Source organism: Hesperophylax consimilis, chromosome 12 (assembly GCF_061612785.1).
Source record: "Hesperophylax consimilis isolate HC1 chromosome 12, BYU_Hcon_1.0, whole genome shotgun sequence".
Classification (NCBI taxonomy): domain Eukaryota; kingdom Metazoa; phylum Arthropoda; class Insecta; order Trichoptera; family Limnephilidae; genus Hesperophylax; species Hesperophylax consimilis.
In genome coordinates, this window is record NC_142847.1 from 36,322,293 (window position 1) to 36,610,650 (window position 288,358).

General features: G+C 37.5%; 12 protein-coding genes across 16 annotated transcripts; 6 read left to right on the top strand and 6 right to left on the bottom strand.

Annotated features, from left to right (window-relative positions):
• Positions 1–4,772: 4,772 nt before the first annotated feature.
• On the bottom strand, positions 4,773–7,195 carry nbs (nibrin). Its single transcript, XM_089637890.1, has one exon. The coding sequence runs from the start codon at positions 7,014–7,016 to the stop codon at positions 4,842–4,844; it is 2,175 nt and encodes a 724-aa protein (XP_089494016.1). The 5' UTR covers positions 7,017–7,195; the 3' UTR covers positions 4,773–4,841.
• A 2,143-nt stretch (positions 7,196–9,338) lies between these two features.
• On the top strand, positions 9,339–38,262 carry peng (Pumilio and CPL domain-containing protein penguin). The gene is made up of 9 exons (XM_089638402.1): positions 9,339–10,025; positions 11,263–11,419; positions 17,296–17,550; positions 18,696–18,823; positions 20,259–20,424; positions 21,306–21,482; positions 22,162–22,393; positions 37,273–37,490; positions 38,032–38,262. The coding sequence occupies exons 1-9, from the start codon at positions 9,544–9,546 to the stop codon at positions 38,203–38,205; spliced, it is 1,989 nt and encodes a 662-aa protein (XP_089494528.1). The 5' UTR covers positions 9,339–9,543; the 3' UTR covers positions 38,206–38,262.
• Positions 38,263–38,310: 48 nt separating this feature from the next.
• Positions 38,311–63,187, bottom strand: LOC149419569 (thymidylate kinase). 2 transcript variants are annotated; one of them, XM_089637892.1, is made up of 7 exons: positions 63,039–63,187; positions 59,792–59,897; positions 59,607–59,707; positions 57,752–57,899; positions 42,419–42,536; positions 41,514–41,600; positions 38,311–39,773 (listed from the first exon to the last, which is right to left on the bottom strand). In XM_089637892.1, the coding sequence occupies exons 2-7, from the start codon at positions 59,880–59,882 to the stop codon at positions 39,680–39,682; spliced, it is 639 nt and encodes a 212-aa protein (XP_089494018.1). In that variant the 5' UTR covers positions 59,883–59,897; positions 63,039–63,187; the 3' UTR covers positions 38,311–39,679. The 2 variants fall into 2 exon arrangements, with proteins under 2 accessions (XP_089494018.1, XP_089494017.1); XM_089637891.1 differs by having other exon boundaries at positions 59,792–59,904.
• Positions 63,188–63,589: 402 nt separating this feature from the next.
• Drep4 (DNA fragmentation factor-related protein 4) lies at positions 63,590–72,923 on the top strand. Its single transcript, XM_089638403.1, has 4 exons — positions 63,590–63,764; positions 63,908–64,043; positions 67,630–67,818; positions 68,451–72,923. The coding sequence occupies exons 1-4, from the start codon at positions 63,657–63,659 to the stop codon at positions 69,083–69,085; spliced, it is 1,068 nt and encodes a 355-aa protein (XP_089494529.1). The 5' UTR covers positions 63,590–63,656; the 3' UTR covers positions 69,086–72,923.
• A 1,425-nt stretch (positions 72,924–74,348) lies between these two features.
• LOC149419571 (ribosome biogenesis regulatory protein homolog) lies at positions 74,349–80,375 on the bottom strand. Its single transcript, XM_089637893.1, has 5 exons — positions 80,124–80,375; positions 79,668–79,940; positions 76,945–77,164; positions 74,899–75,158; positions 74,349–74,558 (listed from the first exon to the last, which is right to left on the bottom strand). Exons 1-5 carry the CDS (start codon positions 80,270–80,272, stop codon positions 74,399–74,401), a joined length of 1,062 nt encoding a protein of 353 aa, XP_089494019.1. The 5' UTR covers positions 80,273–80,375; the 3' UTR covers positions 74,349–74,398.
• Positions 80,376–80,968: 593 nt separating this feature from the next.
• On the top strand, positions 80,969–109,856 carry Trm1 (tRNA methyltransferase 1). The gene is made up of 7 exons (XM_089637606.1): positions 80,969–81,642; positions 101,695–102,072; positions 102,811–102,979; positions 104,383–104,603; positions 104,818–104,955; positions 106,833–107,000; positions 109,697–109,856. The coding sequence occupies exons 1-7, from the start codon at positions 81,209–81,211 to the stop codon at positions 109,854–109,856; spliced, it is 1,668 nt and encodes a 555-aa protein (XP_089493732.1). The 5' UTR covers positions 80,969–81,208.
• A 3,878-nt stretch (positions 109,857–113,734) lies between these two features.
• LOC149419573 (protein CFAP276) lies at positions 113,735–114,497 on the top strand. Its single transcript, XM_089637894.1, has 3 exons — positions 113,735–113,919; positions 114,076–114,244; positions 114,338–114,497. Exons 1-3 carry the CDS (start codon positions 113,735–113,737, stop codon positions 114,476–114,478), a joined length of 495 nt encoding a protein of 164 aa, XP_089494020.1. The 3' UTR covers positions 114,479–114,497.
• A 2,292-nt stretch (positions 114,498–116,789) lies between these two features.
• Positions 116,790–118,841, top strand: SC35 (SR family splicing factor SC35). Of its 2 annotated transcripts, XR_016302884.1 has the most exons (5): positions 116,790–117,102; positions 117,215–117,364; positions 117,695–117,853; positions 117,944–118,029; positions 118,454–118,841. XR_016302884.1 is itself a non-coding variant. In XM_089637896.1 (4 exons), the coding sequence occupies exons 1-4, from the start codon at positions 116,921–116,923 to the stop codon at positions 117,972–117,974; spliced, it is 522 nt and encodes a 173-aa protein (XP_089494022.1). In that variant the 5' UTR covers positions 116,790–116,920; the 3' UTR covers positions 117,975–118,841. The 2 variants fall into 2 exon arrangements, 1 of the variants encoding a protein (XP_089494022.1); XM_089637896.1 differs by having other exon boundaries at positions 117,944–118,841.
• Positions 118,842–118,905: 64 nt separating this feature from the next.
• Positions 118,906–120,512, bottom strand: LOC149419575 (centrosomal protein 20). The gene is made up of 3 exons (XM_089637607.1): positions 120,377–120,512; positions 120,074–120,289; positions 118,906–119,048 (listed from the first exon to the last, which is right to left on the bottom strand). The coding sequence occupies exons 1-3, from the start codon at positions 120,402–120,404 to the stop codon at positions 118,909–118,911; spliced, it is 384 nt and encodes a 127-aa protein (XP_089493733.1). The 5' UTR covers positions 120,405–120,512; the 3' UTR covers positions 118,906–118,908.
• A 206-nt stretch (positions 120,513–120,718) lies between these two features.
• On the top strand, positions 120,719–122,547 carry U3-55K (U3 small nuclear riboprotein factor 55K). The gene has a single exon (XM_089637897.1). It carries the CDS (start codon positions 120,824–120,826, stop codon positions 122,222–122,224), a length of 1,401 nt encoding a protein of 466 aa, XP_089494023.1. The 5' UTR covers positions 120,719–120,823; the 3' UTR covers positions 122,225–122,547.
• Positions 122,548–134,747: 12,200 nt separating this feature from the next.
• Positions 134,748–166,844, bottom strand: stc (nuclear transcription factor, X-box binding stc). Its single transcript, XM_089638404.1, has 13 exons — positions 166,713–166,844; positions 156,955–158,822; positions 156,699–156,866; positions 155,798–156,181; positions 154,324–154,528; positions 153,168–153,289; positions 152,182–152,309; positions 151,146–151,299; positions 142,652–142,854; positions 141,011–141,132; positions 140,228–140,609; positions 139,088–139,315; positions 134,748–138,287 (listed from the first exon to the last, which is right to left on the bottom strand). The coding sequence occupies exons 2-13, from the start codon at positions 158,639–158,641 to the stop codon at positions 138,057–138,059; spliced, it is 4,014 nt and encodes a 1,337-aa protein (XP_089494530.1). The 5' UTR covers positions 158,642–158,822; positions 166,713–166,844; the 3' UTR covers positions 134,748–138,056.
• A 39,138-nt stretch (positions 166,845–205,982) lies between these two features.
• On the bottom strand, positions 205,983–274,765 carry LOC149419578 (thrombospondin type-1 domain-containing protein 7A-like). 3 transcript variants are annotated; one of them, XM_089637900.1, is made up of 26 exons: positions 274,698–274,765; positions 273,699–273,855; positions 235,794–235,866; positions 227,880–228,066; positions 226,885–227,207; positions 225,697–225,848; positions 224,381–224,486; positions 223,382–223,584; positions 222,045–222,240; positions 221,243–221,361; positions 219,731–219,885; positions 218,790–218,899; positions 217,912–218,127; positions 216,548–216,713; positions 215,980–216,275; positions 215,721–215,865; positions 214,136–214,315; positions 213,742–213,886; positions 213,282–213,447; positions 212,928–213,016; positions 211,729–211,877; positions 211,115–211,241; positions 209,950–210,078; positions 208,819–208,961; positions 208,467–208,675; positions 205,983–207,911 (listed from the first exon to the last, which is right to left on the bottom strand). In XM_089637900.1, the coding sequence occupies exons 3-26, from the start codon at positions 235,864–235,866 to the stop codon at positions 207,781–207,783; spliced, it is 3,915 nt and encodes a 1,304-aa protein (XP_089494026.1). In that variant the 5' UTR covers positions 273,699–273,855; positions 274,698–274,765; the 3' UTR covers positions 205,983–207,780. The 3 variants fall into 3 exon arrangements, with proteins under 3 accessions (XP_089494026.1, XP_089494024.1, XP_089494025.1); XM_089637898.1 differs by having other exon boundaries at positions 205,983–207,914; XM_089637899.1 differs by having other exon boundaries at positions 205,983–207,914; positions 273,699–273,887; positions 274,659–274,738.
• Between the last annotated feature and the right edge of the window lie 13,593 nt (positions 274,766–288,358).

Below are 288,358 nucleotides of genomic sequence, written 5' to 3' on the forward strand. Positions count from 1 at the left end.
GTGCCCAAATTAGTGTGCAGTATTCTAAGTGGGGGCGGATATACGTGGTGTAAAGGGAATACATGGTTTTAATATTGCGAAAAGGTTTAGATATACGAATTATAAATCCCAACATTTTATTGGCTTTGTTGATTACTTCGTTAATGTGTTTGATAAAATTTAGTTTTACATCCAGTACTACCCCAAGGTCACGGATTGATTCTATTTCATTGATATGTGTATCATGAAAGTTATAATTAAAATAAATTTTATTTTTGTTGCGCGTAAAAGATAATTTGTTGCACTTAGAAATGTTTATGATTAATTTGTTTAATTTACAGTATGCAAAAAGACGATTTAGGTCTTCTTGAAGTTTTATGCAGTCATTGATAGATTTGATTACTAAGTATATTTTTTTGTCATCTGCATATGCAAGGTAGTTAGCATGTAAAAAACATTTATAAATATCAAATATATATACATTAAACAGTAATGGTCCCAGATGGGAACCCTGCGGTACGCCAGAGGGCACAATTAAGAAACTAGACTTAGTTCCCTCAACTGATACGCACTGTAGTCTTTTCTGCAGATATGAAGTTAGCCACCTAAGTAAGTCGCCATGGATTCCTAATTGGTGTAATTTTTTAATGAGGATAGAGTGGTTAACTTTATCGAAAGCTTTCGAGTAATCTGTGTAGATAACATCTACTTGGTGTCCATTATCCATATTGCTTGTTAAGTATTCAGTAAAGTTGACTAAGTTTGTTATTACTGACCTTTTTTGTAAAAAACCATGTTGTTGATTTTGTATGCTGCGGACAATAGTTATATAAATTTGATCGTACACAATACGCTCAAAGAGTTTACTAAATACTGTGAGTATTGAGATTGGGCGATAGTTTGCAATGTTACTTTTTGAACCAGTTTTATGGATGGGGATTATAATGGCTTCTTTGAATTTTGTAGGAAATATTCCTTTTTTTAAAGACATGTTAAATAAGTTAGTTAAAGGAAATGCAAGATTTTTGGCACATTTTGAGATAAAAAATGGCGAGATACCATCACTACCCGCACCCTTTGTAACATCCAATTCATTCAAGTATTTATTGACCAATGAGTTGCTTATTTGTACGTCCCCGATCGGGTTATCATTATTAACGCAGGTAGAATTATCTATATTACTGGGATCATCCGTGCCCTCATCGCTTACGTAAGTAGATTGGAAGTGTTTACAGAACAGTTGGCACACTTGATGAGAACCGGTGCCTGACTCGTCTTTTAGGTTCATGATTTGTGGTATGCCATTTGTCCTATTTTTGTTCTTAGCGTAGTTCCAGAGACTTTTATTGTTAGTTGGAATACTAGACTCAACTGAATTTATATATTGGGTGTAACAATGTTTCTGTAAGTGTTTTTGTTGTATTCGTTTGATAGAAAACTCTATGTAATCAACTGGATTATTATTTGATTTCCATTTTTTGTGTAGTCTTTGTTTCTCATTTATGATTTTGATTAGGGGAGGTGAGTACCAGTTGGGAAATTTTTTCTTTTTGATGAAACGTTTGGGGACAAACTGGTTAATGGTGTTATTTAAAATGGCATAAAAAGTATAAATTGCTTCGTCAACGTCAGCATTATCGTGAGTAAAAGACCAGTCTGTTTTAGACAGGTGTTGGTTTATTAAATCATAATCAGCTTTATCATACCGACAAATTTCTTTTGGTGGAGCATTGATAGTTGGAAGTGTGTCTAATTGTAGTATGATTTTGAGCGATGGATGGTGTAAATCCTCTTTGACAAGAGGGTTGTATGCTTGAGATACAAGGCATTCCTCATTACAGATAACTAAATCTAGTATACGTTTATTGGCATTTTTGATGGAATTGTATTGGTTCAGTTCAGAGTAATGGATTGTGTCAGTAAGTAAGGAAGTAATTGAATTTAAATTTTCAGGTGTTAAGTGTGAATTTTTATCTTGTGGTTTCCATGTTATGGTGGGCATATTAAAGTCTCCAATTACGAAAATAATATCATCTGGGTTTTGATCTTTGACGTTAGCAAGCAAACAAAGGAATGAACTGAGAGCATTTTCATATCCATGTCCCTGTGGTAAGTATAGACAAGAAACATGAATGGTACGTTTTGAAGTATAGTTAGACGGGGGAATAGTTACCCAAATGCATTCAGCATTACAGACCAAGTCTTCGCGAGGGTATGCGTTAAGATTGTTATGAGTTATGATCATGACTCCACCGCCTCGACGAGAATCTGATTGGGTATTAATGCTATTAATTGTAATGTTATTTGTCCTATCCCGTCTAAAAATACTGTAAAATTCAGTTGGTGCCAGTTCCGGATCTAAAATAGAATCAATAAGCCAAGACTCAGATATACCGAAAATGAAGCAATCGTCATTCAAAAGAATATTATTGTGAAAAATCTCAGTTTTAGTACGTAGTCCTCTACAGTTTTGGTATATAATATTTAACATTTTAATTTAGTTGAGTAATAGTTGGGTACAATTTGGTTATAATATATGAGTATAACTGAATAGTAGTGTATTATGAATGACATTGATATTAAATTGATAGAATAATGTACAAAAGTGAGCATCAAGTACAGAAGGAGGGGGGATAGCGAGATAAAGATGGGTAAGGAGAGTGTAGGAGTGTATCTTCTATATTGGGTAGTATATACATTCCTTATTGTAAATATACAAAAATTAATATTGAAAACAGAACAGACTATTTTAGCAAAATTTATAAGATAACTAGGTATAAACGAAATAGGAAATAAAAATAAGAATAAAAATAAAAATAAACATAAAAATAGAGATAAAAATAAAAATAAAAATAATAACATTATTCAATGGTAAGTTAAAATTAAAAGAAAAATGCAGATCGTGCGAATGATCTTAAAATATGGTTATAAATAGAGGAAATAATATGAACAGCTTGCTTATAGCTTGTAAGTATACGAATAAAATAAAGTAGAGACCGTATCGACGGTATCAGGATTATTGTTAGTAGGCATTCTTGAAATATAGGCAATGTCTATTAGTAGCATTATAGATAGATATGTACATGAAAGATATACAACGTTATAGTATTATTAACATGATATACAACGGTAAGTTAAAATTAAAAGAAAAATGCAGATCGTGTGAATGATCTTAAAATATGTTTATAAATACAGGAAATAATATGAACAGCTTGATTATAGCTTGTAAATATACGAATAAAATAAAGTAGAGACCGTATCAATAGTATCAGGATTATTGTTAGTAGGCATTCTTGAAATATAGACAATATCTATTAGTAGCATTGTAGATAGATATGTACATGAGAGATATACAATGTTATAGTATTATTAACATGATATACATGGAAAACATAAGATAAACATGAATAATAAACAGTAATAATAGTATCACTGCATTTTGAGCATAGGTACATGAGATATAGGTATACAATGAGATAAAGGCACACAATATCGTCGAAATTGTAAATAAAGGTCGTGAAGTACACACGCTGCCAGTAGCCTAATTGTAAGTAGGTATCAACAACTGTAAGATGCGCGGTATTGCGATAATTTGCCTGCACGAGTATTATAATACGGGCGTTTCTAAATGTGTATAATATTTTAGCAGGCTGAATTGAATAATAATAATTACTTAATTGTATGGCGAGCGGGTACTACATAGGTATTCATAAGATGTTTGTTATTATGGTTTGTGGGCAGATTAATAATAAAGTTATAATATGTAGGATAAGTTATAATGCGATAATGTAAGTTAAGTATATTATATATGTACCTACGTACTTGTTGATAATTCAAACTATTCACCATTCGAGCAAAATATGTTTTTAATAACGATGAAGCCTAACATTTTAGCAGCTTTATTTGTGATTTGATATATATGAAGGTTATATTGTAGTTTACTATCAAAGGTTATTCCAAGATCACCAATATCTGAGACTGTTGCAATGTTGTTGTTGTTTAAAGAATAATTAAATGATATTTTATTTCTCGAAAATACAATGGCATTTTGAAACATTTAGATATTGTTGGCAATGGACACAATCGTTTAGACTTTTTATTGGCTTGTATAGCGTAGTATCATCAGCAAATAATAATTCTATTTCAGAGTATTTTACAACATTGATCAAATCATTAATATATAAAATGAAAAACAATGGTCCGAGATTAGAACCCTGTTGGATCCCAGAGGAAATCTGATTCGAAGCCCTTTATCGCTACTGCCTGTGATCTGTTGAGTATATAAGATGTAACCCAACTAAATAAATTACCACGTATACCTAATGACCAAAGTTTTCTTAGTAATAATTTTTGGTTAATTTTATCAAATGCTTTGGCAAAGTCTGTATATTTCATATCTACTTGAGTGCGGTTGTCCATGTGATCGACGGTTAAAACATGAAACCCAAACTTCTGTAGGCCATTTGAGTCGTAGAGTTGCAAAACCCGCTCTGGTATTTTCGGAAATCTGGATTTTTTTAACAAAAAGCTTCGACTATAAAAAGAATATACCATTTATGCCAAAAATTAAATAATTATTCTATTGATATTTAACGAAAAATGTTAATATTGTATATATTTTTGTGAATGTATCAAAACCTGCAGAAATTTCCAAAGCGGGTTTTGCATCTCCAAGATATATCTTTAGAGAAAATAATTTATTTTACTGTCAAAAAATGTTATTTCATTAAGTACATCAGGGAAAATGCATGGAATAATTTGAAGACAAATAATGTTATATTTCACAATGTTTATTAGTTAATACATATTTATGATAATGTCAGATAAATTTTCTAGATATTTATGGTGGACATAAACCCAGATCACAGCCTCCTAGTTCTACCTTTACTGACAGCCTTCTGTCTGCCCAGAGACATGAAGGAAGCAAACTCCGCATTTCCATCTTCTTCATCCGAACTCACATTGGCAAAGTTGTCCATATTGACATTGTCAGTTCTAGCCTCATACGCGACCAACATGAAGGATGATATAACTCCTGTGTGCCCCTTGAGAGGCTTGACCTTTGAGAACTTCTTGAAGTTCTTCTTCAAATCCACTGATGAATCGGATACATCTCCGGAACCTATACCAGAAGAATTGACGACTTTCTTGATTATCAGATTATTATCAATTTCAACTATCGCTGGCTTTATATCTAACTCTTTTAACTTAAGAAGCATTTCATTTTCGGCCGACAGTCTGGAGCAATCTTCCTCTTCCTGTTTGATGGTGGAACTACTTCTTTCTGCCATGAACTGCTTCTTGGAAACCCACAGGCTGCTGGAAGGATCAAATATATTAACACTCACTGTAGAAAGTGGGCTAACTGAATGGCTTAGTTTGTTGCTGCTGCAATTCCCATCCACGTTATCGGCCCCATCAGCCTTTCGCTTGATACTTTTGCGAAGGTTTAAAGTTGTTTCTGTTTCAGCGCTAGTTTTTTGTAAAGTGGATGAGTGGAAACGTTTGGCACAGCCCTCGATGGTACCCTGACTCCCCACCGGGCCGGCGTCTTCTGATACAAAGTTGAACAAGTCTTCTTCTTTGCAAGGGCTCGGGGCACGTTTCCTTTTTGAACTCTGTATGGTTAATTGCAAAGTATTGAAAGTCTTGGATGTGCTGGGACGCACTTCTTCTTCAACAAACTGGAATAAGTTGTCCTGTTCTGGGGCTGTGAACTCCGTGCAAGACATGTCGTCTTCCTTGGTCTCGTTTCTGGTATTCTTCTTTTTGGAGAGTGGTTCTCCGAAGGCGGGAGATGTAGCCTTTACCTTTGTAGCCGATATCATTGTTGAGGAGCACACGGGTTCATCTTTGATGAAGCTGTTTTCAAAGAGTCCAGAACAATCCTTAGATGAAGAAGAACTCAGAGTAATGTTATGAGAGTTGCCGACTGCGCTGCGAAGAGTTTCCTGAACGACTCTGGAGCACGCGCTGGAGCTAGGGCTCTGGGAGTGGAGGATGTCCTCAGTCTCGGGGGCGAGGACTTGCACTCCACTGGAAGTACTGACACGGTCTTGTTTTTCAGTAATAACAGAAGCAAAACTAAAACGAGGGTTACAGTATTTTTCTATAGAGACATAAAGAATAGCCAAACCAATATCTGATTCAGGTACGACTCGGCACTTTTTAGAAGCCATGTATCTGACGATGTCATCGATCCGTGTCTGTGCCTCCTGGGAGTCTTGAGTCATGCGGGAGCTGCAGTACTGCACGACGATGGAGGCGGCTGCACACAACTGAGCGTTGGTCATCTTACAGTCGCGCAGGAAGCTAGCTTTCCCACCCGCTTCTTGGATTATACTGTTGTAGTTGTTCATCTGATGGCGCGAGAAAAAGATAAAGTTCTTTCCATGAAAGAGATTAGATCTCTCGGGTTCAAGGTGAAAGTTTGCTTGCTGACTCAAAACGGATTCCTTGATCTGGGGCAGAAAAGAATGCGGGTCGGGCATGGGCAGGTTCTCTGAGCGGCAACGGAGGCACTGTGTCCAGAAGGAGGGTGCCACAATGGGACGCAGGCAGACCAGGGCCGACACCACCTTTAGGGTGAGAGTGATGCAAGGCATGGTAAGATGGGTGCACTCTGGCTGCCAATCCTTGGACATGTTGACACCCAGATCATTTAGTTGGCCCTTAATACTACTGATAACATTCCCCTCCTTGAAAGCTGATAGGCAAGTTGTGTAGTTCAGCTTCTGCAAAGTCCATTCGCTTCCCAGCATACCGAATTTGACAACATCTTTGATATTTAATTGAACTTTTTTTGCAGGTTCGATTCGCTCCTGTTGTAAAATTCCTTCATTTATATATGTCCCATATGTAGACTTGTGATCTTCGATTAAAACTTTGTCAGGATTAACGTACAGAGTGGCGTGTTTCCTGCTGATAGACTTGTCAGCAGGAAAAACAATATCCCCAAAGTTCCGTCCAATTGTGCTATCAGTGTTGGATTTTAAATATAACACTTTATCACAATCTTTGCCTTTTAAAAGCCACATTCTGGCTCGAGATCAACAATTTACTGACAAAAGTTTAATGACCAATTGGTTTCACCCATTCGTGCAAATCAAAGCTATCGAAGAACACAAAACAAAAATAATGTTCAAATTAATGGTTGTGGTTTTAGCATGGTTTTAGTTTTAATCATGTTTTAGTACACTTTTGACTTTTGCTTGGTTTTACAGTACAGGGATAAAATATATACAAAGAAAATTATGGACTGGACAGAGACAACAGAAAGTCGTCAAACATCGTGACCATAAATAAACCTGAATAAACCATTCTATCGTGACGGATTATCTGTTACTATAATAATAATAACATGGCATTTACATAGCGTAGTTTAGTGTCATTTCACTTCAAGTGCGCTTAGCCATAATAAATTTAAAAACGGTAATTTAGTATAAGCGGTAATGTTCTTAAAATTATTCCTACAGTGTGCCTTACCCAATACAGATATAATATTATAACACTAAATATACTGTTTATACGAAGTGATGACAAAACTTAGAATAACAATAACAGCAGAACAGGAAGAAACAAGAATATTAAAACTAAAAACATAATGGAAAACAGGAGGCAGTTTGTGCTCAAAATTGAAAATCTTCTGAGCGAACCTCTTAAAAAGTACAAAGAGGCAATTTAAACCAAAAAATTACCGGAAATTTAAAATATGGCTTATTATAAAATATCGAAAAGAAGTTAAGATTTATTAAAACAATTTTGTTTTTATGGCTCGTTTAAATTCAGCCTAATTCTGGAGTAAGAGCTGAGGGAAGTCTATTCCAGATGAGCGGACCTGTTACACGAAGAAGAGCGATCATAGTATACGGCTCGATTTGACCGATTACTGACATCTAGATCTGCTGACCAGAGTAAGTTGTCTATTGCTTAAGTTTTGTCGGACGCAGCGGTCGGACACATAGTTCAACATAGTTCCGATATATAGGTTGGCGCCATTCCTTCCAATGCTTTGAAGGTCATTAAGCAGATTTTAGGGTAAATTATACGGAGTTTACATCTCCCGAAAATAATAACAACGTTTATTTTTCCCTATGTGAGACTGGTATCACACGATACCTCGCGCAGCAAATATTTCATTCTCTCTCCAGTGGTCTCAGACACCGGTTTAGCCCTAAATCCCCTCTAACGTACGCGATCTACTTTTTTGTTATTTGTTTTTGGGGTATTATGTCGTGTTGCGCTAACTCCTTCTTTAGGCTAAAGAAGGAGTTAGCGCAACACGGCATAATACCCCAAAAACAAATAACAAAAATACTTTTGGCCGTGAAAATCTTAAATCATAAGCGATCTACTTTTGTTCATAAAATTATTGTAAAGTGAGTTTGTTAAAATAAAACTAAATTTAAAATATTCGAATTCTGATTTTACACATCGAGAGTAACCACGTGACCTTGGGTTCTGCGGATTGGAGAACCACAGAATCATCCAGCCAACATTCCATTTAAATTGGCGATAATTCACAAACCTCCAAAAGATCTTAAACTTTATTATTTCAGGGCATCGAAGCCAGTGAAGGCGATCCCTTAAAAACGGGGTTATACGACAATATTTAGATTCACCAAAAATCATTCTTGTCGCAGCATTAAGTGCCATTGTAAAAAAAATTAGGTAGATGGGAATTTAAAAATTCACCCATACATTCAAAGAAAACGCTATTTGGATTTACGCCAAATAAAAAAAATGAACATATCTTAATGCAGTTAATAAATAAACTACTCCCATATAGTTTTAAGTACAAAATCAAATCAATTAATCGTTTAAAAGAAAGTCTCATGTACCGTGCCTAGATTCCTTAAAGCGTTAGAAACATTACGCTTTATTTGGGGGCAGCGTATACGTATTATGTTGGAGTGACACACTACGCCATAATCTTCCTCGGGAGAGGGGGTCAGGTCAATTGGGGAACTATCATTGCCGCGGAATATAATTTCTTTGTATGGGATCTGTCACTTTGACAGACGACATCCCGTAATTACGGCGCTCCGTAAATTGTTCTAACCCCCTCTCCTACTGCATAATTTTCAAAAATCGCATGGCTAGCAGATCACAGCGCATATCGTCGCAACGCCAACACAATAGAGCAATAAGGGGGTGACGTGATATTCCGCGGCAATGATAGTTAGTGTATCACCCCAAGATATAATACGTATATGCCGCACCCAAATTATACGTGCACAATATAGCGTAATCTGGCCCCTTTTCCCATAAATATACCACTCTTTTCCTATGTATGGCGATAATTTCTATTCAACCATTTTCCAAAGCTACTATTCTATGGACATCATCTGACCGATCTGACCGAGATCCGATATCTATGGACACCGCATCGCATTTGACAATTGACAAATAAAATAGGTTATGTTTTGTTCGAAGTTGAAAGCATGTTGAGTGGTGTCCGTCAGTCTACTTAATAAGTTGAATATAAATTGATTTTAATTTGAAAAAAGATTGTGTGGGGTTGACAGAATTCGCTTTTAGTAATAGAAACTCCAAGGAAGAAAAATGATTGGCTCTAAAAGGAAACACCTTGATACCGAAAGCGAAAAACCAGGCAAAATAAAGAAGCATGGAGGCGCAGAGAAAAGCGACGTTACTAAACCAAAATATTCGAAGACGGAAAAGAAACCCTTCGATAAATCCCCGAAGAAAGACAAAAAGCCCTTTGAAAAATTTGAAAAGAAAGACAAAAAACCCTTTGATAAATTAGCCAAAAAACCCTTCGATAAATTCAAGAAAAAATCAGCAGGCAAGGAAAATACCGGTGACAGACCTGGCAGCAAACCTAAGTTCATGACCAAGGGGATTCCGTACCCCAGCAAACAGGAGGAGGGTTCGGACGCACCTCCCAATTGGACGGAGTACAAGAAGAAGAAGAAGGAACTGAGGGAGACAAGGAGGGTTTCTAAAATTACGAAATCCAAAACAAAGCCTGAGGCTGTAGATGTCATCGCCAAAGCCAAAGTTCTCAGTGAAACATTGCGAAGGTAAACAGTTAATAATAACAGTTCCCGGGAAGCTAACATAGGCAACTATGCATAACCAAACTTTGAATTGATAAACTTGCCGAATTCCACTGCATGCAAAGGCTCTTTATAAAAACAACACTTGATTTCAACTTAAATATCTAATGGAGACAACTATTTAAGTTTGGGGTTTAAGAAAACATGCAAAAAATAGTTGGTTTAGGTTAATTTAATAATTTATGCATATTTAACAACTTTTAAACTTAACTTTGATTGAGAAAAAATGGAACTTTAATGCATCCTTTACCATCACCTACCACATAAATAATTATTTCTTGTAGCAAGTTGAAACCAAGTGCTATTTATTTATTTTTTGCACGCTTTGCGTGCAGCGGAATTCAGCAAGTTTATCTTTGAATTTATTATTTGTATCACACCTCTCATAATATATTAAGCACAGATTATGGAAATTTTCAATATAATTTCTACAAGAAACAATGATTTACGTCAGGATAGGTAAAAGGTGGATTATAATTATATTTTTATTTGAAGTTCAAAATAACATTTTAAAATGATCATTTAGCCGCCACTTTGAACCTTTTTTTTGTATGGAGTGACACTTTTGTTTTCAGTTTTGTTTTTTTGTAAATACGCATAAATTACTTAATTAACCTTAACTATTTTGTGCATTTAAATAGTTGTTTCTTGTAGTAATTGTTAAAACAAAGTGTAATTTCCATAATCTGTGCCTAAAAGTACGGCGGTTAGGGAAATAATTACCAAATTAGGGGATTTATAATTTGGGTGGTCTAACTTCACTTTATGACAAATACTTACAGCTTAGTTGTCTTCAAATTGTCAGCGCATATCAGCGTCAATCGTCTATCTGCGGGCACATTTGTAAACATTTATTACCAATATAGTCATGAGTTTGTAAAGATTTATTACCAATATAGTCATGAGTTTGTAAAGATTTATTCCCAATATAGTCATGAGTTTGTAAAGATTTATTACCAATATAGTCATGAGTTTGTAAAGATTTATTCCCAATATAGTCATGAGTTTGTAAAGATTTATTCCCAATATAGTCATGAGTTTGTAAAGAAGTATTACCAATATAGTCATGAGTTTGTAAAGATTTATTATTAATATAGTCATGAGTTTGGAAGAATGTAAATGGCTGAGTAATAGTTGAGGGCCGATGAGTGAGTTGATGAATAAGTTTAGGGAAGTGATATTTATGGATGTTTGGTTGCAGGAAGAAGGGCACCGTGGAGGAGCGTGCGGCACAGACGGAGGAGCTACACGGCCTGCTGCGGGTGAAGGGGCACTATAAGCAGCTGGCCTTGGCGCACGACACCACACGCATCATCCAGTGGCTGCTCAAGTTCGCCTCCCCTCACATCCGCATGGAGGTTACTCACATTGTCTTATTCTACTCTTTCATTCTGTTAACCAAATAAAATTCACATCCCATTCTTTAATATTGTCCACGTTCACCAATCTCAAAACACAGTAAAGAGATATCGAAATTTGAATGTTATTATGTTTTCAACTTAAACCTTTATGTACTTGAAGGTAAAAATCACTTATAACCCGAAGGAGGGGAGGGGGGATTACTAGGTTAGCAGTCAATCATTAGGTGATATAAAATGGTAAAAGAGTATTGAGCGTAAATCAAAGATGTATTATTGAACAAGAACAACAACAATCATAAACGTCAGACGACTATTTAAATGCTCCAACATTAATCTAATCAAAAGTGTAGTAAAAAGTTAAGTGGATCACTTCAGTTTATGAAATACAGTGTAGTTTTTCGCGCACTATCATCGCGTGATCTTAGATCCTGAACTGTAACACCCGAAAGTATCAAAATAGTGTTTTGAAATTAAAACAATAAACTTCCTACTAGATTGCACAGTTTAATCTCATTAAAAATTAAAATCATATAGACTGTATTTCGACAAGAAGCTATACAAAACAAAGAGAACAATAGTAAATAATTCACAGTTTTTCGGTGAAGATAAAAAGTGAAATAACAAAATAAAAAAGTGCTAAAAACGTTACAAGTGCAACAATAAATACATGTTTTTACCCAAGAGCATAAACAAGTACTAAATGAACTTTACACAAGTATAATTAAACGTATCCCACAACTCTCACCCAAGGCTCCATAGCTCAGTGGTCTAAAACGTCAGCACCGCGCTATTCTGTCGATCCAAGTTCAAGCCTCAGACCGGCGAACAAAAAAAAAAAAAAAATCTTTTTTTTAATACATATTAATAATAATAAATATTAATAAATAATACTCAACCCAGAATATAAAACTCTCACTTGGATTTTAAAAACAGCTTCACAATCAGCTACCATCACGGATTCAAACCAAAACACAACCTGTGTAACTGGTTTTGCCTGCCTATAGGCGCTAGAGAGTGTGCCAGTGTGTTTGCCTACCAACAGGCGCAACCCTCAAAATACATAACCGGTGTAATTGATTTTGCATGCCTTTAGGCGCTAGAGAGTGCCATTGTTTTTGCCCACCAACAGGAGCAATCCTAAAAAAAAAAAAGGACAATACAACATGTCTAAATCTCGCAGTAAATTCTCCAGCGCGAAGAAAAACCACATCTTCACCACAAACTAGCACTATGGACTCACCGTCGGCGACACATCAATCTATGATTAATATAGACAGTGAATCAATATTTGAATTCATCAATACGAAATTCGAGGAAATGAAGACAGTAATGCTCAATAAAATTGAAACAGAGCTGCAAGAAATAAAAAACTTCACGAACTTCATCAATGACAAATATGATGACATTTTACAAAAACTTCAACAAATCATGGACATTCCAAACACCGTCAACAAAATCAAGGAGGAACTAGCGGATAAAGAAATCAGATTATCTACGGTAGAAATCCACCTGGCGGATATAGAACAAGCAGCCCTGCTGAACTCCATAGAGATAAACGGCCTAAAATTACAGGACAACATATCCCCAGTCCACGCTGTTACACGGATCGCTGAACTCGCAGGCGTTACGATGTCCCCAGAGGATACATATAAAGTCACAACAAACAAAACAAATGATCAAACAAAAATAACAATTAATTTTAAGGATACCACAAAAGCACAAACCATGTTAGCATCCAAACACAGCGACCCGATAAAAAAATTCAACGGAGAAGGAGCCAAATATGTTTATCTTAATGCGGCATTAACCCAATATTACAAAAATCTGCACTGGAACACCAGAAAAAGAGCCCAAGAAAAAGACTACAAATATGTTTGGGTAAAATCAGGAAAAATTCTCGTCAGAAAATCCAAAGACTCAAAGGTTATGGAAATAAAACACCTAAACGATATATCTAATAAACTGACATAAACACGACTGTACATCTAACACAACCTCACATCACATACTTACACAAATACACACCAACATGGCAGATTACATTGAATATATAGATTCGGACAATCAACACTACTGTGAAAGTACAAATGATATTAACCTCTGGACCAAATTCACAAAAGAAAAACATAGAATCAATATATTACACCAAAACATTAGATCGATCAATAAAAATTTTGATGAATTTTTTATATACCTCCAACAGCTTGAAAATAATTTTGATGTCATTGTACTGACAGAATGCTGGTTGAATGACAACTACATACCAAAAACAATCAAAAACTATAATACACACCATACAAAAATACACAAAAACCAAAATGATGGTATAGTTATATACGTCAGTGATAAAAATAACACAACCATTCAAGAAATAAACATAATCGACTCCAACTGCATACAAATTACATATAGAAAAGAAACATGTATCCTAGCTATGTACAGATCTCCATCCAAAAACAACATCACAAATTTCTTAACTGATCTTAACAATACATTAAATGATCTCAACAAATACAAAAATATCATCATCATAGGAGATCTTAATATAAACATTCTACAAAACGGACACCCACAAAACATAGAATACCTAGCAATACTAGCACAACACGGACTGGAGCCAATAATAAAGGTCCCAACACGGGTCACACAAAACACTAAAAGCTGCATAGACCATATAATGATCAAGACAAAACTAAAAACCAAAACAGTAGTACTTGAAAGCACAATCACTGATCACTACATGAATATGATAGCAATAGACACCGAAAACACTACTTCGAAACAACATAAAATATTTACAAAAAAAATAATTGACTACTCAAACTTAAAAGAAAAACTCCAAAAAATAAACTGGAATACATTATACCAAATAGATAATGTCGAGAAAGCCTGGAATACATTTACAAATACGCTAACGCAAGAAATAAATAATTACACTACAATAAAACATATAAAACTTACACACAAAGCAAAAAAAATTAAACTATGGATAACACAAGGAATATTAAACTGTATTCGTAAACGAGACAAAATTCACAAACAAATTAAACAAACACCGTATGACATGGAACAACTTAATTACTATAAAAGATATAGAAACATATGCACGAAAATTATTAGAGTAGCAAAGGAGATGTACTACAAAGAAAAACTTAATAAAGCAAACAATTACCCAAAGGAAATATGGAAAATATTAAAGGAAGTCACATACACACAAAAATACAAACAAAAAAATACTATCGATCATCTAAATATTAACTCGAAAAAAATAGATGCCAAAACAAATATAGAAATGATGGCAAACCACGCAAATAACTTTTTTGCAACTATAGGGAAAGTTTTAGCGAATCGTAAAAAACACAGCACAAACACACTAACACAAACAAACAGATCAAACATCGATACCCAACCAACACAACACAGATTTATATTAAAAACAAGTTCGGAAATGGAAATTAACAAAATAATAAATACATTAAAAAACCAGATTGCTCCTGGATTAGATGAGATAACAACGGATTGCATTAAAATAATAAAAAATGAAATATTAAAACCTATAACACACCTAATCAACCTTAGCATAACACATGCCTGCTTTCCTAATACTCTTAAAAAAGGACTGGTAATCCCTATGTATAAATCCGGAGATAAAATGGAAATAACTAACTATAGACCAATTACTTTGTTAAACTCTCTATCAAAGATTTTCGAAAGACTATTAAAAAACCAAATAATAAAATACCTGGAAGAAAACAAATTAATCTCGGACAAACAATATGGATTTAGAGAAAAAAGTAGCACAAAAGAAGCTTTAGCAAGTACAATAGATTATATACATAGCAACTTAGATCAAGGGTTTAAATGCATAGCGATATATTTAGATTTGGCTAAAGCCTTTGATTCAATATGCCACAAAACACTTTTTAAAAAATTAGAAAATATGGGTATCAAAGACAAAGAACTACAACTATTAAAAAGCTACATGAGCGACAGAACACAACAAGTCAAAATTAATAACTATACTAGCAAACCACTGCCGATTACACACGGAGTTCCACAAGGAAGCATACTAGGGCCCGTTCTTTTCATAATTTACATAAATGAACTTTGCAGCATGGAAATAGATGGAGAAATAATTAGTTACGCAGACGACACAGTTTTATTATTTAAATCTAAGGATTGGAATAAGGTTTATAACATAGCGAATCTAGGAATCACGCAAGTGAAAAAATGGTTGGACTCAAATACACTCACACTAAACATATCGAAAACAAAATTCACAACGTACAGCATAACTAACACAGGACAGCCAAAAAACAATACAAACACGATAAAAATACACGAATGCATAAACACCAACATCTGCGATTGCCCCCCTCTAGAAAAAACAGAACAAATAAAGTATCTAGGAATCCTAATTGACCATAATCTTAGATGGACACATCACATCAAACAAATCACAAATAGACTCCTCAGAACAATACACATTTTCCTAAACATAAGAAACATATATAAAATAAAACAATTGAAAACAATATATTATGCACTATGCCAATCAATAATAGAATATGGAATAATTGCTTGGGGAGGAGCAACAAACGCAGCTATCGCTCAAATAGAAATCGCACAGAAAACGATATTAAAGGTTATACTCAAAAAACATAAACTAACCGACACAGACCAAATATTTAAAAGCTGTGACGTACTTGATATACGCCAATTATATGTTAAAACACTACTAAACTACATTTTCGACCAAAAAAACAAACCCCAACAAACACAAAATATCACTAATAGACCGGTCAGACAAGCGTACAAAGAAAACATAAAAACTCCGACGGTAAACACTACCTTTGGACAAAGACACCATAAATACCACGCTATTAAAGCATTCAACAGTCTTCCACTTGAAACAAAAATTGAGGAAAATAAAAATAAATTCAAACACAAAATAAAAAAAATGGATTAAAGAACAAAAAGACAATATTACCAAAATACTATAACATAAAAGAATAAAACATATACACGCAACACAAAAAAAAAATATAAAACACGCAACACGCACAAACACATATATCATTATAAATGCCGATTTACATTCTCTTTTGATATTTTTCTTTTAGTGTTATAATTATATTTTAATTTTTAATCTTTATTTTTTATTTTAAATTTATCTTTATTTTAATGTTGTTTTTCTTTTATTTTTTTTTTAAATGTATAAATTCTTAAATTATAAAATGGGGGCCTCAGCACGGGTAAACAACCCAGTGAGGCCAACATTACTAAATTGAAATATGAAATATTGTAGAAAAAATGTATCAACAATAAAAAAAAAAAAAAAAAATTGTAGCCTCTTCCAGTAAAATGCACTTTCCGTCCTTACGTCCGCACTCGCAACTTCTTGGCAGCAAGGATTTTGTTTTAGTAATGGGGATTGGGGGGGAAGGAGGGGAAGGAAAGGAAAGATCAATTTAATTGGAATTAGATGGATTTTATTTAAAATCTTAAGAAATAGTAATGGGTTTATTTTTGTTTTTAATTCAGATCGATTACTGAATAATTTTTTTAGTGAAAAACAAATTAGATACAGCACAAAATTCTCTCTCCGGTGCTAGAGGGTTAACATGTACAAAAATGTTAATATTTAAAATAGATACCACTCTTTTGCCACTAATCGCTCCTCAGTAGTTCTTTTACCACGGCTTCTGAGGGTCGACTTCTGTCAAACTCTGCTACTGCGTCATGTGAAATATCAGGCACATTGGCTTCTCGAGTTGGGTGAATTCGGTGCATTGTCGTGGCAATACGGCACATGTACAGCTTCTAGTTTATTGACCTCACATTAAAACAATCAATTGATGAATTTTTCCCAGGTGTCCAAGGAGCTGATGGAGCTGGTAGTGCCCATGATCCAGTCCAAGTACGCGCGCAACTGCGTGAAGCGCATCCTGAAGTACGGGTCGGGCGAGACTCGCGGCCAGGTGCTCACGGCACTGCACGGCCACGTTGTCAAGCTGTCCGCGCACGCACTGGCGGCACCCATCCTCGATTACGCCTTTAGCGAGATCGCCAACCGCAAGCAGAAGCTGCTCCTGCAGCAGGAGTTCTACGGAGACATCTACAGGACGGTATGTGAAGCTTATTGATTAATTTATTTGTCTTTAATGAGATATCTACAAGACATAGAGTAGAAACTAAAACATCAAACATTTTTGGGTACGACGATGCAATGATTCAATAGTGGAAAGATTAAAAAGGAAAAAGGATATTTGACATTGTATCAAGTTTTATTATGAGATAAACTGTATAAATCAAGTAGCAAGTATGTACAAAAAATAATAGATATAATATGTGTCACCCTTTTCATTAATATGTTACATTTTCCTTGAGCACAGATTCTCCTAGTGAGGTGTTCACAAAACACTATAATATTTAAATCATTTACAGTACACATCATTCTTACTTTAATATAACACTATACAAAATCTGTGTACATAATATATGCATAACAAAAGGTTTATATTATTATTACAATTGAAATTATTTAACTAAATAAACAAATGTGTGAACTTAAATTATTAAATATAGTTACTTAGCAGTTAGTGTCACTATTGATAGACTTGCCCTAACATGAAATCTGGGTTCCATGTGACCATATTTTTTGCACCAGGAGGGTTCGAGAACGTTTTCAATAAACTATGACATCAGTGGTACATTGACCACCGAAGAGCGCACATTGAAATAATCAGACCACGCGTAGCCAAGTTAAGCTCGCAAGGCAAAGGTTTGCAGCGCTGTGGGACTTTTCTGCGCAGGATCTGAATGTTCCTTAAACAAATCGCCTGGCATTGCGACACTAAAATTGAGTACGGTGGGTAAATTATAACGCATTTGTAAAAGTGTCTTAACTAAATAGTGTAACAAAATATAAAATTTTGGAAACCAGCTCGAACCTTTTTTTTCCGATTCGGGATATGTAGTCATGTTTTTCACGCAGCCAGCAATTTTCATGCCAATGTAAAATGTACTAATAGGATTAGTAATTTGTAAGCAGATTTTTATTTTCGAGGATTATAATAGACCAAATGGTGATATTACAGTGTGAGTTGCCTGTATACTGTCAGATTAAATTTATGGATAAATCATTCTTTGTGTTTCTCCTCCAATTAAATAGTTGAACAATGTATAACTATAGTTCAACATAGGATCTCAGTTATAGTGAAGTACAGGAAAATGGTTAGTAAAATGAACTTGCATAACTCGTGATTTGCAGAGTAAGGATGCAACGGTGAACAGCCTAGCAGACACCTTCAAGGCCAGCCCCGAGATGAAGGCGGCCATGCTGGGAGCCACTAAAGCCAACCTTGTCCGGGTCATCAACAAGAATGTGCACGACTGCGGGTAAATATATCCTCCCCATTTTATACCTCACTAGTCAGATTACCGCAATCATTTAACTGATTCCTTGAATTCAATATGTAAAAGTCACATATTTTAATGGCCAATTTTAACATCTTACAACTACGTGTTTGCAATTTAGAGTCAAAATGAGTTAATACTTATATTAAATGCAGAAATATTTATTCTATTTTCTGGTGAAATCCAATGTGTTTAATAACACTGCTATATAAACAAATTACAATCCAATTTTATTTTATCAGAAACATGGGCACAAAAAATAATCCAATAACCGCTTTAAGAGTATCCCTGGTCATATATGCCGGCACCCGATTGAGCGGATATGATAACAGCTCAACTGCATGTCTGCTCGGTTTTATAGTATTTTGAACATTAAAAGATGCTCCTATCATACTAAAATAAGTTTTATTAGCTTGACAAGAAAATATTATGTATCTATCTATTCCATATATGTACATAAAAAAGTAAATGTTCGTTTGTTCAAAACCTGAAATCTCTGAAATTTCTTCACCGATTGCTTTGAAAATTTGACACAACGTTGCATTCGAATACGTCTATGCTTTTATATACCTATATTATATAGATGTCACCTGTGACAGATAAAAATATGCAGTTTTGAAAAAAAAACAGCAGAATCTCTTGGACAAACATACTTTTTTTGTAAAAACATCACTGTTCTGTTGGATCTGTTGGACGTAAAAGCAACACGTGCTATAGTTTTTCTATATGTACAGATAGACTGAGCTACAGAAACGTGTTGGGGTACAGCTAGTATCTTAATGTTATTCTATTCAGTCGTTTCGTCACTTGCAAACGTATGTTTTTTATCTGTGAACAAGTGCGTCACCATTGTGGAAGCATCATTGGCCTTGCAACACAATTCTTATGTTTGTTTACCTCATTACTATATTTATTTTGAAGAACACTTAGCGCAATGAAAATATAAGAAAACCATAAAAATATGTTTGGATTTCTATATTTAGTATTTTTTTTTAATATGAAATGAGGGTGAAAAAATCAAATAATGTAAGTGGCTATTCTGGAGAAATTAATTATACAACATACATTAAAAAAATTGATAAAACACAAATTACAAAAACATAATTTTGCAAAACAACGGTGAGTAAAAACGAAATGTCATTTTAAAGCTGAGGGGGGTTTGTAATTGGCTTAGCTCAGCATCCCAGTAGTTAAGTTCTACCGCTGGATTTTACTTGGCAACATTTAAAATGGTTGAAACAAGAGGCGCCTTTTAAAATTTGAATGTGTAATGCTGCTGTTCGAATATTTGATTCTCTATATGTGTTTGACCACAACTTAGTTGTAAGCCAGCATTTTCTTCCACTTGATGGTGCATTGTGATAACCCACCAAGTTAGATGGAAGTTTTATTAATTATAATGGTTTGTCGTTTGCAGTTTGGTGCACGCCGTGTTGTTAGAGTTCCTGAAGGAGTGCTCCAGCGACGACCGTGCGGAGCTGATCTCCACCCTGAGTCCGCTCATCGCGCCACTCAGCAACTCCAAGCCTGGAGTCAAGGCCGCCGTCATGTGCGTCTGGCACGGCAGCAACAAGGACAAGAAGGTAGGCAATTCTCTTTTTAATTAACACATTATCAGACTTTGTTTCTACTCTTGTGGTACGAGAACACGATGGAAAGCAGGAAAACACTTAATTATAATACATCACATAAACAAAGGGTCTAATTTTCCTTCATGTTCATCTTAGGTCTGCATATACCCATGAGCTTCAGGATAAATGCACACATTCAGAAAAAGGGTCTCATTTCACTTTGTATTTAGGTACGTATATACATGAGAACTGCACTCAAAATACTAAAAATATCTCATGTTTAAAATAAAGATGCAAAGATAAAATAACAGTTACTAATGGACGCTACAGACCATTCAATTTGGTTGAACGGTTGGATCAATCTGGTTGAGTTAAATGTATGGAGATGCGTTCTAAGCGATAAGGTGGCATAGCTATCATGTTGAACGGTTGTACCGCCGGAGCATCCAACCACCCGACCGCCAACCATGTTTGTTCGTCTGTAGCGTGGTCAAGCGGTTGAATCAACTTTACCCATTCTCTTTAGGAAGAAGCCGTTGTGCGTAGTTGTTTCTGAGCACACATTTAACGAATAAAAATAAATAAAATGATAGAGACACCAGGAACAAAGCTCTTGTGATCCTTTTGGAACAGTTCAAATGTATTGAAAAGGATGCAACGAATGAAACATAAAAAGTAAAAAAAATATTCTTATAGGGATTTGGAACAGGACCTAAGCCTTCTACAGTTTTAAATAAAAGCCCATTGTTCCAAAATTCTGTATTCTGCTTCAAAATCTTGGTCCAATATGCAGACCATTCTTTGGAGCCAAGACAGATACGTACGTAATACTTATAGGGCTTCTTGCTACTATAAACATTCCAAATATAAAATGTGCTTAATTTTTGTTTCAGACCATCCTGAAGGTAGTGAAGGAGCATGTTGTGTCCCTGAGCAGCCATGAACACGGCCACCAGCTGATCTTGGCACTGCTGAGCTCCGTGGATGACACGGTGCTGGTGGGCAAGGCTCTGCTCACCACGCTGCTCAAGGAGGCTGCCACCATCGCCAAGGAGGAGTGGGGCAGGAAGGTAAGCCACTCAACAAACAGACATATATTATTCTAACAGTTCTGTGAACAGTAGACCTCCGCGTTCTAAAAAGCATGTTTCTAATTTTCCCTTCTCTGTTATCTCTAAATAGTATAAAATAAAGTCACTATCTGCTTCTGTCTGTTTGTGCGCTTAGTTCTTCTAAACTACGCAACGGATTTTGATAGGGTTTTCACTATCATTTAGAGAATTTCTTCCGGAAGGTTTTATATACAAACTTTATACATACATATTAGAGAAAAGTCAAGCAACGCCGGGTACACATCAGCTGGTATTTAATAAATCAAAACCAAGATTTCCACTGAAATCATAAGATTTGTAAGTAGATACTTAAATACCTACCCACTTAATTATAAACCGTTTTTTATTTCAATTAAGGAATTTTACCATTTGTCCAAAGAAAAACCACTGACATTCTTTTTTCTAAGACTTGCTTGAATAACAAAATTAATGCACCAGATTTTCGAATTTACAAACAAATTTGCAGACAGACTAAATGCAAAACAGTAGAGAAAAAACAGGACTTCGCTACGCTCAGTCAATTATCAATTCTCAAGGAACCGAAAACCAAAACTTCTAATGTGGGTTGCACTGTATCCTAGTACAATATTTGGCCAGTGCATGAAGAACTTACTTTAATATGTTGTTATGTTACCAGGTGCTCCTGTGGCTGGTGGCTCCCCTGGACCCGGCCTACTTCCACCCGCACCTGTGCTCATGGCTGACGGCGGGGGCAACTGCGGGTGGCAGCAAGAAGCCAGCGCCGCAGCGAGCTACGGAGCTGCTGGCCGCCTCGTTGCCTTCGCTCCTGGAGGCTCTCACGGCTGACCCCGCATTCTGGCTGAGCTCTGGCGCCCTGGGCCTGCTCACAGTGGCCATACTGAAGGCTGGTGAGTCTCACAACACATTCTATTCAATTACAGTAATGCCTCATGTATGGTTCCTACTCCACTCCAGTTTGCCTGCATAGTTGTCACACCCGTGCAGGTCGAAATAAGAATTTTAATTTTGTCCAGCCGCCTGCACAGGTTAAAGTAACTGCGCAGTTTCACCCATACGGTCAGGCTTACCTGTCCAGGCAACCTGTATAGGCAGACCTGACTAATTTAACTGAACATCTGGACCTGGCATAAGTCCATTGTAATTGATTTTGGTTGGAATGTTTCAAACTCAGTCACATTTGATTGTTGATCTAATTGAAGGGAGGTTGAAACATTCCAACTTTGAGAGAGCAGCCAAATACTAACTAACTAACTAACCATCACGCCGTTTCCCTGCAAGGGTAGGCAGAGAGGACGGACCGCCAAACAACTCGGTCTTGGCACACACTCCTTGCTTCATTCACATTCATACATCGTCTCATATATACTCTTCTATTATTCTGACTCTTGACATGGCCCGACTCGAGTATCTGATTCACTTGATCGTGCCATGTCTTCCTCGGGCGTCCCCGACTTCTGCTACCATTCACATTTGCATCATATATCCTCCTTACACTCCTATCTTCGCTCATTCGCTCTACATGCCCAAACCATCTAAGCGTCCCTTTCTTAATCTTAGGCTTCCTTCACACGGGACACTCTGTGTCCGGATTCTGTGTCCCAAGCCACCGTCTCGATATAGAAGTAGATGGGAGCGTTCAGACAGAATTCAGCGTGTGGTGGCGCTGAATTCTGTGTCCCGGCAGTGTCCCGTCGGTGTCCCGATTGGCGGTGGCTGGGACACTGTCTGATTCTCTCGGCCCCTCTCCTACATTCAGTTCTATGAGAGCATTCACACGGGACACAACTCTTCATTCGCTTCTCTGTTATATATTTATTTTGTTTTCATTTTATTTATTTTATTTCTACATTATGGCGAGTTTCGATATAGAAAAGTTCATTGAAATGGTTCGGGAAAGACCAGCGATCTGGGATAATAACTTAGCTGAATACAGCAATAAAATAGTTAAGCAAAAGTGCTGGCTGGAAGTTTTTGTTGAGATGGAAGAAGGTTTTGAGGAACTCCCACAAGACAAGAAAGTGGAAAAAAGTAAGTAATAATAATTGTACACTTTTTTGTTGATTTTTTATTTCAATATAAGTAAATAAACTTTAATAATAAAATGAAAATTACATCAGGAATATTATAAGTAAAGAAAGAAACATTTTTTAAAATTAATTATGTGCATAAATTAATTTACTACTTAGTGAAATTATGTGGGCTAAATAAATGCAACATTTTGAAGTTGTACCGTTAATACTATTAACTATCTTGATGCGCCAAAATGTGGCGTAATAAATGTAATTCTTAGCTTAATGCTCGCTACATGTGTTTGTATAATATGTGTAACATGTGCGAATAAAATAAGGAAACAACCAGAGCATGAGACATGATGAAAACTCTTATTAGTAAGATAAAGATTTATTCCTATAAACAAATAGATTAATAAATTAATAATCATGATTAAGATGGGTGAAGAATAATATTATATCTACAGGGTCGTGCCTTCCCTCGAAGAGACAAGGTCACGTAAATGAAGTTAATGTCACGTAATAATTATTTAAAAATGAAACTAAACTGAAAATATATTATGAGCGCCATCCTATTTTTTAGATAAACAGGAAAACTTGAAATAGCTAATTTAAGGATAAACCATGATTAAAGAATTAAACTACATTACGTAGGTTGAAGTAGATTCCTTGCGTGAGTACTCTGAGCCGGTTCCCCGAATCCATCTCGTAGTGTGTTGGTAATGTCGTCCTGCTGGCTGCCAGATTAAAACTCTATCTTCTTTCCTTGAAATGCGTTACGCCACCTCGCGTCCGCCGTCCAAGGTCACGTGGGAGCATGGTAGTGATGTTCGTTCGCTCGAGGAAGTCAGCAGTGGAATCGTCACTGCTACATTACCCCCTCACCAAAAGAAAATATTTCCTCCTGGAAATAATGAGGTCCACCTGGCACCTCCTGAAGAGAACCTTCTTGGCTAGTGAGACTTGCCCGTAGATAATCTTGCCGGAATCTCTCAGATCATGATTTCTTCATATAACTTAAAGACCCAAAGTGGCCCACTGAAGAGGTATATATAACAGATGCACCAGCTGCAGAAAATACTTCTGCCCATACAAGGCAACTATAAGTAGGTCGATATGAAAATGATGCTCCATGTAGTTGAAGAACTTCTTTGACAATATCCAAATGCATGAGAGAATCCTTCTGCCCATTCAAGGCAACTATAAATAGGTCGATATGAAATGATGCTCCATTTAGTTGAAGATAATCTGGTGATGATGACCAACAGCTTGAAGTGAAGTTCTCTACAGCTAAAACTTCCTACCTTTATGGTTTATCCACAAGAATGAACTACTCAATAAAACATTGCTAATTATGTTTATGAAAATATAAGCATTATTATAAAGAAGCAAATCAAAAGGTTACCTATGAATGAACCCTATAAAACATTTGACCTCAACAAATGTGAAATGCAACACGCAAATGAACTAAAGTTATAAAACATCAAAATTAATGTTAATATTCAAGTTGTATAAACCTACCAAAAGTTAAAATATGTTGACCCAAAATAGAAAATATGTTACAAAATCACGGAAAAAATTCTAAAATAGAAGGAAAAACCCAGGTACACTAAACCTTTTTTTTTTTTTATTTTTTTTTTTTTTTCCAAGTATGAATAATAAGACCAGAAAACCAAACCGAAATATTATATCAACTCCCGAGATTATTCACAAATATTAATCCAAAATTAAATTTTAATTAGAAATTTTTATCATATTCAATATTTAAAATATTCAAAATCAATTGAAAAACTGTCAATCATTAGACACAGAACATATAAAGTTTCAAGAAAATTGTAAATTCAATACCAAAGGTATATAATAAAATGATAAAATTCAAAAATAAAGAATGATATTCTTTCTGAAGGAAAAAAAAAAGTTATTATCATTATGATAAATTTATAAATTATTATCATTATCTTGTCAAGCAATTATCCTAAAATAGGAGAAGTGCTTAAGAAGGTGAACACGAAAAACATGAAACATAAACATTGCTCTGATAATATCCCGAATGAACGTATATGTTCAAGACATCATAATTGTTGTATATTAACATACCAAACGGTATATATTTCAAAACAGAAAAAAGTATCCCAAAAACTTTATATTTAAAAATAAAATTATCAGAACAAAAGACCCCACGATTGTTGAACTAGATATATCCCAACATATCCATATAAATCCTCGAATGAGAAGGAAAACCGGAAAAACCCAGAACTCATATAGTCCTGAAATAAATTTCCAGAATAACGTATGCGTTATATAAAATACCCAAAACGTCTTATTGCTGAATAAAACTACTGTTGAACAAATATCACTTGAACAACCAATCCATATAAAACCTCATAATGAGATGGAAAACCCGGAAAATTCCTGGACATAACGCTATATACTTCAAAATACATATCTTATTTGCGGAGGACAAGAGACCTACCCTCATCATAGGAAATACATCTACGCCAAGGGTTCCTCTCTCTTCCTGCGGATGAGAAAGACTAGGAAACTACCTACATCCTACATCTAATCTCCACGATCAATTCCAAAAGAATTGTGCTGCGAACTCAGAGGCCCTAGAACTAAAGCATGGAACGCGAAAACAATTAAACAACGTGCTCAGAGGATTAGAAAACTAACATGTCACGCGTTAATATCGTCCCGCTGCAAGACAAGAATAAAAATAGTGAAATAATTTCCACCAAAATTAAAGACGAGGCTTAAAGTTGAAATCCGAAAAATAAGCCGTGAATTACCCCATGGACAATTACAATAACGACAAGACAAAACAAGACAACACAAAACATCCATTCGAAGTTCATATTCGTGTTCATATATGAACATCGAATGTGTGCTCTTTTTAAAAAATATCGCATCCCTCTTAACCGGAAAAGACAAATGCTCTTCTTTTTAAGTTTACGAAAAAGAAAAGTAAACAATATGTAACCGTTCTAAAAATGAAAAAAAAACGAAGTATTAGATGTATATGAACATCGATGACAGCTTCTATTTGTTCAGAAACCGACCAAAAACATCAAAACAACTTATAGTTGTATAATTCTCCATGAAAACCAACATGAAACAGTTGAAAGTATACTTGCAACTAAGAGAAAGAAAATTTGTGTTCCCGTAAAATAGTATCCAACTTATGCCAACAACTAGGCAGTATCAAAGTTCCATAAAAATCCAACAATAAAAAGTTGATAAAAGTTTAATAATTGCAAACTAAAGTGCCGAAGAAAATTATTAAATAGTTAAATATGTTAATATGAACTTAACAGCATCCGAGATAAACCGTAGAATAAATTTGTATACCGAAAGATTGTGTATAAAACATTACAACGATGAGTAGGTAATATATCTTGTCGTAAGAAATATTATTTAAAAAAACTAAGCAAGGTGTGTCATCTATAATAAAATAAATGTTGAATCCCAATTATGTAATTCTAAATGACAGAGTGTATTAATACAAGCAAACACTAATTGATAAAGTAAATTATTATCCAAGGTACTCATAGACTCGAACCAACTATAAAACATGATAATGAAAGTAAAAAAGTATAAATCCCGACGTATATGTACTTGTATGTAATTATAATAATGTCATTAGCGAATGCACCGCGAACCGAGAACTGTGTATATAATAATAATAATAATTCAATGAACTGAATCCCAACGCATTATAAAATTTACCTAAATGCTCGTAGAATAACGAAACCAACTGTAATCCGATTTACAATAAAAATCCCATAATAAGGTATGTACAACCAAACGACTGCTGTGAAACGAAATAATACTTTAGTAAAGGTTTGTCTTCAAAATAATTAATATAAATTGAATTTATAATTTATGAAAAAAAAAATTAAATCATTGAGAATTCAACCACTCCTGTTGAAATTGGAACGAAGGAAGAAAGTTATAATAGATTTCTTATCTTAGCAAAAAAATAAAATTTGCTGCTCAAACAAAGTTCTGTATAACCTTTTAAAAAAAATCCCTAGAGTAGGTAAGTTATAACAAAGCCATGATGACCCACCAATTCAATTTAAATATGCAACATATAAACCAATCATTTCTTGTATGAATTTAATAACCCTTCACGGAAGCCATACTAACAGAAAATGATAAATACGCAAAGTAGTGTAGAAAATAAAATTCCTTCTCAATAACAGCCAAATAATAAACCCAATTAACGACATCTATATTTGCAACAAGATGAGTTAACAAAAGTTTTAATTTCTGAATAAAATAAATTACATTAGATTCGTATAGCCTTTAAATTCCCACAGTAATTAATAAGATAACCCCAAAGAAAGCGCTATAACATAGAAATATAACCCCAAAAGTTAACTTAAATCTCCAAAAGTTTTAGAAAAATAATCCTCTTCAAATCAGCACCCAAAAATCAAAGTACATTATGATAACTATTCATAATAAAATAATATGCCGTCTCAAATGCAATGCGCTTTTGTAAATGAAACGCTATCAGATTATTAAAGCAAATTAACATGAATTTAAAAATAAACTGTTTTACAATTTAACCCCTCGAGACTAACCAACATATGTAATATGTAAATTACAGGTAATAACAGCACCTATCACTCGTAACACACATTAGGATAAAGGTTTCCAAATAACCCATGATTTAACCCCTCAAAACTATTCCTAAAAATATTATGCCTGTGAAAGATTTAAGATTTTAGTAATTGTTAAAAATTTGAAATTAACGCAATTGCAATCAAAATACGTGAGCCATGGTAAATTGAAAGGAACCGACAATAATTCAAAACGTTTAACCTAGAGCAAGATGCCAATAAATTCCCATTAAATAATTCATCAATCCAAGTTATTGATAGATTCCAAAGAAATTAACACAAACTATATACAAAACTTCAGTAAAAGCAATCAACAACTCAACCGAAAACTATAAAATAAAGTATTTAATATGACCTCTTATCCATGATGATAATGATAAACTGGACCTTGATTATTCCCATTGAATACTTGACGTCTCATATCCAACGGCAATGTGAAGGAACCCAGCAACGCTGAAAAGCATGATTAGACGCATTTAAATAATAAAGCAAAATTAAGGTTTAACTTCGAAATGCATGAAAGGAAAAAACATTCCCAAATAAAATTATAAATAATTTACTTCCATGAAACAAAATGAGGATTATTCCAAAACCCGAAAGAAGGATTCCCAAGGAAAGAAGTAGAAAAAAAAAAAAATTTCCCATGTTTATTTTTTTTTTTTATTAAATATTTCAAATATATTCTGATAAGAATATTAAGCAAAGTTGTAAGAAGTCAATTTAAGTTTACAAAAGATGTCCGTAAGATATAATAAACTTGAGTGGTTTATGAAGTTAAAAGTCATTTAGAAAATATGAAATATAGTAATCTCGAAACGAAAAAAAATTACATAACGTTTTGTGACATTAATCGCAATAATGTGATAAAATACGAAATTACAGTCAGGTAGTAATTATTTTATATTATAAGCCGAAATAAAATTTAATTGTATATTGTAGCAATCGAAACACCGTTATAATATTATGTTAATCTTAAGTCGCAAAAATAGAATTTATTAAAATGAAGCAAATATTGCATAAAAAATTAATGAAACACCGAAACCTGAAATAAATTATGGTAAGAAGTTGACATATAAATCCATATTAATATGTTACGATGAATCAAGTTTTTTCTTTTTTTTTTAAGAAATTAAATTTCATTTCAAAAGTAAAATAAAATCAAAGCAGGTATTCAGTAAATTATTAGAAAGCATTGAAGAAATATGCTGCAATAAAATAAAATATTGAACGCGTGAAAGCAAAAATTTTTGACAATAATTAGAATTTACAGAATCATAACAGAAGGTATGAAATAATATTCCCAAAATCGTAGAAGTTACTGGTGTCGCATGACAAAATTTTATGAACTTGTAACAATTGTAACATGAAGGTAAAACAATAATAGTTTTAAAACAACATTTTGAAAAATTTGTTGCACAATAACCTCAATCATACTAAGAAAGCAAATACCATTTACATCCAATAATTAATTCAATCAAACTTAAAACCCGTGCTTAAATCTGTAATAAAATATTAGTGACATCGACCCCCCGTCTCTCAATATAAAAATGTTGAGTAGCATAACATTCAAAAGCAAATTTTATTCCCGAGATGATTGCAACAAAATTGAACCCCAAAATTAGAAAACAATCCCATTTCAAATTACCAAAATGATAATTACAATAAGAGAGAATAAATCAATGTGAAATCAACTTACAAAATCTCGTAGCAATGTATTGTTCCAACCGGCCGCAATTAGAGTGAAATAGGCAGTAGGTATATTGGATTCCTACGATGGCACATAATAATAATACTCCGCCGGCCGTAATTCATCCAATAAATTAAGACAACCGCTATAATGCATAAATAAAATTATATAAAAACAATTACGATAATGGCAGTGATATGATGACAATTGCTCCAAGTTATCTTTTGAATAAATATAAGTTGAAGGGATATGAATTTAAAATTCAAAGTAAGACAAGGGAACACAAATATTTCAAAATGAGCTAAATAAAGTAGGTATTTAGCCGAATGGTGACATATTATTTACTACAACACAAAATTTGAGCCTCAATCTGAAACAAGCAGGATTAGAGCGTAATAAACTGAATAACAAAGACATGCTTACCAACACAAAACGAAACGGACGGGACCAAAGCACCCACACAAGAATCTCAATGTAGCAATAAAAAAAAATTTATACCCAGAAAAATGTGACATAAATTAACTAAGTTTACTATAGGTTTACCACGTTGTAGCGCCAAAAATGTACCGTAATTACTATTGACTAACTTGATGCGCCAAAATGTGGCGTAATAAATGGAATTCTTAGCTTAATGCTCGCTTACATGTGTGTGTATAATGTTGTGTAACATGTGTGAATAAATTAAGGAAATAACCAGAGCATGAGACATAATGAAAACTCTTATTAGTAAAATAAAGATTTATTCCTATAAACAAATAGATTAATAAATTAATAATCATGATTAAGATGGGTGAAGAATAATATTATATCTACAGGGTCGTGCCTTCCCTCGAAGAGACAAGGTCACGTAAATGAAGTTAATGTCACGTAATAATTATTTAAAAATGAAACTAAACTGAAAATATATTATGAGCGCCATCCTATTTTTTAGATAAACAGGAAAACTTGAAATAGCTAATTTAAGGATAAACCATGATTAAAGAATTAAACTACATTACGTAGGTTGAAGTAGATTCCTTGCGTGAGTACTCTGGGCCGGTTCCCCGAATCCATCTCGTAGTGTGTTGGTAATGTCGTCCTGCTGGCTGCCAGATTAAAACTGCCTACCTTTATGGTTTATCCGCAAGAATGAACTACTCAATAAAACATTGCTAATTATGTTTATGAAAATATAAGCATTATTATAAAGAAGCAAATCAAAAGGTTACCTATGAATGAACCCTATAAAACATTTGACCTCAACAAATGTGAAATGCAAACACGCAAATGAACTAAAGTTATAAAACATCAAAATTAATGTTAATATTCAAGTTGTATAAACCTACCAAAAGTTAAAATATGTTGACCCAAAATAGAAAATATGTTACAAAATCACGGAAAAAATTCTAAAATAGAAGGAAAAACCCAGGTACACAAAACCTTTTTTTTTTTTGCAAAGTATGAATAATAAGACCAGAAAACCAAACCGAAATATTATATCAACTCCCGAGATTATTCACAAATATTAATCCAAAATTAAATTTTAATTAAAAATTTTTATCATACTCAAAATTTAAAATATTCAAAATCAATTGAAAAAACTGTCAATCATTAGACACAGAACATATAAAGTTTCAAGAAAATTGTAAATTCAATACCAAAGGTATATAATAAAATGATAAAATTCAAAAATAAAGAATGATTTTTGATTTCTGAAGGAAAAAAAAGTTATAATCATTATGATAAATTTATAAATTATTATCATTATCTTGTCAAGCAATTATCCTAAAATAGGAGAAGTGCTTGCTCAGTCGGTAGAGCATGAGACTCTTAATCTCAGGGTCGTGGGTTCGTGCCCCACGTTGGGCGCCAAAAATGTACCGTTAATACTATTAACTATCTTGATGCGCCAAAATGTGGCGTAATAAATGTAATTCTTAGCTTAATGCTCGCTACATGTGTTTGTATAATATGTGTAACATGTGCGAATAAAATAAGGAAACAACCAGAGCATGAGACATAATGAAAACTCTTATTAGTAAGATAAAGATTTATTCCTATAAACAAATAGATTCATAAATTAATAATCATGATTAAGATGGGTGAAGAATAATATTATATCTACAGGGTCGTGCCTTCCCTCGAAGAGACAAGGTCACGTAAACGAAGTTATTGTCACGTAATAATTATTTAAAAATGAAACTAAACTGAAAATATATTATGAGCGCCATCCTATTTTTTAGATAAACAGGAAAACTTGAAATAGCTAATTTAAGGATAAACCATGATTAAAGAATTAAACTACATTACGTAGGTTGAAGTAGATTCCTTGCGTGAGTACTCTGGGCCGGTTCCCCGAATCCATCTCGTAGTGTGTTGGTAATGTCGTCCTGCTGGCTGCCAGATTAAAACTCTATCTTCTTTCCTTGAAATGCGTTACGCCACCTCGCGTCCGCCGTCCAAGGTCACGTGGGAGCATGGTAGTGATGTTCGTTCGCTCGAGGAAGTCAGCAGTGGAATCGTCACTGCTACAAAGTAAATATATAAAAATACACAAAAATAGTCAAATTCTGTTGTTCTGCCATGGCGAACTCCCTTCACCAACAAAATAGTCAGCAAACGATTCTCTGATTTTCATTGGTTGCACCCGGCGGTTACCATTGTCGGGTTCATCTGGAATATCTAATAACCCTGGGCAGGTTAGGGTATCATCAAAGTTAAACCCATCTCTTGTTCTTATAAAATTGTGTAAAACAACGCATGCTTTAATTATATAATTAGCGAAATCTACTTCTACGTTTATCGGCCGGTGAAAAATGTGCCATTTATTGGAAAGTATTCCGAAGGCACATTCAATATGTCTTCGTGCTCTACTTAAACGGTAATTAAACACCCTTTTCTTCACACTTAGGCATTTTCCAGGATAAGGTCTCATAACATGTTTAGATAAACCAAATGCCTCATCTCCTACAAAAACAAATGGAATTTTTTCATTTTGATTACTTCCTATAGCTACTGATGCAGGAATATTCAATGTATTTGATTGTATTTCTCGCCAAAGATGGGATTCTTGAAATATACCTGAGTCCGAATCCTTTCCATACGATCCAATGTCGACATAAGTAAAAAGATAGTTGCTGTCACAAGCTGCGAGTAAAACAATTGAACAATATTTTTTATAATTATAATACAGAGACCCTGAATTAGCGGGTTTAATTATCCTAACGTGTTTACCATCTAGTGCTCCTATACAATTTGGATAGTTGGCATTTCGCTTGAACCCCTCTGCGATTTTCCTAAACTTTTCTTCAGTTGGTAAAGGAATCCATTCAGATCTTAAATTCCAGATCAGTAGACAAGTGTGGTGCACAATTTTGGAAATTGTTGATAAGCCAATTCTGTAGGTGTAGAACATGTCCGAAAAGTAACACCCGACAGCCAAATATCTGAAACAAAAGAATTGATTGCGTCAAAACGCAGTATTTTGTTTAAACTTTGTATAAACATGTCTTAATTATAATTGTAAACAAAATTCAATATTTTTTAGGTGCTGAAATACAAAGAAAGTGGAAGAGTCTGAGAAATAGTTATTCAAGGGAACTAGCAAAACAAAAACAAAGTAAGTCAGGTGATGCAGCATCGAGCCGAAAAACTTATGTATATTTCGATATTCTAAGCTTTTTAAAACCTGCCATTCAGAAAAGTAGTACTGAATCAAGTTTGGAACCAGTTGACGAAGGAACTGATGAGCAGTCGACACAATTTCTTCAGGACGACGCTGCAACTAATCCTCAGGCAGGGACGTCTACAGATAAGCCCGAAAGCTCTTCTGCAGGAAGTAAAAGTAGAAAAAGGAAACAAAATGTGGTTGAGAGCGGGGATCAATTAGCAGCTCTCAACAAAACTTTGAGGGAGTCAATGAATTTACGTTTGCGGAAAGACGAGGAAGATGATGATAAATTATTTTTGCTCTCACTTCATGCCCATTTGAAATCTGTTCCAGAACATAAAAAAATTTTTGCTAAGTCTGATCTCCTTCAAGTTTTGGCAAAATATAACGCACCTAGTCCCCCCCCTCCCTCCCACACAAACACATTTTCCATCTTTTCCTATGAATTCACCTCCAAATTTTCATTATCCTGCAAGAGTGCCTCATCAATCGCAAGTTGCGCCTTTTGGTTATTCTAATGAAACTGGAAATATGGTTCACTACTCACAGACTGGTGATAACAGATCTCTTCAGTCTACATGTACACCCTCACCAATGACTGCTGAGTCTGATGATTCTATAATTTCCCTACTTAATTAATGCACAGTTTTCAATACTTATGTATCTAGTATTCTATTTGTTTATTATTTTATAAAAATATAAGTTTTTAAATTAAACAAGTATTTGTTTTTTTACTTACCGAATAGTCACAGCTAGTCTCTCTTTTCCAGGGATACATTTTCTCATATTTGTATCTTGAAATGTCAGCGGAATCCTTAATTTCTCATACAGTTCAAAAAATGATGAAATTGACATTCGAAAGTAATTGAAAATTTTTTTTTCGTCTTCCAATAGATCATTAAAAACAGTATGAAAAATCCCTTTTCCCTGTCTGCTGGATATAATTGGATGTACCCATAATTTTCTTTTACGTTTTATTTTCTTTTTTTTTAAACAATTTGAAATTATACATACAAGTGCAACCATCTCCTCTGGCTCAAGCATGTTGACTGACGAGTGAAGAATACAGATAAAAAGGATGGTTTTGGATGACGTCAGAGCCACAGCGTGTCCCTGCAGTGTCCCGCGGATTTGGGTGCCCAGTGGCTCAAGATTCTGAGTCCGGACACAGAATCCGGACACAGAGTGTCCCGTGTGAAGGAAGCCTTACTCATTACGCTTACATCAGCCTTGCACTCTTTGCGGACCTCCACATTCCTCACACGATCAAACATGGTTTTACCACACATACGCCTCAGGGATCTCATTTCAACAGCATTCAATCTACTTTCATCCTTTCTTTGCCAGTTCCATGCCTCACTTCCATACATCAGGGTAGGTACCAGCACTCCGTTGTGGACTGCTAACTTCGCTTCTTTGGACAATTTTTTGTTAGCGCCTACGGCGTTTAGTCCTCCATTAACGGCATTACCTGCATTTACCCTTCTTTCAATATCTCTGTCAGCCTTCCCATCTCTCGTAAACATACTTCCTAAATACACAAACTCATCCACCTGCTCCAAGTATTCCCCATTCACAATTATATTGCACACTGTTTTCGTACTCTCTCTTTCAAACACCATTACTTTAGACTTACTTACATTCATCATTAACTCATTCTTCATGCATACTTCGTTCATCCTAGACACGAGAGACTGTAGATCATCTATACTATTAGCAATCAGCACCGCATCATCAGCATACAACAGGCAACATACTTTCAAATTATTCAAATTCGCGCCCAATCCCACCTCTTTCAATTCTTGCATACAATTATCCATGTATAGATTGAATAACCACGGTGACATTACGCAGCCTTGTTTAACACCTTTTGTGATATCAAACCACCCCGTAAAACCACCGTTTACCCTAACACATGCAACGCTTCCCTCATACAGAGACGCAATTGCCTGAGTCAGATTCGTATTCACTCCATACTTGGACAACACCTTCCATAGCTTTTTCCTGTCGACTCGGTCGTATGCTTTTTGTAAATCTACAAAGGCACAGAAAAGTTTCTGGTTTTTTGCCAGAAACTTGAGCAGTAAAAAAGTGAGCATACGCAATGAGAAGATCTGGTCCATGCACCCCCTTCCACTCATAAAAGCACCTTGCACATCCCATATTTTATCCTTTGTTTCCTTTCTTACTCTTTCAATCAAAATTCTACCATACAGCTTGCCAACTGAAGTAAGCAGGCTAATAGCCCTATGATTCCCACATTCCATACGTGACCCTTTACCTTTGTATAATGGCATGATCACAGCCCTTCTCCAATCTAAAGGCGTGTAACCTTCCTTTAAACATTGATTAAAAAGATTGCACAACCATGTGAGAATTACACGGCTACCTCCTTTAAAATATACAGCAGCAATATTGTCAAACCCAACAGCCTTACCATTCTTCATACATTTAATCGAGCTTTCTATCTCATCCATGCTAATTTCGGTAACATTCACTCCATCGTCATTCATATCTGATTCGCCGCTGGAATCACTGTCACTCACTTCGCTTTCGAAGATTTCCTCGAAATAATTCATCCATCTCTCTTTTATTTTTTCCTCATTCGTCAACATTTTTCCATCTTTTGATTTTATCACTTTCATGCTTCCGTTTTCTGGGCCACTCCGGGACCTTTTGACTTCTTTCCAAAATAACTTAATGTTTTCTTGGAAATGGTTTGTCATTTTCATTCCTTCTTCCTCTTCCAGGCGTTTCTTTCGTTCTTTCACTCCAACTCTTACTTTTTCTTACATTCCTTATATACTTCTTTCGCTCGATACTTCTCTTCGCTGGAAGCACTGCCAGCCGCAATCAGACACAACCATGCTTTCTTCTTCTCTGAGACCAGTGCTTTAATCTCATCATCCCACCATGCATCACCTTTCTTCCTACCTTGCGTACTTATTCCACAAACCTCCCTAGCAGATTCATAAAGACACACTTTTATGTGGTTCCATGTTTCGTCTATGCTTAGACCATCCATTTCCTTCGCATTCAATCTTATCTCTGCACAATTCACATACTTACTTCTCACATCATCGTTTTGCAGTTTTTCTATTTTGACTCTTGTCGGAGTTGGTACTAATTGGCCAAATACTCTATAATATTAATAATACGTCCAACTTCAGTAAATTAGGTAATTCATTGTTTTTAACACATAATGTTTAATTATTGAAGACAAAATTATCGATTTCAATTTAATTTATTAGATAATATTCTAACCCTTTAGTTTTGGACAAAGGCATTTTAATGAAGAAATTAAAATTACATCTATTGCTAATGTTTATATTTTTACCCTCTTACTAATGGGCGTGTTTTAGATTTTGTACACCTGAGAAACATTAATTTACCCTACATTAAGGGTTGGTTATCAGTTGTTAAAGGTTTGAAGCGCGTTTATTAGTAAGGCACAAATTCTTAATTTGTATTGTTTACCTTTCATTCAAAATAAGTATAATGCATTGGTCACCATAAAACGGGTAGTTGCCTAGTATGGCAATTCAATATATGAATGCCTTGTAAATGTCTATTAAAAAAACAAAATAAAAAAGACATATCTATGTGTAACGCAAACTTTGGGCCACGTTATATACATTTTTTTCCGCAATTTTGTTAAAACAACCCTTAAAAATAAGCCCATCAGAGCTATATACGTTTATCATGTTATCGTTTTAAATATACCTACATCGAATTTGGCTATTCGATATAAGTTATTCAAAAAAATAAATAAAAAACATGTTGTGTTGTTTAGCGAGCGGTGAGCAGCTGAAGTTGGCCCTGGAGAGTGTGGCGCGTCACGTGAGCCGCGCCGACTGGACACTGAGCGAGGAGGAGGGCAAGGAGGTGAAGGGAGTCGAGCACGCCGGCGTACACATGTGCCTCAAGAAGCTGGCGCAGCGGGACAAGCTGAACATAGGCAAGGAGCCCACCCTCGGCGAGGCCCTGTGCGCAAATCTCACACCAGAAGTGGTCAGTATTCTTTCTTTAAGTTGAAGTATTGTATTTACAGTGGAGTTCTCACAGATGACTTGTATGAGTGCTGTAAGACCCTGGACAGAAAAGTAATCCCATTACGGTTTGCAGCGCAGCTATTGTAAAAGTAAAGTCCTCTACAGTTTGTAGCGCTGCCATTGTAGAACTTTTATGCGCAGGGTCTTTTTGCATTTATGCCGAATCCTTATCCTCACCGACCCATGGGATGACGGGCTAAGAGTAACCACAATTCTGCACATGCCACGATTTGAACACAAAATCTCTAATTCATAGTCGATCTTAAAAAATCTCTAATTAGTAGAATCACAGAGGTTGTCAACTGTCTTTGTAAACTAAATAACTGTTTGTACCATACTGGGTCGGAATCGGTAAGCAATCCACATAAACCGAAGAACCTGCGCAGAAAATTCCCACAATGGCTGCGCTGCAAACCTTAGCGAATTTTACTTTTCTGCACAGTGTCTTTGGTTTATGTCTTTAATTTCTCTGTTTCTAATTATGTAATAACTTGTTACAGGTGGAGTCTTGGATAACAACAAATCGCGGTTGTTTCTTGCTACTAATAATATTTGAGAACAATTCCGAAGATGTGCAGAAATCCCTGAAGACCCTGCTCCTGCCCCAAGCCAAGCTGCTGAAGAAGCAGACCACAGCCGGAGCCAAGATATTACTCTCCAAGATAAAGGCGTGAACATAACCTCACAATATACTGAAACTGTTATTACAATCTATGTTATACAAATAAAACAAAAGGATTATTTAATAATAAATTTATTCTTTTATTTCATCTTAGGTAAATTTATCAGTTTGGCTGGAAATAGTGCCACGCGTATATCGGTCGATGCAGTAATAAGCAAGAGAATTAATGAAGAGCTGTAGTGCCACGCAATTTGTTACGCACTGCATACGAGGACCATCGGTCCAGCTCGTCAGTGCTACGTCGACCGACAGACTGACGGGTCGACCTAAAGTGTGTGGCACTTAATCATTTTTATGTCTTATCTATTATGTAGTATTATTTAAATTCAACTAATCTCATCATATTATGCATTAATATAAAAATAAAGTGTATTCGAGAAACGAGCTCAGAAATACTACATTTCTACAAACATTAAAAGTAAACGTGAATAATAAAATAAAAATAGGTAAATATTCTCTAACCCCAAATATTGCATCAGATCCATGTATATTCATTACTTCCTTCCACCTTGGCCCCTTTCTATACTAACACTTTAAATAATAAAACTAAAAACCCAGTTAATAATCACTACAATAAAACCTCGTTAATTCAAAATCCACGGGACGATTAATTAAATCGAAATTTTAAGAAGAAGAAAAAAGTTGCCAAAATCGAGTTCACAGCCGAGGAACTCGATTTTTCAACCCTTCAAATTTGGGGTAAATTCCTAAAAATTAAATCGAATTTTCAGACGATTACGCTTAGGCCGGCCCTTCAAAGTCGGATATGTATTTAAATAAATTCTAAAAAATACAACATTCCAGTGTAAATTGATTCAGATTTACAAAATAATATGAATTATAATGGCGCAACCATGTAACAAAACATTTTATGAAGTTTTACTGCCACGGCTGTCTGTCATATTCAATTTTACAAACTTATATGATCTATTTTCGCAAAATTCGAATTACACAAACAAATATTGATGTGCGGAGAAAAATAAATTATGAATTTCGATTAATTTTTTTTTTTTTTTCTTTGGCATTCACTATGTAACAATTTCTAGACATTTTTGTTTTTAATAAGTTTTATTATTCCCAATGTACATTTGTTACGTATAAATTTTAAAACTAAACTAGCTGTTTAGCTAACTAGCTGTTTTAAAATAGCTAGTTAATGACACGGACGTGTCGAAACCGGTCGCTAATTAATAAAATTTATACGTAACAAATGTACATTGGAATAATAAAACTCATTAAAAACAAAAATGTCGAATTAAAAAACCTATTTGTTTGAAAAAAAAATTTCTGGGGATTTTTATGGCAAAAATTAGCAAAAGCACTATTATGAAGGACATACATACGTATATCAAATTATTTTGAATTTTTGTTTTCAATACATACATAAAAATAATGGTGTTTAATTTTTCTAATACATAATTATTTAAGGCAGGCATTGTCCGTTGATGTGGAATTTTCCAGACAGCTCACTTCCAGAGGGGCAGGATGTCTGCAGATCTTTCTTTGTCGTGAATAAAAAGAGTTTTCTTCAATAGATGCAGGTGAAGATCTTCAATAGATCTGCAAAATTACAATATCCATTTACCGCGTTCATATTGCAGACATTATTTTGTTGACAACTGAAATCCAACCTAGTTCAAAAATTCCACCTAGTGCAATAATTCCTAATTTTATCAGAAACATATCTACAATGAAATCCCATCTAGTGCAATGATTAAAACAAATCTTTTCAAATTTGACAATTGGACGCTACCGGATCAAAAATTAGTTTCAATAGAATCTTAACCCTTTGGCCTCGCTGAGTGCCAATTTATCAGCACAATTACAGGCTTTCAAAATGTGTTAAAAAAATATAATATTGTAGCGGTAGGAACTGTCCGCTTACATAGCAAAACTTCTAGACACGCGTTGGCATCAAATTTCAGCCGCCACTCGTTGATTTCAAGTAGCCGAGCGTGGAATTCCAGAGAAGCCGGCAGTTGGTTTTCATGGCAGGTGGCGGAAGGACATCGGAGAGACGGGCTGTTTGAATGTCGGAGATTTAATATGCGCACGTGAGACAATTTTATTAATCCACATGAATTAGACACATAATCTTTTAGATATCACCATGATTATAAATTCGTTTAGATGAGTTCTCTAGACTGGCGCTCAGTGGTGATGTCTTATTTTAGCTTTATAGTTAATATAATCATACAAGTAAATGTCGTGGCCGAATTCAAATTACGTTGTGCTATCAAATAGCCAACCACCCCTGATAATTTAAATATAAGTATTGCTCTTGTATTCAAGTTTAATCTCAAATATACTCCATGTTGTTTTATCACAATTAATATTGCTGTATTCATTTCATTCCCTTTATTGCTGCAAGCTACGGTGGAGCAAATAACCGGTATACTGTAAGTTTTATTAATAGGTGGTAACCCACGTTACAATATAATTCAATTGGTAAACGAATGTGTATTTGAAAACCTTACTAATCTAGAAACCGACAAAGTAGTTCATGGAAAGATAATATATATGTATTGCTTATCCAGACAAAGAGGGTTGTTTATCTGTTGTATAAACCCGAAGCAATAATAATTTCTCGTCTAATATTTCCAAGGTATTTTAAGTGTTCTATATATTTCTTAATTTTTAAGACCTCATAAAAACAAATACCATTTTAGAAACTAGATAAAATTTTACATTTACATTATATTCATAATAGTAAATTGACCATTTTATGGACAAAAAGACGATTTATGACGACAAATAAATAGCGGTCACCATTGATATTGGCAGTAAAATAATCACAAATGCGCATACGCGGTATGATTGCTAGATGGCAAATGCAATGTTGCCGGATTTAAAAGAGTAAAGATTTTTTGTTATTAGTACTAACTCCAATCTAAGCTTTTACAGTCTTTATACACAATGTGTTCAACACAAAAACACCATTTAACAGTTGTGAAGTGATTTTTTATTAGTAAGGTTGTTAGACTGTTAAAAGCCTCACATCTGTTGGCATAAAGTTTTATCATGATCTAATTTTAATTCCCAACTATAAAAAAAATAAATGAATCCTCAAAAAGGGCAAAATAAAGTGGATGAAATGATTCTTGACTAATAATATTCGGATATTTCAAAAAATTAATGTTCAACTACTTATGTGTCGCACGTCTCGGGGAGTCGGGACAAAGCAAAATTGTGAAACAAAGAAAGTTAACCCTTTGTCATCGATTGTGTAAAATTAGTACCATTGTGTGGTGTTGGATATTAGTTCCTGGCCAAGTTGAAGAATTAAATAATTTAACCCACCTGTCTGCGTCAACTGTCTCCCATGTGCAATCTTGAAATTTTAGGAAACTAGACATCACCTTCTGTTGGAACTCCGAGACCTCGTATCTGAAAATTGACAACAATTCTTTTATCAGATGTCACAAAATAAACAGAATTTGGAAGTAATTTCTAAAGATGCCAGTTCACGTTGGATCAACGTATGAACGCTGTTGGCTGGTTGGCGCCAAGATCCTTTGATTAAACAACACATTGCCAATACGTTAGCCCAATGTGTACCGACAGCTTTACATTTAAGTTTCTTTATGTCATTTGATTATTTTTAAGCACCCTCGAGGTGTTTTAATAAAATATTGGCGCTATTAAAAAAGTAATAATAATAATAATAAATATTATTAAAAATAACAGTAAAATACATTATTTTTAATTATTGAAGACAATATTAGTGGTTTTTAAACGAAAATCTGAAACAGAAAAATCAGAAAAGGATACGGTCACATCTAGGACTCGAACCCAGGACCCTTGTCTTTCCGAAGGGTCCTGGGTTCGAGTCCTAGATGTGACCGTATCCTTTTCTGATTTTTCTGTTTCAGATTTTCGTTTAAAAACCACTAATATTGTCTTCAATAATTAAATATTACAATTTGAGGTTTTACTCAATAAAATTATTCCGAAAAATAAACATTATTTTTAATTGCAAAATATTAGTTCAGTAACTAAGTTGACGGGTTCCCATCCGGACGTCGTGGGATGAATTCATCCATCATTGCACAAGCAACATTTTCCGCTTAAAATGATGGTAGAAGGAGTTTTTCAAATACATATTGTCAGGTTATTCATAATCCAGGAATGTATACATAAATTTGTTAATAAGGGAGGTGGGTAGGATAGGAAAGAAGGGTTTAAGTGTTTTAGCAAATTCACACCTTTCTTCACCAAAACCCTTCCTTTTGGCTTGGGCCTCAGGGCTCAGGGTTAGCAGGAACACCTTGTCTGGCCTGGGGAGCCCCACATCGGGGGACTTGCACCACTCCACATCTAGACCTGGAATTAAACACAAATAATTTGATAACATTCACTAATCAATTACCAGATTGACATTGGGGGTTGAAAATTTCCGCTGTCTCTGAAAGTCATCAGGAACACAGAGATTTCTCAAAACCGCCGATGAATTATATATGCAACTGCCACATCACGTTAATCTCCACGAGACAGGTTCAATTTTGTAAATATCCCAAAGCTAAATTTAATATTAAAAATTAGATCAGAAATAATAGACACGATTCTACAAAATCAATCTATTGACAGTAATAAAATGCGATCAAAACTTCTAAAACCTAGCATAACACACTGCATAATTAGTCGCAAGGTAGTAATAATTTCACTGGACTACAGATGTAGCCAGCCGCATAATTAATGGATAACTCGTCAAAATGACAATTCAACACACCTTTAAAAAGTGATATAAAGTCATGAAAAGTGATGAAACAAAACATAGGTTTATAGGTTAGTTTTTTTAATCGCTTTTAATGACTTTATATCAATTTTTAAAGATGTGTTGACTTGCCACTGTGTTGAGTTATCATGGAACTGGTCCGATATGTTGCACTACGTATACTGATGAAGTGTTACGTTTAAAGAATATCTCTTTTTTAAAACTTAAAAAAAAGGAAAATTTAACAAAATACCTGTTTTAATTTTAGCATATTTTGTACGCATGCAATATAATCCGCCGCTTTCACTAATTGCACATTCACTAATTGAATTCAGAGGTGTGGAATCCATATAGGCACGCAGGTACTGTTCCGTTTTCACATGAAATAAAAATAATTTTTATTTCAGGATGTGGGGAGGTTAGTGCAATCCCACACGTCCCATATAAAAATATAAATAATATTAAAATTTACAAAATTATTGAAAGAAATTCTAATCTACAAAATATGCACAAAGTCGAATCGCAGCACCTCTACCGACCGCCCTACTTTAACGTGTCAAAAGCAGGAACTAAGTATGCAAAATGACGCACATGTCATATTCAAATTACATAATAAGTACATGTGTGCGTAATGCGCATTCAAAGGTACACTCATTTGCGTTAGTGTCGAAAAAGGTTGTGTCTTTCAGTACAAATCACAAATTTATCAATCAGTACCATCTGTTGATACCTCCATAAATTAGTGCAACTTAACGAAATAAAAATCGTATTATGTTGGTTTTCTTACGTGTAACTGGGCGGTTGAATAATATTAAAAAATATTTTTTTTTATAATAAGGAGAACAAATATATTTTTTAATTTTATTAAGTAGATTATATTTTTACCCTTGTAGTTTTGAACAAAGGTGTTTTAATGAAGAAATTAAAACATTAATTCAAAACTATGTCTATTCATAAAGTTTATATTTTTAGCCCTTACTAATGGGCTTGTTACAGATCTGTGCAGCTGAGAAACAAACATTAACATTTACTCATATTAATGGTTGTTTATCAGTTGGGTTTAAAAATCTTACATTATTCTGTTTACACTTTAAACAAAAGGCAGTTGCCTAGTATGATGAATCAATATATCATAACAATTTAGGAGCCACCTCTGGGCTGGAGCCCCATAATACTTGATAAACCTACATGATGGCGGTCCATCTGATTGACAATCTATTGTTAAGGGTTAAGGTGAAACGGAAGTGACAATTCTCATACAATCTGTTTGCATTCCCCTCTCCAAAACTACCCATATTATTTTATTTATTTTAGTACTAGAAAATAATACTAATACCTAATTCATTTTTATATCACTTATAATAATTAAGTAATTACATTAAGGGTAATCATAAATAGCGCTAAACATCACTTTGTATTTACCTAGTAAAAGGAATACCACAAATAATTTATCTAAAAATTCTATAGGGGTAGTTAGAAAAATGTCTTATGTTACCAGTGAATTAAATTTTTTTATCGTAAATTTTTTTATTCTATATGAAATACACATTGCAACTTTACGTAAAACTTCAAAAATGCCTTCGTTGGAAGGAAAATAGCTCCTATCAGAGAGATTTTTTTTTTTATCCATCGGTAATCTCAAAGTAAATATGATACAGGTCATTTTAAATAAATAAAAAATACTTTAACATATATGGATTTTTGTTGTGATTCAATTAAACTTCCCGAATATTTCAATTATTTTCCGTCATACAAAATCCTTTGGATGAAATCATTGTCCATGGCTTGAACGAACCCTGCCAATCTCGAGGTGAATTCGGAAGTGAGAGCACGTTTGTTTTGTTTATTCTCCAGTCCTCGGCCAACTTTCGAATTTCTAATAGGAATCCAGAGGAGATTGGTGCTATAGCCAAGGGGTAAGTGGAAATTAAATATTATTTATTATCTAATATATAATTTGAAACTTGTTTTACGGTCTCAATTTTTTTTTACCTTTTTCAGGTACCAATACGAAATGGGAAATAATAAAGGGGCTCGCGCATACAGCGCCTTAAGAAAGAGACCGCTCCACTGGAGGAAAAGAAGAATAAGGTTTGTCAAAATACATCATTCCGATGGACACGTTTTCTACAATTTTTTACCGATTTCCATCGAAGTCGGTACAACGGAGTCGGGTGGTGGCTTGAACTCGGATCTAATTTCAAAATGCATTATTTCGGCATCAATCATGAATTTCTCCAGTTCTCTACCGATTTAGTTCAAAATCGGGATTAGGGAGTTTGGATGTGCACTGAACTCGGATCTAATGTAAAAATGCATAATTTCAACATCCATCTTGGATTTCTTCAGTTCTCTACCGATTTAGTTCAAAATCGGGATTAGGGAGTTTGGATGTGCACTGAATTCGGATCTTATGTCATAACTTGAGCATTCAGCTTGAATTTCTTGAGTTTTCTGCCCATTTGGTGCAAAATCTGGATTACGGAGTTTGGAGATGGACTTATGCGAGACTAGTGTGAAGGTGCTTTCAACGATTCTAGCGATTCCTTTCAAACTGTCGCTAAGATTGAGAACAATGTCTATCACCATTGATAAATGCACTGAATTTCGTTGATGGCTAATTCCGGGTAGTGGTATTATAAATAAATTATTAAAAAAACAATAATTACCATTATACAAACGATACAATCAAATACATGAACCAGAAATCTTTTCAAGTCAAAACACCATTAGATAAACCAGTAAAAAACTGAGACGTCAAAAAACGTCCAGGGCGTAAAAGATGTGTCTGTATATCCATTATTTTGCTAATATGATTTTTATTCTGTCAAGTTGTATCCATTATTTAGTAAATAAATATAAATTTTATAAAGCACGTGTATTTTTAGTTTGTATTTTATCAAAATGCTGACTGATTTATCAAAACTGTGTCAATCATTCCCCTATCTACTCAAAAACGCAGGTGTTGGTCTTGAAAGCGCAGCTGTTCTGGCGGCCGACAAATTCGTTTACAAGTAGCAATAATACCTAACTGTACTGAAGTCGAGATTTGATACCGTCCCCTTAACAAAAGTGTTTTTTTCTCATCCCATTTATATAGGTGTTAGTGCAACTGCTAGCTGAAATACGCACCCTGCAATATGGGTAGGTACTGCTGGCTTATTGGAAGATTAGAATGAGACCTACTCGTCTGTGGGTGTGTGTGAGCGGTCCCGATATATTTTCGCACGCTTTCAGCACATTCATAAAGTATGTTAAAGTAGTGTATATGTTTGTAGTAAAAAGGTGAAAAGATTGGATGAAATGATTTGTGATTCTGATAAAATATTCATTTTGTTTTTTTATAAATGTTCAAATATTGTTTGGTGCAAGAAATATTATGTTATGTAAATGATTAATTATTATGAATACAATTCATAGATCGAGCTAGGTACCTACTCAGATCTGTTGCTTTGCATGTGCAGCCAGCGGTTCGAAGTGATTACAAGAAATGTATAATAATAATAATTTAGTACAGCCAGCAGCAGTAATATTTGCTAGGTAATATGACGGCCTCCATGGTCGAGGGGTAAGGCTCTCGACTAGCAAGCTGGAGGCCGCGGGTTCAAATCCTGGCGTGCGAAGGTAATTTTTATTTGATCAATTTGTGTTATTTAACAAATTACTCATTTAAAATAATATATAGTATATTTGTGGCACGTTCCAGAGTGGAAGATACTCTCAGTATCGCCCTGGTGTAAGGCCACCATTCAGAATTGAAACGTTGCTTGAAATGACTTTAGCCGCGTTTGGTGACCAGATCTGAACAGCCAGGAACTTCCTCTCCCCCATCTCCTCCCCCTCCCCACTACCTTCAGCCTCACTGGCATAGTCTCACGGGCTCCAGATGATTGGGAGCAGTTGGGACTCTTGTGCGGTATTCATTGGTAACTAACCGTCACCCAGTTTCCCGCAGGGGCAGGCAGAGAAGACAGATCACCACTTGACTCTGTTGTGGCTCATACATCTTGCTTTATTTGCATTCATACATTGTCTCAAGATAATATTATTAATTATTATTAGCAAACTCATGATAGGTACCTACAATATTTGTACTGGACGGGAGTCCGCACAAGACTATAGATTTGGGCGCCGGTTTTAAACCGTGCCTTCAACCGATGGGAATGCTCCTTTACGGCCAATGATGATGATAGTGGTACGAAATTATGTCAATTTGCCTCCCGCACCCGGTGCTTGGTGAATGTTGGGCACTGGGTGTGCTGTCGTCTCTGCTCGCTTCTGGCGTTGGCGGTTTTCCTAAGCAGGGCTGGTCGTGATGAGGTAACACCAGAAGGTTTGGAGCAGAAGAATAGGCGAGATGAGGCAGTTGGTGGGCAGGAGTCACTTGTTGATAATAAAACGCTTGTTTTGGTGGTAAAGTTGAACTGATCTAATATTTTTAAGTGTGCTGCTTATATTCTATAAGACTGACTCGCAGCCGACATTTGGCTGTCGACCGAAAAAGGGTGGGGATTCTATCCGCGCCACAAACGTGTACATAGGCCACCGTAAAATGTTGCATATTCATTTTGCCAGTGGTATAGCCGAAGGTAGACGCTTGAATTTGGGAGTTTGCAAAGATCAAGCTCGCCTGAATTACAATTACATAGTTTTATTACATAGCAGTTATAAAAATGTGTATCTTGACAACTAGATTTTTAGTTTGTCAAGATATGACAAAAAATAAGAAATGTTTGTAAAATAAAAGTGTAAAAATGATCATGAAGCGATCAAATTTGTAAAATGGTTAAGTTAGTATTTTTCGCAGGTCCCCCGTGACATAGCGCTCAGAAAGAGAAAAGATTCACTATGCTACGAGGTTCCTGGATTTTTGTAGAGGCAAAATAAGTAAAAATAATTGTACAAAAATGGTTACACAAATTCGTTAAAAAACGGCATTTTAAATATCTCCTCAGTGGTAGCACATCGCAAATAGTGTTTATTTAACTACCGCCGAGGAGATGTACAAGTAAAAAATAGGTATTTGTAACATTTAATAAATTGTTATTTGTTAGTAAATGTGTATATAGAAAAATCTGAACATCGTACCGCTCGGCCGGGGTACGTGCGCGATACGGTACCGATGCTTTTCGGAGTCAGAATTTTCAGGCCATTTCTGCCGAAACGGGATACAAAATGAGCAGTAGCGGGGAGTGAGGATTTTGCCAGTGGCGTGGAGTTGGCACATTTTATAAATGTAAACATATTTTGACAAAATGAAATAATGTGGCCAACAACGTCGGTTACAATATTATTTACTACGTATTGTGAGATGAGTAAACTGGATTGAGATATCATTTTTAGATCTAGCAATTATCACCGCTTCGTTGGTTTTATAAATGCACCAACTAGAAATAAACAAATAGATTTTAAATTTTGACTTACAAGCAAAAAACTGAGAAAGGGCATAGATTTTCATTTCATAAATAACGTTTCATAGATTCAATGTTTTTGTGTTTAATTCGTAGAATTCCATTTAATTTAATTAAAATCAAATTTAATGATGTTATAATTAAGTTCTGCAAGTATTTTTTGGTTTTTATTATTGTTACAGCTGTTTCGGCTTTCAAGGCCATTTTCAAACTGTGGTTATAACCACGTTTAGACGACTTATTTATATGATTCTATCTTACGACCTCCCAATTTAAAATGATTTATTACCGGTTAAACCGATTTACTGATAAAATAATTGCGACAATAGAGCATAATATTTTGAAGTCTGTTTTCCCCACATTAATGTTATCTTAATTGTTTAACAATGAAGTGGCTGATGTTAATTTATTTAAATGTGTTATATTGTTTAGGTTTTGTGAACATACTTAGAAGCAGGGAATAAATAATTTTCCTTACTTTATTAATTAATATAATATTATATATAAAAAAATTATATATAAAGATGCAAAAGTCGGTCATTTTGAATACATGTATGATAACAAAAGATTTTTTAAATATCTATGTTGAGGGATCAGTAGGATTTATAGGCCCTGTTAGAAGTTCTACCAAGCCGAACCCTCTGATATGAAAATATCTGGAGTCGGTGAATTATTTTCCCATTTGATCTCTGGTGAGTTGACGTGTTGTTCTTGTATTGTTTTGTATTTATTTTGCTTATATAATGCACTTACATAATGTTGATTGACTAGATAATCATTTGTGGAAAAGTGTGTGGAAGGGTTTAGTTTTTCCTATGGGGAAAATTTAACCCGGACAACAAAATCGGAAGCATAAAAAATTGTTATTGGTTCTTTTCTTGATTTATAATTGTTCAAGTAAATTTAATTTAATCATTTAATGTAAGGGTTTATGTTCTTTGTTGTCAAGCGGGACGTGATTTCTGTGAATTTTGAAAGAGTGCTTTTATTATTATAACATCTTATATGTTTTTGAATCTAGTTGATTTAGCCCTTCCCGTCTGTCCGATATAAGTAGAGTTGCAGTCGGTGTGGTCACATTTTAATTCATTTGCCATTATTATTAAGTTTAGGATTTCTACTTTTAGAGTTTTTAAGGTTTGTTCCTATGTTATTATTGGTTTTGAAAGCTATATTTACCGCATTTTTTAATTTCTTTTGCTATTTTTATGGATATTCGACCGATGAATTTGAGACATGCAAATTTTTCTAATTTTTTATTATTTACCGGATATATTAAATTATTTTTTTTTTTATATTTCTTGTTTTTTATAATTTTTTCAATGTTATTTATGTCATGGCCATTATTAACCGCGATGGTTTGTATCGTTGCCTTTCCTTTCTCATATGCTTTATTGTCCAAGGGAATGTTAATCAGTCTATGTACCATTGAATGGTAAGCTGATAATTAATGAGACCAAGGAAGGATGAGTTGAATTTGCATTTATTGTAGTGTCTGTAAAAGTTGGCTTTCTAAATATTTCAAAGGTATCTGATAATATTATTACTCCAGCGTCTGGACGGTGTAGGCCCTGTGATTGGTCAAATTCAAATTGTGTTTAAATAAGACTTTAAAGATTAAGACACCATTTCATACTGAAATAGAATCGCCACATGTAATACGATATTTCTTAAAAAATATCGTTTCTGCTTATACAATTTTTGGATAATATCGAAGAAAATATGTCTTAGAAAGTTCATAATCCATTGGATTAATTACATTACAGTGAAAATTATCCACAATTACGTGATTACGTTTGACGTTTGACGAAAAAAGCAAGCGTTAATTCAATATGGCCGATACCCGAATACGCATCGCGGCTAGGTGGCCGACAGAGCGCCCCTCTGGCGGTGAAGAAACGAATCAAATGACTGGCGCGTATATTTAAATATGCAAAATTACTTGAACATCAAGTGTTTAATAATAAGATTTCTTCTGGAAGTTTAGTTCTACTTTGCAATGGCATTTTTCATTATTATTTATAATTTTTTTTTGCTTATTAATTACATCTGATTTTATATTGACATGTTTTCTAATTTCTAAAATTTCTAAATTATTTATTTGCGATGCTTTAATCCTGAGTGAAGTATTTTAAGACCTGAATTTTTATCGAAAGTGTGATTCAAAAGATGATTTGCAAACTCATATTCACTATTTCCATTTAGAACCCTGAGATGTTTTTTAGTTCTGACTTCAAAGTTTCTATTGGTTCTACCTTTGTAAAATAAATTACAATCCAGCCCAATTGAGTTTATAAACTCCTGATTTTTTTGTTTGATTTTCGCAATCTATATTATTAAGAATATATTTATTCATTCTGTTATTAGTGTAAAACGCCGGTTGAATAGTACCAGGAATGTTTATATACATATATAATTTTAGAAGTGTCGTTATCCACAAACAGAATTCTACGCCATTGTTTATTTATATCTTAAGAACTAGGGTAAAAATACCGTTTGAAGATAATATGTTTAATTATTTTATTTAGTATTTCAACTATAAATTTATTAGAATAACCGTTATTAAATGTTATTTGTCTTATGAATATATTGTTTTATGGTTATATGCAAAAAAAAATTTCAGATCTTAAAATACTTCACACAGGATATAAAGCATCACAAATAAATAATTTCGAAATTTTAGAAATAAGAGAACATGTTTATAAAAGTAGATGTAATTAACAAGAATTTTTTTTTATAAACTCTCTTTTAAATATTTTCCCACTTAACTGGTCTTTCATATTGTAATTCCTAATTCTTATAAACCCAGCCTACTCTTACCCCTCCCCCCTCCTTCCACTTCTTTTTTCCAATTGTAATCTATATTTAATTTTTGACTTCGGTGTATACTTCGTTCATGAAACATGTATTGGTTGTATATAATAAAGTGAAGTTAAAAAAGTTATTTGTTTTTTAATAAAATAAAGTTTAATCGGATAACATTATTTTATCTATTTCCATTGTATATCAATGCATACGTACATAATAAAATGTAAACATTATATTTATTTATTAATTGGACAATTTGCATGGCGCCGCTTTTGTGAGATATCACCTCAGGGGCGCTATATTGTAATAATCTACCTTTATATATAGATTTTTACTCTCCTGATGAAGGTGTATATATAATCTAACTTTAAACTTTATTAGATACAGTAACAGTTTTAGGAAAAGAATTACCACCAGTTGGAGTAAAATTCACACCTTTTAATTAAACCGACTGCCAATCACATTGCACAATTACCCTCCTTTTATCCATAAACACGGGTACAATTAATCAATATGTAATAATGTATTATTTCAGTCAACTTTGTTGTAACTATCTTTAATTGTTGTGACAAACTATACGATATTGATTCAACTTATAGACATTGACGGTTGTAACACATATTTAAGCACTGCAAGTCTCCTATGAGCAAATTATATTAGGTACCATAACAGTTAATATCAGTTGTAGACATGTAGTCAATAATAGTGTTTCATTTGAAATAATCCATCACAAATACGTAAAATTTCATTTATTCAAACAACTGTCATTCTTATTATGCCTAAATTGAGCATGTAATTATTCATTAACTCCTTCCTGTTCCGTGTTTTAACAATATATACTCACCCTCTCTCTGTGAATGACCTAATATCTATCTATTAAATGTAACTGTTGTTAATATCACTTAAACTGGGCGCAGCCCAAGCAAGTGCCGCCCGCAGGGCCTAGCAGCAAAAACCCGCGGAGCGGGTTTTTAACTGCTAGTGTCTATTATTACTCTTTCCAATTGTCAGATCTAAAAAAATTATTTTACCTTTGATCTCATGTTCGACTGTGAAGCAGATTTTATTATTAACAGTGTTGGCCCAATTAATGCAGATACCTAACTGACAGTTGGTGCCTTTCCAACATATTAGGATATCATCTACATATCTGACATAGTATATGACGTATTTAGCTAAGGGAGACTTAAGAATTATATGATCCATAAATATCTCCGCTAGAAGCGGGCTTAAAGGTGATCCCACGGGAATGGTATTTTCTCATTAATGATACCTATTTTGAGCATCTTTACTGACTTCCCATGGGATCACCTTGACTATGGAAGGATGAGTTGAATTTGCATTTATTGTAGTGTCTGTAAAAGTTGGCTTTCTAAATATTTCAAAGGTATCTGATAATATTATTACTCCAGCGTCTGGACGGTGTAGGCCCTGTGATTGGTCAAATTCAAATTGTGTTTAAATAAGACTTTAAAGATTAAGACACCATTTCATACTGAAATAGAATCGCCACATGTAATACGATATTTCTTAAAAAATATCGTTTCTGCTTATACAATTTTTGGATAATATCGAAGAAAATATGTCTTAGAAAGTTCATAATCCATTGGATTAATTACATTACAGTGAAAATTATCCACAATTACGTGATTACGTTTGACGTTTGACGAAAAAAGCAAGCGTTAATTCAATATGGCCGATACCCGAATACGCATCGCGGCTAGGTGGCCGACAGAGCGCCCCTCTGGCGGTGAAGAAACGAATCAAATGACTGGCGCGTATATTTAAATATGCAAAATTACTTGAACATCAAGTGTTTAATAATAAGATTTCTTCTGGAAGTTTAGTTCTACTTTGCAATGGCATTTTTCATTATTATTTATAATTTTTTTTTGCTTATTAATTACATCTGATTTTATATTGACATGTTTTCTAATTTCTAAAATTTCTAAATTATTTATTTGCGATGCTTTAATCCTGAGTGAAGTATTTTAAGACCTGAATTTTTATCGAAAGTGTGATTCAAAAGATGATTTGCAAACTCATATTCACTATTTCCATTTAGAACCCTGAGATGTTTTTTAGTTCTGACTTCAAAGTTTCTATTGGTTCTACCTTTGTAAAATAAATTACAATCCAGCCCAATTGAGTTTATAAACTCCTGATTTTTTTGTTTGATTTTCGCAATCTATATTATTAAGAATATATTTATTCATTCTGTTATTAGTGTAAAACGCCGGTTGAATAGTACCAGGAATGTTTATATACATATATAATTTTAGAAGTGTCGTTATCCACAAACAGAATTCTACGCCATTGTTTATTTATATCTTAAGAACTAGGGTAAAAATACCGTTTGAAGATAATATGTTTAATTATTTTATTTAGTATTTCAACTATAAATTTATTAGAATAACCGTTATTAAATGTTATTTGTCTTATGAATATATTGTTTTATGGTTATATGCAAAAAAAAATTTCAGATCTTAAAATACTTCACACAGGATATAAAGCATCACAAATAAATAATTTCGAAATTTTAGAAATAAGAGAACATGTTTATAAAAGTAGATGTAATTAACAAGAATTTTTTTTTATAAACTCTCTTTTAAATATTTTCCCACTTAACTGGTCTTTCATATTGTAATTCCTAATTCTTATAAACCCAGCCTACTCTTACCCCTCCCCCCTCCTTCCACTTCTTTTTTCCAATTGTAATCTATATTTAATTTTTGACTTCGGTGTATACTTCGTTCATGAAACATGTATTGGTTGTATATAATAAAGTGAAGTTAAAAAAGTTATTTGTTTTTTAATAAAATAAAGTTTAATCGGATAACATTATTTTATCTATTTCCATTGTATATCAATGCATACGTACATAATAAAATGTAAACATTATATTTATTTATTAATTGGACAATTTGCATGGCGCCGCTTTTGTGAGATATCACCTCAGGGGCGCTATATTGTAATAATCTACCTTTATATATAGATTTTTACTCTCCTGATGAAGGTGTATATATAATCTAACTTTAAACTTTATTAGATACAGTAACAGTTTTAGGAAAAGAATTACCACCAGTTGGAGTAAAATTCACACCTTTTAATTAAACCGACTGCCAATCACATTGCACAATTACCCTCCTTTTATCCATAAACACGGGTACAATTAATCAATATGTAATAATGTATTATTTCAGTCAACTTTGTTGTAACTATCTTTAATTGTTGTGACAAACTATACGATATTGATTCAACTTATAGACATTGACGGTTGTAACACATATTTAAGCACTGCAAGTCTCCTATGAGCAAATTATATTAGGTACCATAACAGTTAATATCAGTTGTAGACATGTAGTCAATAATAGTGTTTCATTTGAAATAATCCATCACAAATACGTAAAATTTCATTTATTCAAACAACTGTCATTCTTATTATGCCTAAATTGAGCATGTAATTATTCATTAACTCCTTCCTGTTCCGTGTTTTAACAATATATACTCACCCTCTCTCTGTGAATGACCTAATATCTATCTATTAAATGTAACTGTTGTTAATATCACTTAAACTGGGCGCAGCCCAAGCAAGTGCCGCCCGCAGGGCCTAGCAGCAAAAACCCGCGGAGCGGGTTTTTAACTGCTAGTGTCTATTATTACTCTTTCCAATTGTCAGATCTAAAAAAATTATTTTACCTTTGATCTCATGTTCGACTGTGAAGCAGATTTTATTATTAACAGTGTTGGCCCAATTAATGCAGATACCTAACTGACAGTTGGTGCCTTTCCAACATATTAGGATATCATCTACATATCTGACATAGTATATGACGTATTTAGCTAAGGGAGACTTAAGAATTATATGATCCATAAATATCTCCGCTAGAAGCGGGCTTAAAGGTGATCCCACGGGAATGGTATTTTCTCATTAATGATACCTATTTTGAGCATCTTTACTGACTTCCCATGGGATCACCTTGACTAGGTGAATTGCCATCTCTAATGCACAGACGTGATGTGGGCATGCTGAGTCTTTTCTACAGGTATTTTAATGGAGCCTGCTCTAAGGAGCTAGCAGTATTGATCCCCGGTGCACGTGTGCGAAACTCGACGTACACGAGTGGAACAACGGTTCACAGTTGACGTTGGCTTCATGTGAACGGGCCGCTTCTTCAACTCGTTGTGCAATCCTACTTCATATAATCCGAGCCTCTTCAAGACCCACATTAAAATTTTTTTTTCTACAGCCCCTAACTTAACCCGCCTTACAATGCTGCCCAACCAGGTAGCGACATCGCTCCCCTGCCTTTACAGACAGAGGCGCTCTTGTTAGATGTCACATTAAAAAAATATATTGATATGAAAATAACATAGGATTATTACAGTAAGTAAGAACCTGTCAAATCTGTGATTTATCTTGTCTATTGTTTATGCTCTGGCAATAACAGGAAGTGACTAAAATCAAAGATGGCGTCACTTCCCGGCCGGACAGAGAGGAGTGAGAGCGTCCGGTCGGGGGTCAATTATTATTTCTGGAGGTCTGAGGATCTGATCGAAAGATATTTCATGGATTTGTGATTAATACCGAAATGTTCAGTTTGTGCTTCAAGTTTAGAAGTCTAATAATATTTCCCGCGAGTGGAATTCGCCCCGGGTGGCGTGGATAATGAAAACGTATTTCGCCATGTGCGGCCGTGGAAGTAATCAGAGTTTATCCAAGTTATCGGTGGTTATTTCTGCCGATAGACTGTTTTCGCCGTGAGCATTTTGATTCGGAGCATTTTTAAGTCCCACCTTGCCTCATGGAAGGGCAACTTACGGGTTATCCGTGGAACCTGCACATGGCTGGACCTCACTGGGCCGTTGGCCAGCCACATCCTGAAGCTGTCGTCTACTCCTCATCCTGGCTGGTACTCACTGGGCCGATACCAGTCACATTCTGAAGCTGTCATCTACTCCTCATCCTGGCTGGTACTCACTGGGCCGATACCAGTCACATCTGAAGCCGTCGTCCTCTAGCTACTTGGCTGATTCATCTAGTCCGCCATTCGCGGCACTCAGTGTTCGTTCCTCATAACTATATACGTTCATATTATTTTAGACAGGGTAGATAGATTCTACGTTCTGGTCGATGGGGGTAAGTTTTCACATTTTTGAATATCTCTGTGAAATTTATCAAAATATAACTTGTTACGGCCAGTCCAAAGTTTAACCAGAATACTTTAATTTTATAACCTTGCAACTTCCTTTCAAACATCATGTAGATGGGATATATTTTTCCCGCCCTGAATGGAGAATTATGCTCTACCGTCGGTTGGTCGGTTTGGCGAGTTCTTTTCCAGTTCAACCACTGGAAGGGACCGTTTGGGCTTTCTAAGACCAACAAAGTCAAACTTGGCCACCCACTTTTCAATCATCATAACAGTCAATAATGTACTTAAAAACCTATATTAACCCAGCCTATTAACACAACATTGGGCTAAGTAAGTAACATAACATTGTGGTAAATAACATAATCATAACAATATGTTTTGTAAATATCAATTAAATTCCATTCATTTTATATATATAAATAAAAATTTAAATGTTTGTTTGTTTAAAATCTTATATCTCCGAAAGTTCTGCACCGATTGCTTTAAAATATTGACACAACATTGCGTTTGAATATGCGTGTGTTTTTAAATAATTATATAGATTTTACCTGTGATAAAAACAAGCTTTTTTGAAAAACAACACTATCTGTTGGACGTAAAAGCAACACGCGTTATTGTTTCTCTATCTGCACAGACAGACTGAGCCTCAGCAACGCGTGGCGGGGTACAGCTAGTAAATAAATAAAAATATACCTATCCAGTAATTGGCTTGTAATGTGCATAAATTATTTGGATAATCGACGTAACTGGTGGTAAGTTCTTTTATAATTCAGGATGTAGATTTGTAGATTTGTAGATCTCTCCTTCCATTTGTCATCATAACCACTGGGAAGGGAAAGTTAGTAGTGGGATGATCATATAAGGAAGGAATGTAATGAATTGACTGGTCGGTGGCTGAGTTGGCATTGCGTCTGGTTCCTACCCAGGCGTCGTGAGTTCAAATCCTGACACAAGCAACATTTTCTGCTTACTGTGATGGTAGTAGGAGATTTTCAAATATTGTCAGTTTACTCATAACCCTGAAATGTTTGTCATTCTTTTTAAGAAAAAAAAAGACATTTTGAAGTTTTTAAATCAGATATATTGAGATACTGCTGAAAACCAGCTGCGTTCCAGGTCCGATGTCCATACAATGGACAGCTGAGCAGTGAGCTTTTTGTCAATGGTGTAGATTGCGAGATCCAAGTAATAATGGAACTATAAGGTTAACGAAAAGAATGGTAGGCAGCGAGAGAAATGTTTGCATTCAGTGGGTTTTAAGGGAACTTTCATTCGTTGCAGTGGTTTCAAAGGAACTGAGTGTACTAAGTCAAAGAAAAAGGAACGGGGGCTGGGAAAATTCTTACTGACCTTACGTAATTGTTAAGAACTGGTGTGAACAGGGTTTTTCATGTTAAAAACGCAAATATATCACTAGTATTATGGCAAAGTTATAGATATTAAGTATACCCTTGGCTGCAGAGAAGGCCACTCCAGAGTAGGCGTATCGGTCCATGACCAGCGTGGTGCCACGCTGCAGCTCCTGGCGTACGGCAGCTGACAGCTCCCAGCGGTTGGCCGAGAACAGTAGGTGGATCACCTCATCGGGCAGGTTCACCTGAATCCACAAACAAATGTACAAAATTAAATGTACGTTGATGCTGTAGGTTGCGTCACCGTAATTGGGGCAGAGAAAGGCGTTCTATTCTAGGGAGACTTCTAACTCAGTAGGAATCGCGCTGCCCCAACCAACATACAAAGTAATCGCAAGATTTCGGCACTTACAGGTTTGATTCTCTCGTCCAATGGGGCCCGCATCGGTACTTTCCAATATGTCGTAGTAGAATGCGTTTCACGGCCGTATCTCGTGTAGAGATGACATAAGTTGATGGAAGACTCATTTAAAACACTGATTACTATTTCATCACCGCACAAACGGCGGACATCACTCGCGATGATTACTATGTTTTACAACGGTTTTAATTTTGGTAAATATCTCTCTGATGTTGAGCAGATGGAGGTTGATCGCTTACTTATCAACGCTAGCTGCGATTGGTTACACCGTGTTTTGTGCCAATCAAATGCGGACACAAATGGTGTGTCCTAGCTCTACGGTTGGTCGGGCCGAATCAAGCTAATAATGTGATGCAGCCACAAAAATGACAAACATCGTAACGGAACAGGGACTATGGCATCCATAATTGTGGTATGCTGTGAGGCTGAGGGAGTGAGAAGAAGGTGGAAGGAGGAAGGTTTGGAAGTACTTTCTGGTTAGCAAACAAAGCTAAAGCCATGTCAAGCAACAATTCAAGATAACTTAATTTTATTTCACGCTCATTCCGAGAAATTTTATGGGGTGATACTCCTAAGTTTAGAGGGCCAACAAAATGACTACCTGATCATTAAGGAATTTTAACAAAATGACTACCTGATCATTAAGGAATTCCAACAAAATGACTACCTGATCATTAAGGAATTTCAACAAAATGACTACCTGATCATTAAGGAATTTCAACAAAATGACTACCTGATCATTAAGGAATTTCAACAAAATGACTACCTGATCATTAAGGAATTTCAACAAAATGACTACCTGATCATTAAGGAATTTCAACAAAATGACTACCTGATCATTAAGGAATTTCAACAAAATGACTACCTGATCATTAAGGAATTTCAACAAAATGACTACCTGATCATTAAGGAATTTCATTATTAGGAAAATTTGAGCTTACTTCGAGCATACGGACAAGCTTCATCGGGGCTATTATATTAAGGACGGGTTGTTTCACAGAATTTGAACAATTCATCAAATTTCAAGATGATTTTCAAGATCTGTGAAGGTTCTATTCAAGTACTGTTATTATATCATTATTGGCCGGTTGTTTAACAAAACTGAAATTATAACAGTACTTGAATAAAACCTTCACAGAACTTGAAAATCAATTATGACACAACCCGTCCTAACTAATTATAATTACATACAGACACTTATTATATACACAAGAAAATACAATGAGAGAAAGAGGCAAATGGAGAAGATGACATCTTATTGGTTACAGAAAGAGATACAAATAGAAAAGAGAGAGACAATATATTATAGGAGTGTGTTTTTTAATTTAATATATAATGCCACACCCCAAAGTATTTGCTTCCCTAGAAAAAAAAACTTCTATCGGTTTATCTCTTCAGAATTGGAAACTAATAATAATAATAAAAATGTTTATTTGTTGAATATTCCAAGAAACTCAAGTTAACGCCCTTGAGGTGATTTTTAACAAAAACGGCGCTATACAAATCATCCAAATATTATTATTTAACTTACCTTGGAAACTAGATACTGATGTATAATTTGTCCAATAATTGTACTTCTATCAGGAAAGTTCATATATTTGGCATCAATATTTAGCTTCTGAAGTGCAGATACTGAAAGAAAGAAGAGTGAAAACGTTAAACATAAAAAGAAAACAGGAAATCTGATGAATGGATGCAAACATTTGTATACATTACCTAATTTATTGCACTGGCTAGTTTTACCGGAACGGTCACATCCTTCAATCACTATCAGTGCTCCGCGTGACATCTTATTGGATCCCTTCATTCTACTTACTGCAAACTGCAAACTGCAATGAATATTGTTATATTATTAAAAAATAATTGTAATATTTTTACAATAGTAAATTTAGAATCACAAAATAGTATAAAAAAAGTCAATATATTTTTATACTTTTCTTACAATGAGAAATAGAAGGCAAAGTTATATTCAGAAAGACAACTTTACTCATTCGAAAAAATGTAATTTTTACACATATTTTACCATCTCTCCCGATGTAAATAGTTTAATAAACTGCTATTATCTGTAGCGTCGATTTGTTCACTTTTCGGAATAGCCCTATGGTCTTATAGAAATCGTTGTATCTTCATAGTTAGAAATAAGAACTAAACAGTGTTAGAAAGAAAAAAATATCAAAGTTTACATTCAAATATAGAAATTAACCACAGAATAACTAAAATGTACACTTTATGAAACCAAAGGTTCCAACCGCAATTCGAGAAATTAATTAATGAATTAATTTTACCTGTCACTTAAAACATATTTATAATATAGGTATATAAAACATATATAATATAGGTATATAAAACATATATAATATAGGTATATAAAACATATATAATATAGGTATATAAAACATATATAATATAGATATATAAAACATATTTATAATTTAGGTGTATAAAACATAAATAATATAGGTATATAAAACATATATAATATAGGTACATATATAAAACATATATAATATAGATATATAAAACATATTTATAATTTAGGTGTATAAAACATAAATAATATAGGTATATAAAACATATATAATATAGGTATATAAAACATATATAATATAGGTATATAAAACATATATAATATAGGTATATAAAACATATTTATAATTTAGGTGTATAAAACATATATAATATAGGTATATAAAACATATATAATATAGGTATATAAAACATATATAATATAGGTATATAAAACATATTTATAATTTAGGTGTATAAAACATATTTATAATTTAGGTGTATAAAACATAAATAATATAGGTATATAAAACATATATAATATAGGTATATAAAACATATATAATATAGATATATAAAACATATTTATAATTTAGGTGTATAAAACATAAATAATATAGGTATATAAAACATATATAATATAGGTATATAAAACATATATAATATAGGTATATAAAACATATATAATATAGGTATATAAAACATATTTATAATTTAGGTGTATAAAACATATATTATATAATATAGGTATATAAAACATATTTATAATTTAGGTGTATAAAACATATATAATATAGGTATATAAAACATATATAATATAGGTATATAAAACATATTTATAATTTAGGTGTATAAAACATATATAATATAGGTATATAAAACATATTTATAATTTAGGTGTATAAAACATATATAATATAGGTATATAAAAACACACGTGTATTCGAATGCAAAATTTTGTGTCAAAATTTCAAAGTAATCGGTGAAGAACTTTTCGAGATTTAAGATTTTTAACAAATGAACATTTGCATTTTTATTTATATAGATTTTTATATGAAACAATAAAAAAGTGAGGTGAAAGTAAATGTTTGTAATACATTAATTTCATAAAATATGTGTTTCTTTTTTTTCATTATCAGTATTATTTATTATTTTAGTTCAGCGTTTAGACGAAAAAAGGTAAGTTAGACGTTAAAACGTAAGGGTGGCCATTTTTAAAACTTTTTGGTTGATATCAAAATTTTAACACACTTCGGATGGGAAAGGTATTTCTACCCATTCGGTCGATTCTTGCTCAAGGACGAGAAGGGTATTTTTACCCTTTGCGCCGGCCTCATTTCAATGGCAGAAAAGACGGAATTATTCAATTTTTTTACATGAATATTATATAGTCTTTGTGAAGGTCCCAACTTATGTACATAATTATCGAATCGTAATGCAAGTCTTTTTTAAAATTTATTATCAAGCCTTCCGTTTACATCAGAATTTCAACAAAAGAATAATGAAATAATTCAATTCCTGGAATGAGGGTTTTTATGAGTGTGAAACCCAATTCGAATCTCTTTCTCCGTTCTGCCCCACTCAACTCCTATGAGAAAGCAAGCGAGAGATGTCGGGCGTATTTAAAGAAAGCAAGCGAGAGATGTCGGGCGTATTTAAAGAAAGCAAGCGAGAGATGTCGGGCGTATTTAAAGAAAGCAGGTGTGAGCAAATCTCGATAGGTGGACCGTAGTAAACATATTACAAGGTTATTTGAATTGCATTTCAAATAATCTTCGATTTTCATTTAGTACTTTTATAGCTTGGGTATGCTGAGTTAGTATGTAGAAATTTTTATTAAAATATTTTAATTATTTTTGTAGATACAGCGATTTAAAACAAATTCGCACGGAACCTTTATTTTCGCCCGGACTCAGCATAGCGCCAGCGCAAAAAAAAATACCCGGCCGAAATGTGATAATATTTAAATAATTTTATGTTTGGTAATTATTCGGGTACTTATTCTAATACATTTTTTAAAAATAAAACCATTTGATTTACCTTAACTACAATTAAAAGTTTTAATTTAAACATTTTAATTTTTAAATAGGTAAAATAAAAATTCGCTTTCATTTTCGAAAAAAAAAACATTTTCTTATGTTGTTATTGCTGATACCATATGAGTTACTAGAATGTTTACAATTTACGCTTTGGAAATTAGGTAGGTACTATTTAAGGCGAACTCGAAAAATAAAGGTATTTAGGCATGTTTTATAAATAAAGAAATACTTAAAAGTAGGCAGCGATAATTACCAAAAATTGTATTAAGCGTGGCCAGCGATCCAGAATAATTACCGTATGTTTATTTCTAATAATACAATCTGAAAGACAATTCTAAAAATACAATTTGATCATTTCCCCGACTTTATGACAGCATCTTTAAGAATATAACAGTCAATATGCCAGAGGCCTGAAGAGGTAAACCTTGTGTAATTTAAATAATTAGTGCATATTACAGTGCGGCGGTTAGTTAATTACTTACCATGTTTAAAAAAAATATATTCATAAAAATGGTACATAAATATAATCCGCCATAAGTAGTTTCCCCAGAATAATAATTTTAAGACATGTTCTGAAACCGCTCCCTCTCGATGAATGTTTATAACAAAACGGTGCCTTGACGAGTACTTATTCTTACCTTATTATTATTACAAATAAGTCCTCTCTTTTATTAAACACAGAGTTGTTTTACAGATCTCTCAGTTTAGTTACGATTTGACCAAAAGATAGACATTATATAGACATCCTGGCAAAAATGTTGCTCTGAGACGTTATTTTCCTTTGACAGCTGACGTTTATCTGTGGTGCATCTGCCGCCATAAACATAACCAGAGAAACTTACCGAGATCGTCACTGACGTGCACGTGCAGTGTGCAACCACAAAATACATTAAGAAAAAAATTGACCAATTTCAGCAGAGTGGTATATTTATGAATTTCAGTGTTTTCACACCATTAGAATAAACTAGAATATAAATAAACATATATTTTTTTAGATATTTTATCCTTGCAGTTTGTGAATATTAGAAACAAAAAACTAAGCTGTCAGGTCAGGTACTGGTCTAAAAGATTATTTTCAGTTTTTTTTACGTTTGAATTGACCATTGAAATGTCAAATGTCAAAATTGAGTGTTATATCGGTTATATCTATGGTAAAAGTGGTGAGATGTCAAGGCCAAGTTTACGTTTGTGCCGTTGTGCGCGTTTGACAGATACTGGTACATAGTAGTATATTCTGAATTAAAATCACACTAGAAATGGCTAAAAAAGGTCTTAAAGTTACAAACCTATGTAGAGACAAGAAAATTGGGGTGGCCGCTGAATCTCTGAATGAATTTCTTCAAAAATCATGCGATAAACTTATGGTATGTGCGTTTTTTTAAAGTCCATTTAGTTATTTAAATTCACCGTGTATATTTGGGATCTGGTTACCCGATATGACCTAATTTCATTTGATACATTGTTAATAACATGCCCTTGGACTTATTGAGAACTGGGTCATTTCCAGGTCAAGGATAAATGGCAGGCCTGCAAATGTCATGTGGCGGAAGACGGTACTCTGGTAGAAGACGATGATTACTTCAGAACCCTCCCCGCGCAGACCCTCCTGGTCGTCGTCCTACCAGAGGAAACCATGAAAACAGGTATTTCTGAAAAAAAAACTATCAAAATTATCTGAATCCTTGCCCTCTGATTGTACCAGGTATTTGTGATGTTTATTATAATAATTTCTTGTCGTTTTAACTATACGAAAATAAAATACTTTGTCACTATTTAATCAAATAGTGTAATAGTGTTAAATCAAATAGTGGTGTATTATAATGGTGCAAGGCGATGGGTCGAGAGAGTCCGGCTGGAGATGTTAAAGTGTCTCCCTTAACTGGCCTCTCCCGATCCGGCTTGTCAACCCGGGTCCCTCTGCAAATAGTGGTGTATTATAATGGTGCAAGGCGATGGGTCGAGAGAGTCCGGCTGGAGATGTTAAAGTGTCTCCCTTAACTGGCCTCTCCCGATCCGGCTTGTCAACCCGGGTCCCTCTGCAAATAGTGGTGTATTATAATGGTGCAAGGCGATGGGTCGAGAGAGTCCGGCTGGAGATGTTAAAGTGTCTCCCTTAACTGGCCTCTCCCGATCCGGCTTGTCAACCCGGGTCCCTCTGCAAATAGTGGTGTATTATAATGGTGCAAGGCGATGGGTCGAGAGAGTCCGGCTGGAGATGTTAAAGTGTCTCCCTTAACTGGCCTCTCCCGATCCGGCTTGTCAACCCGGGTCCCTCTGCAAATAGTGGTGTATTATAATGGTGCAAGGCGATGGGTCGAGAGAGTCCGGCTGGAGATGTTAAAGTGTCTCCCTTAACTGGCCTCTCCCGATCCGGCTTGTCAACCCGGGTCCCTCTGCAAATAGTGGTGTATTATAATGGTGCAAGGCGATGGGTCGAGAGAGTCCGGCTGGAGATGTTAAAGTGTCTCCCTTAACTGGCCTCTCCCGATCCGGCTTGTCAACCCGGGTCCCTCTGCAAATAGTGGTGTATTATAATGGTGCAAGGCGATGGGTCGAGAGAGTCCGGCTGGAGATGTTAAAGTGTCTCCCTTAACTGGCCTCTCCCGATCCGGCTTGTCAACCCGGGTCCCTCTGCAAATAGTGGTGTATTATAATGGTGCAAGGCGATGGGTCGAGAGAGTCCGGCTGGAGATGTTAAAGTGTCTCCCTTAACTGGCCTCTCCCGATCCGGCTTGTCTACCCGGGTCCCTCTGCAAATAGTGGTGTATTATAATGGTGCAAGGCGATGGGTCGAGAGAGTCCGGCTGGAGATGTTAAAGTGTCTCCCTTAACTGGCCTCTCCCGATCCGGCTTGTCAACCCGGGTCCCTCTGCAAATAGTGGTGTATTATAATGGTGCAAGGCGATGGGTCGAGAGAGTCCGGCTGGAGATGTTAAAGTGTCTCCCTTAACTGGCCTCTCCCGATCCGGCTTGTCAACCCGGGTCCCTCTGCAAATAGTGGTGTATTATAATGGTGCAAGGCGATGGGTCGAGAGAGTCCGGCTGGAGATGTTAAAGTGTCTCCCTTAACTGGCCTCTCCCGATCCGGCTTGTCTACCCGGGTCCCTCTGCAAATAGTGGTGTATTATAATGGTGCAAGGCGATGGGTCGAGAGAGTCCGGCTGGAGATGTTAAAGTGTCTCCCTTAACTGGCCTCTCCCGATCCGGCTTGTCAACCCGGGTCCCTCTGCAAATAGTGGTGTATTATAATGGTGCAAGGCGATGGGTCGAGAGAGTCCGGCTGGAGATGTTAAAGTGTCTCCCTTAACTGGCCTCTCCCGATCCGGCTTGTCAACCCGGGTCCCTCTGCAAATAGTGGTGTATTATAATGGTGCAAGGCGATGGGTCGAGAGAGTCCGGCTGGAGATGTTAAAGTGTCTCCCTTAACTGGCCTCTCCCGATCCGGCTTGTCAACCCGGGTCCCTCTGCAAATAGTGGTGTATTATAATGGTGCAAGGCGATGGGTCGAGAGAGTCCGGCTGGAGATGTTAAAGTGTCTCCCTTAACTGGCCTCTCCCGATCCGGCTTGTCAACCCGGGTCCCTCTGCAAATAGTGGTGTATTATAATGGTGCAAGGCGATGGGTCGAGAGAGTCCGGCTGGAGATGTTAAAGTGTCTCCCTTAACTGGCCTCTCCCGATCCGGCTTGTCAACCCGGGTCCCTCTGCAAATAGTGGTGTATTATAATGGTGCAAGGCGATGGGTCGAGAGAGTCCGGCTGGAGATGTTAAAGTGTCTCCCTTAACTGGCCTCTCCCGATCCGGCTTGTCAACCCGGGTCCCTCTGCAAATAGTGGTGTATTATAATGGTGCAAGGCGATGGGTCGAGAGAGTCCGGCTGGAGATGTTAAAGTGTCTCCCTTAACTGGCCTCTCCCGATCCGGCTTGTCAACCCGGGTCCCTCTGTAAATAGTGGTGTATTATAATGGTGCAAGGCGATGGGTCGAGAGAGTCCGGCTGGAGATGTTAAAGTGTCTCCCTTAACTGGCCTCTCCCGATCCGGCTTGTCAACCCGGGTCCCTCTGCAAATAGTGGTGTATTATAATGGTGCAAGGCGATGGGTCGAGAGAGTCCGGCTGGAGATGTTAAAGTGTCTCCCTTAACTGGCCTCTCCCGATCCGGCTTGTCAACCCGGGTCCCTCTGCAAATAGTGGTGTATTATAATGGTGCAAGGCGATGGGTCGAGAGAGTCCGGCTGGAGATGTTAAAGTGTCTCCCTTAACTGGCCTCTCCCGATCCGGCTTGTCAACCCGGGTCCCTCTGCAAATAGTGGTGTATTATAATGGTGCAAGGCGATGGGTCGAGAGAGTCCGGCTGGAGATGTTAAAGTGTCTCCCTTAACTGGCCTCTCCCGATCCGGCTTGTCAACCCGGGTCCCTCTGCAAATTATGATGGTATTCTTGATACCATAAAATCAATAATCAATCAATAAGAACAATCTGGATTTAGGAACAACAATTCATGCGAAACAGCATTAAATTTAGTAATTGATGATTAGAAGGAAGATATAGATAAAAACATGTGCATTGTTGCGGTGTTTTTAGATTTACAGAGAGCCTTTGAAACAATAGATAGAAAAAGAGTTATTAAAAAATTAAAGTAATACGGAATAAAAGGAAAGGAATTAAAATGATTTCAAAATTATTTAAGCAACAGACAACAAACAACTAAGATAAGTAAGAATATATCAAATCTAATTGAAAATACGCTGGGGATACCGCAAGGATCGGTAGTAGGCCCGATATTGTTTATACTCTACATAAATGATGGATTGAAAAAATGGATCTACATAAATGATGGAGCCCGTCCGGCTGGAGATGTTAAAGTGTCTCCTTCAACTGGCCTCCCGATCCGGTTTGTGGATCCGGGCCCCCATGCAGTCATCAAATGTAGCGAACCACTTGGGGTGATCTATGGCAGGGGTGTTGGTTATCCAATAAATGGAACCTGGGGCTGCGGTTACCATATCCGCCTCCCAAATTGTAGAAAATTGCAATATTCTGTCTGCCATATAAAATCATACACATAAATGAATTACACAATATAAAAGTGAATATAGGATTAGGGTTATGATGTTCTACAAATATAATTTTTTTTAAACACAGTTAGATTGTGGAATTTTCACTATTCATGATAAGGAAATTTTGTGATCTTATGTGACTTGCGAAAAATAAATATATGAATAATTTCAGATTTTGAGCATTTGTATGACATAATCCGATCCACCAAACACGAGTACTTAAAAGCTGGTCAATATGCCCAGGAGTTCTTCAGTCAGAATATCGCAGAGAAGTTAAAGAAGCTCCAGGAATACACGGATAGTGCTGATAAGGAAAAGATGAAGTCCAGTGACTGGAAGAGTGATCCACAATGGTTTGAAGGTTCGTGTCAACTCCTTTTTCGTGCAATATATTGATGGGCGGAGTACAAAAAGTAAAAGTACACTAAAATTCACTATAGAGATGGTTATCAGGCTATTAGTGTTGCGTCCCTAACCGCTTTACTGAATATTTCATTACCTCTATTTTTTACAGCCCATATTACATAATATATTATGTTGCTGATCATGGGAATGATTGATGATAATTATATCATTTAATATTGCACACTAAGACACAAGCGGAACACCCATTCACAGTTGATTTTGACTTCATGAGAAAGGGTCGTTTCTTCGACTCGCTTTTGTGTATGTGGAACAAGCTACCGGCATCTGTTTTTCCTCCTTCATATAATGTGGGCCTCTTCAAGACCCGCATTAATAAATCCCTTCCTACAGCCCCTACCTTAACCCATAGGACATAGTTCTCCTGTCTTTACTCTGTACAGACGACAGGGGCGCTTTTGTGAGGTTTCATATAAATAAAATGTAATTATAATGATGACATTGTTATAAATTGAATAATAAAATTATTGAATGCATAAAAGGTAAACTTAAAATCGAAATGGAATTCTACAAATTTAGCTTGATAACAATAAATTATTAGAATAATATCAGTGTGCTTTATTTTTTCAGGAATAGAAACCAATGATAAAAGCAAAGAGGTGGTAATGAGCAGGAAAGCCAAGGACAGAATGAAGGGATATTTCTACAAAGTGAAGCAACTATTGATCAACTCAGACCTATACACCTCGCAGAAAAGTAATGTCAAAACAGAAATAAATCTCTTCCTCAAAGCTTTACAAAATATGTTAGCTTCAAATGAATACAATGGAAGATATTTCGATCGAAGTTCAAAAGAAAGTGAAAGACTTTGCAACGAGGATGGACTGTTTGAATGTGGCGGGTTGTGGAACCGGGAGCAATGCAAGTATTCCGATTCACACTTCATCAATCCATATCGAAGTCGCGAAGAGCGGATCCTCTTCCAGACTTGGAACCTGGATCATAGAATAGAGCTGTCCCGCAGTATAGTCCCCAGCGTGCTGAGAGCCCTGGAGCTTGTGCACAAGGTTAAGGAGAAGTGCTACAGCTGCAGAAAGCAGGTGAACGTTGGTCACATATCTGCCATCTGGTACTACAAAGAACTCTTCACCACTGAAAACCTGAAACTGGTGCACATTGTCTGCCACGACAAGGCAAAGCATGACGCCACCTCCGACAGCTACATCGTGTGCGAACGCTGCTGGAATAACGAGGGATGCAAGTAAATTTAGAAATGTCTATATCATTGTCATTGTAATATCTTCGCTGGGTTGCTGAAACCGCCAATATTAAGTCATTTATTTTCCGTTGTTTGTATCAGGTGATACATAATACCACCTTAAACAGTTCAGCAACATTGTGTACATCTTTGAACACAAACTTGTAAAAAATTGAAATTTGTTGGACTGGGTGTATTTACTAATGTGAGGTTCGGTGAGCAGGCTTGCTATCTTGCTGCTCTGCGGCATTTAGAATCATCTCTAGTCCATGCAAATATTTTATTTAATGTTTTAAAATATGGACTGTGATAGAAGAGTTGCCGCCCTTGAAAACTAACTTGTCCAATATTTGGTTTGGAAGGCCAGTAAGTATGTGAAAAATATCTAACGTTAGGAAGAATGAGTTCTTAAGCAGAAGATGGAAAACTATCTAACGTTAGGAAGAATGAGTTCTTAAGCAGAAGATGGAAAACTATCTAACGTTAGGAAGAATGAGTTCTTAAGCAGAAGATGGAAAACTTTTAATATGTAATCTTTCCATTATCCTCGTCCTAATCAATGTTTAATTAAATATTTGTGCCAATTTACCTTCTCGTTTGATAAACTTAAATATACATAAGTGATAAAACACTGGAAATAAGACTCGATTTAGGATTCCATTAATGTTAAACTTTTGATTAATTCTCGTGAAATGTTGTTTTTACTAAATCTTTTTCTTTTTTTAGTGTTGTTAGACTGAGTAAACTACTTCTATTATTCCATTAGTTGTATGCATTGCATCTCAAAGTAACCAATTTTTATTCAAAATGTTACTTATTAAATTAGAATCTTAATGATTTTCTAAAGGTAGATACAGAATTGTGCAGTTAAATAACATAAATAGTAAATTAATGTATTTATTTAGTTTTATAAGTATTTAATATTTTTATTCACTTACCCACTGTTGCTTTTCATTCAATTAAACTGGTCATATATTTTCATGGATAAGTAACACACAGACACACACACACAGTACATCGAGGAGGTTAATATATTTAACCCCTTGCAGTACACACACCTTCGCAGGGTATATCGCATCTGCTCAATATTCTGAATTATGTACAAATGGCAGGTTTTCTGATTACCAGAATTCCTCCAGGTACATAGCCATTTTTTAAATGTTAACCGGAGTATATTTTTCGAATAACTTTAAGATAAATATTTTTATATTTCATGTTCATACGAATGTACAAATCAAACCAGAATACACTTGAGTACATTCATTCCCAATATCAGTTTCCGTCTGATCACATCCAAATATGTTTTCATAATCATCTATTTGACTTACTTTTATTACATTTTTATATAAATTTACAATAATTTTTAAGTGTTATGGGGCTGACAGATTACACTATACGCATCATGGCTTGGCCTATTTCAGCATATCACTTGCCATACAATCCCAATGGGAATGTATGGCGAGTGATAAAGTCACGAGAATATACCGCCCTTATGGCATGGTCTGTCACAGGCTTTATTCATTGTATAAAATCAAGCATTGTTTTCCAATTGTGCATATTATAAGTTCAGTGGCTTGCTTCTAAAATGACCAATGTCAGTTTTTCAATATACACATATATATTTTGCAATTTCACCTCAAAATTGGATTATTTTTCAAATTCTGAAAGAATCTTTTAATTTTGAGAAAGGATTTTTAGATTTTAAAACTATGTTAAACTAGAAAATCACTTTTCTTAAATTAAAACATGCTAAAGAGCAAAATCTTCATAGGCCTTTTAGATTTTTAAAAGTCTCATTGGCCCTTTTAGAAGCAAGCCACATAGATATTAATACATCATATTATATTTTTATATGTATTCATTTTGATGAAATGTACAAGTCTAATATTGAAGCTAACCTGTGCTATACAATATTTTGTATAATTATGGTTTTCGGCGCAAATCTTAAATCTAGTCAGAGAGAAGACGCTTGGTTGCAAACAATGTCAGCATCAGTTGATCTGCACTCAACACCCCTCAGAATGTTTGTTTTAGTAAGTCTAGTGGTGTGGGATCATCCTTTTTACAGCAGGAGGTCGAGCACAGACGATCGATAAAGCCCTATGTCAATACGATATTGACGAAATCTGTCATCTATGGTTAGATAACGATATTTACCAGCACTATCAGAATATGATTCTGACACTCGGTAGACAAAAGCCGATACTCTTAGCGCGCCTCCAAGGTATCAGATAATCTGTCAATATGCACAACTTTTTGGGTAATGTTGTTTGTTATGCAAAATAACTGGCTTATTAATGAATGGGGGTGAACTAACTTAGCTCTTAGAACTGAAATAAATTGTATGGACTTAATTAATTCAATACAATTAATACGCGATGAATTGATTCCATTCTAACTTCCAACTGTGCTAGGGAAATTGGTATAAAATCATCGGTAGTTACACCTATTTCACTGTGCTAGACCCACAGGAGTGTATAAACCAATAGAGGATTTAAATAAGTAGATTAATATTCTTACATCCTTACTAAAGAAAAACCACTCCACATTTGTTAAACGGTGTTTTTGTTACACATTGTATAAACACTGAATGTTTAGATTCATGTTCGTACTATTAAAAAATATCTTTAGTTGGGCTCAGAAGCAACTGGCAACATTGGATTTTCCGCAGATTGACATGTGAAATTTCCAGTCTTGAAAAAGTTAGGTTATTTCCTACACATTATTCTTTAATACTGTTGCTGCTGAATTTAATAATAATTTTATGAAAGTGATTGTTTTAATTATGTAAATGTTTTATGTGTGTGTAGGTAAATATAAATCATAGAAATCAATGTTTATATTGCGCTTACAATTAATTCAAAATCTCGTTTTTGTTGTTGTTATTCTCTGGGAATTATTATATATTTTTATTATATTAACGAGATTAAAAGTGGGTGACAGTTTTCTTCCAGATTTCCTAAATAAAAGGAATGTATTTTAAAAATTTCGCATTCTCTCAATTTTTCAACGTTTGGAGTAAAAAAATTTTTTTTCTTTCCACTTTTTTCATGTTTGAAATTAAAATATTCCAATTTATAAATAGGTATCAAAGTTTAATTTAAATACAAAAAAATAAATGATTATTTTATTTGGTTTCTAAAAATGGTATTTGTTTTTACGACATCTTCAAAAAGAAGAAATATATAGCACATTTAAAATACCTTTGAAATATTCCGAAATTCAATGAGAAATTTCAAGTTTATACAGCAGACAAACAAGCCCATTTGGCTGTGTAAACAATGTGTATATCTTTCCATGAAGTATTTTTTGTCAGTTTCTATATTAGTAATGTTTTCACATACACAGTTGTTTATCAATTGAATAAAATTTTCACCACAATTTTTAGTAAAACCTTTAGTGACTAGTACATAGTGTTAAACTGTATAGTTTCAAGTATACATTAGCAGATATGTATTACAATAGGTTTAAGAAAAGGTGCTTGAAACAAGAATGGAAGCTATCCGAACTGTGGACTATGTAATAATATGTCAATGTAATATGGGTAGTCAGAATAAAGTAGTAATGCCAAAGATTCATATGTAATGTACGTATTTATGTTTTGGTGAACTTTACAACATACGCCATGTTTATCTGTGAAAAGACTTGTAGGTTAATACAACTCTAGCTTAGTTATTTATTATTTAGAGTATAAATTAATGTAGACAAGTAGGACCCTTACTTCTACATAATAAGAGCAATATAAAAAAGGCCAATGTGTAATCTAGTTTTAAAATTTACCTTTTATGTATGTACTTACATTTATTATGTAGAAAATGCTTCTGTATTTATTGAGAATAAATCAATGTTTGACGCATAACATTATGCCTGTGTTTTTGTGCTCGGATGAACTGTATTTTTGTTTCCAATCTTAAAAGGCAAACCGTTTTGACAGAGAAAATAGTGTTTTTGAAGATTTCAATTTAGTTGCCATAATATTTCATAATTTATGTAGAAAGCACAAAAGTGACATTTTGTAAGGCATTGGCATCTCTTAAATGACATAAAAATTATATACGAATTTGCGAGATCAATATGAACAATTTTCAATAAACTATTTGTAGTAATTATGTGTCGTGGCTGACGAATTACTCAGATTAATTATTTGTGATAAATAAGACACGTTCTTACGTTTCACATTCTTTTATTCTATCAGGTGTATGATTTAAGGTTGTTGTTCCGAATCTGAGACAATGGACAACTTACCTACTATTTAGACTCCCATTCATCTGTCTCACTCTGGCACGCGGTCTCTTTCATATCACATCATATATATACAGACATCATATCATATCACTATTACTTTTATGAAGTTGCCCAACTTCGTTGTTTGAAAAAATGTCTTATTTTCTTTGTTTTTATTGATGGGCTGCAGTGTAGGGGTGACTTGATTGAACTTTCAAAATTATGTTAGGACATTATAGTTGCCTTGGTATTTAAGAAATCTTCACCAACACAAGTGAAAATCATCATGGGCACTTGTTATATCTGTCTTACTTTGCAGATTTAAGTGTTGGACACTCTTTGTTAAAAAGTAAAAGGTTCTATGTACTTATAATTGTGTTTATTTACATTACAAATAAGAGTCTGGATTTAGCTACACTGTTCATTACCCGAGGGTTGGTAATTCTCTCGTTCGAGAAGCTTGTTCCCTGTCACTATAACCTCACAAGCATCTGTTACACTCTAGCGACATCTGACAGACTCTGGAGTAAGCTTTATGACTAGCGCCATCTATCGCTTAAATACTCAACTTATTACCATACATCACAGCTCTAAAATGAATTTAACAAAACACCTTTTCATTCAATCCTATGAAACACTTCCTTCCAAATAAAGTAGTGGAAGCACGTAATAAACTTCCACAACATTTTGGCGATGCTACAAATATAAATCAATTGGATTCTTATTTGGAGAGAAGAAAGAATTAACTATGTATTCGAGCGCCAAAAGTACCCATTGGATTTGAAAACTTTTTATCCATTAAGCACCGGCATATTCATGTACCATAATCTGACATAAGTATATTTTGTCCTCGGCAAACTACAGAGATATTAGGAAGCGGGAGCTCAGCATTCCAAAGGTTAACTTATTTTTAAATTGAAATCAACTTATTACTGTTACAACCTATTGTGAAATTAGATACTAGTGCATCAGCAGAACACTGCCTGCTCATCAAATAATAATAATCCTTGAAATTATAAATAAATGAGGATAATAGAAAGAAAAGAGCAATATTGTACTTAAATATTTATTATAGCAACGACACCCCCAGTAATATTTATCTCCGTTTCCTTCCAACGTTCCTCTTGGTGGGATTCCTCTGTCCCTTGCCGGCCACCGGCTTGGCTCCGGCCTTCTTCACGAACGCTTTCTTCCCTCCTTTGCCCGGCTTCTTGCGCCCGGCCTTGGGCTTCTCATTCCGCTTCTCTTCAGATCTCCTGGGAATCAAAAAAGTTTTATTAGGTGAAAATATTTAACAAATACTAGGTCACCTGCTGCATTGAATCAATCGAATTGTTTACATTGAGAGGGGAAATCGTATTAGTGTATTTTTAGAAAATTAGAGATGTTAAGAAACATTAAATTATGCAATTTTTTCTGTCCAATATCAAACTGTCATATTCAAGAGTCAATCATAACCTCGCATATGAATCTACTATAATTTGTTCTAAAATCAGTGTTGCTACAGTAATTTTGTTCCAGTTTATTAAATTTCTACACTTTTTGGATGAAATGTACAATAATGTAAAATAAATTAGGATAACAAAATATACTAACTCTTGCTGTTCTTGCCTCAGCTGCTTGGAAACTGCCAGATCCATGTCGATGCGCGGCGTTTTTCTGGACAGGCCGTCAACCAGGTCGAGGTTGTTCTTGCGCTCTGTGTCCAGGTCGGGCGGCGCAGCCTTACGTTTGCGCTCGTTGCCGACCAGTTCCGCCACGCCGCGGCCTCGCGCGTCCTGCTCCTTGGGAAGACGCGGTTGGAACTTGCCCACCGACGCCGTGGCAGAGCGGGCGACGGTGACTGCTGTTGCCAACTGGAGAATATAAACACCGCCATTTTAATGCATATTCAAATAATATGTACAATTTCTCTCCATTTTAATTATTTCTTGAATCACTAAAAACATTTTACCACATTAACTGCCTAAACATAAGCTTCAAAAACATAGAATAAAGAAGATAGAAGCTTTAAATATCATCATGAATTTGAGATTATTTTAACTGATCGTTTTACTACAAGGTTAGTTTAAAACAAGTATTACATTTAGCCCTCCGTGGTAATATGGTTACATTTTGGCGTTCAGCATTCTATGAAATTCAAATGGGATGGAGATCTACGGTGTCTGGCAAGTGTAAGTGAGACAAAGTTGTGGGTTATTGGGCATTGGTTCATAAATTTAACCTAATTCCTATCTTTTTAGGGGGCAACGTTAGTTTTATAGCATTTATGGACTGCAAGCTTTTGGTAAACAATAGACTTACTAGATAGGATTACTTTCTCTAGCAAAAATCCATGCCCAAAAGAAAAAAGAACGAACCGTAATGTACAGGTACCCTCAACCATTTTACTGTGCTGTATTTAAAAAGATAAATACTACATAAGATTTCATACCATCAATTGCATATTTAACTTGTGTGCTGCCTCTCTGCAACATTACATACTTTAAATACACAACAAAAATAAGGTAAGACCAAAGGGTGATATGTACTACCAAAAATTAATATATTGTTAGGACAAGAATTTCATATCTTTCATAAGAAAGTGGCAGAACAGAATCGGAAAGCTTCCTGAATGAAATCCTTGTCTGACTGAAGAAAGATACACTCAGATGAATCGTTCCGGAAATCGGGGAAAAATAATGACCCATCATTCCGTCTTTATCCCTATGATAGATCCACCCTGACATTGAGACAACCCTGTTATTGAGAAGTGAAGGATATAATATAAGAAGAGGACTGGTCAGACAGTCTGCTGTTTCCAACATGACGTCTCCGGATTTTCCTACCAACACCGAGGCACCCAAATCCCTCAGCCATCAATAAATGGACAGATGTCCAAGAAATTGAATGGAGATGTCAAATAATAATAATTTTTGTTTTTACATTATTATCAGTTTTTTTATTTAAAAAAGAAAGACAAGCATTAGTAGTGTTACGAATAAGCTGTTGCTTGTGTTGTGGTGGATTTAGCCAGCCGAGGAATTGGGTGGGACCCAAATGCGATGTCAACTCAGCCACCGACAAAAGGGTGTTTTACTTCACATGTGCATATATATAATTCTTATTTGTATTATGTTACCCCATAATATGGGCATTTGCCTAGTTCGGGGTATTTTAATAAATACAATAAAGTTAAAACCGTATTTTGAACCATTTCAGCTGTTCACAACTAGATTAACTTCTCAAGCGCCAAAAGCAGCCATTGGATATGAAAATTTGTATCAGTTTAGTGCCAGTTAGGGTTCTGTTTGTGGGATTTTTACCCTCTGCACGCTCTTAGGGTTCTGTTTGTGGGATTTTTACCCTCTGCACGCTCTTAGGGTTCTGTTTGTGGGATTTTTACCCTCTGCACGCTCTTAGGGTTCTGTTTGTGGGATTTTTACCCTCTGCACGCTCTTAGGGTTCTGTTTGTGGGATTTTTACCCTCTGCACGCTCTATCAGTATTCAACAACGATCATTTAAATTTGAAAAATTCAAAATGGTGCAGATAATTGATTCGATGATCATTAAATGAGTGAGATGAAGTTTGAAAGACAATTATTCATCATCAAATATGGTTGACATTATTGGTTAACATAATAGCGTGAACTACCACTGACCTGGTTAGCCGTGGCCTTATCCGATGTGACAGGAAGGCCGATGCGGGGGATCTTGACCTTGGTGGCTCGGGCGATGTTCTTCAGCCGCTGAAGCTCGTTCTTGGCCACCTTCTCGCTCTTGACTTCCGCCTTTGCGGCAAACATGTCCTTCATGGGGTCAACATTCTGTGGGACCTCGATCAGCCAGTCCTTGTCCTTTTGGGCTGCCGCACGCTTATAACTGAACACACAACATATCATTGATTTATTTTCTTTTTTAAAGGCCAACAATCTCATTAAACATTACGAATAACCTGACTTTGTTTTAAAAATTCCTACCACCACCATTATAAGTGGAAAATATTGCTTATGCAATGATAGAGGTTTTAGCCAGCAGAAGAATTGAACCCACGACGCCTGGGTAGGAACCAGACGTCAATCCTGCTGACAAAAATAATACTCATTTGTTGAATAAAACTGTGGTAAATATACACAAAAAAGAGACACGCCTTATACACACTTAAAAAAAAAAAACATTTAATGGTAGTAAGATAATAATTTTAACAAGCTTCACTGTGCAATACGTAAAATTTAATTATTCAAATAAAATTTTAAAGCTGTTTGTTTCCCCAACACACTAAAATAAAAAAATAGTGACAAGTATTTCAGTTTCAATAGTCATATCATTAAAACTAAAATCGAATGTTCACTTGGCGGTCATTGTTTTTAATGTGAAAGTTTTAAGATTTTTTTTTCCCTTCTCTTATTTAAACCAAAATATGAGCCTAAAATAGGTTCTTAGTTTGGGTTTATCGAGTGGAGTGCCGATGGTGCTCCGGAGACCCGTTTTAGTACCACCCACGCTGGAATTTTTGCAATGCGATTTTAACCTACATGCTTTGAAAACTGTACAGGACAAAATCAGAATCGCTTGGGCTAATAACACTTTCGATTCTACTTTTTATTTCACTAATTTAGCCTCTGAATTCTGAATATTTAATGAATAAAAATATATTATACATTCACGTTATAATATATTCAATAATTTAAGAGGCATTTTATAAAAAATGTGTTTTGAATATCAAGGGGGTGACAGATTATGCTATACGCATCGACACGTTTTATATAACTCCATATCGCTCTCCATACATAGAGCTACAATTAGAGGCGCTATTGCGTATTAATATCTCGTTGAAACTTGTTCCACTATTAGGAAACAATAAGCAGTTTTAGTTAGAGTCTTGGGAGAGTTGGAGGTCAAAAAGCGGAACCAATTTTTTCATGTTCATCTAAATATAATACATCAATGTCTCCATACAATCCCATACAGACCTGTCACACCTGACAGATGATGTGTTTTAAGTGTGGGTGTGGCGACGACGATGCACCGTGATCTGCTAGCCAGGCTATATTTGAAAATTATACGAGCCACTATCCAGCCATAGAATGAGAGAGGGACAGATCAATTTACAAAGCCCCGTGATCACGCGGCTGTCATCTGTCAATGTGACAGATCCCATACAAAGAAATGATATTCCGCTGCAGTTCCCCAGTTAATCTGACCCCCTCTCCTAAGGAAGATTATAGCGCAGTGTGACGCCTAAACTTATAATACGTATAGGCCACGTCCAAATTATGCATATTGTGTAATGTGTCGTAGGCATCAATACTGACGATGATTTATAACTTCAACATGAACAGAATAGAACATGGGAGTAACTCACCTTTTCTAAATTATCCTTAAAATTTTTATAATTATATTTTTCGTAGTATATTCAACTTTTTCCGTAATTAAGATCTTTGTATTAGCTAGATTTAACACTGATATTATATTTCACCTGGAGTGTTTTTGTTGTTTGTAATTATTACATCCGTAAATTGCACACAAAGAATCTACTTTTTAGGGCATTTTTTTTAAAAATCAATATTGGTCAAAATACAAATTAGAAAGCGCAAAACACCACCACTAAGTACTAAATAAATTCAATTTGGTGCCATTAAAAGGGATGTCAACGTCAACATGCTACACTAGCGCCTGTAGCGGCCAGAGTTGTTGATATTGCCAATATTTTACTGGAGTTGGACGTATTATTAATATTATAAGGTATTTGTCAACATTAGTTAACGTAAAACTGCTTTGCAAAAATGGAAATATTAGAGTTTTTAAAGTAGTATAAAGGTCATTCTTTCTTTCAAAACACCTTTTGATTCATGTTTTTCGTGTAGGGTATGTATTCAGGTTTATGTAAAAATAATAAAACCGGTTTATACATTGGTACAAATACATTTTCGGACAGCTGCCTCCGAATGGGAGATTTTCTTATTTTTAGTTAAAGTTAGCTATTCTTGTGAAACGTGTTACGATATAAATAATTTAATAATCGAAAAAAAAAACAACTTAGTTTTTGGTCTGACTTTTGAGCAAAACTCGTCAACGTAATTTTATAGTGTGTGCTGACGATTTTCTGTTCCAGCTCTCCACAGGTTAGTTAAAAAATAATGAAAAAAGAGTATATATATATATATATATATTATGTCGAAACATGGTGGGAAGAAAAGACATTATTTTCCATTTACGGAAACACAAAAACTTACTGCTCATTATTATCTAACTGATACAGAGTGTTTTAAAATAAAATGTGCTATTTTCTGTACATTTACCTAAAACTGTTGCTGTGATGAAGCAAAACTACATTTCATTGATACTTTTGACAACAAACCAGAAAGGAGAAACAAATGCTTACCCATAAAGTGGAACCCATTTCTGTAAAGTTTCGTCCCATGTGGCTTTGTCCTTCTTGGTTTTGGAGATGCCCTTGTCCTTGGCAAACTGCTGCCACTTGGTCAGAGGGCGAGGCTTGGGTACCCTTTGCGAACGGGGCAGTATGAAGGTGGGCTCAGGCAGGGTCACCACAATGGTCTCATCCAACCGCTCAGTGGGCAGCTCCCATATTTTGTTAAATAATAATTGTGTGTTGTCTCGTGTTAAATTTAGAATATAATCATCTCGTTCATTTCTGTAGGAAAAGCAAAGTAGATTAGCAAACACATTGTTTTTATTAACATAACCTATAAATAATAATAATGCTGAAACAGTGACGGACACGAACACGATCTTCATTTAACACATACATTTGACGGTAGAATATCTGGTTTATTAAAATGCTAATCGTTATTATCAACTAAAACAGTGTACTCACTCTATTTTTTTTAAATCCAAATCGTTGGGATCTGTTGCAAGGAGGGTTCCTAAATCAAATTCGAGATTTAAATGCTTCTCGACGTTGATAGATTTGTATTTCTCCTGGCGCTGTAACTCTTTTTCTAATACACCGGCGACGATATCCATTTTTGCAAACTAAAATAACACGTATAACAATATACTTTTAAAACAACATAGCCATTCACCACGAGGTCTCAGAATTTAAGAAATGTCACTTTACTTGACAGTGTTTACATGTCAAAAAAGGGAGGGTTGCCAGAAACACGAAAAATTGGGAAAATATAAATACAAGTTCAGTAATTTTTCACTAGCTAGTTTTTACAATGGTAAGAAATTTCAGTTGCTGCTTAAGTTCGCTAAGAGAGCTATTTACTTTCATCGAGTTTCGCTCTGATAGGTACTCTGACAAGCTAAGCCAACAGATACCTTACAAAAAAATACTGATGGCATAAATTACTTGGTCCAAAGCACTTTTACACTCGTTTGCTATGTCCGTTATATTGATTTTTTTTTAATCAGTTGTATCACTCTCTGCTTATCTTAACGGGGTTTATAGAAGATAGCAACTTGACGAACGTAAACATATTTCTTAACGAGTAGTAACAACTAACAACAGAAATTTCGGGCCTATTAACTTAGGTATTGTTAAGTTACGGTACTTATTCCACGAGCTAATCGTGCCGGTAAAAACATCACTTAACAGCCCTATTTTGCCGACTTTATTTTTCTATGTATTCGCTTTTCTGACGTTGCTGGCTGTCAGAAAAACGTGCAATGAAAACTAAAACAAAATATCCTCACCGAATATAATGTATCGTTCTGCCGGGCAGAATAATTATTTTGATTAGAAACTATCCCAATTTTGTCTACAAATTTCCTGAAACAATTTAATGCTTATTTTACGCAGTCTGACCTCGTTAAAAGTGAATAACCTGTCTATTGCAAAAAGTCGCTCGAATAATGTAAATAACATTCATAGCTTTTTGAAACATAGTTGCCGTTATAGTTTGCCGATCGAATTCTAAGAGTAATATTTTTTGATAGATATTTCAGCAGTTAAGAATGAGTATAACAACAGATATGGAGACTGCCGATCTGCCGACAAATAAGACAATAAATGAAGGAAAGGCGAAAGTTCTTCTCACATCGGAGAACGTATTTTACAATCCTGTTCAGGAGTTTAACAGAGACCTCAGCATAGCCGTGCTTAGGACGTTCATAAAGGAGTATCAAAATATACCGCAGAAGCCCAAGAAGGCTAGTTGGAAAAAAGCTAATGGGGCAGAAGAGCCAGTTGTCGAGGAGGCGGCTGGAATATCCATCTTGGAAGCCTTATCCGCTACCGGACTGAGAAGTATTCGCTATGCCTTGGAAGTGCCGGGGTTGACGAGGATTGTGGCCAATGACATATCGGCTAAAGCTGTTGAGAGTATAAAAGCTAACATAGAATATAATGGCGTTGGACACATTGTGGAAACTAGCCACGAAGATGCAATGTAAGTGCTTGTTATTTGTTACAAATATGTATCCAGTATATACCTAACTACACATATTATGTAATTGGCTATTATGATTAATTTTCTCAATAATTTTGATTATTATTTTCTAAACACAAAGCAGTGAAATTTTATATTTGTAATAAGCATTTACTTTGTGGCTCATCATAATTTACAATAAAAGATATAAATTTGTTTTAGACCACTTTAATTTTATTTGCACTCTACCGGTTTCGGAAGCACCCTTCCTTCGTCAGGATAATATTAAAACTAACCTATGATACAAAATATTGACAGATTTTACACAAAAAAAAAATATATCAAATGAAAAATACACTTTGTGAAACACCACTTTTATTTTGAATTAATATTAACAGCCAACCAGGTTTCGCTTAGCTCAAGCTTCATCAGGGCTTATTATATCAACTAAAGTTATTTTCATACAGACACATATATATAGAATTTTTGTAGATTTCAATTGCCTCCATAATCAGGCGTGATCTATAATTTTTGGGTCTTCCCAGGACCTCAGGAGCAAATCCAAAGTAATGGCCGGTTTCAATTAAGTGTTCGGCGATTGCCGATTTATCAGGGTCGATGATTTGGACGATTTCCAAAAGGATAGCAGAACATTTTCGTGCTTGTAAACTTGGCCACGCCACAAGATGTCGCCACTTCCGTTGGCATTTCGCACTTGGACGGGCCCAGGCCACAAACAAATAAGCACAAACTCGACAACCAAATTTTACACATCTTCGGATCTACCGGATCTGCCCTGATGATGGACACTGCAACGCTGTCCGAAACGTCGGCTAAAGAAGGAGTTAGCGCAACACGGCATAACACCCCAAAAACAAACAACAAAAATGCTTTTGGCCGTGAGAATCTAAAAAATTACCAGTAAAAAATAAAATTAAAAACGTCATCCATCCAGAGATTTTATATTTAGTCCCATTCTAGATATATTTCCAGTAAACCGCTCTGTTATTGCCGGAATTCCCGCAATTACCCTTCCCCCTTTGTTAACCTCCCACTCAAACACCTAAATTATATTTTTTGTGTAAATATCTGTCAATATTTTGTATCATAGGTTAGTTTTAATACTCTCCTGACGAGAAGGAAGGGTGCTTCCGAAACCGGTAGAGTGCAATTAAAATTAAAGTGGTCTAAAACAAATTTATATCTTTTATTGTAAAGCAGTGAAATTTTATTGAATTCCACTGTGAAGCCATGTATGTATAAAGGCAAGGCCAAACCGCCGCGATCATTTTGCGTCCGCGATGGCGTGCACGGTGAGCGTCCTGTGTGCGTGCAGAACCGTTCACACCAAACTATTGATCAACTAGCGATCAGCTGGCGTCCGTGGCACTCGTACGTTCGTGTCGGTTGTGTGGTAGGTATAGCTCGGAGCGGGAACCATTTAAATAATCATAATCATGTTTGGAGACGAATCTGAAGAAGAATTATTACTTCTAGCGGCTATTGCAGATGATGAAGATAGTAGCTTATCTACCCTAATAACGAATATTTACGATTTACGGTTTATTTATTTATTAAGTTGGAGTTTATAATTCGGTAATCGAACCTTTGTATAGTGGCTATATATTGGATAAGTTGGCCGATTTTTTTAACCACTGCAAGTATTTTATTTTTATTTTAATAATATTCGTTATTAGGGTAGATAAGCTATTGGGAAGATGGTGAAAAAGCCCCTGAAAAGTGTAAATTTACTTAAAAGACGGTTTGGTAAGATAAATAATTTCGACGGGTTGGTAGGATAAAATGAAACCCATAATGCAATTTTGTTAGAATTTATGTATATTTGAATAAACTATTTTTTAATGAATTTTAATTACAAGAGTTTCTTTCGATTTCAATATTTTAAATATCAGATTAATGGGGACAAAATTCTTAAGAATGGTTTACACTAAAATAAAACAAATTAATCGAACACATATACATATAATAATTACAACTTCTTTTGTACAAAATATAAACATAGAACTGTGCTAAAAAATACACGCGTTCCGGTGCTGTGTAGTCAATACACATCTCAAAATAAGCGATTTAATATCGGAAAAATATGAATATTCATAGCTAATCGATTATGTTTATTATATTTTATATCAAAAGTGATAATAATTGTAATTTAATTGCTGAAAACATGAAAAAACCATCGGCAGATGCTAATTTCATTGATCATTCTCTCTGTATTTGTATCCGACATCATGAGAAATACCACAAACTCAGAGATAATTACGTTGCGTGCAGCGTGCAGATCCTGCAAGCAGCAACTGATCGCGGACGCGAGCGATCGCCGCGTCCAGACGCTGCACAGGACGCCGCGGCCAATCAGAGAACGCTTCGATGTGAACACGTTGCTACAAGTTCATACACAACATCTGATCGCCACCGTGCACGGGATCGCGGACGCGCTTTGATCGCGGCGGTTTGTTCGGGCCTTAAGTAACTACGGTTAGGTATTGAAGAATGTTTTGTTTTTCGATTTTCGCAAGCGATTTAAATAACCAAACCATACATCTATTGTTAAACATAAGCATTCGAGTGATTTGTTTTTGGGGTATTATGCCATGTTGCTCTATCTCCTTGTTTAGCCAGGCTAAAACAAATCACTAAAACACTTTTGGGGTATTATGCCGTGTTGCGCTATCTCCTTCTTTAGCCAGGCTAAAACAAATCACTAAAACACTTGTTTTTGGGGTATTATGCCGTGTTGCGCTATCTCCTTCTTTAGCCAGGCTAAAACAAATCACTAAAACACTTTTGGGGTATTATGCCGTGTTGCGCTATCTCCTTCTTTAGCCAGGCTAAAACAAATCACTAAAACACTTGTTTTTGGGGTATTATGCCGTGTTGCGCTATCTCCTTCTTTAGCCAGGCTAAAACAAATCACTAAAACACTTTTGGGGTATTATGCCGTGTTGCGCTATCTCCTTCTTTAGCCAGGCTAAAACAAATCACTAAAACACTTTTGGGGTATTATGCCGTGTTGCGCTATCTCCTTCTTTAGCCAGGCTAAAACAAATCACTAAAACACTTGTTTTTGGGGTATTATGCCGTGTTGCGCTATCTCCTTCTTTAGCCAGGCTAAAACAAATCACTAAAACACTTTTGGGGTATTATGCCGTGTTGCGCTATCTCCTTCTTTAGCCAGGCTAAAACAAATCACTAAAACACTTTTGGGGTATTATGCCGTGTTGCGCTATCTCCTTCTTTAGCCAGGCTAAAACAAATCACTAAAACACTTGTTTTTGGGGTATTATGCCGTGTTGCGCTATCTCCTTCTTTAGCCAGGCTAAAACAAATCACTAAAACACTTTTGGGGTATTATGCCGTGTTGCGCTATCTCCTTCTTTAGCCAGGCTAAAACAAATCACTAAAACACTTTTGGGGTATTATGCCGTGTTGCGCTATCTCCTTCTTTAGCCAGGCTAAAACAAATCACTAAAACACTTGTTTTTGGGGTATTATGCCGTGTTGCGCTATCTCCTTCTTTAGCCAGGCTAAAACAAATCACTAAAACACTTGTTTTTGGGGTATTATGCCGTGTTGCGCTATCTCCTTCTTTAGCCAGGCTAAAACAAATCACTAAAACACTTGTTTTTGGGGTATTATGCCGTGTTGCGCTATCTCCTTCTTTAGCCAGGCTAAAACAAATCACTAAAACACTTGTTTTTGGGGTATTATGCCGTGTTGCGCTATCTCCTTCTTTAGCCAGGCTAAAACAAATCACTAAAACACTTGTTTTTGGGGTATTATGCCGTGTTGCGCTATCTCCTTCTTTAGCCAGGCTAAAACAAATCACTAAAACACTTGTTTTTGGGGTATTATGCCGTGTTGCGCTATCTCCTTCTTTAGCCAGGCTAAAACAAATCACTAAAACACTTTTGGGGTATTATGCCGTGTTGCGCTATCTCCTTCTTTAGCCAGGCTAAAACAAATCACTAAAACACTTGTTTTTGGGGTATTATGCCGTGTTGCGCTATCTCCTTCTTTAGCCAGGCTAAAACAAATCACTAAAACACTTGTTTTTGGGGTATTATGCCGTGTTGCGCTATCTCCTTCTTTAGCCAGGCTAAAACAAATCACTAAAACACTTGTTTTTGGGGTATTATGCCGTGTTGCGCTATCTCCTTCTTTAGCCAGGCTAAAACAAATCACTAAAACACTTGTTTTTGGGGTATTATGCCGTGTTGCGCTATCTCCTTCTTTAGCCAGGCTAAAACAAATCACTAAAACACTTTTGGGGTATTATGCCGTGTTGCGCTATCTCCTTCTTTAGCCAGGCTAAAACAAATCACTAAAACACTTGTTTTTGGGGTATTATGCCGTGTTGCGCTATCTCCTTCTTTAGCCAGGCTAAAACAAATCACTAAAACACTTTTGGGGTATTATGCCGTGTTGCGCTATCTCCTTCTTTAGCCAGGCTAAAACAAATCACTAAAACACTTTTGGGGTATTATGCCGTGTTGCGCTATCTCCTTCTTTAGCCAGGCTAAAACAAATCACTAAAACACTTGTTTTTGGGGTATTATGCCGTGTTGCGCTATCTCCTTCTTTAGCCAGGCTAAAACAAATCACTAAAACACTTGTTTTTGGGGTATTATGCCGTGTTGCGCTATCTCCTTCTTTAGCCAGGCTAAAACAAATCACTAAAACACTTGTTTTTGGGGTATTATGCCGTGTTGCGCTATCTCCTTCTTTAGCCAGGCTAAAACAAATCACTAAAACACTTGTTTTTGGGGTATTATGCCGTGTTGCGCTATCTCCTTCTTTAGCCAGGCTAAAACAAATCACTAAAACACTTGTTTTTGGGGTATTATGCCGTGTTGCGCTATCTCCTTCTTTAGCCAGGCTAAAACAAATCACTAAAACACTTTTGGGGTATTATGCCGTGTTGCGCTATCTCCTTCTTTAGCCAGGCTAAAACAAATCACTAAAACACTTGTTTTTGGGGTATTATGCCGTGTTGCGCTATCTCCTTCTTTAGCCAGGCTAAAACAAATCACTAAAACACTTTTGGGGTATTATGCCGTGTTGCGCTATCTCCTTCTTTAGCCAGGCTAAAACAAATCACTAAAACACTTTTGGGGTATTATGCCGTGTTGCGCTATCTCCTTCTTTAGCCAGGCTAAAACAAATCACTAAAACACTTTTGGGGTATTATGCCGTGTTGCGCTATCTCCTTCTTTAGCCAGGCTAAAACAAATCACTAAAACACTTGTTTTTGGGGTATTATGCCGTGTTGCGCTATCTCCTTCTTTAGCCAGGCTAAAACAAATCACTAAAACACTTGTTTTTGGGGTATTATGCCGTGTTGCGCTATCTCCTTCTTTAGCCAGGCTAAAACAAATCACTAAAACACTTTTGGGGTATTATGCCGTGTTGCGCTATCTCCTTCTTTAGCCAGGCTAAAACAAATCACTAAAACACTTTTGGGGTATTATGCCGTGTTGCGCTATCTCCTTCTTTAGCCAGGCTAAAACAAATCACTAAAACACTTGTTTTTGGGGTATTATGCCGTGTTGCGCTATCTCCTTCTTTAGCCAGGCTAAAACAAATCACTAAAACACTTTTGGGGTATTATGCCGTGTTGCGCTATCTCCTTCTTTAGCCAGGCTAAAACAAATCACTAAAACACTTGTTTTTGGGGTATTATGCCGTGTTGCGCTATCTCCTTCTTTAGCCAGGCTAAAACAAATCACTAAAACACTTTTGGGGTATTATGCCGTGTTGCGCTATCTCCTTCTTTAGCCAGGCTAAAACAAATCACTAAAACACTTTTGGGGTATTATGCCGTGTTGCGCTATCTCCTTCTTTAGCCAGGCTAAAACAAATCACTAAAACACTTGTTTTTGGGGTATTATGCCGTGTTGCGCTATCTCCTTCTTTAGCCAGGCTAAAACAAATCACTAAAACACTTGTTTTTGGGGTATTATGCCGTGTTGCGCTATCTCCTTCTTTAGCCAGGCTAAAACAAATCACTAAAACACTTTTGGGGTATTATGCCGTGTTGCGCTATCTCCTTCTTTAGCCAGGCTAAAACAAATCACTAAAACACTTGTTTTTGGGGTATTATGCCGTGTTGCGCTATCTCCTTCTTTAGCCAGGCTAAAACAAATCACTAAAACACTTTTGGGGTATTATGCCGTGTTGCGCTATCTCCTTCTTTAGCCAGGCTAAAACAAATCACTAAAACACTTGTTTTTGGGGTATTATGCCGTGTTGCGCTATCTCCTTCTTTAGCCAGGCTAAAACAAATCACTAAAACACTTTTGGGGTATTATGCCGTGTTGCGCTATCTCCTTCTTTAGCCAGGCTAAAACAAATCACTAAAACACTTGTTTTTGGGGTATTATGCCGTGTTGCGCTATCTCCTTCTTTAGCCAGGCTAAAACAAATCACTAAAACACTTTTGGGGTATTATGCCGTGTTGCGCTATCTCCTTCTTTAGCCAGGCTAAAACAAATCACTAAAACACTTTTGGGGTATTATGCCGTGTTGCGCTATCTCCTTCTTTAGCCAGGCTAAAACAAATCACTAAAACACTTGTTTTTGGGGTATTATGCCGTGTTGCGCTATCTCCTTCTTTAGCCAGGCTAAAACAAATCACTAAAACACTTGTTTTTGGGGTATTATGCCGTGTTGCGCTATCTCCTTCTTTAGCCAGGCTAAAACAAATCACTAAAACACTTTTGGGGTATTATGCCGTGTTGCGCTATCTCCTTCTTTAGCCAGGCTAAAACAAATCACTAAAACACTTTTGGGGTATTATGCCGTGTTGCGCTATCTCCTTCTTTAGCCAGGCTAAAACAAATCACTAAAACACTTGTTTTTGGGGTATTATGCCGTGTTGCGCTATCTCCTTCTTTAGCCAGGCTAAAACAAATCACTAAAACACTTTTGGGGTATTATGCCGTGTTGCGCTATCTCCTTCTTTAGCCAGGCTAAAACAAATCACTAAAACACTTTTGGGGTATTATGCCGTGTTGCGCTATCTCCTTCTTTAGCCAGGCTAAAACAAATCACTAAAACACTTGTTTTTGGGGTATTATGCCGTGTTGCGCTATCTCCTTCTTTAGCCAGGCTAAAACAAATCACTAAAACACTTGTTTTTGGGGTATTATGCCGTGTTGCGCTATCTCCTTCTTTAGCCAGGCTAAAACAAATCACTAAAACACTTTTGGGGTATTATGCCGTGTTGCGCTATCTCCTTCTTTAGCCAGGCTAAAACAAATCACTAAAACACTTTTGGGGTATTATGCCGTGTTGCGCTATCTCCTTCTTTAGCCAGGCTAAAACAAATCACTAAAACACTTGTTTTTGGGGTATTATGCCGTGTTGCGCTATCTCCTTCTTTAGCCAGGCTAAAACAAATCACTAAAACACTTTTGGGGTATTATGCCGTGTTGCGCTATCTCCTTCTTTAGCCAGGCTAAAACAAATCACTAAAACACTTGTTTTTGGGGTATTATGCCGTGTTGCGCTATCTCCTTCTTTAGCCAGGCTAAAACAAATCACTAAAACACTTTTGGGGTATTATGCCGTGTTGCGCTATCTCCTTCTTTAGCCAGGCTAAAACAAATCACTAAAACACTTTTGGGGTATTATGCCGTGTTGCGCTATCTCCTTCTTTAGCCAGGCTAAAACAAATCACTAAAACACTTTTGGGGTATTATGCCGTGTTGCGCTATCTCCTTCTTTAGCCAGGCTAAAACAAATCACTAAAACACTTGTTTTTGGGGTATTATGCCGTGTTGCGCTATCTCCTTCTTTAGCCAGGCTAAAACAAATCACTAAAACACTTGTTTTTGGGGTATTATGCCGTGTTGCGCTATCTCCTTCTTTAGCCAGGCTAAAACAAATCACTAAAACACTTGTTTTTGGGGTATTATGCCGTGTTGCGCTATCTCCTTCTTTAGCCAGGCTAAAACAAATCACTAAAACACTTGTTTTTGGGGTATTATGCCGTGTTGCGCTATCTCCTTCTTTAGCCAGGCTAAAACAAATCACTAAAACACTTGTTTTTGGGGTATTATGCCGTGTTGCGCTATCTCCTTCTTTAGCCAGGCTAAAACAAATCACTAAAACACTTGTTTTTGGGGTATTATGCCGTGTTGCGCTATCTCCTTCTTTAGCCAGGCTAAAACAAATCACTAAAACACTTTTGGGGTATTATGCCGTGTTGCGCTATCTCCTTCTTTAGCCAGGCTAAAACAAATCACTAAAACACTTTTGGGGTATTATGCCGTGTTGCGCTATCTCCTTCTTTAGCCAGGCTAAAACAAATCACTAAAACACTTGTTTTTGGGGTATTATGCCGTGTTGCGCTATCTCCTTCTTTAGCCAGGCTAAAACAAATCACTAAAACACTTGTTTTTGGGGTATTATGCCGTGTTGCGCTATCTCCTTCTTTAGCCAGGCTAAAACAAATCACTAAAACACTTGTTTTTGGGGTATTATGCCGTGTTGCGCTATCTCCTTCTTTAGCCAGGCTAAAACAAATCACTAAAACACTTGTTTTTGGGGTATTATGCCGTGTTGCGCTATCTCCTTCTTTAGCCAGGCTAAAACAAATCACTAAAACACTTGTTTTTGGGGTATTATGCCGTGTTGCGCTATCTCCTTCTTTAGCCAGGCTAAAACAAATCACTAAAACACTTTTGGGGTATTATGCCGTGTTGCGCTATCTCCTTCTTTAGCCAGGCTAAAACAAATCACTAAAACACTTGTTTTTGGGGTATTATGCCGTGTTGCGCTATCTCCTTCTTTAGCCAGGCTAAAACAAATCACTAAAACACTTTTGGGGTATTATGCCGTGTTGCGCTATCTCCTTCTTTAGCCAGGCTAAAACAAATCACTAAAACACTTGTTTTTGGGGTATTATGCCGTGTTGCGCTATCTCCTTCTTTAGCCAGGCTAAAACAAATCACTAAAACACTTTTGGGGTATTATGCCGTGTTGCGCTATCTCCTTCTTTAGCCAGGCTAAAACAAATCACTAAAACACTTGTTTTTGGGGTATTATGCCGTGTTGCGCTATCTCCTTCTTTAGCCAGGCTAAAACAAATCACTAAAACACTTTTGGGGTATTATGCCGTGTTGCGCTATCTCCTTCTTTAGCCAGGCTAAAACAAATCACTAAAACACTTTTGGGGTATTATGCCGTGTTGCGCTATCTCCTTCTTTAGCCAGGCTAAAACAAATCACTAAAACACTTGTTTTTGGGGTATTATGCCGTGTTGCGCTATCTCCTTCTTTAGCCAGGCTAAAACAAATCACTAAAACACTTTTGGGGTATTATGCCGTGTTGCGCTATCTCCTTCTTTAGCCAGGCTAAAACAAATCACTAAAACACTTTTGGGGTATTATGCCGTGTTGCGCTATCTCCTTCTTTAGCCAGGCTAAAACAAATCACTAAAACACTTGTTTTTGGGGTATTATGCCGTGTTGCGCTATCTCCTTCTTTAGCCAGGCTAAAACAAATCACTAAAACACTTGTTTTTGGGGTATTATGCCGTGTTGCGCTATCTCCTTCTTTAGCCAGGCTAAAACAAATCACTAAAACACTTGTTTTTGGGGTATTATGCCGTGTTGCGCTATCTCCTTCTTTAGCCAGGCTAAAACAAATCACTAAAACACTTTTGGGGTATTATGCCGTGTTGCGCTATCTCCTTCTTTAGCCAGGCTAAAACAAATCACTAAAACACTTGTTTTTGGGGTATTATGCCGTGTTGCGCTATCTCCTTCTTTAGCCAGGCTAAAACAAATCACTAAAACACTTTTGGGGTATTATGCCGTGTTGCGCTATCTCCTTCTTTAGCCAGGCTAAAACAAATCACTAAAACACTTGTTTTTGGGGTATTATGCCGTGTTGCGCTATCTCCTTCTTTAGCCAGGCTAAAACAAATCACTAAAACACTTTTGGGGTATTATGCCGTGTTGCGCTATCTCCTTCTTTAGCCAGGCTAAAACAAATCACTAAAACACTTGTTTTTGGGGTATTATGCCGTGTTGCGCTATCTCCTTCTTTAGCCAGGCTAAAACAAATCACTAAAACACTTTTGGGGTATTATGCCGTGTTGCGCTATCTCCTTCTTTAGCCAGGCTAAAACAAATCACTAAAACACTTGTTTTTGGGGTATTATGCCGTGTTGCGCTATCTCCTTCTTTAGCCAGGCTAAAACAAATCACTAAAACACTTTTGGGGTATTATGCCGTGTTGCGCTATCTCCTTCTTTAGCCAGGCTAAAACAAATCACTAAAACACTTGTTTTTGGGGTATTATGCCGTGTTGCGCTATCTCCTTCTTTAGCCAGGCTAAAACAAATCACTAAAACACTTTTGGGGTATTATGCCGTGTTGCGCTATCTCCTTCTTTAGCCAGGCTAAAACAAATCACTAAAACACTTGTTTTTGGGGTATTATGCCGTGTTGCGCTATCTCCTTCTTTAGCCAGGCTAAAACAAATCACTAAAACACTTGTTTTTGGGGTATTATGCCGTGTTGCGCTATCTCCTTCTTTAGCCAGGCTAAAACAAATCACTAAAACACTTTTGGGGTATTATGCCGTGTTGCGCTATCTCCTTCTTTAGCCAGGCTAAAACAAATCACTAAAACACTTTTGGGGTATTATGCCGTGTTGCGCTATCTCCTTCTTTAGCCAGGCTAAAACAAATCACTAAAACACTTTTGGGGTATTATGCCGTGTTGCGCTATCTCCTTCTTTAGCCAGGCTAAAACAAATCACTAAAACACTTGTTTTTGGGGTATTATGCCGTGTTGCGCTATCTCCTTCTTTAGCCAGGCTAAAACAAATCACTAAAACACTTTTGGGGTATTATGCCGTGTTGCGCTATCTCCTTCTTTAGCCAGGCTAAAACAAATCACTAAAACACTTGTTTTTGGGGTATTATGCCGTGTTGCGCTATCTCCTTCTTTAGCCAGGCTAAAACAAATCACTAAAACACTTGTTTTTGGGGTATTATGCCGTGTTGCGCTATCTCCTTCTTTAGCCAGGCTAAAACAAATCACTAAAACACTTGTTTTTGGGGTATTATGCCGTGTTGCGCTATCTCCTTCTTTAGCCAGGCTAAAACAAATCACTAAAACACTTTTGGGGTATTATGCCGTGTTGCGCTATCTCCTTCTTTAGCCAGGCTAAAACAAATCACTAAAACACTTGTTTTTGGGGTATTATGCCGTGTTGCGCTATCTCCTTCTTTAGCCAGGCTAAAACAAATCACTAAAACACTTGTTTTTGGGGTATTATGCCGTGTTGCGCTATCTCCTTCTTTAGCCAGGCTAAAACAAATCACTAAAACACTTTTGGCTATAAACATCTCAAATCATACATAAGCATTCGAAACTAATTTTGTATTTTAATATATTATTTTTTCTTTTCGCTTATTCTTATAAGTACAAAATTATATATTTAACTAAAGTTTCTTGTTCTTAAAAAGATGTCGATGAGGTTCGCTATCCATCACATCGCCAACCCTTCGGTGGCGCAAAGAGGAGGACGGAACGTGATCAATGTCGAATTGGTACATGGAACATTAGAGGAGGAATGGAAAGAAAGATGAACGAACTATGTGATACAATGGTGAGCAAATGTTTGGACGTACTGTGTATAACAGAGAGTATGAAAAAGGGTAGCGGTACAATGCAGCATAATGATAGGCTCGTCATTTGGTCTGGAAGACCAGATACGGAGAGGGCGTGTCAGGGTGTTGCAGCACTACTGTCTCCCAGAATGATTGAATGTATGTTGCAGTATGAATGTGTAAGTCCGAGAATAATGTGGATCAGATTTAAAATCGGTTTGACAAGGGTGTTTCTTGTTATTTGCTACGCCCCTGTCAATTCTGAAAGCGATGAAGTGAAAGATGATTTTTGGACTGGTGTGAATGATGTAATGAGACTAAAAAATATGAACGAAAGGATTATAATGGCAGGCGATTTGAATGGGTGGGTGGGAATTAGACGTGACGGATTTGATTCGGTCTTAGGTATGTTTGGGGATAAAAGAACGAATGACAACGGGAACAGAATACTTGAAGTATGTTTAGTGTGGAACCTGTTTGTGTCGAATACTTTCTTCGATCATAAAGGTATCCACCAATATACGTGGGAAAGAGGAAATGAGAGGTCAATTATTGATTTTGTAGCAATTGACTCTAGGTTGAGAGCTGTTACCGAGGACACAAGAGTTTTCAGAGGGGCTGAGGTCGAAACTGACCACTTTCTTGTAGTGTCAAGAGTAAACCTCTTTCGCGGTTGGCGCTCTAAAGTGAAAACGCTACTAACTCCAACAAGAGTCAAAATAGAAAAACTACAAAATGATAATGTGAGAAGTAAGTATATGAATTGTGCAGAGATAAGATTGAATGCGAAGGAAATGGATGGTCTAAGCATAGACGAAACATGGAACCACATAAAAGTGTGTCTTTGTGAATCTGCTAGAGAGGTTTGTGGAATAAGTACGCAAGGTAGGAAGAAAGGTGATGCATGGTGGGATGATGAGATTAAAGCACTGGTCTCAGAGAAGAAGAAAGCATGGTTATGTCTGATTGCGGCTGGCAGTGCTTCCAGCGAAGAGAAGTATCGAGCGAAAGAAGTATATAAGGAATGTAAGAAAAAAGTAAGAGTTGGAGTGAAAGAACGAAAGAAACGCCTGGAAGAGGAAGAAGGAATGAAAATGAAAAACCATTTCCAAGAAAACATTAAGTTGTTTTGGAAAGAAGTCAAAAGGTCCCGGAGTGGCCCAGAAAACGGAAGCATGAAAGTGATAAAATCAAAAGATGGAAAAATGTTGACGAATGAGGAAAAAATAAAAGAGAGATGGATGAATTATTTCGAGGAAGTCTTCGAAAGCGAAGTGAGTGACAGTGATTCCAGCGGTGAATCAGATATGAATGACGATGGAGTGAATGTTACCGAAATTAGCATGGATGAGATAGAAAGTTCGATTAAATGTATGAAGAATGGTAAGGCTGTCGGGTTTGACAATATTGCTGCTGAATATTTTAAAGGAGGTAGCCGTATAATTCTCACATGGTTGTGCAATCTTTTTAACCAATGTTTAAAGGAAGGTTATACGCCTTTAGACTGGAGAAGGGCTGTGATAATGCCATTATACAAAGGTAAAGGGTCACGTATGGAATGTGGGAATCATAGGGCTATTAGCCTGCTAAGTTCAGTTGGCAAGCTGTATGGTAGAATTTTGATTGAAAGAGTAAGAAAGGAAACAAAAGATAAAATATGGGATGTGCAAGGTGCTTTTATGAGTGGAAGGGGGTGCATGGACCAGATCTTCTCATTGCGTATGCTCACTGAGAAGTTTCTGGCAAAAAACCAGAAACTTTTCTGTGCCTTTGTAGATCTACAAAAAGCATACGACCGAGTCGACAGGAAAAAGCTATGGAAGGTGTTGTCCAAGTATGGAGTGAATACATATCTGACTCAGGCAATCGCGTCTCTGTATGAGGGAAGCGTTGCATGTGTTAGGGTAAACGGTGGTTTTACGGGGTGGTTTGATATCACAAAAGGTGTTAAACAAGGCTGCGTAATGTCACCGTGGTTATTCAATCTATACATGGATAATTGTATGCAAGAATTGAAAGAGGTGGGATTGGGCGCGAATTTGAATAATTTGAAAGTATGTTGCCTGTTGTATGCTGATGATGCGGTGCTGATTGCTAATAGTATAGAAGATCTACAGTCTCTCGTGTCTAGGATGAACGAAGTATGCATGAAGAATGAGTTAATGATGAATGTAAGTAAGTCTAAAGTAATGGTGTTTGAAAGAGAGAGTACGAAAACAGTGTGCAATATAATTGTGAATGAGGAATACTTAGAGCAGGTGGATGAGTTTGTGTATTTAGGAAGTATGTTTACGAGAGATGGGAAGGCTGACAGAGATATTGAAAGAAGGGTAAATGCAGGTAATTCCGTTAATGGAGGACTGAACGCCGTTGGCGCTAACAAAAAACTGTCCAAAGAAGCGAAGTTAGCAGTCCACAACGGAGTGCTGGTACCTACCTTGATGTATGGAAGTGAGGCATGGAACTGGCAAAGAAAGGATGAAAGTAGATTGAACGCTGTTGAAATGAGATCCCTGAGGCGTATGTGTGGTAAAACCATGTTTGATCGTGTGAGGAATGTGGAGATCCGCAAAGAGTGCAAGGCTGATGTAAGCGTAATGAGTAAGATTAAGAAAGGGACGCTTAGATGGTTTGGGCATGTAGAGCGAATGAGCGAAGATAGGAGTGTAAGGAGGATATATGATGCAAATGCGAATGGTAGCAGAAGTCGGGGACGCCCGAGGAAGACATGGCACGATCAAGTGAATCAGATACTAGAGTCGGGCCATGTCAAGAGTCAGAATAATAGAAGAGTATGTATGAGACGATGTATGAATGTGAATGAGGCAAGAAGTGTGTGCCAAGACCGAGTTGTTTGGCGGTCCGTCCTCTCTGCCTACCCCTGCGGGGAAACGGCGTGATGGTTAGTTAGTTAGTTAGTTAAGCTTCTTAACAGGAATTCAATCTTAACACTTTTTTTATAAAATAATATATTTTCTATAATTAAACAATGTAATATGAAATTATAATATGAACTAAATTTGTCAATTTGACTGGCCTAAAACAGGATCCTTTCCTAGTTGGCTAGTTAAAGTTTCCGCATATGTTTTATTGTATAATTTTTTGTGAAATATTTACTTTTTCCGACTTTATGTCCAGGTTAAATCTTCCCCACAGGAAAAACTAAACCCTTCGACACACTTTTCAACAAATGATCATCTAGTCAATCCCCATTATGCAAGTGCATTATATAAGCATAATAAATACAAAATATTACAAGAACAACACGTCAACTAATCAGAGATCAAATGGGAAAATAATTCACCGACTCCAGATATTTTCATATCAGAGGGTTCGGCTCGGTAACTTCTAACTTCTAACTGGACCTATAAATCCAACTGATCCCTCAACATAGATATTTAAAAAAAATCTTTCGCAATCCTATGTGTATTTAAAATGACTGATTTTTGCATTTTTATATATAAATTCTTTGACATATCTAATACACCTAAATTTTGAATGAGAGAGCTAGGTAAAATGCCAGTAGTCGAAATAACAAATGGTAATATTTTTATAGTCTGAAAATGCCAAATTCTTTTAATCTCATTTCCTAAATCTGTGTATTTTCTTATGTTTTCAGAAACAGATTTTTGAATATTACAGGAATTTGGAATAGCGACATCAATAATATAAGTTATTTTTTTAATTTTGTCATGTAAAACTATATCGGGTCTATTATGACTAATCGCTCGGTCTGTTAGTATAGTTTTATCATAATATATTTTATAAAATTCGTTTTCTAAAAATGAATTTGGTTCGTATTCATAATATGGTACTATATTACGGCAGTCAATCAAGTTATGTTTAATTACCAAATTTTGGTGAATTATTTTTAAAACTTGATTGTGCCTAAATGTATACTCGGACGGTGCTAATATAGAACATCCCGATATAATATGTTCTATAGTTTCCGGAAAAGCCAAACATTTTCTACACAAATCATCAATTTGATTTGTATCTTTGATTATATGCTTTCTATAATTTTTAGTATTAATGACTCTTTCCTGAATGGCAAGCATAAATCCTTCTATTTCTGCGCTCAACTCTCCAATACTCAACCATTTGTTTGACGAAATTTTGTCAACATACGTTTGGTTGAGATAATTGAAGTGTTTTGCGTGTAAAATTTTATTTGACCAGGAATCTAATAATTCCTGGTTGGGATTAATAAAAATGTTGGCATTCTATTATTATTATTAGGTACACTAATTAGGTTTTTAAGCCTATCTTTATCTTTTCCATATTGGAGTTGTACATATTTATAATTTTTATTGCACTGCAAACAAACTGTGCTTCAGCAACACTCAACCAGTCATATTATGATAGCACAAATACAGGGGGAAAAGATACATGTGTGCAGACTTCCAAAGTATAATATATTTTCAATTTAAATATTAGTAATTTATGTATTGTAAACCTCAAAGTTACTTCAATTTAAATATTACCCATTAATATTTTCATACTGCCAATTACTAGGCTCGTTGTTTTATGTATATGGCCTGCCTCCGAGATCCGCTGATTTCACATAGACGGAACCCCCGGTAGGGGACTGGGGAAGTTACATGGAACGGTAGCTGAGATGTTTGCACATTTGGCGCGCCTCAAACAACGAACGATTCCGAAGTGGGACTGATAATTTATAATTATGCAGCTCTAGTGACAAAGATTTTTGTCATTTCGTGATGTACGCGGCAGTGCCTACGGAGTACGGATATTGTTTGGATTAATTTAGTATGGCGAATTTGCAGTTGACTAGTTCTGTTTTGTGTTTGCGTCTAGTAATTAACTTGATCATGTTTTCACATTATTATTGTTTGTTTAATGTTAGAGGCATATCTAATGTTGTCAACAGATGTCACTTTGATTTTACCATAGCACCCATTTTGTTGTATTTGTCAATTTAGTAGATTCCTGTTTTACTATGATAATTGGTGTTCTTTTGTTTTCTGTTAGCATTTTCCAATTTTCTCTCTTCAAACTCTGCAAGTGAGTGGTTTATTTATGCTCTGCAATAAACAGCTTGTGACTGAAGCGTCCTTGTGTTTTAATATTATAAAAGGAATTGGACTGGAAACTAAAAGGGATTGAGTGCAATATTTAAAATTATGGTAAATATTTACCTACGACTACCGTTTTTAAAACACGCATTTAAAAATAAACAATCATTTGATTCATCTTAGTGACAATAAACAACAACTTTTTGCATTTATGATTTTGAAAAATATTGATATTTAATATTATTTACGTAAATAATAATTTACGAGAAAATTTTCCGTACGACACACCATTTTGACACACCGAGTTCTCGCATACTTCGCGTTTGTTATTACGTATTGTAGGGCACTGCCAACATAACAATTAGTTTTTTATATCATGAAAAACATTTTTTTTAAATGATGTGTTAATTTATTTATACATAAAAAAATTTGGAAATAAAAAACCCGTTATTAATTAAAAATAACGTATTAAGGGAAGGTTTTTTGGTAAAGGTTACGAATTCCGCTTCACGGTAAATATGGAATGTTTACTTTGAATTAATACTTGAATTTAGTTTTATTATTAAATTATTACTAAAAGTTACTATAAATGTTGGGGAACCTTTAATAACTATAATATAGAGTTATATCCCAGTTTTAAAGTAGTTTGTGGGCTACGCTAGGTTTGTAAGTTTGTGATTTAATTCTAATACCTATTTTCCATGTTATTTTCTGTAACAAAAAATTGCCCCTTTAATAACGCCTGCTCGCGTCCCCTTTAGAGTTATATCCCAGTTTTCAAGTAGTTTGTGGGCTACGCTAGGTTTGTATAGACTGGTTTGTGATTTAATTCTACCTAATCCAACCTAACCTAACCTAACCTATCCTATAATAATCCAACCTAAACTATCCTATAATAACCGAACCTAACCTAACCTAATCTATCCTAATCTAACATATAATAATCCAACATAACCTAATCTAACCTGTAATCACCTATAATAACCCAACCTTACCTAAAATGAAAACGTTTTATTTAAAAAAAAATCGTAGTAAACCTTTAAATATTAAGAAACTAAATTCATCTGATGTTTGGTATCAAAGTTGATCGCCTAACAATTAACGGGTGCGTGTTTAGCGATCTCGAAAAATTGTCTATTATGCCGATTATGCCTTTCATGTTTCCTACACTGCCACTACACAAACAAACGCGAAGTATGCGAGAACTCGGTGTGTCAAAATGATGTCTCGTACGGAATATTTTCTCAAACGGTAGTCGTAGGTAAATAATTACCAAAATTATTTTTATAGTTTGACTTATTTAATAGTTTGCATTGTTTTTTTCTAGGTATAGTTGTTAATAGGTAGATGTATGTAGACACACATACATGATACTTGTCTGTACCTCCCACAAACCGCCACTCACTAGATTGATAACTTCGAGCTTTTGTAGGGAGAAATGTTGTCCACTATTAAACCGATGATCTCATTACAGTCCTATAGACAAGGTAGAGGAAACAATAAAAAAAGGTGCGGCCATATACAATATGATCTTCCCTAGGTGCCTACCTACGCCATTCATAAGCCTAAAATATTATTATAAAAATAAATATTAGAAATTTTCTCTCAAAACGACAAGGTTCCAACTCACAAAGTGCGCGGTCCTGCGAAAATGAGCTCTAAGTTATCTTTCCTTACAGCACATTTTCTCAGGACGGTGCTTTGTAAGTTGAAAATCTGTCGTCCCGTGGCCGTCGTAAAAATAGCTTAAAATTACTTGAAATTTGAATTGCTTTACTTTAAAAGGAAAAACATTTTCAAACAATGATTGTGCTTTTCTTCGACAGTATTGAATGTTAACATTTCTCTGTTTATCAGAAAAATGAAAAACTTAGTTACATGTTGTGAAGTATTTCTATTTAATTTCACTAAGATAACAAAAACAGGAAGCACAAATAAATTTATAGGCACAAAACTCATTTTAAATGTGTACCAAGACTGCGAATGAATCTTTTCTGTTTTAAATATTTATTTAAGTCGCTAATATCGTTTTCTATGATTAAATATGTCAATTTGAGGTTTTAATCATAAAGTTATTCCAAAATTAATATAAATACAGAATTTATGAGCACAAAACACATTTTAAATGTGTACTGAAACTATAAATATTCTGTGTAGAAGCATCGTTTTTTCTGTGTGGCGACTGAATTACTGCCGCTGGGTCCTACAGGAACACTGATGTCTGAAAAAACAATGATCTTAGTGGTCGAAGGAAAGGAAGAAAAGATCTGAATATTGGATGAACAAAATTTACAATATTATTCCTTATCAAGTAAAATAGAACAGATGTTTACCTTCGTAATCTTCCTTGATCCTTTTAGCAGAAGGAACCACACCGCTGAAACACGGGAAGATATTAAGCTCTGTAATAAACATATTTATTGGGTTAACCAAAGTTCGTGAACTAAACATAGCATATTATTCCTTTTCAAGTAACATATAACAGATTTATACCTCTGTAATTCTGCATGATCCGTCACAACGGGTCAGATATTGTCGTAAATCCTGATAACTACCAATGCCGGGAAGATTTAAAGTCGGCAGTGCGGAACTTCAAAATGATCCATTCGGCTTTTTGTTTCTGATGGAGAAATGGCAGTCACAAACAAACGCATATCTCGCTAATATAGGGTAAGATACGAATTCAATTCTGTCGATTCTCCAGGCCCATTCGCAGAACCTGCTCTCCTCGAAGCTTCCGTGTTTTGGGTATTTATGTCTGTCAGTATCTAACAGCCTTTTACACAACACAGCTTGATAATTTTATCTTGAGACATTTTCACACAACAACAATCTGAATTTGCAAACGTCACTTCAATGGCATCACATGGTTTCCGGGGAAAGTGGAGCGTAGCCTCTCTTTCTGTTACATGGCTCTTATGCTGGAGAGAGTGAGAGACCAAACCACGACGGCTTTTCATTGGTTAGGGTTGTGAAGATGTCATCAAAAAACCAAATAAGTATCAAAACCAGGAGTTATTCACCCTGCCGCCACTATATACAATAAGCTATATTAAACCACAACTATTATAAGTTATAAGCTGCGTAAAGTAATAAAACATTTAACCAAAATCTAAAAATACTTTTCATGCAGCTTTATAAAGCATCTTCTGAAACCACTGTTATCATTAATTTTTTTTTATATATCGCCGTGTTGCGCTTCCTCCTAGGAAAAGTATGTTTATTTGTATGGAAGTGATATTCCATGTTCTTAAAGAAAAATTTAGGTGAAACTGTTTTCATCATGCTTGTTGAAAAATTTTACATTTGTTTTACGAGGTTTACACAAAATTTCGGCAGCAATGTAGGTAGAATAAAGAATGGTAATTTATAATGACAATAATCCCGCAGGATGGTGATGTACCTGCACCGCCGGCCGTCCAAGCGCTACACCGCCGTGGACCTGGACCCCTACGGCTGCCCCTCCATTTTCCTAGATGCGGCGGTGCAGAGCTGCGCCGAGGGCGGCCTACTGCTGGTGACAGCCACAGACATGGCAGTGCTAGCGGGCAACTCACCCGAGACCTGCTATTCCAAGTACGGTGCTGTCAGCCTGCGCTGGAAGGCGTGCCACGAGCAGGGCCTGCGAATACTGCTGCAGTGCATGGAGGCGCATGCTAACCGCTACGGACGTTACATCGTGCCTCTGCTCAGCGTGTCGGCAGACTTCTATATCAGGGTGTTCGTTAGAATATTCACAAGCCCTGTCAAGTGCAAAGATACAACCAGGTACTACAAATAACATTATATATAATTAAATACATATATATTTCCACTTTGGAAATGTGACAAAAGAATTAATGGTCAATGTGAGTGTAAGGAAGACATGGCACACTCAAGTGAATCAAATGCTTGAGTCGGGTTACATCAATTTCAATGAAGCAAGGACTAAAGTGCCTAATCTCTTGAGTTAGAGTTGAAATAAATATTTGTGCAGCGACTTTGAGGTGATTTTTAAGATATTGAAGACCTCGGGGAGAAAACCTCAAATGTCATGGATTTTTTTCAGGGTCGTACCATGGTTCTACTTATGTTTTTTTTTAATATATTTTAAAAATAAAAAATCATAGATTCACCTTTTATGCACAGAATGTGTTTTGCAAACATTTTTGATTAATTATGTATAATTAAAAAGTCAAAGTGACATTTGCCAAAAATATTATTATTATTATGTTGCATTTCATTTTCCCTGCCGACCCCTACGGTGAAATGGGGGCAGTAATCTTGTTTTACGTGTAAGTTTGATATTGCTTTTTTTATAAATACAATAATTTTTTTCTCCTATCTACCGCCTACCACTTTGTCAGCTACTTAAATTGAATACAAAACATACAAAGCTGCATACAAAACTGCATACAAATATACAGATACGATAAAATTCAGAACAGGTTTCTTCAACACCTTTAACCACACAACGTTATCATCCTTCAATAGTATAAAATAAATGTCGTGTTTGTGGTTCCTTAGCAAGCTAGCCATGGTGTATCAGTGCGTGGGCTGCGAGACCTTCAGCCTGCAGCCGCTGGGGGCGCACAAGGCCTCGCCCAGCCCCAGCGATGCGGGGCGCCTGAAGGCCGTGCTGCCCCCGGCGCCTCCTGTATCCGCTAACTGCCAGCACTGTCAGCAGCGACACCATGTGAGACTGATACACATAACTATTAAATTATTAAATAGCAATGTTGAGATGCATTATTGTTCAATGGCCTCCGTGGTCGAAGGGTAGCTAGTAAGAGGGGACTAGCAAGCTGGAGGTCGTGGGTTCAAATCCCGGCGTACATAAGTAAATTTTATTTGATTAATTTGTATTACTTCACAATTACTCATTTAAAATAATATATAGTATACTAGTAGGCCCGGGCAGACGTCCTGCCACAGACCACCTTCTATGTAGACCGCATTTTATATAGACCTCATTTTAGGTAGACCGCCTTTTATCTGTTGTCAGATATTTTATGCATTTGACATATCAATACATGCGCAAGTCACACGTATCGTATGTATTGTTTTGACGCATCATTTGATATCGATCATTTCAGCAGATTGTGATTGTCGTTCAGTACGATAGAAAATAAGTAAAAATGGGACCGGTACCGTTCTATACTCTTGAAACTACCTTGGAGTACATGTCTATCACAGTGTGACAAAGATTGCCGTACGAATACGATCCATAGAAAACAGTTTAAATGTACATTTTTTATTCCTCTCATATTCATTCAACAGATAAAAATTAAATGTTCTAAATTAGGTAAATAAAGATTGATTCTTAAAAGACTTAATATTGTTGTTTTAAATTATATTAAAGAATTTTATTTAATGTAGTGTAATTTGGTGAACAATATTTTATGCCAATATCAATAGATAAAGTTTAAAAATTAAATACGACCCTTTGATTCTAAAAAAAAAAATTTAAATCGCATTCAAAAATATTGAAGGGGGGTGGTGTGGAGAAGTTAAAATATGTGGTTGTATGTATTTTTGGATGATATAGCTGAAAAAATATATAAAAATAACAACAGCGCCACCTATCGGGTTCAAAACCATAACCAACCATATACATTTAAAAATTTCATTAAAGTCGGTTGGGCCGTTTAGGAGATATGAATGATAGATTGTACGGACGCTGTGACACGTAATTTTTATGAATTAAGATTTGCAGCCCGTTCCAGATTTAGGATTTAAATAGTAATTAAAAACATCAAACAGCACCATTCCTCTTGTCATGCTATGCTGTGCTAAAACATCTGTTCTGCAGTTGAACTTGCCGATCTTGAACATATACAGGGTGTTAGGGGTCGTACCTAACTTACTATAAACCAGTGATTCTTGACATTATTTGGAGTAAACAATTTAAATTAAATTTTGGTCTACCGTAACATTTATGATACTGAATTTTTTTTTTTTTTTTTTTAAATAACAAAGAAAAATCTTTGTGTCAACATCACTGGAGACAAAATTTCATGACAAAATAGCATGATAACATGCTACTTATTATAACACATTTTTAATAACCAAATGTATTGAATAAGTAATATTCCCCAGATGGGTGGGCCGGTATGGACGGGCCCCCTGCACGAGCCTAACTTCATCGAGGACCTGCTGCAGCTGGTGCAGTCGGAGGCGTCCAACTTCAACACGGCCAAGAGAATCGAGGGCATCCTGAGCATGGCGCGGGAGGAGCTCAACGACGTACCCTTCTATTACTCAATGGATAAACTCTGCAGTGTGTTGCACGTTGAGTCCATGCCCATGCTTGTTATGAGGTAGCTACATCTTTATTTATTTTAATTTTATATAATAACATGTAAAAATTTAATATTTTTTCTTTTAGCTTGTTTCTAATCATTCTGTAAACAGTATTTTTATATTTATATGAGTAGCTACATTTGCAAAAAGATTTGTTATATTTTTTACTTGTTTATTATCTAGAAACGCTTTTACCTCCTAGAGTTGATTAAGATCATGTAACAATTTCAGGTCTGCTATCCTTAACGGCGGCTACAGGGTATCTTACTCACACGCCTGTAAGACCTCCATCAAGACAGATGCTCCCCCCACCTTCATTTGGGACATCATGCGCTGCTGGGAAAAAAGTCACCCTGTGAAGAAATCTAGGTAACTCACTAATACATATTATTAACTCTTGATGTATGAGCTCCTTACTTCATAAGTTTTTTTTTAAATTACATGTCGCCATATCAAATTTGAAAAACAACATTTGTTATTTCGGCTCTTTAACTAGAGCCAGTTTTTTATTCTAATTGAGGATATTCATGTGTTGTTAAGAGGATCCTTCTTATTATTAACATTGTGTGTTAGAAATTCATTTGTAAAGACCATTGAGAATTAATCATTAAGTAGAGTCTGTAACTTCTTTGCTGCCGTGTGCTGTCGTCGAATGATAGGTCATGTGTCCTGGTATAGTGTGATATTTTATTTGCGTTTCAACATAATTCCATATTTCTTTAACATTATTTTATCACTGATTCCAATAGAGCATGATACATATTTTACATGATTTATTGCATAATACAGTGCTAACAGAAGGTTTTGATTTTTGACAACAACAAAATGAATAACTAAAAACTTCAAAAATGAACATAATACATGGTACATATAATATTTTCCATTTAGATGAGCATACTATAAAAAAAGAGAAAAAAAAAAACAGTTTTAAAAATTCAGACGACATAACAATAATATAAATTAATAGAACAGGTTGGTAATACGTAATTTACAATAAGAATTAAATTTTTAAAAAATGTAATCGATCTCACGTGATACTCCTAAATAATAATATAATACTACATAAAAACATTGTTCAGGTATTTCTTACATAATTATAAACTTATGTTAAATATGTCGATATTTGAGGTAAATTTATTTCCAAGTGTACGAAGACGAGATATAGGTACGTGTGTGTGGTAGTTAGAACCGGAATTATAAATGAATATTTAATGTAATGTGTGTAAGTTAACCTTAAATATATATTTTTAAGATCCGTATTGTACTTAAGAATCAACACGACAGCATCTAGCATACATGAACACTGCCACGTGATGAGAATAAACATATGTCTTTACCTCAAATTTACCGACTTATATAAAAATTATTGTATAAATACGCCTTCCCCCACCCCTCCATAATTTGAAATGATGGCCTAGAAAACCCTTGAAGGGTGAAAACCAGAAACATTGAACTGTCAAACATTATTTATTTATTTATTAATTAATTAACGGACTTACGTACAATATATTACAATGCAACACGAAATTTGGGACAATGTACAATGCAAGAGTAAAGGATGGTATATAAAAGCAGACACAAACAGGTAAAACATAAGAAAATATAAATGAAATAGAAGTGTCAAGTCAAGTCAAGACCTTGCTAAAACTAAAGTGATACAAAATATCCTCAATTGCATAGTGAGCGACAAAAAACATTCTGACTTATACCAACAAAATTAAGGTCTTGAAGTTGACCATTCTACATATTCTGGACAATAAGTATAATTAGTCGAGTTTTGATTGAGGAAGAGCAGTTTTTTATGTCGAGTCTACGAGAAGGTATATTAAATGTGATGAGTTCTAGTAATGTAGGTTAGTCAATAAAATTGTTGATAATTTTAATGAAACAAATGAGATCAGATTTTTTCCGACGGTCTTCTAAAGGAGAAAGGTTTAGAATTTGTTTAATTTCATAATACGAGTAATTACCTCTTTCTAATCCTAGTCTCCTAGCAATCCCTTTTAGAAACCGATGTTGAACGGACTCAATATGACGAATATGGATAGCATAAAAAGGAAACCATATAACACAAGCATATTCAAGATGGGGGCGAACCAAGGAGCAGTAAAGAGTTCTAAGGGTTTTTATATTTTTGAAGTCAGAAGTGATAATGATAATTAATAATTATAAGTGATATGTCATAATTGTTCAATTTGCATAATTTAGAATGGTAAAATTTTAATCTGCGGGTTATCTGTCATCAGGTTAGAGGATAATCCGGCGGGCCGTCAGATCCTGGCCCAGGAGATGTCGAATGTGGTGGACCTGACGGAGAGGGTCGACGCCAACCCTGTCAGCCGGAGGGATGGCTGCCTGCGCTTCCAGTATAACCCCACACCCAACTGGGGCCCCGGCACCCGGGCCACGGCTAAGTAATCATCTTCATACTATCACCTTACCCCCTTCTTAAGTCGCACACGTGATCCTTCGGTGGCTATCCCCGTATGCGAATGGTGCATAAGTGATCAATTAAGTTTCATTGAAACACATACATTGGGTCAAAATGGAGAGATTGGAGATTGCGTTGAAAAGGCCGGCACTGTGAAGGTTAACCAGAAATATATTTTATTTATTTATACGATGATCCCCCCAGACCCAACTTGCTTCTAGGTGACAGGTATAATAAGCTGCTTATGGATATGATTTAAAAATATTTTATTGATTTATTTTTGGGGTATTATGCCGTGTTGCGCTACTTCCTTCTTCAGCCAACATTTCGGATAGCATTACAGTGTCCATCAAAAGGGCATATGTGTAGTCGGAGATTGTGGTGAAGTGTGTGCTTATGTAAGTAGATGTGATACCTTGTTGCCAACTCCAGTATTCTAAGATTTGGTATTACATTATAATTTAACATGGTTCTCTGCGTTTAGTTTTGGTGTAGCCATCAATTTTTTTTTTTTTTTTACTAATTTATATAGCGCTGTTTTTGTAAAAAGTCACCCCAAGGGCGCTCAATTATCGGATAACAAGAACTATTGAGCTTAGCCCCGTCGTCTTTATTAACATTAATGGGATTTTAATGAATTTCAATTGCCTTCTTAACACACTTTGATCGGGTTATTTTTTCGCCGGCTGACCGCTGAAAACGGGCGAAAATAAAGGTCCCGCGCGAATTTGTTTAATTTGTTTTAAATCGCTATATCTTCGAAAATAATGGAAACATTTCAATAAAATTTTCTACATACTAACTCAGCATACCCAAGCTATATAATTTGTAGCCGAAAACCAAGTATTATTTCTAATGCAACATAATAAATCGAAAAAAAAGTCATTGTTGAGTCATTAGTGTTCAATTTTTTAAGTATAAACTAGGTTTCAATTTTATAAAATTACAAATCATTATATTTTCACCAAGCCCATATTACATATTATAAAAACAAAAACAATTGCCACTTCTCTAGTATCGTCAGAGTAACACATCATTACCCATTGAAATACCACGTGTGCAATTGCCCCTCGCACGGTACAGCGGACCAAAACCATCGGAACGTGCTAATAATATTGGTTATTTTTTCAAATGAAATTTAAAATAATCACTTAGCGTAGAATGCTTCTCGTATTTCTCACATAATATTGTTTATTTTTTTCACCATACACTATTAGGTTTAAGTTTTTAATCACCTTTATGTAATCAGTTACAGTTTACGTCTAAAAATTGTTCATCTAATATTTCCTTGTTCTTCCTCCATATCACTTTCTTCAGAATCACTGAACTGTAATGGCATCACTGACATTCTTCTCCTACAAGGAATTTCTTCACTTCCACTAGATTCTTCTCTTTCACTATGGAATTCAGGCAAATAATTACTAGAACAGGCAGATAAATTATCTGCGACGATTTTGTTATCACTTTCGTAATTTTCAGAATCCATTTTGAAAGGTTTGAAAAAGCAAATGTAAATATTATCTCCTCGGAACACAACCGTAGGACAATTTGCTTTTTTAAAAACTGGCACGCACTTGTAAATATTTATTATGGTCCGCCTAACTGTGTTTGCCGATACCTGCTGTTTTTAAATGCTCTACACTCTCCTCTCGCTCGCACCTAGGAGTTGAGTGGGTGCGGAACAGAGATAGAAAGAATTGTTTCGGGTTTCATGGTCATAAAAACCCTGGTTCCAGGAATTGAATTATTAGAATAACAGAATATGTTATCTAAATTACTTATTTCGTTGATCTTCAAACGCAATACCTATCAAGTGTCAGGTGTTCAATAATATAGGCCATTTTAGTTGAAATATCGATGTACACAAAAGACTCCAAGATAAATACAAAAAAAAGACTTGCATTGCAATTTGATAATTATGTACATATAGTTGGGACCTTTATAAAGAGATTGGTATATAATGTTCATATAAAAACATCAGATAATTTCTTCTTTTCTGCCATTGAAATGAGGCAGGCGCAGAAGGTAGAACTACCCTTCCCGACGTTTAGCATCAATCGACCGAACGGGTAGAACTACTCTTCCCGATTAAAGTGTGTTAATTTGGCATGCCCTATGTGTTTTGAGTCTTCCAAGGACTACAGAAACAAATCCAAAGTAATGGCCAGTTTCAATTAAATGGTCGGCAATAAGGAACTGCGGTGAAAAATATTATGGCTAAAAAAAAAAAATTTTTCATATAGATCAACAAACTCTGAAACTGAATATACATAGATGTTTTATAATAGGTATATTATTTTTAAATAGAATTCATAAATCGTCATTTAGAAACTAATAAACCATAACGTCATAAACCCAACGTAGGTTTTTTGACATCACGGGTCACTTCCACAGATTTGATGCATTTTTTGGGAGCCCGAAAAATTAAAAATAATCTTAACAATAAAAAAATATACAGGTATTTAAGTCGAAAGGTAAAAGTAAGAACAAAAATGGACTGCAGTTTATAATTGCCGATTTGTCAGGTTTGCCGAGTTGCTCGAAAGTGTTCTGATATTCTTTTGGAGATCATCGTTCTGTCTGGCTTTATCAAATTTGTTATTTATTTTTAATTTCTATTACAGAATATCAACACTTCCTACATAACACATATTTACAATCTACTAATTTGTGTTTCAGAATTGGTGAAGAAAAGATATCCAAGAGCCGAGCGAATCAGAATAAATATAATAAGAAAAAAGAGCAAAAGCTCAAAAGAGACCGATCCCCCACTTCCCCCGAGGAAAGGAAACATATTAAAAGCAATCTGACTGAAGATACTGTACTTGTTCAAATATAATACATTTTTATAATTGTTATTCTGTGCTTTATTTACTTCGACATGGTTCATTTTCTGGGAACATTTTATAATATTATCTCGTAAGAAAATACTGCAAAGGATGTTACAAGTGTGAGGGGCCAGTCAACCTGCCTTTGGCACTACATTTTAGGTACTTACATATTGTTATTGAAAAACATGTGAATATCATTTAAATGTGGTCACGAGTCACAAGTGTGAGGAGCCAGTCAACCTGCCTTTGGCACTACATTTTAGATACCTACATATTGTTATTGAAAAACATAGTGAATGTCAATTAAATGTGGTCACGAGTCACAAGTGTGAGGAGCCAGTCAACCTGCCTTTGGCACTACATTTTAGGTACCTACATATTGTTATTGAAAAACGTAATGTATGTAATTTTGGAACATTGTGAAGAATCCAAGCACACAATTCCCGGGAAAACGGAAGATGAACAGAAAAAAGGTATGTGGTGTGGAATAAGACAAAATAATAACATAGTACTTTTTGGACTGGTGTATCTTTTTATAGCACACTGATAATTCACAGTATAATCCTGCTAAAATACCACCATTCAGAATGGAAATGGTACTTAAAATGGCGTCAGGTCTGTAGGTAGTTTCCCTCTTCTCACCTTCCATCCCCACCTCGCTCCCGTCTACCTCCTCACCCCCCTCCCTTCCCCTTACCATATTAGTCTTATTGACTTTGGATATCTATGACTGCTGTGTAGTGTTTACACTACCCCCCCCCCCCCTTTCTCTTATAAAATCATTCAATGAGAGATAAAAACAAATAATTTTATTATAGTCTAACATACTTGATTATAACATTTTGATAAATTAATTACTATAAAAACCAACTATTTACATCCGGGGTAATGTAAACTTGCATTTAACCCTAGAAGCCTAATCTATTTTATAGGTACATAAAGCCTTAACATACGCCGCAGAGGCGTACACATATAAATGACAGCCAGTAGGCCAAAATATACCTACTTGTGCCCTATTTTTCGATGGAAAGTTAAGGTTGGTATGTAAACTAATAATAAAACACAGTTTTATCAATGAAAACTACTATCACAGGTATTTATTACAACGAATCAAAACATTATGCTTATTTTCAAACAAAAAAAATCATCTTCTTAAAAATCAGCTTGAACATATGTTTTTTTTTAAATAATCATATATTTTTTTAAGATTAATTTCTTATTCTTAGGGCAAACATTAAAATTAATCATGCTTTTAATTCCCAGCTATAATTTTAGAGCAATCTACACAGACATCAACTTTGTGCTCAGAAAATACTGACTTTTTGCAATTACTACACACTAATTTCGACATTCTCTTTTTTTTAGCAGCAAAAAGCGCAGTATTTACGTATTTTGGGCTCTGGTTCTCTGCCTGAAGTTTATTACCTGAATCAGTAGGTTTTGCGAGAATTTGTCTTATATCTTTAAGTCTGAGCTTCAAGTCTGAATCCAAGGCTTGACCGAATCTGTTCTGAGTTGCTTAATGAATTCTCCTTTGTTTTGAGAGTTTATTTGATCACGTTGTGGCCATAAATTACAGCAGAATTGACAAAAGTCATGTTTAAGATGTCATAGAAAACAGGCATTGACCATCTTTTAGTTTTGCGGTTGCACGACATTTAGGCGCACATTTAATCAAATGAATCTACTCCTCCTTTTTTTTGGTTCTAGAAATGAATCATGTCTGGTTTGCCACTTGAATTATTAATTATTGCATTTTCATCACAACAAGATAAAAGGTTAACCATATTTGCAGGTTTTGACTTGTACGATAGAAGTGTCAGAGGGCCATCAAAAAAAACGTAGAACTGCCAACAGGTCGAGATCTCGAATTCTTCAATTGTTCGTGGATTTCCCGCCTATTTGATTGAAAAGTGCCCACTAGATTTAATTTTTAATTTGAGCTGGTCCTCGAGAGGTGAGGACTTTATTCATAGTTGAAGTTCTGTGAGATGATTGACCCTTATTAGTTGACCAAATATCCCGCGTCCATTCTTACCGCGAAGAGTATTTCCAGGAACACGATAAATTCGCCCTGAGTTGGCAGATTGCAAAGCATGAGCAGAATCAGATGCTAGGTCAGCTTCTGCAATTTTGAGTCGGCTTCTTCAGTGAAAATTAAGTGAAAGCCTCTTCAGTTACATAGTTATTCTCATCTTCGCTTTGAATGTCGTCCAGTGGCTGTCCTCGTCTTCAAAAGCTGATTCTCCCAGAGAAAGACTATCTTCTTGGTCTAAGATTTTCAAAATATCGATACTGTTTAATACATTAGACCATGACATGTTGGTATCTGAAACAATGCCAAAATAAACATAAAATTAACGAAAGTAAAAACACATAATCTTATTTAAAAGTTACATAAAGCCTAAACATACGTCTCGCAGGCGTACTATACCTCAAAAACTCAAATATGGCTGGACTTACCTTAGTGATACAGGTACCATCGGCGAGCTCCCGTCGGCCACTGGTGGCCACTGGGTTGGTTAAAGAGCACGAGGCGCTAACTTCAACCGTTAGAAAGGGAAATAGAAGTTAAGATTTTGTGTACGCCTCGCAGGCGTAGATAAGACTTCTAGGGTTAAAATTACAATTACTGAACTGAAAGTTTGCTTTCCTAGGGACGACCGCCATTAAAGACGTTTTGCAGTAATTTCTGTGCACATTGACATGTTGGTATTCCTGATATTTTGTGTTAAATGTAAAATAGGTTTTTAGGCAAGTTTTTGAATATTATTATTTTTTTTTTTTTAAACGCATGTTTTTATAGTAATTAAGTTGAATCAAAGTGTTAATTCAATAAAAAACTGTAAGGACGGGTTGTTTCGGAGAATTTGAACAATTCATCAAATTTCTACGTTCATTTTTGGGTTCTGTGAAAGTCTTATTCAAGTTCTGTTATTATATCATCATAGGCTAGTTGCTTGACAAAACTAAAATAAAAACAGAACTTGAAAAAATCTTTCGCAGAACTTGAAAATGAACGTTGAAATTTGATGAATTGTTCAAATTCTCCGAAACAATCCGTCCTAAGTATTTACCTAATCGGTGCACTTTTAATAGGCACAGATTATGGATATTAAACTTTGTTAAAACTCAATTACTACAAGAACCAACTTTTTACATCGGGAGAGATGGTAAAAAATGCATTCAAAATCTTAATTAAATCAAAGTTCAAAATTTCCCTTTAAAACGATCCCTTTGCCGCCATTTTGGATTTTTCAGTACGGAACGCTTGAGAAAGTTTCGTTTCAGTCAAAATACGCATAAATTACATAATTATTAAGCTAAGAACGCAATAACCTATTCGGTGCACGTAAATCGTTGCTTCTCGTAGCAATATGTGCAATATGTGCCTAAAAGTGCGGCGCATAAATATACCACTCTCGTGCGGCGGTTTGGTAAATAATTAGCTTTTACGCATTTTATGAAAATCTTTTTTTTTTTCTTATATGATGTACAATTTTATTAATACAACCCCTAACATTTTATTATTATTATAAAGCTGTGTTTAATCAGTTCTTAGCCATCGCAATCGACACAAACATAAATAATAACTCACGACACAAATCAATAGAATATATTTTTTAAATAATGTCATTATCGCGCTTTGCTTTCAAAATGTCACAAAATATTTTTTTTCTGTGGACAGTACAGTATGACGGGAAATTGAAAATTTTACGTAAAATCGTTCAAAATTAAATTAATTCTGATTAAATTGTGGCTGTTGCATTAGTAAGTAATTGCTAGACAACCGTGCTTTTGGTATGAAGTCAAAAGTTTGATCGATTTATTTATTATTCAAAGCTTTTTCGGCTAGTGTTATTTTCCGAAATTATATTTAGACAAAATGGTAACGAAGCAAGTTAGAAACCGGGGATTTCTTCCGTTCCTCGAAAACGAAGGAAAATTGTCTAGGCCTGTCCCCCAAGCTGCTCCTGATAAATATGTACCAGGTCTATCACCGCACCACCGTTTATATTCACACCATACATTAGCAAGCGCGAGAAAATTGACGTTTTACAAAATTCCAAGGTAAATACCATATTATATATTAGAATTATCTAAATAACAAGAAAAAGTTTGATAATCTTTCGGGATCGCTGGTAGAACAAGGTATTCGTCTCAAATATTAAACAAATATATTTAAAACATATATATTATGTACCTACTAACTTATTCTGGTTTTAGAGCTCCAAAAGACAGTTTAGATTTAATTTTGGCATCAGCGTATAATGAAACTAAGGAACTATTCGCTATCAAAGAAGACACATATTTGCAGTGGGAAACCAAAGGGGAAAAGACGTGGCGTCGTTTGAGAAACACATATGAAAAAGCTCCTCCCATAATTATTCCACTGGTTAGTTATGAGTTATTATAAACGTATTGCTTTTCAGAAGATTGTTTTTAAATTTATTATTATTCTAACCTAAATCATGTTGTTTTATTACAGGGCCATCCAATAATATTTGGAGGGGTGACAGAACGCAAATCTCCGCACCATATCAAGTTAATGAACTCCGGGATTCACTCTGCTAAAACCGCACCAGGATATTCAAGACAGCCCGCTGGAGGCACTGTATTTTATTATTGATTGCACCATATTATTTATAGCAGTGTTTGCAATAAAAAATTATTTCTTAGTTTGTGATTTGATGAATAAATAATTATTCTCGACAATTGAATAATTTACGGAACATTATTATAAAGAAAATGCTAGAAAAGTTACGTTTAACCAGAATGAATATACATTGATATAAGAAGTAAGTAAGAACGTCAGTAAATGTACAGCCGTACTTGCCGATAAAAATTAGTATCGGCGAGCACCCACTGTACTGTCTAATTTATTAACAAATTCCAACCTACCAAAAGATCTTTCTGACGATCTTACCGAATGTTTAACATACCTATTTGTCTTAACCAAAACTACTTTAAATTTAATGATGCTGTAGTCCAACAAAAATACGGGTTACCCGTGGGTCTTCCCACGAGTCCTCTATTTGCTGACATCTTCATGGATAACCTAGAAAATAATATTTTCCGTTCTAACTCACCTCTTTTAAATTATGTATTTATGTTGAAACGTTATTTTGATGATATTTTTTGCATATGGAAAGGTACAGAACGTCAACTTAATTCCTTCTTGTCCCTCGTTAATTCGTTCCTTAAAAATATTCAGTTCACAGTAGATATAGGTACTAATTGTAGTATAAATTTCCTAGACCTATCCCTTTCCATTATTAATAATAAATTCAATTTTAATAGTTATAAAAAACCTACCTTTACCGGTACAGTCAGGTACAGTTATTCATAGTACTTCAAACCATCCCATTTCCCATAAACATTCTGCCTTCCATTCTATGGTCCACAGACTTGTCACCATAAATCATGCTTTGCTTGTCACTATTCCGCTATCTAAAGTTAATTTTAATATTGAACTCTCTGTAATCAAATCTACCACCATAAATAACGGATATACCCATACCTTAATTGATAAAATCCTTAAAAAAACAACGACTCATATTTTCTAATAAATTCCTGTTCAATTATAATAGTATCCCCAACATCGCAGTAAATAAAAACCACGGTTGGTGTAGAATTTTATGCATAAATAATTTTTCATCTTCATGTGTTTTAAAATTTCCAACAGAAATTAACATAGGTTTGTCGGAATTTGCAACACATTTAATAGATAAAGATCATTCATTTAATAAGCCCAGGTATAGATGCATAAATATACCACTCTCTATAGATGCATTACATAGAAATGGGATAGGTCTACGCCTCAACAATTTAGAAGCACTTGAAATAAAAAATCCCTAAAAGTCAATAAAATCAATTTATTAAATAAACAATTACATTTATCAAACAGCCCCATTTTATATATATTTCACTTCCCTGCACCTATGTTTACCCCCTCTCTCCTACCCCCACCAATGTTGATGTTCTCTCTCTCTCTTCCAGCTGAACTATAAGTACCCATACACTTCTGTAATTAATTTAATATGTTTTTATTAACCCTGATGAAGGTTCGGGTTGAACTGAAACCGGTTGGTTATAAATATACACAGTAAAGTGGTATTCAAACAAAGTTATTTTATTTAAATTATTATATATATATTTTTAACTCTGATTTTTATGCAACAATGTACCACACAACCAAATTAGTAGGAGGTAAAGTGTATTTTAAGTTTATTCTTAAAAATTCATATATTTTTTTATTGTATTTCTTTAGGGGTTTCTTAAAACATTTGATGTCTGAGTGCGTGTAATGGCGTTGTGCTGTTGTTGTATTGAGTTTAGGGATTATTATTTTTTCCCATGGTTCTTGGTCTGGTGCTCAATGACTTATTATTAGTTTGTTTTTGTGGATTTAAAGAAATGCATTTCTTTGATAGATTCTATTTAATTTTAAAACATTAAATTCTTGAAATAATTAACGAGTCGGATAATCGGATAAGACGGTTTTATTGAAATTATTTTAATGAGTCTTTTTTGGACTATTTTGAGTGGGGCTAAGTTAGGTTTATATGCTCTTCCCCAGCCTATTATTCTGTATTGAAGAATTGATTGGGGTAGTACATAGTAAACCTTCTTTCTGTAGCGTTGGTTTTTGAAGAATATTTTTCAGTTTAAGGAAAATGTAGTACAGTTTACGTATTCTTTTGATAGTTTATCCAATGAGTTCTGTCCACATATTATCTTATGTTATATAAATTACTGTGGTCAATATTATATTTAATTTAAAAAAGCATATTCAAGAAATCATCTAAAAAAAAACTTACCCCGATTTATAAGTTCACGGTAGGAACTATATAGGGATATTTCGTTCGTAATGATGGCAGCCATTTTTAAATGTGCGTTCGGCGGACGGCAGTTGCCAACTTCGACCTTCGACACTTCCGTTTCCCATAAAAGCTCTTCTGCCGCGCGGGGTGTAGACATCGCACAGTGGAATATTGTGTTGCATTCGGTTTAGCATTTTAACGACCGGGCGGTTATTATTTATCCAAAAGTGTAGTTTTAACGACCCAAAATGAGCTACGGCCGACCTCCGCCCCGTATTGAGGGAATGGTCTCTCTTAAAGTTGACAATTTGACATACAGAACAACCCCGGAAGACCTACGCCGTGTTTTCGAAAGATGCGGCGAGGTAGGCGACATATACATTCCGAGAGACAGATTTTCAAGGGAGAGCCGTGGATTTGCATTCGTCAGGTTAGTACAAACACTTGTATTTACAGAGTATAATTTTCGCGGTTATAGTTATTTTCAATCCCGACGCCATTTTGGAATATTCAATTTCTTATATTATTTAATTTGTTGACAGATTTTACGATAAGCGCGATGCCGAGGACGCATTAGACGCCATGGACGGAAGACTTTTGGATGGAAGGGAACTTCGCGTGCAGATGGCTCGCTACGGTCGACCAAGCTCCCCCTACCGCGGTAGCAGACACGGGCGCTCCAGCCGGCGCCGGTAAGTTCTTCACTCAAAATTACCTTTCTGTATAGCACTATTCACTAAGATGTATTTTCAGTATTATAAGCGATTCCTGGATCAGCACTTCTGTAATATTCATGAGTATAGAATATCAGGAATTCTGCAAACTTTTCTTTATGAATATCTATATTAATTGTCTTTCGAAGGACCCGTTCTCGAGTAAAACCTTTCCATATCTACATATAATAACACACTGTGGTTAGGTAGTTTAGTAGCTCTGATAGATTAGTTACAACAAACATTGATTGATTTTAGTAAATAACATCTATCGTCTGAAGGTATAACAAATGAATATTGTATTTGCAGGTCTTCTCGCTCCCGCTCTCGCAAGCGCTCCCGGTCCCGCTCGGGATCTCGGCGTCGCCGCTCCTACTCGCGGTCCCGCTCCCGCTCCGACTCCAAGAGCAGCCGCGGGCGTTCCCGCACACGTTCCCCCAGCCACCGCGCCTCGCGCTCTCGCTCCAGGTGAGTGTCCACTGTGCAATGTCACTATATTGTCACTATAATGCCACCATGCGAACTGACAGTGCTAATGGCGTGTTCTTATGTTTGCAGGTCGGGAGGCCTGAAGGGGAACAACAACTGAGCCCGCCGAGAGGAGCGGGCAGGTGACATGGTGTGAAGGGTGTACTACCACCAAGGTACTGCCACATACAACACTATCCATGTCCCTCTCTAGTATCTAGCCTCTCCTGTCCCCCAAACCTCAGGGAACAGAAGAATAACATCATGTTCGTGTGTGACCAAGTTTTAACCCATGTTGCTTTCATCTGAATCTAATTAATGTCCTTATGTTTATTTAGAAATGGAAATAAGAATCAGACGCTCTGTTAATGTAATAAGTACGGACACAATACCTTGTTCACTGTAATAATTGTGCTGTTTATTTTAATATAAGATTTAACTCATGCGATATAATGTGGTATGGATCGGTGGATAGATTGATGATTGTTAGATTGTAAAGCCCCGAAACGAGGAGCTGACTACAGTATCGATTGATTGATTGTATTGCTGTATTATAATGTATAATGTGACTATTAACATGTGACTGTATTACTGTGCCAGGCCGAGTGCCGAGTGCTGTGCGAGTGTGGAGGTGCGTGGTGGATGTGCGGGCGGGCGGGGTGGCGAGGTGGCGAGGGCGGGTGAGCTGATAGCTGGGACTGTAGCTGAACTGTAGCCGGCAACTGTAGCTGAGATAGCAGACAGCCAGCCAGCCAGCTAGCCAGCTCAATAGTCGGTATCAAGTCCTTTTTATATTATATCAATATCTATATACGCATTGCTGCCCCCACAGCCTGCATCACCCAGCAAGGTATGTCATCACATGCAGATAGGGTGCGGACATACATTCCCGTTATTCCCACATGTCATACATCCCGCCTCCACCCACAGGTGAGTCATTCCCTTTCAGGTTCATGCGGAAATATACATTAAGTAGAAACAAACAACAGCCAGTCTTTCATTATTTTTATTCATATGTTCCCCACATGTTGTACAAGCTGGGTGCAAACATCTGGTCAGCTAGTGGGAGCTCTCTCCTTGTAGTCTGTGACCAAGTTGAACAGGAGCGGCAGGGCCTTGCTGCGCTCATCCTCCAGCACCCCCAGGAGACTGCCCAGTCGTGCTCGGCTCATCGCTCTCGGGGGCATTCCCGACTCTGTGGGAGACATTATTATACATTAGTAACAAACAAGATCTGCCCTCGTACAGGGGACCTACATACATTCTACAACAAACATCTGCTGTCACTTGACATTTTAATAAAATAAATAGAAAATACTGTGACTTCTTTTCATTTCACTCCAAATACACACCTAGTTCTGAAACTCCTCATATTGGTTGGTTGACTGGTAGTGAGTCACAATATGTGCTACAACAGTCAGCATTAGTTTGCTACAGTAAGCAAAATGTTCTTAATGCTTAACCACTCCGTGTAAATGCTAATAATTGAACTGCAAAAAAGAAATTGTGTTGCGGTTGAAAAATGTCATTTTAGTGTTGGCTCAATTTGATGCATCCATGAGACCATAAATGAGCTTGGTTCTGCCTTTGCAATAATTAACTTGTGCATTCTTTTCCCTGAGTATTGTTAAAAACTGAAGGTGACGAAATGGTTTTAAAAAAAAAGTATAAAAAAAAAATCCTCCATTCCAAAGACACAGATTAGGTTAAATTAAGGTATACAGTTCAGTATGAAATCAACATTGCCCGTGTACAGTAAGAATGTAATAACTGTTTTTGAATGGAAAATTCACTGTATTCCAGAAAAGATTGGTTTATGTTGCTACCCATTTCTTCAGGGACTACTGGGAAGTTGTTTCGAGGACTCTTACATAAATTTTAGAGAATATGAAAGAGTCGATGCCTGCTCGCTTACAGGGGTCAGTATGAAATCAACACGTCTGTGTATACAGCAAAGATGCGGGAAATAGGCAAAACCGCCCCTGCGGCACCACACTGACCTGTGTGTCAGTATGAAATCAACACGTCTGTGTATACAGCAAAGATGCGGGAAATAGGCAAAACCGCCCCTGCGGCACCACACTGACCTGTGTTCATGTGCCAAAAGAAATATATGGAACACTCTCGGTATCATACATTCTCGCTGCACCCATATGCTACACGAACAATTGCTGTACAAATTGTTTATTGATTGTGGATTAATTCCGACTGTGGTCTAACCTGATATGAAAACACTGTTGGAATAGGTGTAGGCCATCCATTCTAGGTATTCCCTGATAAGCTCGTTGAGGAACAGTATCTCCTGTGGCAGGCGGGGCTTCTCTGGTATTCCCTGGGCACCCTGCAGCCCTTCCCCTAGCAGTCCCATCACCCGCACGCGCATCTCTGCCTGCAACTTGTTAAGGAAGCCATCTCTACGAAGGGTTTCCTTCACTGCTACAAAGCAATAGGACAGAACCTTGTGTGAGGGTACAGGGATGACATTATTAATACTGTGGATGAAAAAGATATTCGGGTATTTACCATCACTGAGTTCGTTTTCTTTGGACATAATAATTGGTCTACTATTTTAAATGTAAAAACTATCCCTATCACCTTATGAATTTCAATTTACGATTAGAAATATCGATAATATCAACAGTTTTCATAATAAATTTTCATTTAAATTTGTTTGTTTTTTAGACAACTAAACGTTTCCATGGCGACCTGAATAATTTAAGGCTGATGAATGTATAAATATACTTAAAGTAGGTAGTATGTATTTTTTATTCGATTGTTATTATGTTCTGGCAATAATATTGACAACTGACATTCCATAGAATCTACTAAGCCGTAACCACAGATGTATTTTGACATTCACAAAAACGTGCCAAACTTCATAAGAATCGTGTTTGTGTGTTAACCTAAAAGTGTCAAAGATCTGTTGATTAAAATATTATATGATTAATTAGAAAGTATTTATGATTTAAAATGTCGTTCTTTCTAAAAGGGAAACCCAGAAAAGCTATCAAAAGAAAGTTTGATCCCAAATCAAAAAAGGGTGCAAAAAAACCATCGAGGCACAACGTCCCCGATGCAGACGAGGAGGACAACGAATCGATAGAAAGTGATTTAGAATTTCAGGATGTTCCGGATCGATCCGAATCAGAGGGAGAATATGAAACGGCGCAAGAGAAGAAGGTGAGACTCGCCAAGAAGTACCTAGAGGAGATTAAAAAGGAGGAACAGGAACGGAATGAAAATAAGGACTTGGATGATGCAGCCGTCCTAAGGCGCCTTAAGGATGACTACCTGGAGCAGCAGGGCAGACTACACAAGAATGTGGCGGCGCAGTGCGTACTGCCCGCGCCCGGGGAGGTGTCCACCCTGCGCTGCAAGGAAAACCGCCTGTCCATCACCTGCCTGTGTGTGTCTAGCGACGGTCGCTTCTTCTACTCCGGCAGCAAGTGCTCCGCCATAGTCAAATGGTCGCTGCCGGACAAGAAGAAGTTGAGGACTATTTGTTTTAAGAAAAATACTGATAAGGGAAAAAAAAAATTCCAGTGTCACAAATCGCCCGTGGCGGCCGTGGCAGTTTCCAGCGACGGCAAGTTCCTCGCATCATGCGAGGAGGCCAACGATATCCAGATATGGTCTGCAGAGACGTTGGAGCACATTCACACCTTCAAAGGGCACCGGGATCACGTGACGGATTTAGTTTTTCGCAAAGACTCTCACCAGTTGTTCTCCGCCAGTAAGGACCGCTCTGTAAAGGTTTGGTCTCTGGATGAGATGGCATACAGCGAGACCTTGTTTGGTCACCAGGCACCCATCACAGCTATAGATGCGTTGAGTCGAGAGCGCGCCGTGACCACTGGCGGCCGTGACTGTTCGTTGCGGGTCTGGAAGATAGCCGAGGAGTCGCAGCTCATCTTCAACGGGCACTCGGGCAGCATAGACGGAGTAAAGCTGATCAACGAGGAGAACTTTGTGTCTTGCGGAGATGACGGTTCGGTGTGCGTGTGGGGCAGCACCAAGAAGAAGGCGCTGTGCACGGCCAAGGTATCACACGGGCGCTGGGAGGCAGCAGGCGGGCAAGAGGGGGAGGGGGAGGTGCGCTGGGTCAGCAGTGTGGCGGCACTCCTCAACACGGATCTGGTGGCGTCGGGCTCTAGTGACGGCATGGTGCGGCTGTGGCGGCTGACGCCGGGCTGCCGCGCCATGGAGCAGGTGTTGGAGGTGCCGGTGCCGGGCTTTGTCAACAGTTTAGTGTTTTCTCCGGACGGCCGGACGCTGATCGCCGGAGTGGGGCAGGAACATCGCCTGGCTCGATGGTGGAAAATAGACAATGCCAAAAATGCCATTTATGTAATACCCATTCGGAAGTCATAACACTTTTATAAATCTGAAGATAATTTTAGTGTTCAATGTTTTTATTCATTGCATAATATATATTATTATATTGCTCTGAGCTATGTTTGTTTTCTTCTGCAACTTTTCAGCTACAACTATAATATCTACTCCAATAAACTCCCAAGCTGAATTGTATCTGTGTCCTCAAATGTAACTATGGTAATATATGGGATTCTTTACCTCCAATGAGAGAGGTGATCATGGTATGGCAGGGCAGCGGCTCCCAACTTTTTAAACCTGAGCACCAGGTAATTTTAATTTTGTTTTTATAAACTTTATAGCCCATTTTGGTTAAATTATAGCATTAAAACAGTATTTTATGCAGCTGTTATTCTGTCAAATAAATAAAATGTCAGGGTGCATATTTGGCAATCAACACAATTTTAAAGCTATGGCCTACGCAGGTTGCATAAGTTTCACTGCCAAGGCGCAAATTAGGCAAGCATATTAAGGTGTGTCAATTCGAACACGAATGATATCTCAAAAGTTGCATCTTGCATAGAAAATGCAAACTGCATTTTAATTTATTTAAAAAAAATGTTATTAACTCGCTAAAATGCCTTGTTTTTAAATTATGTTAGTTAATATGTTCTTCACAATAATTTTACTTTTTAACGTTTGATTACTATTTAAAACTGGGTATTGTTGTCAAAAATAAACAAATTAGTCAACAATAAATCTGAAATTAACAAAAAATAGGTAAAAATCCATAAAAACTTAAACCGTCACTATTCCCAGTTTGATTTAATTTCAACTTGTTGGCCTTGGATTGATACAGGGTGTCCAAAAAGGGTAGCGGGTATTTGATGGTTGGACAAAACAAAAAATATAAATATTAAAATTCATTGTATATTCTTTATTTATAGACACTGGATTTTATGTTGTCTAGATGCCGCCCTTCGCCTTGCTGGCACTCCTCATCTTGACAATCTCCTAATCTTGATTAGGAGATCAGTGTATCTCGGACATACTACGGCATTGTCTGCAATTACTAAAGACAGTGAAAATGCTGTATGTTCCCTTTTGGATGATGAAAATCATGAATTTGAGAAAATTGTTGCAGAGGGTTGTGGTGCAAACTGAAAAAAAAAATATTTCAAGAATGGAAAAGAGACTTGGAAGGACGCTGATGGCAGATGGCATGCGCAGCTATGGCTTATCTGCCAGCTGCACGCCAATGAACTACCATTGCGACATCTAGTGTCTTCTTTAGAAGGACCGACCAGCGGACCTGTAGCTTTCTAGGGACCAATTATTGAAAGAAACTTTAAAAATTGTTAGAATGTGGAAGTTATACGATTTGTTCTAATTCGATCATTCATTCCATAAAGTTTAAGCGGAATATAAAGCACAGATCAAGATTATTTATAGAATACATATATGTCTGGCTAAGTCGGTGTAAAAACTGCAGATTTGGAAAGCAGACAACCAGGGAAAATGTCTCACACCAGGCTAAAAACTGAAAACAGGATATTACGATTGTATGTTATAACAAAAACCCAACCAAAAATTTGCAGATATTGACCACCTTTATTATGTGATTATCCTATATACATGGTTTACCATACAGTGCAATAGTTATTGTGTAGATGGGGTCTGTGATCTCTGAAAAATGGTCAGCACTTCGAAATATCTTTCAGCAGAATTGAAAACCGTTGTCGACCTGACATAGAGAGTGAAACAGAGGAATGCGTATTTTGCACACCCAGAGAACATTATTCTGCCAATGCTAATCGATGAGAAAAAGGTATGAGGGAGCTAGGATGCAGAAGGATCAAAGGATCGGGTCCTTCAACTTTCAGGAAAGTTTATCAATTAATTTCAACTCAATAACTACATTGAATGAAATGTGTGCCAGTCAATTCACATCCTCCACTCTTGAGTAGCATAAAGACGAACGAATTGTTAAAATTATGTAATGAAGGAAATGTAAAATGGTTCTATTTACCTAAATTTCCTTGCCACACGTGAGATGTGCGTAGTTGACTACAGAGGCATCTTCCTCTGTAGCTGGCTAGAAAACAAATTTGCGCCAAGTTCCATCGTATAAATATAATGCCAAATTTGAATTCTATGCAAGATTTTATGTAATAATTGTCTTTATACTACATTAACTTTCAATTTCGTGCAACCATTATTTTTCATTTGTTGCATTTTATTCAAAAATGTTATTGTTTAATATGTATCATGATATTATCCAGAAAACTTGTTAGGCTAAGGACTCACGGAGCGATTTTTACCCGCGCCCGCTGCGGTGGCGGAATGGAGTTTTATTTTCAAAACTCACGAGACCGCTCTTTTTTGCGGTGACGCAGCCGCCGCGGTCGCGGTTATCGCCCGCAATCTTGGCAGTTGATTATCGCAAGACGGGCGGTTGCAAGACTTGAGTTCCACAACTCACCCGCCAACCGATCGCAGAGCGCGCGGGGGCAACCCGCCGCGGCCGCGGGACCGCGCCCGCGCCGCCGGTACAAGATGTCTGCGGGTGCAGCGGGCCCCGCAAACAATCGCACACGCCGCGGGCGTAAAACGCGTCGTGAAATGTGCTTTAATTTTTTACATAAATATCTGCATTCTACAGAGGCTGCGGGCCCGCAACCGCGGCGGGCGCGGGTAAAAATCGCTCCGTGAGTCCTTAGCCTTAGTGTTATTTTTCCCTTTTACATTTTTTAATAGATATTTTTTTTGTGTTCTTTGAACTGCAGTTATGGAAAACTAAGTTCGCTGCAAAATAAAAAGTATCAATTTTTAATTTTTTTTCTCAAATCATGAAAATTAATTTTTTTCAAAACTTCAAGCCGTTTTAATAGCGAGCTAATAATGTCCTCATGTCATGCTAGAACATCTGTTCTGCCGTGTGGTATCTTGAACAAGTTGTGGTGACGACTACAGCTAAAGTTTTCGGGCACTTATAATCAATAGCATTCCAAGAGGTATGGGCTAACAATAGAGTTAAAGCATAACTTACCTGAGGAATTTTTTCTGGATTTGTTTCAGCATATTTATATATATATATTTTTTTTTATAATGTATTACAAAAAACATGGTAAGTAACACATTATTCCCAATGAGTTGAGATAAAACTCATTACGGGAAGTACAGACACATAAAATACATTTTACAAGGATATTACACTTTAAAAAAAAATACAACATATTGAAAAGGAAAAGAAAAATAAATAAAAAAGGAAAAATACATTGTTAAGAATAGAGATTTTAGAAATACTGAGAGACATCTATACACATGAAACATAGTAAACCAACATATGAAAGCGAGCGAAAATTCACTGGTTTAAAAACATTTTCAGGAAATAATCTTTAAGCGTTTTAACTAATATTTTTTTGTTAGTTACTGATTGCTTTATTTCATTAGGTAATGCATTGTATTGTCTATATGCAATATATTGTAATGAGTTAATACCAAATTTTGTTGTGTGGGTAGACGATGCTAGGTGTATTAGATTTTGGGACCGTGTTTTGTGCTGGTGTATGTCTGAATTAAATGCTGGTTTGATGTTAGTGTGTGAGGATCTATGTATGATTTGTAATATTGTACAAGTGATATTGTATTTAGGTAGAACCGTAAAAGGAAGTATGTTTGTCTTTAAATATATATCTTTGATATGTATATCCCACGGTAGACGGTAGATATTCCTTATTGCTCGATTTTGAATCACTTGTATTTCTGATATTTGTTTTTTAGTAATAGTGCCCCAGATACTAACTAAATAACTCAGATGGGAGTGAATCATCGCATAGTATGTGGCCCTTAGTAGAGATGTAGAGAGAAGACCTTGGAGTCGGTACAGTACGCCGGTTATTGGGGATATTTTAGATTTCACATGCTCAAAATGGGAATTCCACGAAAGTTTAGAGTCTATTAATAGCCCTAAATATTTCGTGACTTCTATATTTTGGAGCTTCTCAGTTCCAAGTGTGATATTCATGGGCACATAATCCTTATTACCGAAAGTTAGGTAGTGCGTTTTTTTTATATTGAGGCTCAATTTATTAATACGCAGCCAATTAGCTAGAATTGAGACATCTACATTCATTTGAGACTCCAGGTCACTCAGGCTTGTACTGTGATAATAGATTACAGTGTCATCCGCATAAAGTTGGAGGTTTCCAGAGATACCACATTTAGTTATGTCATTGACATATAGCAAGAAAAGCAGAGGCCCAAGAATTGATCCCTGTGGCACTCCACATGTGATTTTACCTAAGCCACTCGAGACACCTTTGACTTCAACAAGACAAAATCTATCATCTAAGTAGCTTCGGAGGAGATTTAGGGGCTTCCTAACAATTCCCAAATATTCCAATTTCTTTAAGAGTATTTCATGATCGACCGTATCAAAGGCTTTTTTGAGATCTATAAATATGGCTGCCACATATTCACCCTGGTCTATATACTGTTGAAGGTTGGAGATAAAATCAAAGGCGGCACATTGAGTACTAGAATTTTTCCGAAAGCCATATTGTTGTGGTGTAAGGATATTATTCGCAGATATGTATTTTAGGAGTCTATCTTTGATTATGGTCTCAAATACTTTTGAAAAAACCGATAGAAGTGATATAGGACGGTAGTTAGAGATACATGTTTTACAGTCTCCTTTGTGTATAGGTATTATCTTCGCAAGCTTTAATTCATTTGGAAACTTTCCCGAGGACAGTGACCAATTAAAAAGTTCTGTAAGGTGACCCGCTAATTCTTCTTTACAAGTCTTAAGAACTGATGGTGTTACTCCATCGAGTCCCGGTGCTGCTTTCAGCTTAGTTTTAGAGATGATCCTCAGTACCTCATCTTTGTTTGTCCTAGCCATGTACAAGGATTGGCAAGCCTTCGGTTCCACAAATACGGTATTACAGTCATCCGGGAATGACGGAATGGTAGCTGCTAGCTTTTTTCCTATTGAGAGAAAAAACTCATTAAATGCGGATGCTATTTGGCTCGGATCCTTAATTACGCAGTCATTTACCACGAGGGATTCTATTTCGTTAGTTGGTTTATGTGTTCGGTTTGATAGAATAGAGTTTATGATTTTCCAGGTTTTAGTGGGGTTATTTTGGTTTTGTTGAAAGCTGTTCGCATAATATTTGTGTTTTAGATTTCGCCTATAATTAGTAATGGTATTTCTCAATCTCTTTTTAAGTGTTACAAGAGTAAGATTACCAGGGTCTTGTTTCCACTGCTTGTGAATCTGGTTTCGTTCTTTGATTAATGTATTTAATTTGGAATCAAACCACGGAGTATTCAGTTGTACCCGACTTCTTAATCCTGTTTTTGGTGTAGTTGTACCTGATTCTATTGCCTTTTTAATGTGATAATTGAAACTTTTAAAAGGGTCTTCTGAGTTGCTTAAGTTGATCGTGAAATTGTTATCAAGAAGATAGGATTTTACTGACATACTGTTGATGATAGGTCTCGTAATCCGGGATTTGGTTCTATTATTAAAACATTTTTTTAAGTTGTTCTTATAATCAACAATAAGTATATTATGGTCACTAAGTGGATCATCAATATTCGATATAGTAGTCTGAATGTTTTGCCTATTTGATAAGATGTGATCTATTAAGGTGCAGCTTGTATCAGTGACTCTCGTGGGAAATGTTTTGTTATGTATTGAAAAATTGTAAGATTGTAAGATGTTGCAAAAATTTAATGAAGAGTGTGTGGATATGGATATGTCAATGTTAAAGTCTCCGAATATTAATGTATCTTGTCTACTTTCGTTCAGTATTTTTTCTAGATGTATTAGAAAATCCTGCATATTTGTGTTGGGTTTTCGATAGATAGCATAGATGTTAACTGGTTTCCTATCACTGCTACTAAGCGTTATACCTAAAAAGGAATTTTCATTTGAGAAATTTTCAATAATTGCACACTTCATAGTATCAATCACATATATTGCTACGCCGCCTCCTCCTTCGTTGGGGCGAGAAGCAAAAACACTTTTGTAACCATTCAGGGAGTAAAACTTTTCCTCTCCAATCTTAAGCCACGTTTCCGTAATGACGAGCATGTGTACAATGTACCGCGAACTTCTTACTTTTTCTTCGATCTCATCAAACTTATTACGGATGCTTCTCGCGTTCATATACATTATTCGTAGACAGTTCGTCACGGGATTATAATTCTCGATGGTGAGGCACTTATGCTCATGTATGTTACACTCCATAATCTATAGTTGCAAGGTCGTTCTTGAGTGCAGCGATGTAGGCCGGGCAGTTGTCCCTATCTCCAGTTGAGTGATCAGCAGGCTTACCAAATCTGGTGCATGTCGCGCAAACTGGTTTGATGGTGGAATTTGGGCAGGACTCACCAGTATGATTCTGTTGAGCACAATGTCCACATGTGGGTTTGGTATCTCTGCAATACTTGTATGAGTGACCAATCATGTAGCATTTGGTGCAGACAGTAAGGCCAATAAAATCTCGGACGCGGCAAATAGTCCAGCTTATAAATACTTTCTCTTGCTCGACTAGAAATTTACGTACGGTAGCGGGTACTGCGTAGATACGGTGACAAGCGTTACCTGTGCGAGCACCAGCCAGGTGACTTAGTTTACAGCCTGCAATAGTTTCTTCAATGTCTTCAACGTTGGGAATACCAGTGAGAGCCATCCTTAAAAAATCTTCGTCGGTCAGGTCCCGGGGAACATTAAAGAATATCAGTCTCGGTAGACGCTTTGACGGTAGTCGGGCCTTCAGTTTGCTCGAGTTGTCGAAGCAAGGTGCATTTAATAGCTTTTGTTGTTCGCCCGTGGTTGCCGTATTGATCAGGATGCCTTTATTTCTTATTTTTTTTATTCCCGTGACCCGAACGCCTAGTTCAGATGGCCGAATTGTATCTTCAATCATTTTTTTCGTACCGTCACTGTCCTTTGTGGCGTCCGCATCCGTTGGAAAGATGCAAACGGCAGGTCTTGGTGGTCCGACGCGATGTCCTTGTTGAGTGATTGGTGGGGGTTGGTGAGCATCATATGGCTGTTTTCGGGCGATGTCAGCAAAAGAGAGGGTAGCCTCCGTTGCCACTGCCACTCTCCGCATTACAGGCCCGAGATCAGACTCTAATTGTATGATTTTTTGCTCAAGGTGCCTTTTTTCCCTCTTCTCGTGGCGTATTTTTATTTCTGCCATTCTAAGTTGTGCTGTAACTGTAGCTAAATCCGCACGCATCGTCTCTCGCTCCAACAACAGCTGAGATACGGATCTGAAAACTTCCGATACGTTTCTAGCGATCCTCAGCTGCTGGTCTTTTGAGACCTTAGATTGCTTCTCTGCTAACACAAGTTGAAGAGCTGTCAAATGTGCTTGGGTTTCATTGAGCACATCTACTCCTGAAGCGCAAGGATATTCCGCTTCGGTGACGTCCGAGCCTTTGGATGACGTAACCGAGCTGTTTTCATCCGCATCCTCAATCGTGACGCACTTTCCTCCTATATCCTCTGGACTAGGAGACATCATGGTGCTTATGTGTCGTTTTTTAGGACGATTCATTATTAAACACTACTTTATAAGGACACATAAAAAAAAAACAATGTTTGAAACAGAGTATTAGTTCTGTTCAGCTTTGCGCCTGAAAATTCGTAGGTGGGCAATCGGTCTAGCTCTATGTAAATCAAAACAAAAGTCGCCGTATCGAGTTTTTATATCACGATTTTTTTTATATTTACACTAATTGAGCACAAATAACTTTAAACAGTTTATCACTATGAATGTATCTACGAAATCCACTATCGGTTTTACCGAAAAGTTTCTGTTTTATTCACGAAATTATCGGATATGTTTTTTTGTAGGTTCTGGATAATTTTATTTAAAAGAAAAAATACACAAATGTATACTAAAAAGTATTTTGCGAGATAAGAGTAATCTCTTTCGACGCACAATTGTCACTTTAAAAGGATTTAATACAGAGAATTTAGATAGTTTCGATTGTAAACAAGGGGTATCACAAATTCACAACACAAACGCAACCAATAGGAGCCCTGAATGGTGAGCTCATAATTAAAGCGGCCAATCCGCGCACTTTATCCGTTGTACACAACACTTTGGTTTGGGATGCAGTGAATTTTATAGTTTATATTATTAAAAAAACAATGGTAAAATGTTAAAAAGTCACTGGAGAACACTACCACGTGTTAAACTTTCGTTGTTTTTAACGACGATTACGTTTTATCTTCCGTCGGATTTATTATAAAGTTGTTTACTATTATTAACGATAGCTTGACAGAGCACGACGCTTCGCTTCGTAGGTACGATTATTATTTAGTTTGGTGCGGAGTTCACACACCATTAGTATGTTTCTTATAACGTCATCTAACATGGCTACCATTGCATCTGGGTCATTAAACTGTTTACATGTTCCGATGATAAACTCCAGGAGTTTATAGCTTGCTGGAGTGAGCCGTAATATGTGGTACGAGAACGTCGGTTTGGGATCAAAGACGAAAGAGATCTATAACGCTATTGACTCTGCATAATGTTTACCCTTTAATGATGTACTCAAAAACTGTGGGCTTCTGGGATCAGGTAAAGGTCATTGTTACACATTTTTTAATATTCAATTCTAACTTTTTATCCGACCGTTCTGCTAAGGCATCAAGATCAGGTTGCATTTGTAAGCAGTCTTGGTAAGAGATTATTTCCATTAGAAGTTACATAATAAGTATAGCATCAGAGTTGTAAGTATTGTACGGGTGAGACACTCTTGTAAAGGCAGCGGTTCGTACCGCGACCAGAGACAGGAGACCGCGACCGGTACTTGTCATTTCTCTTTGTATGGGGGCCAGTTCGTGCGTGCGACCGAGACAGAGGCCGAGACAGAGACCGAAGACAGCAAGACGATCTCCGCCCCAGACCAGTAGTGTCTCGCGTAGCGCTTGAGAAGTACACGTGTTTGTTGTAAAAAATGACTGCTTTTTCTAACGAAGACTGTGAGAAGCTGATTGAACTGATCAGACAGCATCCTCTGATATACAATGCACAATTAGACTCCACTACAGAGTCTACAGAGACGAAAATTTAAAATATTATATTACAAGAAGGTACTTTATCGCTTATCTGAATTCTTGTCATAATCAGTTCCAATTTTGTAAACGATACTTAAATTCAAAATAAATCCGAGTTTCCAAGCGGTCTCGATCTCCGTTTTGTCTTTAATTCCATTATAAGTTTGAGGTCATATAATGCATATAGCACCAGAGTTGTGAGTATGTATTGTACAGAGAGTGAGATACTCTTGACTTACATTTTACCTCTTCAAGCTCTCATGCTTCTGGCAGATTTCTATCATGTATTAGTAGCTTGTAGTGGTATGTAGTTAGTTTGACACAAAATTATTTTGATTTAGCTTACTTCTTCAGCATTATGTGCTCCTCATATTTTGTACTATTTTACATGTACCTAGCGGAAGGTATCAACAAAATACTATTTTAAATTATGCTTTACCTCTTTGGATTAAAGGTAAAGAATTTTGAAAACAGTTTAATTTTTGCACCCCCAGCAGGACAGGCAGGACACAATGTCCTTCTGGTATATTTTGAACTAATTTACATCTATCAAGTTGAAGGCTCAATAAAGTCAAACAACATTATCTACAAAAAAAAAATACCAATAATTCAAAGGCTTAAAGTCAAACAATGTTATCTACAAAAATATATACCGATAATTAGTATCGGTGTGCTTTTTATAGATAACATTGTTTGACTTTAAGCCCTTACAGTGAAGGGTGTAATGTAACAGTAGTGTAACTTCAGCATTTTGCACTCTCGGTAAAAAAAAAATGCAATTGAAGACCCCAAGGCAAGAAGTTGTTAACTTACATTTTCGTAAAAAATGAGTTAGAATGCTCTCTAAACTAATTCGCATACGCTCTTTCCAATGAACACCATGCCAGAGCTTAAAAACGTCAAGAACATGCTTAAATCAATGTGATGAACATGTTAACTACGTGTTTCTGTGACATTAAGTTGATAAAATCAGGGCAAGAACTTGTTAACTACTAAGTTAGCAAGTTCTTGCCGTAATTCTGTAATTAACAACTTCTTCCCATCTATATTGGTTTAGATTTCTATGGTTAACATGTTATTCACTCACTTTAACGTTTACTTTGGTGGTTTTAAAAAGTTTTGCAGTGGGTGTTTTTTTATTTAAAAATCATCGAAAATGAGTTCCAGAGGTGAAAAAATGGTGAAGATGTGTCAAAAGATGATCAGGGAATCAGGTAAGCTGTATAAAACATTATTGTTCATCTTAATTTATCCTTAAAGTAGTTTTAAAATGGGTGAATCATTTTTGTTTTGGTGTTTTTCTGTCTAAAAGTCAACAATTTTTTTATTGTAATGCTTATTAATTTGTTTCAGGAAGTGTTCAAGAGTCCACTAATTTAGTACAACCTGAGAAGCATTTAGAAATACCCCAAAATAATGTAATTTTAATGGATGGTAAATGCAAAAAAAATGTTTTACTCTGTGACTCTGAATATTCTTTTATGTTTTCTTATGTTTTAAATTCCTTCATTAATGCTTTACAATATTTCGTTTCAGAAAGTGTTCAAGACTCTTTGACTGGTGTTGAGTTTGGGATATTATTAGGAATATCTCAATATGATGTCATGTTAATGGTAGGTAAACTTAAACATACTTTATTGTGACACTAAATTCTTTTGAACATTGAACTAAAAATGATTATTTTATTGTACTTTGTATTTTCAGAAGATAATCAGAGTAGTCTAGAGTATATCGCTACTACCACTGGTACAGGAGATATAATTTTGGAATACGTACAACAAGATGAGATACTCAATACTTTAAATCAAACTGGTGAGTTTGATTTAAAGTATTGAGTAAATTGTACCTCGCATCCGATTTGTCAATCCCAAAACTGTATGAGCTCTATAATATGTTTTGTGGAGAAAAAGAGTATGCCCCTCTTTCGTTGAATCGTTACACTAGAATCTTTACAGAAGATTTCAACTTGTCGTTTGGTGTGCCTAAGACAGACACTTGTGGGACTTGCGTTAGCAAAAAATCTGACCAAATTCATGTAAATATGTACAAAGCTGCATTTGAAATGCAAAAACATGATAAGAAAAAGGCATCTGAATGTGATGAAACTTGTTTCATCACATTTGATTTGGAAAAGACGCTACCTCTCCCAAAGATATCCACAAAGTGGCTTTCTATTTAAGAAAACTGTGGCTCTATAATTTGGGATTACATTGTGTGACAAAGGAGTTAAATAGGTCATATTTCCATGTTTGGAGTGAAAACGAAGGGGGCAGAGGGAGCGAGGAAATTGCCAGTTGTTTAATGGCCTTTGTCAACACCATGCAACTTCAGAGCAACAAGTCTCACCTTATTGCGAGGAGTGACTCTTGTGCCGGTCAAAATATAATTTATTATGTTTTGGAAATATTTAATTCTAGCAAAAAAATTCAAAATAATTGACCATAAATTTCCTGAGGTTGGTCACTCATATATGGACTCTGATAGAGATTTTGCATTGGTAGAAAAAAAATTAATAGATGCCAGTCCATTCAATCAGTGGACCAATATGTAAATTTAATGATGTCGGCTAACACAAAAAATATACCCATCGTGACAATGATGGCTGATAAGTTTGTTAATATTAAAGAATTAGGGCAGCAATTGAACTTTATACACAATACAAAAAACACTATCGGAAAAAAGGTTAACTTTCAAAAAGGAATTCGCTGGATAAGAGTGGAGGAATTCGGGATTTATAAATATCGCGAATCACTCTCCGAAGAAGAGCCTTGGAAAGAAGTGGATCTTAAAAAAAGGTGTGAAACATTATCTTCCCCGCCAATGCTGTCATCAAAAGTGAGAGATAACAAAGAAATCGATGCGGCCAAATGGAATGATATCCAAAAATTGTTACCATACCTGGATGAGGTTTTTCGTGGATTGATAGACTTAAGTCTCAAAAAAAAATTGACACATGCTCTGCTACCTTTTCTTTTCAATAATAATTATTATTTAGTTACTTTATATAAAAAAAATGTTTAATTTGTTTGATTAAATAAAACAACAAGAATTTAACATGTTCTTGCCTTTCAATTCTGTATCTTCCTCACCTATCCCTGAAGATGGCATGAACATGTTAACTACATTTTTTTGTAGAAAACATGTTTATTTTAACTTTTAGACTGCAAAACTACTTAATATTACTAGATGTAATGTAAATTTGGTTTGTTTACTACACCATGAAGGATCAGTACATTGTATATGACATTCAAATAAAAAATTATAAGGCAAAACGCAAAAGTCTAAATATCTCAGAATGCCTTCAATGTAAGTTAACAACTTCTTGCCTTGGGGTCTTCAATTGTCTTTCGCGTACCCCCTGTGTTACACTTCCCCAGGATAACTGAGATGGAGGAATGAAAAAAATCAATGTTTATGTGTTTATCAATTTAAAAAAAAACAAACACAGATGTACAGGAAAAATTGAGATTTATTCGACTACAGGTTCAAAGGTAAAAATGTATCCTATCATAAAACAATAATAATTAATAAATAATATATGACGCTGTGTTGCATATTTACCGATAGTTTTAATTAACATTGTTTGATAGAAGTTTAAACAATAATTAAGCTAAACATATTTTTGTGATGATAAAAAATGAGGTGAACTCAAAATAAGAAATCAATGAATGGAAGAGCAATGTTTGGGTTCGCAACGAGATTTTAAACTGAGTGATGAAATTAAAATAATCAGAAATGGTGATGATAAAACATGAGGTAGGAAGTGCATTCATGATGAATTAAAATAAATAAACTTGCCAGCTGTTTATTAAGTGATGTTTCAAAATGGCAATAACATAACGGGGGCTTAGGATCACAAGGGCCTAACTACAAAAACAAGTGTTTCGAGTTAAGGCGATGCACTACGTCGTGTAATATTTTAAATTGAGCCGCTATCAATAACAACCCTTACGTAGATGGCGATAAGGTTTATATTCCCGCTTAACACCATCCGCCTGTTTTGATTTATGCAAGAAAAAAACATGACCAAAAAGTGCCTATTATTTTATTTTGTGAATGTTAAGGCATAAATATTTTTTTTTTTCAATCATTTTATAAATAACTTTATTTGCCACATTATACAATAAAATTATAACCGAAGATGGGTTCGTAAGTAGGAGATTTTGAACTTTAAAGCAGTTTTCATAGGCCTTTACATTATTTTTTCTGGGCTTATAAAAAGACTTATCTAAAAAATACTCGATTATTTCAAAGGCCAAGATGTATTCTACTCGCAGTATTTAATTAAAGCATCTGAAACATTTCTAGGCGACCAAATTTTCAAACCAAAAACACATGATTTTGCATTACTACGTATGGCATCGCCTTAAGCTTGGTTTCGGTAATGCCATATGTAATCATATTTATTAGTGACACAAAGCTTTATCTCGTACATACAGGTGGGAATATGAGCATTCCAATCTTTATTTGCATTTATCTCAAAACTATGTTTCTGTAGATAGGCTCCTGTGATCCTAAACCCCGATAATATAATGTAAATAAGAAAAATATAATTTTTTAAACATATTTATGTAGTTATAGGCCATTGTTATATTTATTAAGCGAAGTATGTGATATTAAGTGAAGCGTAAAGGCTACTTCACACAGCACAACTTCAGCAAACACTAGTATTGTTGTATGCAGTGTATAATATGTATAAAAATAAAATGATTTAACAATTTTAGATAGGTACCTAAGAATGTAAACTAGAGGCCTGAGGATTACCCAGTGAGGCCTTCACCACCATAATAATATAATTATTGAGCTGTGAATTTAAAGCATTCTGGATTCATTAGATTGGCCTCCATTAGTAGTTAAACTGTCACAAGTATTGCAAAGCGCAAACAGCCCTGGGAGCCTACTCTGTTAACTAATCAGTAAGTTCGTAGTTTAACCTTTTCTTGCCGGTGCTGTCCACTGAGTAAACATCGTCTCTAATTAATAAAATATCTCTGTAAATGTACTAAACACAGGGTTCAAATTTGTTGATATTCCGCCGCAATACAAGTAACTACAACATATAAATATTTACCGAGTATATAGCACACCGTAAGGGAAGGGTTAATACGGGTTTGTGACGTGGCTAAACCGGCGGCAGGAAAGTTTCCAAAGATACAGTGTAGGCCCGTGATGGTCATTCTGTAACTTTCATGTCCTGGGCACGCTTTGTCTGATTTTTATACAGCAGCAAAGTGATGGATGGTACAAGTGGATTTAGCAAAAGCCCGTGGACTTGATAAGATGAAATGATAAATGTAAAACTATTCCAGTTTGGCCAAGAAAACTTGTGACATCCGATGACTTGATGAATTTGAGATAAAGGCAGTGTGTAAGCAGCCCTTTAAATTAATGTGTCCTTCCATTCCAATAGAAAATCTTCTTAGAATCACAAGGAGGACGTGTTTGTTAAGAGGATCGGAAACTATGCCAAATCTCAAAGTGAGTAACAGAGAATCTTACGAGTGCTACTTTCAAGGAAGTAAAATCACTTCTCTCAGAGATGTCATACAAATAACTGTGCCCCATTTTGATTTACCTAAACCCGTTCCCGTATGCAGGAGTATGTAGTTTCACCTGACAACTTCAATTAATCCAAATTAACATATTAACGATAATTTTTTAGTTTATAAACCCTTTAAATGTCCCAGGAGGGGTAGTCTGTATCTTTTGCATTAGCTAATGCGACATTAAATTAAATTAAATGAATCTATATACATATATATGAACTTCCGAGAGGTAAATATGTTACGTACATTACATGCAACCGATTTAACCTGTGTCAGAACGCAAAAGCTACAGCCTCCTCTCCCCGCAGATAATTTTCCCAAAACTGAAAATGGCAAAAACACCGATAATACTAGCAGTTCTCAGCAATAGATGATTATAATATAAGCCTTATATCTCTTTGATTGGATAATAATGGATCGACTCATAAATTGCTGGCAGTATCAGTCTTTCTATAATTTATGTAAAAATTGATATTAAAGAGAAGAGCGCTGCTCCCAAATTCTAAATATGTAAATTCAAATCCTCGTACGTATAATATTAAATAGGAAATGTGGCGGTTAGAACGAATCTGCCAAGGCTTGAACTACGGGACATATGTATTGCTAGAACTTTGTATTGTGTTGTGACAACTTTACATAATGATGACAAACATTCCGGAGCCAGCTAATATCGGGCTATGGTATCTCCAATTTGGGGAATGTTGTGATGATAAAGGAAAAGGGGAGAGGAAGGTTTGTAAGTACCCATTTCTGTTTGGAAAGCCATTTCAAGCAATGTTTCAATTATGACCGGGAGAGGTTTATTATACTTCGATTATTATATCTGCCAATGGGCAAGTGAAATTTTAAATTGCAAATATACTTATTTATAAATGCAGATTTAAATAAAGCGGTCATTGCGTGAGTCAGAAGCCTCGTTAATACACATGACAAATAATAAATTTATAAAATAAAGCGATCATCTTCCAAACCACCGAGGTTAGAATGTATTGTCGCAATGTAGCTTTACCCGCTGTCAAATATGGAGGTGCGTGTGTTTAGAACTGTGTTCCACCGTTCACCGGTAATAATATAGTCCTCGTTCTGTCAGTCACCAACCCACACACAAACACAAGTCTTGAGATATCATAATTGAATGTTAGAAATAAACTCAATATTATTTGTTATTTCAGTGTTTTTTGGGTACTGGTGAGGCCAGAATGGGGACGATATCTTTCTGGCATCTGGCTATCGAGGGCATAGAGAGGAGTTGCTAGTCTTCAGGCGGCAGGTCGAAGTAGTCGATGCGGGGGCGTGGTGGTGGCTCGGGGGGTGCCAAGGCTACGGGGGCTGCAGAGACAGAGGGGTTGGGGGGCGCGGGGCCCAGCGTGGCCCAGGCGGAGGAGCGCGGGGCGCTGGAGGGCAGCACCTGGGGGCCCGGCACCTTGCGCTGCCCCTTCTCACGGCGCAGAACCTCTAGCACGCTGAGCGCTGGCAGCCAAGACTGGAAACACAAATATCAATAATAGCAATACGAGTGCATTGCATGCACGAGTGTCCCACCTTGATGGGAAGAAGGCTCAGATACCTGGGAAGAGGCATCGCGGTGCAAGGAAACACAGCTGAATGCCCAATCACAAGGGACTAGGTTACTATCAGGAGAATAAGGTAAACATGGAAAATAACACAATGGGCCTTTACTCTGACAGTCTTACTTATAAAGATTCCCTAATACACCGCTGCAGCGTTGCTATAGCTGGCCAACGGTGAAGAGGGCCATATATTGCTTGGGTTAAAATCTTAATTCAATTTTTTAAACTGGCACCATTTTGTTCCAACCCTAAAAACATGATCATTTTCACATTTCGCGCTTTGTTGCTAAATTCACGTTTCTTCAAATGACATTTTCCCGGTCTGTTTTGAAGTGCTTCGAAATCAGGCCAATTCGATTATGTTCCGTTCAATATTCCGGTAAATCGATTTAAAATATTCCTCTGATAGTGCTGCAAATGGGTATTACTGCTTTTTTACATTATAATTGCACGACCGATCGATTTTGTCAAATCAATCAGATTGTTAACGAGTCTGCGAACACTGTCTTACTAGGATCGTAATACGTTCCTATCCCTGGGGGTCAGGCGGTTTAAAAATCGGTCTACTACTAAATCTGTTGTATTACAGCCGGTAAACGCATCTTATCCCCAGTATTATCTATTATGAGTAAGATAGTCAGTGCTTATGGGAGCTTTGCATTATTAATAATAAAGGATGCCCTAAAGAATTGCATGTATGTGTAATATTTACCTTGTCCTTGAAGGCTGTCGCCACGATATTGCGGTATGGCTCAGCATCATATGCCGCACTATCGCAGCCGAAGTGTGTGCAGAGCTCGTGAACGAACTGTCGTCGCTGGCGGCTCATGGGCGTGAAGGAGTGGGAGCGGGTGCGCTGCTTGGAGTCGCGCGACAGCGACACCAGCTGCGTCAGTTGGTCGTGCACGCGCTGCGCAAAGTTTTCTTCTCGCACAGCCATCTAAAAACACAAACATATAATATTGGGGGCCTGTACAATGTAAATCGTAGGTTACCCAGCCATTCACAACAGCCTTTCAACTATCTGCCGACATTGCTGCCGATTTTAAGATACTTTGGACACCTTGCTTGCCAAACTGAGATCTCCAACTTGGACAAACTCATAGTAACTGGCAGTGTTTGGCAGGAGAAGCAGAGAAAGGTCACCAATGCGCTGGAGTGACGTCGGTGTCCGTAACTCTTCACGCAGTGCAGAACCCTCAGGAGTGGAAGAACCTTGACAACCAGGGAAACTAAAGTAATAGTCAGGATCGTCAGCAATGAAGAAGAGACTTAAAGAAGAATAAAATTAAAATATTGCCACCAGAAAACATAGTTCTAGCTCCAAAACATGTATTTTCTGTTACATCGTTAGAAATTTATTCAGAGCTATCAACGACATGCCTACAGTCTGTTTAACAGGTTGTAACAAGAAATAATCCTAACGTCACTTATTAATATACATACATAACGATCACATTCAAGTATAAAACAAATATTTTATGATGCTTTTTGGATAAATTTCTCAAAAATTAGATTTGATGATGGCTGAATTAAATTTATTGTGTTACTCTGTAATATTTGTCTTAACTCTAACATTGACATTTTTTCGGATTCACTGCCCATACGTACAGACACACACACGCACACAAACACTCACACATACATTACACACGTCACACACACACCTATATACTACACACGTCACCTGGTAATTAAGGAATAAACATACCACTTAGCAGACATTACAAGGAAACATATCATAGGTACACAACATGAAGTATCTTATTCCTGTATATTGTTTCATCTCTGTAAATCATGTACTGTTTGTTTCTATAATATAAAATAAAATAATAATTAGATAGTGACCGACCTGCTTGAGCGTATCAGAGTATTTTGGCGCCAGCTTGGACGAGAGATCCGGGTTGCGGATCTGAAGGCCGATGGCAAGACGCCTATTGCGGTCCTCCACTTGGCACTCGAGGTCGCACTCGAGCGTGACGCTGGTATTGCCAGCGCCCAGTAACGCTGCCATGTCAACGGGCTCCCCCAATGGGCCGGGCAGAGCGGTGACGCGGCGCAGGATGGCGCGATGCTCGTGGCAGGGGCGTTGCAGTGAGCGACGGCCGCAGGGGCACGCAGCAGGCACCACGCAGCGGCAAGGCGAGGTAGAGGGGCAGGGGGCAGCATGGCCGCAGGGCGCAGCGCACGCGTGGCCGCAGCCCGGCCTCGGTGCAGAGCAGCGCTGGCTACAGCTGTAACCAACAAATACAGTATGGTTAATTAAATGTTTGGCTATGCATCTAAGAATCCTTCTGGATAGATGAATGGTTAGATCTCATTTCAGAAGACAAGTGGAAACTTGAGCGGCAAGCGGCTAACTTATACCTTTCCCCACAGCCTGGGTTTTCAGTCTAGTAAATTCTGGTTCTCCATCAATAGAATAATGTGCAACATGCTTCCACAGCAGTTGTGCCCATATGCTTTCGGCGATGTGTGAATACGGTGCGATAAAACATCTATATTATTTCTGGGTGCATTTCAATCAAATTTTCAAACCAAAAATGCAAGACTTTGCATTGCATCGACCTTAAGGTCAATGAGCCGAGAATAGCAATGGACAGAAGTTAGGTTAGGCTACGTAATGTGAACTTACACAGTAGGGCAAGGTCCTCGATGGCAGGTCTCCACGCACTTGTGCTTCCCGCACGACAGGTCCTTGCCGCAGGGCAGCCCGCATGAGAAGTCCTCCTGGTGGCACGGAATGGTTTTCCTCATCTAGGAAACAAATCATTATTTATGATTCTCACACATTAAAACAAATTGAACATAATATCCTATGTAAACAAATGATACTCACTCGAATTCCAAAAACAAATTTTAAAACCATACATCAACATTAATGTAACCCCCTCTCCAACAAAGATGTTTCAAACTTCACACAACTGCCAAACAACCATCTATATACACAGCAAAAGTTCCTAACGGCTGCTAAAACTCAAAAAAAGCCCACTAGTATGGGCCCTAAAATATTATAATGAAATAAATTTTACGTAACAGTTTTTATCACAGCCAATTTATGACGAGTTTTATAACAGTTTTTAGCCTAGCCCCACATTGGGCGCCAATTTACAAAGTATTTTATCATGCATAAAATCAAGACATTGGGTGCCAATTTATAACAAGTTTGTTAGTTATAATTAATTTAGATTGAGATTGGAACAAAGACTGTAGTAAGTAGGAAAGTAAGAAAATAATAATAAGCTATAAAGTTATTTTTAAAACAATACAACCACCCTCACGGGAAAGGCGATACTCTTCAATCTTACTAAAACGGTCGATACATCTCACTACCAGTATCAGGTCTTGAGTATACGACCGGCTCGTGTTCCAAGGCCATGCGTCTGCTTTTATGGGCCGCACGAGGTACATCATTCGGTAGGCAGATGATTTATGCGTTGCGTATCCAATGAGAGATCTACGATGACCTCTGTTCATAGACAGAGATGCAGTCTTAGGAGAGAGCGAGAAAGAATTTGATCTCGCGAGGTTTCGCCTCGTTGCAGATTACATGCATAAAATCAATGGATAATAATGTATACAGGGTGTATCAGCACGTACCCGACAAACTTTAACCAGCTATTCCTTAGCATATTTGGAGTAAAAAATCTTATGTGCACTTTGCTGTCCGGTAACGTTTTTTTTTTAATAAAAAATTTATTATTCATATTTTCACCACATGTCACCACTGTTTTATCCTTTGACAAAGTTTGAAAACCCATCTGGCAAATATTTTATTCGAATTCCGTTGAATAAGGCACGTGTGTACCTATATCGGCGCACGTTTACAGTCACAACGAAATAGCACGGCACCATTCGTCTCATTTTTAACTATTATTATTTAGTGTGTGCGAAAGAGCGAAGACGCTTTTTGACATACTTGCTTATAACAGCTGTTGAACACGAAACGCAATGCCAATGACAGTGATGTAGTGTGGAAATTTTAAATTTTTTTGTTTTCAATTGAAAACAAAAATGCTACCGGACAGCAAAGTGCCCGTAACATTTTTTACTCCAAATGTGCTAAGGAATAGCTGGTTAAAGTTTGTCGGGTTAGTGCCGATACACCCTGTATATATAGACAATATCAATACTCAACTCGACCGTTTACATTTAGTCTGTCAATTTTTTGTACTGTTCAAGATGGTGGCCATTTTAATGGTTCAGTAAAGATGTTTTTCAAACGTTAAATCGTATTGTTTGGACTTTCTTATTTGGTTGAACCTCACACTCCTACCTTGTGGCGGCCGTGGCAGTAGCGCTGGGTGAGCACGACACAGGGTGGGCAGGGGGAGGGCACGGGGTGGCAGGCGTGCAGCGCGTCGTGGCCACAGGCGCGCACCTCACGGCATGGCAGCGTGCACTCAGGGGCGCGCGTGCCGCACGGGACCGGGGGATAGTGGACAGCGGCACCACAGCGGCAGCGCATCTCTTCAAAACCTGCAAAACACAAAGAGCAATAGTGTAACGAGATGTCGAGTAGGATAGGGTGCTAATTTTATACAATCCTCATAATATGTATTCCGATGTAATCATAAAGATGCTTTTTCAAGTCTAACTATTTTTTGTTTATTCTTGGTTCTCCTCACTAGTGGGTCCTGTGCTGAGGCGGACTAAAGTTATTTAATTTCATTTAATTAGGTGTGTTTACGTCGTTTTTAGAGCTAGTTATTAGTTTTAAGTGCTACTTATTAGTTTTCAGTGCCACTTATTAGTAAGTGCTACTTATTAGTTTTTAATACTACTTATTAGTTTTTAGTGCTACTTATTAGTAAGTGCTATATATTAGTTTTTAATGCTACTTATTAGTTTTTAGTGCTACTTATTAGTAAGTGCTACTTATTAGTTTTCAGTGCTACTTATTAGTTTTTAGTGCTACTTATTAGTAAGTGCTACTTATTAGTTTTTAGTGCTAATTATTAGTTTTTAGTGCTACTTATTAGTTTTTAGTGCTACTTATTAGTAAGTGCTACTTATTAGTTTTCAGTGCTACTTATTAGTTTTTAGTGCTACTTATTAGTAAGTGCTACTTATTAGTTTTTAATGCTACTTATTAGTTTTTAGTGCTACTTATTAGTAAGTGCTACTTATTTATTTATTTTATTTATTTATTTATTTATATAATTTGTACATTTATTTATAACAATTACAGGTAATAAAGCCTAAGACGTTATAATTGTACCATTTATGCAGTGTATATGCAATGCCAAAAATCTCGCAAATGCGCTATAGGACACAAAAAATAAATCTAATTTCTTATCTACCGCATTCAAAAAGCACGTAGCTCTCCCCACAGGTGAGTTCATTAATAAATTAGTGCGGCTTGCTCTACTATATAGAAGATTGTGATGACGTCCTCGAGAGTGAGACTCTGGTACAAAAAAATTTAATTGGGCCAGAATCTCATTATTAGATAAGTGACCGTTTATTAGTTGGAAAAAATATTTAAGCAAAGCAATACCTCTACGTGTCTCTAGGGAGTGGTAATTGGTCATGCCTAATATATAAATCGATGGGTAAAGCCAAGGGTAACGTCCATAGAGCCGCGAGAATAAAAACCTTAAAAATTTTTTATGGACTCTTTCAATGCGTAAAGTGTATGTTAATTCATGTGGAGCCCAGATGATCGAGTTTGATTCAAGTACACTTAGGACTAGTGTGTTATATAATAACGTCAGTGTTTTTGTGTTACGAAACGGATATGAGTTTCTAATTACGAAGCCGAGAAGCCTGTATCCTCTGCTTATTAAATCATCGATGTGTTGGTGAAAGGTTAGTTTGCTGTCGTAAATAACTCCTAGATCTTTGATTTGATTTAGGTGTTGGAGAATAATTTCATTGATTGTATATTCAAATACATGCGGTTTCTTTGATCTTGTATACGAGACGATATTGCACTTGGGTGTACTGAAGTTCAAGCCATTTATTTTGGCCCAGTTTGAGACGCAGTCAATGTCACGTTGAAGGAGAATACAGTCAAGATGGTTTTTTATTGAACGATATAGTTTCAAGTCATCTGCAAATAGTAAATACAGCGAATGTGTGATGACTGAACCAATATCGTTGATAAAAATCAGAAACAGAAGTGGTCCAAGGATAGACCCCTGAGGAACTCCAGAAAAAACTGTGAATTCCAAAGAACTGGAACCCTTATAATAAACAAACTGTCTACGATTTCGAAAATATGAAGCAAAAAAACAGAGTAGTCTTTTGGAAAAACCAAATGAAGCTAGCTTATTTAGAAGAATGTCGATGTCAACCTTGTCGAATGCTTTTTCCAGGTCGAAATAAGCAACATCCACCTGTCCCCGATTGTCGAGAGTTTGTGATAAGAAATCTGAGATGCATAAGAGGTTTGATGTTACTGACATCTGGGGTCTAAAACCATATTGACGGTCATCAAGAATTGGATTAACGTGATTAAGTATATATTTATGTAGAATTTTCTCGAATATTTTCATGATGGAACATAGAACGGCAACTGGTCGATAATTCCGGATATCGCGTTTGTCTCCCTTTTTGTAGATAGGGGTTATTTTAGTTAATCTCCAGATGTCTGGGAGAATCCCGTTTTTTAGGCAAACATTGAAGAGATGACATAATGGTGGTATTAAAAGGTCGGAACAACCCTTTAGTATAAATGTTGGAATATTGTCGGGACCGATGGAGTGAGGTTTCTTTAAATTTGAGAGTGCCTCCTTAACATCTTTTTCTGAAATACTGACCAGGTCGAATGAGGGCCCAATCTGTACAGTGTGAAGGGTAGAGTCAATATTGAGAGTTGGTTGGACATTTTTGTAAACAGATGAAAAAAAGGTCGCAAAACTATTTGCGATTTTATCATCAGTAGTCAATTCCTCTCCGTCAAGAATCATAGACTTAAATGAGTTGTTGGATTTTTTTAGATCCTTAATGTACTTCCAAAACTGTTTGGGATCAATAGATAATTTTTCTTCCATTGAAGTTAAATGATTTTTAAAAGCTTCACTGATTTCATGTTTTACGATGGAGCGATAGGCTGAAAAACTAGCATAGTCCAAGTTGTGACGTGTTTTTTTCCATCGCTTATGAAAAATATGTTTAATTTTAATATTTGAAATAATACTATTGGTGTACCACTTAGGATATACTCTGTGTGCCGTAGTGCGAGGTGTGGAAATGGGTATACACTTGTCGAATATATTGTAAATTGAATTGTAAAAATTTGTACATAATGCATTTATATCTGTTGAACTTTGGCAGACCGGTTGCCATGAGCATTCAGAAAGCAATTCATATAATAAGTGGAAATTTCCTTTGCTGAATCTCCATGCGTTTATGGTTCTAGCTCCATGATAGGAGGGAACTTCTATTGGACTTGGGTTTAGACATGAATTTGCAACACCTGAGTGAGTCTCACTAATACTAATAGACAAAGCAGGGTGGTGCTTGTCCTCGTTTGTAATAGGGTCATGACATTTCTCAACACACTTTATAAGATCCTTGGCATTACATAAAACTATGTCCAGAGTGTTATTATAATCATTACATATCAAGTTATATTCTTGCAAACCGTAGAAACATTTAAAATAGTTAAACATGTTCACAATATTGGAGTTACAGGAAGGGAGGTTCAAATCACCTAATATTAAGATATTTTTGTCACTGAGAAGATTATAATTACTTTCTATTTTTTCGAACATGTTGTAGTATAACGAAGATGAAGAACGAGGTGGCACATATATCACACATACGAAAACAGTTGAAGATTTCAAGGATAGCTTCACCCACAGGGATTCAGTGTCGGGGAGGTCCATTGAAGAAATCCTCTCAGCATGGGTTACAGAATCAGCACGAACAGCCAGGACGACACCCCCCGCTCGTGTGAGGCGGTCACGACGAAAGACAACATAATTTTCTGGAAATAGCTCTGAATTATGCACACTTGGTTTCAGCCACGATTCAGTGATTGCTATTAAATCTAAGCTATCTCGAGCAAATAGGTTATTTTTAAATACTGCCAATTTCGTATTTAGCCCTCGAACGTTTTGATAATAGATAGAGAGGTTAGAATTACTTCTCACTCTTAGAGTGTTTCGTTTTATCATTGGTTGCAACGTTTCTCCGAAAAAACCACTCATTAAATGCAACATGATTTGGCCATATGTTCGGGTCCATATAAAATGAAAGCTTCGATTCCGGGACTCCAATCCGGAAAGAGGCGTAGTCAGCTTTGGCTGTCAATTTGACAACATCGTAAACAATTTCTTTGTTTATATTGAGAAGGAAATTTACCATATCCTCGACCGTAGTGTTGACATCGAATTGCCAGGCATGTATATATTTGCGCCTTTCAACGGCTATGAGGCCTTTATGCTCAGTCGCGGTACCATGAAGTACTGGTCGTCTTTTTTTCCTATGCGTGACTCGGCGCCAATTGGGGTTAGCCGAAGTGGAGGTATAGGCTTCTGTTTCCGATTTGTCTGCTGTATCGGTTTCTGCAGTCTTCGATGTTATAGAATCGGTAGGTTGGGCAACGGGAGTTGACATCTTCTTCGGTTTAGATGGGCCGGACATCGGAACCGATGGATCTGGAACAGATGATGCCATTGAAGCATATGTTATAGCAGGTTGAGGGTCTACTTCCGATTTGCCCTTTTTTGTAGCAGATCTCGTGGTAATCTTACGAGCGTTGGGGCAGCCGACTAAGGCAGCTTGGGTTGTGGCAGGCGGTGGGCTAGCCGCTCTGTTTGGCTGTATGTCGCTGGGTCCCGTTGAGAGCTGCGGGGCGGAGGGGGACGAGCGTAGTAAAGTTGTAACCGCTTGTGCGGCGGCGGCAGGCGCGGCGGGCAAGACGCGCGGGTCCGGGGGGATCGGACCTGCGGCGTTCGACGAAGAGACACTGCATGTACATGTACACATTTTAACGCTACCGACATACGTTGTCAGCAAATTTTTAAGGGAATTCTGTTCCCTTTCAAAAAACAACATTTTGTCACTCAAACTTTCAATCGTTTTCGTTAGAAGGTGAAGCCCAGTCAAAATTTCGTTACTGTCACCCATTTCGGTTAATTATCAAGCGCTGATAATAGGAAACAGAAACAAAATTTTAGCGCGACAAAAAAGACGTGCGTTCCGGGCGATATAGAATAATCGAGTTATTAGTTTTTAATGCTACTTATTAGTTTTTAGTGCTACTTATTAGTTTTCAGTGCTACTTATTAGTTTTAAGGCGTAATAAAACTCATATCTAAGCTATTTAGAATTTTTTAATTTTTTATTTAAAAATTTGTAAAGATAGATACTTTAAGGTCCTGCTAAGCCGAACTAAACTGCTTATGTTATAAACTGTGACTTCTCTCAAGACAGTATTTCCTAGTAATACATGCGCAGTAAATCACCCCTGTAATGCAATTAATAAAGTTGAATAAATAAAAATAAATGAAAATATACAGCTTGCCAACGGGTGCCTATTAATATCCATTCGAAAGATACCTATCAGCTAACACGTAAAATCGCTAGCTTGATTAAGCTTCTATTTAGTTCCAAAAGATGTTACTAGTGGTCATCCATTGGAATATTCTAGAGATATTTTTAGAACAAAAGTCGTTATTTAATTATTTTGCTATAACGTGTTTGAGTTCAACTTTCCGGTGAAATAAAAAAGGTCCTAGATCTTCATTTTACACAATATTAATTAAACTTATTTTGTATACTGGAAATATGGCTAAATAAACTAGGCCATTTTTCATTTCACCGGAAAGTTGAACTCAAACACGTTAAGGCAAAATAATTAAATAACGACTTTGTATCATTGAATCGCTGATAGCCCTGAATTGTTAATGCCAAGTTGCGATGCCTACTCAGTTATTCCAAGTACAATTAATTTTGTGTTTAACAATAAACTCATTACTGACTATTATCATAGACACCTCAAACTTCTTAATTGTTCTTTAATTTATTGCTATTATTATCCTGTTTACCACTGTATTGTAAAAGCCATTTGAATATACAGGGTGTCCGGGGGTAAAGTGCAGTAACTTCGTGGGGGGATTCTACATGATCGTAGGAGTAAAAAAGATAAATAACTTTTTCCGAAATTCCAATTTTTTCTTTTTCATACAAAAAGACATACCTGCTAAAAAGCCATAGTGTAGGTGCAAACTTACCCGATAAATTCGCAAGTGTGAACGTGGCAACGTTGCATATTGTGAGTGGCGCGTATCCATGGAAACCGATATTGTGAGTGGCGCGTATCCATGGAAACCGCATGTGAATTGTAAACAATAACAACACAGAGTTCGCCGTATGTTTTGATATTTTACCAAATTCAAAAAGAGAACTGCACTAAAATCACGTTACACTTTTTATTATAAAAAATATTAATAACTCATTGAACACTTAACTAATTTCATCGCTTTTTACTAATTTAAAATATTTTCAAAATGTCCACCTTCTGCTTGTAGGCAAGTATGTAAACGTACAGTAATATTATTTATAATTCGTACATTGTGGCGTATTTCATCTGCAGCTTCGTGAATACGTAACCGGAGATCTTCGACGTTATTTACTTCTTTGGCGTAAACTTTATCCTTCATCGCACCCCAAAAGAAAAAATCTAACGGTGTCAAGTCTGGAGAACGTGCCGGCCATGGCGAAGTACTCCCTCGTCCAATCCAACGATCTGGGAATTGTTCGTCTAGGTAGCGACGAACGGCAAGTCCGAAATGTGGTGGAGCTCCATCCTGTTGAAACCACATTTCACGTCTTCTATTTAAATCAACTTCTTCCAAAAGAACGGGAAGGTCATTCTTCAAGAAATCCAGGTAATTTATTGAATTAAGCCTAGGTGGCAACACATGCGGTCCTATAATTTGATTGTTAATAATTCCAGCCCAAACGTTAACGGAGAATTGAACTTGATGGTGCAACTGCCTTACGGAGCGCGGGTTTTCTTCCGCCCATTCATGCAAGTTATGCAGGTTTATCACACCAGTTCTGTTGAACTGGGCCTCGTCCGTCCAAAGGATGTTCCCAATGAAGTTCGGGTTATTAAGTTGCTTACGAAGTAGCCACTGACAATATGCAATCCTTGATACGGGGTCACGTTCCAGAAGGCCTTGCACGCACCGATAATGGAACGGGTGCATTCCGTACGTCTTGAAGAGATCCCAGATAGAACTCTTAGGAACACCAGTCATTGCGGAAATTCTACGAAGCGACAATGTAGGATCATTTACAATTGTAGCCATGATGAAGTCTTCGTCCGCTATTGGTAAATTAATAGCATTGTTGTTTCGGGGTCTTCGGCCAATTCCTTGTTCGCGAATAAGTGCATGCGTTTGAACAAAAACACGAGCGTTGGGCACATTACGATTCGGAAAACGACGTGCATATTCCCGGCGCGCCGCTTCGGAATTTCCACCATGTAGTCCATAAAAATAATGAATATCTGCCCGTTCTTCGTTGGTAAAGCGAGGCATTGTCAAAATAATTCAATATTAAAATTACGCACAAAAGAAACACATTTTTAACAGTTAGGTTACTCTTAAACTAAATAAAACTCGATGTTTAAGGAAAACACGCACCGAATAAAGATGTACTTTTTAGTAAGACTTAAACACTAGATAAAGACACTAAATTAACAAGTTTTTATTTAAATGAGACTTTTAACACTAGATAAATTAAATTTTCAAAGTTGTTTACTCCGCGCGTCAAATTATGTGAGACATTACATTCAAAGCACAGACGTTTGCTTACTGAATTACAATAGCGGGGGGTGCAGGAAGGGGCGCGGGATGTAGATTTGGCAACGACGAAAAAAATAATGCCATCTAGGCACGTCGGAGAAATTTTTCGTTATTAGCTTAAAAGTACATCTAAAAGTTGGAATTTCAGAAAAAGTTATTTATCTTTTTTACTCCTACGATCACGTAGAATCACCTCCCGAAGTTACTGCACTTTACCACCTGACACCCTGTATAAATAATAATTTTTAATCTGATGAAAATGATATGCCAATATGAAAAAACATTCAAAATTTGACATTATTGGTAAAAATGTATTGCAAAATTTTCTAAGCAAGAATAGTAATATGTTTAATGTTCTGATGTATGTTTTTTGTTTCAAATTCTATTCTGAACTGTCAAAACATGCACATAAATTTCAATTATTATTAAGTACAATTTTTGGCAAGTTCTGCAAAGAAGCGTACAAATTTCAAGCGTTTATGAATTTTTTTTTGTTATTTGTTTTTGGGGTGTTATGCCGTGTTGCGCTAACTCCTTCTTTAGCCAACGTTTCGGACAGCATTGCAGTGTCCATCATCAGGGCAGATGTGTTATTTGAGGTTGTGTTGAAATGTGAGCTTATATATGAGGATGTGATACCCCGTGTTGCCAGCTCTAACACTCTGAGCTAACATTAACGTATAATTTTTAAAGTGGTTTTCTTCGTTTAGCTCTGGTGTAGCCGTCAATTACCGGATACCAAGAACTATTGATCTTAGCTCCATCGTCTCTATTAATATTATTTAACCTCATAGCTGTTTGTTAAAATAAAATAATTAATTTCAAGAATTGCAGAGTATCTCAACAATCATCAATAGTTCCAGTGTTCTACTGCGCAACCAATATTGTTGGCAGCGGTGCTCCACATCCAAGCAGTGGCGCTTAAGGCACTTGTAGTGCTCACACGAGTGCTATTTATTTTATATTTAGCTTCTGCAACTTTGTATGGTTGGTTGTACTCACTTGTCCTCCAGCAGGGCTGGCAGTGCCCGCGGTGGCAGGTGTCCTCACAGCGGTGCAGGCCGCAGGACAGCGTGCGGGTGCACGGCAACGGGCAGCGGTGCTCCGCGTCCACGCAGCAGCGCTCCTGGCACTTGTGGCGCCCGCACGAGTGCTTCTGTTACACACAAACAAACAGACAAATGGATTAGAGCACATATAATGTTGAGAGAAGACACAACCGTTTTAGATCAGTAGAAAAGAACAACCGACATGTTGGTATACTTGTCAGCTGATCACAATTTGATAGAAAGCTGAAACGGAGCTAGAATCGGCATTTAACGAAACCTTTCAACTGTCAAAAAAAACAAAATGGCGTTGATCGGTAATTTGATGACATTATGGTATGGCACTATTAAATAACGCTTCCAACACCGTTGACATTTTTAACAGTAGCCTTAAAGAATTCAAGAGGCATAATGCCACACATTACCTATTATAACACAGATGTTATGTTTCCTTTTTAAAGAATGTGTCTAAAAATATGTATGTACTTTATGTTACATGTGTATTGTAAATGGGCACAAAGTCTGTAATTTCTGTGAAATTTTGTTAATTTCGTTTTTGAGTTTGGTTGCATCTTCTTTTTAAGGGCAAGTTTTAACTAATCGGTTGTTAGTTATTTTTAAAATATGTACTGTTTTCTCCAATGCTTACAGCAGATAAATCTGATTTGCTAACCTTACCTAACTTATGGGGAATTTATACTACCGATTTGTGCCTGTTGCTGCACGGCAAAGGCTAGTCTACTTTGGCGCTTGCGATTTCAGTCACTTGCGGACTGTTGAAATAATTATTAACATGGTCGATTTTTGGCATGCGGCCTTCAACTAATATAACATTTATTTAACTCTTATAGGTGGGCTTATTGCCAGCTGACAATTTCTTCTAACTAACCCAGGCTTTCATCACTGGGGCAAAGAGAGAATAATTCATCAAGGAAATAAATTGAGCATAAGTCCAGATTGTAGTAGCATAAGTTTGTGGTAGGGGGGCTCACCTTGGTACATTTCTTTCCGCAGCGCACAGTGTGACGCTCAGCATCCAGCACCACGCACGCCAGTTCCTGCACCTTACTGCCGCAGCGACAGCTCACCGGGGTCTTGCCGGGGCATGGGGGGCACTGGCCTGCATATTAAATAAGGGCATAATAAGCTAATCACCAAATGTACAGAGTAAAATGCACAAAATTGTGTAAAGAATTTATCTTTACTGCATTAAAGCAGCAAGTCGCTAGAATGTGAACATACTTGTGTTGTTAGGTTGTGTGTATTGGTGTATCTGTACAAACATTCAGCAACGATATTCTAGGGAAGTGTTACTGAGAAATAGCTATTGGTCTTTATTGAGCCTACCTGTTATTAGAGAAAAGGGGAAAACAGGTGTATGTGAATTTGTGCTTTAAAATTTTTGTAATATTTACATAATTATTTTTTTTTGGTTTGACCGAGATTGAGCCTTCCTACCCAGGAACTGGAGTCGACAAATCTACCAACGGAGCCAAATCCTGATTGGATAAGACCGACATTTACTGCTGTAATGTCATTGAATTTCAGAGAAATGCGTATATTTATGTCCGCTTGTCTGTGTATGATTGCCACCAAAAGTTGATAGAATGTAGCGTCATCGACAACGAGTCTAGCTGTCGAGTTTCAGCTCGATCGGATATCGGGAAGTGGGTTAATTTCCACTTTCAAGATTCAAGATTGAAATTCAAATAGATGTAAAAAGGAACTTTATTCAATTTGACTTGAATCTTATTTAAGTTTTTCAATTTTGAAACATGCAGTAAGCAAACAATGTTTCAGTGTTGGCATCAACACAATCACTGCAATGTCTACAGAAATAGCCTGTTGCTCTCATTTTGAAAAATAAGGTTTATTTCATATGCTCTCATAAAATTAATGTGGAATATTTACGTTGTGTGTGAAGCGGCATTACTACATTATAAATAAGAGCGTGATTGAGTGTAGAGTGGTGACGTACCATGGTGACAGGAGGACTGGCAGCAGTGAGGCTCCTCTGGGGGCCCACAGTTGAGCGGGTAGGAGCACAGCTGGTCACACACGGGCACGGGGTCCAGGCAGGAGGTACGCACTTGCTTCAGTCTGCAACCAATCACAGAGGGACAATTAGTTAGGTTAGGTTAGGGTACACCTGGGATAGCACAATACGCAACGTCTGTGGCAGAGTGGTAAGCTCCTTGGCTCCGGGCCTGGAGGTCGGGAGTCCAAGCCCCGGGTGAGCAAATCATATTTAATTTATACGGACAATTTTACATATAACAAAATACGAATCATTTCGGTTGTGTGTGCGTTAGTCCCGTTCAACAAACTCAAATTTGATTTGAATTTAATTGTCGTTTTCGAAATGGGAGCCGATGAGTGAAGAATTCAGACAAGCTACACTAGAACCAACTGGAACTGACTTTTTTTAAACATTAATTCCACACAGAAGACCCTGAGGAAAATATCTTTGGGGATGCAGTGTGGAGAGTCTTTTGAGGAGAGGAAGGAGCGAACATGGGTCTTAAAGAGACCTATGTTGTAGGAGGGAGGAAACACAGAGGCCGGCAAATCTAGTAACTAGTTCCCCGCTAGTTCCTCGAGCATCTTCCATTGTAATACCGTTAAAAGAAAGACAGCATTGACTTGTAAAGAATTCAAACTGTCTGGGCTAGTTATTTCTAAATTTGAAAAAGTTGTTTTTTTCGTTGTTGATTAAGTCTCACAGTATTCTACAAATCGGGATTACCATAGTCACACGGGTTCCAAGCAGTTGGGACATGTGCTCAATTAAAGAGAAAAATAGTAAACGAAAAGAAGCATTGCACGTCTTGCAAGTCTTTTTTTAATTTTATTTTTATAAATCGGAGACTGTTTACATATAGTTCCCGTGAGCACTTAGGCCATAGGCCCATTGTGCTATTTCCCATTTTACCTCATTCCTTTAACAGCAACCCAGTCCTATTAATAAAGTTCATCAGGGTTGTTATTGGATATGTGGCTATGTCTTCTGGTTCCACAATGTGTATTCCCAGGTCTCTGTTCCCAGGTTCCCTGAAGGCCCCAAAGGGGAAGAGAGCCTCATCTCTCCTCTCCACTCCTCCTTGGTTCCCGAAGCATCAAGTCATGGTACTCACAGGGTCTGGCTGCACGGACAGCGGGTGACGGCTTTGGGAGCGAGGGCACAGGGCTGGCAGGGTCCCGGGTGGCAGGGGTCGGAGCAGGTGTGGTTGCCGCAGTCCTTCTTGCGTCCGCACTCGGCCCCGCACGAGAACCCAAACACGCCCACTGTGGACGCGTCACAGTCCAGACTACGGGTGGTGGCCAGCGGGCAATAGCACGCTGCAATCAGATGTAACACATAATAAAAATAAAGATAAGCATTGAAGAAGGTTGTGTCCTTCCTCAGTTTCTAGGATGCCATTGACTGGCTTGGATTACCTGAGAATCCCACTTTGATTCCCTCCATATGACGAATTACTTCGGAGACATTGTGTTACAATGAATTGTGGAGAGAACTAACACTAACGCATATAATGTGGAATTCTGCCACTTTTATCCATCTCATACATTCATTGAAAATTATTAATATTATTTTTCAAATATTTCGGCTGCCATGTATTAGAGTGCTATGGTATTTATTTATTTATTAACTCAATTTTTCCAGGCTTGTACTTATGAATACAGTACATATTTAATATACATAACTAAACTACCCCAGCAACAATCTTTTGTAATTGCTAAGTGAAGAATTAAAGATGTCCACTGACTATGTATAATTATTTCTCTCCATAAGTATTCTGGGCAATGAGGAATAAATATGGATAGTTAGTCCCGATATTTCTGCACTGACATAAATCCCTACTTCTAGTATTACATACATAGTGGAATCCGAAAGCTTATCAATTCAATGTTAGCAATTCTGGACTATCAAATGCAACATTTAGAATTTTATGCAGAAATACTATTCAGTGAAAATCTTTCTGCCTGACAATTTAAGTGTATTAATTTCATTTAAAAGATTGTTGCAATTCAAAAAAATTGCTGGAATATCCATTTTAAAACATAGAAAACATAAGAATTTACTTTGCATTCATTAACCCTTAGAAGATATCTCAAAGTTAAATTTAATATTGAAAATTATACATGAAATAATAAAATTGACAGACATCTACAATATCAACATTTTACTTAGGAATTTTCATGGACAGTATTGAAATGCGTTCAAAACTTCTAAAACCTAGTTCTACACACTGCATATTGCAGTGCTCCTGAAGGAAGTCATAATTTCATTGAACTTCTATTGTAGTTGGATGGATCCTAAGGGTTAATAGCTTGTACATGAATATTTTAATGTGGGTTCTAGACAGGAGAGTTGTATTCAAATTGACTTCTAACAAAGGCAAAATTTATAACATTTATAAGTCCTTGTTAGAGATTTCCTTTATTTGGTTAACAAAAGAAAGATTTGATTGAAAAGTGACGCCTGAGTCTTTAATTTATGTTAATGTCCCAAAAGCATTGTTATCAGTGTTGCAATTAAAGATCACTGGATGTTTTATTTGTCTATTTTCATTACACCTAACGTTTATTACTAGTAATACTACTTACTCTGTTCCACCTTGAGAGGGCAGGGCTGGCACGCTTCCGCGTGGCACTTTTCTTTGCAGGTGTGCGCCCCGCAGGCCAGCGGCTTGCCACACTCGCCCCCGCACAGCAGGGGCGTCTTCAGGGAGCACTTGCGCAGTTGCGAAGTGGCACCGCACTCGCAGTGTTGGCGTGAGGTGGCGTCACACGTGGGGCAGGGGCCCGGGTGGCAGGGTAGCGTGCAGGCATGCGTGGCGCAGGCGCGGCGGCCCCCGCACGGCTCGCCGCAGCTGTGCGCAGCCGCACCGCGCACCCACTCTGGCTGGCGGCGCGCACCGCAGAAGCAGCGGTACTCTGACGGCACTCCGCGTTCTTTGTTCTGGCAGGCAGGACAGCGCCACTGCCCGTCTAACAAATACACAACAACATTAATCAATCGGAAGTGAATGGTACAAGAAGTCAGGGATGTCTGAGGAAGACACAGCACGACCAAGTGAATCAAATACTTGAGTCGGGTTATGTCAGGAGTATGAATAATATGTATATGATGTACGAGACGATGCATGAAACAAGGAGTGTGTGCCAAGACAGAGTTGTATGGCGGTCATTCCTCTCTGCCTACCCGTGTGAAAAACATCAGTTATTAATGTTATCAACTTTGTTCACTAGACCATTTTTGTTCATTACACTAAAGGTCAAAATATCAGAGGTACAAACTAAAGTAGATCACTAATTAATTTTGTATTCAGAGTCCTTGGGGTGATTTTTCACAAAACAGCAACAGCTAATTAAAAAATCATTAAGTTGACTCTTTAAGGTTTAGGTACCCAGGTATGATTTTCGAAGAAGAGCAAGAATTTGACTTCCTGGTTTGCGTATTGATTGACAAGTAATATTGAGAGAATAGAGGAGCTGCCAGACGTACCCACGATACTGGTGCTAGCCCACTTCTGCACGCACTTGAGGTGCAACACGTGGTAGCAGTTGCAGCACGCCCACACATAGTCAGCCTGGCGCACACGGTCGCAGCACACCAGGCACTCCAGTTCCCCGCGGTCCAGCTGTTCCGCCAGCCGCTCCCTCTGGCCCACTCCTGCAACAAACCAACCAACCCATTAACATCATACAAAGATACTTCTACCTCTGGTATCTTCAAATTAATGTTAAGAATGTGTACCAACCTTGAATTCCGTCCCTGGGTGTTATTTTTTTGTTATTGAATTCCTTGCCCTTGACTCTTCTATCTTCTCTCCTATCATTAACTCTCCTATCATCTCCGTATCTTCTTTCTCTATCGTCTCCTCTTCTGTCATCTACATATCTCCTTTCCTCCCCACTGGGCCAATTCTCTTCACCCCTGGGGTTTTCTCTACCTCTCCTTCTGCCATCTTCCATTCTCCTGTTCTCTCCACCTCTTCTGTCATCTCCCCATTTCCTATCATCCCAACTCTCTTCTGTTCTATTATCTCTAACTCCCCTCCTGTCTTCTGGCTTCTTGGTGTCGCCACCTTTCCTATTATTTCCATTTCTGATATCTTCTCCTCCGGCCTTATTATCTCCCCGTCTCGTATCGTCAACGGCTCTATTATCCCCCCGTCTCGTGTCATCAGCGGCCCTATTATCTCCCCGTCTTGTGTCATCAACGGCCCTATTATCTCCCCGTCTTGTGTCGTCAACGGCCCTATTATCTCCCCGTCTCGTGTCATCAACAGCCCTATTATCTCCCCGTCTCGTGTCATCAACGGCCCTATTATCTCCCCGTCTAGTGTCGTTGACAGCCCTATTATCAGCTCTTCTATTGTCTCCGCCTCTCCTTCCTTTGTTTTCTTGAGCACCTCTCTTGTTCTCGCCGCCCCTTCTATTGTCATGCTGCCCCCTGTCATCTTGCTGTCCTCTGTCTCCTCGCCCATTCCTCCCATCTTCTGCTACAACTTGGTTGCTTCTGCCGAAACTCTCGTTAACATTGAATGACATTTTAGATTTACTTTTATCAGTCTCAGAAGTTGTATTATTAACATTATTGCGATTATCAGCTTGGTTAAATCTGCCTTTCTCATTGACATTAGAATTTCTGTTAGTGTTGTCTCTTCTTTGCCTGGGGCCTTGCATGGTGGGGGGAGCCCTGGAGGAGCCCCCTTCCTGGTTGGGCGGCCTGCTGCTGTTGTACACAGTGAAGGAAGTCTGCTCTGCACTGGCAGTAGATTCTGTCTCCCATGGTTCCTCCTCAGCCCTGCTTCTCCAGTTGGTGCTGGTGATAGCTTCATTGGGAGTGTTTTTGGATTTCCACTTCTGGGAGCCTCCAGGTCTGGCTTGGCTCCTATTGGTGTCGGGAGCGGGGATAGAATGGGCGGGAATGGGTGCGGGCGTCTCCCCCCTTGATGGCTCCTGACCGGGGGTTGCCCGGGCACTCTGAGGGATAAACTCCTCAGCTGTAGCCACTAACTTTGAGTGTGAAGCCACCTCCTCCCTCCCACCAGTGTTATTATAACAGCCAGATTCCTCTTGCTGAAGGGGTTTCTTTTTATCATTTCTTCTATTTTGTTTGGGAAAGTGATTTGAGGAAGAATTATTACTAGTATTTTCTTTATCGTAATTATTACTAGAGCTAGGGTATTCAGTCTGAGAATTATTGGCGATATAACCCCCTGGAGGGTAGGAGGGTCCTGGGCCGGACACGAAGGGGGCGGGCTGGAATGGGGCCCCCATGGCCGGCGGAGGATAGGCCGGGTAGTTGGCTGGCATCTGCTGGAACTGGTGCAGGAAGTCATTGAATCCCACGTACTGGCCGGAGGATGATCCCGGTGGATAGCGCTGGTCCTCGCTGTGCCAGCCCTCAGTGTAGTAGCCATTATTGTTCCAGTTAGCCATTGTAAAGGAGTACAATGAAATATATATCTAAGATTAGTGCGGAGATCGCAAGTATCCCTGCGTTCCTGCGTTTGACAATATAAGGAGGAACCAGGGAGGCCCTGGCCCGAGCGGGGGCTCGGAGGGCGGGGGCTGCGAGGCGCTGCGAGCAGCCCTGCGAACTCTTAATGTGCACAACTACCTGAAACAAAAATAGAACATTCAAATCTCCAATTTAAGAAGACAAGAAAAATTTTACCTCCTTTAGGTAAATTTGTTGAATTCTGCCTCACCCTTAATATGCAATTTAAAAAGAAACAACACTTGGTTTCAACTTAACACAATGTTTGCGGGGGGTTTTTTAATCAATCTACGCCGTAAAGCGGGCAATTTTTATCATGTTTGCGCGCAAAATTCCGTTTCATGTAAAATAGCTATAACTTCTGAACTATTGATCAAATTTAAATAAAATTTTCAGTATTTTACCTTATTCGAATTTTTCTATTATGATCTGGTCACAAATTTTTATATTTTTGAAGAAACAATTACGATATATAAGTTTAAATTAAAAAAAAATTGAAAAAACTGCACTTTTGTCGTATTGTCTATTTAGTCATTTTATGTACATTCAACATAGTATATATATATTTCTTAAATACACACCACTAAACACTAATATTGTTTGAAAGTATGAAATCGTTGGAAACAATTCCCTTCATGTAAAGGTACATCATAGAATTTACACATGTACCGGGTTTCGCTAAGTATTTTGTGTACCGCGCACACACGACATCGCATTCGCAGATTCTTATTTTTACCAGGGCCTTCAATCTTTTCCAATATATGTTTTCGCATATCCATCGATAGTCTTCCTGGAGGATCAGATTTTGAAGATTTTTTTCGGATACCAGATGTTGATGGTGTTGGTTCTGGGTCTTGACTATTATCTGACGAAATCTGATCAGCCACCAAGTGCTCTGCGATTTCCTTAAAAATTTGTTTATATTTTATTTTCCTTTCTTTTACGGAGTTGTACACAACAAATGAGTTGAATAATGCACAATTTATTATATACATCGCTAGCCTTTTTGTCCATTTGGTGGTTTTTCGTAAAATAGAATAATACGAAAGATATTGGTCTGCTAGGTCAATGCCTTTCATATATTTATTGTAATCGATTATCATTACCGTAGTCCATTTTATAGGGTATTTTTTATGAAAAAATATCCCTTTATTATGTAACAAATAAATTTTCGAGCACAGCACACAAATACTTTGTACGAAATTTTTAAAGCGGAATGTAGACAGAAAAGAAAATAGAGAACGTCTTGAACGAAACAATATCGCTTTCACTGAAGAAATATAAAGATTTAAAAAAAACGAAACATTTATCTTACAGTTATTTTATTTCAAGTGCATGTTTTATGACCACAGTCCCGACCCAATTCCACGAATTGCCAGGTACCTAGTACACGTGTCACGAGAGCTGATGCATAATTTTTACTTCACAGAGTAACCAACATCATACGTTACTCGTAATATATTGTTACTCTAAGTGTACCTACAACGCATTTTGGCGTCTACCGCGCTTTACCAATAGTGTACAAATACGAAAAACGCTTTTAAGCGTCTCCCGCAAACAATGTGTTAATTACTATAAGAAACAACAATAATATCGGGGGAGACGGTAAAATATGCAAGAAACCCCTCAGGTTAATCTGTTCACTTTTTGCCCGCAGAGTCAATTTGTTTGCTTTTGAGAACAGCTCTAGAAATCTATGTATCTCCCTTCCTGTTAAAATGTGTACCTCTGTTAAACCAGAGGTTCCAACCGCATTTGAGAAAAATTATGAAATTTTGTGAATTACAATTAAAAAAAGTGAGGTGGCAGTAAATACATTTGTCTAGTAATAAAATATGTGTTTTTATTCACTATCAGTAATGTTAGTTAAGTGTTTAGATCAAAAAACGTAAGGTACATTTCTAGATAAGTACTTACCGAGATTTACCGGTTTAAAATAAATAAATAATTTGGTATAATTTTGCATGTATTTTATTAATCTTACTTTTAATATTGTTATTTTTATTTTCTTTAAAATATCTTTTTTATCAATCAGTTTTATCTTTATTTATATTTCTAATATGGTTTCTATAATAATATGCATTTTTAATTTTTTGTTTTACCATAATAACTTCCTTTTCCCTTATGTTTTATTATTGTTATTATTATATAAATCATGTGCAACTCTACCATAATATGGGCCTAGTATGGTAGTTGACAAATCGCCATAATTGTAATTTTTTAAATTTATAAACCCATTTTTTAAACTTATTTATGTTTAATTTCAAAATTTTAATATTTCAAAAATAATTATATGTTTATTTCCAACTAAAAAATATGAAATCGTATATCATCAATTTTCAAACGGTTTTTAATTTTCAGAAATATCCCATTTATTTGAATTTTATTGCGAAGCGGATACACACTAATTTTATATACACAACGATTTTCTGACAGGGTTTCTAAGAAATTTAACGGTCAATATGCCAGAGGCCTAGGGGTTAAAGTTCCATTTTTCTCAAAGTTCAAAATTTTACATGTGACCACCATGGTTTTCGTTATTTGAATCATCTAACATTTGTCGTAAGCGAAGTTTAAAGGTTAAGAAATATGCATAAATTATTAATATAACCCATACTAAGAACCTAATAACCTATAAAGAGGGTTAACGCATCTTTTAACATCTCCCACGATATAAATAGTTGTTTCTTGTACTAATTAAGCTAAAACCAATTGTACTTTAAAAAAAAAAATTACATACATATTAAGCGTGAGGCGGAATTCAGCAGCTTTATCATATTTATATAGTGCAGAAGATTATGATGAAAAATAATGTAGGAGATGGCATCACAAGAAGTACTTTTTAAGCCCCCGCATACAAATGAACGCATTAGAATCTTACAAGAAAAACCTTAATTCATTTTGAAAAAAAAAAGATTTTGACTTTATAGGAGAAATTTTTAAATATGTATTCATTTTATAAAAGTATGTATCTATACATAAGTTACATTTTAATTGAATATAAAAAAAAAGATTTAATTAATTAAATCTGTAATATCCGAAGTTTGAGAATTATGGGCATTTTAACTCCCGCGGAATCAGGTCCAGTAACATCGCTAGTATTCGTCCACCGAGATAAAAGTTTATTTATCAAGTACAACATAACAATCAGTGGACTCCTGCGTCAACCCTTACTATGTGTAGCCGTTAAATGCATGGCAACTTTTGTTAGCTACATTTCACAAGGAGACTATGGACGGGTTGTTTCGGAGAATTTGAACAATTCATCAAATTTCAACGTTCATTTTCAAGTTCTGTGAAAGATTTTTTCAAATTCTGTTTTTATTTCAGTTTTGTCAAGCAACTAGCCTACAATGATATAATAACAGAACTTGAATAGGACTTTCACAGAACCCGAAAATGAACGTTGAAATTTGATGAATTGTTCAAATTCTCCGAAACAACCCGTCCTATGTCCAACTTTTGATAAAATTAATTTTAGTTCTCAATAATATCAACAGATGTAGAAAACGCAAGAAGTGATTTATGTGAAATTGCTATCTTGGAACGTCAATGATAACCCCATGCGCAGTTGTGAAAGCTTTAGCTCTTTTAAGAGGTGTGCGTAACCCAAATCGCAATTCCAAAGAGCGCATGCTGGGTCTTAATGACATGTGATTTATCTGTACAAAATATAGCCTAAGGAGGAATAGGTGAAGTGGGATATTGTAGAATACCTAGGCGAAGACTTAGACGAAATAAAAGAGAAGATAGGTTACTGAGACAATGCGCGTGGTTTCACTGAACTATGTCCAGTGGACATAATTGAGATTGACTTCGTTTAGTATGACATGTGATTTATCTGTATAAAATATAGCCTAAGGAGGAATAGGTGAAGTGGGATATTGTAGAATACCTAGGCGAAGACTTAGACGAAATAAAAGAGAAGATAGGTTACTGAGACAATGCGCGTGGTTTCACTGAACTATGTCCAGTGGACATAATTGAGATTGACTTCGTTTAGTATGACATGTGATTTATCTGTATAAAATATAGCCTAAGGAGGAATAGGTGAAGTGGGATATTGTAGAATACCTAGGCGAAGACTTAGACGAAATAAAAGAGAAGATAGGTTACTGAGACAATGCGCGTGGTTTCACTGAACTATGTCCAGTGGACATAATTGAGATTGACTTCGTTTAGTATGACATGTGATTTATCTGTATAAAATATAGCCTAAGGAGGAATAGGTGAAGTGGGATATTGTAGAATACCTAGGCGAAGACTTAGACGAAATAAAAGAGAAGATAGGTTACTGAGACAATGCGCGTGGTTTCACTGAACTATGTCCAGTGGACATAATTGAGATTGACTTCGTTTAGTATGACATGTGATTTATCTGTATAAAATATAGCCTAAGGAGGAATAGGTGAAGTGGGATATTGTAGAATACCTAGGCGAAGACTTAGACGAAATAAAAGAGAAGATAGGTTACTGAGACAATGCGCGTGGTTTCACTGAACTATGTCCAGTGGACATAATTGAGATTGACTTCGTTTAGTATGACATGTGATTTATCTGTATAAAATATAGCCTAAGGAGGAATAGGTGAAGTGGGATATTGTAGAATACCTAGGCGAAGACTTAGACGAAATAAAAGAGAAGATAGGTTACTGAGACAATGCGCGTGGTTTCACTGAACTATGTCCAGTGGACATAATTGAGATTGACTTCGTTTAGTATGACATGTGATTTATCTGTATAAAATATAGCCTAAGGAGGAATAGGTGAAGTGGGATATTGTAGAATACCTAGGCGAAGACTTAGACGAAATAAAAGAGAAGATAGGTTACTGAGACAATGCGCGTGGTTTCACTGAACTATGTCCAGTGGACATAATTGAGATTGACTTCGTTTAGTATGACATGTGATTTATCTGTATAAAATATAGCCTAAGGAGGAATAGGTGAAGTGGGATATTGTAGAATACCTAGGCGAAGACTTAGACGAAATAAAAGAGAAGATAGGTTACTGAGACAATGCGCGTGGTTTCACTGAACTATGTCCAGTGGACATAATTGAGATTGACTTCGTTTAGTATGACATGTGATTTATCTGTATAAAATATAGCCTAAGGAGGAATAGGTGAAGTGGGATATTGTAGAATACCTAGGCGAAGACTTAGACGAAATAAAAGAGAAGATAGGTTACTGAGACAATGCGCGTGGTTTCACTGAACTATGTCCAGTGGACATAATTGAGATTGACTTCGTTTAGTATGACATGTGATTTATCTGTATAAAATATAGCCTAAGGAGGAATAGGTGAAGTGGGATATTGTAGAATACCTAGGCGAAGACTTAGACGAAATAAAAGAGAAGATAGGTTACTGAGACAATGCGCGTGGTTTCACTGAACTATGTCCAGTGGACATAATTGAGATTGACTTCGTTTAGTATGACATGTGATTTATCTGTATAAAATATAGCCTAAGGAGGAATAGGTGAAGTGGGATATTGTAGAATACCTAGGCGAAGACTTAGACGAAATAAAAGAGAAGATAGGTTACTGAGACAATGCGCGTGGTTTCACTGAACTATGTCCAGTGGACATAATTGAGATTGACTTCGTTTAGTATGACATGTGATTTATCTGTATAAAATATAGCCTAAGGAGGAATAGGTGAAGTGGGATATTGTAGAATACCTAGGCGAAGACTTAGACGAAATAAAAGAGAAGATAGGTTACTGAGACAATGCGCGTGGTTTCACTGAACTATGTCCAGTGGACATAATTGAGATTGACTTCGTTTAGTATGACATGTGATTTATCTGTATAAAATATAGCCTAAGGAGGAATAGGTGAAGTGGGATATTGTAGAATACCTAGGCGAAGACTTAGACGAAATAAAAGAGAAGATAGGTTACTGAGACAATGCGCGTGGTTTCACTGAACTATGTCCAGTGGACATAATTGAGATTGACTTCGTTTAGTATGACATGTGATTTATCTGTATAAAATATAGCCTAAGGAGGAATAGGTGAAGTGGGATATTGTAGAATACCTAGGCGAAGACTTAGACGAAATAAAAGAGAAGATAGGTTACTGAGACAATGCGCGTGGTTTCACTGAACTATGTCCAGTGGACATAATTGAGATTGACTTCGTTTAGTATGACATGTGATTTATCTGTATAAAATATAGCCTAAGGAGGAATAGGTGAAGTGGGATATTGTAGAATACCTAGGCGAAGACTTAGACGAAATAAAAGAGAAGATAGGTTACCGAGACAATGCGCGTGGTTTCACTGAACTATGTCCAGTGGACATAATTGAGATTGACTTCGTTTAGTATGACATGTGATTTATCTGTATAAAATATAGCCTAAGGAGGAATAGGTGAAGTGGGATATTGTAGAATACCTAGGCGAAGACTTAGACGAAATAAAAGAGAAGATAGGTTACTGAGACAATGCGCGTGGTTTCACTGAACTATGTCCAGTGGACATAATTGAGATTGACTTCGTTTAGTATGACATGTGATTTATCTGTATAAAATATAGCCTAAGGAGGAATAGGTGAAGTGGGATATTGTAGAATACCTAGGCGAAGACTTAGACGAAATAAAAGAGAAGATAGGTTACCGAGACAATGCGCGTGGTTTCACTGAACTATGTCCAGTGGACATAATTGAGATTGACTTTGTTTAGTATCGCACATAAGTTTGTTTCTTTGAACCGCTATCTCTTTCTAAGATCCAATCCATGCTAACGCTTTAGTTATGAAGGTTATTATGTAGATATTTAATCTATTCACACATTCTTATTGGCTATTCTTTTTTAATGCATTTCGTTATTCGTTTTGCATCTAGAAAATGGAACCTGTTATATTTTTTTGGTAAATATTTCCCCAACTGCCGCACTTTTAATAGGCACAGATTTTGGAAGTTTCTACTTAATTAATACAGGAAACGACGATTTATTTCGAGATAGATGGTAATAGATACATTGTAATTGTATTTTTATTCAAAGTTCAAAATTTATCTTGTAAAACGATCCCTTTGCCTCCATTGCGGATTTTTTTGTATGAAGCGACAATTGCAAAAGTTTTGTTTCAATCTAAATACGCATAAATGACTTAATTAACCCAAATTAAGAACTTAATAAGCTATTTTGCGAGTGTAAATGATTTTTTCATTTAGTAATTGTTGATACAAAGCGTAGTTTCCATAATCTGTGTTTAGGGAAATAATTACTTAATTATTTGTCCGATTAGTATGAACATAATGCGCCTTTGTATTATGTCAATGGGCAAAGAGCGCATGTGATGAGTACAACTTATGAAATAAAGAGCCTACATCATAACAATAGAGATACATTATTATATCATATTATTTGCTAGGTTTCTTTATAACTACATTAAGTTACAAGTAAGTGAAAACATTTGTAAAATACCAATATAAATAAAAACTCTAGAATACCTTGAAAAAGACAGTCTATTCATAACATAACTAATGTTGTGAAATAAATCAAGTACCTGTCACAATACAGATTACCGAGTAACAGGGCGCCAACACACAGCTAAAGTTTCAAGTGCCCTACTAGATAAACGTAGTATGCTAAATTCAAGATTTCAGCCAAGTCTATCTTAAAACAATACGAAAGCATAGGGAAAAATAGGTCGTATATTTTATTTTAAAATATGAAAGAAAGATAAGACTTATTCAAAAGAAGGATTTGTGTATTATTGCAGTCACAACATTCCATAGTTTTACACAGTGAACGTAGATTTCGAAAAATGATTTATATGCTTCCATTTTTCGTCCCTCAATATGGAATTCTCCTGTCTACGGGAAAACGAAGCAGAGTGCGAGGAAATCATAGTATACTACACAAAAGTCAACAATAATCAGTTTTTCAATTGCCATTCAATTATTGTATGGCCTTCGTGTGCCAATTTGATGTTAGTCGCTGGCCATGCGAAATATTGTAAAGAGATTAAAAAACAAGTTTTTAAGCGGTAGGCGACTTACCAAGAAAAAAAGTGTCGGAAAACCGACTAATCAAAATATAGCACCAATTAATACTACACAATGAAAAAATACAAAATAAATTGCGAAAGCCGAAAGTTGCACAATATCGCGACAACTCAGCTCAGAGCACAATTCAATTTTATGAAATTGTTAAATATGTCGTTTCTATGGTTTTGATTTTACACTACATAGAAGAAGTGACGTTACACAATATTAGTGGTGGAAGATTCAATATCGGCATTTCCCCTGGTATGCTCGGTACCTTCTTATCAAAACAAACATAATTAGTATTATTTTTTGTCCACAATTAAGCCTTAGACACACAAAATCAAATTGCTAATTACGTATCCTCTCCCCCTGCTGTGTGTAAGATATCTAAGATATCTCAGTTATTTTCATTAAGGTGTTTTTGTTTATTTATGTTTTTTTAATGCAACATGTAAAATGTAATTATTTTTATAAAATTGTAAAATTGTTGTTTCCCCAATAAAAAAAAAAATGCGCTATGTTATGCGCGCATAAATTGGGCGTGGAATGATACACAATGCTATAATCTTCCTCAGGAGAGGGGGTCAGACCAATTGGGGGACTGCCGCAGAATATTATTTCTTTGTATGGGATCTGACACCTTGACAGATGACAGCCGCGTAATTACAGCGCTTCGTAAATTGTTCTGACCCCTTCTCCTGTTGTAGGTAGGAGGGGGGGGGGTCGCATCATTTTAATATATAGCCTGGCTAGCAGATCGCAGAGCACATCATCGCCACCCCCACACTTATAACACATCTTTTTAGATGTGAAAAGTCTATATGGGATTGTATGGCGAGCAATATGGATTTATATAAAACGCTTTGAACTTATAGCGTGATCTGTCACCCCCTTGAAGCTCTCATATTTGAATACAATCATTTTTAAAATTCGTTAAGAGTTAAAAAATACATGACGAATCGTGGTGAAGGTCACACGATAAAAAAAATATTGACTTATTACTAGTACAAGGAAAAGCTGCGGAAATACAAAGAATACCAGAAACACTTATTATTAAAGCAAAAACAATTAAAATATCGTTATTTATTGGGTTAAATACGATTTAATCACAGTGGGATTTTTGCATCTGCGAAATGTAAACCTCGAGATGTCCGGTCTGACCAAATTATCAATAAGCTGTTATTTATAAACGAAACTAGGGATGCTGTGTAGAAGATTTTTGTAAGGAGAGGAGGGAGTGAACACGAGTCTTGAAGAGATCCATGTTTTAGGAGAGAGGGAACACAGAAGCCGACAAATCGTTCCACAGCCGAGCTGTTTAACTCAAGAACTAGTAGTAGAAATGTCCCGTTCTCAGATGAAACAAATTTCGACCGCGGACAAATGCTGGGCGCGTATTTTGGCGTGTTTCTCAACTATGCACCGATGCAGAAAGGATAGCAAACGCTAATTCCTTGGAGCATTTTCCATTGAAATACCGGTGGAACACGGACAGCATTCCCACCTGACGTCTGTGTTCTAAGTAATGCAATCAGTTTGTTTAAATCGGGGAAGCTATCAAACGGACCACCCATTTCAGCGCAGAGTCAAGAGTATTTTGGGGCTCCAGACTAAAGGTGGCTACCAAATTCAACTATGGGGCGCACTTGCAATGTGTGCAGGGTCCGCAGTTGAAGAATATCTCCTATATACATACATTTTTTTAAATGTGATTACCGCACGAGTCCCAACTGCTCCCAACCATCTGAAGCCAGTGAGACTATGGAATACCTAAGGAAGTGAGGAAGTAAAGGTGACGAGTAGAGTTAAAATACAGGCTGCTCCGAGAAATCTTTGTACGTCATTTGTAATAAATCCTCAGGCTAATTTGTTCGGTTTTTTGTACAAACTTCTATTATCCGTTGATTTTATTTTCGGAACAGCTCATATCAGCTCATACGGTCTCATAGAAAGCGTTGCGTCTCACCGCTATACTAAGAAATATGATTTTTTGTATTTCTTTGGCATTCACTATGTAACAATTTCTAGACATTTTTTGTTTTTAATGAGTTTTTATTATTCACAATGTACATTTGTTACGTATAATTTTTTTTATATAAAATTAGCGACCGGTTTCGACACGTCCGTGTCATTAACTAAGTTTTAAAATAGCTAGTTAATGACACGGACGTGTCGAAACCGGTCGCTAATTTTATATAAAAAAAAATTATACGTAACAAATGTACATTGTGAATAATAAAAACTCATTAAAAACAAAAAATGTCTAAGAAATATGAATTAATCGGTTTCCAGCGTTTGAGGGCCATATATGACCGGGCATCCACATTTTATGAAAGTTTTTTATATTTTTTCTATAGTGCGGAAATACATAATTTTTTTGAAATTAGAAAGAGAAATAATAATTCTTTCCAATTTGCCTCAAATATTCATACTGGAATCCATTAATAAATTCCTAAAAATAGTCAAAATGAATAATTCATATTTCGTTCCGCTATCGTAACAATCGGTTTGACTTTAAAATTTATTTCTATTCTATTCTATTGTGAATTTTGTATTTATTATTTTTATATGAAACAACCAAAAAGTGATGTGGCATTAATATCTATAATACATTTGTAAAATAAACTAAGTTTTTTTTATCAGTGAGCCTAATCCAGTGTGATCCATTTTTATCCATACAACTTTTAGTCTTTTTTATTAATATTTAAAATATAAAACTGAATAAACATTCAACAATTTCACGTAATATAGTTACTGAAAACAATGAGAGATCAAATTATGTCCGCAATCTTAAACTGTACGAACATCCGTACCAACATAAACATACCACTCACGGTACCAACTACCAAAAAATAACACATAATTTTTTATACCGAGTTGACATGACAGACTGGATGAAAAAAAAGCATATTATTAAGCAGGCATTAGGCATAAGATTCGAACTACAAAAAGCCGGTTAAGTATGAAAGCAGAAAACGATTCATTTCGTTCTAGATTACTAATATGAATTAGTCTGACAGTGAAAATATAAAAGAATTTTATTAATTTCCCATTTGTATTCCTTCCCCCGTGCAATGTACTTTCAAAACATTGTTCAGGAATATATTTTCTTATAAAAATATAACCTCCCTTAAAAATAATGAAAAGGGTGATAAACAGGTATTGATCCTCATCACTTAAACAACATTTATTTTACTTACCCACAGTTTGAGAAGCTACCGATAATGACCAATAATGACGAATATGTTTCGCAATTTATCGACAATATTGTACATGTACATATCTGTACCCGAGAAGCATACGGATGCAAGTCCAAAATTTGAAGAAATGAGTTTTTGATGAAGACATGAAGTAAATTATCATGTTCATTAGTGGCAGAAAGATGCAAGCCCTATTTTGAATATTTATGGTATTTTCAAAAATATTATAAGGATGCAAGAACCATTAGCACATTCACACCGTAGAAGCATAAAGATGTACATTGGACTTGCATCTTTCTGCCTCTAACATTACTACGCTTTCCATGGAAGTAAACATTCGAATGTAGACTCAAGTCCAATTTGCGTCCTTCTGCCTCTAATTTCTATGTTTTCTGTGGAACTAAACAGAACAATCCCAGTGCTCTCATCATTATTTATTGCATTCCTGCAATAAATAATGATGAAAAAGAGTATTTCCGTGTATGAATGTATGACGAGGCTCAAGAAACAGAATTCTTCTTAAAAGACTGATGGAAACATAGGTGGTGATATTATTATTGAAGACCTGACCATGACACTTATTTATTTATTTACTTACATTTACCTTACCTCATCATTATACTACTGAATGGACTATATAGGGATGGAAAACAGGTGGCAAATGAAGTAGCTTCTTGCCTCTTAAAGTGGATATACAGCGATATGGGGAATAATGTTGAAGAAATAACCGTATGGTCTGACAACTGTGCAGGTCAAAATAGAAATATAACAATAGCCATATCCTACGTATGGCAGGTTTTATAAAAAATTAAAAACCTCAAGATCATTCATCTTAAATTTTTATTACCTGGAAGTAGACTCTGTCCATTCAACGATTGAAAGGGCAAAAAAAACTACCCAATTCCAAATATTTTACGCACGACAAAAAAAAATTAACGGGAACAATTCATCAGATATTGCAAAACTAATAATCAGTACATTGTACACTCAATGAACTTAGAAAATTTCAAATATTTAAATTCCCTTTAAAACTGGTTCACAATCACCTTTTGTATATCGAAAGAAGAATATGAATGGTAAGGGTTTCCTAATATCAACGGTATTATGGCTACGAGCTGATGTGTCGGGGATGCTACTGTATAAAAATGGTTTTCAGGAAACTGAATTTAAATATTATTATATTAGAAGAAAAAGGAGAGGTGTTTTGAGCGGTGACCGGATAAATCATCAAAATGATAATTCATGATAATTTCCCATTTTTAAAAAGTTATATAAAGTCATGAAAAGTGATGGTAAAGTGAAGAACAAAATCTCTATTAACTGGGTTAAGTGGGTTAGGTTGGGTTTAATTTATTTTTTTTCGTTTCTAATGACTTTATATCACTTTTTAAAGGTGTGTTGAATTGTCGATTTATCATGGAACCGTTTTGAGCACCCCGGAGGTATTGCCCCAGGTAAATACAAATCCAATCGCATTAAATACACCAAATTTTGGTGTCCTACAAAAGATGTTACAGTGGGTACCAGAGCCACTGCACTTTTTTTACACTTATTTTTTTTAATCTTTTTTTTCTCTGTCAGATGACGAAGATATGGAAAATACCAATAATTTGTAAAAATAATTATAATTAAATAAAAAAATATATAAATAAAATAGATATTTATATATACCGGTTATATAGTTATTATTTTAATTCCAAATGAAATTTCAACATTGATCTATTTTATTTATATTTATAATTACCTAGTAAATATAAATATATATTTTATTTATAGGGAAATATAAATATAAATAAAATAAATATTTATATTTACCTGATAAATAGTTATTATTTTACTTCCAAGTGAAGTTTTCAACATTGATCCCTTTATAATATACCATGTGTCATACCAAAATATTCAATATCATTTTGAAGCAGAAGGACTCAAGTCCACCATGCTTTTTTTAAAACATTTTTTTTAGGCTTTGCATATAAAATATTTTATTTTATTTTCTCATTTTCGATACAAAATTAATTGATTCAATAGGATAAAAAATAAAAATCAATTATCATGAATATCCGCAGAAGTTATGAGACCAAACTTACAGAAAAAAAGTATTTTGGCTCTCCTGAACATTTAGCTTTTTGGACTTGCATCCGTATGCTTCTCGGGTACAGATATTATTAGGTAAATGTATATTTATGTATGCCGCTCGTTAGTGTAGTTAGCTCAGTCCACATCGCTCTGTCGACAGCGCCGACAGTCCCCGCTCCCCGCAAACTCAACACCGCAGTGCTACTCATAATACCTATATAGTGACCCGTGCTAGTGACCACTGAGCAACGTACCCTTTGGGTGACACCAACTGTACCAACACCTCCCCCCTTGCCAGCAACACCCACCCCCATGTATCGCAATGCTCCAATAACAGCTATTCAGTCACGTTCTTGTAACTTCTGAAGTAATAATGATTTGCTGATTTACCTTTAAAAAACCCACGTATTATGTACTTACTACAATATAAATTATTATAATTTAAAAAATGTCAAATTTTAAATAAAAAGAATGCCAGTTCTGTAGATCACATTAAACATTAATCAAGAAAACTGGTCGTGAATTAATAATTAATCTCGTGGCAGAATGTAAAATGGAAAGGTAAGAACAATTTTTTTTCCTAATTGAAAATAGTAGTTCTGTAACATCGCTTTTTTCGATTTACAAAAAAAGCATCTGTTTGGGCTTTTTCATCAGGAACGAATATTGCAAGAAATTTAACATTTATGACTTTATGTTCATTTTTGAACAATTCATCAAATTTTTAAAAGATAATTTTCAAGTTAATAAAGTTCTATTCAAATTCTGAAATTATTTCAGTTTTTTGAAGCTTTTTGAATAAAACCATACAGAACTTGAAAATAATTTTGAAATTTGATGAATGGTTCAAATTCTGTGAAACAAACCGTCCTAAACAATGAAGAACATAGGTTTTTGAAAATAATCTGTATCAAGTGAAAATGGACAATGAATTTTGGTAACCGAAATGCTGTCCCGGTTTATTCCTTTCGAAATCTAGATTGTCATGTTCTACTAAGGATCGCACTACACTAGAGAAAAGAGATTTTTGATGCTCACATATTTTTGTCGGTTAAGAAATAATTTTAGTAGCAAAGCCCTTAGCCCTTTGTCAAAACAAAAAGACGCCCCAATTATACATAATTGGCTACCCAGCGACGCTCTCTACAGGGAATTCAAGGTGCTTGATGTTTGACAGTGTTATAAAAAAAGATAATGATGCATGTTCATAAAAGTAAAATCATCGAACAGACACATCAGACTAGAAGTAGGGACAGAAATGACCTTTCTGTTCCAACGAGCAACACAGCGACAATCAAAAAGTATTCTCGTACCTCGCACCAAATATACAATAAAATCCCTTCAAAACTGAAACTGTGTGAATTGTCATCCTTCGGTCCAAAAATAGGAAAATGGTTATTAGATTTAGGCAGGACAGGTTCTGAAAAAAATCTAAGTAATTCAAATTTAATTATTTTCTTTCAATTTTTTTAAACATATTTTTCCTTCTAATCGCTCTCGGTACAATACTTTAGTGTGTAAATTAATATAATATAATCTTTTTCTAAAATTAACAATTTGATATTACGTATACAACAACAGAAATGAATGCCATGATTAGTTTATTAGATCAGGCACTGCCTTGTTAGTAGTTTCTAACAAGGCAGTGCCTGATTTAGTAAACTAATCATGGCAACAGAAATGATTAGTATTATATTAGATCAGGCACTGCCTAGTTAGAAACTACTGTCGACCAGGCCATAATGTATTCACGCCTGTATTGCAGCTAATCCTCGACGTACGTTGTACTTTTCATTATATTACATGTCTTGTGCACATATTCAATTTCATATTAAATTATTTGGTCTAATTTATAAGTTTTTCTGTATCAAATGTACAATAAAAAATAATAATTAAATTGTGTAGCGCCATTTTTATGAAAAATGAACTCAAGGGCGATGTGTTACGACTGTTAGGTGTCAGTTATTATCAGCACCTTGGCTCCTTAACAATTCGGCGCCCGGAGCGGACTGCTCCAATTGCGCCCACGTAGGGCCGGCACTGTTTCTAACCGATTGGTTTTAAACAGGTGATGTTGACAGATTCTCCGATAAAGTCTGAAAAGTGAGTGTAGGTAATATTTTAAATGAACTTCATAACTTTCACGCAAGGTGTTATAGTATAAGTAACGCCATTAAATCGGTTCGATATTAACACACACAAAACTAGTACACATTATTATAAAATGGTGTACCTGACGTAGGTATTCGAAAAACATAATATAATATTACCGAGAAATGTTTTTACAAGCAAATGATTGACACCCATTATGGGTATATTGGGTTTAAATCGTAGTTTGGCACCTGTTTCGTAGAACCTTGTTCGGAAAGCTGAACGCAAATTATGTAACATAATAAACCGTAAGAAGTAATAGTTACTTTCTTTCTGACTCTTTCCTTTTTTAACGGAAAAAAAACATGTGAGATTTGTTAGATTGTGCGGGATCTTGACGGAAGACCCGGCAATACAAATTGAGGAGGTCAACGTAAAATGTCGTAACTCACAACATAGGTAATATCTAAATCTAAATTAATATTGTTGTTTAAATGGTGTTAGGAATTGGAAGGCTCTCTGCCAGCCGTTTTGATTTTGTGATATCGTCTTCAACATTAAAGCTAGAGTATTCTACTGCATACCGCGTTGAGTAAAGAAGATAATGAAGATAATGTATTTCAGGTGGAATGGCGAGGAAGGGGTGCATACCGTGTTGAGTAAAGAAGATAATGAATGCTTGCTGTATTGCTTGTATTTCAGGTGGAATGGCGAGGATGGGGTGCATACCGTGTTGAATAAAGAAGATAATGCATGCTTGCTGTATTGCTTGTATTTCAGGTGGAATGGCGAGGATGGGGGGCATACCGTGTTGAGTAAAGAAGATAATGAATGCTTGCTGTATTGCTTGTATTTCAGGTGGAATGGCGAGGATGGGGTGCATACCGTGTTGAGTAAAGAAGATAATGAATGCTTGGTGGATTGCGTGTATTTCAGGTGGAATGGCGAGGATGGGGTGCATACCGTGTTGAGTAAAGAAGATAATGAATGCTTGGTGGATTGCGTGTATTTCAGGTGGAATGGCGAGGATGGGGTGCATACCGTGTTGAATAAAGAAGATAATGAATGCTTGCTGTATTGCTTGTATTTCAGGTGGAATGGCGAGGATGGGGTGCATACCGTGTTGAGTAAAGAAGATAATGAATGCTTGGTGGATTGCGTGTATTTCAGGTGGAATGGCGAGGATGGGGTGCATACCGTGTTGAATAAAGAAGATAATGCATGCTTGCTGTATTGCTTGTATTTCAGGTGGAATGGCGAGGATGGGGTGCATACCGTGTTGAGTAAAGAAGATAATGAATGCTTGGTGGATTGCGTGTATTTCAGGTGGAATGGCGAGGATGGGGTGCATACCGTGTTGAATAAAGAAGATAATGCATGCTTGCTGTATTGCTTGTATTTCAGGTGGAATTGCGAGGATGGGGTGCATACCGTGTTGAGTAAAGAAGATAATGAATGCTTGGTGGATTGCGTGTATTTCAGGTGGAATGCGGAGGATGGTGGGCATACCGTGTTGAGTAAAGAAGATATTGAATGCTTGGTGGATTGCTTATATTTCAGGTGGAATGGCGAGGATGGGGTGCATCCCGAGCTCCTCCCCCTCCGCGTCCACTTCTGCAGCCAGCGCCTACCAAAGACCGCCACAACAAGTCAGTTAATTTTGCTATTTCTGTCTCTTCTACTCCCTCTGCTTTGTTTATACATTTTGTTTCTTCTGCTCGTTCTGCACTTCTTGCTCACTATGCCCCTTTTTGCTTCTTCTGAACTTTCTGCTCCTTTTGCTGTTTTGCTGTTTTGTTATTTTTATTTTTATGCTAATTGTACTCTTCTACCCTTTCAGCTCATTCTTCTCATTTTACTCGTATTTTCCTGTTTCTCTATGTCCCTTTTCAGACAGTGCAGCTGTAGCTACAATTAAGTCTACAGTCATGGCCGGCTGTAAGTCAAAGGGCACCTGGTGCCAATAAACATCTTGAAGGTGCTATATTAGGTATTATCAGCTCCTAGGCTCCTTGGCGCCTTGGCAAGCCGGCGCTCGGAGCGGACTGTAATTGCGTCTGCACAGCAATCACCGTTCATGGTAACCACTATCACGAATTATTACTGTTTTTATTAATAACCACTTCTCATGAATCATGATTATAGTCACCACTATGTGTTTTATTCACTGCTGGCTTGGAAAGAGAATTCGATGTATAGAAAGATTAAAATTATTATTCTTTCCAAATCCTCAATTTCGCTTTGACCAACTAGTGATCCAGTGCCATTCTCGGAGAAGTTGCTCTAGCGCATTCATTCCAAGTCCTCAATGTCACTTTGACCAACTACTGATCCAGTGCCATTCACGGAGAAGTTGCTCTAGCGCATTCATTCCAAGTCCTCAATGTCACTTTGACCAACTACTGATCCAGTGCCATTCTCGGAGAAGTTGCTTTAGCGCATTAATTCCAAATCCTCAATGTCACTTTGACCAACTACTGATCCAGTGCCATTCTCGGAGAAGTTGCTCTAGCGCATTCATTCCAAGTCCTCAATGTCACTTTGACCAACTACTGATCCAGTGCCATTCACGGAGAAGTTGCTCTAGCGCATTCATTCCAAGTCCTCAATGTCACTTTGACCAACTACTGATCCAGTGCCATTCACGGAGAAGTTGCTCTAGCGCATTCATTCCAAGTCCTCAATGTCACTTTGACCAACTACTGATCCAGTGCCATTCACGGAGAAGTTGCTCTAGCGCATTCATTCCAAGTCCTCAATGTCACTTTGACCAACTACTGATCCAGTGCCATTCTCGGAGAAGTTGCTTTAGCGCATTAATTCCAAATCCTCAATGTCACTTTGACCAACTACTGATCCAGTGCCATTCTCGGAGAAGTTGCTCTAGCGCATTCATTCCAAGTCCTCAATGTCACTTTGACCAACTACTGATCCAGTGCCATTCACGGAGAAGTTGCTCTAGCGCATTCATTCCAAGTCCTCAATGTCACTTTGACCAACTACTGATCCAGTGCCATTCACGGAGAAGTTGCTCTAGCGCATTCATTCCAAGTCCTCAATGTCACTTTGACCAACTACTGATCCAGTGCCATTCACGGAGAAGTTGCTCTAGCGCATTCATTCCAAGTCCTCAATGTCACTTTGACCAACTACTGATCCAGTGCCATTCTCGGAGAAGTTGCTTTAGCGCATTAATTCCAAATCATCAATGTCACTTTGACCAACTACTGATCCAGTGCCATTCTCGGAGAAGTTGCTTTAGCGCATTAATTCCAAATCCTCAATGTCACTTTGACCAACTACTGATCCAGTGCCATTCACGGAGAAGTTGCTCTAGCGCATCCATTCCAAGTCCTCAATGTCACTTTGACCAACTACTGATCCAGTGCCATTCACGGAGAAGTTGCTCTAGCGCATTCATTCCAAGTCCTCAATGTCACTTTGACCAACTACTGATCCAGTGCCATTCACGGAGAAGTTGCTCTAGCGCATTCATTCCAAGTCCTCAATGTCACTTTGACCAACTACTGATCCAGTGCCATTCACGGAGAAGTTGCTCTAGCGCATTCATTCCAAGGCCTCAATGTCACTTTGACCAACTACTGATCCAGTGCCGTTCACGGAGAAGTTGCTCTAGCGCATTCATTCCAAGTCCTCAATGTCACTTTGACCAACTACTGATCCAGTGCCATTCACGGAGAAGTTGCTCTAGCGCATTCATTCCAAGTCCTCAATGTCACTTTGACCAACTACTGATCCAGTGCCATTCACGGAGAAGTTGCTCTAGCGCATTCATTCCAAGTCCTCAATGTCACTTTGACCAACTACTGATCCAGTGCCATTCACGGAGAAGTTGCTCTAGCGCATTCATTCCATTTCCTCAATGTCACTTTGACCAACTACTGATCCAGTGCCATTCACGGAGAAGTTGCTCTAGCGCATTCATTCCAAGTCCTCAATGTCACTTTGACCAACTACTGATCCAGTGCCATTCACGGAGAAGTTGCTCTAGCGCATTCATTTAGATTTATGTGCATAAAAACACACTGAAAAGCTTCTTGATTTAATTAATTTGCCGTCCTGGTCCGACTTAGTCTGTCTTCCCAACGAGTCGGTAAGCAATCGACTTAAACTAAATGCTGTAAGAACCTGCGCAGAAAAGTTCCACACCGAACTGCGCTGCAGACCGTTACCTTAATTCGCGAACTTGGGTCTTGCAGCAAGGACTTTCCATTCAAGTGCTTGGAGTAAGTATCAAGGCTCTATAGAAGCCCGAGTAAATCTAGCTTCCAAGGAACTGGTCGCCTTGTACAGGACTAGCAGATTTTTCAATGGTAACCAGCTGCTAACCCTGTATAAATCTCAAGTACGCCCAGCAATTAAATTTGAGAGCCACCTCTGGGCTGGTGCTCACACAATTCTTGAAAACCTACTTGATTCTGTGCAAAGGAGGGCTGTCCGTCTGATTGACAATCCATTGTTAACATACCGATTGCCATTTCTAATGCACATGAATGTGGGCATGCTGAGTCTGTTCTATGGGTATGTTGATGGAGTCTGCTCTAAGGAGCTAGCAGCATTGATCCCCGGTGCACCAGTGCACGTGCGTGAAACTAGGTGTACACGACGTACGTTCGCAGTTGATGTTGGCATCATGAGAACGGGCCGCTTCTTCGACTCGTTTTTGTGGACGTTCCACATAAGACGGTTCTTATGTGGAACGTGCTAGTGACATTTGTTGTTTCTCCTTCGTGTAATGCCTCTTCAAGACCCGCATTAATAAATTCCTACAGCCTCTACTTTAACCCGCCTCGCAAAGCTGCCCAACAGGGTAGCTCATAGCATGGCTCCTATGCTCTTACACTGTACCTACGGACAGGGGCGCTCTTGTGAGTTCTTACATAAAAAACAATAAAGACTACATAATATTACATCGATATTCTTCCACAGTCCCGAAAAAGACGACCGCTGAGTTTTAGAGGGGATAGTTAGGATTTTTTACTTGCAAAGAAAGCCAGAAAACATAGAAAAAAATCCTTGAAAATTTACCTCTGATTGGTCTGGTCTATACGAGTAGGAATGTAAACAGAGCCAGCCCTAGGCCAAAAAGCGCGCGGTGAAATATGATTATTATTAATTTATTAAGAATCTCTTCAAATTATTGGTAATCCTTTTAGTAAATTCCTAATAATGTCGGAACACGCGTTTTTTTCTTGATAATATATAATAACAAAATGTTAGGATTTTTATGAACATTTTCCGACATCGTGACAAAACATTGGCATTTTACTAAAAGTTTATCAAGAAACCTATCAATTCAATCGTCAATGGCTTGCAATCCCGTTTTTAACTGAATTACGAAATATTTGAAGAGATAAATTAGCAATATTTTATATCAGTAAGTTTTCTACATTTCTAAATTTTGGCGCCCCTTGTCAAAACCAGTAGACGTCCAGAGACTGTATTATATCAACAATATTCGGATGGTTTGTATTTTTGTGTATTGCCGTTTATATTAAAAATTAATCACAAGGGTGTGTTAGGTCTGTTAGGTGTCAGATATTATTATGGCCTTATCAATTGGGACTGATCCAATTACGCCCGCGTAAGGTCGGCCCTGTAAAAAGGTACGAAGTAGGAAGTTGTACGTAATTACGGGAAGCAATGATTGAAGTAAAAAATAAGCAGGGTCTTGTATATTCGTGAGTACACACATTAAATGGTCTACATATCGATTTAGTGATGGTCATTACATTATGGTATTATTACCAGGTCCCAGGGCGGTATGGGTAGTTTAGGTATTAAGGGTGTACCTATCATCATGTCTATTAATCCAATTATATTAATCCAAGTTTAAATATCATCAACTTCTGACTGTGTAGATAGGTCGCGGTGGAAAACCTTTAAAATTACTCAATCAGAATTATTAATTTACTGACCTGTTTTAATTAGATTATCTGGCATTTCATCTGTTGTGCGTTCCGTTTCCGTTTCAAGATTGGAATAAGACAAAATAATAATACATAGAGAGCATTGATGTGTCAAATATTTGTTTTGAGAGCTGCAAAAGATTTCAATAATTTAGGAACATTTATTATGTTATATAAAACCCTTGTCAGATGCCAACTTGAGTATAACTCTAAGTTACGGTCTCCGTTTTTCAATATTCATTCAGATAACATTGAAAAGATTCAACGGATGTTTCTAAGGTTTATAAATTATAAATTGCATATTCCTATACAAAACATAAATTACAATTACCTCTTGGATAAAATGTCTCTTTTGAAACTTTCAGAAAGAAGAATAAGCACAGATTTAATACTGTTACAAAGAATACTACATTTTAAAATTGACTGTCCCGAATTACTTCAATGTATCAATATCCATGTTCCCAAAAAATCATGCCGACATTTCTTACCTTTTTACTTCAATAACACCAGGACACTGGCTTACCAAAATTCTCCGATTCCGAGACTTCACAATCTCGGAAACAAATATTCTGATCTGGATGATATATTTCATTTGAAAATTAATCAGTATAAATGTTGAATATTCTATCACTTTTATTCTTCTGGACACAAATAAACTCATGTACCCATATAACTTCTCCGCTTCTACTACTTTGTTTTGTTGAATCTTTTGAATTCAATTATATGCGTGAGGATTCATTTTTGCCATTATGTTTACATTCTTCTTTATTGTATTAATTACCTAAGTGTTTACTCTGATACAAAATGCTTGTATTTTTTTTAAAGAAAAGCCCACTAAGGCGTGCAATAAAAAAATAAATATTAGTCTTTGATAGAGAGGCACAAAAAATTGAAAAAAGATAAACACTAAAATGTGTGCAAGCAGCCGTTTAAGGAGGATATTTGAACATCTCCCGTCTCCAGAGGGCCACCGGGGGGGACTCCATCCAGGCAACAAGCTGCATAACAAGGGCATAAGCTGTCCATGTGGTGGCGGAAAAGCGCTCTGAAAGAGTGCACTCGTCCCTCCAGGAACATTTCCGTAGCGCTGCAGTCTCTCGGTAGGCGGAATAGTTGGCGATAAGCATTATTGTAAGCGACTTTTAGCTTACGCCATAGGAATGCAGCGTAACATACCCACAGTTCTGATGCGTACAGCGAAGTGCAGAATGCGTTGAATAGTATCATTTTTGGCGTTTGTACTGCAAAAGTGAAAACGCCTTGACAACAAACCTACTCTAACGGATATCGCTCTTCTTTGTCTTCCATATCCTCGTTGTCTTTCAAGTCGTCTGTGATAATATGTCCCAGGTATTCGACGCTACGACTACCATCCATTTTCCTTCCATCTAGCCATACTGAAGGTGTTTGCATGATTTCGTTTTTACATTTGAAAACCATAACGATTGATTTGGACGTATTATATACAAGGTTATGATTTTTTGCAAAATCTTCACATATTTGAAGTAGTTTCATTAGTGCGCTAAGTGACGGTGCTAGAAGAACCCTATCATCAGCGTAATTAATATTATTTACACATACTCCTTGACAGAGATGTGCAAAATGGGTACCCAAAACCATTTGAAATGCAAAATGGAAATGGGTCAAAACTTTTCCATTTGAAAATGCAAAATGCAAAATGGTTTTTAGAAAAGCATTTCAAATGCAAAATGCAAAATACCTATTTTCAAAATGCATTGAAAATGCAAAATGGTTTCTCACGTCAAACAATTAAAATAATGATAGAATTTTTAAACAATTTTGTCATTTAATAATGGACATCAATGTATTTATTTTTTATTTATTTATTTAAGGAGAAAACACAGATACAGACAGTAATTAAAAGATAATTTTGTAAAACAATAACTTGAGAATTCGCCTGCATCCTAACTATTTCTCACTGATTGACTGGTAGATAACAATTTTAAATATTTTTTTACATGTAGGTAAATAAGGTAAAAATTTTGTATATAGATAATGCTCAGTATCAAATAAAAGTGTACACATATTTTGTAAACAAGTTTAGAGATAGATCATAAAAAGTACTTAAAGAGTATAGTGAATGAAGTAAGTACACATTTTCTTTTTTTTATAGTAAAACAGACTTCAATTTCCTGCCAAAAGTACTATATGTATCAAAAAATATGTCGGAATCCTTCAGGTTTTGGTTTTTATTATACAATTCGCACATTCTTCTGATTGGATCTCTGACACCAGCATTTGTGCGCGTCCGGCTAATATGGAATAAGTCGTTAAGCCTCGTCGTTCTGAGTGGTATTTTAAAGTTTATTAGATTGAGTAAGCCAGGACAGTCGATAAAGTTGTTACAGATTTTGAACAAGGTCATTAGGTCAAGGTAAGTTCGCCGGTTAGTAAGAGTGGAGACGTTATATTTCGAGAGCATATTTGTGTATCCCCGTTTAGGTGCGCTCATTCTGTGGTTGAGGTAACGCAGAAATTTCTTCTGGATACTTTCAATATTTTCTTTATAGATATCGTAAAGTGGAGTCCATATGGAGGTGCAGTATTCAAGTTGAGAACGGACCAGCGTATAGTAAAGCAGAAGGTAGGTTTCAGGCTTTCGAAATACGCGGCTGTTTCTGATAACAAAGCCTAGCATGCAGTAAGCTTTATTCACAATGTTTTTAATGTGCGCATCGAAATGAAGCTTGGAATCAAAAAGTACGCCAAGATCCCTTATACAGTATACACGATCTAGTGAATAGTTGCCTATATAATAGTTGTGTATAATAGCGTTATGATTTTTAGTGAAGCTTATTTGTTTACATTTATTGTAACTTAGCTGAATTTTGTTTTCATTGCAAAACGCTTCGAACCTTACTAAGTCTCGTTGGATGAGCAGACAATCATTTAAATTTCTAACAATAGCAAATATTTTTATGTCATCGGCGTACAAGAGAAATAAACAATGCATGAAACATTCAGAAACTGTATTAATAAAAAGTATAAATAAAATGTAGAACAAACATATTACATGATGGTAAATCCAAAAACACCACGACCACAGATTATGAAACCACAAAAAATTTGCGCGTGACAAATGTTGCCAACGTAAAAACATAGAAACTGCTATCTAACATTTAACATTACAGCGTCATGGCCCCATGTTCAGTATTTGAATCAGTATTTTTTGTAATGGTATCACTCAATTGCCAGGGCTCCTACCAGGGAGCAACTTGACAAATGTAAATTATCTCTCATAGCGAGGTTGAGGACCGACTGATATTTGGGGCTTATGAAAAAACGATGAGTGGAGATAGTAGGAAGAATGTTGCAAAAAAGCATTTAAAATGGAAAATGCATTGAGAAAAGCATTTAAAATGCAAAATGGTTTTTAGAAAAGCATTTAAAATGCAAAATGGAAAATACCCATTTTGCATTTTGCATTTCCATTTAAAATGGATTTATTTGAAATAAAGCGCATCTCTGCTCCTTGAACATGGCAACCTATTTTAGTGTTATTAAGTCTTTGAATAAATTCATCAGTGTATATATTGAAGAGTGCTGGAGACATGCTTCCTCCTTACCTTACGCCACTTTTCAAATAAAATAGGTTGGAAAACTCACCAGACCATTTCACCACATTTTCTTGCTGCGTGTGCCAAATTGAAAGAATCGCTATTATATCTTCTGAAACTGCTCTTTTCCAAAAATGGCGCTACTCAAAATTTCAAATCATCCCAATATTATTGATTCCAGTGATCACCTAACTAAGGTTTTTGGGACCTCTACTAACCAAAACTTATTATTTTCAACATATAAAAGATATGATGCAAATAATATTGTATTTTCAAGGAATGTAATGAGTAGGTACTATTTTTTTCTACGCAATACTCATAGGAGGGGGGAAACCCCCCTAATATGTTTACGCCCTTGGTACCTACCTACCTAAACCCAAATGCAAGGACATTAAAAATAATAATGCTAACTAATTGGAATATGTGTAACTAATTTATAAAAGTGCCAAGTGTACTTAAAACCGTGGAAAATTAAGTGAAACATTTTTTAAATAGTGAACTGTCAAGGGTAGGTACCCACCACCATTTTCTCGAACCGTTCTCAACGTTCTTCAGATGGGTCACCAATCGGTTCTCATTTTTTAAACAAAAAACGAAGATAATATTATAATTCTAAAATCTCGGTCAGATTTATGGGATTTTATGGTAAGTTATCATATGGAAACATACAAAATCGGTTCATGCACATTGAAATAGAATGAACCGAGAATACAAAATTCCTATTTGAAATTGCCAAAAAACCGAAATGGCGCTAATCGTCGAATTGTGAAGATGTCCAATATAATTAAAGGGTCAGTCAGACAAAAGACCTAAGACAGACCTCAGACAGACCTCAGACAGACCTCAGACAGACCTCAGACAGACCTCAGATAGGCCTCAGACAGACCTGACAGACTTCAGACAGACCTCAGACAGACCTCGGTTCTTAAATTAATTTCTAGCGTGAATGGGTTATTTTATGTTACACGACTAAATCCCTTTCTCGACACTCACAATAGCATGCATACACAATACATCGATAACGTACTATGACTAAAAAGTGACCAGTAAGTAATGTTGCATGTAATTGAATAAAAAGTATTTTCAAGCATTTTGCAAAATGGCATGTCTAGCAAAAGCGATAACAATTTCTGCGTCCACATGAAAAACAGGTATAATAACCTTTTTTCATTACAAAATTAAAGTTGTTCCCGATATAATATGCAGTTGGCTCAGGGTCAGTTATTACTACTCTTCGTGGATTACGCACAGTCATGCAATCAATGAATCAGTCCGATCGTATATTCATCCCTGTTTGTGATTGAGGCAGGCTCTGCGGGGGAATGGCAGTGGAGAGAGGGGACTGATAGCATCGGCCTCGCGTGCTGTCCGGTGCCCCCCGCACCCCAACCAACACACAAGTCACATTATCCCGTTCTCAGTAAATTTCTCACTGTCATGTCATGTCGGTGGCTCTCAACATTATCATAACCATTCAATTATTAAACCCTTCAATCAATGGATCATTAAAACTATTATTTATTCCACTCCAGCAACTACACTGCCATAAGTAAACAAGTGTTATTTTGTGTAAGAAGGGAGAATGTGGACATTAAAGACGTATAGTGTTTTGATTTGTATTTTGTAGTTATTCCTTCAATATAATCGATTTACGAACTAATCGTAAGAGAAAATACGTTTACATACGGTATGATAATTTGAAAATCAACAATCGTCACCGTTTTCTTACTTTTTTTCGAAATAGCGAAATTTTCGCACATTATCAACATGACAACATTTATAAATATTTAAAGGGCGAAAGTGAGGGAGTCACCTTGTCTGATACCACACATTGTCCGATAGTACAGTATTATGTATTCCCTCTTATGTATTAAAAAATAATATTATACATTACATTCCTTTACTTTGAAGAACACAAACCGAATGAAAGGTCACTGCAATAAATTAAGTATTTTTGGACGAACTTGTAAGTTGTCTTGTACTTGTATATCCTAGTGTATAAACACTGTGAAGATTTTACACTTCGAAGTTCATGACATTATCTCAGTCTTTTAAGTGTGACCAGGAAAAATTGTTGTTACGTTTATAAAATAAGGTTGTTGGCCCTGTTGAACATAAACCAGCAGCATTGATGGTTTTTTCTAAAACTATTTATTTTTGTATGTTGGTGATTTAATTGTTATTGATTTACTTTTTAAGACGGAGACCATTCTGCAGGCCTACCTGCGGCTGGAAGGGGCCACGGGGGAGCTGGAGAGCTCGGCGCCCGCCGCGCACCTCTCGGCCCTGCTACCTCTGTTGAGGGATCTGCAGCAGGTGAGATAGACACCATCCAACCCCTCCTCCCCTATTTGTGCAGACGGAGACCATTCTGCAGGCCTACCTGCGGCTGGAAGGGGCCACGGGGAAGCTGGAGACCTCGGCGCCCGCCGCGCACCTCTCGGCCTTGCTACCTCTGTTGAGGGATCTGCAGCAGGTGAGATAGACACCATCCAACCCCTCCTCCTCTATTTGTGCAGACGGAGACCATTCTGCAGGCCTAGCTGCGGCTGGAAGGGGCCACGGGGGAGCTGGAGAGCTCGGCGCCCGCCGCGCACCTCTCGGCCTTGCTACCTCTGTTGAGGGATCTGCAGCAGGTGAGATAGACACCATCCAACCCCTCCTCCTCTATTTGTGCAGACGGAGACCATTCTGCAGGCCTAGCTGCGGCTGGAAGGGGCCACGGGGGAGCTGGAGAGCTCGGCGCCCGCCGCGCACCTCTCGGCCTTGCTACCTCTGTTGAGGGATCTGCAGCAGGTGAGATAGACACCATCCAACCCCTCCTCCCCTATTAGTGCAGACGGAGACCATTCTACAGGCCTAGCTGCGGCTGGAAGGGGCCACGGGGGAGCTGGAGAGCTCGGCGCCCGCCGCGCACCTCTCGGCCTTGCTACCTCTGTTGAGGGATCTGCAGCAGGGGAGATAGACACCATCCAACCCCTCCTCCCCTATTAGTGCAGACGGAGACCATTCTGCAGGCCTAGCTGCGGCTGGAAGGGGCCACGGGGGAGCTGGAGAGCTCGGCGCCCGCCGCGCACCTCTCGGCCCTGCTACCTCTGTTGAGGGATCTGCAGCAGGTGAGATAGACACCATCCAACCCCTCCTCCCCTATTAGTGCAGACGGAGACCATTCTGCAGGCCTAGCTGCGGCTGGAAGGGGCCACGGGGGAGCTGGAGAGCTCGGCGCCCGCTGCGCACCTCTCGGCCCTGCTACCTCTGTTTAGGGATCTGCAGCAGGTGAGATAGACACCATCCAACCCCTCCTCCCCTATTTGTGCAGACGGAGACCATTCTGCAGGCCTACCTGCGGCTGGAAGGGGCCACGGGGAAGCTGGAGACCTCGGCGCCCGCCGCGCACCTCTCGGCCTTGCTACCTCTGTTGAGGGATCTGCAGCAGGTGAGATAGACACCATCCAACCCCTCCTCCCCTATTAGTGCAGACGGAGACCATTCTGCAGGCCTAGCTGCGGCTGGAAGGGGCCACGGGGGAGCTGGAGAGCTCGGCGCCCGCTGCGCACCTCTCGGCCTTGCTACCTCTGTTGAGGGATCTGCAGCAGGTGAGATAGACACCATCCAACCCCTCCTCCCCTATTAGTGCAGACGGAGACCATTCTGCAGGCCTAGCTGCGGCTGGAAGGGGCCACGGGGGAGCTGGAGAGCTCGGCGCCCGCTGCGCACCTCTCGGCCCTGCTACCTCTGTTGAGGGATCTGCAGCAGGTGAGATAGACACCATCCAACCCCTCCTCCCCTATTAGTGCAGACGGAGACCATTCTGCAGGCCTAGCTGCGGCTGGAAGGGGCCACGGGGGAGCTGGAGAGCTCGGCGCCCGCTGCGCACCTCTCGGCCCTGCTACCTCTGTTGAGGGATCTGCAGCAGGTGAGATAGACACCATCCAACCCCTCCTCCCCTATTAGTGCAGACGGAGACCATTCTGCAGGCCTAGCTGCGGCTGGAAGGGGCCACGGGGGAGCTGGAGAGCTCGGCGCCCGCTGCGCACCTCTCGGCCCTGCTACCTCTGTTGAGGGATCTGCAGCAGGTGAGATAGACACCATCCAACCCCTCCTCCCCTATTAGTGCAGACGGAGACCATTCTGCAGGCCTAGCTGCGGCTGGAAGGGGCCACGGGGGAGCTGGAGAGCTCGGCGCCCGCTGCGCACCTCTCGGCCCTGCTACCTCTGTTGAGGGATCTGCAGCAGGTGAGATAGACACCATCCAACCCCTCCTCCCCTATTAGTGCAGACGGAGACCATTCTGCAGGCCTAGCTGCGGCTGGAAGGGGCCACGGGGGAGCTGGAGAGCTCGGCGCCCGCTGCGCACCTCTCGGCCCTGCTACCTCTGTTGAGGGATCTGCAGCAGGTGAGATAGACACCATCCAACCCCTCCTCCCCTATTAGTGCAGACGGAGACCATTCTGCAGGCCTAGCTGCGGCTGGAAGGGGCCACGGGGGAGCTGGAGAGCTCGGCGCCCGCTGCGCACCTCTCGGCCCTGCTACCTCTGTTGAGGGATCTGCAGCAGGTGAGATAGACACCATCCAACCCCTCCTCCCCTATTAGTGCAGACGGAGACCATTCTGCAGGCCTAGCTGCGGCTGGAAGGGGCCACGGGGGAGCTGGAGAGCTCGGCGCCCGCTGCGCACCTCTCGGCCCTGCTACCTCTGTTGAGGGATCTGCAGCAGGTGAGATAGACACCATCCAACCCCTCCTCCCCTATTAGTGCAGACGGAGACCATTCTGCAGGCCTAGCTGCGGCTGGAAGGGGCCACGGGGGAGCTGGAGAGCTCGGCGCCCGCCGCGCACCTCTCGGCCTTGCTACCTCTGTTGAGGGATCTGCAGCAGGTGAGATAGACACCATCCAACCCCTCCTCCCCTATTAGTGCAGACGGAGACCATTCTGCAGGCCTAGCTGCGGCTGGAAGGGGCCACGGGGGAGCTGGAGAGCTCGGCGCCCGCCGCGCACCTCTCGGCCTTGCTACCTCTGTTGAGGGATCTGCAGCAGGTGAGATAGACACCATCCAACCCCTCCTCCCCTATTAGTGCAGACGGAGACCATTCTGCAGGCCTAGCTGCGGCTGGAAGGGGCCACGGGGGAGCTGGAGAGCTCGGCGCCCGCCGCGCACCTCTCGGCCTTGCTACCTCTGTTGAGGGATCTGCAGCAGGGGAGATAGACACCATCCAACCCCTCCTCCCCTATTAGTGCAGACGGAGACCATTCTGCAGGCCTAGCTGCGGCTGGAAGGGGCCACGGGGGAGGTGGAGAGCTCGGCGCCCGCCGCGCACCTCTCGGCCCTGCTACCTCTGTTGAGGGATCTGCAGCAGGTGAGATAGACACCATCCAACCCCTCCTCCCCTATTAGTGCATTGAAGGTTACACCCGCCCTGTCCCACCCCGGTATAGGTGACTTATGGTCACCCCTTCGGAGTTCTCGCATGAATCTAATTTTTGAATAAACGGCTCTACAAAGTATATAAATGAAGCTAGACCTTCAATGTCCCCGCATACGGTGTTAGGAAGCGGTATGCGAGCGCTTACAGGTATTAATCCAAGGACAACACAGAACAATGAGCATCAAACAATCAAGTAACAAGTGTCAGGCAAATAGTTGGTGGAGGGAACCCACACTCCAGTACCTGTAAGCACAAAAAAGAACAAAGTGAAATAATAGAGTGACGGGGGAGTTTCGCCGAGCCACGTCTGGCAGTCCTGTTGAGAGATTGGTGGTGGTTGGCGTGACTGGTGCAGGTCAGGACTTCCACACCCCTTAGCCGACCACCCGGTGGTGCCCTGAAGATAAGTATGGGAAAAAGAGGGATAAACCCTAAAGAACCTAGGGGAAAGAAGCGTCAAGAGGTCGGAGGCAGGGTGGAGGTTACCCCAATCCGCACAGTCACCCCTCTGACCACCAACGCTCCTCAGGGGTGGCGCAGGTGATTGGCGGAGTCCCCCGGTAAAAAAAAGGAAATAAAAGAAGCTCCAGCAAAGTATGCGGGGACGAGGCCCGTTGTCCAACCCCTATTGGGGAGAAGTAAACAATACAAGACAAACAACGGAGTTCAGTTCTAGCCTGTAAACTCGTTGCCGTTACTGAAAAAAGAAAAAAAAAATACATATAAAAGAAGAGAAAAGAAAAGAGAAAAGGAAAACAATAAACAATCCAAAAGTGCCAAAAAAAAACAAAGTTGAAAGTGTAAAAATAAAATCTGCATAGTCTGTAAAGAGGACAGCATGTGAAGTATAAGATAACAAAAAAGTAAAACATAAGAAAAAAAAACTGAAAATAAGAAGAAAAATAAGAGACAAGTTATTTAAAAGAAATGTAAGCGAAAGAAAAATCATCTGCAGCAGCTGGTACAGTAAGGAAAGAAAAATAATAAAAATAAGAAGAACAGAATAGCATAAACAATAATCGGAGATTTGTAAAAGAATTAGTCATGGAGCAGGAGCAATACACCAGGGGTTCTCAGTTATCACGCTAGTCAGCGACTCTAAGCTCAGACCATCTCTCAACCCAGATCCTAGTAAACTTCCTCAGACATTCGAAATTAACTCTGTTAGAAACAAGATCGGTGTTCCACACCGGTCTAATGGGGACATTCAGACCGTCTATCATTTCGTCTCTGGCATCCTTCAAGATCTCACAGTGCCACAGAATGTGCTCGGCCGACTGGTAAGTATTGCCACAAGCGCAATTGGGATGGGTAGACAGGGCAAGGCTGTGAAGCCTCCCCCTGAATTCCCCATGTCCTGAGAGGAGCTGCGTCATGTGATGGTCCAGTTTGAGGAAGGCCCCTTCCATTCTGAGTTTAACTGATGGGAAGAAGGAAAAGGTCCATCTTCCCATGCTCGACCTATCCCAACGGACCTGCCACTCTTTAAGCGAAAGGTCCCTCATCGTCCGAAGCAGTCCAGGGAGAGTTCCCGGTCCACCTGGTGTCAGAACGACACCAAGATGGGTTGCCGGGGATCCTCTGGAAAGTCTCTGCTTGGTTAAGACTTCCCTAATCTCCAGATCGATTGGCAAAATGCCGGCCAAAACTGGCAAAGCGTCCGAAGCAACAGTACGGTATGCGCCAGATAGTGCCAGCAAAGAAGTTCGCTGGCCCCTAGTAAGAGCGAGGAGTATAAGGCAGTTATCCAGGCGGTGCTCCCAAACAGAGGCAGCATACGAAACTTGCGCAACGTATACGCCCCTGTAGAGAGCACGTAGTGCCGGACTGCGTAGTCCCCATTCAGCGGTGGAGAGTCTCCTCAGCTTTAGGAACAGCGCCTGAGCCTTGCTTGAAACATCTTTAATATGAGCCAGAAATGAGGACGATCGATCGAGTGTTACACCTAGGTACTTGACCGTGTCTGCAAATTTGATGTTGGTGTCTCCCATCCGGATGGTAGGGTTTCTTGTTCTACTGAGAGAGCCCTTCATCAGGAGACCTTTTGTCTTGTGGGGAGCGAAGGTCATCTTATTCCTCTCCCCCCATTTAAGGAGGGTGTTCAAACCATCACCAGCCTTTTCTTCAATTTCCTTTCTGCTGTTCCCCGAGACAAGATACATTTTATCATCCGCGTAGTCGATCATGATACATCCTTCAGGCAAGGGTAACCTAGAGGAGTCGTCAAAGTCAATATTCCAAAATTCAGGTCCCAGAACGGAGCCCTGGGGACAGCCCATATTTACTTCGCGTTCTATAGTAAAATCACCATGGGATATCGAGACAGTTCGTCCCGATAGGTAGTTGTCAACCGATTTAAACAGGCGTTTTGGACAATTCCTACTTTTAACCTTTGTGCGTATCATGTCCCACCACGCGAAGTCGAAGGCACCAGTTATATCTAAGAAGATTGCTACAACATACCTCTTTGTGCAGACCTTCACCCAGTTAAGCGCAAACGAAATGGCGTGCACAGTGGATTTACCCGGGACGAAACCAAATTGAAGTTCACTGGGCGGTGATAGTGTACTGCGAAGACGCTGCCGAATAAGTAATTCCAGGATCTTACCGAGGACTGGGAGCAAGGTTATCGGGCGATAAGCCTTTACATCGGTGAGTGGTTTGCCGTTCCCTTTAGGTATAATCCTGAGCACGCCCCTCTTCCATTCAGAAGGGAAAATTCCTCTTCTCAGGCACGATTCCATCACTTGAAAGAGCTCCTCTTTAGCGTGGACCCAGACATGCTTCACTATTTCGCCGTTGAGTCTGTCATGCCCTGGTGCCTTCTTTGGACCCAAACCCTTAATTATAGCACCTATTTCAGCTCTAGTGACGGGAGTGATTCTATCCTCTTGGGCGAGGTCTCTAGGTGGAAGCCGTGCTAGATTTCTAATCTGTTTTTGGTGGTCACTTTCCCCAATTACTGACTCTACAGGGACTAACTTGCCCAAAAGTGTGTTGAGAGTAGAGGCCACGTCCACAGTCTCAGCGTCCCTCCCATCAATATTCCCAATTAAACTTGACAAAAACCGATCCGATCCCTTGCCGGATTTTTCAATTGCGCTGTGGATTTCCCACGGGTTGGCGTTGCCCACATCTTTAACCCAATTATGCCAGGCAGCTCGTTTCGCAAGGAGAACCGCATGTTTGAAAGTTGCCCTGGATCTCCTGAGAGCGGCCTGAAGGGCAGATGTCTCCTCCTCCGTACAGCTTCCCCTCCTGGACAGTCCCAAGGCCCTATAGGCTCCTTTGTAGGCCCCCTTTAGCGAAGTCAGCTCAGGTGACCACCACGGCGTTCTAATTTTCGTCTTTGGGTTTGATCTGCCCAGAGTGCTATTAGTGCAGACGGAGACCATTCTGCAGGCCTAGCTGCGGCTGGAAGGGGCCACGGGGGAGCTGGAGAGCTCGGCGCCCGCTGCGCACCTCTCGGCCCTGCTACCTCTGTTGAGGGATCTGCAGCAGGTGAGATAGACACCATCCAACCCCTCCTCCCCTATTTGTGCAGACGGAGACCATTCTGCAGGCCTACCTGCGGCTGGAAGGGGCCACGGGGAAGCTGGAGACCTCGGCGCCCGCCGCGCACCTCTCGGCCTTGCTACCTCTGTTGAGGGATCTGCAGCAGGTGAGATAGACACCATCCAACCCCTCCTCCCCTATTAGTGCAGACGGAGACCATTCTGCAGGCCTAGCTGCGGCTGGAAGGGGCCACGGGGGAGCTGGAGAGCTCGGCGCCCGCCGCGCACCTCTCGGCCTTGCTACCTCTGTTGAGGGATCTGCAGCAGGTGAGATAGACACCATCCAACCCCTCCTCCCCTATTAGTGCAGACGGAGACCATTCTGCAGGCCTAGCTGCGGCTGGAAGGGGCCACGGGGGAGCTGGAGAGCTCGGCGCCCGCCGCGCACCTCTCGGCCTTGCTACCTCTGTTGAGGGATCTGCAGCAGGTGAGATAGACACCATCCAACCCCTCCTCCCCTATTAGTGCAGACGGAGACCATTCTGCAGGCCTAGCTGCGGCTGGAAGGGGCCACGGGGGAGCTGGAGAGCTCGGCGCCCGCCGCGCACCTCTCGGCCCTGCTACCTCTGTTGAGGGATCTGCAGCAGGTGAGATAGACACCATCCAACCCCTCCTCCCCTATTAGTGCAGACGGAGACCATTCTGCAGGCCTAGCTGCGGCTGGAAGGGGCCACGGAGGAGCTGGAGAGCTCGGCGCCCGCAGCGCACCTCTCGGCCCTCCTCCCCTATTTGTGCAGACGGAGACTGGGCGGGCTTACTCTTCTCTCCGAAGTACATTTCTTCTTGGTAATATAGTCATGAGAAACCATAGACATGCCGATATGGGAAAGGGGAAAAAAACCTTGTTGCAAGGCGCTGGGAAGTACCGTAGGCGTCATTCTTTCAATGAATGGTCAATAAATGAATCCGCCAGTTTACAGGCAACTTAAGACTTCGAAAATAAAATATGATTACGAATTACCAATTCTATTTACTATAGCACGCGAATTGCTAGCAGCAGTAATAAACGTTATTGAAAATTCCAAATCCCGCAAAAATGTTTCGCTTGTTTCCAAAACCGAATATTTTGTTTCAGTATTTATATAAGACTCTTTTACAAATCCATGTCCAAGATATACATATTCCTGTTAAAACAGGATTGTAGGCCAACAATGAACAAATGAATGGATAGGTATTCTGATAAAAGTAAAATACCAATGTTTTGTCACGATGTCCGAACACGTGTTCATAAAAATCATAACATTTTGTATTTCGTCATGATATATATTATTAAAACAAACGCAGGTGGATGAATAAGTGGTTTGTGATTTTATTATGAATTTATTAACACTTTATCCGGAAGCGGCTTGCAGTCCCGTTTTTAACAGGAATACCAATAATTTAAAATTAAAAGAGATTTATTTTTCTCCGTGCACACAAAAGCTCCTATCATAAAAATAATTCAACCATTTCTTTAAATTTCAATTCATTTATGTAAATTATTTCATGCATAAATAATGTTATTAAAATAATACATATCAGTTACATTATTATTTGTGCTTAGGTGTAGTACAGGGGTTGGAAACCTGAGGCCCGGGAGCGTTTTTGGCGCGGCTTTCTAACCACAGAAAATAATATAAAAATTTCTTTCAGAACACTAGAACGGGTTTCTTTCACGGTGTAAATACATACATTTTTGAGATATCATAACAAAAACCCAGTAAAAGGTATAACATAGCTGACAGGTACTTATATACGCATCTACGTTACTAGAAACCAATTTAGACACAAAGAAATAGGCAATCCAACATCTCTTTTTAAATTTATTTAAAATTTCTTATTATTTTACTAATAAGAAATTAAATATGTATTAAGAACATATGAATGTAATGCTAAATAAACTAGGGACTCGCTTACAGATAAAATTTCAGTTATGGATTCATCTGCAGACGCACTTACGAATAAAACCATTCTCGTATTTGAAGTGCAATTTTAAAATTCTAGTTGCAGACTTAAGTGCTCCAAAAATCGCAGAAAACCATTTTCGTATTTAAAGTGCAATTTAAAAATTCTAGTTGCTGACTACGTGCTCCAAAAATAGGAGAAAACCATTTTCGTGTTCTAGTGTAGTTTTAGTCAAAGCTGGGGACTCGCACAAAGATTCAATATTAAGTTAAAATCAGTTTTGTCTTCCGAATGATGTGTTGGCATGTTCCGAGTGAAGATTAAAGTTTAGTTTCATTATGGTAATACTCTGCAAAATTCCGAAGGAAACCAAATGCTTGTTCGATAATGAATCCATTAATAATTTAATTAAAGTAATACTTATCCCCTGAGTGCTTAGCCATAATATTATGCAATAATTAATCGATATGTATTTTTCAATAGCCTTTTGAAAAAAGTTATTTTTCTTTAAAGTTACAATACGTTTACCATGGATAAATAAATAAATATTGAAAGGAAGCAACATTAAATATATTGTACCATAGAGATATATATAGATATATAGAATACATAACATCATGAAAGCAAAAGACACAATTACCTATCTGTGTATTTTATTAAAGTGTACAAGGCACATCCCTGATTCTCTACGAATACCTTTGTAATTTTTTATTGCTGTGCAACCCGATTTAATAATATTACAGTTCGGTTAGAAGTCTACATTCAGACCCTGCGTAGAAAAGTCCCACAATTAATTGCGAAGCAATCCATTACCTTGCTTTGACGAACTTTATTTTTCTATGTGACCACTGGAACGTTCTGCTATATAATCAATTTCAGCCTTGAGCGCTCGGAAATTTTTGTGTGTTTGGTTTGGAAATTTCCCGCGCTCTTTCTCAAAAAATTATATCTCCGAATTTTAATATGGAGATAATATATAAAGTGCTTATTGTATAGAGAGGCATTGTTGAACGCACCTATATTTGATCGTTTATCGCATATTTTTAGGATTCATGAAAAAATTATTAAAAATCGTTACATTTATAAAGCGTGAATTCGGCTTATTATTTATTTAAAATTGGCATTTGTGGTACCTACTTGGAGCAATATTAAATATTATGACTTTCGTGTGTTGTCTATGGCCTAGTTGATAAGCCCTGCTATAAATTTAAAGTCTTACACGCATTTTTTAAATATGTTAACACATGATCAATGATTTGTAAGAAAAAAATATTTCAATAATTTCCGTTCATGGTGTGTGGTCAATAACAAATAAGTCGGAAGAGATACGAGACATCTTTTGTTAGAGTGTGAAACTAATAAGTTAGCTCAATGATTAATCAAAGATTCCAACGCGCTGGAGCTTACGAAATAATTCATATAAATGTTTTAAAATATCTCTTTAAATTGCCCACTTTTTGGGCAGCGTAAGCTCGTGGGTGTTTTCAAAATGGCCAAAATGTGACCAAATAAGGTCCAATGGGTAAGATATGGTTATTTAAATGTTCGCTCGCCGATCCTCAATTTACAAATGATATCGCCGTTTATTTAAAACATGCTGGAACTATCTTGGTGCCAAAATGATTGTCACATGGTTTGCCTCCAGCTGGTCGAAATGATACTCGGATGTTTCGTTATGGCTTGTCTACTGTCCGTCAACTGGAGGGTTACAAACTTTTGGAGCCGGGTCTATACTTCGAGGCAATGAAGGAATATCGATGAATTAAAAAAAATCATTATACAGTTGATATTGACTTTCTAGCGAACGAATTTTTTCAAATTTTGCCTAAAAATTTCCAACTTCGAACTTGATTTACCGGAAAACGAAAGCAAATCAAAACAAAAATAAAACCACAAAATCGACTCCAAATATGATGTGAATTCACCAGTTTTCCCATTGTAATGCGAATTTCCGAACACCGTGTATACTTACCTACACTGTTTAATTTTATATTTTTTGTCTATCTATACAGGGTGTCCAGGAGTAAAGTGCATAAACTTCAGAAGGTGGGAGGTACACGATGGTAGAAATAAAAAAGATAAACAACTTTTTTCGAATTTCCGCTGTCTTTATTCCTATTCAAAAATATACTTCCATAGAAGAATATATATTTTTTTATACAAACAATTCAATTTTCGACCTTAAAATTATGTTGAAATGTTGAAATTTCTAAAAAGTATTTTACTCCAAGACACCCTGTATAGTATAGTATCGTAGTGTGCGGCGTAGGAGGTAAAAATATGTTTTCTTATAATTCCAATGGACGAGCGCCATCATTGCACAAACAATATTTTCCGTTTACAACGATGGTAGTAGGTTTTTTTAATGTCAGGTTATTAGTAACTCAGGAACGTTCACCATAAAAAAAAGAATAAAACCTAACGTAAATTTAAAAAATTACAAAAAAAAAATAAAGGTTCGGGTCTGGCACGTTTGCCCAAGGGTGTGGCAACTAAAGCCAATGCAACTTCCAGTTGTATTAGATGCCCTTCTACCGACCGTTGGTTTGCATTTCGGCACGTTATGCAAGTATTGGTGGGGGGCCCTGCCTCCTTGGGGGCGGGTGCCCCCGGCCAGGCCAGGCAGGGCGGGCGCACCACGAGCCGCACTCCATCCACCGAACCCGACCTCCGAGAAGCCGGATTACAGGAGTAGCCAAACCCCCAGTCGATGAGATCGGCAAATTGCGCATATTTATACAAAAGTATTGACAGACAACGATCGAATCCAAGGTCAACTTTTTATAGTCAGGTTTATTATTATTAAAGTTTTTTTTTTTTTTAATGTGGACAAAAGTAAACGCATCCCTATTTTTAATATCATGATTGCGCAAACCAGTAAAAAACACATAAAAAAATAAGAAAAAAAATTCTTCTGCCGAGAATTGAACCCGGATGAGTTGCTTGAAAGGCAACTACGCTCACAATTACACCACCAACTAATTTTCAAAATGACCCCATAAAGTGATTATAATATTTACTGAAAATAAGAAATGTTAAGTATTTTTCAATAAGATTGGGAAACAGCAGATACAATACAAAACCAATACCGATATCAATCTCAGATTTTTCTAGAGGAATACCTCGGGAAGTTACTAATTCATTTTTGGAAAAATAAAATCTGTTGCTTGCGGTTATCTTTAAAGTTGAAAAATGTTTTATAAAATTATTAAATAAATTTTTAAAAATGTTTTACATAAAATATTTTAATGGTAAGTTACTGTTTTTATTAATCTTAAATATGTGGTGATATCTCACAAAAGCGGCGCTACACAAATTGTCGAATAAATAAATTAATTAATAGTAAAAATAGGAAATAGATACCACAATTTACTTTTCTGTAGACATTTTTGAGATATACAATTCCGTAGTATATTATTTTAAGGTCCGAAAATATTTTTTTACGACTTGATTACTAAATACCGTTTTTTCTCTACTTTATATAAATATAATATGCTTGGATTAAATATATACAAATCTTCCGGAAGAAATTCTCTAACTGATTAAATTGCATCCGTAGGTATCGGTCTAAAAACATATATTATTGTTACCAATTCGACGGAATCAGTTAAAATCTGATCCTTGAGTTCTAAAAATGTAATTAATTTTAATATTTTCACAATTAATAATATAAAATATATTTTTTTAAGACGTTCTAAAACCGCACATTTCTAAACGTTAAAAGTTCGAAGTGGCTACAGTGTCATCATAGGTGTCATTATGATGTAAAAAACGCTCTGATTTGGAAGATGGCTGTCACCGACGCGACGCGACGTTGACCGGCGTGACATCATAAATAAACCATAATAATAATAATAATTGGATGACTTCAAGATACTCACGGACAAAACCAACATGACGTTTTGGCGACAAATAAAAAATGGCACATACTAAAACCTCGTAGAAAATTTTCCCATCAACATTAAAATAAATTTAAAAATTTCATCATTTTCGTAATTTTGTTCCTTTAATTTTTGCGACAATTAAAAACAGTGAAAATAGCCTATTATGTATTTTTCAATTTTAGAATGTTACGTAATCCGTGTAATCACAACCGAAATTATGTTTCTTGATGAAATTAGTTTTTTTCTGTGATTAAAAAAAATAATATATCCAGTATCTTATTACGGCCTACGTGGTCGAGGGGTAAGGCTCTTGACCAGCAAATCCCGATATCGCGTGTTCAAATCCCGCGTGCGCAAGTAAATTTCATTTTATTTTGTGTTTTTTCACATCACATTCAATTACAATAATATATATAGTATATTTGCGGTACATTCCACAGAGGAATATACTCTCAGTATCGCCCAGTTGTATAAGATCACCATTCGGAACTAAAACGTTGTTTGGATTGGATTCAGTCGTGTTTGGTGACCAGATCGGAATAGCCAGGTACATCTCCAACTTCCTCTTCCTCTTCTCCATCTCATTTCCCTTCCCACTAATTTCAGCCTCACAACATTCCTTAATTGGGCATGTCATAGTCTAACTTTCTCTAAACGGTTAGAAGAAGTTGGAACTGTTGTGCTGTATTCACGTAAAAAAATAAATAAATTATAGAATTCATTACAGTTGATTTGAATTTTTCAACCATTTTGCATAAAAAGAAACCCTGAAAAAGAGCCTTTGATTACTTAATTTGATACATAGATGGCGTTATGTAAATCAATAGGTACATCTTTTCGATATTTTTTTGTAAGGAGGGAAATACGTGAGTGATTTAATTTTGCACAAATATAATTGTGTACTAATCTTGGCGATAAATAATTCCAAACATCATTCGATTGTTTAATAATGAATTTATAAAAATAATAATGTGAATAAACTCCCCAAAGATGGCGCTTTTCTAACAATCTATGTGAATACAAATTGTGATTGTTGTTTCAGGAGTTGGGAACTTATGACGATGCGGGAAACCAGCTGACTTCTGTGGGGAACAGAGAACGGGAAGAAGAGACTCTGCTCAAGGTGAGGAGTGGTTTGTGTTGGTGTGAATTGTCAGTCAAATTAAATCCAGCCGCCGAAAGATTGACGCGGCGAAATCAGGAACAAATAATAATATTGATAAATTATCTGTAGGTACTACAGGTAGGTAGGTAGGCTTACTTTATACCCTTTTTAAAAATTTGATTATAACTAAAATGATAATTACCGTGAGTAATATATTGTAGCCATAGACTAATACATCAATGATTGTAGCCAATTGCAACACATTATGATAAACTTCTAGACTTCATAGCAATTAATTACATAAAATTTATAAATGAAAAAATAATAAATATGTATAATGTCACACTTTTCCATTGCGGTATATAGATATAGCCATCATCGGCGTTTGAAGTATCGGCCACTTACATCGGTTCATTGTCCGCTATGAGATTCCACGGGCTTCAGTCGGTTAGAAACAGTCACTGGGCAGAGGTCTCAAGGCGATAACTTCAAAAATGCCAACATGCACGCTGAAGGGAAAGCAATGGTTTAACCTTTCATCGGTAAATAGTGGTATTTACCATAATCGGTACTCGTGTAAACTGGCTTTTCAATGTTAAAAAAAAACTCTTCAAGGAGTGCTTGAAGTTGGCGCGCCGGTAACCCAAATGTTCCGCGCGGTCACAGGCGACTCCGTTCGTTGAGTTCGTTCGCGGTCGGAAGGATTCGGGCGACATCGACATCCGCCACACCCCCCTTAGTACTTCCCGCACGCGAACAACATTTTACACTGATTTTTCAAGAACTGTATCTATATACATCAATGCAGTTTTCACATACTTTGTCTTTGTTGTATGGTTTGTGCTATTATCTATTTCAGGGTATACACCCTGTAATAGATAATAGCATATACAGTATATACACCCTGATACCAGCATGCACCCAGTTGATTTTAACCAGTAATTCCTGAGTACATCGAAGTAAAATCGCTCTGTCTCATCAGTACCTACATTGCTGTTGGAATGAGACAGTGCGTATCTCGGGACCCGCTAGGCTATACCCAGTGACGTCGTGTGATGGAAAAATTGTTTTGTATTGAAAAAAAAATCATCAGATAGCAAAATGGCAATAACATTTGTTACTGTTTCTGATAAACCCTGTATAATAGTAAATATTAAATTGCTGGTGCGTGTGATAAACCCTGTATAAATAGTAAATATTAAATTGCTGGTGCGTGCTTATAAACCCTGTATAAATAGTAGGTAAATATTAAATTGCTGGTACGTGTGATAAACCCTGTATAAATAATAATATAGGTCAGTAATTTATTTGTTATATTCTGTTGAATATTAGGTTATCACGGATTTGAAGATACCGCAGGACCAAAAGTTGGCAACCGAGCATGAAGAGTTTGTGGCTAACATCAATCGGCAGGTCAGTATTAAATAAACAGCTTATTGGCTGACATCAGTACAAGCCCCCTGACTAACTGACAGGAGTGAGGTTGATCCTTATCCTTACAGGTGATGAGCTCGCTGATGCACTCCTACCTGGAAGGAGAGATGGCAGAGTTGACAGAGACGAAGGAGCAGCTGGAGGCAGAGGTGGCCAACCTGCAGCTGCTCTACAGGGAACAGGACCAGTTGCTGGGTATGTCCATAAAACCTACTACACTTCAGGTATCAGTTATGGGACTGACAGATTACGCCATAGACATCATGGCTTGGCCTATTTCAACATATCGCTCGCCATACAATCCCAGTGGGAATGTATATAAAAATAATGTAAAAAATAATAATAATTATAGTAGGTAGTAAATTTTTTTAATGGTTATTTTTAACACTTCATACAATGAATTGATGTATTCAACTCAACACCTCACATCTTCAAATACAAAATCTATAATTGACATTCACACAAGACGTTTTACTACTCTACACAGACTAGATTCATCCTGTTCACCTCCCTCTCACCATCTCATCCCCGTAGACTCACAACTCCGTCACAACTCTTCCATGGTATGCACTCCATGCTTCACGCACGTTCATAGATACACTCCACTATAATCAACTTGCGAACACCTCAGAACTGATTCTCCTATATAAGGGTTCACAAAACACTACTACTAACCTATACTATTACTGGATATTAACATGTTTCGTATAACTGGGACTCATTAAGTAAACTGTATGTAAGAAAACAGAAATAAATTTAAATAATTACGACTCTCAACAAGAGAGGGCAGGACATATTTGCCCATCACCCTTTCGCTATGGGCTCGTAGTAGTGAGCCACGGTTTTGCTCTTGGCTTTGGTTGCAGTAATAGTGATAGATGACTATGGTGGGTGATTGTTGTGCTGTTGCAGAGAGCGTACTGGGGGCGCAGTACGGCAGCGCGCTAGAGCGGCAGCTGGAGGCGAGACTGGGCGGAGCACGGGCTCTCCGGGACACGGTGGCAGCGGCCGCGGGGGCTTGGCAAGCGGGGGCCCGGCGGGCACAGCGGGCGCACCACGCAGCCGCGCAGGCCCTGCTGGCTTGGCAGCTCGTGCCGCACGCAAGGTATATTCCTTTTATTCTATATCAGTTTTTTTTTATTAATTCCACTACATGTGTGATATGTTGTGCCCGTCTCACTAGGAACTCCCGTGTTGGGAGCAGGCTCAGTATATAACATAAATACAAATGACAAAAAAATATTATGCTTAAGTTAAATTAAAATCAGTATCGTACCACTGGAAATGCATACTTATAAATTGGTTTATATAAAATCTTTGATATTAGCTCCGTCTTGGTTGATGATCCAATATTGATTGATATCTGATTGATGATTAGGATCTATTTCTATTTAAAGTAAGTTGAGTTCTGTCTAATGGCCAGTGAAAGAACATTGTATAGCTTTGTTGCAAAGTATTTAGATTTAGTTAGTCCATGATTTCTTTGGCATGTGGTATAATTTTATATACTGCAGCAGTATACTGCCCCAGTCACGTGATTGTAATTTAAAAAAAATATCTATCATTTGTTTCTCTGTAGTGTTTAGGTATCACAATCAAGAATAAACAGAAAAAAATATGTGTATTGATTAGCCGGTACAGTTCGGAGCATTTAGAATTTTTAAATAGAAGCTGCTTCCTAAAGAATAAATATCATAGTCTTGGCGTAAGAACTGATAGAGTGACCCAAATGGACAAGATGGTATAGAAAAGTGACGGGTTCCCTCGATTATGCATTATTCAATTATCAACCGTCAAAACTTTATTTAATACCATGAACCCTTCTGCACCAGGTGGGGGTAATACACACCTCCCAAACGAGAGTTTTGTGCGAAATCTAAATTGTTTTTTCTATCACCTACTCTATAATTTATGTGGTCCTGGAAAAATCATTCTTCATTTGAACTGAATAGCAAACGTTCGTCAAAATAACGAGCATTAAATACCAGAATCCACCTGTACTTTTAAATGCTTCTACCAAGAGTGGAATAGCCGTCACGTGTCAATGTAGTGGCCGCTAGACTCGTAGGCATGGCGGTTGTGTTTAGTCAGTAACTACTCAAAATTTTGTTAAATTTTTAGTGCAGTTATTTTGGTGGTTTTAATAGTTTTGTCCAATTCGAACCAAATAAATAAGTATTTTTTTCTTTACAATACCAAAGAAAAATACTATTTTCCCAATTGTAGCTCTATATTTAGTGTTGAAAGGTTAAAATATCTTAAAAGGAGAAATTTGTCTAAAAAAAGTGATGCCATTTTTGGGTTAAATGATAACTCAACACCATGACAATTCAACACACCTTTAAAAAGTGCATAAAGTAAAACAGCAATGAAAAAAAAACTGACATAAATAAACTTAATCTACGTAACCTAGTTTTTGTTTCATCACTTTTAATGACTTTATATAACTTTTTAAAGGTGTGTTGAGTTATTAGTTTGATGAATAATCCGGTCACCCCATTTAAGGTGATTTAGTACCTAAAACCTGAATATAGATACGTTTTTCTTATTATGTTGTAAATTGTATTTTATTACGTAGTTATTCTATACATACTTTACTGTAAAATAAAAATAACTAAAATCTAATTAAGAAATTAGATTTCAAAGAATGTAAGAAAAAAATGGAATGGTTATCTTATTGGTGTACTATAATAATGTTAGATGTCCTCTGTTAAAATAATTATCCTGTTACTATTTTTAAGTTATTAAATAAAATCTTTCAATTCGGACGAAACTACTCGTCTCCCGGATCCACATTTTACTGGAAAGTGCTACAACAAATAATAAGTAATTGAGTTACGCTCGATGTTGTTCTCTTTTACCGTTTTCCATTCAAAGCGTGAATGATTGACTGCTGGGCGAAGGTGGGTGATGTTAGATATAAAAATAAATTAAACTCTTATATCTGAGTGTAACTGTAAAGAACAAAAGGAATATTAAGGAGATACGATCGCTCCGCGATATACGGGGGACTTTGGTAACCCCCCTTCGGGTGATAAGATGATTTTGACCTTCAGGTACGTAAAGGTTAAGGTGGAGATTTGTGAGCTAACCACTAATTAATCGTCTCTTCCTAGCTCTAGCGTAGAGCGAGTGCGGTTGGGTCAGGAGAGCTTGCGGCGCGCGCTGGACGGGGCGGCGGCACTGCGAGGAGCGCGCGCGCTGCTACCCGCCGTGTCCTTCCCGCACTGCACGGCGAGGCAGTTGCAGGCGCTGCACCTCACCCTGGAGTACATGTTCACCGACATGTTCCTGCCAGACAGGTACCAAACACCATGCCTTTATGTATTTGCCTCGTCGCATCGACCGCCTGTCTGTATATCTTTTTTTAATGTTTTCCGAAGGAAAGTTAGGAGATTGAGGAATTAAATTTTCCATATTATTCACTCAGTGTAGCGACCAACTAGACCATTTGGCTGTAAATTTGTTTGTTTCATTCCGGTTCCCGTTTCAAGTTGGTAGCCGTTTTAATGGTTCAGTGAAGGTTGTGTTTTTTTGTTTGTTCGCATAATTTGTCATTTCAACATGTTGGTAATATTATATAACACTCAATTAGATAATTAAAATATGTTTTCTGAATCAGGTACAACCACGCGATCAGGGTATTCACTGGATTCACCGAGAGAAGTTTGTTACTAGCTACCTGGATCTCAGAGGTCTGTATTACACTTAATTTTTTAAATATACTTTAAGCGTGAGGACAGGTTTATGGTGCAAGGGGCTTGTCTCGTTGCAGATTTAGTCGGTTGTTGCAATGGCTGATCCTCATTTGAGACCTCCGTGTCTCAAGGCAAGATGCTGTGAGGAACAGTGTTGTCACAACTGCCAACTTTTTGTGACTGTTATAACTACGCTACACCGAGGTGCTTCTTTAAAAGGCCCTTTATCTCACAGAAATAACTGAGGCATTGAGGAACTGAGCATTGTGTTATGTCAAGACTCTATTTTGCCATATTATTCTTTGTTACTCCTGGTTTTACTTTATTTTTCTCAGTGATTCGTGGGCCCTCGCAATTTCAACTTGTGTTCTATTCCTGTAAATCTGCAACTGTGAAAGACATGTGGTTTTAGCTTTGTTCACAAATAATTTTTTTTGCCATAATCTATAAGACTGCAGGTACGAAAATGGGCGTTGTCGTGGCGTAGGTCAGCTAGCAACGTGTGGCTGCATCCCTGTATCATGTCACGTAGCTATCGTGACAATCGTGGACGTGCCGAATCGTGAGCAGCTATCTGTGGCAGGTTTTACCCAAAACCGAACAAATTAGCCTGAAGAGTTTAATAGTAGGATTACTTTTGCAGACTCTCAAGACCACACTGGACCAGGACTTGCAGGACATTGACAAGAACCTGAGCGAGGTGTCCGGCGAACTGCGCTCCGTGCGCGTCAACCTCATCGCTGAGCGCGGGCTGACTGAGGTACGCTATCGCCCGCGGCCTCCGGAGGGAACATAACCTCCTGATTGCCCTGAAACTATACTATTTTCCCATTGGCTTCGGACAGGTGGGACTCTTGTGGAGAGGTCGAACATGTTTTCTACAATGATAGTTTTAAATCAATCTGAATTAATCTACATCCCACCCTTTTTCAATACTTACTGAATTTTTAGTGAATAAGTAAAATAAGTAAGTACATAGTTATGTAAATTTCTTATGTAGGTGATTCCTCAAGTAATACTATTTTATACAAGTTCCATTTGCTAAAAGCAGAGTGACACCCTAGTTGTCTTTATTTTTCCTTTGTTTCTTCTTGGAAATAATGATTTATTTATGGTTTAAATATTGTTACAATGCACTCTCAAAGTACCCAATTGGCCACTAATGTAACACATGTTTTTTTTCTTCCTTGTATTATTTTTTGTGTATGTACATATGTAGTGATTACCTACCTACTTTATGTTTGAGTTTTCACTCAAATGTGTAAATTGTTAACCTAGCAAGCTTTTAGTCCTAGTGAGGTTGATTTATATGTATATGAAAAATTATACTTTATAATATGTACAGTGAGAACAATTAAATAAATATGTAATGGTTAGGATAGGTTAGGTTATTAGGAAAAATAAAAATCAATTTAAAGTACATAAAATTTTTGACATTTATTATTACCAAAAAGCACATTTTTACATCATATTATATTACGGGTTAACATTCAGATTATTCAATGAGATAAAATAATACCTAACGACATTTAGTGCGTTAGCGTGACACAGTAGAAGGGAGTGTTGAGCCCTCTACATGGCAACTGGCAACAGACGGTGGGGGCGGGCAGAGGTCGGCACTGTGGGGCCCGTCACCCGCCCGGCCTCGCGAGGGCAAACAAGCTGTCACGAGTAGGGAAACCGCGCCCAGCCAAACAATGCGTAATTCATACAAAACAAACAAAGGGATTCATTTCATCGAGAAAAGGGTTATTGTTGCGCTTCAAGTTTCTATTTAGTAATACTTTGTTTAACTTGTAAAATAGTATAAAAATATGAGGTATAGTTGAAAGTAAAGTTACAATCAGTGAAATGTACCTTGGCAATGGCGGCTGCTGTGATTGGGCTAGGCAGGGCCGGCACAAGCGCGCACAATGCTTCAGGTGGCTACTGGTAGTTCTCTTGTGGCGGGGTCACACTTCCCGCTACGCTTGGGAAGTGATTCTGGTTGAGGGCGAACTGTCCGTCACTCTAAATATAGGTCTAGAAGCACTCCAATGGACATGCAGTATGTTGGGCGGTTCTCTGATATGTGAGTGGTGATTCGTACTAACTATTGTATTCTTTAAACATAATTTCAATTCTCTAATGATAAGTCGTCACCTTTATCTACCGAATTGTCAAATACCCGCTTGCCCAACTATCCACTTAATAGTAAAGAAATTAAATTTCCCAGCGACCTATCCGCTACGTCCGACTACTTGGGATGATATGTGACACGCCTCCAGTGACTGGTCCTACTCACTACTTTATTGTCAGCCTCAGAGGAAACCTCGCCTCTCTTTCGTCTCCGCTCTTCCATCTCTCGTCGTAATAAATATAATAACAGAACACTCAACAAACCAGCGCGAGAATAAAAATCAACCAGAAAACACGCATAACAATTTCAAATATAATAATATAGGTGCAACATTATTGGAACACGTCCTCGTAGGATCACTATCGCTTAACTCTAACAGCGCGGTCAAATCGCCGCTTTTGCACTACATGGTGAGGCCAAATCGCCGCATTCCGCGCCACATAGCGGGGTTACTTTGCCCTACTACCAACTCCAGCAACAGTCGACACACCAACTGCCAGAGTTTACCTTCGACTCCCGATCCCTGATCACAGACAGTGACTTAGTACACGCCACTTCCGAGCTTGGATATTTGTAATAACGAACTTAAGCCAAAACAAAATGCAGGCTTTCATAGAATATTACAGTGGGATGGGACGGCGTCAAATGCAAATCTGCAAAAAAGTCAGCAGTCTATAATAAATAAGAAGGAGATTGGTTGCTCTTTATAGCAGTCTAAAGCTAACGTCGAAGGGGTGAAGGGTGGGGTGACAGGTGAGGTGGCAGGTGACATGACACAGGCAGGTGACCTCGGCGCGGCAGTAGGGCACCAAGGGTAGATTGATGATCAGCCGGGTCCAAGAGGGGAGGGACAGGGAGGGAACACTCAGGGGATGTATCAGAATGCAAACATGAAACCTACACGCTTATATATTCTACGTAGAAATAGTGTAGACATTGAGATGTGTTTCTAGTGATGAGTAAGTAGATACGTAATTACACAAAATCCTTTATATAAAATATATGCATAATATACTTATATCCCTACGTGTGATATGATCATCCAATCAATGATACAGCTGCTTGGACATATATAGTTGCCGAGGGTCTTGGGGAGTGCAGCCTAGACCTTGTGGACGGCGCGCTCCTTGTGGCACCTCACGGTGAGGTACAGCAGGGCCAGCATGCCCACCATGGAGGCCGAGGCGATGGCAACCGCCAGCGCGGTGTGCTCCACCGGGGTACGCTTGTCCGCTGCTGTAACATGTACGCATATAGAGATAATGCTGTGATTGTAATTCTGGTTCAATGAACTCGGATTTGTTTTGCATTTAAGTGTCATTTAAAAAATTGGAACTGATTTAGACAAGCAATAAAGTATGTATCTATAAATAATATAACATGTCTTTATCAGAAATTAATTTTAATTCTACATATGAAATGTTTTTGATTCTATGCTATATAATAGTTTTGATTTTTGTAGGGTTAATATTGGCAAGTAAAGTCAGATTTCATGATTTTCAAAGGGTCTGTCCTTTTAAGCTAAGATAGTAATTTACCATCATGTTAAAACACATTATCTCTTAAGATGGTACAATTTCTCAACATGATTTAGTAAAAAAACAATAACGTTATTATGAAAATAGAATCAGTTACTTGATTAGTTAGAGAACAGTTAATAGATTCAGAATTCAGAACCAAAGGTTCTAAACGGTTAATTCTTCCTAATGGATTCAGGATTCAGAAGTGTGACAGAAAATAGAAAAAAGTAAGTATACGTATACGAGTGCGAGAAAATAGAAAAGTAACCTGCAAACAACAAGTATGTCTTCTCGGGTTGGTCATGTGGCTGCATATAGTAGTCTCCCTCTCCCTCCCCCCTAGCCGCCCCCTGCCCCTCCTCCGCATCGCCATCTCCTTCCCCCCCCTCCTCCCCCTCGTAGGAGTCGGGCTCTGCCTTCTCCATCTTCACCACGGCCAGGCTCATGTTGCAGTTGGAGTACTCAAACACCTCCTCGCTGGAATTATAACAAAATACACCTTTTAACTTAATAAAAGGCAATGTCCGTGCGTGTGTGCACTATGCACTCAAAAACTACTGGACCGATAGTTTGTTCTTATTAGTGTACTGTACTGTACTGTATGTACGGGTAATACTTACTCCTTGGTATCCTCGGTGCAGGGTGGTCCCTCAGGTTTGTAGGTGATCCTCTTGCGGAACTTGACGCCGCCCCCGTCGCACAGAGACCAGGTGCCCCATTGTGAGTTGCGGCACTCCGTGTAGCAGTCCACGTTGCAGGGCTCCTGCAAGCAATCAGTAATGATCAATCACTTAGTTAGACATCAGAGATGGGCAACTCGCAGGCAATATCTTTACTAGTTTCTTTTATCTAATAAAGAAGACTTTTTTTCATTTCAGCTGCCCATTTAACGACTTTTACTCTTGCGAGCAAATTCACAAAAAAGTATAACGAAATCGAAGACATAATCTCTAAAAACTCGAAAACTACAAAAATGTTTTCTTTTATCGATTTCCGTATTCTAATCACCATCAAACATACCATTAAATAGAGAATACATTTTAAAAATTGGAACTGATCCATTCAGACAAGTGATAAAGGTCAGTATGTACAAAAATTATTTTATTTTAATATAATATTTCTATATTTGAATATTTTTGAAGGATTTAAATCTGAAGCACAAATGATTTCTAAATTTTACTAATGGTGTTCATTCAAAAGGAAATACTGATCTTCACTCTGATTTTTTATTCAAGTAAAAAAAAATAATTATATTTTAAATAAAATTAACAATAGGTATTTCATTTTGGTAGGCAATGATCGTGAAGCCAATAATTTATAAATACTTTCAGCTTCATAAATCCTATAGCTATAACATCCTGTGTGACAGACATTAACTGATTAAGTCCAAAATCATTCGACAAGCTTTATGCAAAAAAATCATATACTTTTCAACTTGTTTACTGCAATAAATTAATATTGACGGTGATGGTAAAAGACGCATTAAAGTTCCATTCTTTCTCAATCAAAGTTAAGTTTGAAGGTTTGGAAATATGCATTAATTATTAAAATAACTCAAACTAACACCCTATAAACACCTATTTTGTGCATGTTTACTTAAACCCCCGACGTAAATAATTGTCTCCATTAGATATTTAAGTTGATATCCATATCCAAGTGTTGTTTTTTTAAAGAGCCTCTGCATGCAGCGGAATTTGACAAGTTTACGAATCATTTGAAGACTTTGATCCTGTGCCATTTTATTACGTTACCTCTTCATAGAGGTCCTCCCAGGTGGTGGTGTTGAGGCCGCAGTAGGAGAGGGGAACGGGCTGGCGATCAGTCTCCCTAACGCAGGAGATGTTTCTAAACTTGAATCCATATCCGCAGGTCGCTCCGGGCTGGAAAGAGTGATACATCAGATAAGCATTCACATATCTATTTCACGGAGCATCATCATGGAGTCTTCTAGAGATTAGTAAAAAGAGATATTACTTTTAAAATTTCTCCTTTTTCAGTCTTTCGGAGGTCTGCAAAAAGTAAGTTTCTCTTAAGATGGGTTGGAGTCTATAAACTCAGCTTCTCGGGATGTAACAATGTATATGTAGGTCAGACAGGACGGACCGTCTCCAGAAGGATCTCGGAAAACTTTCGAGAATGTCCGGTCAGTGGTTGAGTGGGCATAGCGCTTGGGTCTCACCCGAGCGTCGCGTGTTCGATTCCTCGGCTGGCTAAGTCCTCCATCACAACACAAGCAACATTTTCGGCTTTCTGTGGTGGTAGTAGGAGATTTTCAAACATTGTTGGGTTATTCGTAACCCGGGAATGTTTGTCTTTCTTTAAAAAAAAAAAAAAAAATGTAAACTCGGCCATCCGGACAAATCGGCAATTGGCAAGCAGCTAATTAAAACGGGCAATTACATTGAATTTGTTCCTGAAATACTAGGAAAACCCAAAATAATTACGGAGGCAATTGAAATAGAACAAAACCTCATTCATATTAGTTTTTGGTAACCAGTAATTGACGGTTCCATCAAAACTAAACACCGAAAACCAAATTAATTTCACTAATTATTATATTGAATTACTGGCCCTAAGAAGATTAATGCTAGCAACACGGTATCACTTTTACATGCATAAACACACACTTCACCATAATCTACACATATGCCTTGATGATGGACATTGTAACGCTGTCCGAAATGTTGGCTAAAAAAGGAGAAAGCTTAGCCGTGAAAATCTCAAATCATATCAGAACATGTTTCTGAATATTTTATACTTTCAAACGAACTAAGCAGCGTACATTAGTTTAAAAGTCACCAAAGTCCGCATTGAGATAAGGTTGGTAGATTTAGACGTAGACAATATCCTCTTTGTTAATAATGAATTGTTTTTGTCTAATTTTGCATAGAAAAGCTAGGGCAGATTAGTACTTACGTCCAGTTGGCAGCGCGACCAGTCCTCTCCTCGCGTAATGTAGCATGGCCTAAGCGGGCATGCCACGCTCTGTACCGTCACGGGCGGGCACGGTCGGCCACGCGGCGAGGCTGGCGTCACCACGCGCCTGCAACACAAGCAGAACATGCCAACTAATCACAATGTGGAAATATATATTGTGGACAGTCACAAACATAGCATGCTAATCTTCAGGTGTCAATTATGCTTCATGAGATGATGGTTTCGTTCGCGATCTTCAACTTAATTTTTTTTGACTGAGCGTATCCAAGTCCTGTTATAACTCAACCATTTGGCATTTCATCTGTCTGTAAATTTATTTGTTACATTCCGGTTACGGTTTAAAATATGGGCTTGTTGGATAATACCTTTTTAACGTGCCAGAGTTCGCATGATGAATTAGTATTATTATACCTACTGGTCTGAAGAAAGTTTGAAAAAGAAAATTGTATAAATTCCTTATTTAAAATATAATAAATAAATAAAAAATACACCATGGTCAAATCCAGGCTATTAGTCAAATTTTATTTGATTTTTGTTATTTCACAAATTACTCATTGAAAATAATGTATTGAGTAAATTAAAAGAAAAAAAACCTGAAGCGGAGAAGGTCGTTGACACTGTTGGTGTGTACGCCGCAGGAGCAGAGTTTGGTAATCCACGGCTCCCAGGGGGACAGCTCGCAGTCGATGGGGCAGTCTATGTAGCAGAACTGGTCAGTTGGCTCCACTGGACGGATGTTGGACTGAAATGAGAAACACAAATTTATTATGTGAGTTAAATGTTGATCGTTATTCATATACATAATGCAGTTTATGTCAAATGTTATTCAGGGTCCTGTTATGATATGAGTTTTGGAGTGATTAGTCAGCGGTAGAGGTACCCAATGATCTCTCTTGATGTTCTGGTCTGGTTCCACAATGTGGCTCTCCAGTTATCTGGGCCTTTCAATCAAGGAAGGTCATTGACATAATAGTTGAACGGGTTTTTCTTTAACCCCTAAACCTGTCCTACAGCTGTTGGTGCTTTGCTCTTCTAACAGTTGCATGTGTCTCCGGAATTGATTTACAATCAAATCTTGCAGTGTTTTTATTTTTTATTTTTACATAAACTTTATAGAGGAAAATAATTTCCCTTAGGGCCTATGTCATCTTTGGGTATGCCATGTGAAGAGTCTTTTTGAGGAATAGAAGGAGTGAGCCTGGGTCTTCTCTTGAAGAGACTTACATTGTAGAAGGTAGGAAACATAGAAGACATCAAATCATTCCGCAGCTGAGCTGTTGAACCCAAGAACGAGTCGCAAAATACAACTTGTTTTCATGTTATAAACGTCAGCTGTGCACAAATGTTAGACGCGCGTTTGTCGACTGTGCACCGGTGTCGTAGAGATCAATGACGCTAGTTCCTCGGAGCGTCGTCCATTGAAATATTGGTAGAACAAAGACAGCATTCCCACCCGACGCCTGTGCTTTAAAGATTGCAGCCTATAATATTCCCTTAAGATAGGAGATCTATCATACGAACCGACCATTTCTGGACAGAGTCAAGGGCTTTTTCAGGTATTTTGGTGCCCCAGACAAAAGGTGGTTCAATTCAACCATGGAGCGTACTTGTAATTTAGAGACTAACTTGACTCTGGCTTCCATACAGCCTCCTTTGCCTGATCTGTTTAAATAGAGCATACATTACACCAAGCAAATCAAACAAATGTTCTGATAAAAGTCCCATTAGCTACCTCATCTATTCGTTTTGAGTGATTATTGCCTGTCTCGTTTTGGGTTAAACTAGAACTTACATCGCAGAAGGAATTGTTCACTTGTCTGCCATCGTTCCTCTCGCAGAATATGGCGCGTTGTTCCATTCCTTCACCACATGGAGAACCTCCTGCAATAATAAAGACCGAGCAAATTTTAGTTTACATCATCTTATTACCATTATTAACATTAATTATAACATTATTGTTAATTAAATCGATTAGTTTTATGAAACATACGTAAAGTATACATTTTATGTACCATTTATATAATTTTCCTGGGTAGGAAAATTAATTACTAGGTTAAGTTATGTTAGATTATCTTACATCAGATTGTTAGATTAGGAGGGATAACAATTAGCGTTTAATATTAGATTAGATGACAGTCATACGGACCAAGAGGCAGGCACGCCCCCCAAGCTGTGATCCGCCAGTTGTAATGGAAGCAGGTCTGGTTGAGCACGCAGGGCTCTGCCTGCACCAGGGGGGCACATTCGTGGCCGGCCGCAGGGGCGCGCAGCTGGGCCCTGGTGCGGTCTCGCTGAGCGCGCCCAAGGCATGGCTGGAAACAAAATGGTATTTTAATGGATGTTTTGTACATTAGTTCATTTACAAAGGTCTCCCATTAGGGGAGCCTACTTTGCCTCCTTAGTTTTCATCAGCCTCATAACAATCACATTGCTATTCACACAGCACCTATTACTCAAGAACTATTAGTACTTATTGTCACAAATTTTGGAAACAATCATAAAATGATTTCTCTTCTCTGGTTTGTTTTTGAGATCCAGGACCTCCCCTTGATATGATTTTTTTCCATCCTATACAAATCATTGAAATATGAATTCATTGGACTCACGGCAGCACACTGACTCCAATCGCTCCAGCTAGACAGTACGCACTCTCCGGGGCACGGCATGTGGCAGGCGTTGAGGTCGGCGGGCTGGTCTACCGGGTCGCACAGGGCGTCCTCCATGGTGATCCTCGTGGTAAGCTCTATGCACCTAAAATCAAACATCACATTTATAAAGAAGAAAGAGTATTTGTGTGTCAACTCCGGAGTCTTCAGTTAGTCTATTCATAAAAAAGAATGTGGCGGGTGGGCGGTTGGCGAGGATTTATTTTTACACAAATCTAAAATTTTATTCTGAGGTTGACCCAACAACAATATAGGAATAAGATGACGATGTTGACGTGATGATGAAAACGAGTTTTGAATTGAATATTAGTATTAAAATTTTGTATGGAGTAACCTGACAGTGCGGCTCTGGTCTCCGGTTCCGCAGCCTCGGTTGCGGTGATGGGGAATAAGCTGGCAGGCGCTCCAGCCACCCACCTCCCAGCCGTACTGGCCACAAGGCTTGCTGCACACTTTGGACTGCGTTGTCTCTCCGCAAGGTCTGCCGCGCCGCGTTGCGTTTACCAAAATATTTCTGCAATAAAAACAAAGTAATTTAGTAATGCTTTTTTCACACACTGGTTAAGCTCTACCTTTAAACATACCTTTAAAAATCAAATTGATCTTAAAACATTGTAGGATTCCTAACATCTCAAGTAGTATGGGCTGGCCTTGTAATGGCCTTGCAATCTATAAAAATTGATCGTACACAACATGAACATGACTTTTACGACTGTCTACAGTAGAAGCAAATACCCTATAATATTAACTCCAGTGAAATAGTGGCAATATCAACAACTCTACCCGCTCAGGGCGCTAGTGTTGCCATCAGAATGTATGAAAAGTGTCAGAATTTGGAGGTATTATTATAGGTTATGTATTTGATAGAAGTGTTATGAATATTTTTTTTTTATTTTAAATTCAGCCATTTAGGTTTGTTAGTAAAATAAAATAAGATTAAAAAATGAAATTCAAGAATCAAATTCATCATAAAGACATTGTAGGATTCCGTACATCCCAAATACTTTAATGGGGTGGCCTTATGCTTTTGTGCACATTTTCAGAATGCCAGATTTTTTACCTGAGGGAGTATAGCTACTACCCGTGGCTCTATCCTACTGACTTTTTCTTGGGTATGCTCGGAATGAACCAGGTTCAGCAGGATTGTGCACATTCTTCACATTTCTTCAACCTGATTTGTGCATATTTCGAAAATTCGATAATCATGGAGAGCAGTAATTTCTGTGATCCTCACCGACAGCATAGACTGTTTTATCTCCTGATCTGCAGGACTAAGTTGCCAATGTTATGCTATCCTGCTGTTAAATAGAATCCCTTCGGATGAAATCAGAGTTTCGGAAAGATTTGTTGCGGCTCGTATAAAACCTACCTTTTATGTCTATTTGTTGTGTTTGGATCTGGATAGGATGACTGATCTTTTAAAACAGATTGAAATAATATTTTTGTTATGTTTTTAGATACTGAAATAATTAAATAAGACATCGAAAATCACAACAAAGTATGAAGTCGAAGTTTAACCAATGCAAAAAGGCAGACCAAGGAACAAGGAACTGACTACGTATATAGAAGAAGATCGAAGCAGGATGGGAAGGCCTGAGGACTGGAGAAGTTTGATTAGTGACCGAAGCCAGTAGAGAACATTAGCAGAGCCACCCTGGTAGCATCGTAATGATGATGGTGTTTATCATAGAATAAAGAATAACACAAGAAGTGCCTTGTGGGAGAGTTTCATGATCCAAATGTAAGCCTAATTTCAGATTACATTTCCATACAAAACTGTGTTTCAGCATGATTACCAAATTCAAATGGGATGGCGATATACAATTTAAACCAAAAGGTACTAAGTTTGGCACATTTGTTTCCATTCAAATTCATATGGAAGGCACTTCTAGTTTTCTTCTTTATTCTACGGAGGTTACCTAGTTCTGGTGTGAGTGCCCACTCCGCAGGGTGCATCTCCAAGCTCGCAAGGTCCCCAAGAGCTCCAGCGGCTCACCCGGCAGTCCACCTCGCACGGCACAGTGCACTCTTCAGCCAACAGCCCCGCCAGAGGGCCACTGTCAACTGTGACAGGAAAAGGATTAATTAGATCAAATTTCTTTCTACCTACCGACAATTGGCTAATATAGCCCTTGATAAAGAGGTTGACCACTGATTATTATATCAAAAGCAGGTTACCTAAGGCAGCCAGGTGGTAGCGACACCAGTGTGGCTCCACTGCTCGGCCGGTGGAGTCCAGGCAGACCATCCTGCGGTAGCGCCAGCCGATGCCACACTCGCCCGCCTCGCGCTCGCTGTCAGCAGTCACGTGCGCAGTGGCTGTGTCCAGACTCATCGGGTTGGCTGTGGGCGCGGGAATGATGCAGGAGGACCAGGAACCAACCAGCTGGGCGTGGAAACCGCGACAAGGGCACTCGTGGCCCTCGTACAGCACCGTGTTTGGGCAAGGGGAGTCACCTAGCTTCTTGCGAGACCTGCAACGTTGGAAGTTTTACAATAGTTACACACTCAAAATCAGAACAATGGAGAGAACTGGAGGGATGTGGAGCTTGGCTGTTAACTGTTCAAATGTTTTTGTGAAATGAAACATTACACCAAATGGCTTCAGCCATACTTCGTTACTAAATCAGTGCAATGGCAGCCTAGAGTCGTGAAGGTGCGATTTATGTGTGAAAACACTGAAAAATATGTTATTGAGAATTTCTGAGTGGTAGACAACTTTGAGGGTTGGTGCAGCGCTACTGACCTGGTGGTGACCCCGGTGCAGGGCTCCGTGCAGACGCTCCAGGGCGACCAGGCGCTAAGCTGGCAGTGATTGCGGCAGTCCACGGTGCAGCTGAGCGCAGAGTGCGGCGGAGGTCCGGTACACGCGCCCACATTCACCTTGTGGTGCTGCAGCGAGCACCAGATGCCTACAACAATAAAGTCAAAGTCAAACACACCATATTTAAAAAAAATTGAAAACAAAAGATTCAGATAGCCTTATATCTGTCTTCCCATTTATCTAAGGTTACTATTGCTTGCCATAACTACTTGGAGCTGTATCTTTTAATGAGGAGTCAGTCGCATTTTTCAGGATTTGGTCACTGGAAAGTCGTAGAGAACCGCCGATATACTATTTTTTATCTCTGTAATAGAATGCAATTAAGGGTGCCCATCAGACAAACCAGACAAAACCACAAGTTAAACATCACTCAATGCAACACTAACTCAAAAAAAAAAAACACATTCATTAATCGAGCTTCATACATTTTAATCACTTCACAGAGTGAAACGATTTATTTAACTCAGCCCTCCACAGCTTCTACTCAAGTACACAAAGTCAACTCGAGTACAATTCTCCTGTCTGGAACCCACATTATAATATACATGTACAAGCTGTTGAAAGAATACAAAACAAATTCTTACGTTTTATACATTTTAAAATGGGTATTCCAGCAATTATGTTGAACTACAACACTCAACGTTAAATTATATGAATATGCTCAAATTGTCAGACAGAAGAATTTTCACTGACTTGGTATTTCTATATAAATTTCTAAATGATTTAGTTGATATTGCTAGAATTGATAAGCTTTCGGATTCCACAACATAATACTAGAAGTCAGGATTTATTTCAGTGCAGAAATTCTGGGACTAACTACCATATGTATTCCGCTTTGCCCAGAATACTAATGGAAGGAAACAATTATACCAAGTCAGTGGACATCTTCAATTTATCTTTAAACAAATATAAAATATTGTTAATGAAGCAATTCAGTTATGTACAATAAATAATGTATATTTCTTAATATTCCCATTTTTGTACATTCACTATTCTTACTTTTGTTGATGGCATTGTTATGCCGTATTTATGAAAAAATAAAATAAAATAAAAAAATACAATAAAGTAAAAGCCCCGAAAAAGGGCTTAATAAATAAATAAAAAAATAAAACCCCATCCCCATAGTCTATTCTAACAATTTTTTCCTTTTATAATCACTAACAACTCAAAAACTTGAATGAAAACCCTGTACATGGTTCAGTTATTATATTATATATTTTACCATACCCAAAAATATTGTAAATTGTTGGTTTTCCCAAAAAAAGAAAAAGTTGAATAGTCCTCACCTCTGGTCATGATTCCTTTCCCACAGGTGAGGCCAGTGGGCAGTTGGCAGGGCGACCAGGCACCATGGGCCCAGTGTGGGGCGGGACCTCGAGCCTCCACAGGCCCGTTGGGGCCGCGCGGGGAGGGGCAGGATCGCCGCTCTCTCAGCGCGCCGCACGACTCCGCGCGCTCCCAGCCGGCCTCCTGGAACCGCTCGCGTTCTTGGATGCCACCTTCTGGTAACATATAAAATAGACTTATTCATTCTGGGAAGGAAACAGGTCAATGTGTCCAGGAGTGATAGATGTATGAATCTATCCCTCCCGCTGTGGCACAAGTCGATGGATCGAGAGACCTGTTGGAGAGGTCAAAGGGTCTCCCCAAACCAGTATATAGTATATAAATTCTAAGCTACGAAATTATACAATGCTCTACCAAATAAAACAAAAAAAGAATGGAAATGAATATATTTAAAACAAAAGTAAAAACATGGCTGAGAGAACAAAGTGATATTCAACTTACAAACATTATGAAGGAGATGCAAAGACAACTTGAAACTAAATACAAGAGTTTAAAAACTACAGGCCGCCTCAGAACTGAAAACTATACTGTGAAAAAAATTGAATTTATACTTACATCATGTACAAATTTTGAAATTGAAACTAACAAAAAAAAATTACAAATAAAAATCGTGGTCTCATCAGGTGAACATGACTACAGCTGATACTGTCTCCACAGCATGTTTTGGAAGTTGTGTTAAAGCAGACCATTTCTTGTGAAAAAAGACAAGACACCATAATGATTATGCAATTAAGCATTGACCACAGTATTATTAAAAGGTAAAGGCTTATTTCCGTTACATTCTATAGATTGATAGAACAGTGAGAAGTTAGTTTACCGCAGTCAGTAGGACAGGGGGTCCAGGGCGACCAGGCGGAGAGCTTGCAGGGCTCGGAGCAGGCCTTGTCACAGCCGCGTAGCGTCTCCGGTTTCTTCAGGGGGCTGCAGCTGGAATCACACAGATATACACACTTTAGCTCGAGGATAGTGGCTGGCGTTGCTTGTAGTCTTATCCATAGGTAGAGGTTTAAAACCTTGTACAGAACAAATTAAAATCAAGGTATTAAAAGCAAAGGGCACTATTAAGACTGAAAAGAAGCCTTTGACAGAAAATATTAAAAAAAAATTCAAGTGTTTTACTAGAGAAAAACATACTTGATAAAATTCAATTTTCTAAATAACAGGTTTTTTCACATTTTAAATAAATTGACAAAGATAGTGATTTGTTTTTGGTGTATTATGCAGTGTTGCGCTACCTCCTTCTTTAGCCAACGTTTCGGACAGCATTGCAGTGTCCATCATCAGGGCAGATGTGTAATTTAAGGTTGTGGTGAAATGTCTGCTTATGTATTCAGAGTACCAAAAGGCAAAACCGACGTCCTGGCAAAGCATAGCATGACGAGGGGAGTGGTGCTGTTGAACGAACTAGCAAAGAATTTGGATGTAAGTGACTGTTCTCTAAATGACCTAAAACAATTATTGAAGAGTCACTTACCTAAATGCTGATATGATGTAAAATTGTACTGTAACTGGAATGAATGTTCTGTTGTACAATAAAAAAAAGAAATAATATAAAAAAAAAAAAAAAAAGATGTGATACCGTTTTGCCAGCTCCAACCCTCTAAGAGCTGACGGTAACGTATAATTTTAAAGTGGTTTTCTGCGTTTCTGCTTTTCTTTAGTTCTGGTGTAGCAGTCAATTACCGGATACCAAGAACTACTGAGCTTAGCCTCAAGTCTCTACTCAATTCAAAAGCCAACCCATAATACGGTACTGACTGTGAGTCCTGAACCCTGCGGTCACTGTTCTCCATGCACCACACCTCCCGGCTCTGCTGCAGCGAGTTGCCGCACGGTTCCTCGCCTCCCGCTCCATTCTGCGCTCCCGATCCGTTCCTGTCCGTCTCGTTGTCTTCTTCAGGACACGTATCTCCCTGCAATCAATCAATCACAATACACCATATTGCATGTATATCTTCATTAGGATGTTCTTTAAACATGCTTGCTTTGATTCTGCGACAGGGTTAATTTAATCATATATTGTGAGCTCAGTCAGGTCTGAATATTGGGATGTTAATTGTTAATTTTGAGGGACCTTTCAAAAATGGCTTTACAAATGGAACTAATGCTGTGATGTGCCTGTGATCTTAGGTCAATGTATTGTGATATTTATTTCATATCAATATTGGGTTATCTTCTGAATTCTAAAATAAAACTTTCAATTTCGAGAAAGGATTTTTGATTTTCGGGGCCAATTCTATACAAGAAAAACGCTTTTCTTAAAATTAAACCTTGTTAAAAAGAGCTAATTCTATAAGGGTTAGTGAAAATGAAAAAAAAAACTGACATTGGCCTTTTTAGAAGCGATCCATATAATTATATAAGGTTAGGGGTTCTTGGTAAGCCATCTTTCTAATGGTTCCATGATAGCTCAACTCAAAGACAATTCAACACACTTTTAAAAAGTGACGTAAAGTCATTTTTTTATTACATTTGCTCCAAACGGGAGGCATTTAGGAAAATAATTCCCCTCAGGACCCATGTCATCTTTGGGGATGCTGTGTGGAGGGTCTTTTTAGGAAAGAAAGGGGGAAAAAATCCTGTGAAGGAAAATGGTATGAGGGTTGAGTTAGGTTAGGTTAGGGAATCTGGTGGTCAGTGTGTCCAGGAGTGACGGACATATGATTCCATCCCTGCCACTGCGGTGCAAGGCGATGTTCTGAGAGAGTCCTGCTGGAGAGGTCAAAAGGTCTACATCAATCATTTTATCCCAATCTAGTCTGACAGGCAGTTGGTGAGCAGACACATTTGCCAAGACCCGGACAAACCTCACCCCATGAACATCTGTTAAGTCACTAAACTTAGCGAACCACTTAGGGTGATCTATGGCAGAGGTGTTGGTTACCCAATAAATGGTTCCCGAGGCGGCGGTACCCATACCCGCCTCCCAAATTGAAATTTAAATTCATCAAAAGCGATGAAAAAAAACTAACCTATAAACCTAACCTGCGTAACCTTTTTAACCTAGTTTTTGTTTCATCACTTTTCATGACTTTATATCGTTGAATTGTCATTTTGATGAGTTATCCGGTCACACTTTCTAATACATGTAATTGATGATTCTGATCACTGATTTATTATTTTGAAAGACACAGTTCTTATGAGAAAGAGAAGGAATAATTTTACTAGAAATAAAGTACGCGGTTGAATCGCCACAATCCTATTCATTTAAACATAAAAGTCGGTACATTCAAGGTTTCCACAGGAAAGATAAGAGAAGCAAGTGCTCACATCACAGTTGGTGCGGGCGGAGCAAGGTTGCCAGGGGAGGGTGAGCCAGGAGTAGCCCTGGCAACCCTGAGAGTTGCACTCCTCGGTCTGCGTCAGCTCTCCCTGGCACGGGTATCCATCTACAAACAGAAATATTGTTAAGTTTAAGATGTCAGAATTGAATGGATTGTGGAAGTTGTTATATTTTTACATATTGGTACAATTCAATATAAATAGTGACGAGATGCTGTCGTTTTACAATGTGTTCTTGAATTAGAAGTAGTTAAATTTAAAAATAAAAAGTCCCGATTCTGCGATAAAAACTTTGGTGCTTTACTGACTACTGACCTGTTGAATGAAAAAAAATCTTTGTTCGCTGCGAGGTAACACCTGATAGACCTACAGCCGACTAGAGTACAGACCTGGGCCGTCGACCGCCAAAGTACGAATCGAGTGCTACCGCTAGGTAAACTTCGCTGTTTAAAATAGTCTTATCACTCTGCTTATTTAATATACTTGCGGTAATACAATAAAGAGATCAACAGTAACAAAAGTATCAACAACAATCGTGGCCATTTGTAAACTGTCGTATCTCGATGGCGCTGACTTGATCACGTGACAATACAAAATCTGTTGCGTTCCAAGGCCTGATAGGCCATAGATTTGCTGCATTTTAAAACTAAAGCTTTCAAAATTATTAAGTGCGGGTATTGTTAGGAGGTCAATATTGATAAAAAACGTGGACTGAAGTTTCTTATTATTTCAGTAGGTAATAAAGCCTTTCTATAGTGAAAATAAGGGTGACATAATAATAATTAGTAACCTTCGGCAGCAGGGGCCACGATGGTCCTATTGCGGTGTCGGTAGCCTTTGTGGTGGCGGGAAGAGCAAGGGCGACTACAGGGCCCCCACGGCCCCCAGGGGCTTAGCACGCAGTCCCGTGGGCACGCCACACGGCACTCTTCGTGCACGGCGGGCCTGCTTGTCGGTCCCACGCAGTGTCTCTCCGGCAAGGCATTCTGGAATCAATCAACCACACATTCCAGAAGTGTCCATACGCTGTTATTGATTTTGAAGATCTGAATATTGTTTTGAATCTGAATTCAATAAGTGACTCTTGTCAAGAACGTTGTCATAAAATTACTACGACATAGAGAACTATGCTAAGTAGATAGGAAGACGAACGAGTGAATTAGGAGCAAAACATAGTTTGCCGATATGTATTAAAACACAATCTCAGAACTCAAGTGGGAATGTGCCGGGCGTGTAGCACAACAAACTAACACGTTACCAATGAATGTCAATCATGTATAAGTGCTTGACGCATTTGACTTATCGAACAGACACAGCATTCACCTAAAATGATAATAACAAAAATCCTGACAACCCGGACGTTTATTACTGTTTTTTTTTACCATTTTTATTATCGAAGCTTTTGACTCACATAGTGTTGTCATTTTCTAAAGATCTAAAAATCTAACAAATTTCGTGATTCTCATTGATAATATTGCATACAACTCAGTTGACTTCCGATGGGTTTGAGGTCATCAAAATTGTCACTCTTTGTTTTTCATATTTAACACACTTCATGAATGTGTGGTCGACATCTTCATTTAGTTAACATGTCAAGCATATTGGAGAGGTCTAACAAACATAATATTCTTACCATTAGTGCATGTCTTAATCTGAAAATTCTTCTCATTTCCGATCTTTTCTTATAACATGGTAACAAATGCAAGCATGTTACCCACCTCACTAGACGATGTCTGTTCTGAGACCTAAAGTTTCAAATGTTCAGATAGGAAACGTATTGGTCTTTTTGCTAAGAGTCAAGAGTTTTTAATTCAGCTATCTAGGAGCTTCAGACAAGAAATCTAATAGTAAGTACAGCAGTGCATCTGTGAATTCTGTACAAGAGGTTTGCCAAGCTTCTAAAAGGCGAACGAAACTTCTTAAAACTAGGTCCGTAGTGTATTTGGTTTGTTGAGTGAGTTAGTTACCCCTTCTAGCACTTCTAAGTCCACCACGTGGGGCAAAATATTTTGATTTGTACAGGGTTGGGTCTTAGGTCTCTGCAGCAGTTGGATATTATTTAGCATCTGTGAACTCTGTATAGGAGGTTCAGGTGCATTTGGTTAGTTGAGTGAGTTAGTTAGTTACCCCTTCTAGGTCCTGGCATGACAGGTGTCGCTCGCGGCGGCCGGAGCCACAGCGGTGCCCTGCCAGCTGGCAGGCGCCCCACGAGCCCGGGACCCAGCGGTGGCACACGGGGGAGCTGCAGGGCTGCACCTCGGCTAGTGCCCCGCACGGAGCGCCGCCCGACGAGCCAGCCACCACAACACGGCGCGTGCGCTTCCTAAAACCTGAAAAACCCACACAACACTAGTGATTACTTATATTTTATGTGTATAACTCAGACGAAACACTTTTTGGTCACACAAAAGGAACTATTGAACCTACATCCCGCACGACTGCTCAGTGTATCTGTGTTGTCGGGACTGTCTGTGACACGTAGCTTGTCAGAAGTTCTTGTTTTTCGTATGCTACCATAAGTAGTTCTGTTGTCTCGCGTCCAAAAAGTATGTTTCTAATTTTTTTATTTAATAAATCAAAACCAAAATTTCCTCTGAAATCATAACAGTTGTACTTACAAGGTAGGGATTTACATAAGTACCTACTTATGTAATAGTGTTGTAAATCCATACCTTCGTAATTTATTATAAACCATAAATATTTTATTTAGGTAACTTTTTTTATTTCAAGTAAAGAATAATACTATTCGTCCAAAGAAAACTCAATGAAAATTCTTTCCCAAACTTTCTCCAGGCCAGTAGGTACCATGTTGTTGATTGCTCTGATTTGACAGTTCATAGTAAGAACCACGATCATGCGAACTCTGGTGGGATAAAAATGTACTATCCAAAAGGCCAACATCTTGAACAGGAACCGGAACGTATCAAACAAATTACGAGCTTAAACAAAACTTCTCTACGCTCAATCAATAAGAAGAATAAGATTCAAAATATTTTTTTGTTCGGATACTGAACTTTTCTCCCAATTAATTTGCTACTACTAACTACTTTGGGTGAAATAAATAAAGGTTGATCCAGTTCTGAATTATATAGTAGATATGTTTCCATTAGTTTCAATGAGACATACCAACAGCTGTCAGCACGGAAACGGGACTCATGGGGCAGGTGGAGAGGGGCGTGCAGGGACCCCAGGGCTCCCACTCCCCCACCACGCAGTCTCGGGGGCACGGAACCTACAAGGACAAGCAAATGCTTACACTCCATTCAAGAATAAACAACACAGATGAAAAGAGATTTCAGTTTAGAAGGTCCAAAAATATACACCCAAATTGATTTCATTACCGGGATTCATCTTCAATATTGGTCTGGGAGTTGTTGTGGCCCTAGTTTTATTATAAAAATTAGGTTACTGAAAAAACACAGGAGGCCCGAGGAAAATAATTTCCCTCAAGGCCTATGTTGTCTTTGGGGAGCTGTGTGGAGGGTTTTTTTAAGGAAAGGAAGCAGAGGAAGATCTGAGAAGGAAAAGGGTTAAGGAGGGCAGTGTGTCTAGGAGTGACGTACATTTGAGTTCTCTCCCATTGCTGTGTAAGGCAATGGGTTGAGAGAGTCCTGCTAAGCCACCGGCGGACCACTTGGGGTGACCTAAACCTATCCTGACATGGATATTGCACAAAATACTCGTTTCGGGATCTGTATTGCCCCGCTCCGGAGCGGAAGGGTTAAATAAGGAACTCTAGGATAGTTTCAGCTTTCAAATAAATTGTGGTCATCAGAAAAGCATCACTGTTTTGTTGTGCTTCTCTGCTGATCACAATTTTATTTAAAGCTGGAACCAATCTGGAAACAGTGTGTAACGGGGATCATTCAAATGTTCTAAAAAAAAATGGCGCCGATTTACACTCTGATAATGTTACTTACAAGCCTTCCTCATTCTCTTCATGGCCGAGGGTCATAGTCATCCTGATCTGTAATGCGCCAGCTCTTCAGTTTCTGGACCAATTCGACAATTTAATCTCATGGCCTATGTTGGAATACACATGCAGGGTCTTCAAAGATTAAGCCTGGATCTAAAAGAGACCCATGTTGTAAGACGGAAAAAATGCTGAAGCCGTCAAATCATTATACTGGTGAGCCAACTATACTAGTTGTAAAAATATCCGTGCACAGACGTAGGGCTCATGCTTGACACTACTCTTGACAGCGATTGATCCCAATAATTATTATAAGCATCTTTCGTTGGTACTGATCACTGAATAGATTTATGAAGTGTTCTTCTTTACTCTATGCTACTGAAAGAACAAGCATCTATTTTGGGTAAAGTTTCAATCCATCTGTTAAGATTTTGTCATGACTGACGGACTTGATCATCCTGGTCTGGAATGTATGCAATACGGTTTGTGAATTAGTATAGGGTAAGGCGTATAAGGGGAAGGGCGGTACCTCGCACCGCTGCACGGAGGTCGGCGGCGGTAGTAGCGTGCAGGCGGAGTCGGGCAGCATGACCCGACGGAAGCGGTCCACGCACGTGCTGGTGCGTCGCTGCAGCCCGCCACCACAGCGTGCGCCTTCGCTCTCTTCAGGACTCTCAGTATCTGCAGTCAAATATTTACAAATAAATATTTAATTCAAATAAAACTTTCTTGTACATTTTCGAACAATAATTAGCATTCAATTTGGGAGGCGGGTATGGGTACCGCCGCCCCGGGAACTATTTATTGGGTAACCAACACCACTGTCATAGGTCACTCCAAGTGGTTCATTACATTTGGTGATTCAGCAGGGGTGCCCGAGTTCAGGGTGAGGTTTGTCTAGGTCATGGCGGCGGATGTGTTTGCCCACCTATGGCATGGCAGGTTGGATCGGGAGAGACTGGTTTAGGGAGACCTTTTGATCTCTCTAGCCACACTCTCTCTCGACCCATCGCCTTGCACTGCGGTGGGATGGATGGATTCATATGTCCATCACTCCTGGACGCATTGACCCCAAGATTCTTATCCACTCCTAACAGCTTTTCCTTCTCAGGACTTCCTCTCCTTCCTTTCCCTACACAGACCCTCCACACAGCATCCCTAAAGATGACAGGCCCTAGGGTAATTTTTTTCCACAGGGCCTCCTGTGTGCAACAAATAAAAAAATACCTATATATATAAAGTGACATGCCACTAATGTTCATGTACTAAACATTAAATTTATTTATTTTTATTTATTTATTTATTTTTACATTTATTACATACAAGATATACAAATATAAAAGGAAGCTTTGACTGTCCAACTAGGAAGTTTTCCGTTTTAGGATAATATTATATCGGTTTGTAGCCAAGTGGTTAATAGTATCGGGTTGCCATGTGTCTTCCAAAATAGCAGAAGAATTTTTTTTTCATGGATGAATTTTGAATATAGTCATATTGTCAGCACTACTGATATTAAAATAAAGCCTGCACTGAGTGTGTAGATTATTATCTTTATTCTATGATTGCTGTCCCACGGGAAGATATCTCTTAAAATACTATTTTCAATTATAATCATCATTATCACCATATTTTTTTGTTGGTCATCCTGGTTTGGTCACGGACCTACCGCTTCACCAAGCTGTGTTGACGATGAGTGCAGGAATTAATGGCGAATTACCTGAGAGCGAAGGCTCCCGGTGTACGCGGCAGGGCCCCCAATTGCCTGGAGCCCAACGCACGAGCTCGGCGGGTGCAGCCGGGTCGCCCCACTCCGTGCCGTTGGTCTCCTGTAGCGGGCCGCACGCCTTGCCCGCCCCCTGCGGTAGTGCCAGCACGGTGCGAGTGCGCTCGGCGGGCAGGGGCGCTCGCGGCGGGGCCGGGAAGGGTGCTAGCGAGCAGCGGGCCGGGGAGCGCCACTCCGACCACTCGCTCAGCGCGCAGTCCTCGGACAGGATGCATTTGCGTGCACGCTGCGGGGCTTGACCGGGCCACATGCAGTTCCTACAATATACACCTCAACTTAAAAAATCTTATGTTGAACGTGAAAGGATCCACTGTCCTGACTAAAACAATAGCATAATTTATCATGTTACCAACAAAAATCATCCGATGAACACCTTGTTGAAGCTTGGACACCTAGAGCGGCTCTAAAAATCACTTTGAGGAAAGTAAGACGTTTCCATATTTGAGGATTAGGTGCACCACAGAGGATTTGAGGATTTGGTGATCAAAAAATTTCAGACGTCAGAAATCAATTCATTCAATCGTCAAATCGTTTCATTCAGTGATCAAATCATTTTGTTTTAATCCTTAAAGCACTTCATTTAACCGTCAAATCATTTAATTCAATTACCAAATTATGTCCAGGAAGTTTAACAAGCAATAGGAATCCAGCACAGCTCTGACGCTTTCTCAATCTTCTCAGTCTTTTTGGTAGTAACCCATAGGAGTCACATTTTAACTTAAATTTATCAACATTTCTGAATACTATACGGAGAGGCCATAACAACTGTACTAAACTTAATTGTTTATTCGCTGTACGATGGAATCAACAGATTAGGTCATCAGTAGTTACTTGAAAGCAGCACCATAATTTTCATAAATAGTCATCACAAATATTCCACAGTTTCATAAACGATCTTTAGAAGAAATAAAAATTTATAGATAACGTACACGATGTCCTTGTCCTTGCCACTGAAGTCCCGGCAGACCACGGTGCGCGTCTGCTCGCCGAGGCGGGGCTCAAAGGTCAGACCCCCGCCTACCCACTGGATAGCCTCGGGCCCACGGCATGCGCTCCAGGGACCCAGGTATACGGTGTATACGTTGATTGTGGACTTGCGCTCGGAGGTGTCGTCATCTAAAAAAAACAAAAGAGATACCGTGAAATAGTGAAATTTTCAACTTTGAACTTTTTCATAAAATGTAACAGTAACACATAATAGAACAATACTACATATAAGACAAATAAATAAAACTAAATTACCAACGCTACTATAATTTGCAGGATTCAACAAAGTGCTGGCATAGATTACGCTTAATTCTATAAATGGTATGAGTAAATATATCAATAGTACACCCAAAATAGATCTAGAACTAGACATAGATCATGCATTCTATTGGTTACAGAAGAATGTTACATTTTGTCTTGTGTTCCTCGTCGGTACATGGAATTTTATAGTGGCGACGATGGCAGGGCTGTCAATTAAATTATTAATGGCTCTCTGTTACACAACCCAACCAGGTCTGACATAATTCTCCTGTCAGATAGCGTTGTTAGGTGCAATTGATTCATCAAAATGACATAAATAATGTATCCAATAATACACCTATCTCAATTTAGGCCAGCTAGTAGCCAATTTGATAGATTGTTTTTTGGTTTGACTGAGGATTGAACCTTCCTCCCCAGAGACTGGAGTCTCTTCTCTTCGGGTAGGACCGACATTTATTTCTATATTCGCTACTGTAATGTCATCCATTTTCTGAGAAATGTTTATATTTCTATGAAAAACTAAATTTCATTGGTATTATATTACGGATCTACACAATCAAAGCTATGTTGCTATGTATTATATTTTCAATATAACAAAAAAGTTATCACGTGATAACCGGAATATAAACAATATTGACATTTGTTTGTTTCGCAAGTGACAAAATAACAATAGTTGTCAGTAAATGAAGCCACCCCTGCCACTTCGGGGGTTGCCTGCGGTGAGTGAGGAAACAGTTTGCAATACCCACCCCCTGTCCCACCTCCCACCTCCCACCTTCCACTCGAGGGGAGATATTGGCTCTATGAAATATGACGGTGGGATGAAGTAAGGGTACTTGGAGTGCTCGATTCAATAAGTTAGTTATTTGAGTTTCTGTGAACTGACGTAGAGATAAAAGTTTTTTAATAACAAATTTCTTGTTTGCCCGTTGAAGATTAAATTTACGTTATTTCTCGATAAAGTGTTGACGTAATATTATATAACTAACAGTTAAAAACCCGCTCCGCGGGTTTTTTGCTGCTAGGCGGCACCTCGTATGGTTTCAGTGTTACTTACAACAGTTACATTTAATAGGTAGATGTAAGGTCATTCAAAGAGAGAGGATGAGTATATGTTGTAAATAGATTATTACAATATAGCGCCCCTAAGGTGATATCTCACAAAAGCGGGGCTATACAAATTGTCCAATAAGTAAATAAATATAATGTTTACATTTTATTGCGTACATATGCATTAATATACAACGGAAATAGATAAAATAATGTAATCTTACTAAACTTTATTTCATTAAAAAACAAATAACTTTGTTTACATCACTTTATTATATACAATCACTAAATGTTTCATGAATGAAGTTCACCTCATCAGGAGTAAGTATAATCCGAAGTCAAAAATTAAATATAGATTACAATTGGAAAGAAGAAGTGGAAGGAGGGTAAGAGTTAAGTTAGGTTAGAGTGAGCGGGGTTTATCAGAATTAGGAATAAAAATATCGTTAGACGGGAAAGACCAGTTGAGTAGGAAAATATTCAAAAGAGAGTTTCTTAAAAAATTCTTGTTAATTATATCTGCTTTTATATTAACCATAGACATATGAATATTAGTAGACCTGCCCTAAGTGATTAAAAGCGTATTATTCCCCACTCCCCATACCGGTTCCATTGGAGCCGGCTGTGCTCGCGTATGGCCTCAAGTGAATTTAGAAAACGTGACGTCATCATTCTTGTGTGAACTATGGTCGAGGCATCATCGGTTCATTTTACGAAATAACACGGCAAAATGGTGACTTGTACTATGAAAACTTGTAAAAATAGATGTGAAAAAGATAATAAACCCAATTGTCGTATTACATTCCATATATAAGCATTATTTTACTTTATTTTAAGCATATTCACATTGTATAATATGGATCAGTTGTAGAAACATATACTATCACATCGAGACACGTCTGGACGTGAAACACAAAGCTGGTTGGTTGCTGGGAAGTAAATTATGAACATTTATAAAAGTGTCTTAACTAAATACATAAACGAAATATTCGACTCTGAAAATAGAAGAAATTTATTTTGCCGAATTTGGACTTCGCAAATTTGTTCATAACGTGGCGAATAATTTGCGCTCCCATGTAAAAATGTCTATTCATTCAGAAGCAGATTTTACTTTTAAGAACTAAATGGTGATATTATAAGGCGAGATGCCTATATACTATCAGATTGATTTATTGACGAATCACAGTCAGCTTTACCCTCTTCGTTCTTCAACAGTTGATTTTACCCCTCATCCTTAATTTCTAGTCTATTAATATTCATATGTCTGTGATATTAACTTGTTTTCTAATTTCTAAAAATATTAATTATTATTTGCGGTTCTTTATATCCTGTGTGAAGTATTTTAAGACCTGAAAAAAAATAGAATATAACCAGAAAACAATATATTCATAAAACAAAAAGCATTTAATAACGGTTATTCTAATAAATTGATTGTTGAAATACTGAATACAAAAATTAAAAATAATCTATTCAAATGGTATATTTACCCTATTTCTAAAGATAGAAATAAACCATGGCCTAGAATTCTATTTGTGGATAACGTTACTTCCAAAATTATAAATAAAAACATTCCTGGTACTATTCAACCGGCGTTTTACACTAATAACAAAATGAAAAAATATATTCTTAATAATAAAGATACAAAAAATCGGGAGTTTATAAACTCAATTGGGATGATTGTAATTTCTTTTACAAAGGTAGCACCCATAGAAACTTTGAAGTCAGAACTAAAGAACATCTCGGACCTCTAAATAGAAATAGTGAATCTGAGTTTGATCATCTTTTGAATAATGATCACACTTTTGATAAAAAATTCAGGTCTTAAAATACTTCACACAGGATATAAAGCATCGCAAATAAATATATAATGATCACACTTTTGATAAAAATTCAGGTCTTAAAATACTTCACACAGGATATAAAGCATCGCAAATAAATATTTTTGAAATTTTAGAAATAAGAAAACATGTCAATATAAAATCAGATATAATTAATAAGCAAAAAATATAAACCCTCTTTTAAATATTTTCCCACTCAACTGGTCTTTCCCGTCTAACGATATTGTAATTCCTAATTCTGATAAACTCTGCCCAATCTTACCCCTCCCCCCTCCTTCCACTTCTTCTTTCCAATTGTAATGTATATTAAATTTAATTTTTGACTTCAATGTATACTTACTCCTGATGAGGTGAACTTCGTTTATGAAACATGTAGAGGTTGTATGTAATTAAGTTATGTAAACAAAGTTATTTATGTTTTAATAGAATAAATAATGCCATCACAAAGTGATAAGCTTCCAAAAGAAATCTTCTTATTAAACGCTTTTTAATGGTCAAGTAATTTTACGTAACTATGCGTATTGGTAGCTGCATATTTAAATATTCGCGCCAGTCATTTGATTCGTTGTTATACCGCCAGAGTCGGGATTTACCCGAAACATACGATTTGAATTCGACCAATCAGAGGGCCTATATCGTCCAGACGCTAGCGTAATAATACTATCAGATAATTGTATTTTTATATATTCTACTTAGTACAAATGGGCACTAGGTTTTTCTTGGGGTCTGTAGATGTCAACTCTGCGAACACAGAGGTGTTAATGTAAGAAGAAATGAATGGTCACGAGTTTTGATAGTAGGTGAGGTGTTAACCATTAATATAATTAAATATTTAAAAAAGTCTGCAATGTACTAAAACTGTATTAAAAAAAAACACATGTGAATACTCCACTGCCAAACATAAATACTAAACCAGAGTAATAAGCCAACAATAAATTCTATGCTACGAAATTATATAATGCTCTACCAAATCAAACAAAAAAATAACGGAAATCAATATATTTAAAACAAAAGTAAAAACATGGTTGAGAGAACAAAGTGATATTTCACTTATAAACATTATGAAGACGATGTAAAGACAACTTGAAACTATATACAAAAGTTTAAAAACTACAGACCGCCTCAGAACAGGAAACCCTGGCGAGGAGTACTTTGAAAAATAAAGAATTTATACTTTATACCTACATCATGTACACACTTTGAAACTAATAAAAAGAAAAATATTATCTTTAGTAATCTTGAAAAATCATCTGTCAAAAATTAAAAAAAGTAGAACAAAATATTGAATTGTTAATTAAATAAAAAATCAACCCGTAAAAACAAAGTTTTTTTATTACAATAATACATCTATTTTCAATTTTCGACCAAATTGTCTAAGTTCGACCAAGTCCATCTTTAAGGCCAGTTTCAATAGATTTTTTTTTGGTTTAACTAAGGATTGAACTTTCCTTCTCAGGGATTGGAGTCAACCGCGCTAACAACTACGCCAAATACCGTTTGGGTAAGTCAGACATTTTCAGCTGCCGTCGGAAAGTGGGTTAATTTCCACTTCAACGAATTTCATTCATTCACGAAAAAAAAAGTGTAATTCAAAGAGTTGTATTTAAAAAAAAAACACTTCCCAACTGTTAAACGGTGATTTAGTAAAATATTGATACATACTGTAGGTACAATGCTGTACAATCTCAGAAGCAGATTGGTACTAATACAAAAATGGTTCTATCTGTGCTCCTAAATACATTTCAACAATTCCCGTCTTAAAGTGAGGTTATTTCGGACACAAAATTTAATAAAAATTCTATGAAAGTGATGTTTTTTAATAACATATATGTCTTATGCATGTGTAGGCACATATAAATCCTAGAAATCAACGTTTATATTGCGCAAACAATGAATACAAAATGTTTTTTTATAGGTTCTCTAGGAAATATTATTTTAATTTTTATGAATCGAGATAAAAAGTGAATTGACATTTTTTTTGCAGATTCACTAAATAAAAGGAATATATTTTCTCCAATTTTTCGACGTTTGGAGTATATATTCTATAATTTATTATAATACAAAAACTAAATTGTTATTTTATGTAATTTATGAAATGGTATTACTTTTTACGACATCTTCAAAAAGAAGCACATTTATAATACCTTGGGAATATGCCAAAATTGGATGAGAAATTTCAAGTTTATACAACAGATAAACAAATAGGTAGACACTTAATTTATTGCGTGCCGGAATTTTTCATATAATCAGTTCCAATTTTGAAAATGACACTTAAATTCATAATAAATCCGAGTTCAAGGGTTCACCGGATCAGAGTTACCGATAGACACACACAACCGAAATTAGTATATTTGAGGATGTGTGACTTTCAAGACTAACTTTTAAGGTATTTCCCTTTATTATTCCGGACTGTCTATCCATGAACTATTTTATGTTAGTTTCTATTAGTAAGGTTTTCATATACACGGTTGTTTATCATAATTGTTTAAGATTTTAATTACGTTTTTTGGTATGTTCTCAGAGTGCAGGATTCTAGTGATTCTTTTCTACATTTACCATGAATTCCCGGGCACCGTGTCAACCTATGTCAATGTATGTATATGTCGTATATGTCACCAGCCTGCCGCTCTCACCGCCAGGCGGGAAGGAGGGGGAGGTGACGCTAACGAGAAGGTAATGCGGAAACAGGCTAGGGGGTTCCCCAGCCCCTGTCCCTGCGGGCTGTTAAGGAGAACCCGACCGGGACTAGCAGGAAAAATAAAACATTTCCAAGTAAAGTATCACTTGATCATTCCATTTAGCAATTAAGTAAGAGTCATTAAACTAATTGTATTAGGAACTCTGAACATAAATAAAATCCCGATCTAGCAGAGAGATACTACAGGTCCACATTGATGCTACCATTGTGGTATGATGAATGCCTTGTGGATGGTTACAAACGTATCCTTCAATAGTTGCAGAATGACTTTGTGGCATCATTTTAGTTATATGACAATGAAACACTTTGTAAACACCACTTTTAATTAATAATAGTCTACATTTAGTGATGCAACGGAAGTGTCTTAACGGAAGCAGAAACGGAAACAGATGTCAAAAGTAAATCTTAGCGGAAGCGAACGCAGAAGCGGAAGCGGAAGCAGAAGTGTTAATACTATGAAGAAAAAGCACAATTTTATTAAGATTTTTTTAATTAAATTTGTATTTTGTACTCGAAATTAAACAGTGGTAAATTATATTTTTTAAACAGTGTACTAAATTAAACAGTGGTAAATTATATTTTTTAAACAGTGTACTACTAAATTAAACAGTGGTAAATTAGATTTTAGGTGACTCTTTAAAGCTGTAGTCGTGCGACCTTTTCGCGAATACACTTTTTCACAGAGTTTGCATTTGGCACTTGAGTCATCAATCTCAACGAAATAGTTCCAAACGGGACTTGTTTTTGGTTTCATGATTGCACTAAACACAACATTCATAAGTAGAGTAGAATAACAGAAGATTTACTAAACGTCACGAGGTGCGGTGATGCGCAGAATGCAAATAAACTCAGTGTTGCCAAAATACATGAACTATAAACAAACCAACTTGTTGCGACACGTTTGTATCGTTTGTGTCCCGCCCCTTGTCCAGTCGTCCCCGCGCCCCTCGCCTCCGCGCTCCTCGCTATATTCTCCGTTTAGAGTTCTGTTATAAAGTTTGCGGAACCAGAAACGGAAACGGAAGTTAAAATTCTTGCGGAACTTCTGCAGAAGCGGAAGCGGAAGCAGAGCTCTGTTGCATCACTAGTCTACATGTTTCAAAGCCAATGGCTTCTTCGTCAGAATAATGAAAATTAACGAATTTAAAAAAAAGACAAAAATTTAGAAGCCGTTGACTTTGAAACACGGAGGTTATTATTGATTAAAAGTGGTGTATACAAAGTATTTAATTTTTACATATTAATTGTCATTTATCGGTTGTCGGTACTCTTTTAAAAAAAGGTAATTATATGTTCCTTGGAAAATGATTTTATTTTCTGTACCCCATCCTATTAAACTATCTACTATATATGGCTCGATTGAAACTAGTTTAATAGCTTCCTAACTATCTTGCTAGGTTAAAAATAAAGCTAGTTCTGACACGATTTGTTATTTTCACGGTTAAAAGCATTAAATTAATTTATTTTTGAAGTATTATGCCTTTTTGCGGTTGAGTATAGATATATTTGCCCTGATGATGGACACTGTAATGCTGTCCAAAACATGGCTAAAGAAAGAGGTAGCGCAACACGGCATAATACCCCAAAAATAAATGACAACAAAGCTAGTTCTGTTTACCCTTAGTAATCATATTATAAGTTGCTATCCTTTCATGAAATACTAGCGTCGCGTCGCGTGGTTCGGTCATTACTCGCAAAATACTGCGAAAACTTTTGGCCTACCAGATCGTGAACTAGTGGTTGCCCCAGTTGAAGCAACCTAGGAAGGAGATGGATTGAACGAAAGTAGATTGGAACAGAACGGCAAGATTGGAGAGTGGAAGAGGATGGCTAAGGACCGGGGAGAGCATTTGTAGAAAAGGAAATCCCACTGCTATTTTGCGAATACTTGCTTTCTGTAAACCGGATTTTTGACAGCACAGAGTGTTCCTTGGGGATATGGGACAGGGCCCTGTTCAAAATTACCACAAAAAATTACTTCGAATAGTAGGAACGGTTAGAGGACTTACCATCTCGAGCCTGTGTGAGTCCCATGGGCCCCAGGAGCCCCAGCAGGAGTCCTGCCACTATCACCAGCTTCATCTGAAACAAATAACAGTGCAAAATACAGTCATCACTAAAACATAAAAGTCTTTCCTGGAGTAAAATACTTTTTAAATATTATCACACATGTCTGTTGAGGAAATGTAGACACACAAAGGAGCGATATTCGTTACGATAGGTTTGCTGTCAAAACGTTTTCACTATTTTTAAAATTTATATTTCATTTTCGGCCGTAGGGCTTTTATATAAGCAACACAATCAGAAGCAACTACACGCAGCACAGTCAGAAGCAATGCATTTTTATACGCCTAACTATGGGTAGGATGTATAAAGAGGCTATCGGCGCTATGTGCCAATAAAATGAAACTTTTTTTGGCTCCCGACATACTGCAGCTACTATGACGCAGAATAGGTCAGTTTGGAGACAGAATGTGTTTTCTGTGTAACTGTGTGTACAGCCGTATAAATTAACAAAAATATGAAAATAATGTTACAGTAAATGAAAAAATCACAGAAATTTTTGAAACTCGAAAATACGTTGTTATGGTTCTGGTTGCGTGACTCGTTTTACAGAAATTCTTAAACTTTAAAATCAATATAATACAATAAAGCATAGGGTTGCTTTTTAGTTCGCCTGAAATAATGGGAGCTTGGTCGCGTTTTCGGCAACCTGATTTTAATCAGTTCATTACCTTCAGAGACTCTTGTCGTTAGCCCACGAAATCCTTGAGGACCTTAGGCATAGTCGATAATAAAATACCACTTCTTGCATCGATTAAAAAGCGTACCCGGCGGTGACCGGGGACTTATACATTGTTTGGGGTAAAGTTTTGAGGTTGTGAGGCCTTTTTAAGATATACAATTCCATAGTCCATTATTTTGATCTATCTCACAAGGTTTAAACAGAATTAGCAATGTAAACGCTCGAAAATATTTTACGACTTTATTACAAATCATCGACTTTATTTACTTTCATACATATTATAAAACCTTCCGGGAGAAATTCTCTAAATGATAGTAAAAAACCCTGTCAAAATCCGTTGTGAAGTTTAGAAGAACTAAGCTCACAAAAAGACAGACGAGGAAAGCGACTTTACTATTTAGTATTTAGAGATGATATCTTACAATCGAAGAAATGATAACCGGTTGTGGGGTTCAACAGTGAAGCAGTTGCGATATTCTCCATCACAAACGCAACTAGGTGGTATGGAAGATGTTTTTTTGTAGACAATCGTGGAGATTAATGAACCTGATTAAAAAAGATTTTAAACTTAAAACACACTGAAAATATAAACTGAATACACATTACATAAAAAATGACGAACAAAATAACGCATCCCCCATAAACACAAGCCTAGCTTTATTATAGTGGTACATCTGATGTGTAAAATTAGGTGAAATAATTACAATATTTTCTGTAAATTATGTAATATTATTTTATATAGAAATATTTTAAATATTTATTTACATAAAATAATGTTACGCAATTTACAGAAAATATATTAATTATTTCACATACAAGGTTACAATGTATGGAAGACTGTAAACGTGAAAACTAAGTATTAACACTAAACCAACTATTGATCCGGAAGATAGAAGGTTGTGAAATGTGAATTTATAGATGCATCCTACAAAATACTTATAGCGTAAAGATTTCAACTTTACCAGGTATATAAATAAGAAAACGTTAATATCTTGGCCGCATCATCAAAAATGCGAAATTACCCTCAGAGCAATCATCTCTGAAGATTCGCAACGTGTGTGGTGGTAGAGAGTAGGCTCATAGCGCACTAGCGGCTAGGCCGCAGCGGCCAGGTCGCGGCGGCCATCGAGATAGATACATTAATATGAAATCGCCATAGAGCACGCGCACCTGGCCGCACGCGGCTAGCGGCTACACCAAGCCGCAGCGGCCAGCGAGATCGAAGCGACGCATTTGCGGCCCGTGTTCAGTCGCTGGCCGCTGCGGCCACGGAGATCTATTGCATTGTAGTTAAATCACCGGTGTGCGCGCACTAGCAGCGGCGGCCGCACGTATTGTGGAACTACAGCGTGATTTGTGATCATCGCGATAACCATGTGATAACCGAGATTGAGACAAGGAGGGCGTTGTGGGACATGTTCTGTGAAGACTACGCCAACCGAGACTTAAAAACTACTAAACTACTCTCAGGCCTCGCAAGATTCAGAAATAATTGAAATGTTTTTTTTAATAATTATTGAACAACTGCACCTTTGATTATGATAATACAGTACTTAAATACTTGTATGTACCTACTTGTTTCACTTATCTGCCTGCATCCTTTTTCATAAAACAGACACTGGCGAAATTTAGTTACAGTGCCGGTGATTGATGGACTTAATTTTCTTAACAGTTAAATAATTAAAAAACTTGTCATCATATTGCTGAAGGTCGGTGAAATAAGTATGAAATAATCCCTTTGTTCGCCTTTCACGTAGCAAGGGATGAACCCAATATTTTTTCCTTTTCTTTTTCCGCTTCTTACTTATAAGATACAAAAGCACTGCTATTTCCTCAAAGTCCATTTTGAAGCGCGCTGTATGTGCAACTGACGATCGTAGCCGCGGTTTTGGCCGCGTTGCAAATCGCAACCCCTGCGGCCAGGCCGCGCGTCGTGGCCGCGCTGCCAGGTCGCTAGTGCGCGTTGGCCCTAAGAAAAAATATCTTGAAAAGATACCTACCTGGTGCAGTAGCTACAATGGTAAGTACTTTCTGCCAGGGAATACTATAAATGTTGAGAACTCAAAAACTGTCTGTCGAGACCTGCTTTGTTTGGATGAGAGATCTTCATTGATATTGATACCAATGAGGTATTTAGATAGTCAGCCTTGGCGTTCAAAGTATGGGCCACGCAATCGGATCATTGTCCGATGTGAGATATCTTAGGCGTCAGTCCGCAAGTTGACAAGCGCTCGCCGGGCGATAACTTCAAAATGCCGACATACAAGCTGAGATATTGCGGGAAAATATAGGGATAGTAATAGTATAACCTTTCATCAGTAAGTAGGGTTTTACGTTAATCAGTAGTCGTTTAAATTTACTTATTAATGTTAAAAACTCGTGGAGAATTTGCGATGTGTAGCGCGGCCGCCGGTCACCCTTGACTCGTTCGTTGAGTTCGTTGGCGGTCGGAAGGATTCGGGCGACATCGAAAGCCACCTAGCCACCCCTTCCTACTTCCTGTACGAGAAAAATGTATTTACACCGATTTTATATAACTCCACTTTGCGATTTTGCTTCTCCATTTATATATAACTGAATGATTGATACCCTATTTATTCCAATTACATTCAATGAATATTATGTGGTGTCTAAGATTTAGTGATTTATATATTGTATAAATTAAGGTCTCCATGTATTTTAGCAACCGTCTAGTTCAGCTCGTACGCACACTCCAGTAACATTCCATACAAAACCAGGAAAGCGACATTTACACTTTATGAATGAGGCTTATTTCTCGATATTTGATGATGAGAATATTATGAGACGTGGGAATCTCTCACCTAAAGTTCTCGTTCTAAAGAAGCTACATTACTTGAGCAAACTTCAGTATAGAGTTTGCGTGATGCCTAACTGCTATCGATATATTATAACAACTTATTAGCCCTCTCATACCCAATTTAAATATAAAAATAGCACTGCCTAAGAGTATTTTCACAATACAATTCCCCATCCAATTCCGATGCCTCGCATCGAAGCCTAGATGTAAATGCAAGTTCACTATAATAAAAAAACAGAGCACAATATTACCGCTTAAATCCCATGGTATAATATTTCTTAATTTATCGGCCAATAGCGAGCCTGAAAAGCATCGCTTCACAAACAATATATGTCTACAACTAGATGTGATCTTGTATAAGCTTCTAAAAACGTAAACCAGCGCAGATCGTTCATTTTGTGGCAAAAGTGTTGTCGTAATTTGTTGCATGACTTATTTATTTTGCCAGAAAGTGCCGCAATTATTGAAGTGAAACTTCTTTACGCGCGTTATGCAATTTAGAGGACCGGAGTAAAACCAACTCATGACCGTCATCAAAAACCGTGATCATTTCGCTATAGGAGCCTAACCAATATTACATACCTACTTTCGGTCGCTCTCCAAACTCAGCTTCGCGGTCTAGAGGCAAAGCGCCCGATTGTCGTCGTGAAGAACCGAGGTTCGATCCCCGCTTTAACTATTTTTTCTTTTCTCTTTGTGATTTTTTAAATAATATTTTTTTGAAAGTGATAAAATGCTCTATTTTGACTGTATGATATTTTGGTCGAATACGTAATAACCGCGGTCTAGAGGCAGAGCGTTCGACACTCGTTATGCAGGACCCGGGTTTGAATCCCATATTTTTATAACTTTTAATTTAATTTAATTATCACATGCTACTTATAAATATGTCAATAGACAAAAAAAAGAGAGAATGAAATGAAAAGAGAGAGAGAAGAATACTAAAAGTTTCACTTCCGTCGTGCGTAGGCTTGCCACACACTGTATTTTTATTATTATTATTATTTTATTAATTATTTTAAATGAATGAACCGTGAAATAAAATAAGTTAATAAAAAAAAATTTACTTGCGCACGTTGGGTTTTGAACCCGTGACATTCGAATTACCATTCGAGAGCCTTAACCCTCGACCCCGGAGGCCATAATTTAGTTATATTCGATTATAAATTTGAAAATCCAGGTCGCTTTTTATCGCTTTTCCGATTCGTTCGTCCTTCAACGTGTATACAATAACAAAAACAAAACGATTACGAGGGTAAAATTGTGCTCCTTGTCAAAACAATGAATTGTTGAAAATGAACGATCGGCTGACGAGGGCCATTAGAACTGGCTGCGAGGATGAGGACCAGAGACCAGAGAGTGCCCCCCTACCCTCGACAGGAGGCCATATCGACTGCTTCCGCTCATTCTCATTAGTCGTTGAGCTCATTCTGGTGAAGTGGGCATTGTGCCGCAAGTGGGCGGGGTGGCGTAGTACTGGCCTTCCACGATCACCCGGAACAACGTCAACGCCGTTAATGTGGACGGTAGTTTACCGTTGACGAAGAGCGTTGAAAATAACGCCGGAGTTATTATATTATTATATAATTATCGAACTGCGCGTTGAGGATAATTTCGAATTATTTATCAACTACTCAAGAATTCTACGTCTTCCGTTGGACTGTATTAAATTTTAATGGCTAGGGAGTTAATATCAGAAATTTAATGTCTTTAAAAACACGTCAAAACCTAGACCCGGCTCCGAAGTTTTTTTTTAATAATTTTAATTTAAGAATTTTAGATGCAAAAAAAAATTTAAATGCTGAGATAGGTGCAAACATTTTTTGATGATATTCTGTGACATATATTCACCAGTTTTCCGCTCGCAATACGAGTTTCCGGCCACCGTGTATTTAAGACATAGATAAAACAGATTTACGAGTAATATTGCACGAGTTCCGTAGAGTTGTTCTGGACTAAAAAGAAAAAGGATGAAGATTAACCTGATTTTATTTTGTTCCGACTTTATGTCCGGGTTAAATCTTCCCCACAGGAAAAACTAAACCCTTCCACACACTTTTCCACAAATGATCATCTAGTCAATCCACATTATGCAAGTGCATTATATAAACATAATAAATACAAAATAATACAAGAACAACACGTCAAATCACCAGAGATCAAATGGGAAAATAATTCACCCACTCCATATATTTTCATATCAGAGGGTTTGGCTCGGTAGAACTTCTAACTGGACCTATAAATCTTACTGATCCCTCAGTATAGATATTTAAAAAATCTTTAGTAATCCTACATGTATTTAAAATGACTGATTTTTGCATTTTACGTATAAATTCTTTGACAGATCTAATACGCCTGAATTTTGAATGAGAGAGCTAGGTAGCCGAAATAACAAATGGTAATATTTTTATCGTCTGAGAATGTCAAATTCTTTTAATTTCATAAATTTATTTAATTATTATTATAATATTTTTCAAACGCTTTTTTTACAAAAGAATGTGACCTTTCCGGGGTATTCTGTTCTAAGGTCACACGGTTTTGTGTATCACCTATGAATTACGATTCTTCAATTGAATACAAGAATGATCCTGTAGTTTCATTAGGTAAAATGTCTGTTGTCTGTAAACGTTGCTCTGCTATGAAATGGAAGAATGAATCTGAAGGTATGTGTTTAGGGTGTTGAAAATTAGAGGAAATCCTTCCTCCATCCGAACCACTATACTCTCTTCTGACTGGCGATCATCCTAAATCTAAACAATTCATGCGCAATATAGGTTGCAACATTGTATCTAGATTCTTCCCACGTTCATAATATTTGTAATGGTTTTTCTTGCAAGAGGGACGATATTAAAAAATATTTGTAGAGAAATATTGCATATTTCTTTGTCCAAAAGTCGTTTCAGTTCTTGGTTGGTGGAATGTATATTGTAGTGAATCGACACGTATGTACATATTGGATGTGCCATGTATTATAAACAATCTCCTGTGAGAGTACACCAGGGTATCTAGCATGGTCAATCTATAAAGGAATTATCGATAATATTAATAACTTATCATAGTTCCCCAGCCCTACTGCACGATATACAGTACCTACACGTCAAATGAATTAAGACAACATAGTCGTTGTGAAGTGTTGTTAGTTGGTTGCCGACCTGCAGTCAAGCTCGGAAACGATGTCAAGTTACCGATATTATCGATAAAACCTTTATCAATCGACCGTGCTAGCTATCCAGAAGAAGAAGAATTAAGATTTTAGTGTCAATTGACGATAGCCGTCGACGAAAAACATACATCAACTACGTTAAGCGTTAACGGAATCTAGAGGTTATTCTAACAGCTAGTTATTTTTAGAAACAGTAGTAGTGTGCGTGCAGCCAGGGCTGTGTGTGAGAGGGGCGCGAACCGCAGGGAGGGGATATGCATCCCGGACCGCGTCCCGTATTGCACCGGGGAATCGATAGAGCGGCCTGCGAGTGCATCATGATTTGTGTACGCAGAGACGGGCCCGGTTGGCGCCTCGGCTCTTGGCACTCGGCTCTCTAGGCCGCTTCCTCCCTCTGCCCCCTGTATCCTGCTTCCTACACCCTACTGGCCGGATATGATTTATTGATTTCACATTAAAAGGCGCATTGATGTTCAATACGGTGCAATCTGTAGAACGAATGTAGCTCTGCTTTTTGACATTTCTTCGAAAATTTTAGAAGACACAGGCAATCTGCTTGGACGCCTAGGAACACAAATCAGACGACCTCCGTGGTCGAGGGTTACGGCTCTCGACTAGCAAGCCGAAGGTCGCGGTCTCAAATACCGGCGTGCGCAAGAAAATTTTATTTGATGATTTGTGTCATTTCACAATTTATTAATTGGAAGGTGGAAGATAGTCTCAGTATCTTCCTGGTGTGATCACCATTCAAAATTTAAACATTGCTTGATATGGCTCTAGCCGTGTTTGGTGACCAGATCTGAATAGCCATGTAATCCCCCACCTTCATTTTTCCTACATCATTCCCCTTCCCACTACCGTTAGCCTCACAACATACCCCAATTGGGGATGTAATTGTCTCACTGGCTCCAGATGGTTGAGAGCAGTTGGGACTCTTGTGCGGTTCACATAAAACAAATAAGTAAATAAATAGGTAATAATTTTCTTCGGCACTTGTTTACAGCCGGGAATGTCGGGATACACATTTTGTCACATGAGAACAGCGCAACATAAAAAATCATCAACAATAATATGAAATACTTTCAAGGCTTTTGAGTTTCCCCCCTCTCCCACCATCCTTAACACAACCCTAAATATGACATAGGACCTGAGGGAAGCCTTGTTCATTTTATTCGAACATTAAAGGGAAAACTCATTATTATCTCTTATTACCATAGGGGTGGGTAGCTAAATGGAGGAAACCCCGTGACTTCCTGTGTGGAGTTCATAAATTAATTACAAAATAAACAACAATAAAAAAACGTGGTAACCGAGTAAAGGTAAATTAGAAATTCCTCGGCGAACTTCCCCTAAATGAATTTTAACAAGAGAGTCGAGAGACCTGTCGCAGGCCTCGCGGGTTAAGGTTAGGGTTACCAGTTGCCAGGTGGTGACAATAAATAAAAGGCGGACGATTTAAACTGAAATTAGCCCGTTTACATACAAGTGTGTGTACACTTTTATTAGGTACGAAAGAAAACATTAACATTTCTAAAACTACTTAGTCATACTTAACTTTCAGAGCAGCCTATTCTTGATGCCCTTCCTTTTGAAAAATTTGAACATTATTTTATTATTCTTATTGAATTGCATGAGTATTAAGGAATTTACTGGCTCTACATTGAGTCAATTGAAACTCCAAAACTTTTCATATTCCTTTCCAAAGAACCAACTTTACCTTCTCCCATCCTCTATTTTTTTTTTTTTTTCATTTTCTAGATTCTTATATTCCATGAAGTGGTGAATCATTTAAATTTACTGAATTTAAAGTTAATGTTCTTTATACAAATAGAACGGCGTCATTTGCGCCTCACAATTTTTACCTCATATGGGTTTATTCAAATATTACCTGGCTTTTATAGACTTAGAGGCCTTGTATTTTCTCGGTAGGGAAAAAATTTGTTACCTAAAAACCCTACTAAAATTGCATGTATCATCATCCAGCATCAGCACCAGCGGCGACCTACAGCGGCCATATATTACATACGTGTCTGTTTGTGTTGTGTTGGGAATGGGAAGGGGAAATTTTGGCTGCGCCCTATTGTTGGAATCCTTCCGCATTTGCCGTTGGGAGTAAGGAAAATCGCAGAAAACCTTACCCAGGAAGGAGCGGCCGAACGTCAACTTGAAACGTATGCGGCCTTCAGTAACATCGGTATATGATGTCCTGCATTTTGAGATGTGTGTGTGTGTGTCTGTTTTTATGTTAATATATACTTATGGGAAGATAGAAAATAAACATACATATACATACAAATTATAAAATATTATATAAATATATAAATAGATATATAAACATTATATATTTGGGAGGAAGGTCGGGAGTTTAGGAAATACCTACTGCTCGCTATTCGTCCGCGTCTAGTTCTGGTATGTGCCATATGTGGTCATGGTCCATGAAGATGTGTTTAGGTAGTCTATGTGTGTATCTGAATGTCAGGTCGCTCGGAGCATTGTATTGTCCTATGTCTCGTATTAGTTGATTTTTACTAAGTGTGAGTGATTTGTAAAAGCGTTCAGTCAGTCTGTGTGTGAATTCGTATAGAGTTGGAATTTGTTCTCGTTCGTGTAATCTCTTCAAGTTTGTTCTGAGTCTCGTGTTGTATGTGATTTTAATGCAGAGATTTTGAAGTGTCTGTAGATTCTTGTGGTCTGAGTGTGAGATGCTGCTCCATACGGGAATCGCATAAGAGAGTACTGGACGAATGAGCGAGTAGTAGACGAGGAGTTTGGTTTTGGGAAGTAGCGGACTCCGTCTATTGAAAATTGGCTTCATCATGCCGATCGCTTGTCGCGTGCGCGTGTGCATCTTCGCTTGGTGAGATTTCCAGTTGAGGCGGGAGTCCATGGTCAGGCCCAGATATGTCACTTCAAAATCTCCCATCCTCTAATGTGAATGTGTAGTTTATATAGCATCCATTGAAATGGCAAGATTCCGTACATATTTAAAGATAACTTTTGAATATAGTTTCTTGACTTCACTTGACCCAAACTTCATATCTTCTAGTTTTCACCTCATCCTCACACTCCATAAATGCTGGCGTCCCACAGGGATCGATTCTGTCTCCGACTTTGTTTTTGTTGCACATCAATGACCTTTTGACATGTGCACCGATTCATTGTTACGCGGATGACAGTACAGTTCATGATAGCTTTTTGTTTAACAAGCCCCCAAAGGGCACACAAACTCCAACGGCTCGGAAGGCTTTGAAGCAGAGAATGGACGGTTATCTTGAGAGTATTTCCTCCTGGGGTAAAAATAATCTCGTCGAATTTAATGTTTCAAAGACCCAATCCTGTCTGATTACGTCTAAAAGGGATCTAAATGATAATCTAGTTCCTTCAACGGAAGCAATCTTCCGAACAGGCCTTCCATTGATATGCTTGGTGTAACTATAAGTGACCAGCTCAGGTATGGGGGCTCCATCGAAGCCAGAGTAAAGCTAGTCTCTCAGAAGCTGGGCGTACTGTACAGGGCCCGCAGATACTTTAATAGTACACAACTGCTGACCCTGTACAAATCGCAAGTGCGGCCTACTGTCGAATTTGGCAGCCATCTCTGGTCCGGAGCCCCTAAATACCTGAAAAAAACCCTTGACTCTGTGCAAAAACGGGCGGTCCATTTGATAGATTCCCCGATCTTAACAAACGGACTGCAATCTTTAGAGCACGGGCGTCAGGTAGGTATGCTGTCCTTGTTCTATCGGTATTACAATGGAAGATGCTCTGAGGAACTAGCGTCATTGATCCCTTCGGTATCGGTGCGTAGTCGGAATACACGCCAAACGCGCGCCCAACATTTGTACACAGTTGACATTTGTCACATGAGAACGGGTCGCTTCTACGATTCGTTCTTAAGTTCAACAGCTCGGCTGTGGGACGAACTGCCGGCCTCTGTGTTTCCTCCCTCCTACAACATGGGACTCTTCAAGACCCATGTTCACTCCTTCCTCTCCACAAAAAGACCCTCCACACAGCATCCCCAAAGATGACATAGGCCCTGAGGGAAATTATTTTCTTCAGGGCCTCCTGTGTGGAGTTAACATAAAAAAAATAATTCATCTAAGAAGCATTTAATTGATTCATTTCCAGCTTGGAGAAACAAAAGTTTTTAGTTGTAACTAAAGACCTGATGAACTAATTAACTCCCTTTTAATATCTAAAAGTACACGCGGACTTCTAATGTATAAGTTAATATTTCAATTATTTCAATTCAATTGATTAATATTTTCAACTTTTACGTAGCCGTTTGATTTTTATAGGCCAGTGCAATTAGCGATTCGCGATCGAAGTAATTCCGGTAGTCCCAATTTTTTTATATGTTATATAAACTGATCTCCTGATGTAAAATCTGAGTTTCCGACCTTGGCGCACCAGTGCTCGCGCCGCCATTTTGAAAAAACTGGCCGAAATCGGGCCAAAATCTAGTTTTTCCCAAATATCTCATTTACAATGCAAATTTCGGCTAAAGTATTTTAACAACTATAATAGAAAATAAAATAACCTACAACTTTTGTAAAAACAAATTTCTTTTATCTCTAATAGGTACCGAGGTAGAAAGTCGTAAAGGTGCGTATATTTTTGAAAAAACAAGTTTTTTGCGCGACTAGGTTTGGTTTTTTATAAATACCTCGTTTCCAGTACAATTTTGTGAAAAATTTATTGATAATAATTTTGTAGAAAATAAAATTCGGTTAAAGAAATATGTATATAATTTATATTTTTTATCTCTATTACGTATCCAAACTCTAATCCACCAAAACCAGGCCAAAAATTGAAACAGAGGTTGGGTGTTTTAAACTTGGCATTCCTTGATTTTATTTTTCTTTGACAATTATTGTTCTAAGAACATATACGTTGACAACAATCGTCATGCCTGTGTCAGACCTAGCAATAAATATAGTAGATAGACTATTTCAGCATATCGGTCGCCATACATTCCCAATGGGAAGACCACTAAAATTGGCCAAGCCACTACATTTGTGGTCGCAGCTTGGTCTGACATGCCTATCAACGTAATCACAACATACATTTAAGATTATTTATACAATTAAGATGATGAGGTACATAAAAAAGATAAAAAATTGGTATTTTCGTAAAATTAACATTTATTGACATTCTTTTCTTTATTAGTTAAGTTGTCAGCATAACAAAAAATAAAATTAATGGTAGATCAGTTTAGACAGAAGTACGAGCCCTTGACTATAGTTTCTTACTTCTGGCCCTGAATAGCTTCTTCATCTGTCTCATCACCCAAATTTGTGGCGACTGGGTCATCATATTCTTTTGTTGACTTTTTTGTTTTTATTTTTTTCATACATTTGTTACTAAAATTTTGTTTATTTTTGTCTACCGGTCTCGAAACGTCCGTGTCATAAACTTTTCTTTTTTTGTTTAAATTTAATTTAATGTTGTTATTATTTTAAATTTACATATATGTATTTTTTTTAAATGATATTATTGTAAAGCTGCACATCTTGATACAGGAATGCCCTAGTGAGATGTGCAGATTATGCTTTTTATGTAAAAACTGTTTTTTGAATTAAATAAATAAATAAATAAAAATAAAAAAATAAAAAAAAATATTCATCGTCATCATCATCAACAAAGGCTTCTACGGCATTCTCGCAGGAGTTGCCATTGCAATGAATGCAGAGTAGGGAACATTTCAAACCCGACTTTCTGCAGGTGCACTTTCCAGCGCAACCTTTTTGCATTGACATGATATGAAGTTCATCAAGGCCTGAGGTGCAGCTTCCTTCAACATTGTTACTGGAGTAAGTAACCCAACAGCATCCTTTATCCACCCCCATTCAGTCGGATCTTTATCGTGACCAAGCCAAGTCTGCACTTGCAAGTATGTTCTTGAAGCGTCTTGCTGGATTGCATCTTTGGTGGGTGGTAGCCTGGATAAATTGAATTTGTTCTTATTTACTCCTTTGACAAAAATGATGTACCTTAAATTTTCCAAATTTGATTTCTCGTTGCCGCCATACAAAAGTGCAAATAGTTGTTCGGCAGCCAAAGTGATTGTTTCTGTCTTTGCTTTTGGGTTTTGAAATACACGAACAAGTTCATTCACTGAGTGGTTTTTGAGAAGAATATTACAAAATTTGTGTTTGCCTTGACAGAACGGAGCTCCAGTTGTATCGCAACCTTATGGCATGAAGGAATAAAATGTTTTCAACTATTTCAATGTGTTTAAAACATTTGTTCGAGTACAACGCGTTAGGTGATTTACCTTTTCCAAATTTTTGGTAATATACGTTGGGAGGTGAGAGAGCTGTGAGGAGTACCAGCAGATCAATATCCTGACCAACGATTATGACTACATCATGTTGAGATGACAATGAATTTGCTGTGTTCACTATGAGAACGTCAGCATCCTCTTCAGCTTGTACTGTCGTTATGTGGGATCGTGCAAATGAGGTTCTGAGTAGGGAAATAAAACGAGACTTGTTCTTCTCATTTCCCAGAAACTTTTCCTGTGGCACTTGTGGGTGCATGCTTTCAAAAAACAAAACTTCAGCAGAAGTTGTAACTCTGGCACGCCGTGCTCTTTCCACCCCTTTAGTGCTTTTCTTTTCCATAGAATCTGGGTATCTATCGAATACCACTACTGCATTGGATCCATAACGATTTTGTACATACCTGACATATTGCTGGAAAATTACTGAAAAAGGTTGAGCACGACCCCATACCACTTTGTGCAGTAAATATCCTCCATCAATTACGTGTATTTTACTGCTTCCCAGTTCTGTATTATTTGGTAGAGGGTTGAATGATGAATAAAATATAGACTTCGTTCCTTTGCGCATGCCTTCCTCTGAGAAAAGAGACAATGGTACAGGAGAGAGTTCATATTGAATAGTATTAATGGATCTATTGCCATAGTCACACCCTGATTTTTGACACTGCTGGTCACCGCCGCAAGAGAAACTATCGCATCATTACGTTTTAAGTGTAGGTTTCCAAAGTTCTGGTTGATAACTTTAGACATAGCTAATTTCCCCATCTTTTCAGCCACGTGACAAGTGATTTTGCGATCCCCGATTGTGCCACTGCTAATAGACATAATCACGTTTGTTTTAGGAAATGGTTCATGGCAAGCAAACCAATCAATGAGAGTTTGAACGTCTCGATCATCCCTCTTAATTCTTGTAGGCCTCATCTCTACATGTTGCTCTGACGTTTCTGATTCAATCCACAGAATGACTCGATACCCTCACAAATGTTATGCAGATAAACGAATCCAGCAGTCCAACGAAGGATGGAACTGTCTGTGAAGGGAACCGGAAGGGCGGAGTAGAAGGGTGGGGGGGGGGTAGCCCCCCCCATACCGAAGTGCCCTCTAGTAAATTTATAGATGTAGGTATGTATTTAAAAATGCAAACAAAAATCTAATAACGTGATAATAAACCGTGACAGATTTTCTGTGCGTACCTACCTAAATTTGTTTATTCTTTATATCGGTAAAAAAACTATTTTAACATAAAAATTGCAAAGCTTTTTTTGAAATTTTATGTTCTACAAAATTGGTATCAATAAAATTATCATGAAATTCCACTGGAAACGAGGTATTTATAAAAAACCAAACCTAGTCGCGCAAAAAACTTGTTTTTTCAAAAATATACGCACCTTTACGACTTTCTTCCTCGGTACCTATTAGAGATAAAAGTAAATTTGTTCTTACAAAAGTTGTAGGTTATTTTATGTTCTATTATAGTTGTTAGGATACTTTAGCCGAAATTTGCATTGGAAATGAGATATTTGGGAAAAACTAGATTTTGGCCCGATTTCGGCCAGTTTTTTCAAAATGGCGGCGCGAGCACAGGTGCGCCAAGGTCGGAAACTCAGATTTTACATCAGGAGATCAGTTTATATAACATATAAAAAAATTGGGACTACCGGAATTACTTCGATCGCGACCCCCTTTTTGGCGCTAATTGCACTGGCCTATTAGGAATGTCAATTCATAGGTCCGGTTTATCAGTCAGTCCGAATCCTCGATATGTGCCACGTTCCGCGATCAAATTTAAGAGGAAAGGCTGCGCGGACTTCTTCATACAAAACTTAAATTTAGATTTGAGGCCTAGGTACTTGATCAAACTAAATATATATATTTAATCAAAATGCATAGCAAATATCTAGTACGGATATGTACTGCTTTATTAATTTATGTTTTAAATTAGAAAATATAGACCTATAAAAAAAATCATTTTCACGATTTTAGAATTAACTTTTAAAATTTTTTGTGAGTTTTTTGGTAACTAATATAAAAAATTACCTTTCCTAATCTACTGTATACATACACAAAAATTTAAATTTAAAAATAAAACATTGAAAAAATGCGTTTTTTGTTTCGGAATTTTAAATTTACATACGACGAATTTGTGCTCCAACGTAAATCAGTCGTTAGTAAATTTAAACCCATCAAAGTTTTTAATACTCGTAATTCATCGTATTTGCATGGTAAAAAAATGCAAGATTATTTTATAGTAATTACCATTAAGTCACAAATAATTGCCAAACTTACCTCCAAAATTGTGAAAAAACGATTTCTTTAATTACCCATATATTATAATTTGAAACACAAATAAATAAATAAGCAAATACCCGTCATAGATTTGTGCTACACCCTTTGATTAAAAAAGTAATTATTCAGTTTGTTTGGGTTTTTGGCCTCAAATTCAAATTTAAGTTTTGCATGAAAAAGGCTGCGCAACTGTTCACCATAAGTGGACTAAATCAATCGCTGTAGCCTTGCATAATTAGACACCGCGACGCTAGCAGTTAGAAAAGTCAAATATGACGTTTACGTGAGTAATTACGTACTTCCATTTCATAGAAATATACATTATTTCCATCATTTTTCAATACGGACTGTTATTTTCATCGAGCAATGAGGGATGTTGATGTTGATGTTATTAATTGACAATCAATCTAAAATAGGCAAATAATCTAGTAAGGCATTGGCCAGGACGCGTATTTCCCTTTCCGTGTTCAATAGGAGGCAGTACTGCCTTGAAACACGCACAGATTTTTTACGCTAATGTTCTTTATAAACTCTAGCACTGCCTGCTATTGAACACGGAAAAGGAAATACGCCACCAGGACAGTGTTTTCAGCGGTTTTGTTTGTCATAATTTCATGAATAGTGCTTTGACTTGTAATGGACCTGTTTGGGGTAAAGGAACGTAAAGAATTTTTTTTTTTCATAAATTAAAATACGTTCAGAGAATAGGGAGAAACGAACAGACTATGGACATCTCTGGGACATACTAGAAGCTTTATTATAGAAACCTACGTCGGTAATAGGTGTTAACCACGTAATAATTGAAAAGAGGCGTGATGGAGCTCAACGAATCAGATCATTCCCAAAATCAATTAAATAAATTTTCGCCAATCACGGAGACTAAGGGCGGTCTAAAGACACGAAACACTCTAGGTTGATTTACTGTTGAGCTAACCTTGGGATCCGGTCTCACGATGCGTGTAAGGGCACTTGGAGAACGACGATAAATTTGCATTCTAAGGTAGAAACGAAGCGATACCCAACCATCGATAACGAAACAGGGGGGTGACGGTTTGGCGAAAGAAGATGGTTTTTTAGAATGTTTTGGTCCAGAAGACATATTACGAGGTGATCCTCATAGAGAGAATTGTTTACGATCGCTGAGGTTCTGAGTGCTATTTCAAGTGTTGACAATGGACACGAATTTTAACTTAAGATGGGATGTTTGGCCGAAATTGCCTAATTATATTAACACGGGGGAGATGCAAGTTGGGTAATTAAGAAAAGACATAAAAGTTAATGGGTCACGAAGTCTTTGATTAACGATCAAAATTTTACGACCTTTTTTTGCGCGTAAACAAAGTTACGAGGATAATATATTGAAATTCCTGGATGAAGCGAGAAAAGAGTATATGGATTGGGCTAAAACTAGACGCAAAAAAACTGTAAAAACAGGGATGTACTGGGCGTAGATCACCGAAAAGGAAGGACCAGGAATCGAAAAGAAACCCGAAAGGTAGTTTAGCTCATGATGGAAGAGGTGTCACCGACTCGGGTAGTGGACAGCGATGGGTTACGAAAAATTACCAGAAGATATGCGGCGGATATCACGAAAAGAGTCAAAACAGGTAGGCGAAATTACAAAAAACGTGTCGAATCAAATTTTGGAACGAATGCCTACGTATGTCATCACCGAGAGGAAGGTATATGTGTCCTGGGATCACCCACGGATCGTGTAGACACCAATCAAATGCTAGAAGGCAGCACACAAGGAAGGATACTGGATTGCGCAAGCGCTGGACATAATAGGTGAAAAGCTTCCGTTAGTTGGGATAATTTATCGATTATATTATCGGTATCAATAGCGAATTTCTCGGAAAGATTTCGAAAACAACGATATAGAAATGAGCTACACCTAGTCTATAGGCCGGAAATCAACCAATATTACGGACACAACACGCGTACGAGAAAAAATAATCAAATAATTTTGCGCAATAATCTACATCGCCGAAAATCATTTACGGGAGGGCGCCCGGAAGTCAGGTCACCGAGTACACGCCTGTACCCGTCTCGGCAGGGGGGTAGGTGTCTACCTCAACTCGGCAGGCGGGGGCCAAAAATCCTGAAACGGGGTTATGCAATTCTAAACTTAACGGGAAGTGAAACCTTGAATTCATAAAGGCGAAAGTCGCACAAATTTTAAGTCGATTTATTCGAAAAAACATTATTAAATAGCGTTGTTTGGAGGGAATCAGGGCTTTTTCGTTTTAACTTGGTTGGAGTCGGGCTTCGATAACTTAACGTCGCGACAGTTTGGTGTGCTATCTTTAAACTAAACTGATAGAGTTTTAAATATAGTGAAGTTGTGGTTTTAATATTAATTGAAATAATTGAAGTGTTTTAAAATTTAATTAGATTCAACCAAAAAAAAAAGGGTAAACTCATAATTAGACGATACTAAATTCACGGGTTGGAGTCTCTTGGTTCAGACTAATATAAAACGATGAAACTCGACTGCGGTAATGTTTAATAATAACGCGTGTGCCATTAGAGGAGAAAAAAATAGAGAACCATAATAATTATCAAATGACCAGACGAAAACGGCTAAGTCAAAGTTCTAAATTTATTGTGGAATTGAAGAGACAGCGTACATTGATCAAAAAGAAATAATAATAAAAATCGTGTAGAAACGCGGCGAATGAATTTACTCGGAGAATAGAATTTAATAAGAGCTAAATACATCATTCGTAAATCACATGTGGACCTTCTGGTCAAAATTAATAATAATTAATTTCCAATATATAAAACGTAGGGTAAATTGCTCATTTGAATTGGGGGTATAGACAGTGTTTTCCTTGCGAACACGGGAAGGTTTTAACGGTCTACACGATATAAGAATTGAGTGAAAAAAATCGAAGTGAACGTGGCAGATAATATATGAAAGGTTCTAGGGAGGGGAAGGGGGTTTTGGGTAGATCTCGGCAAATGCTTACTTAGATGCTCTAAAATAGTCGTTAGGGGGAGATATCTAGATTAGGTACAGTGGAGGCCAACAGATACCGATGCATGTCAACTATCAATTTACGGTTAGGGAGGAAGAGACCATTCTATTGAAAGAAATGATCCGCTTAAACATTCCGAATTCTAGTATCAGGTAATTTATGTGCTATCTACGGAGCGGCGTATGAAAGTAGAAATTTTAGCTAGAAAAATTAGATACAATATGGTTATAGTTTCTACCGGCGAGTAGACGGGTGACATAGAGAACCGATTTCGAATTTAATACGAACCCTTAACGGCTTAGGGGCTTCTACATCCTACCTACAGCCCCTGGACGTGGATTAATGTACATGTCGTCGATATCCCGACTGGACTGGTAATATAACGATTTTGGGTGAGTGATCTTGCATGAATATATATTTCCAGAACGTTAAAATTGCGACGAAGATGGGGCTGCAACTGATAAAATAGTATCACATTTAGAACTGTTTGCTTGCTTCTAACAGCTGTGTTTAGCACGAGGCCAATGACCTACTTATTTGTAAGCAGTTAGTGGCGACACACGACCAAAAGGAAGAAAGGGGACCCCATAAATCACTCGACGTCCGTGCCTGACGACAAAAGTCGTACACTCTACCGAGTTGGCGGCCGCGCAGAGGCACCTCAAATCAACATGGAAGCGACTAGCTGCAACCAACTCATGCTCAAAACAAATAAAAAAATAAAATTAATAATATTTGTATAACCTTATATGTTCACTAACAAATTCCTACATACCTTTGGCCTCGGCTTAGAACTCACCGTTGGAGTATGTTGTCCGTAAGCTGTCTTGGGAAAGCACACAACTTCCTCGGCTCAGAAGATTTTCTACTTTCCTCATCACGCGATTTCGGGGCGTCAACGTTGTATGGAGAATCACGAAGAGTTCGGAGGGTCATCCCTTTTCGCGGAACCGGGTCGGATGAGAGGACACGAGAGGCAGTATGAAAATTAATGTCAAGTTGGAATGTTTGGGCCTTGGTTCGCTGCGAAGGCGTTTAATTGGACGGGCTCCAAGTCTTTCAAAATCGCGTGGAGGGGACGTCGGCGTGATGAACGAGGGTTCAAAATCGGAGGACGAACACATACTAAAGCGGGGTTTACCCGGAGGTTGATGCAACTCGACTGGAAAACCCTCGAGATCCTTTGCAGCATCCTTCGTGAGGTGGATAGTAGGCCTGGCGGCTAGTGGACGTTGAAAGCCTCACCAGAACAAACCTATTTGAAACATGCACGCGTTTAGCATCATGACAAGGGACGCAATGAAAAATTCCCCTTTTACAGTCAGTAAAGTAGTCCGTTGGAGGAAGCGGGGCGGGGTGATTTGGGATATTCCAACAGGTGCATTACCTCTCCCTCTGACGTGAGCGGTCCGGAGGTGTCAAGGCGACTATAAGAAGAAGTTAGACCAGACCTCGGGGAAAGCCAGACACGTATTGGTTCTTGGGGTTTTGCATTTGGAAGAATAGCGACCATTTCATTTGGGGCAGTGAGGTGCCGACCCAGTTTGCAAAAAAAAACCTTTTTTTTCTCGTCATTTAATCCGTTCCCATCTCCTTTTCTCTCGTTTCCACTTCCATCCGCAACACCCAAAGTTTACTAACCACAGCTAAATCCATTTATCTAGTTTTAGTACATCGTTACGGAGGTCGACGAGAGAGTCCCAGTACTTATGCGGAAACAACACACTATTCAACGAAGGGTTTAATAGCCCGTACACAAGAGGGGGGGGGGGGGGTTCGGTTCTATGTCACAATCTAGAATTTATAAACACGGGGACATTAGGTAAGGGCGGGGATACAAGGAAATTGTAAAGATATGATATAAGCTGTTAGGTCGATTAGTAATAGGGTCCAGTATTCGAAAGTTAGGTGAGACACGTACTCGTTCCTTGTAGAACTCGCTGAGGGTCGATGGACGTTTTCCCCACGCTTTGGCTAAAAAGAACCGGGAGTTACCACAGAAAGGAGACATTAAATACCTACCACCCCATAGCGGGGGGGGCTTCGAATTAACAAATCACACAACGTGAAGTTAAGGGATTTATTGTAGATCAACCCCAAAGCGTAGGCCTTATTTTACTGTGTGCGATACCACAGGGGCGGGGAATATTCAGAGTTAGCTAGGCCCAGCACGATATCGTTTTGCAAAAGCGAAACTGAACGCTGGAGAGAAGGAGGTATAAAAACCTCATTCAAGCGAGTTAGGACAATTAGGGGGTCGAGTCAACACATTTGGTGCCTTGAGAACCAGGAGCCGAGAGTTTTACAAGTTGGGGTGGCTTCATTGACCTTATAAGCGATAGAGGTACGAGTATGGTGTCTCAAGAAAAAAAAACATGTCTGGAGCGAATAGAAAAAAAATAGGTCGAAACGAATGTGGGTCAGTTGTAAAATAGTCTAGACAGGTGAACAAAAATTAAGCTGGACGCACTGTTAGACTCTAGTGTCATTTGTGATTTAATTACTTACGATGGAGACGGCGAGGCGCCGGACAATAGTGGAAAAAAAAAAGGTTACCTACTCTTACGTATCTACAGCCGGTGGTAGATTTATCGCTCTGAACACGGCAGGGATGTCGGTCGGCTGTTTGTTGGGACTCGTGTGGCGCCGTTTTGGGTAAAGTCGCCTCAGGCGCGCCGTACAAATGAATAAAGAGAATTAATACACAATACGGTAGTTAGTAATGAATAATATAAATTGAGTACTTTCACGAGACTAATAATAAAAGGGAAAGGTTACACAGTTAAATGGAAAAAAAAAACGTAAGCTGATGTTAATCAACATTTCATGAGAAAAAAAAAGAGAAAATAAATAAATAGACAAGTTAATTACGGAATCTTTATTTGAGTGGAGATTTGTATTAGTTGATATTGCGAAATGTACGCCAACCTTCGATAAGGAAAAAATATACAAATCAGTTAAATGATCATAATTTGAGAAGGGCTCGCATTTAGATGGTGAAACGTAAAGCATCTGACTAGTATTTTGTAGACCGCTTGGAAAAAAAAATAATATGAAATGAATATTATTCAAACATTTTAAATGCCTTACGAAAGTGGGTAAAAACCGTACTAATATCGGTTTGTCGTTTCGAAGAGACCTATCGATGGTCACTTGAAAATTATTGCAAGCTAAAAGGAACTAATAGACCTTTTCATGATTTACAACGGTCGGGTCATAAATCTTAGAAAGAAAAAAATATCCACCGAGCATTTGCGAGACGATTTGTAGTACATAAAAACGGTTTGTTATCTTTGGATAGCGTGATATTAAGGGGAAACCTAACCGGTGAACATTTTGAAGGAAACAGCTTCGAAAATACAAGCTTTCATACAAAAGGGATCCGTCTATCCTCTTAATATAGAGTTAAACTTCGCAATGGGTGGTGATAACAGATAACAGATATTGTATGAGCTTTTGTACGACGTAGTTTGGAAACGTTATGCGTGCAGACATCGGTAGTCTCGGAATGTGTATATTACAAAATGGTCGGTAGATAACGGGTTTTCGATACCTAGCAAGCAATATAAAGAGGGAGAAAGTGTGGGATAATAATAATAATAATGTAAACCGAAGACTAGTGAGATTTGACTTGGTTACGAATCGGGACAGCCGGGATTGTGAGAGAGGGAAGATAATAATTATTTTGTTATGTTTTCGTAAAGGTTTAAATTAAACGTAGTGAGTACAACCAGGGGTACAATACGTTTGCGTACCACGACGAGTTCATTGAACCTACAGTGAACATTACCGGTGATTACTATCAAAATACTTAAGTTCGTTACGTAACGGATGTTTTCGGTGAAATAAATGCAGTGTTCTTGTGAAGTGAATAGTTACAACCATTGGATATAATCTAACTTAATATTTGAATAAAGTGAAAACAGTGATATTATGAGAAAACTACAGCGTGAAATAGTGACTAAATTCTGTGAATAAGAATAAATAAATCCATTTCAATTAGTTCAACAAGTAAACAAAACACGTTCAGTACAATACGAATATTAAAACAAAAGATAGGTAGTCTCGCAAAGCTACTACTTGGATGACTTAGTCATATATTCGTGCGGAAATTTCGATGAACATCTAGGACACGTAAGTGCAGTTTTAGGGAGGTTGCGTGTCCAATTCAATAAACCAGATTTAATCCAATTCAAGTGTTGTCAATGCTTATTGATAACCAGCCGCACATACAGATTATTATTTATTAAAGGAAATGAATGAAGTCACGCGAGGAAAAAAAAAAAAAAACAGAAAAAAAAACCACATGCAAAATAGCTACGCGTTTTAAATAGATTCAAGTTGCGTGCATATAAAAGTGGAAAAAAAAAACATACAACCAAAACTTCAGTCAGGTACCCATAGAACTTTGCTTCGACCCTTTGGGGGTGCAACAAAAACTTAGCCATAAATGTGTAGTTAAGAGGAAACACGTTTACTGACGAAGCGCCTAGAATAAAAGGCAAAGTTACGAGTTTTGTGACAAATGAAACCGTGTTTCGTCTTAATGAAATCACGAGTGGTAGGAGGCGGCAGATTTATGAATGGCATTGTGCCTTACGTTTTGTTTAAAGGCATTTGAGTTAAGACACGTACAGGGGCGAACTTCGTGAGAAGCAGATAAGCCAAAAATTAACGGAAGATTGGAAAGAAAAAAAAAAGGGAAAGACCCATTCTAGAATTTATTTTGCATTTAGGGAAAATAGGAACATCTCCTCTTAGGGAGGTAAGGGGTACGCAACCTTTGGAGTACGAAAAAAAAAATTTGAAAAGGAAGAAAAATGAGTCATCTAAAACTATTGTTAGTAATGATTTCACCAACTAAACACCAAAACGTGTCTATCCGCTGTAATCCTTACTAAAGGGAGGCTGTAATGGACCTGTTTGGGGTAAAGGAACGTAAAGAATTTTTTTTTTTCATAAATTAAAATACGTTCAGAGAATAGGGAGAAACGAACAGACTATGGACATCTCTGGGACATACTAGAAGCTTTATTATAGAAACCTACGTCGGTAATAGGTGTTAACCACGTAATAATTGAAAAGAGGCGTGATGGAGCTCAACGAATCAGATCATTCCCAAAATCAATTAAATAAATTTTCGCCAATCACGGAGACTAAGGGCGGTCTAAAGACACGAAACACTCTAGGTTGATTTACTGTTGAGCTAACCTTGGGATCCGGTCTCACGATGCGTGTAAGGGCACTTGGAGAACGACGATAAATTTGCATTCTAAGGTAGAAACGAAGCGATACCCAACCATCGATAACGAAACAGGGGGGTGACGGTTTGGCGAAAGAAGATGGTTTTTTAGAATGTTTTGGTCCAGAAGACATATTACGAGGTGATCCTCATAGAGAGAATTGTTTACGATCGCTGAGGTTCTGAGTGCTATTTCAAGTGTTGACAATGGACACGAATTTTAACTTAAGATGGGATGTTTGGCCGAAATTGCCTAATTATATTAACACGGGGGAGATGCAAGTTGGGTAATTAAGAAAAGACATAAAAGTTAATGGGTCACGAAGTCTTTGATTAACGATCAAAATTTTACGACCTTTTTTTGCGCGTAAACAAAGTTACGAGGATAATATATTGAAATTCCTGGATGAAGCGAGAAAAGAGTATATGGATTGGGCTAAAACTAGACGCAAAAAAACTGTAAAAACAGGGATGTACTGGGCGTAGATCACCGAAAAGGAAGGACCAGGAATCGAAAAGAAACCCGAAAGGTAGTTTAGCTCATGATGGAAGAGGTGTCACCGACTCGGGTAGTGGACAGCGATGGGTTACGAAAAATTACCAGAAGATATGCGGCGGATATCACGAAAAGAGTCAAAACAGGTAGGCGAAATTACAAAAAACGTGTCGAATCAAATTTTGGAACGAATGCCTACGTATGTCATCACCGAGAGGAAGGTATATGTGTCCTGGGATCACCCACGGATCGTGTAGACACCAATCAAATGCTAGAAGGCAGCACACAAGGAAGGATACTGGATTGCGCAAGCGCTGGACATAATAGGTGAAAAGCTTCCGTTAGTTGGGATAATTTATCGATTATATTATCGGTATCAATAGCGAATTTCTCGGAAAGATTTCGAAAACAACGATATAGAAATGAGCTACACCTAGTCTATAGGCCGGAAATCAACCAATATTACGGACACAACACGCGTACGAGAAAAAATAATCAAATAATTTTGCGCAATAATCTACATCGCCGAAAATCATTTACGGGAGGGCGCCCGGAAGTCAGGTCACCGAGTACACGCCTGTACCCGTCTCGGCAGGGGGGTAGGTGTCTACCTCAACTCGGCAGGCGGGGGCCAAAAATCCTGAAACGGGGTTATGCAATTCTAAACTTAACGGGAAGTGAAACCTTGAATTCATAAAGGCGAAAGTCGCACAAATTTTAAGTCGATTTATTCGAAAAAACATTATTAAATAGCGTTGTTTGGAGGGAATCAGGGCTTTTTCGTTTTAACTTGGTTGGAGTCGGGCTTCGATAACTTAACGTCGCGACAGTTTGGTGTGCTATCTTTAAACTAAACTGATAGAGTTTTAAATATAGTGAAGTTGTGGTTTTAATATTAATTGAAATAATTGAAGTGTTTTAAAATTTAATTAGATTCAACCAAAAAAAAAAGGGTAAACTCATAATTAGACGATACTAAATTCACGGGTTGGAGTCTCTTGGTTCAGACTAATATAAAACGATGAAACTCGACTGCGGTAATGTTTAATAATAACGCGTGTGCCATTAGAGGAGAAAAAAATAGAGAACCATAATAATTATCAAATGACCAGACGAAAACGGCTAAGTCAAAGTTCTAAATTTATTGTGGAATTGAAGAGACAGCGTACATTGATCAAAAAGAAATAATAATAAAAATCGTGTAGAAACGCGGCGAATGAATTTACTCGGAGAATAGAATTTAATAAGAGCTAAATACATCATTCGTAAATCACATGTGGACCTTCTGGTCAAAATTAATAATAATTAATTTCCAATATATAAAACGTAGGGTAAATTGCTCATTTGAATTGGGGGTATAGACAGTGTTTTCCTTGCGAACACGGGAAGGTTTTAACGGTCTACACGATATAAGAATTGAGTGAAAAAAATCGAAGTGAACGTGGCAGATAATATATGAAAGGTTCTAGGGAGGGGAAGGGGGTTTTGGGTAGATCTCGGCAAATGCTTACTTAGATGCTCTAAAATAGTCGTTAGGGGGAGATATCTAGATTAGGTACAGTGGAGGCCAACAGATACCGATGCATGTCAACTATCAATTTACGGTTAGGGAGGAAGAGACCATTCTATTGAAAGAAATGATCCGCTTAAACATTCCGAATTCTAGTATCAGGTAATTTATGTGCTATCTACGGAGCGGCGTATGAAAGTAGAAATTTTAGCTAGAAAAATTAGATACAATATGGTTATAGTTTCTACCGGCGAGTAGACGGGTGACATAGAGAACCGATTTCGAATTTAATACGAACCCTTAACGGCTTAGGGGCTTCTACATCCTACCTACAGCCCCTGGACGTGGATTAATGTACATGTCGTCGATATCCCGACTGGACTGGTAATATAACGATTTTGGGTGAGTGATCTTGCATGAATATATATTTCCAGAACGTTAAAATTGCGACGAAGATGGGGCTGCAACTGATAAAATAGTATCACATTTAGAACTGTTTGCTTGCTTCTAACAGCTGTGTTTAGCACGAGGCCAATGACCTACTTATTTGTAAGCAGTTAGTGGCGACACACGACCAAAAGGAAGAAAGGGGACCCCATAAATCACTCGACGTCCGTGCCTGACGACAAAAGTCGTACACTCTACCGAGTTGGCGGCCGCGCAGAGGCACCTCAAATCAACATGGAAGCGACTAGCTGCAACCAACTCATGCTCAAAACAAATAAAAAAATAAAATTAATAATATTTGTATAACCTTATATGTTCACTAACAAATTCCTACATACCTTTGGCCTCGGCTTAGAACTCACCGTTGGAGTATGTTGTCCGTAAGCTGTCTTGGGAAAGCACACAACTTCCTCGGCTCAGAAGATTTTCTACTTTCCTCATCACGCGATTTCGGGGCGTCAACGTTGTATGGAGAATCACGAAGAGTTCGGAGGGTCATCCCTTTTCGCGGAACCGGGTCGGATGAGAGGACACGAGAGGCAGTATGAAAATTAATGTCAAGTTGGAATGTTTGGGCCTTGGTTCGCTGCGAAGGCGTTTAATTGGACGGGCTCCAAGTCTTTCAAAATCGCGTGGAGGGGACGTCGGCGTGATGAACGAGGGTTCAAAATCGGAGGACGAACACATACTAAAGCGGGGTTTACCCGGAGGTTGATGCAACTCGACTGGAAAACCCTCGAGATCCTTTGCAGCATCCTTCGTGAGGTGGATAGTAGGCCTGGCGGCTAGTGGACGTTGAAAGCCTCACCAGAACAAACCTATTTGAAACATGCACGCGTTTAGCATCATGACAAGGGACGCAATGAAAAATTCCCCTTTTACAGTCAGTAAAGTAGTCCGTTGGAGGAAGCGGGGCGGGGTGATTTGGGATATTCCAACAGGTGCATTACCTCTCCCTCTGACGTGAGCGGTCCGGAGGTGTCAAGGCGACTATAAGAAGAAGTTAGACCAGACCTCGGGGAAAGCCAGACACGTATTGGTTCTTGGGGTTTTGCATTTGGAAGAATAGCGACCATTTCATTTGGGGCAGTGAGGTGCCGACCCAGTTTGCAAAAAAAAACCTTTTTTTTCTCGTCATTTAATCCGTTCCCATCTCCTTTTCTCTCGTTTCCACTTCCATCCGCAACACCCAAAGTTTACTAACCACAGCTAAATCCATTTATCTAGTTTTAGTACATCGTTACGGAGGTCGACGAGAGAGTCCCAGTACTTATGCGGAAACAACACACTATTCAACGAAGGGTTTAATAGCCCGTACACAAGAGGGGGGGGGGGGGGGTTCGGTTCTATGTCACAATCTAGAATTTATAAACACGGGGACATTAGGTAAGGGCGGGGATACAAGGAAATTGTAAAGATATGATATAAGCTGTTAGGTCGATTAGTAATAGGGTCCAGTATTCGAAAGTTAGGTGAGACACGTACTCGTTCCTTGTAGAACTCGCTGAGGGTCGATGGACGTTTTCCCCACGCTTTGGCTAAAAAGAACCGGGAGTTACCACAGAAAGGAGACATTAAATACCTACCACCCCATAGCGGGGGGGGCTTCGAATTAACAAATCACACAACGTGAAGTTAAGGGATTTATTGTAGATCAACCCCAAAGCGTAGGCCTTATTTTACTGTGTGCGATACCACAGGGGCGGGGAATATTCAGAGTTAGCTAGGCCCAGCACGATATCGTTTTGCAAAAGCGAAACTGAACGCTGGAGAGAAGGAGGTATAAAAACCTCATTCAAGCGAGTTAGGACAATTAGGGGGTCGAGTCAACACAGACTTCAGTAAAATAAACACTATTTAAAATTAGTATCCTCGCATATATGCAATACGCTGATTGAAGTGGTGAACTTTATCAAATATAAACTCGTAAATTACACCCGCCAAAAAAAACAGCAGTTGTTGGCGTTTTGAAAGTTCGCAATTTCGCGATGACATTGACAGCGTATATAAACCACCCACGTATACAGTAGTTTGATTTTACAACGAAAAAGCAAAGATGTCCTCTTATTAAAATCATTGACAATATTGCTGAAATCTAGGCTTCCGACCTATATACGGATTATGTTCCAAGCCGTGCTAAGCTCGACATTCCAACCAAGCCAAGCTTAAAATCAACTGATAACCGGGCTACAGACAGATGCGCCAGTGTTACCATCGTAAAACGATTTATTATTAAATTTCGTGTCAATATCGGTTCTGGTATCGACGGCGCTACCGTGCTCGGGTCTTTTGACAAAAAATCGTCGGAAGTTAAGTATATCCATCCGATATTGTAAAGTCATCAATTTGATCGTGCTAGACCTACAGGTAAAACTAGTTGCGTGGGTTATTAATGTAAGAATAGTGTCGGTCGCAACTTAATCTTACTTCTTTCTTGTGTCTTTTTCAATTACTTTCTTTTAAGTGTTATTAATATTGTGTGAAAGTTTAGTAAATTGTAATAAGTTAGTATTAATTCTAGATATTACAGTAGGATAGAAAGTCGCCAAGTTGTTAATAAGTGTTACTTAATCCAAGCTAGAAATTAGTCAGTCATATAATAGTTCCTAAAATTGGTATATCCATCAATAGATTACGTTTAAAAAGAACAGAATTGTTTCTTAGTTACCTACCTCTCACATAAAATACAAAATAAACTGACGCAGCCGGTAGGATAAGAACCTATGCTTCCAAAGGATTACAAAAGTCAATGACCCTCCAAGTAAAGCTTTGAAAATGTTGGGTTTTGTTATTAGAAATTGCGGCCAATTTAAAAATGTTCAAACCTACAAAAATTTGCATATGTCATTGGTTAGGAGTCAAATTGAGTACAACTCGACAGTGTGGGCACCTAGTTACGCTAGTAATTCACTCGCGATAGAAAGAATTCAAAAAAATTCTTAAGATTTATTAATTTCAGAATGGGTATTACAAGGGAATTAGGATTATCTACTATGTCAACTCAATTTATTAAAATTATCTCAACGCAGAATAGTTGAAAATGACCTAAAATGTTTATATAAAATCATAAATTCAATAATTGACAACCCTGAACTATTATACTTGAATTCTTTACATATACCTCGCAAACCAACATCGAGGCATTATCTACCGTTCTATAGTGATAACTCCAACACAGAATCACAATTCTATACCCCCGTTCGCCGTATACAAAATTTGCGTAGTGACTATAAAGATGCTGTTGATATATTCAACACACCATTCACCAAATATAAACAAGTCATTACCCAATTTATTTCAGAAAGAAGAATATAAAATATAATAAAATCAAACTATAGAAACTACGTAGCTCTATTTTATCTTACCAAAGTTTTGTAATTTTCCTAGAATATATTTTTCCATCTTGCATAGTGGAGTGTCTAGTTTCCACTTTATTTCGTTTTGATATTGTTTTTGTTTAAGAGGTTGCGTTTTATTGTGTCTTCTATTTTTTTTTTGATTTTTTTTTTATTTTACTTTGATTTTTTTTTTTTTGATTTTGTTGTGTTTATTTAGACGTTCTTTATAAAAAATAAGAAAATAACATGTAAAATCCCAGCCGGGCGTGAATTTATAAATAAATAAAGTATTGCTACTTCAATGTAATTCTATCCAAGACGCCTTCTGAGATTACAATTGTGTTGGGAAAGAACTTCGCTTACGAATACAATGATATAAAGTGCATATGTCCTCTCTCTGGATACCATGTGGTAACCCTATTGGAGGGTAGGTTATTTATGAATAAACTGTTCGCTCGTGCGCCCGGGGGCCATTAGCCATTACAGTCATATAAACGAAATACCGTCGGTGGTTGGAGCACAGAGTCCCCTCGAGGGATCTATGTGAACATGCTGAACAGCGACTATTCCTTAGCACACATTGTTTCAGGTGTTTAGTATGATATTATATAAATGGGGATAATTTAATAAGTAATAATGAGACCTGCCACTGAGAGCTCTATCTTTAACTCTCTTTCTGTTGAATGCATTGATATAATATTATGAACTTATTAGTCGATGGTTCAATTTGTCTTTCATAATGTCCGTGGCTTTTAGGCTCCGGAGCTAGTGGAGGTGAGGTCGATACCAGGTAGGGGCAAATATTTTGATTGAATTTATTCCCTTTGGGTTACATTTGCGCCACGTTCCAGAGTGGTTGATACTCTCAGTAGAGCTCTGGTGAAAGACCACCAATCAGAATCGCATGCATTAGCCGTTTTAAATGACCGTATCGAAAAGGCAGGTACTCTCCAGTTACTTGTTTTCTCCTCTCTTTTTCCTTTCCCTCAGCCTCACAACGGAGTCCGGAGTCCAGGTAGTTGAGACTGTTGTAGAGTAATTATTACATTTACAAAGGGATGGAAAAGGAGCAGTGTAGATACGTTAAGAATCTGGATACTTTGCTTATAATAAATATGATGGATTCTTGGATTGCTATGGGCTTTTTTACAGTTTACTTTTTCGTTAAGTTTCCAAATGGGTTATTTTCTCAGATGGTATTGGGATCCTTGACATTTTCTGTGTCACTGTCTTACGTAATTTTTTAAATATTGTTTGGAAATATTCCATGTTTATTTAGTTTCATATTTCAAATATTGTTAGTAAAATTGTTTATTAACGATTGTGAATGTGTGTATTACTTATAGTGATGTATGTTATTGGAGTATTATACCGTATTGCGGTACTTCCTTATTAGCCAACGTTTTGGAAAGTGATCAATAATAATATAATATGTCAATCATAAGGGCAGATGTGGAATCGTGTGTACCTATTACTGTTCGGTATTGTAAATTTCTCCCGGATTATTTATGTTCAGGCAGTACAGACGCAGAATTGTGCCAGTGTATTTCAAGCCTTTCATAAAATTCCACACAGTATCTAAATTGAGAATGTTGAAGCAATAGGTATACACGGAGACCTCCTTCGTTGGTTAGCCTCTTATCTCAATAATCGCACGCAAGCTGTAACCGTACAAGGGTTCTGCTCTAGTTTCACCCTCGTAACCTCAGGAGCTCTCCAAGGACCTCACCTTGGCCCCCTCTTATTTAATATTTTTATGAAGGATGTTAACAAAACTATCCGTAATTCCTACCTGTACCGATACGCTGACTGATGACACAAATATTGTCAAAATCATTAAGTCTGAGACGGATTGTAGAGAGCTCCAGGATGACCTGGACTCCCTGGTATGCTGTTGAAAAAATTACCTTCTTTTGAATACAGATAAATGTAGTGACATATCTTGTTCTCGAAAGAAAAATACAATATAGAATATTGTATTGTAGGATAAATGAAATAAGAGATCCTGGAGTGCTATTAGACAAGCTTCTTTTCCAATCTCACGTCGAGCATATCACAAGAAAGGCTTTGAAAATGCTTGGATTTACACTTCGACTTAGTCCAGTTTTCAAAAATCCTCAAACATTTAAGATTATCTACGTATCCTAAGTCAGATGCGCATGCTTCAACAGTGTGGAAATCTCACTTTTCTACGCATAAATCAAACATAGAAAGAGTTCATAAAAGTTTTTGAAATAAATTTCTTATCGCATGCGAAATGATGAAAAAATGTCTCCATGAACCTTAAAACTATTGATCAATGTCGAGATATTAGAGACCTGTAATGTTTATAAGATAATTCAAAATTTTATTGATAGCCCGTACCTACGAGTATAAAAAATATTAATTTCAGATGTCCGTTAAGAGTTGCTCAATCTCCGGACTCATTATAATAGAAATATTTTATATTATAATAGCAATACTAACTATCTTGAAAATTAATTATGAAAAAGTAGCTGTAGCACGTTTAATAGATTATGCTCAGACATTGATTTGTACACGAACCTCACTAAATTTATAACATTTAAAAAAATAAAATTCGGTCATATGTCAGAAAGCTTATTATTTTATCACAATTCCTTATTATTTCTTCTTCTGCTTTCAGTTTGAATTGAAAAAAAATTAAACAGCAGTTTTAATTGAATAACATCATTTCTTTCATGGACATGTTTAAATGTAAACCTAAAAATATTGCAAAAAACACTTATTGTATCTTTAAGTAGTTGCACTTCATCAGAACTTCTTACATTATATTGTTAGGGATTTAAAAAAAAAAAATTGTTCTTAGTTTTAAATGTCGTTATTTTATTGGTCAATGATATAACATATTCCTAACACTGTAAAATATGATACATGACTGATGCTTTCATGTGATCTGTAGTTATGTTCGAGGTACTGTCATTCTTTGATGATTTAGTTTATAATATTTCTTCTCTTGGCAACTATCTGTATGAAATCATAAATATGAATTTAGTAAAAAAGGCATACAATTCTTCAACAACCTACTTGAAGACACTAGAAAAATATGAAAAATAACGAAATCTTAAGCACAATCAAAAAGCACTTCAAAATTATGTGGAAATATTATATTTTCATGTAAAAATTTACAAATATCCTTTGTATAACTTTATAGTATTCAATAATTATGTAAAGCTTTTCATAATTTCTGGTATTCAATAATTATGTAAGGTTTTTCGTTTCGGTTCCGAATAAAAACGAAGACCATGAATGTCATGTGGGAGTGTTTCGTGACCCAAAAGTCTGGCCATCATAATTACCATGATTATGAGATTCCAATAGAATTGCGATACACGATGTTAGACAAGCGTAAAAGAAATACAGTATTGAAGCAAATAATTTGTTTAAATGATAAGATATTTAACTCCTTCAATATTTTATCAATTTTCGTATATCTATTGTCCTTCAGTATAATTCTCATAGCTCTATTTTTTAGTACTGTCATTAGTTTAATTAATCCATCGTTGGATAAAAATAGAAAGCTGCTGCAGTAATTAACGCGTGGAACAATGATTGCGTTGTAAACATTTTTTGTTTCATTGAAGGCACTTCTAGTGTTCTTCTTATTATACGGTCCAGACCATAGACTAAATATACATCAATGGTCCAGACATATTTTCCAAATTAGGATTGATATAAAAGAAGCATCCTATAAAACGCCCATTAGTAATTAAGTAAATCGAGTGAATGGTGGGGGTACGTTAATGCCAACAGTCGGTAACCGATCGCAAATAAAAAGGTTATCGTATCGCTTTTCTTTGGGCCTAATCTAAGGATTTTCATTAATCACCCCCATGTGTTAGAAACTTGATGTACAAGCGTCGCGTCGGTAGGGGTGTGTTAAGACAGTATTATATAACATGACACGGACATGATAAATGAGCATTATTATATTTGAGTGAAATGTGTCCTCTTTGCTCTCCGGGGCATACAAAGTATACAGTAGAGGTGATTAAAATAACGTGAAACAGTTTTTTCGTAAGCGTTTATGTTCAGAAATTATTTTTGAGGTTTTTGGGACAACCATTTAAAAAAAAGGTGTAACTAGGCCTGCAATAAACCCGCGCAAAATAATGACAATAGAGCACGATATGATTGCAAATAAATGCTTACTCGTTAAATGCTTTCACTTTAAACGTGTATCCACCGGTACACAATACTCTGACCATAAACCTATGTAAAGAAACGCTTTCTCGCTAAGCGGTCATCCTCCCGTCCTCGATTGGACTCCCATAAATCGTGCAAAAAAACGCTTCAACCCGCCCGCGATAGGCCATCCCTAAGCAGATGAAAAGAAACGGCTATTTATTAAACGGTTACTCATTATCCTACCCATCAACGACTTGCCGCTCATAAACCGTCGCAAACAACGCTTCCACACGCCCGCGATTGGCCGTCCGTAAACCGATGCAAAGAAACGCTTTCTCGTCAAACGCTTTTATGTAAACCTTTATTTTTTTTTACATTACCTCCACACAAGAGGCGCTGAAAAAAATTCCCTCAGGGGCCTAAGACATCTCTGGGGATGGTGTGTGGGGATTTTTTAGGGAAGAGAAAGAGAAGAAATTCTGGGAAGGAAAAGGTATGGGTAGGAATCTGAGGGCCAATGTGTCGAGTAGCCATCACCATTTTTTTTTCAACACAGGAGACCCTGAGGAAAAAATGATGAGAAGGGTGGGTAGAAATCTGGGGTCAGTGGGCAGGAGTTACGGACGTATGAATCTATCCCTCATACTAACGGTGCAAGGCGATGACTCAAGTTGGCTATTCACCAAACACGGCTAAAGCCATTTAAAGTTATTCATTAAACGTTTTTTTTCGGAATGTAGTATTATTTATGTAGTGTTATTTTTAAATGGTTTCTAGTAACCGTTTATTTTAGGAAACCGAAACGCTTTCGGTTTCTTGAAAAAGCCGAAAAGCCCACCCCTAGTACTCAGTTCTCACCTTTAAAGCAAGTCATTGTGACCATTAATCCCATATTTTGACAGTTCTACTCCTCGTATATATGATGAGAACTGTCAAAATATGCGGATAACGGTCACGATGACAAGCGTTATAAGGTACAAAACAAACAAAACCATTTTTCATAGCGATGAAAGTATACCATCTTCCACAAACGACGCAGGTGAAATACTTATATTGAGGATATTATAAGAATCTATTATAAGGACATCAAGAACCAGCGGCGGCTCGCGACTTTTGGGTGTACTAGAGTGCTTATATTACAAAAAATGGAATTATTGATGTTGTTGTAGCTGAAAACGATTTTTTATTTTTTCCAAAAATTCGATTTTTTGGGTAAAGATTTTCAGGAAATCCGTGCGGTGCACGGCTAAGCTGAAATTTCATAAAAATCAAATTTTAGAAAAAAATAAAAATCGTTTTCAGCTACACCAACATCAACAATGCAATTTTTTGAAATATTAGCACTCTAGTACACACAAAAATCACGAACCGCCACTGTCTAGAACCATATTAGGCTCCAATTATGAACGGGTGGGTGTCCCGTTGTGAGTCTACCCAGAGATAGGTCGAGAAAAATGTGGATAAAGATGTGGATGATGAATTGGTGGAAGGGGATTGACTGTCAGTATAAACTTTTAAACCCCGATGACATTTTTATAAAATTGAATGAAAACATGATTTCCACGTGGTAGAATCATAGGGAAGAATTTGAAAATGAAACAACACACAACGATGCCTTAAAAACTGTGTTTTTCTAGACTCTCCATGAACAAATTCTCAAAATTCTCCATTTGCCGCATGTAGATAGGGCATTGCTACCATAATAATAATACAAGTAAAGAATTCTGCTATTTGAAGTCTTGATGAGAATTATGATTAGTTAGTATATAAGCCCTGAAGAAGCTTAAGAAAAACGAAATCTGGTTGGCTGTCATTTAAAAATTCAGTAAGAGTGGAATTACAAAGTATTTTTTTCCATTTAAAATATAAAGTCACACCTATAAAAATTAGCTTCCCTCGAAAAAAAAGAGTTACAGTCACTCACAGACAGAACCCAAACCGAAATTCGCACGTATGATGGCAACACAAGAGTCTTATCGCCATCCCGTGAAACCCAACGTATGAGAAATGTTGTGGGGCGGATAGAAATGTAGGAAAATTTAGGGGAAGTGCTATATGAAGACCTTCGGTGACACCTTTGAAGGTAGCAATTGGCTTCGTAAAGACGCCAGGAGCATTTTTTATCCCGAGGGTGAATAGAGTAAATATTTTATCTTGGTCAATATTGGTTCTACTGAGTGGAGCCAGCACAAGTTCCCCCCAATTTTTTACGCGACCCGTCCCTTGTCGACAGCTATTTTCTATTTCCTCATCATAAGCTGATATCGCTGATAACTTTTATTCTTTCTCATAAAAGAAGATTGTTACAGAAAGAGAAGTTACAGTTGTGTTTTTAGCGGCAGGTTTGAATGAGATCCATCTCAAGTGTTGTTGCCAGGAGTGTTGTTATTCACATGGAAAACAATAATATAATAGTGACCTATGTAAGACAAAATGTGAGAACCAGAATAGTTGTTTTGATTGTTTTCTTTGTTATTCTGTACCCATGGAACGGAAACATATAAACTACACCAAGCATTACCACGGAAGATAAAAGAATTTGAATTGCGGAGAAACCTAAATAACCTAAACATACCTTGGATAGAGGGTTAACCCCGATGATATTCGATTTTATTACACGGTTAAAGCTATTTAAAGCAACCTTTCATTTCTGAATGGTGATCTTACACCAGGGCGATACTGAGAGTGTCTTCCATTCTGGAACGTGCCGCAAATATACTTATCTTATATTATTTTTAATGAACACCGAGTGAAATAACACAAATTGATCAAATAATATTTTCTTGCGCAAGCCGGGATTTGAAGCCGATTTGATTTGATTGCTAGTCGAGAGAATTACATTTATTTTTTGGAGGCCGTCATTATGACGGTGATACCGTCTTGAGTGCGCGTAAATCCTCTTAGGCCGATATTTCAGTACAATAATTTGTTAAATTAATGTGTTTTTAGGCGTTTAGTTTTGGTGTAGCCGTCCATTACCGAATACCAAGAATTATTAAGCTTAGCCCCGTCGTCCCTAATGATATTAACGGGTTTTTGGTGAATTTGGATTGCCTCCGTAATTAGGCGTGCTCGTTGCGTTTCGGGTCTTCCCAGGACTTCAAGAACACATTCAAAGTAATGACCGGCTTCATTTAAGTGCCTGACAATTACCGATTTATCTAGATGGTCGAGTTTGCACGCTCGAAAGTGTTCTGAGATTCTTTTGGAGACGGTCCGTTCTGTCTGGCCTACATACTCCTCGTCACAACCCGAGCAGCCGAGCTTATAATCTCCAGATGTATTTAAACTTAAGATGAAACTAGGTTTCTGCAGGCCTCAGCAGTTCTTGGATTTTAGTAGTTGGTCTGAAGACAGTAATAATTACTTTCCTCAGTATCCTGGCAATTCTGTGTGCCACACTGTAAACATAGCGCAAGAAAGTGCAGCCTTTTTGCTCTTGTTCAATTCTGACTTCGTTCGGGGTAGATTTGGCTCTCATTGTGTTTTTCGGGGTAACCGTTTGCTTCTGAGAATCCTGTAGGGTAAAAAGATCGTCCGAAAGATAGCCAAACTCCGATAGGAGAAGGCATCAGATGAAAAGACATAAATAATACATTTGATATCTTCAAAAGTTATTAGAGACAAAAAATATAAGAAGCGAAAGATTAATCCCACAATAATATTCCATTTTCCTACCCAATTGATCCAGTTTCAACTAAACATGGTTTTCAGTACCGCAAACCAGTGAATCAAACCTGTGATTCTAGAATGGTGACAAATGACTCGGCAGAATTGCTGTATTCTGTGAATGAGCCCGTCACCTCCGCGTTTAGCTGTGATGTCACCTACAATAAATCAACAGGTTCCCTGTAATACAACCTTCTGCTTTTGCCACATTATCCTCGAAGACAAAGAGCTTTTCCAAAGACAAGACTCTTGTAGGAATGCACCTCATCAGAAGTACATTTTGACATTGTAGACGGCTAAAGTAAGAACTAACAATGAACTTAAAAAAAAACAATTTCTAACTCGTGACCACTGGGCCCAGAGCCTTACCATTTTGTGACGGAGGTTGTCGATGAAATAACGTCACAAACCTGTTTACCGGTCCAGTCCATTTCTTGCTTTATTCACATACATAAATTTTAATACAGTATTGTATTTTTGATCCTGCCACATACAGCTCCGTTGTCACCTCTTTTCTCGTTATACCTATATATAGGACACACCGACCCTTGCAGACCAATTATCAACTTTAATCTATAGCAAGATCTTACTTAAATTTATTTAGAAACTACAAACTATTTAATGTTCACTGCTCCTTAACCCAATTTTATAAAAAAATATATTGGATAAAGATTTTGCCAGTTGTCAACAAAATTGAAGAACCACAGCACAAAAAGCGCTTAGTTGCTAAGTCAGCACTTTTAGGAGTGGCGCTCGGATACAATGGCTCAGGTAGGTACTAACCTTGCGCACGATGGTTCTCAGCTTGTTCCTGGTTAATTCCGGCTCACCATGTCTGTGTCTGTCCCACTCACTGGAGTCACTTCACTCAACACTTCACTGCTACTCAATCACCACTTAACTGCCACTCAACAGTCACGTGGTCACCACTGGCTATGCACTTCACCACCAATTAAAAAAGAAATAGAATTGCTTCAATATTAAATACAAAAGGTTTTCATGAAAATATGATAACTTGGAACGATTCTCGTTATAACAACATTATATTATGGTTTTATAGACCAAGATAAAATGATTTTCAAAATAATAAGCAGCGTCTGTATAGGCAGGTACTATACAAATGTGGAGTCATGAAATGACGTAGTTCCCTGTTTTTTACATTATTTCTTAGATAATACAGTAGCAATAAAGAAACATTTCCTTTGTCTGAAGTATAAGGTATGTACATATTTGTATGCTTTTGCTGATAAATGCGTGTATAGCTAAGGTTACTGTTTCTATCTTACATCGTATCGTCTTGAAAGATTAATAAATTATTGAAATATATATTTTTGTGATTTCCTAAACCTATTTTTACAAGAACTCTAAAGTAGAAAAAGAAAGACACATTTTGTCAGATTCTCATGTTATTTTTTCAATTTATATTGCGTTTTTAACTCATGGAAATGGATGTGTCCATTTCACAAATAGATGTCAAACAGAAATCTATGAATCAATTTGAATTCAGTAACAATGAGATGAACCACAACACAACTAAGTAAAGTAGAGTGCACTTGCGTATTGGCTACTTGTATATTACAATACATGTAGAACATAATATAATAAACTATACCAAGACAGTTTAGGGAAGGAGATTTCCGCAATAACAAAATATTCCTACGTCTAATCTGTATTCATCTCTAATATGCGGCAAAATACAATCGAAAATCAATCTATTTGATGAAAAAAAATGAATGTAAGCACATTTCGGAATGCTCGTGTAATAATGATGAAGGTTCGAACCAAACAGAAAACCGAGCACTGTGGCAGGATGCACTAGGACCGCGTGGGCGGAGATCGGAGGCTCGCTGCGCACTGGCGCCGCTGCCAGGGGAGCTAGGGCGGCTGGGGGACGCGCCCGCCCTCGCTCCCGCCCCTCCGCGGCGGCGCGCGCAATCTGATACTGTTCCAGCGCGTATTGAACACGTTACTCCAACGGGCTGCCACTGTGTTCTGTGTAGTCTACCCTCCAGTATACACAAAACATAAACAACTGTGTGTTGTGCCTGAAACCCCGAAGCTACTGCCTCTGCTGCTAGCTGCTAGCTGCTACCTCCCCGGCCTTGTTGAAGTCTCACCCCCTTTATCACATTACACTGTATCAAGAAGCCGTTTACGGCAGGAAAATTTCCCACACAACTTCCTAAAATGTAATTATGTACGGTGTTCGGAGTTTTGTCGTTTCAGCACAGCGTAACATTGTAACAAAATAAATCTGGCGCTGAGTAACGATTTTTTTCGTTTCTTTTTGTGTTCAACATCTTTTTGAATAAAATACGCGTTTCTTTAGAATTCGAATTAATAACGGGAAGTTTCGTAGGCAATCTATTCTGAACCACAAAGCAGAAAATCTGTTTGCCAAAATATTAATATTTCACTCGGGAGTTTTTTTTCTGTTTTGTCAAAATATTAATTTCCCTTGGAGATTTTCTTTTTTAATTTGTAGGTTTAACGTTACGTCACGTCAACGGTAGGATTTAACTCAAATTTCATCAACTAAGAATCATTAATATGGTTTATTTAACAAAGGTAAGGATCGCAGGAAATATTATAGTAAAAATGTTATTTCTATATCGTTGAAGAAGAAGATAATACTAAACGAAACATGAAACAGAACAAGACATATAAAATAAAATAAAAGATAACGGCCACAACTAGGAATCGAACTCGAGACCGAGTCTCACTGGACAGCGTCTTAACCTCTCGACCATTTTAACATTAATTTTGCCTTGTTTATTACAGGGTGGTTTCAATCCCACGAGTTTCATATACCTAATACATATAATATAAAGTAAAAATAATAATAAAGAAAATTAAAATGAAGTTAAAATTTTCGATTTCTGTGATATCAGGAATTGGCTCTATCGCTTGTAAATGGGACCCTGCCAGAAGTGGAGTGGTGCCATCACAAGAGCGTTTTCGCTCGTGGCTAGTCCCGTTCTGTAGCTGGTGATCCGTATTCTGATTAGGGCTTGGAATCCTGGAAGTGAATCAGTGGCACTGCAGTCTGCGGTGCCGGAACAATCCAAAAAGCATTTGGTACGCGTTGTTGAATTAAACTTCCATTCATTTTAGAGAATTGGTCCACAGCGCCACGGTGTATAAGCTGGTGCACTATGTGTTGAACAGTTGTCTTTTTGCTTTTGGGCTACTCTAAAACTTGTTAAATCTTGGAGAGATCATATCGTCGCTGTTAAATCAAACCGGCATATGTGCGAAAATGTAGCTTTTGAGTTATTGGTGTCAAAATTTTTCTTTTTTTCCCTTCTATTCTTATGTCGAACCGGCATGTCGTATAGTTGAATAAAAATCTGTCAGATGGCGTTGGGCCGGTATGCATTTACGCGGGAATCGCCAATTTTTTAGCAGAAGACAGACCTATTCCGCAATACGCCAGTTGTTTCAAAACTTTCAAGGGGGAAATGCGTCCATCATGTAAGTAAAACTGAATTATCTCACAAAAGTACATTTTTATTATTAACCAGATATGACTTATTGGCAGATAATCCGGTTTGCACTTAACAAAAGCGTTTATAGCAGCCTCAACTAAAACAAACCGGCATATATTATATGACAAAATGTCTGCCCGGGTAAAATTTCTCCCGTTTAAAAAAATAAATTAAAATAGGCAAATTTAATAAAAAAACTTTAGCAAACTGAAAGATGCGAAACTGCGGTGAGGAATACGAGTCTAAAACCCGTGGAAGAGTGAACCAACGATTCATGAAGCCTCCTTGCCACAACTGAAAACGCAAGTCTTCCTAGTCATTACTACAGATCTCAAAGTTCTCGGGAGTATATCGATGGTGGAAAATCTATCGCCGATCACAGAGATTATCTAAAAGAAAGAAATGAGTCAAACCTTGCAGGAATCAGCTACTACCAGTACAGAGGTTTTTTCAAGGCATACAAACTTTCACACCGAAGAAAGATCAGTGTGATGTATGTCACTAAAATACCAAAATACGAAACACAATACGACAGAATATGAGAATCATATTCTAGAAAAAGACTTGTCCAGACTGGAAAAGGAGAATGACAATAAAAGCACAGATACAACCGTCGTAGCAGTATAGGATCTACAGGCAGTGCTGTCACCACGTTATCCGCATGGGGAGGCATCTTCCTACTACTACATTTCAAAGCTAGCCGGCAACAATTTAACAATTGCTGAACTGAAAAGCGAAAAAACAGTAAATTGTTACAATTAGGATGAGACATAGGGAAAAAGAAGCGTTATTGAGATTGGGAGCTGTGTGTTGAAATGACTGCAACATTTTAATGACAAAGCTGACTGTCCAATAGACGTTGTCTTTTACAACGATAATTATTGAGGACAAAAAAAAAAGAATATTAAAAACCTTTTTTAATATTCTCCTGACGAAGGAAGGGTTCTTCCAAAACCGGTAGAGTGAAAATAAAACTATAGTGGTCAAAAAAAATTTATGTGTTTTTATTGTAAATTACGATGAGTCACAAAGTGAATGCTTTTTACAATTACATAAAATCTATCACTCACAAATTTTTAGTAAAGGGCCACACCCAAAACAAGGTGGATTTGGCTCACTCAACCATTGAAAAATATGTTAAAAGAGCACTCCGAAGCGGACCGATATACTTACCTTCCTAATACGCCATGGCCATGAAAAAGGTAAAGAAAATTGGCAAGCCTTACCTGGTTCATGAGTTGAGTCATGAGGACTTTTTGATATAAAAGCTCTGAAGGACCCCCGGGTAATTTTACCCATTTTGGACATTCGAATGTTTAAAGTAATTAAAGACGACGGCAACTTTTGATTCAAAACATCCTACGGATCTCATGCCTGGGAGGAGGCGAAGAAAAGGAATAAACGGGGCAATGGGAGCGTGAATCCTGTTCTGATGCAAGCTTATTCCAAGAGACCATTGATGAGAAGAAGAAAAATGGTATCCTAAAGTTAGTTACCGCCGGGATAATACTGTCAATTTATTCAGATTTCCATAAACGATTGTGAAACTTTGAAGTTACCAGCAAAGAGAAGAGCACTTTTATATTAATTGTTTATAAAAAAATCGTGAAGCAATGAATTATTTTTTCATTGACAACATTATCTTTTTTTTATACCTAAACAGGTTCCAAAAGAAGAAGTCACTATGACTAAAAAGCAAATATTACACTGATTTTAAAGCCATATTGGCATATCCGCATTTTACTCAGAAATTTTCGATTTATTTGCAACTACTACTTCAATAAGCAGTATTTGTCTAAATTGTATTCATTCATAAGGTGGCTTAGAGGTGAACCAAACGGACGTTAAAAGGAAAATATCATATGCGAAATCTTTAAAGCGCTTTGGTGAAAAACAAGCATTTTGCAGATATGCCGGTTTGATTTCACAGCGACGATATTTGCCCTAATGCACAGTGATCTTCTTTGTCGCTCAATATCAGAATCCTCAGTGAGCTCCTCTGTTATGATGTATCCTAAGTACTTGACCTCGGATTTCCCCTAATGCACAGTGATCTTCTCTGTCACTCAATATCCGAATCATCATTGAGTTCCGCTGTTATGATGTGTCCTAAGTACTTGACCTAGGATTTCCCCTAATGCACAGTGATCTTCTCTGTCACTCAATATCCGAATCATCATTGAGTTCCGCTGTTATGATGTGTCCTAAGTACTTGACTTCGGATTTCCCCTAATGCACAGTGTTCTTCTCTGTCACTCAATATCCGAATCATCATTGAGTTCCGCTGTTATGATGTGTCCTAAGTACTTGACCTCGGATTTCAACTAATGCACAGTGTTCTTCTCTGTCACTCAATATCTGAATCATCATTGAGTTCCGCTGTTATGATGTGTCCTAAGTACTTGACCTCGGATTTCCCCTAATGCACAGTGTTCTTCTCTGTCACTCAATATCCGAATCATCATTGAGTTCCGCTGTTATGATGTGTCCTAAGTACTTGACCTCGGATTTCCCCTAATGCACAGTGTTCTTCTCTGTCACTCAATATCCGAATCATCATTGAGTTCCGCTGTTATGATGTGTCCTAAGTACTTGACCTCGGATTTCCCCTAATGCACAGTGTTCTTCTCTGTCACTCAATATCCGAATCATCATTGAGTTCCGCTGTTATGATGTGTCCTAAGTACTTGACCTCGGATTTCAACTAATGCACAGTGTTCTTCTCTGTCACTCAATATCCGAATCATCATTGAGTTCCGCTGTTATGATGTGTCCTAAGTACTTGACCTCGGATTTCAACTAATGCACAGTGTTCTTCTCTGTCACTCAATATCTGAATCATCATTGAGTTCCGCTGTTATGATGTGTCCTAAGTACTTGACCTAGGATTTCCCCTAATGCACAGTGATCTTCTCTGTCACTCAATATCCGAATCATCATTGAGTTCCGCTGTTATGATGTGTCCTAAGTACTTGACCTCGGATTTCCCCTAATGCACAGTGTTCTTCTCTGTCACTCAATATCCGAATCATCATTGAGTTCCGCTGTTATGATGTGTCCTAAGTACTTGACCTCGGATTTCAACTAATGCACAGTGTTCTTCTCTGTCACTCAATATCTGAATCATCATTGAGTTCCGCTGTTATGATGTGTCCTAAGTACTTGACCTAGGATTTCCCCTAATGCACAGTGATCTTCTCTGTCACTCAATATCCGAATCATCATTGAGTTCCGCTGTTATGATGTGTCCTAAGTACTTGACCTCGGATTTCCCCTAATGCACAGTGTTCTTCTCTGTCACTCAATATCCGAATCATCATTGAGTTCCGCTGTTATGATGTGTCCTAAGTACTTGACCTCGGATTTCCCCTAATGCACAGTGTTCTTCTCTGTCACTCAATATCCGAATCATCATTGAGTTCCGCTGTTATGATGTGTCCTAAGTACTTGACCTCGGATTTCCCCTAATGCACAGTGTTCTTCTCTGTCACTCAATATCCGAATCATCATTGAGTTCCGCTGTTATGATGTGTCCTAAGTACTTGACCTAGGATTTCCCCTAATGCACAGTGTTCTTCTCTGTCACTCAATATCCGAATCATCATTGAGTTCCGCTGTTATGATGTGTCCTAAGTACTTGACCTCGGATTTCCCCTAATGCACAGTGTTCTTCTCTGTCACTCAATATCCGAATCATCATTGAGTTCCGCTGTTATGATGTGTCCTAAGTACTTGACCTCGGATTTCAACTAATGCACAGTGTTCTTCTCTGTCACTCAATATCCGAATCATCATTGAGTTCCGCTGTTATGATGTGTCCTAAGTACTTGACCTCGGATTTCCCCTAATGCACAGTGTTCTTCTCTGTCACTCAATATCCGAATCATCATTGAGTTCCGCTGTTATGATGTGTCCTAAGTACTTGACCTCGGATTTCCCCTAATGCACAGTGTTCTTCTCTGTCACTCAATATCCGAATCATCATTGAGTTCCGCTGTTATGATGTGTCCTAAGTACTTGACCTCGGATTTGCCCGAATGCACAGTGATCTTATCTTTTTTTTTTTTTATATACTCTACACAGGAGGCCCTGAAGAAAATAATTTCCCTCAGGGCCTATGTCATCTTTGGAGATGCTGTGTGGAGGGTCTTTTTGTGGAGAGGAAGGAGTGAACATGGGTCTTGAAGAGTCCCATGTTGTAGGAGGGAGGAAACACAGAGGCCGGCAGTTCGTTCCACAGCCGAGCTGTTGAACTTAAGAACGAATCGTAGAAGCGACCCGTTCTCATGTGACAAGTGTCAACTGTGTACAAATGTTGGGCGCGCGTTTGGCGTGTATCCTGACTACGCACCGGTGCCGAAGGGATCAATGACGCTAGTTCCTCAGAGCATCTTCCATTGTAATGCCGATAGAACAAGGACAGCATACCTACCTGACGTCTGTGCTCTAAAGATTGCAGTCCGTCCGTTAAGATTGGGGAATCTATCAAACGGACCGCCCGTTTTTGCACAGAGTCTAGGGTTTTTTTCCGGTATTTAGGGGCTCCGGACCAGAGATGGCTGCCAAATTCGACAGTAGGGCGCACTTGCGATTTGTACAGGGTCAGCAGTTGTGTATTATTAAAGTATCTGCGGGCCCTGTACAGTACGCCCATCTGTCGCTCAATATCCGAATCATCATCATTAACAGCTTTCTCATAGCTTTAATGGTTGGCGATGAAATAAACATGTCATCTACATACGCAATTTTATTTAAACATGTGTTTCCCGGGTGACAACCTACATTTTCCGAGGTGATTTTACCGCTTAAATCGTTCATATAGGCATTAAAAAGAATCAAAATACAATGTGTCTTTTAAAAATCAGCTGAGTCAAAACAAACTGGCGGTATTTTATGCAAGTTTTTTACCGCAAAAGTTGGCATAGCATAGACCGAGACAACAGTCTCTTAAATTACTTTAATCATATCTTAAAGATGCTTTACCTTCTTTCCATCACCCTTCCTGGTGATTCTCCTGTCGTCAACCTCTGAATACAGGAGATCCTTCGATAGTTCTACTTCGTCTGTTCAGTGATGACGTGCGTGGAACAAATTTGAACAATTAACCCTTCATCCAAAACGTCAACTTTGTTAAATAGAAACGCTAATAGTTCATAAATGACAATTTTTTCACATTTGTTTACTTTTTCAGTTCAAACTAAACCGTCCGTGCTGGTAATATGTAATTTATCATTGAAGGAGAAGATAATACTAATAAATCTAAACGAAATATGAAACAGAATAATACGTATAAAAATAAATATGTAACGGGAATCGAACCCAGTATAGGTTAATTATATCCCAATGGCCGATTGGTTAGAGGCATTGTCCCGGTGAGACATAGATCTTGGGTTCGATTCCCATTTGAGACCGTTATCTTTTTTTCTGTTTCATGTTTCGTTCAGATTTATTAGTATTATCTTCTTCAATGATAAATTATTTTTAGTTTTATCTGTTTTTTTTTTAAGAAAGACATAGTTATTAAAACTACATTATTAAAGACGTAGACATTCACGGGTAATGAATAACCTGATCATATAGTTGGCTAATTTTTAGAGAGCCACTTTTGAGAAATAGCAACGGAAGGATGCATTTTATTCCGATGTACATGGGCTTTATTAATAAACACGGTTTTAGTATATACGTGTATCTACAGTTTTACTATATAAGTATATCTACAGTTTTAGTATACAAGTGTATCTACGGTTTTAGTATATAAATATATCTACAGTTTTAGTATATAAGTTTATCTACAGTTTTAGTATATAAGTGTATCTACAATTTTAGTATAAAACTGTATCTACAATTTTAGTATATAAGTGCATCTAAAATTTTAGTATATAAGTGTATCTACAGTTTTAGTATAATAGGTGAATCTACAGATTTTTCTGGCACGGAAAACGCTCCGACTGAAAAAACACTATAACTATGCGGGCCCAATTGGAACAGTCAGCTTCGGGCGCCGAGTTTCCAAGGCGCTGGTAATACCTAAGCACATGACATAGTCCAGTGGTAACGCATTGGACTGCCATTCCGAAGGTCGCGGGTTCGAACCCGGCGTGCGCAAATAAATTTTATTTGATTAATTTGTGTTATTTCACAATTAATTAATTAAAATAATATATAGTATATTTGCGGCACGTTCCAGAGTGGAAGATACTACCAGTATCGCCCTGGTGTAAGACCACCATTCAGAATTGAAACGTTGCTCCAAATGGCTTTAGCCGTGTTTAGTGACTAGATCTGAATAGCCAGGTACTTCCCCACCTTTCTCTTTCCCTTCCCCACATACCTTCAGCCTCACAACATCCCCCAATTGGGGATCCCATAGTCTCACTGGCTCCAGACGGGAGCAGTTGGGACTCTTGTGAGGTATTCACTATAAAAAAAAATTAAAAAAAACATCGCCCTCAAGATTATTTTCATAAAAAACAGCGATACACAAAAATACAAATTAATGACAATGTATAATGTCGTATTTCGGTCAAAACGAGTAACTGAAAACCTACAAGAAATGGGAGAAAACTTTTGCTTATTTTCGAGTGTGTATTGAAAAATATTTTTCTTATGCCATGAGCTAAACCTCAAGTAATGGGAAAGGAACTAAGCAAAGGGAAATGGGGCGAAACGCCGTTTGCAGTTGCTCCGTTCCTTTCCCGTAATTCGTGACTCTACACTTAAGAATTACCTTAATAGTTGACAATCATCGACCGATGAAATATGATTCGAAAGGTGTCTCGTGCCTCGGGTAGAGATGGGAATAATCGAGATATCCATTTCTGAAATAATTAAAATTCAGTTACTGAAACAATGTTTCCAAACGTGTAGACAGACATACCTATTATATTGATATTATTACAAGTCATTTCTATATTCGGATCAAATAAATCTAACTCAAAAAAATCATAATTTTGAATACAGACTTACACAATCGTGTAATCAATACGACAAACACTACACGGAAAACACATGTTTTAATACTACTAAGAATCTGATTAGACGAATTTTCTATTTATCAATAAATCCACATTAACTAATTAACTAACTAACCATCACGCCAGGTAAGTTTTTAGATTCTCACGGCCAAAAGCATTTTTGTTGTTTGTTTTTGGGGTGTTATGCCGTGTTGCGCTAACTCCTTCTTTAGCCGACGTTTCGGACAGCGTAGCAGTGTCCATCATCAGGGCAGATCCGGTAGATCCGAAGATGTGTAAAAGTGTTTTTTACACATCTTCGGATCTACCGGATCTGCCCTGATGATGGACACTGCAACGCTGTCCGAAACGTCGGCTAAAGAAGGAGTTAGCGCAACACGGCATAACACCCCAAAAACAAACAACAAAAAAACCATCACGCCGTTTTCCGCATGGGCAGGCAGAGAGGACGAGCCGCCAAACAGCTCGGTCTTGACACACACTCCTCGACATACTCTCCTATTATTCTGACTTTTGACGTGGCCCAACTGAAGTATGATTCACTTGGGCGTCCCTTACTTCTTCTACCATTCACATTTGCATCCACCTGCTCCTTACACCACCTTCTTCATTCATTCGCTCTACATGCCCAAACCACCTGAGCGTCATTTTCTTAATCTTACTCATTACGCTTACATCATCCTTTTATTATTTGTGGATCTCCACATTTCTCAAACGATCATATATGGTTTTACCACACGTACGCATCAGGGATCTCATTTCAGCAGTGAGTCTACTTTCATCCTTCCTCTGCTAGTTTCATGTCTCACAACCATAGATCAGGGTAGGTGCAAGCACTCCATTGTGGACTGCTAGCGCCAACCACGTTTAGTCCTCTTGGCATTAATGGAGTTACCTACATTTACCCTTCATACTGATAATAAAATCCATCTTCGTACCCACTGAATAAAATATACTAATAAAATGCATTGCCGTAAGCATTGTTTTCTTAGATATCGCAACCGGTAATGTAAGTATGTACCCGAGTAGAGGGAATACTTCGAAACATTATTCGATTATTAAAATGTAATTATATATTAAGAAAATGTTTCAAACATGATTGAGCAACCTTATTAATAATCCCGGGGTGGGGAGTCAGCGTGGGGCCTATTACATTATCAGTGTTTTACGCGGAATGTGCCATCTACTAAAATGAAAATCCTGGTGTAAGGGTAATTTTCACGTACTAATAACAGTGTTGGAAAATGTCTATTACAGAATAAAAGACAGGGTTTTCCAATAAGAGGTATTATTTTGATATTCAATCGTAAAAGATCAATGGTTTCGTTGCTTGTGTGGCACGTAGCGCCGTCTCGTTGAAAGTAAATGTTGTCGAGATCAATATCATCCAATTCCGGCCATAAAAAATCATTAATCATCTCACCATAGCGCAATCCATTCACCGTAACTGTTGCTCCAACCTCATTTTCGAAAAATTAAGGTCCAATGACTTTGCTGGACCATAAACCGCACCAAACAGTCACATTTTGAAAAAAGAGAGGCTTTTCAACAATAACTCGGGTTTTTCGAGCCCCAGATGCGACAATTTTGCTTGTTGACGAAGCCACCGAGGTGGAAATGGGCCTCATCACTCAAGATGATTTGCATTTGATTCACTCAAGTGAATTTTAATAATTTCGATGCGTTTTTGAAGCGTGTATCGTTCCATTTTTATTAATGACGTAGTTTTTACTTGTCAAATGTCAAAAAATGACATATTCAAAAGTAACATCTACCGAAATAGCGGGCTATTCAAAATAACACCTCCTATTGGAAAACCCTGTACTTAGCTATCACTATAAAATTTGTATTTTTTTTAAAGAGTGACAAACTTTCTTGGGTTACGAATAACCTAAAAAAGCTTATATTGTTGCCTTGACAATGACGCCAATGACAGAGCCCTAAAAAGAAGATTAGTATTTTAAAAAGTAAATAACGTTATTGGGTTGCAAATAACTTTACAAAATTGATTAAATTTTCTTTCACACACCAATATAGTAAAAAAAAAAATGATAAAAAATGCTTGCCCTCATTCTCCATAACGGCCGAGACCTAAAATATATTTCAAAATTAAATATCTTATATTCGTCCTTAGTTCGAAGTCAAGTCGAATATAAGTCTTCCATTTGGTCCCCTCACTTTCACTCAAGATTCCATTGAAAATATTCAGCATACATTTCTATGATTATGATCATATTATTACATTACTCTTACTATTATATATTATTTATTGAACAACTATTACTTGAATGTAGAACAACTCTCAACGAAAACTAGTATTCTACCTGCTTATATTATCCGTACTCGGCCTATTATGTTATGTAATATAGAATCATTATTGTACTCCTGATCAGGAGGTTTGATCCTGATCAATGTTTAAGGATCAACATTAAACATGGTATATATGTAAAAGCCTTCATGGCGTGAATAAATAAATAAGATATATATTCTTAACTATAAACTAGGTCTACTTATATAAACCATAAATGACAAGTACTTAACGAAAAAATTAAAATTATTAAAACTCTCAGATAGAAGACATGTTTTGACTTAAAAATTGTTAATGGTACTATAGATAGCCCTGATTTATTAAGCCTAATTGCAACAACAATCTTAGGATTGAGTGATCTAGATACTCGATGCAGGGCCGACCCAGAGCCAAACGGTGTAATCAATAATATTCGGATCGTTTGTAAGGGCGATCTGTCGGCCCTGATTGCACGCAGTTGGCAATACTTTCACAGAAATAGTAGATGTATTCAACTACACGGAATTTAGTGACAATAAGGCTATAATTCATCTATTTTCCGACTTTATGTCCGGGTTAAATCTTCCCCAAAGAAAATATTATTTTATTATTCTATTGAATTTATTCTATTTTATAATTTCTTAATAATGTTCCACTAAATTATTATACATATCACGTGTCTGTAAATGCCCGTACGGGTGTATAATATAAAGAAATAATTAATAATAATCTCAATTCTCCCAACTAAAAAAAAAGTAAAAATATCCGAAGACCAAAATTTCATAAAACATTTTTTACTCCAAATAATGTCAGGAATCACTGGTAAAAAGTAAGTCCTGTACATACCTTAACACCGTGTATAGGAGTACGCTAAAAATATCCTCACTCCTCACCCTTATAAATGTGTTCATCGTCCAACGTCCGGTTTAGTTCTGTCTGTGCTGAAAAGAGGACAAAGGAAATGAGGGGCAGGGGCGGATCTGAGACTCAAAAGGCAGTCAGCAAAAATAATCAAGAGGAGAGGGGGAGGGGGGGGGGGATAAAGTCTATTTTGAAAATTTGACGCAAAAAAACTCACTCGCAGCGCTCAAAAAAGTATCGAAAAAAGTATAAAGCTGTATCGCCGTATAAATAATTACCTACAATATGTAGATGGAAATTTTCAGTAGTTTGTTAAAGTATTGATAAATTTTGTGTTTTTTTTGTATTGTTAAAAACGGAATCCTTTAAAACACATCAGCTAAACCGGCTAGTAGCCGAGTATATAAATGCGTCGGATTCCCACCCGGGCGTCGCAAGTTCAATCTAATGCTAGATTATTCATCAATCATTGCACATGCAACATTTTCCGCTTCAACAAAAAGTCCCGTGTCCTCCACTTATCCTTATGGCACCTATCCAGTGCCCCCTCCGAGTTCCGGGCCTCGTGGAAAATTTGATATTTTAATTTTCGAGTGCCGTGTCCTCAATGTGTAGCATTTTCGCAGCATCCTTAAAGCTGACATATTATACCTTAAGGAACTTATTTCCTATCGTACCTCTCGTGTGGAGATAATGTTAAAAAAGTATAAATATGTCAGTCGCTGACCGACCCCCCACCACCACTACGAGGTTTGGGTCCTAGGCCGGGTCCTCTCGAGCACAGGTGGAAGTCTCGCCCTGACAGACGATGTGTTACGTCCGGAAGCCTTTGGCTCGTGCCACGCGTGCTCACAAGTAAAGACTCAATCAGCATTTGCTGAAATGCTAACCGTTAGATCCGGCCCTGATGAGAAGGTGGCAAAATTTTTGCTGGGTTTTATCATGGTCATATCTTGTGCAGGTATCGTTACCATATATGTTGAACGGTGAAAGTAACTTTTCATTGATCTATTCTATGAATTTTTCGTCAGTTCCAAGGGGCAAACCATTAATTACTCATAATAAAGCTGCATCTGCAATAGCGAGGAGAGTGGCCCCTGACTGGGCTGATTTATATTGTCTTTCATTTCTATAAAAATACCCTGCTGCATAAAGTAAAAAGACACAGTGTTTCTGGCGTCTCCCGTCGTCTCTTGTCTCTTGTCTCCCGTCTGTTTCCTGTCTCCCGTCTTCCGCTTGTCTCCTGTCTCCAGTCGTCTCCTGTTTCTCGTCGTCTCTTGTCTCTTGTCACCTATTTTCTATCTCCCGTTTCTATTTATTTACGGACTTAGGGGTAGGAGGAAGCTAGAAGTGTGTCGCCGGGGGCAAACAATATGTTGCTCTTCTCGTGTTTCCACCTCGTCCGTAATTTGATTGTAAACACTGAACCCTCGGGGAGAGGGGGTGGTTGGGGTCTCCTGGAACTCCCGGCGGGTGTGGTGATGGGTGGTGGGGGCGGAGCGGGGCGGGCGGCGCGGGACCGATACGGTCGCCATGGTTACATCGATTGAAGCAACAGCCGCGCATTTGGTTCAGCCGGGAAGTATTATAATACAATATGTGTTTCCATGGAGGAGAGGGTGAGGGGTGTTGGGTGGCTGCCCCTGCCCACCCCTCCACAGTACTCGTCTCTTTCAGCCAGCGCGCGGCGCAAATGATACATTGACACGTCCATATCCATCTCCACCACCCCTCACCTACTCAACACCAGACACCCGACACCCGTCAACTGCACACCCGTTGCATCGTGCACTGTACACCACACTCATGTTGTACAATGTACAGCTACTGTAT

Excerpts from the sequence above, each read along its gene's own strand:
- nbs (XM_089637890.1), bottom strand. The coding sequence starts at position 7,016 with ATGTGGCTTTTAAAAGGCAAAGATTGTGATAAAGTGTTATATTTAAAA.
- peng (XM_089638402.1), top strand. The coding sequence starts at position 9,544 with ATGATTGGCTCTAAAAGGAAACACCTTGATACCGAAAGCGAAAAACCA. Across the intron at positions 18,824-20,258 it reads AAGAATGTGCACGACTGCGG|TTTGGTGCACGCCGTGTTGT; the intron begins GTAAATATATCC and ends TGTCGTTTGCAG. Across the intron at positions 21,483-22,161 it reads AGGAGGAGTGGGGCAGGAAG|GTGCTCCTGTGGCTGGTGGC; the intron begins GTAAGCCACTCA and ends TTATGTTACCAG.
- LOC149419569 (XM_089637892.1), bottom strand. The coding sequence starts at position 59,882 with ATGAAGGGATCCAATAAGATGTCACGCGGAGCACTGATAGTGATTGAA. Across the intron at positions 57,900-59,606 it reads ATCAGTATCTAGTTTCCAAG|GTGAACCTGCCCGATGAGGT; the intron begins GTAAGTTAAATA and ends TTGTGGATTCAG. Across the intron at positions 39,774-41,513 it reads GAGACAGTTGACGCAGACAG|ATCTATTGAAGATCTTCACC; the intron begins GTGGGTTAAATT and ends GTAATTTTGCAG.
- Drep4 (XM_089638403.1), top strand. The coding sequence starts at position 63,657 with ATGGCTAAAAAAGGTCTTAAAGTTACAAACCTATGTAGAGACAAGAAA. Across the intron at positions 64,044-67,629 it reads AGAGGAAACCATGAAAACAG|ATTTTGAGCATTTGTATGAC; the intron begins GTATTTCTGAAA and ends GAATAATTTCAG. Across the intron at positions 67,819-68,450 it reads TGATCCACAATGGTTTGAAG|GAATAGAAACCAATGATAAA; the intron begins GTTCGTGTCAAC and ends TTATTTTTTCAG.
- LOC149419571 (XM_089637893.1), bottom strand. The coding sequence starts at position 80,272 with ATGGATATCGTCGCCGGTGTATTAGAAAAAGAGTTACAGCGCCAGGAG. Across the intron at positions 77,165-79,667 it reads AAATGGGTTCCACTTTATGG|TTATAAGCGTGCGGCAGCCC; the intron begins GTAAGCATTTGT and ends TTGTGTGTTCAG. Across the intron at positions 74,559-74,898 it reads CTGAGGCAAGAACAGCAAGA|GAGATCTGAAGAGAAGCGGA; the intron begins GTTAGTATATTT and ends TTTGATTCCCAG.
- Trm1 (XM_089637606.1), top strand. The coding sequence starts at position 81,209 with ATGAGTATAACAACAGATATGGAGACTGCCGATCTGCCGACAAATAAG. Across the intron at positions 104,956-106,832 it reads CACCCTGTGAAGAAATCTAG|GTTAGAGGATAATCCGGCGG; the intron begins GTAACTCACTAA and ends ATCTGTCATCAG. Across the intron at positions 107,001-109,696 it reads GGCACCCGGGCCACGGCTAA|AATTGGTGAAGAAAAGATAT; the intron begins GTAATCATCTTC and ends TTTGTGTTTCAG.
- LOC149419573 (XM_089637894.1), top strand. The coding sequence starts at position 113,735 with ATGGTAACGAAGCAAGTTAGAAACCGGGGATTTCTTCCGTTCCTCGAA. Across the intron at positions 113,920-114,075 it reads ACGTTTTACAAAATTCCAAG|AGCTCCAAAAGACAGTTTAG; the intron begins GTAAATACCATA and ends TTCTGGTTTTAG. Across the intron at positions 114,245-114,337 it reads CTCCCATAATTATTCCACTG|GGCCATCCAATAATATTTGG; the intron begins GTTAGTTATGAG and ends GTTTTATTACAG.
- SC35 (XM_089637896.1), top strand. The coding sequence starts at position 116,921 with ATGAGCTACGGCCGACCTCCGCCCCGTATTGAGGGAATGGTCTCTCTT. Across the intron at positions 117,103-117,214 it reads CGTGGATTTGCATTCGTCAG|ATTTTACGATAAGCGCGATG; the intron begins GTTAGTACAAAC and ends ATTTGTTGACAG. Across the intron at positions 117,365-117,694 it reads GGGCGCTCCAGCCGGCGCCG|GTCTTCTCGCTCCCGCTCTC; the intron begins GTAAGTTCTTCA and ends TTGTATTTGCAG.
- LOC149419575 (XM_089637607.1), bottom strand. The coding sequence starts at position 120,404 with ATGTCCAAAGAAAACGAACTCAGTGATG. Across the intron at positions 120,290-120,376 it reads AGAAAACGAACTCAGTGATG|CAGTGAAGGAAACCCTTCGT; the intron begins GTAAATACCCGA and ends ATTGCTTTGTAG. Across the intron at positions 119,049-120,073 it reads CAACAGTGTTTTCATATCAG|AGTCGGGAATGCCCCCGAGA; the intron begins GTTAGACCACAG and ends TGTCTCCCACAG.
- U3-55K (XM_089637897.1), top strand. The coding sequence starts at position 120,824 with ATGTCGTTCTTTCTAAAAGGGAAACCCAGAAAAGCTATCAAAAGAAAG.
- stc (XM_089638404.1), bottom strand. The coding sequence starts at position 158,641 with ATGGCTAACTGGAACAATAATGGCTACTACACTGAGGGCTGGCACAGC. Across the intron at positions 154,529-155,797 it reads CCCTCTCAAGGTGGAACAGA|CGTGCTATTGCCCGCTGGCC; the intron begins GTAAGTAGTATT and ends ATCTGATTGCAG. Across the intron at positions 142,855-151,145 it reads CCAGCCCTGCTGGAGGACAA|GTTTTGAAGAGATGCGCTGC; the intron begins GTGAGTACAACC and ends TGTGTTTTGCAG.
- LOC149419578 (XM_089637898.1), bottom strand. The coding sequence starts at position 235,866 with ATGAAGCTGGTGATAGTGGCAGGACTCCTGCTGGGGCTCCTGGGGCCC. Across the intron at positions 221,362-222,044 it reads CGTGGCCCCTGCTGCCGAAG|ATGGATACCCGTGCCAGGGA; the intron begins GTTACTAATTAT and ends TTCTGTTTGTAG. Across the intron at positions 216,276-216,547 it reads TGCACCGGGGTCACCACCAG|GTCTCGCAAGAAGCTAGGTG; the intron begins GTCAGTAGCGCT and ends CCAACGTTGCAG.